Source organism: Macrobrachium rosenbergii, chromosome 22 (assembly GCF_040412425.1).
Source record: "Macrobrachium rosenbergii isolate ZJJX-2024 chromosome 22, ASM4041242v1, whole genome shotgun sequence".
In the NCBI taxonomy this organism is placed as follows: Eukaryota; Metazoa; Arthropoda; class Malacostraca; order Decapoda; family Palaemonidae; genus Macrobrachium; species Macrobrachium rosenbergii.
This window is the reverse complement of record NC_089762.1, coordinates 21,537,147-21,769,646: the sequence shown is the minus strand read 5'-3', so window position 1 is coordinate 21,769,646 and position 232,500 is coordinate 21,537,147. Positions and strand designations below refer to the sequence as shown.

General features: G+C 40.1%; 2 protein-coding genes across 20 annotated transcripts in view; one reads left to right on the top strand and one right to left on the bottom strand.

The window, feature by feature from the left end:
• The first annotated feature begins 13,004 nt into the window (after positions 1-13,004).
• On the top strand, positions 13,005-204,852 carry LOC136850629 (zinc finger protein 418-like). Of its 14 annotated transcripts, none has more exons than XM_067124337.1 (12): positions 13,005-13,096; positions 27,291-27,410; positions 67,482-67,629; positions 74,494-74,645; positions 86,767-87,019; positions 105,069-105,259; positions 139,152-139,311; positions 172,028-172,251; positions 192,186-192,360; positions 193,319-193,666; positions 194,711-194,848; positions 204,058-204,852. In XM_067124337.1, exons 2-12 carry the CDS (start codon positions 27,298-27,300, stop codon positions 204,595-204,597), a joined length of 2,442 nt encoding a protein of 813 aa, XP_066980438.1. In that variant the 5' UTR covers positions 13,005-13,096; positions 27,291-27,297; the 3' UTR covers positions 204,598-204,852. The 14 variants fall into 14 exon arrangements, with proteins under 14 accessions (XP_066980438.1, XP_066980444.1, XP_066980445.1 ...); XM_067124335.1 differs by having other exon boundaries at positions 13,047-13,245; XM_067124338.1 differs by having other exon boundaries at positions 13,076-13,096; positions 27,294-27,410.
• Positions 204,853-220,817: 15,965 nt separating this feature from the next.
• LOC136850627 (uncharacterized protein DDB_G0284459-like) overlaps positions 220,818-232,500 on the bottom strand; it is a 370,523-nt gene continuing 358,840 nt past the window's right edge. For all 6 annotated transcript variants that reach the window (XM_067124330.1, XM_067124327.1, XM_067124329.1 and 3 more), the window contains one exon: positions 220,818-221,466. In XM_067124330.1, coding sequence (XP_066980431.1) covers positions 221,413-221,466 — 54 coding nt within the window. In that variant the 3' untranslated portion in view covers positions 220,818-221,412. The remainder of the gene's footprint in view (positions 221,467-232,500) is intronic.

Sequence of the window (232,500 nt, the reverse complement as noted above, 5' to 3'; positions counted from 1 at the left end):
TAGGCCAAGTGCAGAACAACAACGACTTAACTATCCTAGAATCCATAATTATCAAGAAGACTGTACCGTCATTAAATACTCAATCGTCCTCAGTGAAATTGTTTATATCCTAGTTTGGGCAACTGGTTTTCCTCACTCTGTTTTTACTCATTTATGTTAGTCTTGCTCTTTCTTTCATATAGGTAGGTTGTTTTAAGATTTTAGTGAACTCCTTTTACTTATTATTGACTTGTCTTGGAATGAGGTGTTTTGTTTTAAATATTTGTACTACATAAAGAGCTGTTGCCATTGCATTAATTTGTTATTGATGTTCGCAAATTACATTATATTTTATAGCCTTGAAAATGCGACTTGGAATTCGTCGCGAAACGTCGGCATTGGAAATAAACTGTAGATGATAAGGATGCCTTTCCCTACTGCTTCCTTCGTGATGTATACTTCGAGCCTCAGCTCCGGCCCTTATGTGTGTGTATATATATATATATATATATATATATATATATATATATATATATATATATATATATATATATATATATATATATATATATATATATATATATATATATATATATATATATATATATATATATATATATATATATATATATATATATATATATATATATATATATATATATATATATATATATATATATATATATATATATATATATATATATATATGTGTGTGTGTGTGTATGCATAAATATATAAATATATATATATATATATATATATATATATATATATATATATATATATATATATATATATATATATATCTTCTTCTTCATTTAACTTGCTTTTTTTCCCATTTTTCATATGGGGTAAGCACGATGCCTTCTTTTGAAGGACTTTGATTTGTCGTTGGGGTAGGCCGTAGCCTCGATCGGCTGCATATATATATATATATATATATATATATATATATATATATATATATATATATATATATATATATATATATATATATATACATATACTATATATATATATATATTCTTCTTCTTCTTCTTTTTCTTTTAACGTGCTTTTATTCCCATTTTTATATATACGATATTCTTTGAAGGACTTTTGATTTGGCTTTGGGGTAGACCTGTGGTCTCGATCATGCCCTGCCTGACATCGCTTATATGTTTCATATATCATACCAGACCCAACGCCCTTTCTTCCCAGCAGCGAGAATTATTGCGCGGGTATGGCGAGCGTTCGAGACGTGTGAGATGTTTGTTATGTTTTTAGAAGGTGTTGTAGTGGCTTTGTTTTGTGTGTGTGTATTTAGTCTGAACATCCATTTGCTTTTAAGCAAACCTATCCGTTGATTACATATATAATCCTGGGATGTCTCAATTAGAAAGTGTCTGCCTCTCTGATCAGCCGCAAGATTGAACCAGCATACAGACCTCTACGAAGTCCGAATATATATATATATATATATATATATATATATATATATATATATATATATATATATATATATTATTTCTGACTCACATCAGGATCGCCAGGTCTTTCAATTGAAAAGCAAGGGCGCTCATATAACACAAATCATATAAGTTGGAACCTGAGTGCAACTGCACACAGGGAATTACCTGGGCAAGCTAACTGCTTGCATAGCAGCGTGTTTTCCCCAACTTCCCGACTCAGCAATGACCCAATTGACAGCATGGCATTCGAATTATACCTTCTGAGTGAATATGGTAGAAATATTCAACACACAATCACGTGTGGAACAGAAATAAATTTCTGACTCACATCAGGATCACACCCAAGTCTTTCAATTGAAAGGCAAGGGCGCTCCCCACTAGGCAACACAAGTCATAAAAGAAGTTGGAACCTGAGTGCCACTGCACACAAGGAATTACCTGGACAAGCTAACTGCTTGCATACCAGCGTGTTTTCCCCTGACTCAGCTATGACCCAATTGACAGCATTTCATTCCAACTTCTTTTATGACTTGTGTGGCCTAGTGGGCAGCGCCTTGCCTTTCAATTGAAAGACCTGGGTTCGATCCTGATGGGAGTCACTAGGGTGGGGCGTAGAGATAGCGATCTCATCTTCGCAACACGTGCTGAAAACTGGAAGGGTAATTCAAAAGGGACGACGAGAGTTCACAAGCACAACGAAGTTTGAACGTCATTTGTTCACTTGCCTGTTACAGCCGTTTACCTCAGTCGTGACTGCCTCCAGACACTAAGGTAAGTGGAAAAGTAATTAAGGTTTATAATGAAATGAACCATAAACACTTCCAATGTCCCTATAAGAAATCCCAAGGTATCTTAGACAATGAGCTATTAGAGAAGCGTAAATTTTCTAAGACTTCACAAAATAAAGCAAGTCAATATCACCTTCATGGCGCTAAAACTTAAATTCACGCAACGTGTTATTTAACAAGTTTCCACAAGTCAAATTTCTTATTTGTTGTGTTACATAAGTTACATTCTATTTTAACTAAAAATTTCCTTAGTACTTTACTCACAAATGAGTAAGTTCAAAACATCTGTATTTCCTGAGTATTTGTTTAAACAGTATCTATCTATTAACCTCTAATGCTAACTAAACTGAGGTGCCCATCTGGTTTTCCCATCGGAGTTATTTTCTTATTTGGATTTTGGTGGTGGTTGTTGTTTGGGGGCGGGGGTGTTCGGCTTGGCTTAGCGGAATTGATCTTTTCCGTGTCGGGAGGACACTTATGTTACTGGTAGAGAAATAAGTGTGTGGAGAAAATTAAGTCCCAGAAATTCCAATTCAGCCAAGGGACATGTGCATTTAGCCGTGCTTTCCTTCCCAACCCGCAACCAAGGAAAATAATAAAAATGAGCCCAAGGTGCTGTGACTTTCAACCAGGATAAGCACTTCGGGGGATCAAAGGAACTGTAAAGTACTGTGGACTGCACTCAGATGCTTGTATCTTGCATTCTTACCCGCAGCCTCCCAGAGATTCTTGAAAACTTTCTGCTAAAATATTTTAACTGGATCAAATGCTTTTACTTTTTAAGCCGAAGATTAACCCAAGGATAAATTAGTTTGGCTAGGGTAAGAATGGCTCTTTTGTTTAAAAATGCAGATGTTCATATTAAAGTGGGTACAGAAAAAGGGACTGGGGCTGAGATCAGGCGCTCGTCTGCTTTTGATGCATTTATTTAAAGCACTAGATCGAGGGAGTTCCGAGGACACACCGGTCAGTGGCTGAGGTGAATCCATTTCTGTCACTTCTCTCAGCTAGTTGATTAGCCGAAAGAAACAACAGTTTCCTCTCTCCAGAAATAATCTTTATTTTGTGGTCGGCCTTGCAAGAGGTTGCGTTATAGTTCAACTCTATCGTTAATTTAATGGTACATGTGCACGTACTCGTATGTATGCTTGTATGTGTGTACGTATTTTTTCTATAAGAACATCTTTGCTTTTACAGATGTTGCAATGAGTGGTTAGAAAGTAAGTAGTCGTGTGCTCACGCTGATTTTCAATTAGCTTTTATTTCCGTTTTATATATGTATCAGCGTTGTGCTTTGGTTTAGTTGCTTAACCCAACTTGTTTGTTTGCATTCGATTCTATGTAATTGTCCATTGTATACCTGGAGATTTTTTATTTCAGCATTTTCCTCTTTTATTTGGGTTTTTATTCTTTGCCGCGACATGATTCAAAACAAATTTTATATTCAATTCTTACTTGTAGGCTAGGCCGCCAATGAATCTAAATGCAGATGGCGTGGCTCTCCCGTTCGAATTTATTAATTAATTTCAAACTTTATTCATCAAACCGAGTGACTTGTAAAAACTGTTTCAAGAACGACATTCTTGTGATTACAAAACCATGTATGATCAAATTAAATGTATCCAAATTTAAATATTTCTTCGCGATAGCTACGTTTCTTGGGTGAGAAGTTCTTTTTCCACATGTTATACGCGAGAAGTTATAATTTCGGTCTCCCTCGGTTACTTTTATTGTTTTTGTATAAGGTACTTTGTGTTTTATTTTTGAATGCATTATAAACATTCTGTTTTCATATCGTTTGTTCACCCAGCTCAATATATCCTTCATTATATTTCTTATTTTCATCAGACCCTCAACGTTGAAAACTGATTGCTTGTCACCTGCGAAAAGCTACATTTTATTTAATCTTTTGTTTTCGTTATCGATGACCATTCGATTGTCTGTTCTAAATAATAATGGTCCTAAGACCCTGCATTGTTTATGGAGAATTATAGTTTACGATTTGTACTTTAAAGAGTTCTGTTGGTGAGGTAGCTCTCAAACAATGCCAAAATATCATCCTCTTCGGAGTCCAGTACAATTTCAATTTCAATCATAAGCTAATGCACAACTGCATCAAAGTCTGCACTTTGGTCTAATGGTAGCTATATATTTTAGATCTGGAGAGTAACGAGCTGCTAGTGCAAAATTATTTTAGTAATTCTCGACAGAAATGGAAAGCTAGATATTGGTCTAATATATGATTGTAAAGATTGCCTATCTCCTTTATTCCAGAAAAGATCTTTATTTGCGCACTATTTTCACTGTTTGGTCGTAATTGCGGTCCACGCTCAACATGACGACTCCGTGAATCTTACCTTTTTCAGTGGGAAATGGGTCAAAATCTGAAGATGTGTTTTTGGATTTCTTTAATTTCTTAAGGCTCCTTCATGTTCAGTCTTTGAAAATTGTTCCTTTTTCTGCAAAGGGGTTTTCGTGTCTCATCCTGCTTCAAGAGCTTTCCGTTAAATTCCGTATTTTTCGCTTTTGACCAAGTCAAACACTTCCGTCTCAATATACTGTGGAGTTTTTATTTGCCTAATTAATTTCCGGTAACCTGTAAATCTATTTTTAAGCTCGATTACTCGGTTTTGTCTAATATAGAAACGTAAACTTTTCGTATTTCCACAAATAGCTTTTACTGTGAACCGAAGAGGTTCATGAGAATCTGACACTGCGCCTGGTAACGTTAGGTGTGTAACTATCATTATCATTTAGCTTCCAAGACGTGAATTCATCATAATGGTGCTAATGATATAAATTCTTCGTAGTGTGTGAAGGTTCATCCTTGAGTCAAAAGTTAAATTCTTTTTGTGAAACTGTTGCCGATTTAACATTTACGCAAAACTGCAGGATTGAATTTCGAATTTCCCTATGCTGTTCAGAAATGAGAAAATGATGAGTACATACTATAACGGTGAGAGGGTATTTCCGCACCTAATTACAATGATGTTATTCAGGAACTAGGTCTGACTAGCAAAAAAATGAGAGCATTCCTGGCCGGGTTTCTTGAGATATCAAAATATATTCTACAATGTTACTGGTTCCATTAGAATATACCAAGCGAAGAGAGGTACAGTAAAAGGGTGAACAAATTCATATCCTCTTAGAGAAAGAAACACCTGAAACCTTAGTCCAAATACTCCTTGCCGTATGATCAACTGCATTTGAGTGAATCAGGGATGTCCTAAAAGATGAAATCTCGTACAGGTGTCACCATCTCACGATTTGCAAGACATTCACCAGTAGATTGTGGAAAAGCCTAGTCTGAAAAATCCCTTCCATAACACTAAAATTCATGACGAGTAATCTTTGAGGCAAAGAAGAAATTTCTTAAGGCCTCATTCACATTCACCCTTCAGCAGGACTGTTTGCTCAGTCATAGCCTCCATTTTTTAAAATTCTGTTGGATTGTGTTTTTCTCTGTTTTATGAACATCTTCATAGATTATCTGCAAGCAATCGGTCGACGCCCCCAAGACTTTTTTTTCTGCCTTGTGACATGGAAGATGAAGTGTGAAAATATTTCCTGCCGTTATCCGTGCTAATGGTTATCACAGCAGATATCTGACCCATTTTTAGGTCTCAGAGATCATGGTAGTTTTTTATAAGTCTGTAGAAGAGGTAACACCTGCGAGGCATTTTAATGAGTTGTAATGGCTTGCTATCACCTCAAGACCGTTTCTGCTTCTCCCACAGAAAAAAAAAAAAAAAAATCAGTGCCCTCTTGTCTTCGTCTGTTTACACCAGTCTGTGACGCTGAGCAGCAGTACATATTAATCTAAAACAATGAACGATAATATATAATGCTAGGGTTGTTGCTAACTTTTTATGAGTCATTAAATACTTAATTGCGCAATCCATCCAGGAAAAGCGGGATCGTTTGTTTACATTGGCAAGGTCAGACAGGTGCTTTCATCAAAGTCAGAGTACTGTGATCTCGGCGAACAACCTAATTCACGAACGCATTTACCCAGAAATTTTGTTGTCTTTTGGTTAAACTGGCCTAATAGCAAAAAAGTAAGATTTGCTTGCAGAACTCATCTGAGTGGTAACAAAAATATTACTGTTTTTCAGTAATTTTTAAATTCATAAGTTGTAATCAGTATATACTTTGTGAGCCGATATATCCGAAGGAATATTCATTATCGGTTTGCTTCGCTGCCAGTCTCCGCAACTCAAGTTAACTGAAAAATACCTGCAGCCATTCTCACACTACTTTGCAATATAAGAAGAAAGTTCGAAAGTTGCCATAAGATCTCACGTGATTGGAAAGGTCTGTTATTTATGAGCACAATTACCTGATCAAGTGTAAATGAGCAAGCACAACTGTTTATTATAACTAACAAGTAAAAAATGCGCCGAAGTTTCTTCGGTGCAATGGTGTTTTCTGTACGGTCACGGCCCATGAAACTTTCAACCACGGCCCGATGGTGGTCTGTGTTATTGGCACTTATAGCGGTGCCAGATGCACGATTATGGCTAACTTTAACCTTAAAAAAAATAAAAAATAAAATACTAGGGCTAGAGGGCTGCAATTTGTAATTTGATGATTGGAGGGTGGATAATCAACATACCAATTTGCAGCCTTCTAGCCTCTGTAGTTTTTAAGATCTGAGGGCAGACAGAAAAAGTGTGGACTGACAGACAAAGCCGTCGCAATAGTTTTCTTTTACAAAAAAGTAAAAAGTAAAAAATGTCGAATAAAGAAAAAACATTATATTAAAGAAAACTATTATATTAAAGAAACTAAACCTCTTGGAAGTTTAACATTTTGGATACCACAGATTTGTAAGGAATCGCCAGTGCTGGACAGTTTTCATAACTCTTATTTGTCAGCCTTTAAAATTTGATGTGGTCAACTTGATTTGACATAAAATTACAATGCAGTAATAATTCCAGCAAAGCTGATGATTATCCTTTGTTTCTTTTTAATTATCAGTAGCCTACCTCAAAATTAAATTGTCTATAAATGAATGTACCAGCTGTATCATGTGATCTCTAATTGTGGTTCTTTAATTATCATGAGACGTGCTTTAGAGCGGTTCTATCATGCTTAGCCTACAGCTAACGTAGGTACTTGCCTCTACTAACACTGAAGTTGCCTTCTCAGATCTGGACAGTGACTCAGAATTGAACGAGAGAGAGAGAGAGAGAGAGAGAGAGAGAGAGAGAGAGAGAGAGAGAGAGAGAGAGGCAAACTTGTTTAGTATGTGAGGGGAAGAGGATCCCAGAGAGGTTTTGATTTGTCTTTCAGAATTAAACATTAAATCCGGACTATTTTGTTTAACTTAGTGACGACGTCGAAGCCAAGATTTCAGAAATGAAAGTAATATAAATTAATGAAAACTTTATACTCCCAATTTATGACTCTCATTACTGTGATATGTAAAGCACGCGCCCATAAAAAGACTGAGTAGTACCAACATTCATCCCAAATCAGTATCTGTCAGGATACTGATTATGGATTTTCGTCCCGTGCAACGTGTTGGGGAGAGAGAGAGAGAGAGAGAGAACTATCCCTGCATTTAATGGAGCTGATAGCAGCGAACGGTTCGAAATAATTGACTTGAGCCACTCCTCTCATCAAGACACTTTCCTCTCAGATCACCCTCCGGTCCTTCAGATGCCTCTGTGTTCTTTTCTTTGATTCACGTGTTCCTCATCGTTGAGAGAGAAGGGGTTGGCTGTTTCGTTGATTTGCCTTTTTATACTGACCAGTTTCTGTACTATCCACATCTCTGGGTCTTGCTGAAGGTATTTTTCGTTAGGTGTTAATTTCTTGAAAAGAAGGAATGTCATACGATACTGCTAAGCAAAATTTTTATTTCCATAATTAATCAAACAGACTTTGAATTTCTCCATGAAATACGAGGTCACTTCTACATTTAAATTCTTCGCTAAATGGACGGGATAGTATGTAGAAATTTGCTGCAAACAAAATAAGAAATCAAGAATAGATCATGAATTGTATACACAGGTAACTGTACACGATAATTAAACCGAGTAGACTAAAGTTTGTCGATTTCCAGGGTCATGTGGGAAGTGTCGACCTCATGCGTAGGAAGTGACAGGTGACCAGAAAAGTCCGTGTTATTCAAGTTATTGACTGCATGGGCCCCTCAATCAAAGAGCTTTCATTATATGGCATAGTTTGAACACTTGTGCTTAAATTGTCACAAATACAGGATGGAGAGTTTAAAATGACGAGATGTGAGCGAAGAAACCGGAACCTAAATAACGACACCTTTTTACACGAGACGAGGATGATATCAATTCAAAATGAGACGAAAAACAATATTTGTCTTCTAGAACATTCAGTTCATTGATGATTAACGGACTGAGTGTCAAAAATGCGGATGAAACTCATTAAATAAAAACTGTATTCTAAGGTGACTGTTGCACTTAGATTTTGGAGGGATTTTGTAAGAAAATGTTCTCACCTCCTTAGGAACTTTTCTTTTAGGTTTAGATTAGTCTCAGTATGAAAACTGTGAATGTGGCTTGTCCTGCGTTCACTGAAGTTTTATCAGGGTGAGGTTTTGTTGAGCAGCTTGCCAGCTCATGCGTGGACAGATGGATTCCACGAAAGAGTTGATAGTTGAGTTGAAGAGGCTACGGGACAATATAATGGCTAGATAACAAATATCCCACATGGACAAATCAGTCAATTGATCCATTCTTATAACATAAATAAATGGTAAAATTGGAGATATTTTAAGTTATAATCGTACACTGAAGTCCATTCGGCCATCCGTTAAGAAATGGCACATTTCAAATCACCCCGATAGGAGGACCAACGTAATTGGAACGCAGTCACGTATTGGACATACGCATATCATCTATAGGTATCCTGAGTAATATTTACAAAGTGAAGGTGGGAGACAGGCACCGGTGTGTAGCTCCTGCCAATAGGATGCAGCGGTGAATCAGTTTGTAGTCGGCTATCCTCAATGTAATACACAGGGATGACTACCACTACCTCATTGCATGGTAGTCCATGAGTGAAGTACTCGGCGAAGATAGTAGTACTGATAACTTAACGTCGTTTTCAAGGATTCTTAATTTTTACGATAACTCATATTTGATTACTTCACGTGAATTTTATTTGCAGATCTATTCTTACTCATTTTAAAGTAACCAAATGGTTGCAAGTGCCCTTAAGCTTAACTTGACAGCTTGAGGGGGGTTCCTGGTTCCTCGATGATCTCTTCACAGCTCCAAACCATAGGCACCACCCAGCTTGAGCAGGCGTAAATAACTGGTACCCATAAAAAGTTCATCGTCATTAGCAATAACCCACCTAACAGCGCTACTTTTTTCTGACTTCCACTACTTTTATTGAAAATCTTGTTAATTTCTTAGTTGGGGTTTCCTAGTTCCTCCGCCATAAAGTTTTTTCATGCATTTTTATTTAGCTTGCTTTTCTGTCTGTTTGTCTTGGTCAAATCTTGTAACTCAATTTTCGACCTGTTCCCTTCATCCGATGGACTAGAAATTTTGCATGGTTATTCAATTCCGGACAATACAACCTTACGTGAACAGTATGTCAGGAGTGACCTCTAGTGACCTCTCCCAGTATCAGGATTTGTATGAAACTTCGGATTTGTCACAACTTCTTTGGCTCGACAGGATATCAATTTCGTTAGATACAGTCATAAATCGGTTACAATTTCTGTCAAAACTAAAAGATCAAGAAAATAAAAATTTTTAAACACGCTTTTATTGGAATGCACTAAAAAGTGAAAAATAAATTTTTGGAAACATGCCAGGATTTCTTGCAATTAATCACGTCTACAAAAATAAAAGCGTGGGCGCCAAACATGGAAGAAAATGCTACAAGAAATAAAAATATATATTTCTTTTCTTGTAGCATTTCCTTCCATATTTGGAGCCCCCCACGCTTTTATTTTTGTAGACATGATTAATTGTAAGAAAACCCTGGTGTGCCTCATGCTCGCCCCCCGAAGATTTGCCCTCCAAAGTATGTTCGGTTGTTTCTTCTTCTTCACATAATTCACAGCTCAGGTTTTCATTTTTTTTTTTATTTTAAAGTTACATTTTCCTTCCAGCACATTTAGTCTGGCTTTCATCTTTAACTACCTGTCTTCTATCTAATGCATACAAATATTTCTCCCTACCCTCCCAACAATGACCTCCGCTCCTTTTTGAGCGTTTGTTTTGTATATTGTTTTATTTCTTCCAAATTAGTTCCGTACTTCCTACATATATCTATTACATATTCTCCCTCACAGTCTTTACAGCATTTCTTTACCTGGTATTCTAACGCCTTTTCCATTAGCCTTTTTTTATCTGCTGTTATGATGTGGTGGAACAGCATCATTTTCATATTCTACTCTGATTTCAACAGACCATATAACTGATGCAGCTATTAGTTCCCAATATGCATGGCGTAGTTGTTAGTTGTTCCAGCATTCCTTTCATGATTCTAAACTGCATCCCCTCCGGTTCCTTCTCTCCCCATCCTTTTATGCTGCACCAGATTTCTGCATTGACAAAGATAGTAAGATTTACCATTGCTTCATGTTTTTTTTTTATTATTTCTTACTTCCAGGGCCACATCTCGTACCTTCCCTGTGTTTCCATATTTCATAATTTCATGGGTCATGAATTCCATTTTCATTCCTTTTAATAATATTTCGTGTGTGGTCACCTTTCCCAGAGTCCCTTCCCCCAGGCATTTGGACTCTGGAACTCTTTGCATTTCACCATTTCTTGCTTTGTATTCCATTTTTCTTCTCCTCTTTTCTATAATTTCCATTAAAGGCAAGTTTTCCAACATATCCATGACTCCTTCCACTCCACCGTCTTCGCCAGCTCATTTTGTCAAAGCACTTGAAAGCGTCTGTAAACCTTGTACACAGAAGTACCCCCGAAGATTTTTTTATGACCAGTTATAGCATTAAGGCTTATGGCACTCGCTACGAACCATCCTCTTCTATTTTCCAAACTTATCTCCCTTGATTTGTTTCCTGATAAAATCCCCATTTTATTTCTTTCTTCGTGTCTTGCTCCGGCGTCTCTGTGTCATTTATTATGCTTAGCTATTCTATTGTTCATTGATTCCTCATCTCTTGTATTCTTTCTAAGTTTTGGGTCATACTATTTCATTCACACTCGACCTCTCCATCGCCCCTTTATTCTAATTTGATTCCTTTTCTTTGAATGTGTCCACACTGAACCAAATTCTTTCTTTGTATCATTTACATTTTCCATTACTTAACCTCCTTTGCTCTTAACTGCATACATCGTGTTTTCTTTTCAGCTGTTCATTTTTTTAAATACCTGAGAGCTGTTTCATTAAGTTCTCCGTTTATTTTCTTTTACAGTGCAATCTTACATCATTTTTTCCTGTAGTTTTAAATTTCTTCACCTCTCCACCTTTGGTTGTCCTCATTCTGGTTTATTGTTGGTCGCTTTTGTTTCAGCAGCCATCTCACACTTTTTACTTCTCTGTAAAAGAAAACTATTGTGCACTTTTTTCTGTCCGCACTTTTCCTGTCCGCCCTCAGATCTTAAAAACTACTGAGGCTAGAGGGCTGCAAATTGGTATGTTGATCATCCACCCTCCAATCATCAAACATATCAAATCGCAGCCCTCTAGCCTCAGTAGTTTTTATTTTATTTAAGGTTAAAGTTAGCCATAATCGTGCTTCTGGCAACGATATAGGATAGGCCACCACCGGGCCGTGGTTAAAGTCTCCTGGGCCGCGGCTCATACAGCATTATACCGGGACCACCTAAACATATATTTTCGGTGGCCTTGATTGCACGTAGTAGCGGCTGTACAGAAAACTCGATTGCGCCGGAGAAACTTCGGCGCGCTGTTTTCTTGTTATTGTTTGTCTTCCTTGCCTCTGTGTTTTCTTTTCGCTGTTGCCATTATTCTTTTGACTCTCCTCTGCTGATTTGAATATCATAAACTTTTTGTGCTTAATAATGCTCATCCCGTGCCAGGTTCATATACAAAAATATTGCACAAAATGATCCGTGAGTTGTATTTGTTTTGGTACCCTACATGGACTGTATAGTTTTAATTGTTCCATCTTTGTTCTCTTCTCTTACTATCCAATTCTCCATCTTTTCCCATCTACCTTCACGATTAAAGTTAGAATTCATCATCCTTCGCTCCTTGTCCTCGATTTTCGTTGTTTCCTGATACTATACTTCCTGATTGACTGTCAAAATCATCCAATATCATTATCTTTTCTTCATTAACTTCAGCTTTCTTTACTTCATCCTTTATAGAATTGTGCACTGATCTAATTTATTGTATTTTACACCTATTTTCCTCTGGGACATGTATTCTCCTCATCACAAGATATGACTTTCTGTTATCTATTTTGAGCCAGAGGACTACATGTGTTTCTTTTTCACTTTCTATCGCCACAGTCACTTTCCCTCATTCTTACCATACTGCTGTTAATACTCCTCCTCCTTCTTGGTCCCTATCGTTACCCCTTTCCTCTCTTCCTTTCCCATATGTTCGTTCGACATATCGAAGTTTTTAACTGGACTGAGAGAGGTTCAACTGTATTATTTCCTCCAGTGTCATAATTTTTTACTTATCCCCTAATACATATGTAATATGTTCCACACTTTTTGTCTTTGTTTCTGTTTAATATACCTGGTGTTTATATTTATATATATTTACAATATCAGCTGTAAGTAAAGGCTCATTTTAGTCAAGCCAAAAACGCCAGTAGTAAGTCGGTAGAAAGATGTATGCTGTTAAGTAGCCTTCCCTCTGGCTTAACTAATGACGTCACTTCTCAGGTCGGTCAACGTTAGTGCTCTCCGAAAATACGCCCTCACTAATGTAAACAAACATTGGCCACTAGTTGCTGCAGTGCTGTGTATAGTTTACGTTACAGTCAATAAGTATATGATTAAGATGTAGTATCTCACTGTATCTGGAATTTTAGGTTTCATCACAGAATTTATGTGAAAGAGGTCTTTGTTTGCAAGGTAACAATATACAAAAATAAGTTTATTCGCAAAAACATAAACAAATGTCGTGTGTAAATTCTCCAGACCTTTTTAGTATACCGGTAGCCATGTCTAGGCTTAGGCTAGCTTGTACCGTGGTGCCTTCTTGATCATTAGTTAATAAAAAAAAAACATATCCTTTGGACGACACATATAAAATGGTGAAGTTTGTGGTAGAACTACATAACAGCTCCGCATGGGGTAATAACTTGGAAATTGACCTTTTGTATGGTAGCCCAAGGCCTATTTTGGTTGCTTATCAAGAATTTCCCGTAATTTTTTGTCGGTCGACTATAGCCTAATTAACCTGAGAACTAATATATTATTGTATGCTGTCCAGCCTGGGATGCTATCACGCATGCGCAGTGTTACAGGGGGAACTTTTGTAAAAAGTGGGGTTTCCTTCACTGGTGGGGCCAGGGGGCAGTGCCTCCCCGGTCAAGTAACACAGCCTACTAGGCCTAGGTTAGGTTTGGTTAGGGTACATTAGGCTTGTGGTTCCTTTTATAATAGATTTCCATAGCCAATCCCTTCTTGAACATATGGCTCCCAAATGACTTGCGAATGTGCAGAACCATTCCAGGTAGATCTAAGTAGTAGCTCTGCGACGACGATTTCCGTCTAACTTGACTTTTTCTACATTTTTTTGGTTGCCAGTTATGGGCTTACCTTCAATTTTTGTCACACAAATCTAATTAACCTTTAATTAACCCCTGAAGTCCATCCAACAAGGGGTTTCCATACACGATCTTCACAAGACAGAGCACGGGTACGTCTGTTTGGAACAGTTCATATCCCGTCCGGCAAGTACAGTAACTTGTTGATGCATGGGTAACCCCCCGGGCCAGTACTGAACACACCAAAGGGACATTCCACTTTGCTGACAACAGACAAATGCACCGCCAGTATCAGAAGCCCTAAAAGTGTAGAAAAAACCAGTTTCCAAGGTAAAAACAGGCGCAGAGCTGATACTTAGAATTACCCCGTTCCATAACAACAACATGGTGGTTCAGTTTTCTCTCAGTGTATTTCCCCACCCAAAACCCCGAGTTCCCACAGGGTCCCCAATATTGTTGGGTCGAGTTGTATGTTAATAATAGTTGACCAAAAATACCCTAAACAACACCACCTACTTCATCAGCAACATTAAAAGTATAGGAAAAATCAGTTTCCAAGGTAATAGTTCATGCAGAGCTGTTTTGCAGAAATACCAAATGTGTCTACAGTTAGCTGATGCAGAGTAGGGAGACGGTGGTAGGCGTAAGGAATCATACCATGGAAAAGGGCCAAACCTAAGCTTTTCAAGAATAGTGTGTCCTGACCTAACCAGATCCATCCTCCCTAACCTGACATAGGGCTCTGTGTCCTGACCTGGCCATGTCCAGACCTAACCTTCATAACCTGACTTATGGCAGAGTGCCCTGACCTGGCCATGCCCTGACTAACCAGACCGTACCTTCTTAACCTGACTTAGGGTAGGGTGCACTGACCTGGCCATGTCCTGACCTAGGTGATCCTACAGTTTAGGGGTCTAAATTCACTGCTCCCTTGTTTGTGTTTGTTTAAGTCTTCTTTCCCATTTTCAATTTCTTCTTTTGACAGATCTGCAAATGGAAGTATATTTGCTAAGAAATGAGCAGTTCATCTGCTTACAGAAGCAGAGAGTGTAAGAAACAAAGGGAAATAAAGCTCTGCACCTCACCCGAATAGTGTAGTGTGCCCACAACTGTGTTTGTGGAGTGAGCTCTTAGGAACCCAGAAGGAGGTAGGAACCTGGCACAGACTCTTGCTCTTCAGCAGCCACTTTTTGATAAATCTGAAAAAATGAGCATTTTACTTATAGACTTACCTGGTAGTTACATATAGCTGTCGTGCTCTGACGCGCGGCAGAATTTTAAATTTCGGCTAGCGCTAAAAACACCTAGGTGATCCCTCTACCAGCGCCCTCTATAAGGTAACAAGGAACTATCCCAACAATGTTCTAGAACCCATTAAGTTTTCTGCCGAGGGACCGTAACACGGTCTCGCTTTGTGGTTGAATTTTTGTCTGCAATTTATTACTTAAGGTAACAACACCTTAGTTTTCTTAGCTAAGCGGCATTATGTGGTCGGAATTAATTCTTTTGTATAATGCCATGCTCTGATTCTGGTTCCCAAGTATAGATGTGTGCTTTAGGCTGTAGGACTGTTTGCCTAAAGCGGCTATCGGCCCCCATTCAGTTTGCTCTTCATGTAGGGTAAATTTTGTAATTCAGAGAATACATGTGAGGATATTATGCATCTAACAACGGATGAATGGTCAGCCTTGAAAAATACGGAGTTTAGAAAAGGACAGAGTTAGGGAGAAGCTTACGCAAGAGGTCATCATCTGCTAAGTCTGTAGGGCAGGTAGGCCAATCCTGGTAACCCCTCTCCTATTAACTCTCCTTTGTCCGACCTGTTGATCCCAATCCTATCACCGTGTCAGGTTAAAAAGTCAAATGGACACTAAATTTTCAGCTGTGCTTTCAGCCATCAGGCGATGGGCCAAACCATTGAAAAATTGGCTCCTCGAAGTGAAGTGTTAAGTGGAGGGGAGGTGTCTGTTGGCCACTGCATTCTCCCAGGTCTAGACACTCTGTCGGACTCCCTGGTTCAGGGAGAGGGGCATGTCGAAAACCGAAAGGAGGCGAGTGGGGCTTGCTCCCAACAGTCACCCCTCAAGTATTCCTGTTGTGCATTCCCAGGATGCTTCCGCACGCCATAGAAAAGGCGCTGCTGGGGATGTGTCTTCTAGTGGTGATGATTCGTTGACTCTTCCTCGAAGTGGGCGCTTCAAGCATTCTTCTCGCCCTCTCAAGAGGTCTCGCGCCGTCTCTCCTGCAGCGATTCCGAAGAAAAGATCGTTGACGGATCCGCATGCGGGCTGTAGCTTCTGGGAGGATCCTGAACCTTTTTCCTCCTCCTCTTCAGTAGATCAGCCCCCTCGTCGGAAGGAACCTACGCGTACTATTGCCCGTAATAAGCGTGTTTCCGTTCCAGGAGCGTCTACATCTCGTCCAGCCTCATCGCAGATGGTGGTGCCTCCTCTACTACCGGTCAACAAGATCCCCGTTTTGTCGCTCAAGTCACGGACAAATTGACGGATCTTATTCAGTTCTTTTGTGGCGCTCGTGCTGCTTCGGGAGCACCTGTTGCGGAGATACTTCCTTCTGAATGCGCCACAAGTCTTGACTCAAAGAGCCTCCCACTTCGCATGCACCAATGAAGGGAAGCTCAACCAGGCGGCTTCAGCATTCTTCTCTGGCTCCAGTTTCGCCCGCGTTCGGTTGGCGTGGCGCCACTTCAGCATGGCGGCGCCGCCAGCCCAGCGCAGCGCCACTTCAGCTTGGCGGCGCCCTCGCAATGGTCGCGCCACACTTGGCCAGTTCGTAGCCACATCGGCATGATCGTAAGACTTTAGATTCCGCCACGACCTGCACCGTCAGGAAACTGTTCACAATGCTGTGTCTCCTGTCTTCTGTAGACGAAGAAATCGAAGAAGATGTAGAAATAGAAGAGGACTTTCCAGGAATCAAGGAGAAATCTTCGGGTTATAAGGAGTTACTCAAGTTTTTCGTGGAAAACTTTGGGGACTCTTTTAAGCCTTCGACTCCGGCTTCTCCCAGATCGCAGTTTAAGAGGGATAACGCCTCGGATCCAGCTCCTTTTACACGCCTAGTTTTGGCGATTTCGGCCAAGAAGGCTATCAAGAAAATTAATTCCTGGCTCTCAGACAAGAGAGAGCAAGGCAGAGTATGTTTGTCTTCCACCCTCCAGATTGGCTCATCGCGGCCGCGTGACAGTGCGAGACTGGAGAACGTTTTTTCTTTGGGTGTGTCTGCCTCGCTCAGGGACTTCTCAGTCTGGTGGATTCAGAAGTCGTCACACAGCTCTTCAATCCCAGCGAGATCTTTTTCACGCGGTGAGAGAGAGTTGGATCATCTTCTCAAGAGTATTTTCGCTGTTGTGGAGGTCATCAGTTTTCCTTGATTGGTCAGTGCTTGGCTCTGGCTAGGAAAGTCGAAGGCCGGACTTTCGGATGCGCAGTCGGCCGGTTTCACTTCGGTAGTCGACTGCATAGACAAGGGGGTATGCGATTGTGCCTTGGAGCTAACTTCGGTTTTTGCAACCGGAGTTCTGAAGAAACGACAACTCTGGTGCTCTTTTTTGGCGAAGGGTGTTTCCCGCAGCCAGAGGTCTGCTCTCCTCTTTGCTCCTTTGTCGAAGGACCACTTGTTCCCGAAGGAATTAGTTCGAGAGACTGCTGAAGCTCTCACACAAAAAGCTACACAGGACCTGTTGGCTCAGTCAGCAAAGAAGCCGAAGAAGACTACTCCGGTAGCTACTTCCACCAAAACTTCGGTGTTTTCGGACACTTCCAAGACGTTCAGGGGCAAGTCTGCTTCTCGGCCCTTTTCCAAGTTTCGTGGGAAAAGGAAAATCTTCTTCGACCTTCCAATTTTCAACAAAAAGAAATGAGTGTGCTGTCCTCCACATAGCAGTAGGTGCCAGACTCCAGTCGTTCTCGGAAGCCTGGCAAAAGGTCACTCAAGATCCTTGGACCTTACAGGTGATCCGAGAGGGGTACTCCATCCCATTCCAACAAAAGCCCCCTCTATCGGACGCTCCAGTCGTTTTTCCAACATACTCCAACGACTCTCAGAAGTTTTGCGCCCTTCGAGAAGAAGTAGAAGCACTACTAAGGAAACAAGCCATCGAGTTAGTGCCGACCCCATGCTCTCCGGGGTTTTACAACCGTCTCTTTTTAGTTTCAAAGGCGTCGGGAGGTTGGAGGCCGGTTCTAGACGTGAGCGCATTGAACGTTTTCGTAAAAAGAGAACGAAATTTTCGATGGAAAGCGACAAGTCAGTGTTAGCATCTCTCTTCAACGGGCGACTGGATGGTCTCGATAGACCTCAGGATGCGTACTTCCACGTTCTATCCATCAGGAATCAAAAGTTCCTGAGGTTTGTTTTTCCAAAGCAAAGTTTTTTCCAGTTCAAAGAGCTCTTTGTTTCCGGACTGTCAACTGCACCTCAAGTGTTTACAAAGAGTTCTGTCAGCGGTGGCAAAAGAATCTTCACTTACAAAGGAATAAGGATGTCAATGTATCTGGACGACTGGCTTCTGAAAGCACACTCCAAAGCCAAATGTGTGGAGGACCTAATGAAGACATTATCTCTGGTAAAGGAACTAGGCCTACTAGTCAATGTTCCGAAATCGTCCCTGTCACCATCACAGCAGATAGTTTGTTGGGAGCAAAGAATAGACTCTCTGATGACTTTAGGGCTTCTCCATCAATACAGGAGTAGAGTCTTGTCTAAGCATGATAGATGACTTTCTACATCGCGAGGTTTGCTCAGCCAGCAGTGGATGAGCTTACTGGGGACATAACTCGATGGAGAAGTTCGTAAAATAGGGAACTCAAGATAGAGGCCTCTGCAGTTTATCTACAAAGCCAATAGCCCACATAAAACCCATCAGTTCCTTTCTTTTCAAGATCTCAGATCCAGATCAAGAAGGCTGTTCTGGTGGAATTCAGGAAAGGCTACAGGAGGAATTTCTCTTTATCAAGAACCCAGACCTCACACTCTTGTCAAACCTTGGCGGATCAGGGTGGGGGGCGACTTTAAGCTATCTTGATGCCAGGGCCTGTAGGGTAAAAACTGCCTGCCAAAATATGGTTTAGCAGCATCAGCCTCAATGTTGCTAATTTAGCCGAAAGTAAAGCAGCCTTCCTAGTTATTGGGACAACACGACAGCTCTTGCTTATATCAAGAGGTAAGGGGGCACTCATTCCCTTCTCCCTGTATCAGACGACAAGGAACTTTAGAATGAGTGGGAAGAGAACGGGTCACGTTATTGACCAGGTTCATAAAGGCGAGAGGAATGTAACAGCGGATCTTTTAAGCAGGAAGAATCCAAGTCTTGCCACGGAATGGACCTTACATCCGCAGGTTTGCAAACGATTGTGGAATCTGTGGGGTTGTCCGCTAGTAGACCTATTTGCAACAGACAGAACAAAACGCCTCCCAGTATATTGCTCCCCAGATCCGGACGACAAGGCACTTTGGGTGGATGCAATGACAATGAGTTGGGATTGCCTAGATCTTTACGCTTTTCCACCGTTCAAAATTATCAGGAAGGTCTTGGAAAAGTTCAGGAACCACAAGAACACCAAGATGACTCTAATCGTTCCTTTCTGGCCATCGAGGGAATGGTTCCCAGATCTTCTCCTCCTCTCAGATTTCCGAGGATCCTCCCGTCAGGAAGATCTGCTCAGACAACCCACTTCCTGAGGTTCCATCAGAACATCCCGCTCTGACTTGTCGCCTGCAGACTGTCGGCGACTCCTCAGGAAGAGAGGTTTTCAAGGAGGTTGCAAAAGCGTATTGTTGGGTAAGTCTTTTGCGATGTGCCAAACTGGATGAATCCAGTTTGACCTGGTGTGGGCGCTGGGTTTTCGTCACCTAAAATATATAAATCAAATAAGCGAAGTTCTTACTTTATCCTTTTTAAGGAGAAAGGATTGTCTTTGAGAACGCGATTAAGGGTATCGATCAATGCTTCGGTATTTAAGCACAGAGGTCTGAACATCTCGAACAATCAGGATCTAACAGATTTACTTAAGTCTTTTAATACCTCGAAGACCCGAAAGTTCCTAAACAAATAGCATGGAATTTGGACATCAAATCCTTAAATGGATTTGTTCAGAATCAAATTGAGCTACAAAATGCATCGCTGAAAACTTGACTAAGAAAACTATTTTCTAGTAACACTTTCGCAACAGCCAGGAGGGTAGTGAGGTTCATGCCTTGGACAAAACTGTGGTTTCTCTCAGAAAAGCTGTTTGTTCTTCCTCTCTTAGAAGTTCTTGCATGAAGAGCAGTCACGTCCAGACCATGGCGAGTCTTTCAGCATTAAGAGCCTTTCAGATCTTGTGGAGAAGGAGAACAAGAGATTGTTGTGCGGTGAGAGCCTTAAGAGTTCTATACCCGAACAAAAGGTATCAGGGCTCTTGGAGAACTTGTGGTGTTCTGTGAAACCACGTCCAAGACCGCTTTCTAGAATGCTCTTGCTTTCTTCTTAGAGAGATTATTTCAAGCCCATGTGGTGTCTGGGACTCAGACACGGGAACTCTGAAAGTGAGAGCACATGAGATAAGAGCTGTAGCTACTTCTTTGGCTTTCAGGCACAACCTCTCAGTGCAAAAGATTGTGAATTCTACATTTTAGCGATGTAAATTCGATCTTACGCATCGCGTACTTGTCCAGAATTGAAGACTGATTTTGACAATGGCAGTACCTTAGGGCCTTTAGTAGTTACTGACACGGTGGTGGGTGAGGGAGAAAGAGGGGCAACCCTATCCGACTAACATTTTCTCCTTGAAGTTGGAAATTGAGTTTGGTTGCGTCGTTTGTAGGTACTATGTTGTTGGTTTAGGAGTACCTACAATCTTTTAATTTTATGGTTGAAAGTTTTTAATTTTATATTTTGGTGATGGAGGTGATCCCTTATTGTTAATTTGGTTCTGCGCCCAGAAGCGAGGCATACTAAGTCTTGTCAAATCACGGCGTTGTCCTCTGACAGAAGTACTAACAGATTGTATCTGACACCCCGGATCCTTTATATCCTGTCTATACAATCGAGATGCAATTCTGAGGCAGTAACCACTGAGTCAGCAATCCTTCAAGGTAAGGAACTAAAATTCATGTTTTTGATTTCTAACAATATATGTGGCTGACATGATCCCACCCCCTCTAAAGGTGCCAATCAGCTATATGTAACTACCAGGTAAGTCCTATAAGTAAAAATGATATTTTTATGATAAAATAAGGTTTACTTATACTTACCTGAAGTAGTTATGAAATAAACTCCCGCCCACCTCCCCTCATGTCAAGTGGGCTTAAAACTTAATGGGTTCTAGAACATTGTTGGGATAGTTCCTTGTTACCTATAGAGGCGGCTGGTAGAGGATCCTAGGTGTTTTTAGCGTAGTAGCGAGAATTTAAAAATTCTGCGTAGCGTCCGAGACGACAGCTATATGTAGCACCAGTGATATAAGTAAAGCCTTATTTTATCATAAAATGAGCAGTTTATATGCAGAGATTTACAATTTTCTCAAAATTCAATGGGTCCGTGTCCCCCTAAGACATTGTAGGGGCCCTTTTATTTGGCACAATTGGTGCAGGATGATGGGAACAGATCTGAAGGTTACTAAATGAAACTCTGACTTTCCTTAACCTAATTTATTACCTTAATATTGCAGTGGCCTGAAGACCTTCAAACAGAACCTTAATTTTATTTACATTTGCCACAGTTTAGCAATTATCATCTCTCAGTACTTAATCTAACTTATTTCCTACTTACCACTAAGTTAAGTATATCTTAGTTTAACCAGCCTCCTATATTTAACTTAGCCTAACTTAATACTATCAATAGTCAAAATATTATTAACAAATAATCCAACTCTGGCATATATTAGATTCAAGTTCCTTATCTTTCTCAACACTTCATCTCAGAATAATCCAAGATAACCACGAAAGTCAGCACACAATTTTGGGGATCACTACGGAGTGTATTTCAGCTGTGCCATCCAAGCTGAGGACAGAAATTACTTTGGAATTTCTTCATGCAGTCTTTTTCTACACAAAAGCCCTTCTCTCCTTTCAAACGAGAATCTGAGATCTCATTCACAATAAAATCAGCCTACAGATATTTAAGCAGTTTCCATAATCCCTGATCCCATTGAGGACAGTCACTGTCATAAATAACTGTGGAACTTGAAAATGGCTTGGTATCACCAACTGTTCGACTGCTTTGGTAGTTGCCAATGTCCATTCTCTACCCCAGGTAAAGCTTCTTCCGGTTCAGGTGAAGGGAAGCCAATTACTCTACCCTATCACACCCAAGCAAACTGCAAATAAAAAGAAAAAACAACATGAAAACATACAGTCAGACATTCATAACAAAAACTCAATATAAACATAATAAAAAAATAATAACAACAACAAAAACGAAACGATCAATCTACACAAACCATCTTTCATCATATAAACCCAAACTTAGCCTACCACAACATGTACTTGTTGATTTACGTTCCCCCTTTATTCCCTTTCTATTTTTTTTACAATCTCTGCTTCTCTAAGTAGATAAACTGCTAATTTTTTCATTGTTTTCCATGATTCAATAAGTATTTGATAAATCTGTGTGCTGATCTTGACTTTACGTCATGCAATGAATTTGGACCCGTAAACTGTAGGATTACCCCGACCTAACCAGACCTTACCATCCTAACCTGATTTAGGGTGCTGTGCCCTGACCTGGCTATATCCTGACCTAACCAGACTTTACCTTCCTAACCTGACTTAGGGTAGTGTGCCCTGACCTGGCCATGTCCTGACCTTACCTTCTTAACCTAACTTAGGCCAGTACACCCTGACCTAACCAGACCTTACCTTCTTAACCTGATTTAGGGTGGTGTGCCCTGACCTGGTCATGTCCTGACCTAACCAGACCTTATTTCCTAACCTGACTTAGCCATGTTGTTACCTAACCAGTCCTTACCTGACTTAGGGTACTGCGCCCTGATCTGACTGGGGGGCTTGCCCCCTGTGGATCCCCTCAAGAAATGCTGAATATCTGAAACATAATTTCCCTTATGTCATTCTTGGGCTGTACTATTTTTTAGGGAGTGTTATTTTTTGTCTGGCAATGGCTACAACCTTAACCAAAACAACCTTAACTAACTAAACTTCCATTCAGGCACATGTTATGTCACTGACTATAATCTAACCAAAACAACCTTCACCTAAACTTTCCTAGAGCATCCTACCCTGACCTAACCAGAACTTACCTTCCTAATCTGACTTAGGGCACCTATTGGGTGTTGGTCGACAAATTGATGGAAATTAACCAGGTAAGTTAATTTTCGGGTGGTTTAGAGCTCATAGAGTAAATTGTATTCTGTGAAAGCTCTCCCTTGGAGGCAAAATTACCAATGCCTACCCATCTCCCTACTCTGCATTTCGAGCTTATCACGTCAGTTTCAACATTAACCAGGCTATACTGTTCAGGTGTTTTGATTTCCTATTTAGCCTAACCTACTACTGTACTGACAGATTCATTAAAATTTTAGGTTAAACCATCGTCGCATTTTCGACTGGAAAATATCACTTTCCTGTTTTAATGTGTGCTTTGAATAATTCTCAAATTCATTTTGGTAGCAAGTGACCTACCTAATCACATGTACCATAGCCTAAAGTATGCTACCAGGTTCTTACCCTAGTGAATGATATTAGTTTGAAAACATTCCATGATCTTACTTTAATCTAAATGAGAACTATGAATGAGATTAAGAACCTTGTATTTTGCTCATTTTGCATTTTCACCCACTTGAAAACCCAGCTTTTCTACTGTGGTCCCCCAAATTGTAGGGTATAAGGGTGGTGTCCACTATATCTAAAAGAGCTTAGTATTTCCTAATGAAACAAATGTCAGAAACATTCAAAGCACAGTAAAACACAGGAAAATAATACCAAACACTAGCCAGTTTAATGAAATTGTTGCCACATGTCAAACGTCTTTCATTAAAGGTTGGTAAATTCAGGATAAATCAGTTTCTTGCCAAAGAGACTGATATGAACATAGTTGATAGCCTATTTGTTCATAGGAGAATATAGACCATTGCCATTTATGTAGAAATATCCCTCAGTGTGAGCTGAAATTGATCACTGAAACTTGGTATCAAGGTAGTTAATGGGTGGTAGATCCTCCCTCTTCACACACACACTACCCTTATCAAGAACATTTTCTTCAGCCATGGTCATGTTAAGATGTCTTTCTGGTCTGACTGACCAGGAAGTTGAGACGTTTTTCATCTTTCTTATTAGGGTATAATTGTAATCAGTAGGAATAGGGTTTAGTTCCTTACCACTTCCTCCAAACAAAATAATATATAAAATTAGAGTTGTTCAATATGTTTTAAACCCCCCAAAAACCACTCACCCAATTGATTTCTGTAAAATCATTGACTTAGGATTTCTTAGAAAGGGATTACTCTGCTTTTGATACTTTTAACTCCTCCCTCTCAGACTGCCCTTTTTCTGTACCTTTTGCTTTTGTGAGGGGGGGGTTATGTTCATGAGGGTAGGTGACCAGACTGTGCTCTCCTACAGTGTTGACCCAGGTGCTTGGGTCAAGCTCTCTTCAGGCTAGATAGTCAGGATTATTCATGGTTCTCTACCTCCTATTACAGTAATGCTTTGTTGGCAGCTTCACTAGAGTCCTGACAGAATTCCACTAAGTAATCTGAGTGACCTGACTTTGCTGATGTTTCTGCCAAGAACTCAGTGTTGTTGAGCCTCCTGTAGCAATCATCTTACCTGTGGGGATAACCCTGTGGTATCAAGTACAGGTTGAACTCCTTTAGTGCTACTTCCCATCTCAATATGTCTTCTACTGTAGTCAAGGAGAGTAAAATGAAGAAATGCAAGCACATTATCTTTCTCCATTCCTACTCGTCAAGCTCTTCCTCATCATCTTTGGCTTCTTCCTTCAGTCAGAAGAAAGTATTGGAAGCCGCCTCACAAGAATTTTTGTCAGGCTTAGAGTGAATGCATTCCTTCTTTCGGGGTTGGTGATGGCATTTGCTTACCTGGGAGTGGGACAACTGCTGGAGGTGGGGTTAATACCAGGTTCTCTGAGAGTCCTATTGAACCAGTGCCTTCCGATTCACTTCTGGAACATGAGGACTGTCCAGAACTTTCTACCTGTGTGTACTTTACTGGGATAGGTGGAGAAGAGTTGGTGCTACCTTCTCAGTTGGTGCATGTATGATTCCCAGCTCATGTGTGTATAGACGGAAGGTTCACATGCAATGGGTCACTGCTTTGCAATACCACTGGGTATCACGTCAGTAGTACATTTGCAGGTAGTGCCTAGTTCATCCAGAACTCCTGGTGTACATGTACCCTATCCCCAGATCCTGCATGTTCAGCAGAAGATTCATGTACGGAAGGTCAACGCACTGCAAAACTGCTGAGTATTATGTTGATCTGTTCAAGCAGAAACACACAAGATGAACAAAAACACACAAATCACAAAAAAAAAAAGGAAGATAAAACCAGTATCCAATGGCGTAAGCGGGCAGGAAGTGAACAGCAACCAGCTTTGAGGAGAGAGGTCAAGAGCACAGCTTCCTACAAAGGCAGTCAGTGAAAAACTGACGCAATGCTTCCGAGATGGGGTTTGGGAGGTCGGCTCCTCCTCCTTCACACCACCATCTTGGCTATTGCCTGATGCCACCAATTCTTTGTAACTTTTTTTTTTCAACCGGACTCCAGCTGGTGCTAGAGAATTTTTCCCTTATGTTAAGACTATAGGTTTGTTAGTTATGAACAATACAAAGTGATTGAAAATTTTTGTTTTTGTGGTTGTGCAAATGCTTTGTTGGTGTCTGCTTTGTCCAGATTTTCCATTGTATGTATACATGATCCCTGGATCATATGTGTGCAACAAGGGGTCCATACATGGAAGCGTTACAATACTACAGAGAATTGTTTTGAGCTCCATGCTTGTGTTCATGCAGATACTCAGTGCTCCTGGTACGTTCAAGACTCCCATTGTGCATTTACATGAAAGCACACTTGAATGCTCACCTGTAGCTTCTATGGTGACTTTTCCCTTGCAAGATGCATTAGTAGTGTCTCAGAGGAGCTCTCTTGGTGCTACTAGGCACTTCTAGGTCTCCCCTGTGGTCTATGCTGGTTCATCTTGACATCATTTGTTTGATATGCGGGGGATTCATTTGAGTAGCTGGGACTGGGTTTTTGAACTTATTCATTCTCCACATTCTCCTTCTCTCCCAGGCATTTTCAGCATGCCTTGATGTCTCTTAAGGTGGCAGAAATTTCTTGTGCAGATTGTGAAAGTAGGAGTTTGTATCATTTTCAATGTCCTGTCTCACGGTCACTATTAGCACCTTGTGTGGCACAGGCGCCATGCTATAGTTCTTGTTTTCCTCAGGCTTCACACTACCAGGTTCACTCCTTTTCTTTTCTACCTTAAAGTCCTCATAGGTATTCCAGGTTTTCTTGAGCTGCATTCAACATCATGATCTTCTTTGAAGGCACAGGTTTCTTCCCAGTCGTTTTGATAGCATTCTAGGTCTTCTGGAGTCTTTTTGAGGTGTTTTCGGTTCCCCTTCAGCACCAACGCTCCATGCATTCTCTTTCTAGGCAATTAATTCTGTGCCTTTAATTGCTACTGTTTCGGTAGTGGAGCAGGTTGGTTTATCTCCTCCTCCACCAGGCTTTTTGTTGTCGGCCCCTGCAGCAGTTTTGGTGCTGCATTCCACAACCGCGCTGTCAGTGCAAGAGCTTGTTAACGTGTGGGAGTTTTATGGAGTGGTATCCTTTGAAAACAGTCTCCAGTACCATTGCCTAATTAGTCACTGCTGGGATAGATTCCAGTTATTATGTAGCGTCTTGTTTCTGGTTGAATTTTTTTTCCTGGGGTGTTATTTGCTATTCCAGTGTGGGAATCAGATATCATTATTGAGAGATCAGATTCATTTAAAAAATAAAGATTTTTACAATAAAATTATTTTTTCAATACTTGTCACTGTTATGTGTCACTCTCCAAGGCTCCCCACTATGTGACTATGTGGATGGAGACAAACTGAAAACAATAGTCCTCCTATCTGATGCAGGAAAAACTGGTACCATAATAGAGAGGTTTGTATTTAAAGAATAAATATTAATGTAAAATTTCCATTTTATCCATTTTACAGTACAGTAGTAACTTCTTGTGGCTAAGCTACACCAAAACTCTCTATGCAGACAGCTACTCAATTCCTAACCTATGAAAGTTGTTGGTTATTACATTGTAGTTCTTTTAATATCAGGTCTTGTTGCTAGGTGGCCTCAGCAGCACTGGCTTATCTCAAACCATGTATATTGTGTAATAAGGTATACAATAGTTTCATTCTCATGTTATTTTAGCAGAAACATGGGTGCTATTCATGGAAAAGGGCGCTTCAAGTGTGATGGGTGCAAACAAGGATTTTCTTGGCGATTGGATCTTCATGAACACACAAAAATATGCAAATCTCAAAGTGATAAGTAAGTTTTTATTGTTTAATATTTTATAATTGAATATGTTCTTATTATGGCTGTTATAGCTAGGTATATTCTCCAATTTGTAATGAAAATATATCATGATTTAGGTAAAATCTTTTAAATTTTAACAACATCCTTTCTCATTCTTTTATTTCATACTCATATATAGTCCCTTCTTCATATTTTCCATTCAGTACAATGTTAACCCCTCCCCCCTCTTCATGCTCTGCAATTACTATCTGTTTAACCCAACCCCAAAGTTTACATATGCCTAATCCTTTGGTCAGCAGCTTCAGAGACAAATGGAAGAAGAACCCTTACCTAGCTAGTTATCCTTGTGGGCAGTGCCTATGGTGATATTAGTGTTAGTTCATTCCATGTGTGTCCATCAAGCAAGTAATGTCTTTGCTTCAAAAGCATTTTTAATTTTGCAGTCATGTTTTTCTTAAGTGCATGCAAATACAATACAAAAATGATATTTTAATAATAAAATAAGGTTTGTTCATACTTACCTGGCAGATATATATATAGCTGTATTTCTCCGAAATCCGACAGAATTTCAAAACTCGCGGCACACGCAGTGTGGCCAGGTGGTTAGTACTCATTCCCGCCGCTGGGAGGCGGGAATCGGGAACCATTCCCATTTTCTATTCAGATTTTCTAGTGCCACTGTCTCAAGAGGGGAGGCGGGAGGGCACTAAAAGTATATATATCTGCCAGGTAAGTATGAACAAACCTTATTTTATTATTAAAATATCATTTTGTTCATGACACTTACCTGCCAGATATATATATAGCTGAATCCCACCGTAGGAGGTGGGAAGAGACAGAATAGGATTTAGGAAACAAATAAATGTAGGCAATTGACGCCTTGGTTCCTTACCTGTTAGCATAGCTGACTTCGAGGTTGTCTGTCACCCAAGCCTGCTTCTGCTTATCCAGAGTCTCCAGCAAGGTAGGGACCTATAAAGCTGGAGAGATCCAGATGACCTGTCCAAGGGGCGTGACCACAATAGGACTAGATCATGCGACCATACAGAGAGGGGAGAAGGAGCAACGACCAACCACCTGACCGCCCTATCTAAGGTAATAAACCTAGCATAGGCTAAAAATTGGGACGTCCCATCTCAATGGCCACCCAACAACCAAAAATAAACAACAACAAGATTAAAAAATACAACCTAACCCCTAAAGGATAGGATGAGTATTGCCTTCTTCTCCCAACCTTGTGTCTGCGGGAAACGTGACGGTCCCAGCGAAGAGCAGTCTTCAAATGTCGTCTTCACATCCCGCAAGTAATGCGAAGCGAACACTGAATTACTTCTCCAGAAGGTAGCACCAAGAATATCATTCAGAGACATATTCTTTTGGAAAGCCACCGAAGTCGCGATAGCTCTAACTTCATGAGCTTTTACTTTCAGAAGTCTCATGTCACCTTCTAGGCAGGAGGAATGAGCCTCTCGAATAGTACTTCTTAAAAAGAATGCTAAGGCATTCTTGGACATGGGAAGATCAGGTCTCTTCACCGAACACCACAGATTGTCCGATGAGCCTCTAGTTTCCTTGGTCTTGGCTAAGTAGAACTTGAGAGCCCTGACAGGACACAGGACTCTTTCTGACTCTTGCCCAAGCATCTCCGTCAAACCTTTGATCTCAAAAGACTTGGGCCAAGGGTTTGAAGGATTTTCGTTCTTGGCTAAGAACAAAGGATTTAGGGAGCATAAAGCATTAGGACCCCTAAAGCCAATATGTTTGCTAATTGCTTGCACTTCACTAATCCTCTTAGCTGTCGCCAGAGCCGTTAGGAAGACAGCTTTCCTCGTCACGTTCTTGAGGGAAGCCGAAGACAGAGGTTCAAAAGTACTAGACATAAGAAACTTCAGGACAACATCCAGATTCCAAGAAGGTGTCCTGAGTTGAGGAATTTTGACAGTCTCGAAGGATCTCAGTAGATCGTGAAGATCCTTGTTGTCGCACAAGTTCAGGCCTCTGTGCCTAAAAACTGCCGATAACATACTTCTATAACCCTTAATAGTCGAGACTGCCAGTTTATTCTTATGCCTAAGATAAAAAAGGAAGTCAGCTATTTGTGGTACAGAGGTCGTGGTCGAGGAAACTCCTTTACTCCTGCACCATCTCCTAAAAACAGACCACTTGTACTGGTAGACCGCATTCGAAGAAGGTCTCCTGGCATTGGCGATGGCCTTTGCCACAGCTCTCGAAAAGCCTCTTGCTCTGGCCAACTTTGAGATAGTCTGAACGCAGTCAGACTCAGAGCGGAGAGGTTTTTGTGGAACCTTTCAAAATGCGGCTGCTTGAGAAGGTCCACCCTCAATGGAAGCGTTCTTGGAAAGTCCACTAGGAAGGACAGGGTCTCTGGGAACCAATCTGCTGCTGGCCAGAAGGGGCTATTAAAGTCATCCTTGCTCCTTCTGACGTTGCAAACTTCCTTATCACTTCTCCCAGGATCTTGAAGGGAGGGAAAGCGTAAAGGTCGAGGCCTTTCCAGTCCCAGAGGAGGGCGTCTATGGCTAACGCTCCTGGGTCTAGGACAGGAGAGCAATAAAGGGGGAGTCTTGCCGTCCTGGACGTGGCAAAGAGGTCCACTAGAGGACGTCCCCATATTCTCCACAACTCTAAACATACCTCCTTGTGAAGAGTCCACTCGGTCGGTAGCAGCTGATTTTGCCGACTGAGAAGGTCTGCTCGGATATTCTCCACTCCCGCAATGAACCTCGTGAGAATAGTGACCCTTCGAGCATGAGTCCAGAGCAGGATCTCCCTCGCTAGGATGAACAGGGAACGAGATCGAGTACCCCTGTTTTTGAGGTGCGCTAGAGCTGTGGTATTGTCCGAGTTGACTTGGACAATTCTGCCTGCAACTTGGGCTTCAAAGAATTGAAGAGCCAGAAAGATAGCACCCAATTCCTTGAGATTTATGTGCCAGGACACCTGTTCCCCTCTCCAGGTGCCTGACACTTCCTCCCCTCCTAGTGTTGCTCCCCATCCTTCCCTGGACGCGTGGAAAACAACACTAGGTCGGGGGCTCTGAAGACAAAGAGAAACCCCTTCTGCAAGCTTTAAGGGGTCGAACCACCACTTCAGATGATCCTTGATAAAAGGAGATATCGTCAAAATCTCTTCCAGATTCTCCTTTTCCCTCCAGTTCTCCGCCAAGAAAAACTGGAGTGGTCTGAGATGGAGCCTCCCCAGGGAAACAAACTTCTCCAGCGAGGAAATGGTCCCCAGCAAACTCAACCATTCCCTCACCGAGCATGTTTCTTTCCCTAGAAAGGACGAAACTTTTCTTAAGCAAAGCAGTTGCCGTTCTCGGGATGGAAAAGCTCGAAAAGCCACTGAATCCATCTGAATCCCCAGATAGACGATGGACTGCGTCGGGATCAGATGGGACTTTTCTTGGTTCACAAGAAGTCCCAGGGACTTCGTCAAATTCAGCGTCAAAGTCAGGTCCTCCAGACACTTCTCCCGAGAAGAGGCTCGTATGAGCCAATCGTCTAGGTAGAACGACACACGAACACCCGCCAGGTGAAGCCACCTCGCAACGTTTTTCATGATCACCGTGAAGATCATGGGAGCGGTGCACAAACCGAAGCAGAGAGCTCTGAACTGGAAGACTCGTCCCCCCAGCACAAATCTCAGGTACTTCCTTGATTGAGGATGAATGGGAACATGGAAGTACGCATCCTGTAAGTCCAGAGAGACCATCCAGTCCCCTGGTCTTAAAGCCCCTAGAACCGACTGGGGCGTTTCCATCTTGAATATTTCCTTGAAATAAAGCGATTCAAGACGCTTACATCTAAGACCGGTCTCCACTCTCCCGACTGTTTCGGGACTAAGAAAAGCCTGTTGTAGAACCCCGGAGAATCCAACTTCAGAACTTGTTCCACGGCTCTCTTCTCTAACAACTGCTCCAGGAGGTCCAAAAGAATCTGTTGCTTCTCTCGGTGGTAAGACGGCGACAGATCCCTGGGCGACGTGCAAAGGGGTGGAAACATGAGAAAGGGGATCTTGTAACCCTTCTCTATAACAGTTAGTGACCATGCGTCCGCCCCTTTCGTTCTCCAGGCTCCCGCAAAATAAAGAAGCCTGGCTCCTACAGGTGTCTGGAGGTGAAAGGAGTCACTTTTTCCCCTAGGTTTAGAGGGGGCCGCTCCTCTGGTGAAACCTCTTCCTCATGGAGACGATCTAGAGGAAGAAGTTCCTCCAGCGAAAGGGCTTCTTCTTCCTGGAGGACAAAACTGAAGCAGAAGAAGAAGAAGGAGCTGGAGGACGTCTAGAAGAATGAGCCAACAGATCTTGCGTGGCCTTCTCCTTAAGACTTGCGGAAATGTCCCGAATCAAAGACTGGGGGAACAGATGGTTAGACAAAGGGGCGAACAATAACTCTGCCCTTTGCGAAGGAGAGACAGACTTAGCTGTGAAGTCACAAAACAAGGCCCTCTTCTTTAAGAGGCCCGTACCAAAGTGAGACGCCAGTTCTTCAGATCCATCCCTAACTGCCTTGTCCATACAGTTAAGGACGCTAGAGAGCTCCCCCAGGGTAATTGAATCCGAGCTTCGAAGCTTAAGATCTAAGGCTCCCAAGCACCAGTCCAAAAAATTAAACACCTCCATGGTGCGGAAGAGACCTTTGAGATGATGGTCTGTCTCTGACAAGGTCCAAGAAACCTTAGCAGTAGGCAGATGTGACCTTCTGGAAGCGTCGACAAGACTGGTGAAATCCCCTTGAGAAGAGGAAGGAACTCTAGGGCTGAGATCTTCTCCCGTCTCATACCACATACCAGCCTTGCCTGAAAGCTTAGACGGAGGCACAGCGAAAGAGGTCTTGCCATGGGACTTCCGTTCCTCCATCCACACGTTGACTTTCTTGAAAGCCCTCTTGGTCGCCAACGAAGAAGTCATCTTCAAAAACCCCGGCGCTCTCCTAGCTTTGGAGGAAGCTAACTGAGAAGGAGGAGAGAGAGGAGCCGAAGGTTTAAACTTGTCCCTGAACAAGTCTTTAAGCAAGCCGGTCAAAACTTGATAATCGGAAGAAGAGGAAGCAGACGAGGGCTCGACGTCAGCAGGATCCGAATCGCCAGAAACCTCTCCCGCCACAGCCGGAGAAGCAACCGAGTCACCCAACACCTTAGGGGAACGAAGGCCTTGAGGTCCGATACGAAGAAGAGATCTTCTTTTCTCAGACGAAAGAGAATGCTCCGTAACGTCCTGAAGAGCAATCGAAGGGACGTCCTGAGGAGCGTCCTGGAGAGCGTCCTGAAGAGCGTCGGACACTGGCGTCACGCCCAAAAACCGGAAGAGCGTCCCTGTCGAGCGTCCTGCACAGAAGCGTCCTGAAGAGCGGCTACCGGCGTCTCGGGAAGAAGCTCGCGCGGCGTCATGTTGACGAAGCGTCACGACGAGGAACAAGAGAGCTAACAGGGCGACAAGGCGGCGACACAGGCGAAGGAGACGACTGGCGGAGCAGGAGAAGGAGACTTCCTTGATCTTTTGACAGGCAAAGTCAAGTCCTTGCGACGACGAGGAGCAGAGTCCTTCTCTGCAATAAGAGAAGACAACTGCCGCTGCATCTCCAACAAAATCTTCTTAGATGGAGAAGAATCATGTCTGGGAGGAGAGACAATCCTATGGGAAGACGATGGGCGAGGGGACGCCTTCTTCTTCCTCACAGGAGCAAGAAAGGTTCTCTCCTTAGAGCGACTGGGGCGCTCCGAAACATCCTCATCAGACGAAATCCTAGTCCTCTTCTGCGGTGGAAAAGCTTCAAAATAACTAGCCGACGAAGAAGACTGACGAGAAGCGTCCTCTTGAACACAGCTCCTCTTGAGAGGACGAGAGTCCTTACGAGAATTCCACCCCTTGCGCGGGGAGGACGCCTCGGAGGACGAAAAGCAGTCCTTGAGAATGCGCGCCGAAGCACGATCTCTGGCAGCCTGGGAAGCGACAACAGGACCTGCCGAAGGGACGTCAGATCGGTGGGAAGCCCCCGTAACCTTCTTGCGGCTTTCGACATGCCTTCTCCCTGAGTCCTGGGAGTCTGACAGCGGTCCAGGCCTAGAAGCATTATGGGGCCGATCTGACGCCCCCTCCACAACACTGGGGGGAGCACTACACTTCACAGCACTTTGGAGAGATGTCACTTTGTTCTCGAGCGCACGGATAGAACTCATGATCTGCGCCAGGGCCGAACCCTCCACAGACACAACATCAGGGCCCGAAGGCAAAACCACAGGGACAGGTGCAACATCAACTACATTAGGATTATCAGGAGAGGAAATAACCTGACTCTTGCACACACTCCTGGAGGAAGACCTCCTAACCCTGTCACGCTCCAACTTGCGAACATACGAATCATAAGACTTCCAGCTCGCATCCGATAAAGGTTCACACTCCTTACATCGATCATCTATAAGACAAACATGCCCCCTACACCTCAAACAAACCGAGTGAGGGTCTACCGAAGCTTTCGGTAGCCTCACCTTACAATCACTCATGCAACATACACGGAAACTAGCAGAACTAGAACCAGACATATTTAAAGAGAGGTCATAAGCAAAATCCACAACAGTCCAGAAAAAGCGTGTGCCAATCCACAGTCCAAGAATCAAAACCAAAAGTCAAGAGAATACTTAAGTGGGAATAAGCAAGTTAACGAAATCCAGAGGCGGAGGTACTGTAACAGATGTTAACAGTACCGGCGACAGAGAAAATCTGAATAGAAAATGGGAATGGTTCCCAATTCCCGCCTCCCAGCGGCGGGAATGAGTACTAACCACCTGGCCACACTGCGTGTGCCGCGAGTTTTGAAATTCTGTCGGATTTCGGAGAAATACAGCTATATATATATCTGGCAGGTAAGTGTCATGAACAAAATAATGAATGGAACATGACAGTACAGTAATAGGGAAAACAGCAGTACTGTAATCATGGGAAGCCCCTAAGGGGGGATAGTGCTGTCAGTGCTCCTCAAGTGGTGCACTGTAGGAATTACTTAAGGGTCTTTGCAGCATCCCTTCAGCCCCTAGTGCAACCCCTTTCATTCCTTTTACTGTACCTGTGTTCAAATATTCTCTTCCATCTGACTTTCCACCCTCTCTAACAGTTGTTTCAGTGCAGTTGCAAGGTTTTCCTCCTGTTACATTTTGCAAACCTTCTTACTTTCAATTTCCCTTTCAGCACTAAATGACCTCATAGGTCTCAGTGCTTAGCCTTTGGCCTAAATTCTATATTCTATAGAATAGAATCTATTCTATTCTATCATGTGAAGCAGAGCCCCACAGCCAAATGTGAGGGAGTCTTACAGTGGGATGATACCTTCTATCCTTGTCAAGCCAGTGGAACCCAAGCTGGCCTTTTGCAGTGGGTTGTTTCTCCTTACAGTATATTTCAAGTTAGTGTGACTGGAGCCATTTTACACTGAGGAAGACTATTCTGTTATTAATGGGTGTTTATAAAAATCCAATGTAATGTCAACACCATTTTTTTTTTTCCTTTGTCTATGTTGGGATTTTAGTATATATTGCATGTTAACATTTTGAATGTAATTTTCCGAAATCTTTTAGATATTTTGTATACCAGGGTGGAATAAGATAAGGTGGGATCACTTGCAGATGAGTTCCAGCTTTTCCTGTGCAGTGACATCACATTGGTGCTTGATAACAGTCATGCCCCCCACAGGCCCGGATAGAATAAGTTGCTGCCAGCTCTCCTAATAGAGAGCTAAGATGCCACATGCCTTAGTTTTTGGTATTTTAATCAGTTTCAGCACAGTAAAAAAATGTCTTTGTACAGATTTCCTAATGATCCAGATTTGTGTAAAAGATGGGTTATTGACTGCAGAGGAAAGGATAGTCAGCGTATAAAATGTAAGGATTTCCTCCATTCATTTCTCACATCATTTTTTAAAGAATCATTAACATGAACCACTAAATTATCACCTAACAAATGCCCCTAAGCTGAAGGCTACAGCTGGCCCAATGCTACACATTTAAAAAAGAATGTAGCTGCAGGTAGTTATTTCTTACACTGATAAAGTTTGATTGGTACTGGTGTGTGTTTGTCTTCCAGGATGAAATACTTTAAATGGTAGTTTTTAAACACTCATATAGTTCTTTCTACTAATATTACAGAGTCCTGAAAAAAAGACCCACTTAAGCATCTCTTTTATTGAAAAAGGAAGTTTCATTTCCGTGATTGTTATAACATGGATGTATACATTTTTGTTATTGATACTATTATCAGCACTTTTGAATAAGGAAATGTTAATATTAGCCTGATAGGCTAAAGGATACTTTTAAACCAACATTGTTCCTATACCTCGTATCAGTTTGTTTTATTTTGTTTTGTTGAAATGGTTTTATTCAAGGCGACTGTTCTTGGACTGTTATTTCACATAAGGAATCCTTCGATTATCCAGATTAATAGAGCCAAGGACCCATCAGATAATAGCAAAATCCAGAAAATGATGAGTAAAAAACACTAGGGGTCTGCAAGGGCAACTCCGTACCCTTTCTCACCTAACCTTGTCAATACCATATAACTGTAAACGCTTAGTGTGCTTATAAACACTAACCATCACGCTTTAAACTGAAAACTTTATGCAAAAGGCAAAAGGATGAAATACTTTAAATGGTAGTTTCAAAACACTCATGTAATTATTTCTACTAATATTATAATTTCCTGAAAAAAAGACCTACTTAAGCATTCCTTTTAGCCAAAAAGGAAGTTTCATTTCTTGAGTTTTATAACATGGATGTATAAATTATTTGGTTGATAATATTATCAGCACTTTTGAATAAGTAAATGTTAGTATTAGCCTGTTAGGATAAAGGATACTTTTTAAACCAACATTTTTCCTGTATCTTGTATCAATTTGTTTTATTTTGTTTTGTTGAAATGCTTTTATTCAGGCAACTGTATAAGTAATCCTTCAATTATCCGGATTAATAGAGATAAGGACCCATCAGAGAATGGCAAAATCCAGAAAATGGTGATTAAAAAATCTAGGGTCTTCAAGGGCAGTTCCTTACCCTTCCTCACGTAACACTGTCAGTACCATATAACTGTAAACACTCAGTATGCTTGCAAACACTAACCATTACACTTTAAACTGAAAACGTTATGCAAAAGGCTATTACCATACATGAGATACAAAATGTGTATGTGTGAACTATTGACCTAGGATAACCTAGGTTTACACTTGCAGTATCCATTTGCATAAGTCACATAGGCTATTACAGCTGTATTTAAGATAGGGGTAATGGTAATGAAACTGTTATTTTACTTACAGAATCCATTTATACTGTATTACTGTATGATCTTACATCAACATTGCAATATGTATAAAAAAGACCAACTGTCCATCCGCCATATGTAAAGTTTACATTCTCAGAATCAGCTGATTGACCTTACTAGGGAAAGAATTAGTAGAATATTTTTTAATTGTTAAAAGAAACTGTTGTATTAATGGAATTATTATTTTTATTTTTGTACATAAATGTAAAATGGGTATACAGAGGTAAACTAACATATTGTAGGTTTAAAGTTAAATCTCTCAAAATCACAAAACAGCTGTTTCCCAATATGCATGCTTATGTCATGCTTAATGTTGTTTATGTCAGTTCTTTGGTAAGTGGTTGTTAATTACGGGAGATGGTTATGATTTGCTACACCAGTCATAAATTTGGTAATCTTGTTTGAAAGCTTAGCCTAATACAATCTACCAAAAATGTAATTTGTTCAGTTTGTAAAAGTCACCACCTAACTTACGAACATTCATGTAACATTCATAGATACAAACAGACAGGGTCACAAGTTAAAAATGTGTTTGGAGTGCTCCTTTTTGCCACCCTTAAGTTTAATTCTTGCTCTGCGTGCCTGTTCTGCTGGTAAGAATTTTTGCAAAGAACAGAAGAACTCGAGGAAGAAGAAGAACCTGTTCCTTTATCCCCTTCCCTGATGATCCGAGTATTCTTGTGATTAACTACCATTATTCTTTTTACAATCACGAGAATACCCGATCATAGTACAGTTGACCCCCAGTATTCGCGAATAGCTATAATCCGCAAATACTTGACACCCCTCTAAAAACACTTATAACCGTCTATTTTAATCTTTCAAACACCAAAGACCTCCCCTCAAAAAATGCTTATAACTGCCTATTTTAATAGTTCAAACGCCAAATATACCATGAACTATCATCCTAAAACACTTACATATCATTTTAATATAATTTCAGTATTACTTTAATATAATTTTAATGTGATTTCAGTCATTTTACTATCATTTCTGAACATCATATCTATAACGGGTGAAAAAAACCAGGATAGGAGATGAGCTAGCAACAGGGTTCGCTATAAGGGGTTCCCTCCTGAACCTATGGAAGGGAGAGAACCAGGTTTTTACCAGCCATAGCTAAAAATCAGTTTTTTCCACAAATTTCTCTCTCTCTCTCTGAGTTATTATTTAATCTTATTACTATTATTATAGGTGCAGTATTGTTATTACTGTATTATTATTTTTATTATTATTTAATCTTATTAATATTTGAAAATTAGTACTGTACTTACTGTCACCTGTATTATTACTGGTACAGCATTATTATTATTATATTTTATCTTATTAATCTTAATACTGTACAGTATTAATATTGAAAATTAGTAAATAATTTTTTATCATAAATTCACGAATAATTTGGGATAAGTTCCACAGAAAAATGAACGAATTGGTAGTCCATGAATTACAAGACCGCGAATAGTTGGGGTTCACATAAAATTGCATGAATCAAAATTTTATTTTCTTCTTTTTACCTTTCTAACACCCAAAGTAATTCCTCATAATACTGCATGATTTAAAACTACAGTGAAAATAGTATAATCTGTGACTCCTGAGTTAATTTGAGAATGTAAACATCAACAAAAATTATGCACTGCATATTAAAAACCAACTTACGAACAATTCAAGATACGAATGGGCATCTGGAACGTAACTCGTTCGTAAGTCAGGTAGTGATTGTACAGTGTTTGTGTATTACATTACAGCACCCTGTGTCTACATCTTTTAGTACATATGGCATTCTCGATTATAGCCCTTTGTTGGCCGAGTTGGTTGAGCTTCAGACCGTCATTCGATGGGCCGGAGTTCATTCCTACCGCCAGCTGATGAAGAGTTAGAGAATTTATTTCTGGTGATAGAAATTCATTTCTCCTATAATTGTGGTTCGATTCCACAATAAGCTGTAGGTCCCGTTGCTGAGTAACCAATTGGTTCTTAGCCACGTAAAAATAAGTCTAATCCTTCGGGCCAGCCCTAGGAGAGCTGTTAATCAGCTCAGTGGTCTGGTAAAACTAAGCTATACTTATTTTTTCTCGATGATGACTGTTCAAAGCAAGTTCATTCTAAAAACACTACTAAATAGTGGTTGATAAATGAGTAAATGCAGTAAAAGCATTATGTAATGAGGATACTGTAGCATAAAATATAAATAAATAGTAAAAGAGTATGCGATACTATTGTTCTCTCGCTCTCTCTCTCTCTCACACTCTCTCTCTCGTACTATATCTCAGTACAGTACTGTACATATCCTTTAATAAATATGAATTACTGTATCTTAAATATAAAAACGGGAAACCAAACAAACTCCAGGAAGTTCAAGACACCATCCAGTGAGTGCCTGCATACATATTTACGTGTTGCCTTTTTTTTTTCTTTGCTTGATTTACTGTACCATATCGCATTGCATGTTTTTTACTTTAAGTATGATTATCTCACATATGACAGTACACAAGAGAATATTTCATCACTTTTATATTTCATCCCTAATCACTGTAAAAATATTTAAAATGTGAATTTCGTGTGCAGGCAAGCCAGCACCAAATAGGCTGTAGCAAGTTCACAGATGACATCAAATAGTGCATGCATACATATGTACCCTACACACATGATTGCATTTATCTTTTGGTTTGTAAAATAAAAAATGGGAAAATACAGTGAAAATGTAGTGCAAATGAGAATACTGTAGTACAAAATATAAATGAAATTGTGAAGGAGTGTGTGTGTGTGTGTGTGTGTGACTGTACTTAGTCTTCCATGTAAACTTACCTCAGTTATTGTTTCTCTCTCTCTCTCTCTCTCTCTCTCTCTCTCTCTCTCTCTCTCTCTCTCTCTCTCTCTCTCTCTCTCTCTACTGAATCTCAGTACTGTACATATCCTTCAATAAAATTTGAATTACTGCATCACAAATATAAAAACAGGAAACCAAACTCCAGGAAGTTCACAACGCCATCCAGTGTGTTCATACGTACGTACTTGTTGCCATTTTTCTTTTTTTTTTTTTTTGCTTGATTTACTGTGCCATATTTCATTACAAGTTTACTTGACTACAAGTATGAATATTACATATATCACAACAGTACACAAGGGAATATTTTATCACTTGATTTTTCATCTCGGCTGTTCTCTCTCTCTCTCTCTCTCTCTCTCTCTCTCTCTCTCTCTCTCTCTCTCTCTCTCTCTCTCTCTCTCTCTCTCTTCTCTCTCTGTTTTTGTACCCTATGCACATGATTGCATTTATCTTGTGGTTTGAAAGAATAAAAAATGAGAAAATATGGTAAAAATATAAACAAGAATGGTGTAGCATATACAGTAACATAAATAAGAGAGTAAAGGATTTATGGGTTATACCCACGTCACACATTGGCGATTCAAGACCACGACCATCATGCTGGCTGGGTTTAGCAACCAATCGGCATCAGTCGCAGGCCTTGGGCCTCAAAAAAATAAAAGTCAGCCGATTACAACACCATGACGTCTTTGTAATGAAAATTTTTGACAGCAGTGCACACGTTGAGATGAGATTACGAACACGAGTCATCATACGTGCCAGTTGCCGATGATTCAGGCCATGCCCACATTTAACGGTTTTTACAGGACGGCGACATCCAAAAGGCATGACAATTTATGCCCGACTCATGCCCGCATCACACATTGGCAATTCAAGGCCGCGACTGTCATGATTTGCTCATTACGACGCGGTAATGCTGTAGTTACTACCAAATCGGCAACAATCGGCATGGTTCGTGACCGCGTCACGGAGTTTGACAACGTCCGCCAAGTGATGGCGGATCTGCAAGGCTGCACAGCACCTACACGGTTCAGTCACAACGACTGTCAAAAGTCTCCATGTCATGCTGCACGACGCAACTGTGTCGTAATATCACGCTGACATTATGTCTGTTGGCACGGGACATAACTAAGTCAGGCATAACTCGTCATGCCTTCACAGACATCGCTGTCCTGTAAAAGCCATTACAGTAAACGTGGGTATGGCCTGAATCATCGGCGACTGGCGCATATGACTACGCACTTTCGTAATCTCATCTTAACGTGCACATTGCTGTCGTAAATGTTCATTACGTATGATATTGTGGTGTTGTAATCAGCTGATTTTACTTTCTTTAGGCCCGAGGCCCACGACTGATGCTGATCGGTCGCCAAACCCAGCCATTACGACGGTCGAGGTCTTGAATCGCCAATGTGTGACGCGGGCATTAGTTACATCCCATGCCAACAGACGCAATGGCACCGTCATGTGTCATGAAAATGCCTTTTCGTACTTCAGAAAATCATGATGAAACATTCTGATAAAATGGTATTTGATTGCAGTCAACTCACTGACTTATTTGTATAAAAGAAAATCATTTTTAAAAACTATGTAAAATTCCTGAATAAAACTTAAAATTAAAAAATATTTATAGTATTACAAAATATATTTTCTTTTATGTTGCATTCTGTGTCATATTTATCTATATCTGAAGTTCTTAGAGTATATCAAGAATACTAAAAATCTTGAATCCAAAGGCAGCTGTGGGTAATTCGGCCTCTCTCTCTCTCTCTCTCTCTCTCTCTCTCTCTCTCTCTCTCTCTCTTCTCTCTCTCTCTCTCTCTCTCTCTCAGCTCCTTGGGATACATTTTACTTATTACTAGTTTTCGTGTTTTTTACCCTTATCTGAAATTCTGAAAATATTTCAGAAATACTGATAATTTTTATCTGCACATTACGTTTTACAAGTTGTAAGTTTTATTTGTTCTTTATCTGAACTCATGAAAATATATCATGCCCTCATTCATATCCAGTTTAATGCTATTGATTTGCACATTGTTTTTGACAAGTTTTAAGTTTCATTTTTTCTTTATCTGAACTTATAAAAATATCAACCTTCATTCATCTCAAGTTTCATAACCTTGAAAATATTGGAGATGGTTTGTACAATAGTGAAGGAAATTGTTACCCAAAAATTACTGTGTTCAACATTTCATGAAAAAGTATTCTTACAGAAATAAATTATTGCTTTTAGGAAAATTTAGTACATGCACAGTATAAACATTTTACACAATTCAATATATTATAAAAATATGCGTATACAGGCAGTCCCCGTTATCGGCAGCCTCGGTTACTAGCAATCCGGTTTTATATACAGTGTCTAAGCGCACGAAGCAACCAGATTTTCATCGCTGATAACCAAACTTATCGGGCGCTGATCGCAGAAAATCGGGCGGCGCTGATCACCGGGTATCGGCACCACTAACCGGTGACCAGTGCTATTATCGCCGATTTTCGGTTAGCGCCGATTTTTGGTTGTCATCACGCCATTGGGAATGGAACCCAGCTGATAACCGGGGACTGCCTGTATATACAATTTATAGTAGCAGAAGCATTTAAAGTATCATATACAAAGGGTACAAAAAAGTAACAGTAGCATTAGAGAACAGTTACAAGAAGAACTTTTTTCTTTTTATTATTGTGTGAACAATAACAAAAATGGGAAAAAAAAGAGCCAAAATACACTACTGTGCGTGCTGTGGGGTTGCCAAGTACATGGCTCGCGTTGTACTGGATGGCGCATTTTGACATTGCTAGTTATGTCTGCCGTAATCAAATGCCAACGTCGATGTATCAGTTGAGACGACATTACCACACAGTTGCGTCATGTGGAATGACATGGCAACTTTTGACAGTTGTCGTGACTCGACCACATAGGTGCTGTGCAGCTTTGCACATCCGCCCTCACTTGGCGGACGTTGTCAAACTCGGCAACACGGTTAGGAATCATGCCGATTGATACCAATTTGGTCATATCTAGAGCGTTATGGCTTTGTAATGAGCAAATCACAACAGTCGCGGTCTTGAATTGCCAATGTGTGACGCGGGCATTACTGTGCCTAGACTTCAATGTAAACATGCCTCTCTCTCTCTCTCTCTCTCTCTCTCTCTCTCTCTCTCTCTCTCTCTCTCTCTCTCTCTCTCTTAATTCTCTCTCTCATCCTGTTTACACACAATTCACATAATTGCATTCATCTTTTGGTTTGAAAAAATAAAAAGATGGAAAATACTGTACAGTAAAATATAAACAAGTATAAATAAAAAAACTGAAGGAAGGTGTGTGTTGCTGTATCTAGACTTTGATGTAAACTTACGTTGGTTATTTTCTCTCTCTCTCTCGCTGATCTTCTCTCTCTCTCTCTCTCTCTCTCTCTCTCTCTCTCTCTCTCAACTCTCTCTTTCTCTCTCTCTCTCTTCACAGTACAGTGGGTCCTTACTAGTTTGCAGATCAGGAATCACACCTTCAGTTAATCGCTGATTTTTCTGTGGACCATATCTCCAAGGATATTGTGGAAAATTCACTACTCTGTGGAGTTTTTCATAGAGCAATATTCACTAATTACTGTATTTTCATTTTATTTCGTGACTAAATACGTTTTTTATGATAAAAGAAAATATTTGCTAATTTTCAGATAATATTAGTGTAAACACAGGAAAATACCAATAAAATATTAAAGTAAAAACCCTCAAAATCACATAACAGCTTACTGATGTAAACATACATACCGTACTGCAGTTCAACCCCCCTCCCTCTCTCTCTCAGTATACATATCCTTTAATAAAAAAAAAAGCAAAATACCGATAAAATATTTCACTTACAAAATCCATTTGCCATATATACTCGCACATCATGTGATTTTTGAACACCTAATTTTGAAGCTAATTTTAAGGGGGTCGCATCATATACAAGATATAAAGTTAGCGTATGTAATATTCAGACGTTAGTATCGTATTACGACATAAAAACATAACGAATATGCATCTTTTCCATGGATCTTTTAAAAAGTTATGCTTTACTTCACTGCATCCAATAATATTGTATTTTCATGTATTCTCATATTACTATTGTATTATAAAATACAAACATGGCGAGCAATGTTTTGGTTTGGAAATCAGCTGAGGGCAATTACAAGGTGAGTTTATTTTGCTGTATTTAACTCAGTTCAGAGCAATTTTCTTACTTTTAGCTAGCATAAATGAACCTCTTGATACAGTACTCTGTTCATATGGGACTGGGTTACTGTATATTTTGTTATATGAAGTGTTTTTAAGTCGAAATATGACTTAAATACATCTTGTTGTGAACTAAATATAGTTATTTTTTTTTAATAGATGGCACCGGGGGCATGTTTTTTGTGTAAAAAATCAACAGATTCCATTCGCTATTTTCACTTGATTTCATCGTAATACAAGTTGTACGTATTTATCTTTTATCAGTGTGAAAACAACAGTTAAATGTGTTCTTTCATGCCCAGTAGTTTTCATTAAAATACTTTTATCGCCAATTTTATTTACGGTCAAGCATATTGGAAGTTACGGGAGTTTCATCTATGTTGCTGATGCAAGAAAATTTATAGTCATTGGCAGCTTGAACATTGTTTTCTCAGCTTCACCTACAACTTGCAGCTTAAATTTAGCAGTATATTTCCTTGCCAATCTTTTCTCAATAGCGAATAAGAGTATAATGTAAAAGTATATCAGTCCTATTCTCCTTAATGTGATTTGTAACATAACTATGGTAATTTTTTACTGTCATACGATGGTTGAAATGCAAGCAAAACAGCTGTTGTTATCCGATTCGGTTGTTCATAGCAAAACAGCTGTTTCTCATTCGGTTGTTTATGGCTGTACGCATTTACACGATGAGTATAACGTTACTAACAATACTTTTATCTCTCTCTTTTAGTTTTTTTTTTAACTTACTCAACTAGAAGATGGGATAGATTAAGAGATGGAGGAAAAGAGGTTAGTCTATTATGATTTGGTCTCTCAAAAAAGGAACTCGCATGATTCACGAGATACATGATAAAATAATTTTTTAATTAAGATAAAATTTGGGGTCGCAGGATACACGAGATCGTGTGTTACACGAGTATGTATATATATATATATATATATATATATATATATATATATATATATATATATATATATATATATATATATATATATATATATATATATATATATATATATATACTGTATATATATATATATATATATATATATATATCTGTATTATATTGATCTTCTTATCATCTAATATGTAAAAATTATTGTCCTGACATTTGTAATTGTTTTTATTGACGTAAACATAATATCAATTCTCTCTCTCTCTCTCTCTCTCTCTCTCTCTTTTATCATTAAAGAACATGTATGGTACAGAGGGAGAGAGAGAATTGAGGTGGTAGGCTCAAACAGCTGATTCTGAAAACATAAACATTACAGCTGGACAATCTGTTTTTTATACATATTACGATGATGATAGATCAGTATCATAATACTGTATAGTATACAGTGAACCCCCCATATTCGCATTCTCAAGGTTCGCGGACTCACCCATTCGCAGGTTTCTCTATGAAACCTATCTAAAAAATTTTTGCAGGAAACTCACGCATTCACAGGTTTTTCTATGGAACATATCTATAAAAATATTTGTGGACCTCAGAGACCAAGGATGCAGATTTTGTCTTTTCAGATAGCAACAGTATTCTGTATTTTCATATTTATTGTATAATAACATTAAATAATCATGTAAATCTAATAATACTACTATACTACACAGTACTGTACATATACAGTAATAGAAATCTTCAAATAAAGTTAAATCATATGGGTAGTAACTTGTGATGAATGTTGATTTCAGTATGTTGTAGATGATGATGATGATGAAGTGAATAGAAAATGATGAATGACAGGAGGCGCTACGCCATGTTAAGGTATTTGAACATGGCAACGAAGGTGGTACAGTAGGGCTGCAATGGAGTATTTCAATTGTTCATGCTCACTTGGTATGACCGCGAAGCACGTCATGCTGTAATGGGTTGCTACTTCTCCGTGACTTTTGCCCTCTTTTAACAAAAACAATCATGTCTATAGACTTTCTTCTCATCAGTCATTACAGTAATTGTAGGCTATTGGCCACAGGCCTTAGAATAGCAGAGATTCAGAGGACATCTTAACCCTAAACGCCTATTGGACGTCATAATGTCGACTAAAAATTGTCTGTTATGCCGAGTGGACGCATCGCACGCCCACTGCAAAAATTTCAACCTTCGGTCAACTTTGACCTCGGACTGAAATGGTCGAAAATGCAATTGTAAGCTGCTGCAACTCATACATTCTAGTAATATTCAATCATGTACCTATTTTGGTAACAAATTGAAGTTCAGCACAATATTTTGATTTATGGTGAATTTTGAAAAAATTTTTTCAATGCATCGGCGTAACTCAGTTTGGTAATTTCAGAAATTTTTGTCATTTTGTCGTAATTTTTGCACTGTTCTATATTACCCGTTACATAAAGTTTTATATATGAAAATGTGCGCAATTTCATGTACAATACAACAGAAAATAACTCATGGTTGTAGCTTTTATCAGTTTTGAAATATTTTCATATAAATCACGATAACTGCCAAAATTTCAACCTTCGGTCAAATTTGACCCAACCGAAATGGTAAAAAAAACGCAATTTTAAGCTAAAACTCTTAAGATCTAGTAATATTCAATCATTTACCTTCATTTTGCAACCAATTGGAAGTCTCTAGCACAATATTTCGATTTATGGTGAATTTTTGAAAGAAACTTTTGTTACGCCCACACAGAAATTCTTTCTACACGCTGTCGTAATGTCTGCACTGTTTTATATTAGTCATTACATAAAGTTTTATATATGGAAATGCAAGTGCAATTTCATGTAGAATACAACAGAAAAATAACCTATGGTTGTAGCTTTTATCAGTTTGGAAATATTTTTCATATAAATCACGATAACTTCAAAATATCAAGCTTTCTCGTCAACTTTAACTCAACCGAAATGGTAAAAGCAATTATAAGCTAAAATCCTTATATTTTAGTAATAATCAATCATGTACTTATTTTGCAATAAATTGAAGTTCTAGCACAATATTTCGATTTATGGTGAATTTTAAAAACATTTTCCTTATGTTCGCGCGGTAACTCGGTCAACATCTAAGAAATTCTTTCATTGGGCGTTGTCGTAATGTTTGCATCGCTTTTACATTAGTCGTTACATAAACTTTTATATGAAAATGTGCAATTTCATGTAGAATACAACAGAAAATAGCTCATGGTTGTAGCTTTTATCAGTTTTAAATATTTTCACATAAATCACGAGTTAACTTCGTGTTCCCAACCTTCGTCAACTTTAATCAATCGAATGGTAAAACGCACTGTAAGCGCCAAACCTTACATTCTAGTAATATTCAATCGTTTAACTTCATTTTGCAATAAATTGGAAGTCTCTAGCACAATATTTCCCGATTTATGGTGAATTTTTTAAAAACATTTTCTTACGCCTATACAAAATTCTGCCTAACATCTCAGAAATTCTTTTTTTTGTCTCAGTTCGTAATATTTGCAATTGCTTTAAATTAGTCGTTACATAAAGTTTTATATAAAATTGTGTGTGCAATGTCATGTACAATACAACCAAAAATAACTCATGGTCGTAGCTTTTATCAGTTTTGAAATATTTCCATATAAATCACGATAAATAGAAAAAATTCGACTTTCAGTCAACTTTAACTCGACCAAAATGGTCGAAAACTGCAATTGTAAGCTAAAACACTTACAGTCTAGTAATATTCAATCAATTAGCTTCATTTTTCAACAAACGGGAAGTCTAGCACAATATTTCGATTTATGGTGAATTTTTGAAAAACATTTTTTTACGTCCGCTACATGTAATTCATGCATCATTTTGTGATAATATTTTCTCTGTGTTGCTTTGATCGTTTTAAAATTTGTTATATACCAAAATCATCGCAATTTAGTGTACAATACAACTAAAAAAAGGGATTTTGACAGAGGAAAATTACTTCTGAGGAAGGTCCTTGTGGTTACCCGTGAAATTCCATTACAGCACGAATTTCAGGTATAACAATGCTAGATATACCAGAGAAAAAAGAGCTTAGAAAGCTGGGGTTATTAATTTCAGTCGCATCGCTCTTTAGAAGATCGCCGGGTATAATGCAAGGGTGAGTGAAATACCACTACCACGGAAATATACTCTCTCGCCAAAGATCTCTCCTTATCAAAACCTCTGCAAAAGAGCGCACGCCGGAGCTGCATAGCTCCCATTACTTACACCCGCCAGGACGGCGACACCAGCGCCACTCGCTTCATTCCATGCTAGCATCTAACCTTGTGACTTGGCATGTGCAAGAAGGGGAGGAGTACTAGACTAGACAGGAGGGAACACAGTGACACGACCTTCCTCAGAAATAGATTTTTCCTCTGTCAGAATCCTTTGAGTCCAGTCCCGTGTCAGCCGGGTGAAATAGTGATAGAGAATCATGCCAAGACTGTTACTACTGGAAAACAAGGGGGTAACCTGAAGAAAAGGCAAAATTGTAATGAAAATAATTTAATTAAAGAATTCTTCCATGGTGTCTCACAAATTATCCTCAAAAACGCAAACATCCCAACCCACATCTAATAAACTTAACACTACTAAACACTGAGGTCTCTTGACTGGGTAGAAACCCAAAATCTTAAAATTACTCAAAAGTAGTGAAACATGAAATGTGCAGAACAAGAAATACAACTTAAAACTATATATGTAAACTTAGGCTTAAACATGTAAGAGGCAAGACTAATGAAAATAACACACGCAAATATCCGGGGTACGTGGAGCCAACAAAAACTGTCCAGTACCCCGCAAACGAAACAATTATGGCTAATCAGGTTACAGTTTTCCATCATAAAACACAAACATATCAACATGAAGAGCTAGGCAGTGAGGCATAAACTACCAGGAAAACAAGCAGAAAAGCAAATGAGGTAGGCGGGCGGGGGAAAAGGAAAGCATATAATTATTAATGTGGGAGATGATACTTCCACTGCCAGTAGAATATTTCAGGGCTTCGAGTGATTTTAAATAGTGGCGCGTTTAAACACTAGAGGTGATTTCCAACCCATATTTTGACAACTTGAAAAGTCCATATTATGAAAATAATTAGTAGAAGTAGCCACTGCTCAATATCATGAACTTTAGAACTGAGTCTGGGTTGGCTTGTTTAATGAAATAGAATCTGTTGTCTTATACCATTAAGGGAAAGAGTACCACCTTTCTCCCTGATAAAAGAGGACCCTACTTACTCAGGAGTTCTTGAGAGATAAGATTTAAGTGTATGGACTGATTATAAAAGATTGATCTGAGAAGGGCACCACCTTCCAGGGAGACCACCTGTCCTGTGGGTCTTCGTTTTGTGCTAAAAACCAGGGCAGTGGGAGAGAGGACTTCTCCGGATGGGAGGAAGTTAACAAAATTACACCCTCTAGTGAGCTGACAGCTCTGAAATTCCCAGCACCTGAAGCCAACCAAGTAAAATAAAGTTTTTCTTAACAGATCTGGATAAGAGCAATTTGTTATCCAACTCCTGACGCTAATTTAAGGACGTCGTTGAGAAACTAAGTAACCTAATGTGGACGGAACTGGCCTCTCAGACGAGCACATGCTCTGGGGATGGATGTGAAAAAATAAGAATCTGTAAGGTCAATTTTAAAGCCGTAAAGAAATACTTTCTTCAATGCCGACTTAGACTGTGGTAATAGTGGCCGGAGCTGTGGCCTTTCTCAAACAGTGATCTAAAGAAGGGAAACTCCTGTAAATTAGTCGCCATAATTTTGGCTTCAGAAGCTTTCAGGAGGCTAACTTCTTTGACTGCTGAGTCATATTGCCTAATAGTAGAATCTCTTTTATCGGATTCTAAAACAGAGTGTTGACAGGGTCAATGTTTCTGTTCTTTTTGAGCTGCGAACTTTATAAAGTCCATAAAGCTAGGCATCTTGAATCCTTGAGGAAGCTGACACAGTCTGGTTTGTACTCTGGGCCAGAATGGGTCAGAACCAAGACCTGCAAGCCCAGTTCCCTACAGAGGGGAACCACCGTTTTCGGCCAATAGGGGGCTACCAGAGTTGGTTGACCTCGAATGTCCTCAGTTTGTGTAAAACTAGCAGCAAATTCTGCTGGAGGAACAGATAAATTCTCTCCCAACTGTTCCAATCTTACTGTCATTAAGGCCTGTGATAACGCCCGAGGGTCCAGGTTGGGGCTACGTGAACAGGAGTTTGAAGCGCCTCTGCTGCGAACAGATCCACTGAGTCCCGGAACCTGGCGGCAAACCCACTGAAAGATCTCAAGGTCCAGGACCACTCCGCTCCAACGGAGTAGTCCTGGACAGAGAACTACCAACACGCCCGACGCCTGCGGTGGGGGTGGCTGACAGGTGCCAACCGTGCTTGTTCGGCGGAGAAGATAGCTACCATTACTTGGTTTCATCTGACCTGATTTGGAGCCGCCCCTGTTGATGCAATGAACCACCACTGCGCTTGTCTAGCACCAACCTGATATGAATCGACTTGGGAGGGCGGATTTTTCAAAGGCCAGAAAGATGATCAAATGGGCCAGCGGCTTCCAGGGTGTTTATAAGGGAACTGTTGAAACATTGTGGACCAATGCTCTCTGTACCTTTTGTTTTGTGACATCTCCCAGCCGCTAGAGAAGGCCTGTGTGGATAACTAGTGCCGATAGGAAACTGAAGCGGGACTGCTGACAGGCTCCTGACTGTGGTCCGTCGTAAGCCTTGTCTTTAAGAGATCCGAGGATAGAGGAGACCCTGTCCCTGGAGCTTGAGGTTTGCTCGGCTCCGCCACACCCTGTTTATGTCCTTAACTTGGCTTTCAAGTAGTTAAGGTCTGTTACTGAAGTTGTAAACTGGAGAGATCCGAGGACCCTTTCCTGGGACCGGCGTGGATGCTGGACTGATTTTTGAGAAACCTTCTGGTGAGAGAGATCGCCATTCCTTTCCTCTGAAGGAGGGAGAGACAACGTGGTGGGGAGGACAGAGGTCCTTACTGAAGACTCAGCCACTGAAACCGAGACCTCGGAGTCAGGCGGATCTCTCCTGTTCAGCTGAAACCCAATGACTCTAGGAAATTGGTGACAGGACGTGGCTTTCTGACACCGCACAGTTGGAGCCCAGATTATCCAGTCGCCCAGGTACGCTGGGTTAGGAGATCTTTGGGACCGAGCTGCTGTACTTCACCAGATCCGCCAGCTTGCGAATATCCCGGGTGCAAATGTTCAGACCAAGGTATGACCTGAAGGAGTAGGTTTGGTTCGAAAGCCCGAAACCGGAGAACTGAGAGAAGTTCCGGGCAACTGGGACGTGATAATAAGCGCCTGAAAGATCGTGATAGAGGTGGTGACGCTCCACGCGAAGTAGAGTCCGACCTGAGCTATCGTGAAGTATGTAAAATTTGTCGATTTTTATGTGGTAGAGATTTAGATCGCCACAGATCCAGGATCACTCTTAGCTGATCGGAGCCTTTTTGGGAACAGTGAATAGCCTGCCTTTGAAACTTAGGGTGCCTTTAATTTCTTTATTGCTCGCTTGTTGAGCAATCCTTTTACATAATCCTGTAGGATTGATGTGTGCTGGTAAAATCTGTTTGGAGGGGGGGAGGGATTCCTGATCCAGCTCCACCCCAGTCCCTTGACACAATGCTGTGTGCCCACGGGCTGAAGGTCCACTGGTCCCTCTCGAACCAATACAGGCACCGCCACTCAAGGCTTTCTCAGTGGGAGGGAGCCGGGTTTGACTCCTCTACCACGCACCCTCTCCCTGGGGTGGTGTTGATTTTCTCTCTGTAGGGCCTTGCCCCTTCTCTCCCCTGTCACCCCTGTTATACCGTGGAAAATCCACGACCTCATATGTAGGGGCTGTATGCTGGTGAGGATACAGGAGGGCCGCCGCTGGTTGAACTAAAACATACTGCTGGGGTTGACTGGTAGATGGCGCCAATGCTTTAGACCGGACGGCTTGAACCATCGCCTGATGAGGCCTCTTATGCCTCCTGGAACTTTTTCCTCCTCGCCTGGGGGCCGGTTGATTCTCTGGGTCTTGCGCTATAAGGGAATCACCGAGCCAGCCAAGACTCTGATTGGCCCAAGCCGACATGACGGATGTAACCTCTCCTTCAGGAAGAGGTTAGGGTCCCCAGATTGAACTTTTAATGAGCTTGTTAGGCCTGCATGATTGTAGCTGGCCAGCAAAAATAAACTTTCTACATTCCAGCCTAGCCATAACAAACTCATGCAAGTCTAACTGGAAGGTCGCCAGGAAAGACTTAGCCAGGACTCCGGGAAAAAGGGCTCGTCCGAAATGGAGCACGGCAGTAGCCTGCAAGACAGCCGGAGCTCAAGGACCGGGCTAACTTAGTCCGAGTCTCAAACTCCGCTTTAACAAAGATTCTGCAGCTAGGGAGTTGTTCGCTAAACTGCGTGGAAGCGCAAAGAGGGTCCAGCTTGCCTACAGTGAAAGTGGACGGGGCGTCCACCCAGAACTCGTTACTTCCTGGGAATACCAGGGAAGTAGGGTCTGTTTCCCTCAATTGAGGAAAGGGGTTCCCATCGAGGCATGCTCGGGTCGTGGCCAGAGCAATTTTATCCATACAAGGAGTGGGAAGATCTTCACCTAGGGTGAACATCGTGAAATTGCCTTTGAAAGGGGTCAACAATTTTGTGTTCACTGCCTGCCACCCGCCAGAGTGCGTAGAGAGCCGAACACTGGGGCTTGGTCTCTAGGGGATGAAGTACAGTTTCTAGAACCTTGTTCGATCAATCCAGCTTCTTCGGTAAGCTCACTTAAGCCAGGACAGTGGCAGAGATCGGGAAGAACTCCAACTCTCCAACCGCCTCAGTGCTCCAGACCGCCTAAGGTGAGTTTGCCATCATGTTGGATGGCCCGAGGCGAATCAAGGGTTTCGAAGATCAAACGGCGTGGAGGTCCAGCAGTGTCGTGATAGAGTACTGGGCGGTTCGCTTAGGGTTGGCGAGCCAAACCTTCCAGTACACTCGTCATAAGTGGCAAACTTTTCGAGATCTTTCTCAAACCTCGAGGCCCTAGATCCCCATGAACTGTTTGTACAGTTCAGTGGCCAGGGCCTGTGCGCGCCAAAAGAGGCTGGGAGGAGGGGCTGGCTCGGCAGCCTCTTACTCGCGCCCCTGCTGGAGGAGCTAGACTTACTCCCGAGGCCACCGGTCCTGGGACCTTAGCCTTCGACGGGGAAGGGCACGCCTCCTTGTGGCACCCAGGACTCTATAGCCCTTCGCTTCTTCCATGAAGTTCCTCAACTTGGGGACAGATGGAGCCTATCACCCAAAGAAGAAGACTTCACAAAACCTGAAAAAGATGACATAGATGAATCAGGGGAGTTAAACAAAGAGGGGCCCGCCCCAACCTCCTCACTTACCTCTCCACTTACCACCTGGTCCTGCTCCGTATTCATAGGTTCCAAGTCGAGATTTAGTGCGGCAACATCCTCCGAGACCTCGGCGTACAAAATGTCCACTTGAGGTGGCTGGGTCGCATCGAGGATCTGCTGGATAATAGGGTGGCGTTCTTCCGAACCGCGCCGCGCCACCCGCAAGGCGCCGGGTAAAAGCAGATCCTCAACCTGGCGCCGAGGATCGGGCTTCCGACGGAACATTTCCTCTGGGCTTCAACCCAGCCACCCAGGCCCGGAGGGATTCCAAGGCAGACTTCGAATTTTCATCCGCCTGCAAGGAAACCTGTGGTTAGTCCGAATGGAAGACCGACGGAAGATATAATCAACGAATCGTATGAGGAGCATGGACCGGAGGAAAGAAGATTCTCACTCATCGACTCGCTCTGGATGGTTGAGGAAAGAGCGGGCAAACTCACAGCCATCGGGTGCCAACAATCAGAATGTTTAGCCGACCGCACAACCCGCTGCGGTCCGACACACACTACGCACCAGAGGGTTGTTGAAGGGAGGCGGTACACCGCTCTCACAACGCGCATAGTCTGTAAAATAACAGTACATGAACCTCACACTTGCTAGCCAGTACGCGCGTCGGAAACTTCAACTACAACCCGAATACTCCGCAGAAGAACCAACAAACAAAAAACTGGGCCAATAAGCTTTAAAATGCAACGGAAGCGCAGAGTTTAAGGATCTTATACTCGATACCTGGGAATGAAGGAACGAGAAACCAGGAACCAACCTTATGGGCTGCCAGAAAATAACGGGCGGAGCCCCAGGTGTGGACCGAATCACGAAATGGTAAAACAACAACAACAATAATAATAATAATAAATTATAATAATAATAACACAAACAAAATTGACACGATGGTAACTCCTCCGGGGTCCGAATACTTCAGTATTACATGGAACCATTTCGTCTATCTCCCGCCGAGAAGCTTAATGGGTAAAGGAACAATGGGCGTTCATAATATACGTATGGGCCACACCTAAACCTAAACTTCAAGAGTCTCGGAGGGGGAGACGAAGTAGACAGGATCCTAACACGCCGAGCAACGAAACCACTCCACCCCACCACACAGCGAAGCTGGGGACGATATGCTGAGGAGCGAATCTCTAACCAATAGGAGAAGTCCCTGACTTGAGAAAACGCCATCTAGCTGGGCCACCGTGACGAAATGCAAGGCTGAGGGGTAGTGAGAGGAGTAGGCTATCAGGAAGGGGAGAGGAGACAAGGAGAACATGATACCATTAACTGCAACCTTCCTTCCCAAGGAACTTGGAAGCCTACTCCAGGAGCTACACAGCCCAAAGCCCAACATCTAGGCGTAGCCTAAAAAATCCAAACCTAGTATAGGTTAGGAGGGAGAGAGGGGTGAAAAGGGAGAGGAGTAACCAACAGGGAGAAAAATTTTGTGCCGAGAGCCAGCAGGGAACGATCAGGGGATAAGAAGGCGAATAGCCTAGAGGAACACGTCCAAAGAACTCGATTCCTCCGAAATTGGGGGAAGAGGACTAAGGGGCTCACTCTGACCCACAAACGGACCCTGAGGAACAGCAACAAAACTCCCTCAACCTGATCTCCACACCCAGGGCAAGGGATGGAGCCTACACTATGACCATCACAGAAAATAAAATTATGTTCACAGGAAGTGTAGCCTACCACGAGAGTAATTCAAAACATTTATAGGGCTCATCAGAGGCAACCACACACAACCAAAACAAATAAAACTAAAAAAACATTAACTCAATTTAAGAGCACCAATCTTCTAATAATAACATAATAGCCTATGAGACTAAATGAAAAGGAACCCGACCTGGTGGGGGGGGTACAGGATGGGGCAACTCCTATGCAAAACAAAAAACAAAGTGGAGGGAGAGCCATCGCACGGAACCACCAGGAAGGAAGTCAAGGGCAAAAATCTAAATAAATATATAGCGACTGGGAGAAAACCTGACCGAAAAGAACAGAAGGAGTCGGCCACACGCCATGGCTGAAAAAGGGGACGCCGTATGGCCACACGTAAGATCTCAATATTTATGAAAATACGTGACCAAAACAGCCAACATTAGATCAAAGCCCCACAAGAAGATGGTACTTAACTTAGAGATGGAAAAGGTGCTCAAGCCATCAGAGATGAAGAAAAATAAAACTAAAATAGGACGAAAGACACAAAAGCAGGTTTAACTAATCACGGTTAGAAAATGGAATAAAGCATGGTGGCGCTGGTGTCGCTGCCCCATGGGTGTAGAGTGTGGAGCTGTAACGGCTCACCGCTTTACGGGGTTTTGATAAGGAGGAGGTTCTTCTTGTGCAGGCTCGTGGTAGTGGTATTTCACTCACTCTCTTCATTATACCCTGACGTCTCTAAAGACGGGTCGACTGGGGTAGTAACCCCAGCTTCCTGAAAGCTCTTTTCTCTGGTATATCTAGCATTGTTATACCTAGAAATTCGTGCTAATGGAATTTCACCGGGCTGACACGTGGACTGGACTCCAGAAAATTAACCTGTTGGGCTTTAACTGCTTTTGCTTACAGCGACGTAGGGAGAAGGTTAAATTATATACCAGTTTTTTCTTCGCTGTCATATATTCCAATATTTATATATGATAATGATATTTTTTTCATTTCTGATGGTTGTATACTAAACTTCAGGCAATGACAAAAAAATGAGCCAAAAATTAATTTCTAATCTTAAAAACTAAGCGCATGTGATTTTGAATAAAACTTTTTCCGCTTCGGCGCTAACTCACCGAACGCCGCCGGCATACGGGAGACGTTTTTGTAAATAGGGCTTCGGCGTTAAAGGGTTAATGCATGATTTCAAAAAATATTATTAGGCCATAGTACTGTACACGCAAAACACACAAACGTGAGATTGCAATAAAACGGGTTATATTGGGTCATTTGCCAATAATTTGTCGCTACGGTATACGCATGGTACTACTGGTTGCTTGTACATATACTAACACTGATCTTCTGCGATACAGTAATGCATATTCTTATAAAATGTTTGTTATAGGATGATTTTAAATATTACATACAAAAAGTGTTTTAGGATGATACATAGTGCAGTACAGTACTACGGCTGGTACCTAGAGCATATCTAAAATACGTAAGACAACAGGAATACTGCAGGGTACGTATGTTTACATCTGCGGTATGTAGCATTTTCATGTATGTACTAAGTATATATTAATGACTACTGTAAGTACATTTTGTAAGTTGAAAAACGATTTACTAATTTTGAGATATTACAGTACTGTAATATATTAACATTAACACAGCAAAATTTCAATACCATATATTTGTTTTTCTGAAAGTTTCACCAAGCCACCTCTCTGTAAATATAAAGAACTCGCGATGCTGGATGCTGTGTACCCAGGACCAGTGATACTCGACACACTATTGGCCGTCATCTGCAAAGCAGCCAATCCAGAAGCACCATTCATTTTCCTTGGCGCTGATTGGCTGAACATTCACAACCAACTCGCAAACACGGAATTCTGGGAGACCACTCCACGGCATCCTCCTCAGATTGTGCGTATAGTTCGCAGCATCTTACTGTGTGAAACCGTGCGTCTGTCCGTTTTGATTTTTTATCTTTGTGCATCAGCGGTATTCGGCCCTAAAATGCCTCCTAAAAGATGCCCTGCTCCTTCAAAGCCTTCTGGCAAAGAGTCTAAAATAAAGAAGACTGTTATGAAACTCGAGGATAGCAGAAACTTTGACATACAAAGGAGGGCAAATGCGCGAGCCACATTGGGCTATTTCACGTTAATGAGAGCACGGTGAGATATATCAAGAAGAAAGAGGCGGAGATACGGAAGTCTGTGAGTATGAGTTTACTTCCGGTAGTGAAAAGACAGTTGGCGATAGTGCGGATAAAAACAATCATGAAGATGGATCTGCTCTGGCAGTCTGGATAAAGGATCTGAAGAAAACGCGCCTCGACTCCAACGCCATTTGCGAAAGTGCTATTAATCCTACCAGCAGTTATCAATCGCTAAGGAAGGCGCACGGGCAGTACAGGCAGAGGAAGGCATTGAAGGAGGCGATCAGGGAATTTTAGGTTTTGATGAACCAGCAGAAGAAGAAGAGGGGAAGAGCCCCGCTATGACGTCCATCATCAGTGCCCCTGCTGCTTCCAGGCCAGCAAGGGTGGTTCCACCGATTTCAAAAGCGGTTCCAGCTAAAGTCTGTTACTCTGCATGGGGAATCAGCATCTGCTGACATTGAAGCAGCAGCGAAATATCCGGAGGCCTTCAAGAAGATCATCGAGGAGAAGGGCTACCATCCAGAACAGGTGTTCAATATGGATGAGACTGGCCTGTTCTGGAAGAAGATGCCTTCCCAGACATACCTTATGAAGGACGAAGCTAAAGCCTCCGGATTCTATGCCCAGGAGGATAGGGTTACCCTCATCGTGTGTGGGAATGCAGCTGGTTTCATGCTTAAACCATGCTGCAAACCTCAGGGCCCTCAAGAATAAGAACAAGGCATTGCTTCCTGTGTTCTAGATGCATAACCCTAAGGCCTGGCTCACCGAAGTCCTCACAGAGTACTGGTTCCATGAGAGCTTCATCCCTCAAGTTAGGCAATACCTGAATGATTTGGCCATGGAGTTCAAGGTGTTGCTGATTATGGATAATGCTGGTGGCCACCCTCTCGATCTTTCTTACAAGGGAGTCCAGTTTGAGTTCCTCCCTCCCAACAACACCTCTCTCCTCCAGCCTATGGACCAGGGCGTGATCCGTGCCTTCAAGGCACTCTATACCGGGAACTCCCTCCAGCACCTTGTAAATGCAATGGACAGTGACAGTGAATTTACGCTAAAAGAATATTACAGAATTCATGATTGCCATGTCTGGCCATCATCAGCCGATCACTGAAATGACATGAAGAAGGAGACCTGAACGCATGCTGGAAACAAGTTGTATCGGAGTCATGATTACAGGGCTTCTCTCCTGAAGAAATTCAACATTCAGCCATTAATGAGGCTGTCCAGTTGGCGAGGATTCTAGGTGGGAAGGCTTGAGGACATCACCGAGGATGAAATCGGCACCTTTATTGATGCTCACTCTGACCCCCTGACGTACCAGGATTTGGAAGAGCTGACGAAGTCTGCCATTGAGGAAGAAAATATGCCAGGTTCAGGGGAGGAGCAGGAGGAAGAGGAGAGCGGCCTGACTTTGGAACGTCTGTCCCACATTAAGAGAATGATTAAGGATATGCAGGAGTATGTTTCAACATGGGATCCTTTAATGGAACGCTCCTTAAAGTTTTCAAACATGCTTGATTCAGCATGGGAACCCTATAATCAAACCCTCACCACCATGAAAAAGCAGCAACAGCAGCTGCTTATCACCATGTTCATCAAACGGATGAAGAAGGCCCCTCCAAAGCCTCCCAAATCACCCGAAGTAGTGCCTCTCGAATTGCCTGAAGAAGTGCCTCCCCAATCGCCTGAAGTAGTGCCTTTCGAATCGCCTGAAGAAGTGCCTCCCCAATCGCCTGAAGTAGTGCCTCCCAAATCAACTGAAGAAGTGCCTCCCGAAGCACCTCTTGAAGGTGAAGAGGCACCCTCAGATGAGTTGTAACTCCTCTGCTTTGCTGTGCAGTCATATCTTCATCGTCATTCATCGCACTGCACAGCTAATTCATCATCATCATCTTTAATCACATTCATCGCTGGTGAGTACCCGTATGATTTACGTATGTAGTAATCTTAATATATAAGTAGTATTACATTTTTTAAAATTGCATAAATTTTTTTTATTTTTTGTCTCTCTCTTTTTGTGAATTACGTACAGTATACGTAAATACCAATGTTCCCCCCGAAAAGAAAATGGGACGGCTTGTAACTGTATGAAAGAAAATGTGCGTGGCTGAATACGTAGGGATGACTGGATTATTTTCACCTACAGCTGTAAGCCATACAGTACGTACGTATAAATGTAATGATAAAATGTTTAAGATGGCTTGGAAATTATATTAATAGTATCATTTCAAAGATTAATACAATAATAAGGTAATAGTTTAATGTATATTTGATGTAGGCTGGTATTTTTAGGCATACTGTACAGTACTTTGGTGTTTGACCTTTCATGGTAGACAGGTACAAATATACATAGTATTAAATTTTTTAAAATTTGCATACGTTTTTCTTATTTTTTGTCTCAATCTCTTTTTGTGAATTACATGCTATATACGTAGATACCAATGGTTCCCCCCGAAAAGAAAACGGGACGCCTTATAACTGTATGAAAGAAAATGTGTGTGTGGCTGAATACGTAAGGGGGACTGGATTATTTTCACCTACAGCTGTAAGCCATACAGTACGTACGTATAAATGTAATGATAAAATGTTTAAGATGGCTTGGAAATTATATTAATAGTATCATTTCAAAGATTAAAACAGTAATAAGGTAATAGTTTAATGTATATTTGATGTAGGCTGGTATTTTTAGGCATACTTTGGTGTTTGACCCTTCATGGTAGACAAGTATAAGCGTTTTTAGAGGGCCGTTGTAAGAATTCACGGATTTGAGCTATTCGCGGGAGAGTCTGGAACACAAACCCCGCGAATACGGGGGTTCACTATAAATGAATTCTGTAAGTGAAATAACAATTTATTGATATTTTGCTGTTCACATTATTAATATTAATATTTGAAAATTAGTAAATCATTGTAACATATACATACATATGCGCATACTCATTCGTATGTGTTGTGAACTTCTTGGAGTTTTCACACATAGCTGTAAGCCATATATTTTTAAGGGTAATGTTGTGAGATGACTTTGAAATGATATTAGATGTTTTAGGATGATAGTCTAAGGTATATGTGGTGTTTGAACTGTTGAAATAGGCAGTTATAAGCATTTTATTTTGGGGTATATTTGGTGTTTGAACTATTAAAGTAGGCAGTTATAAGCATTTTTAGGGGGGGATACCAACTTAACGCAGATTTTCACTTAACGCTGGTGGTTGTGGTCCCTAACTCCCCAATTATGGGGGAAACATTGTAATGTACATACCCCTTACAGCCATCGAAACTGCTCCCCAGCTCCACCCAACTTCCAAAACAACCCCTTTTCTGAGCCTTCCTCCACACACCCGTACTGCCTCTCCTCTCTGATGGCGCCAAGCCATCCAAAACCCCCACCCACCATGGAAACTTCTCACAGCCTCCTCCACTCCCCTAAAACTTGTTCTCAGTCAGTCTAAGTGTAGGCAATGTTACCAACGTTTTCTTGAGGCCACACAGTATTGCCAACCATCGGAGTTGGTTTTTTCAAAATTAAAAAAAAAATTTATATATACAGTATATATCTTTGGGGCCCTAGATCCCTGGTCCAGGTGTGTTTGATAATGTCGAGTTCTGGATAATGGCAATCTGGATAACTGAGGGATTACTTTATATATATATATATATATATATATATATATATATATATACACACATATATTTGTTAACCAGATTTTCAGTGGTGGTTAGCAATTTTCGGCATTGGAAGGTGGTTTTAGGTGTTGGTAATTGGTTTATCAGCTTCAGTAAGCAGTTAATTGGCACTGTTAATTAGGTAATGCCACCAATAAGTGGTTGATTGGTGCTTACGACATCGTAAACACCATTTATTACCATAATTATCAGCGATTTTCGGTTATCGGCACTAGGCTGGGAACAGAACCCCCGCAGTTAACCTGGGACTGCCTGTATATGGATGTCTTGAAAACTATGTACAGTAACCTGCATTTTTATTGAGTCTTTCATAAAAAAAAACTCCAAATTTTTACCACTGTGCTGTTTCGAGACATATTTCTTCCATCAGATTGACGTCATAACCAGGGATGTGCGTTGTAACCCGGGAAATAATTTATGATGAATATATTTGAAGAGCGTTGTAAGCTTAGAACATCATAAAAAAAGCCTCCAAATTTTTACCACTGTGCTGTTTATATATATATATATATATATATATATATATATATATATATATATATATATATATATATATACTAGGCTGAGAACAGAACCCCATTTAACCTTGCCATCATGTCTTGAAAACTTGTACAGTAACCATTTTTATTGAGTCTTTCAGTGATGTTTCGAGACATTGTCAATTGACGTCATAACCAGGGAAAACCGGGAAATAATTTATGATGAATATATTTGAAGAGCGTTGTAAGCTTAGAACATCATAAGCAGAGCCTGTTGGAACCTAGGGACTGCACTCTGTGTGGATATATATATATATATATATATATATATATATATATATATATATATATGTATATAACCTATATATATATATATATATATATATATATATATATATATATATATATATATATATATATATATATATATATATATATATATATATATATATATATATATATATATATATATATATATATATATATATATATATATATATATATATATATATATATACTATATATATATACATACACTGTGGAGATTAACATTCCTGGTGGACGTAGCTTCAATAATCTACAGGGTCAACGATCATAGGAAAAGGAGTCTACTAGAGACTGTGTTTATTGAAGCTACATCCACCAGGAATGTTAATCTCCACCCTGACATGCTGCCCAGATTGACAAACTGTAACCCCGCCCCCTCATGTTTTTGTACATAAAGCACTGTCAACTTCATTTGTATTCAGTGTGAACTTGAAAATGTAGGATAAACTACGAAAGAACTTGTTCAAAGTCCCAGTTTTCACTCACTTTTTGACCTGGATTTTTTTTTTTATATATACTCAAGCATGTGTTCCTTCTTGCTGCATTGGATATGGATGCCATGAGAAATTTTCTACTCCTGTTCCCTTGTCTGGCAGATATTCTTTTCAACTTCCAATGTGAAAGCACACGGTTTTCAGCTTCAATGAAAATTCCTTCAAAAATGTTTACAAAGACGTGATCCCAAAGTCATTATTACCTAGATGCTTATGAGTGTACAGTGAATCTCCTTTCAATGAATTGTGTTTAATCTCTCTCAAGAAACACATAGAAAAGACAAGAAGGCTCGAATTCAATATTTTCAAGAAATTGAGAACGGATAGATTTAATTCCATTAATAGGATTCCTCCGATTGGATAACAGTGCTACTGAACAAAATTTATAATATCCTTAGATTCAAGCTAAACAAACTAGTTCACCACCTGGATCATAAATTAAAAGGTCTTATTGAGTTAAGTGATTGGAATGACAGACATAAAGGTGATTCTGTAATAAACCTCTCAAACAAAGAACTGGACCAGAATCTTAAATGTGCTTTAGGCTATGGCTTATCACATTCTATTAGTGATGACATATCGTGCACAAGCACCATCTCAGAGATATCCAAACTTGAAAAGAAAAACACAGTGAATTTAGTTAAAGGTATTTTCTTTGGCTTACTTCAAATACCTAATAAAATAGTGAATTTCCCAAAAAGGTTTATAGATGCAATTCATGAAACGAAGAAAGATTAAAGTTTGCACATTACTAAAGTTGACAAATCCAGTTGTTTTGTGATAATGGATAAAACTAGCTATGCTTGAAAAATGGAAATCTTATTTCTGTATCTGATTTTAGTACTTACAAAAAACTATGGAAAGACCTAGTAGCTTATATAAAAAGTTTCAATTCTAAAATAAAAAGTATACTGAAGGAATTCAGTTCAATAAAAGAGAAAGTGTCAACGATTGGCCCATCCTTACCTTACATGCATGGATTAATTAAAACCCATAAAAGAGATTTTCATATTCAGCCCATTATCAGTTGAACTGGTTCTGATATTTATAAACTTTCTAAATATCTAGTTAAATTACTATCACCTATTCTGGGTACTATTTCAAATTCTCATTTACAAAACTCTTGATTTCTGTGCTAGACTTTCCTATATTGAATTATCTAGTACTGACAAATTAACCAGTTTTGATGTGACATCTTTATTTACCAAAGTTCCTATTGGTGACTTACTTCAATATTTATTACAACATTTGGACTTGTAAAATCTAGAATTACCTACCAATGTTATTATTAATTTGATATCCCTTTGTATAAGAAATTGTAAATTCACTTTCAATGGTAATTTTTATGAGCAAATATTTGGTATGACTATGGGGAACCCTCTTTCACCACTTTTGTCTAATATTTACATGGTGTTCTTTGAGTCTAGACTTATTCCAAGAAATCTATTCTCTAAGGTGTTTTGGGTTAGATATGTTGATGATTGCTTTTGTGTTGTAAAAGAAAATGTAAATATTCCTGATTTCTTGCAAACTATTAATAATCTTGTACCTCCATAAAATTCACAATAGAATACGAAGAAAATAATTATATACCATTTTTGGATGTCTTAGTTATTAGAAATAACATCAATTTTTGTTTTAAAGTATATAGGAAACCAACGAATAATTTGTCATATATTCATTTTTACTCTAACCATGCTAAACAAATTAAGGTGTTAATATTTTCCAGTATATATCTTAGAGCTCTTAGAAATTGTAGTCCTGAATTTTTGGAAGTGGAGTTTAAAATTATTGATAATATAGGAGATTCATTATGTTACCCTCAATATTTTTTAGAACTTTGCAAAAATAAAGCAAAAAAGACATATTACAATCCAACCAGTGTTAACAAAGAACTTAAGAATATTGTTTACCATTTCATCCTAATTTCATTCCTGCAGTACCCATTTTAAAAACTATTGATATTAACTTAGTATTTAAATATAATAATATTTTAAGAAATAAACTAATTAAGAATAGCCCACCCAATTCAAACAATATTGTATTCAGTATTCCTTGCAAAGAATGTAATAAGATTTCTATTGGTCAGACATCAAAAGGACTGAAAGTAAGAAACTTCCAACACAAATATGCCATTTCAAGAGGCTTATCAAATAATGGCATTGCGGATCATTGGCTCAAGTCAGGCCATGCAATGAACTGGGATAAGTCAACGATAATCTACAAGGTCAATGACCATCGGAAAAGGAATCTGCTAGAGACTGTGTTTATTGAAGCTACGTCCACCAGGAATGTTAATCTCCACCCTGGATTATCCCTTGCTCCTTTGTCCCTGTCTTTTTTTTTTAAAGGATATGCTGCCCAGATTAACAAACTGTAACCCTGCCCCCCCCTTATGTTTTTGTATATAAAGTTCTGTCAACTTTTGTATTCAGTGTGAACTTGAAAATGTAGAATAAACTAGGAAAGTACTTGTTCAAAGTCCAAATTTTCACTCACCTTCTGACATGGATTCTTTTTTTTTCTCAAGCACACATTACATCGTGCTACATTGGATATATTATATATATCCAATGCAGCATGAAGGAGTGTAGGCAGTATTACCAACATTTTCTTGAGGCCACACATTATTGCCAACCATTGGAGGTGGTTTTTTCAAAAATTTAAAAATTTATTTATGTATATCTTTGGGACCCTAGATCCCTGGTCCAGGTGTGTTAGATAATCCAGGGTGGCAATTAACATTCCTGGTGGACGTAGCTACAATAAACACAGTCTGTAGCAGATTCCTTTTCCAATGGTCATTGACCTTGTAGATTATCGTTGACTTATCCCAGTTCATAGCATGGCCTGTCTTAAGCCAATGATCCAGAATCCCATTATATTGTTAAGAGTATTCTCTCCTACGCCATCTTTCATGCAATACTTCAAAGAAAAAAGGAATAAGTCATTCAATAAATTCAATTTATTGTGATTCACTATAAGCAAATTCACCTCTAAGACCTCTCACTGCCTTTGGGGGAAAACCAATTTAACCCCTTTCTTGTTGAAAGTGCTGTCAGAAATCCCTTTATTCCAGGTGCTGACCCGACCAGAGGTAATTGTTGCCAGAGACAGGTCAGCTGGCGGGCTGAACACATGCGTTCCACCATTTTGAAATCGGAGCCATGCTGCCTGCATGTCCATGTGGGCAGAGTGTGATTATTTTTGCTGTTTAATTTGCAAAGCATTTACGAGAGGTGTAACATAATCGTATGGTCTTCGAGTCACTGGAATCGAGTTCAGCCTAGGCATCTTCTATGCAATTCCTTGATTTCTTCATTACAGTGCTAGCTTCAGTTGAGTAACCGTAAGTGTTTCAATTACAGATTAAGAATTTTCAACTGTGGATCTGCGTATCATCTTGTGTGTGTAGCGGCCCTGGCTACTTCGTTATCAACAACTTATGAAGCAGGAAACCCAATATACTCTGTCCAGGAAATTCCCTGTCATTTGCTGTCGCTTCATTACCCCAGAATTACACTACCATTCTTCTGATGTGTTTTCTTTTGTAAATATAATGAATTAAGTTAAACCCCAGAGTTTATCTAATCACTCCCTCCTTGAAGTAGCCCTTCAGGTGTATTTTCTTGTTTGTAATTTTAGCTGTCCCCAAGGCCAGAGTCCAGATTTTTGCGGTAATTAAAGTAAGTTGTGTATCATCTTAGTATACCCCATTAATCTAGCAAAACCCCAGTTTTAAAATCACAACACTGGCGATCTTATTGCCGAGATCTCGCAGTCTGAAACGTCACAGATTGAGTCCTTACCCCTTTTGGCAACGTGCGGCTATCAGCTAAGAGCTGAATGCGAGACAAGAAACGAACCTTCTAAATTAGCGTAAATTTCCCTATAAGTGCACAAGTATCCATTTCCACAGTAAGTATCGTGTTATTATGTTTATTTTTTGTTAGGTACGAACAAAATCGTGGCTGAAATAGAGTTAGGAATTGTTAGAACACATGCATGTATCCCAGTTATAAAGAAGAGAGAGTTATTAACCTTTACACAAGATTTTGTGCTATTGCATGTTAGCTGCATGTTTTAGAACTAGGAAGGTAGGGAGGGACACTCATGGAAAAGTTAATAAAAGGAATAGTGCCGTTATTCCTTCGTCCATGTGATAAGGATAATTTGAAAGTCCCAAAATATTACCTAGGCACACATTACAGCCACATGGGCTAACCCAAGCCAGCAATTTTCATATCACTGGAGACAGGATGTTTTTGCTCTCTCTCTCTCTCTCTCTCTCTCTCTCTCTCTCTCTCTCTCTCTCTCTCTCTCTCTCTCTCTCTCTCTCTCTCTCTCATAGAGGTTAGGAATTTGTTAGGCAAAGATATTAGCCTTCCTTATTGAATAAATCTCATATATCCGTAAAAATTTGTTCAGGCCATGTGAGCCGAAAATCTTGGTTAGTACTCACATTTGTTTAAATTCCTTTTATAAAAGAAACGCATATGGTAAATTCCATTCCATTCAGTTTTTCCAGTAAACAAATCTTGAGAAAAAAGGAAACATCCATTCATTCATTCTCCCCCAGAAGAGAGGAAAATCCTTCCGAAATTTATCATTTGTCTCATTAAAATTTGCGCAAAGCTTTGCTCATCCAGGTGTCAGCTAAGCCAAGACTGTTTTGTATTTGTTCGCTATATTTGTTGGTTCTTTCTCTTCATGCGCATGTGCTGAACTGTCCCCTGTCCCATGGGATCACTAAAGTAAATAAAAGCAGGTCTCTAGAGTAACGTAAATATTTCTTTCTCTTTTCCCTTGAGCACGTGAGATTTTGTTGGCAGAAAATTTGCCCGTGTATGGTAAACTAAGAATTTTTTTGTATACTCGTCATATTATATATTATGTATTATATACATATATTTATGTATATATTATATATACAGTACAGTATATATTATATATATATATATATATATATATATATATATATATATATATATATATATATATATATATATATATATATATATATATATATATATATATATATATATATATATATATATATATATATATATATATATATATATATATATATATATATATATATATATATATATATATATATATATATATATATATATATATATATATATATATATATATATATATATATATATATATATATATATATATATATATATATAATGTATATAAATATGTACACATACAAACCTCTTGGAAAAGTAGTGTACTAAGTTAACAGCAGGAGTTGAGTAGAATGTAATAAAATTGGAATAATCGTTTATGTGAGTAAAGTGAAGTGTGGTAGGTTAAGCATAAAGTAATGACACAGTAAGTTTGGGTATACTGTACAGAGCTTGTCGTTAACAAGCTAGATACATGAGATATGCAGCTCTCACTTGCTTCAAGCCCAGTCAGCAGAGGATCTTCTTTTAGATCATGAAAGTAGTATCTGGGATTTGGTAGATCACGAATGTTGGCTAATGTAAATGATGAGTTTGTTGTGAAACAGTTTAATGCTATGCATTCGTGGAAGTTCTTAACACATTTCTATATTCAGTTTTTTATTTTTATCAGAGGTAGCTGTCGTCGAAAACAGTCAGAGGTATTCCTTTTTGAAGTTTGCTATTTGTGTGGCCAGCATTTAATTGGAACTCACTCAGAGGAAGCCTCTTTCGTAAAGGGTAAACAGAAGTTATATCACTCAAACAGGCCATTAGTAGAGGTATGTTATACATATGCTGAAATATTGATTGACTGGCTGTAGTATAGATAAGTTCCAAGTAGAACAGAAATGTATTGATGTGTTCATACAAATTACAAACCTCTTAATTTTCCTTAGGCCATTATGCCCAGTTAATGATAGATTAACCAGGTGTTGAGTAACTGGCCAAACCAGCCAAGCTGTAGTTAGCTGTAAATGAGACTTCCTGCTGTAAGGGAGTTGTTCATCTTACAGTTAATGCTCTACGTTGAATTACGTTAACAGCAGACCTATGTGTTTTGTGTTCTTTTCAATGCCATTATCTTCTTACTTCATTTTTCAGCCTCAGTGATCTTAAGACTGGTATTATGTTCATTTTTGTACAGCTGAAATAAAATTGTAGAGTGACAGTTGAGTGTTTATATAATTTACATAACTATATCTATGATTCATCCATCATATTCTAAGTATGATTAACATTAGGATATCCATGGTTAATTGTATAGTGGTATTGTAGCCTGTTAATAAATAATATTCTTAATGTACTTTTAGATTTTCCCTCTAAGATTTAGCAGAAGTGAGCGCTGTAATCTCCTCCTATCAGTGCCAGCATATCTTCCATAATTGATTGAAGTATGTATGGTACTGTTTGTGGCAGCTTAATTTAACAAGTGACTGGATAATTTCAATTGTCATATTTACTCACTGTATCCACAACCCTTTTTCTGTGACTTAATGTAATTGTAGGTTTGAGTTACCTTGCTTAAGTGTACACACAAGGACATTTTAAAATTAATTGACAAGTTCATGGATGAGAGGACACTCACTGTAATTACTTAATGGGTTTGTATAACAAATGTTTTTTGTGTTTTAAAATAGTTTCTTTTATCACAACCCCATTAATCATATACTGTGTGAATCTCTACTTTAAGAAGAGGTGATGGTGGTGTAGTGCAGAACTTGAAGGTGCTCTTGAAGATAAAATGATGTATTAAGATGAAGAGGACTGTAAACAGTCTCTTCCCATAAGTAAAACTTGACCAGCTTTGATGACTGGCTCCAGTGTTAACACATCATGACATTCAGTGTCAAATTTAAAGGCAAAAGAGGAAGAAAAAATTGAACCTTGTGCTTGCTACCTGCATTTGCCTCTTTATCCAAAACACCAGATTATGCTCATGAAATCTCTTATCTAAACAAATACTGTAAAAGTATTTATTCTTCAAAATCTGCTTCTTCATTCTACATGTACTGTACTTAGAAAAAGTCTTGAAGCTACAGTTTTGATTATCCTAGTTATCCTTAAAAAGAATTTAACTGCTCTTACCAGACCAGGCATAAAGTTGTCTCCCTAGATGTAACTGTGGAAAGGATTGGAATGGTAGTCAGGGCTTCAATCAGGCCTGGACCCCCTGAGGACAAGTTTTGGTAACAAAGTCAGCCTCCCGGACTATGGTCACATGTAAGTTAAGAACAATCCTATTTATGTGATTTCCACCTGTTGCTTCCAAAAGGATCCTGGTAACTACCAAGAGCCATAAAATGACCATGGTCTCCATGCTTTCCAAAATCACAAGTCTTTTTCTTGTAAGATTGCTATCTTGTCTCATTACTTGCTGCTTCTGAGCAGGAGGGATGTCTACATTTTCCAAATATCATGACAAGGAAGAGAATGAACTTCAGCAGACAGTGTCACAGTTGGAGAAATCATAGGCAATGGAGAACCACCACTGCACTTACCCACAGGAGTGGTATATCCTCAGGCTTTCAGACCCAGTCATGGGTGAAACACTTTTGTGTTTTAAGTCCACAAGTGACAACTGCTGAAGTCCACAAGTGACAACTGCTGAAGAGAGCATGTAATTTATTGGATTATTCAGGACACACTTCAGGTTCGCCACCTAGGCTGAGCATCTTCCAGGTCTTTGTGCATGTGCAGTAACTGGATAGGTGTTGCAACACCAGCAACATGTCCCAGGATGGGAACTGCAGTCCTGGGTGTGGCTTCCCTTTCCAAAGATATGCACATGTGATGGATCTCACTTGAAGATCCCATGTCAATGCCCCTACTCTAGAATATTTGCAAGAGGCCAGAATGTAACCCTAGGTGGCAGCCTGGCATAAAAGCCTCTCTTCACAAGACATTGCTGGAGAGCCTCCATGTGTGCAGATTGAGGAGTCTGAGATTCTGGTGGTATTTCCACAAGTAAGGTTGATGGAGGAACTTCATCTTGTATGGAAAGGCTCATGTGAGATCCACCATAGGCATAAGGCCTGGGTATCAGGCTTACTGAGGCCAGAGTGTGGCTGTGAAGGTCCTAAGGACATTGCTGAACTGTTGCAGTTTGTCCAACACTGGCCTAACTAAGGAGAAAGAGCAGAAACATGTATGCCTCCAGATTGTGAAAGCATCATTTCCCCAGATATCACTTGCCCACACTTCCTTGTCTGGCAGGGCTGAACATGAGTTTGGAAGCTTGTGATTGGAGCTGATGAGAAACAGACCAGATAAAGGAGTTCCCACTACTTCTAAAGCATGTTGCAAGTCTAGGGATGCAGGGACTATTCTGTTGGAAGCATTGGGTCCCGTCTGTTTAAGGTGTTGGCTACCACATTACTCTTCCTTGGTATATGGGGATCAGGTTCTTATTTTGATCCTCTGCCTACAACAGATTATCCACCAGCTACTGGGGTTTCACACAAGATTTTGATACTACTTTCTTTCCTGAGATAAGCCACTATGTGGAAGTCCAATATCACAGCTACCACTTTGTCAGACAGGCAGCTCTCAGTTCTGGAAAATTTATCCCAGACCATTTCTTGCAACCATAGGTCTGAAATTACCAGATCCTTTAGATTGGTGCCCCAACCTTCCCTTTAGGCATCCATAAGTCTGGGGCAGGAGGAGACAGGAATCTCAACTTGCAGGTTCCATTTGTTTAGCAGCAAAGCAAGGTCTGCTAGGACCATCTCAGAGTGTAAGATGGGAAGGTCATCCGGCTGATCTGTGGAAGACCACTGTATGTTCAGTTCCAGATGCAGCAATCTTAGTTATGCAAGGAATTCAGGTGGCTTAGCTTTCTTTGTTAAAAATCTGCTAATGGGAAGTAGGTTTTCTTGAACTTTAACAGAGCATGGACCCTGCATGTTCTCTTGATCTTGGTTTGTGCCTGGAACATTGATGCCCATTCCCAGATAAGTTGCCTTTTCTGCTGGTATTACAGCCAGTTTGTACCAGTTTAGAGTTATGCCCAAGTATTGGCACATGCTGATGAGTTAACTTGCTTGATTCTAAAGGACTCTAGAAGAGGATGCCATGATCAACCATTGGCAAGTTACCTCAAAAGTCTGACTTCTCTCTTATGAGCCCAGGCAGCAATTGGGGCCATGACATGAGTGAAGACTTTCAGGACTGTGGCCACACCAAATCAAAGGACCTTGAGGTGGAAGACTCTTCCTCGCTTAACAAACTGAAGAAATACCCTCAAAGATTTGTGAATGTAAACATGGAAGTATGCAGCTTTCAATTGCAGTGATATCTAAGTTTCCCCTCCAGTTAGAGCAATGGATTTATGTTTCTATCTGCATCCAAAACGGCTCATCTGCATGTAGCAGTTTTGAGGAATGAAGTCAATAACAGGCCTTCTTCCTTTGCCCTTGGGACAACCACTGCAAAAGCCTCGTAGGCGCCTACTATATAGCTTCCCCTCATTGTCATTGATCTTACTTCTCTGTGGAGGATAGAAAACTATTATATGACATAATTCAGGTAGGCTCTTGCATCAATGAGATGCTTGTCTCCAGATAAGGCAAGTAATAACCTTGTTTCCAGGTTTAAATGACCCACAGATCCACTCCCATTACCAAACAGTGGTGAAAGTAAGGGTAACGCACCCATCTTGGGCAGTATGCTGCAAGCATGTCAATGTCCACAGTTCTCAACAGGCAAAACAGGGAGCCCTGATAGTGCCTGCTTTCTATGACTTAGCATGTTCAAACAGTAAGCACTCACATTCCAAGGTCACAACTTTTCCAGTGGTACAGGTGCTAGAATCTCATTGTATAGTGGCAAGAAACTCAAAGAATCTCATTTGTGCATGGTATGAAACTGAAAACAGTCAAAAGCAAAGCTATAAAACTCATTGGTCTTCTAAATATGTAGATATGAGTAGACTGCATTTATCTGATGTCTGAGAATTGTAGGCAGTCTAAGAGGAAAATCTTATAAATCTGCTGGTAAGTTATTCTTGTAAGAACTTATATTTATTAGATACTGAGGAGCAAGAAGTATTAAGGGAACCGACAGTATGGTAATTCTTGTAAATTCCTGAAGCACTATGGGTTTAGCAGTATGGTAACTCTTGCAAATTCCTAAAGCACTACCTGTAATGGGTTGAGCAGAATGGTAATGCTTGCAAATTTTCTTTACAACTTCTTCAATGATTGAGGGCAAATGCAACCTACTATTGCTGCCTATAATAAGTGCATACAGTAGTTGGTAGCATTCTTGCTAGACAAGAGAACTGAAGAGGCAGTATTGCTACAAGACCTAGGAGTGCTGCCTTGAGTTCTAATGTTTGGCACCAAGAAAACAATCTCCAAAATAAAGAGCTTTCTTGCAGGAAATAATAGCTGTTTGAGAAGAACTGATCTCTAATGCCAAATGAGGAGCAGATGAGTGTTGTTCAGTGTGTTTTAGCATGTGTAGGCCTTCTGAAGAAGGTGATATAGTACCTTGAGCAGGAATGTGAGAATGATCCCTTCTCACAAAAGGGGGTAGAAGTAGAAGTAGATGATGCTGAAACAAGAAGTTAAAGATTTATCTAAAGCATAATAGTCACTTTGGGTGGCTATGGTCCTTTCTACCATTAGATAGTTGCCATTGGTACTGTGACCAGTCCTTACATCTTCCCTAGACACATGGCCCCGAACTTGACCCATATTGGAACTTATAACAAATGAGGATCTCTCTGTGTGCTAAACATGATGCATCTATGCTAAACCATGTAGAACATTATGTGAAAAATTAGTTTATGAAAAATATGACTGATCACTTTAAGAGTACTCAAATCACTAACTAGACTGCAAATACTGGGGTATTATAATTATATACACCACAAATTATCTTGAACTAAACAGGCCATTTTGTAGTACTATTCACAGTAGGAAGCTGAGAATGTGGACTGTAACTAACAATGAATTGATCTAAGCAAGGAAAATTGTAAACACGGTATGAATATGTAAAATAATCGTGTAGTTTGCAGTAAGTTAAATGTGTATAACAAAATGAAGAATACATTACATGTGACATAGGTTATTGAACTTTTTTAAACAAGACATTAATGAGCTGAGCTATCCAAGATCATTTTGGTTCAAAGTCCAATCTGAAATTGGTATAAAAAGGACTAATTCCTAACTACTGTAATGAATAACAGGTGAACAGAAAGTCAGTTCAAAATAAAAAGGAGACTTACAAGAGCAGCATTATTAACAGAAAGACAAGTCACATAAGCGGTAGTCTTCATCTCAGCTTTAATTCCTAGTTGGGGTCACTGATTTTAATAAGCCTCTTCCAGGTGTTTCTATCATAACAGCTCATTTAATACGTAATTTTGGTACAATTTTTATGGATGGGTGCCCTTCCCAACTCCAGCCCTCCCCATTTATCTGGGCTTGAGAAAGATAAAAGGTGTAAACATTGCAATAAAAATAGTGCAAAACTACCAATAATACACTCAGAGGCAGTTTATTCCCCTAGAAAAATCAGCTTTATTTATTTGTCAGTTTTCATATTTTATGTTCTCTCAAAATATCTACCTTCAGAAGAGCTCTGCCCTCCAGTGCTTTCAGTACAAACCACTGGTACTTGATTTAGTAGCAGCCTCTACTAATAGGGGTGCCATTCTTATTTTCTGCCCATATTCATCTTGAGAACATCAAAAATTAAGGAAATTATATATTTTAGGAATGATCTCCTTAGTCCTTTGAAGATTAAGCACATGGAATGGATCATTTTGACATCTGCATTTATATAGTCCTGTTTCTCAGCTTGATCCCTAGTTGTTGTCACTGTTTTGAACCTCCTCCAGCAACACTTAATACACTTATTAAAGGCAAGAAATCCAAACAATAATTAGTACAGTAGAACCATCGTCAAGATAAAAAATAAAGGATAATATGAACTAAAACTGCAAAAGTCAGTTAAGAAAAAGTGATAACTAGTCAAGTTGATTGGAGCAAAGTTTGTCAAGTCTCTTCAGACTGACAAACACTTGATATTACTATTTTCTTTGATAGAGGAACTTGGGAGTTGTGCATACAGCAAGCAGGATTCTTCTTCTTTTGAGCATGTCGGGAAAAGGAGCTGATGCACCAGAAGGCAGCCATAAAATGGTGGGTTTTAGTACCCAAAGATACATAAAAAAAAATCATATTTTTCGGTAAAAACCTGTTAACCAAAATACCCTCACAGCCTTACAGGTTACTTGCAGCTAGATAAAACTACACAGAAAGGCATATATTTTATAACCAAGGATTGAAAGAATGTGTTACACATATGCCACTATGCTTCAGTCACCTATTTTCTATTTTTTCTCTACTGTGGCATGATATGTCTGGGGTTCTTTTGATGGCATTTTTCCATCAGAGCACTGAAAGTTTAAGATGTCTTAAAGGAAATAGAAATAATTATGATATCATTAAAGCTCTTTTCAAGTATTTATGACTGCTCATAGTCATTAATTTTAACAAAATCTATTGTAATGACATAGCAGAGTAAATTCAGCTGCTACTAAGGTATATTTGCTAACTGCTGTTAATTTCATGTTTTACATTTCTCATCATATAATCACCATTGTCATGTAATTAAACATTGTAAGGTTTCAGGTTTTGGGAGTTATAACTTGTGATGCATCTCAAACTACTCAAAGCAATCCTACATATGCTCTCTGCAAAAGTTGCATGATTTCTGTCAACCAGATGGATGAATTACACAAGCAGCTTCAAAATATAATTTTCGGTCTACGTACTGCTTACAGGTAATTTGGGTAAGAAATATTCAAATCTGTTTCTCCACAAACCCTTAACTTGTAATTAACCCTTTTGTATGCGGTAAAGTCATCCCAGATGCTTCAGTTCTTCTTAAAGGGAGATGCCACTATGTTTTAAAAGTTATAGGGACTTATTTAGTTTTTGTATAAATTAACCCATGTTTAACACCAACTAATAGGTCCGAGAGGTTGCTGGTATGTTCAAAATGCACTTATGGGAATAGGGAGTATCCTAGCCTAAGGCTATGCTACTCCAAAATCCTAGCCTATTAGTAGCATATGAAAAGGTACAGCAATTAACAGAGCATATAGAATCCAGAGAAATAAGGAGTTTACATTGATATTGTATGAAGAAAGTTTGTAATGATGAAAAACAATATGTGACTTATAAGCAAGTAAAACATTTCACAGTAGGGCAGCTTACCCAAGCTAGTTTCACCAAGTAGCTCTATCACCACACAAAAGTAATACATGTTTGTTTGTAAAGTAGCAGCCTGTTAGTTTGACAATAATAGGACTGATTCACTGGCAAACCATAAAAAATGTTAGCAGTCACCATTACAAAATATTCCTCAAAACACTGACAAATATACATTTGGCACAACTGATGTTTAAACATTTAAGATTGCTGTAATCTCAGACTATCTCACAGATTAGTTTAATATGTATAAAGTCATTTAATTGATATATAAAAAACATTAATACATTATACTGAAGATTAAGGAAGTTTTGTGACCTAGCTGAGGCTAAGCTACTACAGTATCTATATCTTCAGTCACGGCTAACCTATATTTTTATTTCCACAGTATGCAAAACTAGAAATTTCACAATTATTTGCCTTTACCTAACAGAACAGTTTATTAAATTCAGCATACATACTATAGTTACATGTAAATAAGCTTAGGTTAACAATCATCAGCTCACTCAGAACCTAGCCCAAAAGTAATATGCTGTGCTCAGCTATTATACATATATTTTAATGAAAAATACATTAATTAGTGAATACTGTACACAGTGTTGCTCTACAAAAAAAAAGTGAATTGGTGATAATTTTAGAGATATAAACCGAAGAAAAATCTGCAAATTAGTGAAATTTCCCCTGCGGACAAGTGAATGATGTGTTCCACAATAATCCGCAACAAAATGAAATGCGGAAATGTGAAATGCGTAAAAACGGGGGCCACTGTATAGCACTTGCTTACTGGCCTTTCTTGTGTTTTTCCCTATAACATAAAACAGTTACCCATTTCTGTTGCAAATTTCATTCAAGTTCCATCAGAAAAATTAAGATGACGTATGATGGAAATGATGATGACAAATGTAGGTGAGCAAAGACAGATTGGCATGAATGTATGAAACATTACAAGACGATGAATTATGCAAACAATTTCATTTCAAATATTGATAGGTATTTTTATGCATTTTGTTTGTAAAAATACTGTACTGTAGATAATTGTGACATTATTTTTATCAACCACTGCAAACCTGTATTTTTATATAAGTAACTTACAAGTAATTACATAGCTATAGTTTCCTCTTGCACGGCAGCTTAAATTCAAAATTCACGGGTAAGGCTTCAAAGTTTAGTGCAGGCGACTGGTCCCACCCACTAACGGGAATACCAGGAACTACTTAACTAACAACCTCATTCTGTTTCTGCTGGTGCTCAAGTAAACACAGTGTGTCGATGGCAGCTTTGTTCTTAAACTTGCCGTTCGGAGACCGGATTTCAGTGATGTATTATCGCTGATCTCAGGTAGCCTTCAAGCATACAGCTTTCAGGATCAGTATATTACTGTTTTGTTTTAAGATCTGATTCAAGTTTATCATTGTTTGCTACAGTAGCAAATTTGCAGTCAATTTGAGCAACTACCAGTAGCGTAATTTACCAATTAAACGTAAACATTGCGTTCACCACTATCTTTACTGATTGACATAATAAACGTAAATATTGCATTCACTACCAAACCAATATTTTCAGTAATGAAATGCATATCGACAAGTCTCAAATAATGTTTGATAGGAATTGAGATATGTCTGTATACAGTAATGATACTCTGGGTACTATTGTCAGTAAAGGTTAACTTTCCTTTTCCAAGTAGCGTAATAAACATTAATATTGTGTTCGTTACCCGACTGATATTTTTGGTAATGAAATGTATATCTGCAAGTCCCAGATTATGTGTGATAAGAATTGAGATATGTCTGTATGATGGTACTCTTTGTACTTCTACTATGGTCGGTAAAGGTTAATTTTCCTCTTCCAAGTATTCCAAGTAGCGTTATAAACATAAATATTGTGTTCTCCTTCAGACCGATATCTGCAGTAATGAAGTGCATATCTGCAAGTCACAAATAACATTTGATAGTAATTGAGATATGCCTGTTTAATGGTGCTCTGTGTACTTCAACTATTGTTGGTAAAGGATTAATTGAACAACATCTACACTTTTCTGTTGCAGATTCCCAGGTGTAGGCAGACAGCCTTTGGAAAGGCTCTTACTGGATGTGTAATGAAGAGGGCAGCTATCCGACTCCTTCAGATCTCCTAAACTCAGTTCCTGTCAGACTCCCCTAAACCTGGGAGGAGGCATACTGTCGGTCCTTGGGAGTCCGAAGGGGTTTTGCCCCGGGTAGCTGCCCCTCAGTTGAGCCTGTTGTCTGCAGGTATTGACGGACAGCCATTGGAAAGGCTTCCACAGTTATGTGCACTTGTTGTCCCTAGTGGTACGCCAGTGGTGAATCTCATCCGTTGAAGAGGCACTGTCAGATGATTTTGCACTTCTCCTCTCTCCTGTAAACATCTCAGGGAGCGGGAGTGTAGTCCACAGTCTTCCTATATCTTCTGGGACAGTCTTGAGCTTTTGTCCCCTGAACTTCAAGTTGTGGAACACTGGTATTTGGCATCAAACGAACCAGAAGTGTCTGAGTGTTCATCTTTGTCATAGTCCAGTAGTGCCCACTAACGCCCGATAGCACCAGATAGCACCTGATAGTGCCCAAGCACCCAATATCACATATAGAGCTCCCAGCACCAGCTCTCATGTGTCTGGTGCCAGTCTGCTAGTGTCTGGCACCAGTCTCTCTTTAGCTCGGCACCTGTCTCTTCTAAGAACATACTGTTGGTCTTTTGTGAGCGCAGTTTCCAATTGAACGCTTAGCTCTGGTCTTTATGTGGCCGACACTAGTCTCTGATCACTGGGTGTCTGTTCCACCTTCACCTGGAAGTTCCAGACAAGCCAAGTTGCTCCCTGTGTGATGTCAGTTAGTGTCTCAGAGCACTGTCCTTTCCGGACAGGGACTTTTGTGTACGAGTTTATGAGCATGTTGAAGAAAGCTATCACCTCTGCAGGGAGTAGGAGTCTGACTTTGGTTTTAAGGGAGCAAGACAAGTGTTTCTGTCTTTTCCTCTCTCTGTGATTAGACGGTCTTAGTCCTCCTGGCTGAAGTTCTTGTCAAGTTTTTGAAGTAAAGGTGTTTCTTAACTGACTTCAGGAGCAGGGGCTAAGAAGATAGGAGACTCTCAAGTGTTACCAAGAGACATTGCTTCAGCTGGTCTCTTAGTCCTGTCCTATGCAGATAATGACGGTTGAATTAGTTTTTTGAGTTTTCCACTCCTTCGTTGGGATCGCAAGAAGGGAGCTTTGGGGCTCTTTTTTTTTCAACTGGGAGAAACACAGTCGCTATCAACTCTCTTCTCTTCTCCTTCAGCCGTCTACCAAGAGAATCACAGCGACTTTCAGACGGTATACTGTATGTCTAATCCTCAATCCATTTTTCCTTTGGAATGATGATATCTTCCCTCTTTTTGTTGAAAAACTTTTCTTGGGCGCCAAGCAGAAGAGAAGCACCATGAATTCTCTCACCAGCAGCGCCTGTTCCTGAGTGCGTGAATCAGCTTCAAAGCTCCTGGTACCAGCTTTCTGGTGCCTGGCGCCGATTCCCAAGCCCCCAACACCTGTTCCAGAGCACTCGGCACTATCTAACCATACTAGGCTCCCACTGCTGAATGCCTAATTCTTTTTCACGGATTTTTTCTTTTAGAGCAGTGTGTTTGACTGCACCAATGTTATCCCGTGGCCAGGCTTTTATATGTCTTGTGGACTCTCCAAGTTCCTATAAGCATGTCAGATATTAGTTTTTAGCTAAGTACAGTTCCACACATGTTGTCAGTCTGGACGAGGTGTCATCGAGTTCATGCAAAGCGTTATCACGTTAAGAACTTGATCCCGCCCTGATGGCTATGTGTCTGTGGCTGTCAAGTATCAGCAGGGTCGGCAACTAGTCCGTTTAGTTGTCTGAAGTCTGCATGAGGTTCTACAAGTGTGTTCACTTGCAGAGACCAACCGGACAGTCCTGTCATCCATTCTCCAGTGCAGTTGGGTGGAGTTCCTGATACAGGCAGTCCCTGGTTATCGGCAGCCTCAGTTACTGGCGATCCGGTTTTACGGCGCTTGTCTAGCGACGACGATAACCAGATTTTCGATGCTGATAACCGGTTATCGGTGCTGATCACCTCTTATCGGCAGCGCTGATCACCAGTTATCGGCGCCGCTAACCGGTTATCGGCGCCACTAACCGGGGATCAGTGCTATTGTCGCCAATTTTCGGTTAGCAGCGATTTTCGGTTGTCGTCACGTCGTCAGGAACGGAACCCCGCTGATAACCGGGGACTGCCTGTATGTGGGATACTTTATTTCATGTCCACATACAGACTCCGAAAGATATCCCAGACCCATCCTACAAGACAGGGTCTTCCAGTGCAGAAATTTAGGCTTTGACATCTTTGCCATAAGACTTCTCTCAAGTCCTTGCTCTGCTTACTTTTGTCTTCTTTTCTGACAGTGAACTTCAGCCTGTCCCACAAGACCAATAGGGACAAGGAATCATAACTGGTCTCGCTGTCTTTTCCCAAAGACCCAGTTTTCAGTCGGACCTACAGTAGTATCTGTCTGAATTTAGATTCAAAAGAAGTCCATCATCATGAGACTAGTCTTAGACTGCTTCTCACACCTTGTTCTAGTAGAGGGAGCCTGCTAGGGGAACCTGGAAATTTCCGGGACGTGTCCCCAGGGGAACGAACCTTCACATACATGCCAGAGAGCTGAAAGCCATTCGCTTAAGGCTTCAGTTCTTCTCAACCCTCGCTCACTCCTAGGCTGTGGTATTCCTTTAGACAAGACCACAGTCCTTACTTCTTTACATTAGCACTCTCCACCAAGTGACAAGGGGGCTTTTCTGCAGACGATCAATCAAGTTTTTTCTAGTCCAACTGGAATTTCTGGCAGATGAACTGAGCCATCAGAAACTCACTCTTACCCCCAAGTGGACCTTGAATCCCCTGAAGTGTTGGGTCATGTGCTTCTATGGGGCAGGCTGACCTTGGCTGTGTGCCACCTTAAAGGGATCATCTAGTATGGGCAACAGACACCAAACTGCAAGATCGTTCTAACCTGGACCTCTAAGCTCTTCCGCCATTCGACATGGTCAAGGAAGGGCTGAACTTTCTCAGGCTCGTCAGAACATTATGACATTCCTTGTAGCCCGTTCTGAACCATAGTTTATGGTTCCCGAATTGCTATGGTTGATTGGTGGACTTTCCAAGAATCTTTCCACTATTCATTTCTTCTCGAACAACCTCACTTCAAGAGACACCACCAAGGGTGCTACACTTTTACACGGGCAGGCTTTGCGCTGTTTGGGTGCTTTTCAGGGAGGAGGGGTTTTTCAAAGGTGCTATAAGAGACATTTGAAAGATGCAGACATCATCTTCTAGCTCAGTCTACAAATCAAAGTGAATAATGTTCCGAATTGGGTGTCTCAGACTCTTAAGTTTTTTCTTCTAAGACACTTATGACTCAGTGGCAGCACTGCCTTTTTATCGGAGATGATACAGAATCTTTCATGTTCCTCCTTTTTAGGGGTATCGAGCTAAGTTTGACTCAGTAACACGGTTTGCTCATTTACCCTGGGTTTTTTTAACCAAGAACAAGGACCCTTCCATGATCTGGAACCATTCTATCTCTCTCAAGAACTTAATGGAAGAGACGACGGTCTTGACAGCCAGGGACAGTGCTCCTGGCGCCCAGAAGCACCCACCAGCCCAAGCTTTTACTTCACCTGGCTTCCAGCTCTGCCCCAAGCTCCTGTGCCCGCCAGCTCCTGACCGATTAGATATCTGGCTGCCAGTTTCCAATCGTCTGGTGCCAAATCTCCCCACATCCTTGGCGCTGGGGAAAAGTAGGAAGCTCTATTCTGTTGGAGTTTTCAGGTATTACCTGAGCAGGATTGGAAGTACAGGGGGCCATTCATAACCTTTAGTGTTCTAACAAGGACCCTTATTCATCCTGTCTCAGAATACATTGTTCTGTTTCATGTATGGACTTGGTCTATGAGACCATTCTAAGTTTCAGGAGAGCAATGGGCCTACTTTTAAGTGAAAGCTAAAGACATCAGATTGTTCTGATGTCTTTAGCTTTCACTTAAAAGTAGGCCCATTGCTCTCTTGAAACTAAGAATAGTCTCATAGACCAAGTCCATACATGAAGCAGAACCTCATTAGCCTTCATGCATATATGCACCTAACATCCATCCTACAATCAACCTACTGGAAGTGTAATCAATTTTTGCTTCCCACCTCTACAGAAAAGTTTAAACATTGTTAAAATTTTTTGCAGTACCTTCAATTATTAGTAACTGGCTTGTGATCACAGAGGGAAGCATAGAATTTTCTCGTACTATCTCCTCACCTTGCAGTAAGGTGCTGAGTTTTGTGAGAGCCGGGGTTACAATGTACCTGGAGCACCCACCAGTCTCATTGAATGGGTCATGGTCTTTATTTCAGTGCAAGTGACAGTGCTATCTGGTTGTTTTTTATTGTGGTACTGCGCCCAGGGCAAGGGTACTTTTTAAAGTTTTGGTAGCCTTTGGTTAGCTCCTTCGCTGCAAAACTTCCAGTTATGCTTTGCTAGCCATCAGACTACTCCTTTGATGCAAGGCTCCCACTTAGGTAGAGGCACTCCACAGCTTTACCGCCATGCCACTACAGGTTAAGGTGAGCACCAGCCAGAGGCAATTTTCTTCTGCAGGCTCTCTTAACTAATGCTAGGAACTTTTTCTATTTCAGATTCATTACATGACTTAATGTTTAGTAGTAGAATATGTCAATGTATCCCACCTCCTGTCAATGTGGGAATTAGCTATGTAATTACTTGGTAAGTTACATGTATACAAAAATGATATTTTTGTAATAAAATAAAGTTTTATATATACTTACCAAGAATTTACATGATCAGAGCCCTCCCTCCTCCCCTCCAGTGGACATATGGCATAAACAGAATGAGTTTGTCTGCTAAGTAGTTCCTGGTATTCCTGTTAGTGGGCGGGACCAGTCACATGCACTAAACTTTGAAGCGTTACCTGCGAATTTTTTCACTTAAGCTGCCGTTCAAGAGGAGACTATAACTATTTTCTTTGTCTTCAGTCAACAATGATCACCTTATGTTTTACTGTTCTTTTTATTTGAATTTTCTCTTTTTGAGTATGTGATTTTCTTTTCTTTAAATGAATATGTTTTTATTTTGTGTAAAATCTGAAGCACTTATTTATTGCCACACAATCTCTCTCTCTCTCTCTCTCTCTCTCTCTCTCTCTCTCTCTCTCTCTCTCTCTCTCTCTCTCTCTCTCTCTCATCCTCATTCAAACCAGTATTCCATACCGTACTTATTAAATAACTGTATACAGTATTCAAGTACTTGTCTTATATAATTTTGACACTGGAGTGTTATCCCACAATGGTGAATACAGTTATCCCAGGAAGGCTCATATGAATTTGAAGCATCTGGTCTGTTGTGGAGGTCACAAAGTTTGGATCAGTACACCCTATCATGGCCACTGGATCTACATCACATTACATTAACTTAGTGATTGTTAAATGCATAAAAATCTTTGATCCTGTGGTTGTGGTGGGCCAATATAAGTGGGTGGGCTTTCTATTTAGTCGCTCCAATTTTGTCTGAACCATAATCCATTTACCTCAAGATCATAGCACTCACAGTATGAGATCCTTATGTGGCTGATGAAGTCTTTATTACTTTAATTTTTTACCAGAGATATTTTACTGTCTTCCTACAAGGTTGTGATCCAGTCCTTGGGCCTTTATTAGTAGTATTAAGACTATCTGATTTCTTGGCCTTGCTTACTCAAAGATTACTTACCTTAGTGCTCTGTTATAAACAGGAAGCTCTTCCCAAAACAGCTAACCAGGCACATGTAAGTGATGAGATTGGATTGTGCAAATGAGACTTTTAACATTGAAATACATTTTTTAATACAACCCCTTTACTGTACTTAGTAAAAATTGCCCACCTCTCAACCCCACACTTCTTTTAGGAAGTCTGGGAGTATGGACAAAACAGGGTATGTGTTATGCCCTTCGACAAGGTCAGATAAGGTCATAATCTCTTATTACTACATCTGTTTTAAGAACAGCGTCACATCATCTTTCATCCCTGAGATCCTCCGGTAGCAGTGGCCAACATTGGGTCAGCACATTCTGTCTTGTCGACTTCTCTCCCTGTATCTAACCTCAGACAAAGGCCTGCTGGAAAAAAATGGCAAGATACAAAACTAGACTTTATTTGCAGATTTAACAAAAGTATTTCAGCAATAGCTACGGTCATGAAATAGAGTGACTCACACCCCATAAAAATGGAAATCATAACTAGAGGAAATTCAGACTCACAATCAATCGAATTAATGATTCTAGACCAACAAATATTAGTGATTAACACCCTGGTCACCAAACAAAATAAAAAGGTCATAATTATTTTAGACCAAAATAAATGTCATAGAGTATGTTAAAAGAACACCACTTCCAAAATATTTGTCCTCACAGGGTGAACCCAGAATTCCTGTTAAAAGAAACATATTAAAACCTGAAATGGTGTATGAAAAAGAAATAGATACTTAAACAGAAAAATGCACAGTCGAGAACAAAACAGATAAATGCATAATGGAGAACAGAGGAGTTTCACTGCAGCACAAATTGGGTGTTCCACATAATGTCTGGAAAAAATATAGCTGTTAAAGAGTTATCTTACTAACTTCTATGGCCGCATGTAACCGTTTCCCACAGTGGCTGTTCTTATCCACTAACACTGCACAAAGAGCGAATCACACCTGACCACAAATTGAAGTGAATGGCTATTGTATGGTTCCTTGATAATATACACAATAGAGAGTGCACCTATGCATGCACTCACGTAATAACCCCTCCCCGGAAGCATGACAACACCGGTTCAATGTTTGAAGGATCACAATGCTTCTGTCAATCTGTCACATTGTCTCCACGCATCTTGGGCGTGATCAGAAGGCATAAATGAACACGTCAGATACCTGCTGTATCTAACTGCGGAAACCTCCGTCAACATAAGTGCCACCTGCACTGAATATACTTCTCCACAGGCCAGCACATAGTTTGCTAAAAGACTTGATATGTGACTTCCCTATCACTTTTCACACCATATCACCAGGATGCTTCCCATAAGGATGCATAGGCAAGTGAGTAGTGTTCTTCCTTCTGGATGTGCCCAGGGAACTGCTTACTGTATGATTAGGCATACCTTATGTAAGCTGTTGGGTTTGTAGTGAAAAAACAGAATTATTTTAGAAGTCTTATTTACCATTAGCATTACCATTAGGTGGGTACTGCTTAGAGTGTGCCTTGCGTGACATGCAGTAGCCGGTACCAAAGGTTCTTTAGGCATCTCATCAGCCCCAAATGCATTGCTCTTTGACCACTGTATTGAAGACAAATAAATAATAGGGAAATATTGTTTGTGTAATTGCTATAATTCTAACCAGTGGCAAGTCTTGGACACAAATCCCAATAAGAAATTTTGTCAGTCTTAAAAATTTTTATTGTAATGAGCCATTAATTTTTTTTATTTTTTAGGTAAGAGGACTATAATACAACACTAGACCACCCATGACCCATTAGGTCACTCAATGTTGAAAATGTGGGGAGGGCAGGGGAGGGGAAAGGGTGTGGGAGGAGGGGAGGAAGAGGGGGAAGGGGAAATCTACGGGCAGCGCCAGCCCCATTTAATTTTCAGTGTGCAAACAAACAAAAGTTTCAGAGCTTTAGTATTGTATGTATAGATATGAGACTTCTAGGCTAGCCTTATCAAATTTAGACTTTTTTGGTTAATTTAGCTAAATAATAATGATACAGTAATCCTTAAATTATTTGGGATTAATAGAGACAAGGGCCTGTTGGATAATGGCAAGTAAAAAAATCAATGGATGTTCAAGGGCAGCTCCATACACTTCCTCACCTAACCTTGCCAATACCACATAACTATAAGTGCTCATTATAAAAAACCTTATGCAAAAGGTAATTATATACCTTTTTCCCAAAATTAGTAACAAAATATACTGCAGAAATACAATTTGAAAAAATGTAACCCCTTCTTTTTCTCTCTCTCATAAATGACACAGTCAAGTAGCCTACCTGTGTTTACTCACAGCCTGCCATGGTTTTATGACCAATAGTGTATTTTTTACTGCAGCATTCTTATCAGTCATTAAAAATTTTATTACCATACACAAGATAAAAATGTGCATTTGAGAACTATTGACTAGGCTAGGTGTTATATTCACAGTATCCATTTGCATAAGTCAAATAAACTATTACAGATGTTTTTAAGATATAGCTATTGATAATGAAACTGATATTTTACGTACTGAATCCACTTGTACTGTATTATTATCTTGTTATATCATCATTGTAAAGTGTATAAAAAACCACTCGGCTGCCATTTGCAGTGTCTAATGTTTACATTGTCAGAATCAGCTGATTGAGCCTACTAGCAAAAGAATTAGGAGAATCATATTTCAGTTGCTAAAAGAAACAAATGTATTACTGGAATTATTATTCTTATTTTTGTACATAAATGTAAAACGGGTGTGCCTAGGTAAACTAACATACTTTAGGTTAAAGTAAAATCCCTCAAAATCACGAAACAGCTATTTCCCGATTCATTTGTTTATGTCATACTCGACATCGTTTATGTCAGTTGTTTGGTAAGTGGTTGTTAAAATTGTAAGAGATAGTTATGTATGTTATATAAGCCATAAGTTTGGTAATTTTGTTTGAAAGCCTTGTCGAGTAAAATCAACCAAAAATGAAATTTGTTCGGTTTGTAATACAGTACAGTGTTTTTGTATTACATTACAACACATGTGTTTACATTTTTAGTACATTTGGCATTTCTTGATGACTGTTCAAAGCAAATTTATTTTCAGAGCACTGCTAAAAAGTAGTTGATCATTTTCTGTTCTGTTGGAATTACATGTAGTGATTTTTCATTTCACCTTATCACGGAGGCTTTAGTGTGTGTGTGTGTGTGTGTGTGTGTGTGTGTGTGTACATTTACATGTGGCATTTCATCAATGTTGTGCGCAATCGTGTGTTTCTTAGCACAGCATCATGTTTGCCATTTTTCTTATTTTCTTTGCTTGATTCCATTACAAGTTTAGTCGACTCTAAATATGATTATCACAAATATAACTGTACACAAGAGAATATTTTATCACTGTTGATATTTCATCTCAGCTGTCAAGTTAGACATCTGTGTACCCTTCTTCACCCATCCAACACTGCATCCCCACCCCCTCTCAGCCAGGGGAACTGCTCCCCAGCTCCACCCACCTTCCAAAACAACCCCTTCTCTGATTGTTCCTCTACACAGACTTACTGCTCCTCCTCTCCCATAATGCCCAGCCATCCAACATATCCCCCACCTTGGGAACTTCTCAAGACTTCCCCCCCCCCCTCAAAATCCTTTCTCAGTCTGTTTGAGTGTAAGCAGTTTTACCAGTATTTTTCTGAGGCCCTGCAGCGTTGCCAACCATGGGATAATATTGGTTTTTTCAAATTTTTTGAAATTCATATATATCTTTGGACCTTGGTCCCTGGGGTGCAGTTGTGTCTGGATAATGGTGCCTTCTAGGTAATGATGATCCAGATAATTGTAATTGTAATAGTAATATATACTAATGTCAACTTGAATATTGAAATTTTGTGCATTCCTTAATCTTAATACAGATCTTACCAAAAAAGAAGAAATAAGTTGTTGCCTGAATCTCCGATGGAAACTAGCACAGTGCATGGAACATTTTGCAAAGAAGAGGATGCAGGGTATACCATTAATAACCAAGTTGATGAAGATAGAATTCCAAAACTGGCAGAAAATGTTAATTCCCTGGCTGATGAGGAAATAGAGCCAAAAGTGGAATCACAAAGCAATACTGAAGGGCCAAACGATAGACTGAAGAAATACAAATGTGTATGTGGGAAGGTAGGTCAATATAATCTTTTTTAAAAATGAAATATAAAATAACTTAAGAATATAAGTTTTTAGTGCTTTTCCTCTTCATTCAACATTATCATCAAATAAACACTGTACAGTAATACCTCGAACTTGCACGATTCGAGTTGCACAAATTCACAGACACACGAATTTTTCATTGGAACCTAACTAATGGTCATACACGAGTTTTTCACAGACACGCGAACATTTGCGAACACTGAGAAACCCAGCAAAAGTGTTTGTTTAATTTTTATATGTAATTTATAAGTTTTCAAGCTTTTATGTGTAAATTAAATAACATTAAATATTATTAAAAGTAATAATTTTCTCTCTCTCTCTCTCTCTCTCTCTCTCTCTCTCTCTCTCTCTCTCTCTCTCTCTCTCTCTCTCTCTTTTTAGTGAGATGAATTTTTATGGTACATATATACAGGTATGTTTATTTGTATGATAAACTTTTTAACTAATAATAAGTACTAATTTTCAAATAATAATAATATAATAATAATATAATAATAATAATATTAAAACTGTAATTACAAAATTCGTATTATTTTGAATAAACAAATTCTTCCCTCATCTTTTTTAAGAAGGAGGTGAAGGCAAAAGCTGTCAGACATGTCATTTAACTTGACAAGGAGGGGAGTGTTGCTAATCAGTGGTTAGATTTCTCTCTCTCTCTCTCTCTCTCTCTCTCTCTCTCTCTCTCTCTCTCTCTCTCTCTCTCTCTCTCTCTCTGTTCTCTCGTTGTTAGCCAACCTCGTATTACAGCCCTGTTTCTCTGTATCTCTTTAACTGTACAGTAGATAATGTTGAATTGATCTAATTTTACCTGTACCGTTTAAAAACTGTAAATGCGCCGTTCTAAAACATAGAGACATAGAACACTTCAGAACATAGAGCATTTCAGAACAAAGAGAAAGTGACAGAATAAAGAATTTTTTACAAACAGGTTGAGAAGACTTCTAAAAATAGATTGACAGAATAGGGGAGAGAGTCACACCATTTATTTCTTTTTTTAAGGGTAATGTATTAAGCTAACTTTTAAATGAAAATACAGTAACTTTAATTTCATTTTATAGTTTAATACTGAATTTCCATCTTTTGATATCTCTCTCTCTCTCTCTCTCTCTCTCTCTCTCTCTCTCTCTCTCTCTCTCTCTCTCTCTCTCTCTCTCTCTCTCTCTCTCTCTCTCTCTCTCTCTCTCTCTCTCTCTCTCTCCGTACTAATTCATAAATGATATAACTTGATATTTCAAGGAAGGACAATATCTCTCTCTCTCTCTCTCTCTCTCTCTCTCTCTTAGCTCTCTCACTCTCTCTCTCTCTCTCTCTCTCTCTCTCTCTCTCTCTCTCTCTCTCTCTTAGTTTTTTTACAACTTATTAATTCTCTGTACATCTTTACCTGTACTAATTCTCTGTACGTCTTTACCTGTACAGTAGATAGTTCAAATTGATCTAATTTGACCTGTATTGTCTGTGAAGTGTAAATGCACTAGTGTTGCAAATATTTTCTAAAACACAGAGACATAATACCTAAGAGTTGTATTAGTGAAAATGTAAAACACTGTTTGTTCATGAAAAAGCATTTCAGAACAAAGAGAAAGAGACGCAGAATAAAGAAGTTGTTAAAAAAAGGTTGAGACGATTCTAAAAATAGGTTGGTTGGGAGGGGAGGGAGAGAAAGAGGAAGAAATTCTCTTCCAAATCTTAGTTTTTATGTCAACCATTTATTTCTCTTTTTCAAGGGTAATATATTAAGCTAACTTTTAAATGAAATTACAGTAACTTTAATTTCATTTAAAAGTTAACTTAATAATTTGGGAGCATGATTAGGGTCATATTTAGTGTTTAAACTTTAGAAATAAGAATTTATTAGCCTTTTTAGAGACCATGCCAGACTTATGCGAAAATTCACCCTGTGTGAGGGGTTCTGGAACCTAACCTCGCATAAGTTTGGAGTATGACTGTACTAGGAAGTCTTACACTTTAGACTAAGATTTTGACCAAATAATTTATTTAATGAAGTGAGGTGGAGATTCCACTCCTTTGTGTCAATATAGTCTGCTCTTTAAGATTGACAACCCATAATCTCTCTTCTTCTCTAATCACAATGAAAGTTATTTTTAGCCACCACTTTGTAGATTGTTTTTTCTTTATACAGTAAATCCCCCTTATTTGCAGGGGATGCATTCCAGAGCCCCTGCGAATAATTAAAATCCGAGAATACTTAGAACCCCCCTGTAAAAACAGCTATAACTGTCTATCTTGAAAGTTCAAATACCAAATGTATACTTAAAGTATCATCTTATATCAAATATACATTAAATTATTATCCTATTACTGTATTAATTTTTGAAATTGTATTATTAATATAATTTCAAAGTCATCTTAAACATTAGTACCCTTAAAAATATATACATATATATATATATATATATAAATATATATATATAAATATATATATATATATATATATATATATATATATATATATATATATATATATATATATATATATATATATATATATATATATATATATATATGCTTCTAACCCTTCCAGTCAAATCAGAAAGAGAGAGAGAGTTACCACTACAACAAATTCAGCCAGCCTTGTACTGGCAGGGCGAGAGAGAGAGAGAGAGAGAGAGAGAGAGTGAGAGTTTGTCTCTTTAATCTCTTGAGGAATGTTAATCCATTTCTCTTTTCAAAATTTATATGTTATCTTTTCCTGAGAAAGAGAGAGAGAGAGAGAGAGAGAGAGAAGGGCTGAAGTAAGTACAGTATCTATTTATCTATCTATCTATTTATTTCTCCTTTAGGGGGTTAGTGCCATCAGTGCACCTCATGTGGTGCACTGTATGCATTACTTAAGGTTCTTTGCGGTGTGCCTTCAGCCCCTAGCTGCAACCCTTTTGTTCCTTTTACTGTGCCTCCTTTCATATTATCTTTCTTCCATGTTACTCTCCACCCTCTCCTAACAATTGATTCATAGTGCAACTGCAAGGTTTTCCTCCGGTTAAACCTTTCAAACCTTTTACTGTCAATTTCCATTTCAGTGCTGAATGACCTCATAGGTCCCAGTGCTTGGCCTTTGGCCTAAGTTCTATGTTCAGTTCATCAGTTAAACCTATCTATTTATTTCTTACATTCTACCCTTTGGCACGAGAGAGAGAAAGGAAGAAAAAAAAAAAAATTGATTTGATCATGTTGTGGCAACATCTAGAGTAATTTGACATATATGACAAGTTCACCCTTCCCACCTGAGCTCAAAGACTCAGGAAAAGATGGGGTTGAAATTTGTTTGGTTAAAATTTTTCTTTCATAACTTACTATAGAATGCATAAATGTTGCAATTATAGTATATTATTATTATTTCTGGATCGGGGTCCCGTGTCACCCGGTGAAATAGTCCATTCAGCACTTATTTCTAGGTAATTCCGTTGCTAGATACCAGAGAAAGCTAAATGAAATGCTGGAGTTACTACCCCCAGAGCGAGCTCCACTAGATGGAGTCGTGTATGGAAAAGGGTGAACTACAAAAACACGGAACCTTATCCTATAGAGATTCCCAATGTCAAAAGTCCCAACGAGAGAGGTGCCGATACAAGCCCATGCACTACTCGCGGACTGTATACAAGGCAACACTAGCAACATTCCATTTTAGCACGTTTTTTTAGTTCACACGTAATTTCGTTGTGATCCTTATTTTGTGCTCTATTTTGGATTTTTATGGCATCCTCGCAAGGTTCTTCTTCAATTACTTGAGTACCAGTGTTTTGTTGTTTTTAGGCGATTGAGGCTTCTTATTTTCCTTTAGTTTAATAATTAAAGGGATTTATAACGCCTGTCTCGATCTCCTCTCACGTCGTCTCTTGACCTCTCTTGGTCTTGGGTCGGCATGTTTGTTTTGTGTTTTTATTTGTATCCCTTTTTATTTGGGATATTTTACCATTAATGATCCCTAACTTTAGTGGGTTTGATTAATTTTTGTTTGTTCTGTACCCATTTACTACGAGAAGTGCTGTTTAGCGTTTGGCTACGAGCTACCCCTCGGGCCCATTCGCTTTTTATCATGGCTTCATTACGAGTGATTTTTATTATGGGAGTGATGTTTAGCGTTTAGGCTACGAGCTACCCACTCGGGCCCATTCGCCTTTATCATGGCTTCATTACGGGAGTGATGTTTAGCGTTTAGGCTCTGAGCTACCCCCTCGGGCCCATTCGCTTTTATCGTGGCTTCATTCGAGAAGTGTTGTTGAGCGTTTAGGCTCTGAGCTTCCCCCTCGAGCCCATTCGCATTATCATGACCTCATTATGCTTTATTTTTGTCACTCACTTCTCTTAGCCTTTGGGGATCTTATTTTCATTGGTACTGTTACGGTTTTTACTTTGTTTTTATAATTTTGTTTATTTTGTGAATTTTGTGTTCCCTTCCTGGTCAAGTGCTGTCTTGCTGTTTAGGCTACGTGGTTCCCCCTCGGGCCTATTAAGCTTCTTATTTTGGCTTTATTTTTGCCTTGTTTTAGACTCACTTCTCTAAGTGTATGGGAACATGATTTTCATTGTTACATTTAATTTTTGACCTTGTGCTTGGATGCTTTTGAATTTTGTTAAGTCTCATAACTCTTCGCTTCAAGTTAATTGTTTACCGAGAGTTTTCTGAAGACGTTGCGGCCTTCTGTCTCGTTCTCGGACCTGTGAACATCGTCCCGGAGCGATAAGTAGGTGCGGGAATAATTGAGGCAAACCTTTTCCGCTTAGCTCGGAATTAGGTGAGGCAAACTTTTCCTTTAGGGGATTCGTTACCTTCTCATCCCTTTTCGACGGTTCTTGGTCTACCATCCCTAAGGTGAAGTCAGTAAAAAAAAAAATAAAAAAAAAAGACCCTTTTTTAAACCAAGAAGACCCACTCCGGGGCCCCCTCAAGGATGTCTCGGATCTCTAATCCGGTGCCATCTACGAGTTTGGCCTCGTCTTCTGGAAAGGGACACGGCCCAAGCAAAGCAAGGCGGTTACCCCTCCTTCCTTTGTTGAAAACTCTTTTGGGGTCTCCTTATAAGGAGCTCGATTTGAGGGTCATTGTCAACCTATTAAACTAACTATCTACCTCATGGTCCATGCCTTCCCTTTCCCAGGAGCTTAAATCCCAAGAGATTAATCTCAAGACTCATTGTCAATGGATCACCTGTTAAGTCCTGCTCCGTTCCGGAATTCTATCGTTCTGGACATCTCCACCTCTTTTCCCCTCCAGTCTGGGGAATCTTGGTGCCTTCCCTTTATGCTTCCCAGCATGAAGGCACCCTCCTGTCGGGGGTGTGGGCACACGGAGGTTGGTGGAAGGGCATTTCTTCCCTTCCGGTCTGGTATCCTCTTATCCGGGTTTTACCAGACTGTCAGAACGAGCATGGCATCTGTCTGGCAGGATCCATAAGTGAGCCCTCAGCTAGGGGCTGGACACATCGTCTCCCTGAGAACTCTAACGGACGGGCAGGCGGAGAATTCCAAGTTCACGCCAGCTGTGGGGTCTTACCATGCTCTCTTTGAGAGCCCTGTTTCTTACCCCTTGTGCTCCGAATGTAGCCCCTCTTATCAACAGGCTTGTTTTGAAAATGTATCGCTGAGGCATTTCCGGGAGACAGATATCACAGATACATTCACAGTGATTCTTCTAACCCCGGACTACGCTTCTAATTTATTCAGCGTACAGCTCCCTAAGCTTCCGGAGTCAATTTTCGGAAGCTGAAACAGGGTGTAAGTCAGGCTTGCCCGTTCCGCCTTGAGCTGAAAAATCTTATGAATAGTTTCACCTGGAGAATTAATCTTTTCCCCAGGTGGGCGTTGTTACGGCCCGTCTGGGGCTACTATGGTTACCCAGAGCCTCCGTTCTCATGGGTGTCTACCCTACGAGCAGAAACGGTCTGATCTTGCCGGGACCTGTCCCAAGTCCGGCAAGAAGTTCATGTAGTTCAGGAGCCCCCCTGCTCAGGCGGTGGTGCAGGCTCTTCAGGTCTCTGCCCCTAGACAGCCGTCAGCTCTCACTCCCAGCCTCCACCTCGATGTGTGCGGGTTCAGCCAACACATCAGCCCCTTGTAACACCCCCGTGTGTCTCTGCCTCCCCCACGTGCCCGCCGGAGTTTTCTTTGCTTCATACGAAAACCTAAGGAAAGAATTTTCACTAGACATTTGGCCAGAGGCTCTGACCCTCGGGGTTATCATAGGGGGCAGGGATGCATCCTACTCCTCTCCGAGAAATTGGGAAGGCATTACGCTTCACGGGAGGCAATCAAGCCTCCTCCTGTAGTATTTCTCATATGGGTGGGAGGCTGTACCATTTTCGGGGCCACTGGAACTTCAGTTCCTGGGCCCAGAGTATAGTTATCAGGGCCGGGGTGGAGCTGGACTGTTGTCCCCCCATCAGGTTCAATCAGCCGCCGGCCAGAGTTCTGGGGTCTTTGTGAATGGCCTGTCAGGCTTTTCAGTCTGCCAAGGAAGTTCCCTTCCACTGGAAAATTTTTTTCCGGGTGTCCCGTTTGTTTTCCTTATTCATGCGGCAAGTCTCGGTTGCTTACAGTCTTGTGGGTTTGGATCCTACTGCGCCGTGGAGCTGTAACCACCTCTATAGACCTTTCCGACGCTTCCTTTCACATCTTGGTTGCAGAAAGGTCCTATCCCTTCTTGGAATTCAGACTCGGGGAGCAGGCGTACCCCTTCAGGTTCATGCCCTCCTCAATGCGGCTCCAGAGTCTTTGCCAGTTTGAACAATACCGTAGTTCAACAGCTCCGGTATTAGGAGGCTATGCTAGCTGCATATCTAGTTGCCTGGCTCATTTGGGCACCCAGCATCGGGAATTGCCTGAGGGCGCCGGTCATTATAATCGGTTTCTAGAGTCTTTGGGCTTCTAAGTAACCAGGAAGGAATCCCACCTGATTCAGGAGGGTAGCCTTCCGTAGTTATGAATCCAGTGGAAGTGGAAAGAGATAGCAAGGACATCCTATCTTTTCATCATCTCAAGCATACCTCTCCCCGTGCCCAAGAAAAGGTCCTGGGTTTTCTCCAGTTTGCTTCAGTGACGGTTCTCCTTCTGAAGTCAAAGCTGGGGTTTATGACCGGGGTATGGTGGAGTCAGGGACGTGTCTCCTTGATTCCTCTTGCTTGAATAGTGGCCTCGGCCTTGCACAACTGTCAAGTGCTTACAAAGTCAGTTCCTCTCCAGCTTTCCCCTCCGGCCTCAGTATTCCACACCGTCACCTCTCTGGGCGGGTGAGGTGGATATTTTTGGCCCAATGAAGTACATGGTACTTAGTCGGTCACGTTCCGCAGTTCCATATCAACGCTTTGGAGGGGCGGTGACAGTCTTCCTGTCCTTGGGAAACTTCTTCCCCAAGAGGTTTCCTTTTAGGCTGGTTCTGAACAAAACAGCAATAGTGCGCTGCGTAAACAAATGGTTTTGGACTCGAATTGCTTGTTCAGGTTATGGTTCATTCTTCTCCATAACCAACAGACGCAGGTGCCTCTGTCTACACCCTTCTCATAGGGGTCCAAAAGTCACTGCTTTTTCCCTATCCAGGGCCTCCCCTGGTGTCGGAATAGTCCTTAGACGGAGCGTCATTCAGGTAGTCTTGTGACCTTTTCCTGGGCCTGGAAGTAGGTCTGTTTGCAACCCAATTCAGCCACAAACTATCAAGCTGTCCGGTCTGGTATAAACTCAGCCTCGTCAGCCCCCTCAAACTCTGATGTCCTGGCTTTGTGGTCTTTGTGAATCTTACAGTTTAGGAGGAAACTGATATTGGTCCTGTTATTACTGTTTTCCTGAAATCAGTTAAGGGATCCTACTCTACTGCAGTATGGTTCTGCAGTTAAGTAACTAGCACTCTTCACATAGTTTTCAAAGCTACAGTACTGATGCGGCCGCATTGGCCTCGAGGAAAGTGTTTTGTTGGAACCAGACTCACAGGCCCTTAACTTTCATCCCTAAGGTCTGTGTTCGTCTAAGTACAGTACTCCATCCACATTCGGTTTCCTGGTCTTTGAGTAATGTATCGGAGTTAGCTTCGTAACCAACAATCATCTTGTTCTTACCTTTCCTTGTTAAGGAAGTCCCAAAAATTTTTAATCAGCTTAGCTTCTAGTGTTAGTTTTCCTGTTCTGTCTGCCCTGTCTGGCGGAACCAATCAGTTTGGTTTCCCCTCATCAGGGTAGTGTTGTGAATTCCTCACCCTAACTTTCTATCTACAATTGAAGGTCCTCATTTTCGGTGGTCACCTTGGAAAGTACTCCCCTTTTACAAGGTCTGTTTCTGTGTCCAGTTTTCTCCTTGCAGGCTTTTTAGACAGGACCTCGCAATTTTGTCAGGTCCTCTCCTTTAAAAAAGGGGGGGGCACTGTCATTGGGTCTGCTATTAGGCAGGAAGTATTTTCTTAATACAAGCCTATTCAGGTGCTATTCTAAGCTCATGATCTTAGACGGTGACCACTTACATTATTTTCATTACATGAACTTAGAGGACCTTACTAATGTTCAGGGTAGAATTCTCCTAGTTTTCAACGTTTCTATTTAAGTCTTTAATAGCATAAGAATGATGTTTATTTCTCTGTTACTATTTCACCGGGTGACACGGGACCCTGATCCAGAAAAGGATTTTGACAAAGGAAAAATCTATTTCTGGGGAGGGGCCCGTGTCACCCGTGTGACCCACCTGTTTTCATTCTCTCCCTCCCTTGATAAACTTCATTCTAGTGAGGTGGGTGCTAACATGGAATGCGGCTAGTGTTGCCTTGTATACAGTCCGTGAGTAGTGCATGGGCTTGTATCGGCACCTCTCTCGTTGGGAATTTTGACATTGGGAATCTCTATAGGATAAGGTTCCGTGTTTTTGTAGTTCACCCTTTTCCATACACGACTCCATCTAGTGGAGCTCGCTCTGGGGGTAGTAACTCCAGCATTTCATTTAGCTTTCTCTGGTATCTAGCAACGGAATTACCTAGAAATAAGTGCTGAATGGACTATTTCACTGGGTGACACGGGCCCCTCCCCAGAAATAGATTTTTCCTTTGTCAAAATCCTTTTATTATTATTATTATTATTATTATGGTAGTACTGTATTTGAAAATTAGTACTTATTATTAGGTTAATCATGTATTTATCATACAAAACAAATAAACATACCTTAAAAATTCTGTCATTTCCTGAGAGAGAGAGAGAGAGAGAGAGAGAGAGAGAGAGAGAGAGAGAGAGAGATTTCTCAGTATATCCTTCGTAGTGGTATTTGACCAGCAAGTCAGCAACACTGACCACCCAACCCTTGCTTTCAGGTTACTCGACATATCTGACAGGTTCACCCTACCCCCTTTAAGTCTTAGGCAAAAGATTAGGAGTCAATATGTATTCCTTTAAAATTTTACATAATTTATTGATTTATAAACTAAAATCTTACTAATTCAGTATAGTATTTTCTTTAATGGACTGATATTATTGCTGTTTACATTAATATATTAGTATTTGAAAATTAGTAAATCACTTATTTATCATACAAAACAAATAAACATACATCTCAGTAAGAGAGAGAAAGAGAGAATTATTATTTTTATATATTATTTGTTATTATTTGATCTTATAAAACTTAATATTAATATTTGAACATTAGTATTGTAAATCATTATTGTATCATAAAACGTATACGTAGTCACAAAAATAATATGAAAATATAGAATATCACTCTACAAAAAAAATCCGTGAATGGGTGAGTTTCCCGCAAGTAATTTATAGATAGGTTCCGCAGAAAATTCTGCGAATTGTGAGAACACGAATATCAGGGGTTTACTGTATACCAGTTTTTGAAATATTACCAAGGATATCACCTCTCTGATCTAGTAGAAATAAATTTCCTTTTTATTATGATCAACTTGTAGGGAAAATAAGTCAGAGGTATCATGGCTTCTGCAGCTTATTAAATCTCGTTTTTATAGTAGATAAAGAGTGACTCTATAAATATGTGGTATCTTTTTGTTATGTACTCTAGATGTAGCAGATTAATATTACAGTAATAACTTGCAGTTCCTCAAACTTGTTTTTAAAATGCCAAGCATTATTTTTATACAGATCCATTAATTATACGTGACACACTCAGAACCACTTTGGTCAGAGAGGTTTGTAATTGAAAAATAGCCTTCAAAATGTACAACTAGGTGGTTGCAAACTGTAAGGTCTATTTGCAAGGGTTTTTTTAATTCAGTATGAAATTTAAACATTTTTGTTTGAGTCTTGTTATCATACTACCGTGTAACTAATATGTAATGCAACAGAGTGTGGGATTGCTAACTACAGTAACTTCATTTTTAATATGTACTTTTAGTATCAGAATTTGGTGTGTTTTTGTGTTTCAAGAAATTTAGAAAGATGTATATTTTTCATAAAATTTAGTATATGACCACAATTGTTTTTGACTCATCTAAGCTGCCTGTCAATCATTATGCTGCTGTTATTTCCTATACTAGTTATGGCTCCAGCAGTAAAAAAAATATTTGAAGTTTGTTCATATGTGGAAAAATATTAATGTAAATTTTACATGGAAATTCATGCATGCACAACAGTTACAAGACTCACTCAGAATGCCTCTGTTACATTGTTTTAAGATCTTTGCTTTTTACTTGAATCAAAAACAGATGTAAAAAATACTGAATAATGATAACTAAGAAAAATTACTTCTATTTTGAGGGTTAACACTCAGCACAAGAATGATCATTTCCCACTTGTGAAGTTGCTGATGTTTTGGTTGGATGTGGATGCCATTTCACCAAGTTTTTCTTCCTCAGGTACCATTGTCTGATTTACTTGGTCATATTCAACCTTAGGTGCCACCAATGAAATGACTTTTAGTTCCCTTCTGTCAAATGGATTTGGCCATTATTTTAATGACAGCTTGACATAACTGTGTTAAAGAGCTTGGAGTTGCAAGCTCTACACAAAGATTTGAGTCTCTCTTTTGTAGGAAATTGGTCAGCCTGATCATTTGCCATCTTGAACCCTTCTTATACAATACATTAAGGGTGAGGATCTGAGAATGAAATTAAGGTTTTTGCAATCCAGTGGATAATATGTCCTTTCAGACTACTGTATCCCCACAACAGGAAAGGTCTTGGTTATAGTAGTTTGAATAATATGGACATAATCATCCGTGCTCTCTGTGGTGCCTTTGGAGCTTGTGCATTGTAAGGCTAAAGTGGTGGTCACCGGGCCTGTGTGAGTGAGTAGGGATAAGGAAAATGTTAGTGTGGAGGAATTTATTGATGTGCACCAAACATAAACAATAAACAGTTGATAACTTTATTTTAACCTAAACAGTTAGTTGACAGCAACACTAGATTTTTTCTTTTATTTATCATGGTGGTCATTCAGTATTTTACAGTGTAACAATCCTCTCTTCAGTACCTCTTTTTCTTTCGAGTACCCACATACATCGCATAAGCATTTGAATTTAAAATAAAAATACTGTTAGTCAGTCCCCATTTTTCATTTATGAAAAGCATTCTAGTTAGCAAAAGATGGAAGAGTTTTCTCTAAGTCAAAGCTTAACTCTAAAGTTCTTTCTACATTACATTTATCATCATTAAGGTCAGTCAGGAGCTATGGCCCTCTCCTTGCCAACTTTATTTTTAACCAGTTCAGCATTCCTGCCTTCAGTAAATCACACGGATTGTAAGTAGCTAACTACATAGTAGTAAACCCCGTATCCATGAGGGATGCATACCACATCCCTCCCCACGAGTAGCTAAAATCCACGAATACTTAAAGCCCCTCTAAAAACACTTAGAACTGCTATTTTGATAGTTCAAACACAAAAAAAACTGTAAAAATGCTTTTACCTGAGTATTTTAATAGTTTTATCACAAAAATTGCATTTAGTCATGACAATATGAAAATACAGTAATTAGTGAATATTTCTCAGTGAAAAATACCGCGAGTGCGCAAATTTTCTGCGAATAATGTGTATGTATGTTTCACAGAGAAATCCGCAAATAGGCGAGTCCACAAATTATGAGAACACAAAATTGGGGGGTTTACTGTATACAACTTTGTGCCTCACAGTTTGCATGAGAAAGTATGATTAGTTTTCTTGGGGCTTGCAGTGTCATTTCCCAGGCATAGATTTCATCAACAATTTTAAATGTTCTGTTTGTTCATCTTATTGTTCATTTTATGCATACATGATGGGCCAACTCATTAACTGTGTTGTGACTGCTGCTACAACAATATTAATTTCATTATTTTGAAACATGCAACTCCAGTGAAATATGCAAGAAAGAAACACATGGAGATAATGCTGTGATGTATCTCATATCATAAAAAAAATATGCACTTTATGCATAAATGTCCTGCTTTCCCATTGACTCTGGGAGACAGTAACATTTGATAATTTGTTGTGCAAACATACTTTTAGTTGAAGAGCAGTAATTACCATATTTTGTGGCATACAATAACCCCCAATTTCATAAAAAAATACTATATTAAGAAAAAATATTCATGTATTTACATGTAAGCATTTAATGCTATCAAAATATATAGCTGTATGTCATGAAAAACACTTGGATAAAGCATGGAACTAGAGCAGGAGGAAAAAATTTTTTTTATAATAATTCTACTGTAATCTACAAGAGAAGAAAAGCCATTTGCAGCACTCTGTGGCAAAAAACATTTTATCTCCTTTGCCTCCAGTGGGTAACTCTAACACTGACAATGAATTTATGATTGCTTAAGTTTACAGACAAAATTAAATAAAAAAAATTGTTACGCGAAATCGATGTGTAAGCCTAGCTCATAGGCTAAGATATTTTCTAAGATGGGCACTGGTCTTGCATTGCATTAAGTAAACTATACAATTTCTGTGCCCCCTCCCCCTCCCCAACTCTCTCTCTGGTACAGTGTTTTTATTAACATTTAATGCAGTACAGTATTGAACCTCAAAAGTCCAAGCAAAGTTGCAGTGCATTACTACACCAAAAGAGTTCACCTTGTATTTTACTAATTTATTTATATTTTTATCTGTTAATTTATTAATTCATCTTTTTTCTGTCTCATTTTTTGTGTATTTCCTATTATCTTCTGTAAAACTATATTCTTTGGAAGCTTGAATTTCAAGAGAGTGGCCCTTGTAGGCTTGTTCCATATGAATAGTGGTTTAGCTTCTGAATACTGTTGACCCCGGTATTCAAGGGGGATGCGAAACCCCCCCCCACGAACAGCTAAAATTCGCAAATACTTGACACCCCTCTAAAAATGCTTATACTGTACCTGCCTATTTTGATAGTCCAAATACAAAAAAAAAACCCTCTAAAAATACTTATACTTGAGTATTTTAATAGTTTTACATTATCATAAAAAGTGCATTGTCACAAAAATGATATGAAAATACAGTAATTAGTGAATATCTCTCTCTGAAAAATACTGTGAATAGGCGAATTTTCCGTGGATAATGTGTATATACGTTCCATAGAAAAATTCTTGAGTAGGTGAAGCCGCGAATCTGGAACCACAAATAGGAGGGGGTCGATAGTAATAATAATAATAATATTGCTGAATAAAATGGCTGTATTTTGTGAATTGATTTTATACTGAGTTTTCTCAGTTCTTCTAATAATTCGCTTTTCCTGCACATCAATATTAGTCAGTAATTTTCCAATGTTCATATTTCAATGGATGAAACAGCGTATTTCTTACAACAGAAATTCTTTATTCTAAAGCATAACAGCAGGTTACTGAAACCTGGGATGTAAATCCTTAGATTCTCCTGATGGTATTTGCAGTGGTATTTCTTCTTTTTTCTTTTTCCGGCGTCTGTCTGGTATTTTTAGTACTTTTTCTATCAACATGTTTCGACCAGCTCGTTGGTCATCTTCTGGACATTGGGATGAGTCTGGAGGCACGGCTCTCTTGGTGGTATGTATAGGAGGTCTCAGGTCAAGCCAATTTTTCATTGGCTGCCTGAGGCAATTCTCCTCGGACGAAGTCTCCTCTCGCTCAGTGATGGTTGTATGCGCTCTTGCATGCATGTGCTGGAGTGCACGTTAATGAGTGTATTATTCGGAGGGTTGCTGCCTGCAGATGGATGTTCCTGATTGGTTCTCTCACCCGGGGTGCCAGTAGGTGCTGCCCTTGTTAAATGTTTGCTCACCAGTGTCCTTTTTCATTGGCTGCCTGAGGCAATTCTCCTCAGGTGAAGTCTCCTCTCGCACAGTGATGGTTGTATGTGCTCTTGCGTGCATGTGCTGGAGTGCACGTTAATGAGTGTGTTATTCGGAGGGCTGCTGCCTGCAGATGGACGTTCCTGATTGGTTCTCTCATCCGGGGTGCCAGTAGGTGCTGCCCTTGTTAAATGTTTGCTCACCGGTGGCCTTTTACTGGGTAATCATTCCATTCTACCTCATCATTGCATCATATTTGGACCACAGCCGTCAAAATTCTACAAGCTTCTTTGATACACACATGAACCCTAGCTATTACCCTTTTTGTATTTTCAGTCAACCAGATTTGGTTTGACCTACCAAGCCAGCAGCACCCAATGTATAAACCAACTTCTGAGCTATCAAACCTTCCTGATTATATAGCATGACTGATATGCATACAAAAGTCCTGCCTTCAAGTAGATATTCACCTAAGTAAAACAATAATTTGTCCATTGAACAGTAAATACAAACCCCCTGCCTTATGCATAGCTCCCTATTAATTGCTCCATTCAATTTGACACAGACACTTTCAATAGTAAAATTTTTTAGTGAGTAGCGAGCTTGAGAGATGTGAGATTCTTTCCTATCTGTGGGGCCCCCCTTCACAGGTGGAGGAACTTTCATTTTGTACCCAGTCACCCACTTTGAACTTGAGGGTTGTTATGCTTAGTAAATTAATGGTTTGTATTTACAATGCATATGCATGTAATGTGTTTTAAAAAAGAATAGATTTTTTCACTACTCTTAGATGTAGGAATCTTATAGTACATAGGCGTGTGCCACAGAAACTTATCATCTAACAAAGCTTTTGTAGGTCATTTTGCTCTCTAAATTGTTGCATAAATATTCATTAAGTATATTATATTATAATGAAATTTACGTACCTTCTCTAAATTGTTGCACAAGTAACTGTAGCATACAAAATACCTTATTTCTTGGTGCGTAAGACATGATTCTTTTCTTGAAATAAGTCTTGGAAATTTACTGTACACCATAGAGGTAGAAGGTTATATTTTCATGGGTTCATCCTAACACCATAGGAAGATTACATATACTAGATAGTAATTTGTTAAAATAGTAAATAAACAAACTTGTTATTAAAAATAAAAAAAATATGGATTATAACTAAGATTCATTTCCAATCCCATGTGGGGAGATTATGGTAGATGAGTTGAAGGATGAATAGTAACATAAATGTTTTATGAACATTATTGGTATTTTCACTCTCCTTAACCCTTAAATGCTGACTGGTCGTATCGTAAGTCGACTAAAATTGTCTGTCGGGTGACGAGCGGACGTACCGTATGTCGACTACAAAAAATTTCAACCTTCGGTCAACTATGACTCGACCAAAATGGTCGAAAAACACAATTGTAAGCTAAAACTCTTACATTCTAGTAATATTCAATCATTTATCTTCATTCTGCAACAAATTGGAAGTCTCTAGCACAATAGTTCGATTTATGGTGAATTTTTGAAAAAACTTTTTCCTTATGTCCGCGCGGTAACTCGGCCGAAAATTTCAGAAATTCTTTCGTCATTTTGTCATAATTTTTGCACCGTTTTATATTAGCCGTTACATAAAGTTTTATATATGAAAATGTGTGCAATTTCATGTAAAATACAACAAAAAACAACCCATGGTTGTAGCATTTATTAGTTTGGAAATATTTTCATATAAATCACGATGTGCCAAAATTTCAACCTTCGGTCAACTTTGACTCAACCGAAATGGTTGAAAAATGCAATTGTAAGCTAAAACTCTTACATTCTAGTAATATTCAATCATTTACCTTCATTTTGCAACAAATTGGAAGTCTCTAGTACAATATTTCGATTTATGGTGAATTTAAAAAAAAAAACTTTTTCCTTCCGCGCGCGGTAACTCTGCCCAACACATCAGAAATTCTTTCGTCACTTTGTTGTAATGCTTGCACCGTTTTATATTAGTCGTTACATAAAGTTTTATATATGAAAATGTGTGCAATTTCATGTAGAATACAACAAAAAATAAGTTATGGTTGTAGCTTCTATCAGTTTTGAAATATTTTCATATAAATCACGATGTGCCAAAATTTCAACCTTCGGTCAACTTTGACTTGACCGAAATGGTCGAAAAACGCAATTGTAAGCTAAAACTCTTACATTCTAGTAATATTCAATTATTTACCTTCATTTTGCAACAAATTGGAAGTCTCTAGCACAATATTTCGATTTATGGTGAAATTTTGAAAAAAACTTTTTCCTTACGTCCGCTTGGTAACTCTGCCGAAAATCTCAGAAATTCTTTCGTCACTGTCGTAATGTTTGCACCGTTTTATATTAGTCGTTACATAAAGTTTTATATATGAAAATGTGTGCAATTTCATGTAGAATACAACAAAAAATAACTCATGGTTGTAGCTTTTATCAGTTTTGAAATATTTTCATATAAATTACAATAAATAGAAAAAATTCAACCTTCGGTCAACTTTAACTCAACTGGAATGGTCGAAAACTGCAATTGTAAGCTAAAACACTTACAGTCTAGTAATATTCAATCAATTACCTTCATTTTGCAACAAACGGGAAGTCTCTAGCACAATATTTTGATTTATGGTGAATTTTAAAAAAAAAAAAACTTTTTTACGTCTGTGCGTTACGAATTCATGCATCATTTTGTGATAATATTTTCTCTGTGTTGCTTTGATCATTTTACAATTTGTTATATACCAAAATCATCGCAATTTAATTACAATACAAAGAAAAAAAATAACTCATTAGCTTCAACCGTTTTGCTCACAGTGCGATTTTTATACAATTATATATGAAATTTTTTTTTGCGCTGTCATATATTTCAATATTTATATATGATAATGATATTTTTTTCATTTCTGATGATCGCATACTAAACTTTAGGCAATGTCAAAAAAAGGAGCCAAAAATGAACTCTTAATCTTAAAAACTAAGGGTGCTGTGATTTTTTGAAAAAACTTTTTCTGCTTCGGCGCTAACTCCCGAACGCCGCCGGCATACGGCAGACACTTTTGTAAATAGAGGCTCAGCGTTTAAGGGTTAAATTACCCTGGCTTGAATGGGACATTATTAGCTGACAGAAATAAAATTGCAGCATGTTAAGAGTTTATCTGTAAATCTCAGTACTGTAGCTAGAATATTGTAATCAAATATGTTTGTGTGGTGCTTTTATAGACAATAACAATGTGCAAAATATTTTCAGGTTTTGAAGACTTAAATGTTTTTAATTATGTGCAATATCTCAGTTTTGTAGATTTTATTCTTTATTTTATTTTTTTTAATTTTTGGTATGTTTTGTTCATACTGTGTTTTACACAGTGTATTGTAACAGAGCAATGAAATGTTATTTCATATTTACAACATTTCTTATTGTGGCATTTAGTTTTCCTTTATCCGAGGTAAAAAAAAAATTGGTGCATAAGCCTGCATCCAACACTATGAAAATACAATACTTTAAAAATGCTGTAGCCCTATTTATTTGCACATCCTGACAAAATCTGCATGGGCAGTCAATACCAAACATGTTACTTTTTAATCTGTTGAGGTTTCTCAGTTTGCTGAAAGTCAGTATCAGAAACTAATTAAAATTAGTGAACATGAAAAACATAATATTTTCGAAATAATTGAACTGAAAAACTACACAGTAATAAATGCTTATGGAAAAGGTTGGAGCATCTTGGACACCAGGAAATATGGTACTAATTTTTGCAAACAATAGTCAGTTATTTGTGAATGTCTAATTGTATAATTTTTATGGTAATTTAGAAAACCTTTATTAACTGAGGATTTTATCACCAGGTGTCACTTGGCATAGATGAATTAGTGGAACACCAGCTACGCAAAGGATGTAAAATTAAAACTAATCAGTATCCTTGCACCTATTGCGATGCTGTCTTCAGTGAAAGGAAGTTCCTCATTGGCCACAAAAGAGATTGTGCAAAAAAATCATTGGTGAATGGTACACACGAATGTGATATTTGTGGAAGAAGGTAGGTTTTGGTTCTTGTTTCAAGTTAACTTTTATTGTATCAGATCTAAATAAGTGCTGTTTCATGATTATCTTTTATTTGTTTAAAATCAGAAATTTTGTATCAGAAGCATTTAAAATGTTTAAAGGTTTAATGGTACGAAAATGCTAGACAAGGCATGTTAAGATATAAATTTTTGAAAAGCTTGGATAGCTGGTGGTTAGCACTCCTTATATGATCAAGGTAAAGTTTAGCTGGTTGGCATTTAAGATAGCTAATAGTGGTTTTGGAGATACATTGTTGGCAAATTAACTCTAGCACCTCTCGTACAAAACTGGTTACAGATTGTGTTGCTGTTGATGAACTTATTGACAATTGTTTGGAATGATAACGCAAGCAAAAAGTACATACCATGTCTTTTTTTTTTATAGAAAATATGGTGAAAACCATGAGTAAAAAAGCCCATAAAGGTGAATTAGAGATTACTTGAAGTTAGGCTCTACACATACAAGAGCCATGTAATGAACTTTAATGTTCTTCGGGGACATTATATTTTTAACTGGAAAGATTGTATAAAACAAAAGAATCTATAAATTGCAGAAGTAAAGACCAATTAAATATACCAATTTAGATGTTTAAACCATGTATCTCTGCATAGCCTTACAACAGACATTCAGCTTTCCCTATTTTATAAACGTTTCCAGTGCATTAAGGTCTCAGTTCGACAGCACTCTTTAGACTTGAAGTGCCATTGTTTCAGTTTTCCCATCTTATTGGGAATTTGCCTTATCCTCTTGAAATTTTCCTTTGAAAATTGACTGATCTCTCCTGTTATTTTTTTGTTATAGTAATAGCAGAAAAACTAAATAAACTTGGTTAACTATATGTTTATATTTGTATCAGGTTAGGCGTAATGTACTTCAGTGAATTACTAGAGTTTGTATATTTTTAATAGTGGACCCACTGTTTGTCCCCAAAGGAGTTACTCTTATGGTCCCCTTAAGGCTCCATAAGAGAGACCAACTGATAACAAAGAATTCTTTCATAGTAGTTGGTCTTGGCCAGAACAGTGCTTTTGATCTGACACAGTTACTGTATAGAGTATACAAGTACTCAGGCAAGAGGACTCTGTCCCTTGCCTATAGCATTTGCCATGATCTTTTCCTTCACCCTTCTCACAATTATGGCAACAGCTTGCAGTTTGGCTAAGGTCCCCATTACTCTTTTGGTCTGTTCTAACACTCACACCCTTAAGTTTTCTTTAGAATAATTTCATATTTGTAGTGCCGTATTGATGAAATGTTGCAGTTATCTGCTGAGAAAAGCTAAGTGCACAGCCTGAAGCCCTTGTAAAAAGTTTTATTTCCTTAAAATATTTCTTTGAAAGGTCATAATTGTTAAATTCTGCTATCCAGTCCATCCTTCAAGGTGAAGATTTTATAGTGGAATACTATAGAATTTAGGCCAAAGGCTAACCGCTGGAACCTATGTGGTCATTCAGAGCTGAAAGGGAAGTTGACAGTAATAAGATTTTGAAAGGTGTAACAGGAGAAAAACATCACTGTCATACTATGAATGAATTTTTAGAGAGTGGAAGGTCAGATGGAAGAGAGAAAGTATGAATGGAAGTGCAGTAAAAGGAATGAAGGAGTTTGCAACTAGGGGCCAAAGGGACACTGCAAAGAACCTAAAGTAATGCCTGCAGTGCACCACATGATTTGCATTGATGGCACTAACCCTTCCACAGGGAGGCTTGGACAGTTTTTAAATCTCTTGAATTTAGAATATTGTTACTGAAAATCGTTAGTGGCTTTTTCATTATATATGTAGATAATTTTCATTTACAGAGTGAAAAGGAAAATCTGTTTTCTGAGTCCAGTCCCGTGTCAGCCGGTGAAATTCCATTACAGCACGAATTTCTAGGTATAACCTTGCTAGATATACCAGAGAAAAAGAGCTTTCAGGAAAGCTGGGGTTACTTCACTCCCAGTCGAAAGCCTTTCTAGTGAAGGCTGTATAAGAAGGGGTGAGGAATTACCACACACGGAAACCTACTCTCCGGAAAGATCTCTCCTCATCAAAACTCTCGAATGAGCGCGGTGAGTCAGTTGAGCCCCCACACCAAACACCCGCCAGATCGGCGACACCAGCGCCACCCACCACATTCCATTTTCTAGCACGTGAATCTACGGTTTATTTTTTGTGTAATTTTCTCCATTATTTTGGATTTTCTGCTTCTACGATATGCTGAGCAGCTTACCATTTCCAAGTTAAGTACCATCTTCTTGTGGGGTTTTGTTTTTTTTTTTGGCTGTTATAGTCTCGTATTTTCATAAATATCGAGATTCATTATGTTACCACGGCGCCCCTGTGCTGTTATGTCGATCGCTGAGGCGCTTCCTTCTGTTCTTTTTCAGTTGAGTCGCTCGCTGCTATAGATATTTTGCCCCTGTTCCTTCCTGGTGGTTCTCATGGCTCCCTTATGAATTACGATCATTGGCCTACTGGCCTTTGTGAGTGATGCTCCTGCCTAGGTCCCCAGGTTGGGTTCCTATTGTTTTGGTCTTACTAGGCTAATTAATTTGACTGAAGATGGTGCCTCTTTGTGTTTTATTTTTATTTTTATTGTTTTTATTATTTTATTTATGGTTTATACTGGTGCTTACGGTAGCTCAGATCTAACCGCCTCGTGTAGGCTACGCCTCGTTGAGCACATTTTAGTTTTTAAGAGTGTTGGTTATCTTGTGGGTAGGCTTGTTAGCTTCCTTCCCTTTGCCCTGGGTGGATAGGTCGAGGGAGTTTTGTTGCTGCTTTTCCTCCGGATCGTTCGGGTGGGCAGAGTGAGCCCCTTGGTTCTCTTCCTCCACTGGGGGAATTCAGTTCTAGGATGTGTTTCCAGCTAGTCGCCCCTTTGCCTGCCATTTCTCCCGATCCCTGCTGGTTCTCGCTCAAATTTCTCTCCCAGTTGCTTCCTCCTTCCCTTTTCACCGCCCCAGTCATACCAAGGTTAGGTCCTTACAGCTCGCCCCAGGTAGAGTCGGGCTTCGGGTTGGTTGCTTCCAGTCATATTGCCCTCCAAGATTCATGGTCTGGGAGGTATGGTTGGATGGTGAGGTAGCAGGTTGAGCCGGGTGAGCTCCCGCCTCCCGTTCCTTCCTGGTAGCCTACCCTCCTCCTGGCCTTCTCCTCCTTCCAGCCTTGCTCTACTGCGCGGGTGACGCCAGAGTGCTTTCCGGAGTTCCGGTTTCTTGTTGGTTGAGGGATTCGCCTTCCCATATTGTCCCTAGTAACGCTGTATTGGGGGTTGGTGGTTTGTTTACCCTAACGCCGCTCGGAAGTCACCGTTCGCCTCCCCGCTGGTTTACGCGGACACGTATATATATTGCTCACTCTATGTTATGAACATATATATTTTACCCGCTCTCGCTTCTCCTGGGAAGTAAGGGCGAAGGTTTTTCATTATAGGAATCGGATCCCCTCCGCCCTTGAGTTCTTACCATCACTTGTTACTGTTTCTTTATTTTTAGATAAGTTCGTTATCTACAGGAGTACTCTCCTTTATTCATTATATAAGAAACACGCGAGTCCAGTCCCATACCAGGGTCTCCCACGTTATTTTACTGGCAGCCCTTATGGTTAGTTCCTGGTCTCTCTCCTTCATTCCCGAGTACCCGGGTCTGAAATCCCACCTCCACCTGTGTAATTTAGGAGCTTATTACCCAGTTTATGATAGGAGTTCTTTCTCCGAGTATCCGGTTGCAGTTGAATTTCCTGCCTCGCCAGCTTTAGTTTGCTTAGGTGGAGGTTCATGTACTTTTCTACTTACAGACTGTTCGCTGTGAGGAGTCGGGCAATCGCCCCTCCACCAAAAACAACCCCACGGGTCACGTAGGGGTCGGTCGGACCCATCGCTGGTTGTGCGTCCGCTCTGATGATCTGATTGTTTGGGCACCCTGATGGTTGTGAGGTTTGCTTGGTTTCTGCACAATCGTCCAGGATGAGTTGGCGGACGAAACTTCCGCAAGAAGTTCGCCTTGAATCCTCCGGCCTGCGGCTGGGTTTGGAAGGAACGCTCCGCCGGGAAGCCCTACGCCCGACGCGAGAACGTTGAGGGATTCATTTACCCGCGCACGGGTGGCGTCGCAGTGCTCGGGAAGATCTGGCCACCCCTATCATCCAGCAGATCCGGATGAGACCCAGCCACCCTAAGCGGATATCCTCTACGCTGAGGTCTCGGAGGATGTTACGCCATTAATCTCAACCTGAACCGATGAATGTAGAGCAGGACCAGGTGGTAAGTGGTGAGGGTAGGTGAGGGTTGTTGGGGCGGGCCCCTCATTTGACTCCCCTGCTTCATCTATTTCTTCTTTTACAGGCTTTGTGAAGTCTTCCTCCTTGGGTGATAGAGCTCCATCTGCTATCCCCAAGTTGAAGTTGAAGACTTCATGGAAGGCGAAGGGCTACAAGTCCTCGACTTCCAAGAAGGCATTGCTCCTTCTCTGCCGAAGGCTAAGGTCTCAGACCTGTAGCCGGGAGCAAGTCTGGTTCCTCCAGCAAAGGCGCGAGTAAGAGGGCTGCAAAACCAAGCCCTCCTCGCCAACCTGCTTTCGATGCAGAGGCCTTTGCTAACCAGCTTTATAAGCGCACGGAGGGACCTGGATTTGAGATTTAGCTTAAAATCTTCTGAGAAGCTGGCCAGTCATGATAACATATACTGGCGGAATGGTCACCCACCCCAGCCGGTAATCCACAGTATGTTATCCTCGACACCGCGATCTTCCCGCCGCTCGATGTCGGTAACCCTTGGCGAAACACCGGCCATCCAACATGATGGCAAGCTGACTCTGATGGTCTTGGCACGACGCGTTGAGGAATTGGAGTTCTTCCCTGATCTCCTGCTCCTCACCAGGCTTCGTGAGGCTCACGGAGGAAGCCTGACTGGTCGGACAAGGTTCCTAGGGAGACTGTCATCGCCCCTAGGACCAAGCGCCTGTCGGGCTCTCCCGCGCACTCTGGACGGAGGCAGGCAGATAACACGGTTGACTTCTTTCAAGGGGAACTTCACCATGTTCGCCCTGGGAGACAACCTTCCCACCCCTTGCTTGGACAAAGTCGCTCTGGCTACGGCCCGAGCGTGCTTTGAGGGTATTCCGGTACCTCAGCTGAGGGAGACAGACCCTACTTCCCTGGTATTCCCAGGAAGTAACGAGTTCTGGACAGACGCCCCGTCCACTTTCACGGTCGGGAAGCTGGACCCCTTCTGCGCCTCCACGATTTAACAGCAGCTCCCTGCTGCCGGAAGCTCTTGAAAGCGAGTTTGATGCTCGTTGTTAGGCCCGCCGCAACTCCAGATGCCTTACTGAAGTTACTGCCGCCTTCCTGCTCGGACGCAGCCCTTCTTTCTTTCAGGTTTTGGCTAAGTCCTTGTTGGGCGGTTTCCAGTCTGACTTATCTGAATTTATCATGGCCAGACTGGAATGTAGGAAGTTCATCTTCGCCGATGCAACTATCCGTCACGAGCCCAACAAGCTCGTGAAAAGCTCGACCAGACCTAACCTCTTCCCGGGAAGAGGAGGTCACAAGTGTTATGGCTGAGGCTACACGGGCCAACCAAAGCCTCGCTCGCTTGGGGTATTTCAGCCACAAGGTGAGACCCCAGAATCGCCGGCCCCAATCGAGAGGAGGAACGCTCAGGAGGCATAAGAGGCCTCACCACCAGGCGGTAGTCTGCCGGCCTGCTCCCGGCAGTGGCACAGCCTTTCCACTTCTAAGGCTCACTCCCCAACAGTACGCGGCTGGTCCAACCAGCTGCACCTCATGTGGCTCACCGGCATACAACCCCACATATGAAGGCCGTGGCTTTCACGGCCCTAATAGGGTTGCAAGGGGAGGAAGAGGCAAAGCCCCTCATAGAGGAAAGCCCAATACCACCCCAAGGGGAATACCTGGACGTGGTAGGGGGAATAAACCCGCTCCCTCCCACTGAGAGAACACAGGTAGCGGCGCTGTTTTGGTTCAGGGACCAATGGACCTTCAGCCCTTGGGCACATGCATTGTGTCCAAGGCCTAGGATGGAGCTGGATCAAACCCTCCTCCTCTAACCAGGTTTTACCAGCGCCACCCACAGCAATCCTCTAAAGGATTATAGACAGAATTGCTCAACAAACGAGCAATAAAGAAAGTAAGGCACCTAAAGTTTCAAGTATTATTCACTGTTCCCAAAAGACTCCATCAGCAAAGTGATCCTGGATCTGTCGCATGGCCTAAATCTTCTACATAAAATGCGACAAATTTGCATGCTTACGGTGTAGCTCAGGTACGACTTACTCTCCGGAGCCGTCACCACTTAATGATCTTTTCAGGACGCTATTATCACGCCCCGGTTATACGGAACTTCTCTCAGTTCCTCGGTTTCAGACTCGGGAATCAAGCCTACTCCTTCAGGGTCATGCCCTTCGGTCTGAACATTGCGCCCAGGATATTCACAAAGCTGGCGGACACGGTAGTACAGCAACTCCGGTCTCAAGGGATATCCCTTGCTGGCATATTTGGGATCGATTGGATAATTTGGGCACCAACAGTTCCGGAGTGTCAGAAAGCCACGTCCATAGTCATCAGTTTCCTGGAGTCGCTAGGTTTCCAACTGAACAGAGAGAAGTCCCGCCTGACTCCGGAGTCCCGGTTTCAGTGGTTGGGTCTCCAATGGGATCTGTCATCTCACACGCTGTCCCTTCCGCCTCCCAAGAGGAAAGAGATAGCATCTCTCACCAGGAGATTCCTCAAAAATCCATCAGCATCCCGCCGTCCCAAGAAAGGGTCCTTGGGCTTCTTCAGTTTGCCTCAGTGACAAACCTGCTATTAAAAAGCGAAGTTAAAAGACATAAAGGTGAGTGTGGCGGAGTCGAGCCAATGTCAAGCCTAGAGACAAGGTCCTCTATCCTCAAATCTTAAAGACAAGGTTGCGACTGTAATTCGTCAAAGGCTTGTCCAATACAGTTCCGCTCAATTTCCTCCGCACTAGTAGTTCACACAGACGCTTCCTGCTGCTGGGGATATTCACCAAAACAAAAAGTACAAGGAATGTGGTCTACAATGTTTCAGCAGTTCCATATAAACACCCTGGAAGCTATGGCGTATTTCTAACTTTGAAGAAACTACTTCAACCGATTCATCAGGTTGGTATTGACAGCGCAGTGGTATTCACATCAACAGGGGCGGCTCCAAATCAGGCCTAGTAAAACCAAGTAATGGTTGCTATCTTCTCCCGGCGAACAAGCACGCTGGCACTCGTCAGCCACCCACTAGCTGGGGCAATGAACGCGGTATGATTCCTGTCCAGGAATGCCCGCTGGAGACGGAGTGGTCCCCTGGACGGAATCTTTCAAGTGATTTCGCCGGTTCGCCTCCAAGTGATCTGTTCGCAACGGAGAGCAACTTCAAGCTCCCCTGTTATGTGGCCCCCAACCTGGACCCTCAGGCGTTCGCCATAGACGCAATGACAGTAGATTGGAACAGTTGGGAGAAGATTTATCTTTTCCCCCCAATAAACTTACTGCTGGAAAGTTTTACATAAACTCAGGACATTCAAAGGTCAATTAGCCCTAGTAGTTCCTTTATTACCGAAGAGCAATTAAGCCCTCTTCTTCAGGAACTGGGATTACGGAGTCTTCGATCCCTGCCCATTCTGACTCAGACAGTACAAACCAAGACTGTGTCAGCTTCTCAAGAATTCAATGCCCTAGTTTTATGGACTTTATAAATCTGCAGCTCAAAAGGAGTTAACATTGACCCTGTCAACACTCTGTTTTAGAATCAGATAAAAAGAGATTCTACTATTAGACAGTATGATTCAGCAGTCAAAAATTAGCCTCCTTCCTAAAAGCATCTGAAGCCAAAATCATGACAGCTAATTTAGGAGTTTCTTTCTTTAGATCATTGTTTGAGAAAGGCCTAGCTCCGGCCACTATTACCACAATCAAGTCAGCATTAAAGAAAGTATTTCTTTACGGCTTTAAAATCGACCTCACAGATTCCTACTTTTCATCTATCCCCAGAGTACGCGCTGCCTGAGACCAGTATCACGCCCACAGTCTGTTACGTGGTTTCTCAATGACGTCCTTAAGTTAGCATCAGAGATGGATAACTTTCATTGCTCTTATCAGGATCTGTTAAGGAAGACTTTATTTTTGATTAGCTTGGCTTCAGGTGCTAGAATCTCAGAGCTGTCGGCTCACTAGAGGTGATAATTATGTGAACCCTCCGCCTGGAGAGGTCCTCCTTTCCCTGACCTCAGATTTGAAGGCTAAGAACTAAGACCCACAGGACAGGTGGTCTCCTTGGAAGGTGGTGCCCCTTCCTCAAGACCAGTCTTTATGTCCAGTTTATGTACTTCTAAATCTACTTTAAGAACTCCACAGAGTAAGTCGGGTCCTCTTTTTATCAGGGAGTAAAGGTGGTACTCTTTCACTAAAATGCTATAAGACAACAAATTTTATATTTCATTAAACCAGGCCAACCCAGATTCAATCCCTGCGTTCATGATATTCGAGCAGTTGCTACTTCCATTAATTACTTTCATAATATGGACTTCTTCGAGTTATCTAAATTTACGGGTTGGAAATCACCCCAGTGTTTAAACGCCACTATTTAAAAAACGCCAAGCCCTGAAATTTTCTACCATAGCTGTGGGAAGTGTCATCTCCCCACCTTAATTAATCATATCTCTTGTCCTTCCTTTCCGCCCGCTGCCTCATTTACTTTTCTGCTTATTCTCCTGGTTGATTATACCTCACTGCCTGGCTCCTCATATTGTTGTTTCTGTACCTGTTGCTGGAAAAAGCGAACAATCTGGAATGCCATGATTGTTTCTCTGTGGGTACTGGACAGTTTTTATTTGGTTCCATGTGTACCCCAGATGAATGTATATATTAATGTTAATTGATTTGTCTCTACGTGTTTAGCCTAAGTTTACGTGTATAGTATTAAGGTTATATTTGCAGTTATTTTGTGGCGCCATGTTTCACCTGCTTTCTAAGTGCAATTTTAAGGTTTTGGGCTTTTTCTCCGTCGTGCCGGGACCCGCCCATGTTTCATAGTATTAAGTTTGTTAATGTGCCTGTGATTTATTATACTTTAGTCTTAGTGTTCTTGCTACACGGAAGCAGATTGCTTAATTAAAATTATTTGGTAAAACTTTTGCCTTTCTTCAGATTACCCTCCATTTCTTTTTTTCCTAGTAGTTGCAGCCTTGGCATGATTCTCTATCACGATTTCACCTGCTGACAGGATTGACTCGAAAAGGGATTTTGACAGAGGAAAATCTATTTCTGAGGAAGGTCCTGCGGTCACCCGGTGACTTCTCCCTGAATTACCTAGTACTTCTCCCCTCTGTACATGCAACCAAGAAAATAGCATGGAACCGAGGTAGGTGGCGCTGGTGTCGCCAGCCTGGCGGGTGTTTGGTGTGGGGCTATAACGTGTCACCAGCTTCAGTTCCGGGGATTTGATATGAGAGATCTTTCGAGTAGGTTTCGTGGTAGTGGGTAATTCACCACCCTTCTTATACCGACGCCTTCCTAGAGACGCGACTGGGGGTAGTAACCCCAGCTTTCCTGAAAGTTTTTCTGGTATATCTAGCAAGGTTATACCTAGAAATTGTGCTGTAATGGAATTTCACCGGTGACACGGACCTTCTCAGAAATGATTTTTCCTCTGTCAAAATCCTTTTTTAACCTAACTTCTCTGTTATGTAGTTATAACTGTGACTTGAAGTTCCCCTATGTGCTTAACTTACAGCTTTATTTTAAATTGTCCCTTTTTTTCTTTTTATTAATAATTCACAAAAATTATGAATGAATTATGTACTGTAGAAATTCCCCCAAGTTATCTTTAACATTAGGAGGTTTTTGTGTTGTAGGGGAGTGAAAAATGTGTTTAGGCAGATCTACTCTTGGTATTCATTACTCCGCTAGATAATGAGGTCGCAACCTTTGTAATAAGAAATAGGAATTTGATTCCTTCTTAGCGAGATCTAGCAAATACTTTCTAGTACTGGTTGTTGATATTAAATTAATAGTTTCAGAGATATATGAGCTACCAATGTAATGACAGGAACCATAATTCTCAAATCATTGCAGTTGTTAATGATAAGTTGAAGTATAGCCCCATCTGATAGAGCTGATGTGGGTGATATTTTAGTGTCGATTTGATAGGCAAATTTCAGTTGCTCAGTAACACATCTCATTGAGTATAACTAGTCAGTAATAATTTAAAATTTTATATAAGTGACTTACCAAGCAATTAATAACTAACAGCTTCTTACCATGGCAGACCAAAAATTCAAATTTCGTGGTGGCGCTACCATCACTAGTGTGGGTGACAGGGTCCTGCCCACTCTCGGGACTGACAGGTACAACTCAGCGGGAAACATCAATTCGTTTTCTGCCGGCTCCCGATCAATATTGGTGGTTTTTGGGCAGTACCTTGCATCATTTGTTGGATTGTTTTCCTGTATTTGGTGACATACTCAGATTTTGTGTGGCTGTTTTTGCAGTTAGGGAATCATTAGGTTATGTTATAATTTTTCACTATTTTGCCCTGTCAGATTCTAGTTCTAGTGTTCGGTTCTGTACTGAGGGATGTAAAACTACATCAAGTAAGATTATGTATGATTCTCATACTAAATGTATTAAATGTAGGGGCAAGATTGTAATGTGGAGATTACTTGTCAGGAATGTCAGGATTGGAACTCTCAGCAGTGGAAGGTTTATCATTCCCATTCTGATAAACTTGATAAAGATAGGAAGAGGAAGGATGCTCTTAGAACGGAGCATAGAGCTAGCTTAGAAGCTACTCCTTTGCTTTCAGTGGCTGAGGGTAAATTCGAGGTATTACTGTACATTATATATACTGTGTTATTATACTGATCTATTATCATCATAATATGTATAAGAAACTATTGTCCCTCTCTCTCTCTCTCTCTCTCTCTCTCTCATAGTTAGTAAGTTATAAATGATTTGTTTAACCAGACCTCTGAACCCTTTTAGGGTTCTTCTTGGGCTGGAAAAAGAAAGTGGGGGGAAGAATACACAAAAAATTAAATAAACAAATAATAAAGAAGGGGGAAAAAATTAAAATAAAATAAAAAATCGAGAGGGAAAAAAAGAGAAAAAAGGGAGAGAAAAAAAAGGGGGGCAAATTATATTTTATTTATTAATTTAATTTTGTTTAAGAAGAGAATGATATTATTAATTGAAAAGTTATTACCTTCAGCTAGAATATATTTTATTGATTTATTTTGTAAATAAGTATTTCTTTCATGCTGCCATCTGGGACAGCCAACCAAGATATGTTTGATTGTTATTGGGATGTTACATCTTTCACAAGTTATTGGATTTGTGTGCGGAGTTGACATCAGATGACCATGTGTGAGTCTGGAATGTCCTATTCTGAGTCTTGTTAAAATTACTTCATTAATTCTTTATTTTTGGGTAGAAGAATGCCACTTTTAACTTCGTTCTTAATTTGTCTTATTTTGTTTTGAGAGGGTGTATTTAACCAATCATTTTGCCAATCCCTCTAAATTAAAGCTTTAACTGATGCTAGCCAGTCTGATATAGGAGCATTCATAGTAGTTGGGGGGATTGTACAAGCCAATTTAGCAGCTTTATCTGCTGTCTCATTACCCTTAATGCCTACATAGGCTGGAATCCAACAAATATGAACTTGAAGGCCATTTGTAATTAATTGATGAATTTCCCGTTGGATATTTTGGACAAGGTAATCATTTGATTTAAATGATCCTATTACTTCAATTGTACTTCTTGAGTTGCTCAATATGAGTGCTGAAGGAATTCCTTTTTTTTATATAATCTGGAGAGCCAATTGTATGGCTGCTAATTGAGCTGTAAATACTGATGATGTTAGAGGAAGGCCCATTTGGATAGTTTCATCACTTGAATAGGCTGATGAGCCCACTCCAGCTTCATTTTTGGATCCATCTGTATAGATTATGAAGGGATTACCCTTCCGTCTTATGTGTTCCATGGCATGTTGATGGTACATTTCTGTGTTGAACATATATTTTTTTGAAAGATATGATAGATATGTGAGTATTTTTGCCCTTTTTAGTGTCCATGGTTTGATCTGATTATTTTCCTTTTCAGTGAAAAATTATGGTACCTCCATAATCCTGGAGAACCAGTACCCTCTTTGGGTGGCACCAGCTTTCTATTCCTTCACTTGCATAACAATAAGCAATGTGAAGGTAGAATTTAAGAACTTTGCAATTACAGTACTGGGAAAAAATGGGAAAATGGTGGAAATACAATAAAGCTGTTTATATCCACTATTCTTGTAACTGGCAACTCCGCAAAGGAATGAAAAACACTTGTCCTTCCTTTTGAATGGAAAAAGTTCCCACTCAATGCGGCTACTCAAGAGTTTGTTGCCTTCGTGGGCCAAATCTCAGATGGGACAGCCACTTCTTAGTTACATGCAAGGTTCCACCTTTTCTTTCCTAATCACATCCACTATTCTGGAAGTGACTATGAGAGAGTTCTCAAAGGCTTCTAGGACTGTTTGAGTTAAAGTTGTAAAGACTTTTTTTTTTTTTACAAACCTCATGGGGGCATTCTACAATTTCATGGCGTAGAATCTCAGGGCCCATGAAGAATTGTGTGCTGCAATTACTTACACTGCCTCTTTCGATCTGGAAGACTCATAATAACATGTTTCTATCACCATTCCCTTCTGCTCCTTCAAAGGGTTTTGGATAGGGAAGGAAAGGTACAGACCCAAGGGTATGCTGTTTGGGTTAGAAATTGCATAGAAAATCTTCCTGAAATTAGCAGCAATAGTTGTCCAGAAATTCAGAAAAGAAGGAATTCAGTTGGTAGCTTACCTACAGTTGGCTAATTGGGGGAGCCATCAAAGAAGAGTGCCTAAGAATTCTGAGAGTGGTAGTCAGCAGACTCCAGTCAAAAGTTTTCCTGATGAACTGGAACAAGCCCCACCTCACACCCAATTGGCATTTTGTGTGGTTGGAACTTTGTAGGGATACCTTTCTCGATGGTTGTCTTCCCAGCCAGACTCAAATCAGAATAAGGAAGGGCCTGCAACGATTCCTTACCCAATTCACGTTTTTCCAGTGACCCTTTGAAGAAAACCTCTGTTCTTCCAAGGAAGCTTGTTATTACAGATGAGATATTATTCCCAGTCTGAACACTCCATGACAATTTTGTCACCTGTTAGTTTCTTTTGTATGCTGCATTGAAGATGAATAGCAGCTATGCTACGAGAAAACAGGTTTAAGCAAAGGAAAAACATATTTTTGGTAGCTGCTTTGATTCCTCAAACCCTCCTGCTTTCCCTGACAGAGAGGCATGGGAATTTCTGGTGAGCACTATTCTGGCCAAGACCAACTATTAGAGAGTTCTTTGATATTGGTTGGTCTGGCTTATGGAGCCCTAAGGTTACCATAAGAGCAACTTCTTTGATGGCTCGCAGCAGCTACCAATAATATGTTAAAAGTGTTGCAACATTTAAGGTTCCAATTGTGAATGGCACTATTCATTGAAGTCTTCGGGAGCCCTATGGCCAGGTTAAAAACTACTAAGATATTCTGTGGCTTGTTATTTTCAGTTTTGTGCTATGATCAGTTTTGTAATTTCCCTCTAGGTATTAGATCCTGAAGTTGTCTAAGTGCCTAAAATCTTTGTTGTTATTTTGTGATTTCAAATACTCTGTAATGAATTATAAGACCAGAGTTTGAAGTTTTCTCTGTTTCAAACAGGTCAATACAATCGATCCCCCATATTCGCGGTGGATGCATACCACACCCCCACAAATAGTTAAATTCTGCGAATACTTAAAATCCCCCTCTAAAAATGCTTATAACTGCCTATCTTGAAAGTTCAGACACTTGATTTATACCTTAAACTGTCATCCTACATCAAATATACCTGAAACTATTATCCTATTACTGTATAATCTTTTAAATGGTATTATTAATATAATTTCAAAGTCATCTTAAACATTTTACCCTTAAAAATCTATGTACACTCACTCAAAAATGTATTGCAACATGTTCCAGAAGCTTTCACTCGCCCAACAATAATTTATTCTTTTGATATATACGATAAACTGTGTTTTTCTTATTTGAATTCACTTATTAATCACACGGTTAACAATATAAAAAAGAACAGTGAGTGATAAATTCATATTACGAAAAATGACGAAACATTTTTAAAAATTTCGTGTCAGATGATCGGGCAAAAGAGTCAAAGAAGAAACTATATTTCGAATCCAAATAAGAGCATCATAACTAATAAAATATTGAATAATCATCAAAGAAATTTTATAAATAAAGGAAGAATTCTACGATAATCATTGTCAAAAACGCAAAAAAGAAAAAATCTCATGACGTTGTATGTTATCATGTGACGCTACACTCGGGCAGGAAAGTTATGTCACTTGCGCCACTAAGCTGGATAACAGACTCAGCCGCAGCTCATTATCTCACAGGTCATCGATCATTAGATTGCATGAGACTAATGTTTCTAGCGTAGATATTGCTCAGTAGCTTGGCCCAAGTAGAACAACCGTGTAAAAATGGATACAACAACAGAGAGAAATAGAAATATAATCAATTTATTGAAAAAATTGGAGGACGACCTCTTGGTTGCACAACTGTTCAAGATCATTATCAGATGATCATTGAAGGAGCGCTGCCTAACTCCCCTGGCAACTAGTGTTGCCATACAGAGAGAACAGTATGCTCTCCCTTCGAATTGATGCCCAAACCATCCGTAACAGGCTACATGAGGCCAAGATATTATTTCATCATAATGCCTGCCAAGAAACCCTTCATAACAGAGAAACACAAAGAAGAGAGGCTAGGGTTTGCGTTACAATATTACCCAGTGGCCAGTGGTATCTGGAAGAAGTCATCTTTTGCGATGAGGAGGAGACGAGCATGTTAGCCTTCTTCACAGCTGGCGTGTGACATTAACTAAGTTAATGTTGAACATCTTACTAGTTTTAATTCTTTAGAAGCTTAGATAATAAGGCATACAAAAATAGGTGATATATATTCAGTTAATTTCTTGAGGTATCAAAATGGTAGGCCTAAGTGGCATTGAAAGAAACCAGAAATTACACATGTCAATGGCATATCTATCTATCTATCTATCTATCTATTTATATAAATATATATATATATATATATATATATATATATATATATATATATATATATATATATATATATATATATATATATATATATATATATATATATTTTATATATATATAAGTGCAATTTTAATCTATGTATTACAAAAATAGACGTGAATTTGTTGGTCTAGTTCAGTATATTTTATATAAGCAGTTAGGCAAACAGGCCTAAGTGTCATTAAATGAAGTCAGAATACTTGATAGGGCAATATATATATAATTATATATATATATATATATATATATATATATATATATATATATATATATATATATATATATATATATATATATATATATATATATATATATATATATATATATATATTATGTATGTATGTATATGTATATATATTTTATTAAGATCTCGCCTCTCAAGATCAACAGGTTCTTAAAAAAAACAAGTAATTGGGCTGTAATGACTGACGAGAGGTGACAAACAAAGGAGGGAGGAGCAGAACAAAACCAAAAAGTGACCTTAAAATTAATTTATTTACAATAAGTTATATACATAATATACAGTGAGTCAGGTTCAAACTAACTTATATACCAAAATGAGTCAATTACCAAAAATTACATTACTAAAAATGGTTTTATAGGAAAATTTAAGATTATCCAAAATACATCACTATCAAAATTGAATAGTTACATTCGAAAAAAAGAGACTGCAGCAAAACAACACTTATTAAAAAAATGAATCATCACACTTAGTAAAAAATGAGTCAGTTTCAAAAATCCAGTTATTTATAACAATTTAGCAGCAAAATTAAATACATTAATAAACAGGTGTCACACATATAAAAAAAACAAGCAGCACAAAACATAATACCAATAATGAAAAAATGGTAAAATAACAATCATAAATGGAAAATCAGGCAACATAAAGGAACGGTACTGATGTCCTCCTCCAATACCGATGACCATGACAGAGCCGACACGGCAACCATTTCGTCCTTCAAGAAACGTACTGACGTCCTCCTCCAATACCGACGACCATGACAGAGCCGACACGGCAACCATCTCGTCCTCAAAAATGGCACTGATGTCCTCCTCCAATAACGACGACCATGACAGAGCCGACACGGCAACCATCTCATCCTCAAATACTCTCCTCTGCTCTGCTGCTCCCGGGACCTGACTCTCAAGTATGAATACCTGCTGCTGCTACTCCAGCTGGCTTGCTGCTACCCTCAACCTGACTTGCTGCTGCTATGAACCTGACTGGTGAAGTCTGACACCATCCACCATACGTCAACTCGCCAGCAAGAAAAACAAATACAGTACAAAAAGGAGGCAACAACCCACTAAGGGAGCAATCGGCAAACGATTATTCCTAACACCTCCCCACCTAACCGAAAAAAAATTTACAATAAATTTTTTTTTTTTAACATACAAAATACTCTCCCCTGATGCTGCCACACCCCCGTCAGCCAAAACAGAACCAACCCTGGCCTAAGGTCACCAATCTTATGATCTCGCCTCTCGAGATCAACAGGTTCTTAAAAAAAATAAGCAATTGGGCTGTAATGACTGACGAGAGGTGACAAACAAAGGAGGAAGGAGCAGAGCAAATACAAAAAAAGTGACCGTAATATTAATTTATTTACAAGTTATATACACAGTATACATTGAGTCAGGTTCAATTTAAAATAAACAAATAAATGAACATTATTACAAGTGAATTAATCACTTAACAGCAGCAGCAACAATCAAAACCAGAAAATCAAATAAGGGTCAGTACATACAGTAACTGAACATCAAAATTACCAAAAAACATAAGCATGGGCAGCTAAAAAAAAAATACGAATAACTAACACAATGAGCATTAACTAGTCAATAAAATATCCAGGTAAAAACCAAAAAAAAAAATCATTACATAGGCAAATTGATAAACAATTCAAAAGCTTAATAATTAACAATACTCAGGCAGCTAAAATAATAGTTTCATAACTCACAGGCAGGATAAATATAAAAAAAAAAGCAGCACAAAACAACGGTACAGACATCCTCCTCCAACACTGGACGACCACGGTAGAGCCAACATGGCAACCATCTCGTCCCCAAAAACAGTACTGATGTCCTCCTCCAACACTGATGACCATGACAGAGCCGACTTGGCAACCATCTCGTCCTCAAGTACTCTGCTGCTCTGCTGCCAGGACCTGACTCAGGTACGGATACCTGCTGCTGCTATCCCAACTGACTCGCTGCTGCCTTGGACCTGATTCACGTTGCCACGAACCTGAGTGGCGAAGTCTGACACCATCCACCATACATCAACTCCGCCAGCAGGAAAAACAAATACAAAAAGGAGGCAACAACCCACTAAAGGGAACAATCAAAAACATGATTGTTCAAGACTAAATATATATATATATATATATATATATATATATATATATATATATATATATATATATATATATATATATATATATATATATATATATATATATATATATTAGAGATATAGAGAGAGAGAGAGAGAGAGAGAGAGAGAGAGAGAGAGAGAGAGAGAGAGAGAGAGAGAGAGTTTCACTAGTTTACAATATACAAAGGATTAGTCATTCTAATACCGTTCTTGAAAAAATTGATTCATATGATATGTCAGCAAATCTTTACAAAAATCGTAATTGTTGATGTTACTAGGGCTAATAGTTCAATTTATAAGTCATAGGCCTAAGTCTACAAAGCTCGCATATATGAAGAAGATAAGACATAACGATAGTGTTGGCATTTTTAGATGAAAATATTAAAACACAAGAACAACGACAACCTTTGAACTATTGTAGTAGCATCCTTTAATCAAGTAAAGTATGATAACAATATCAGAAAAAACTCAGTTTAAGGGAAACAGCAGGTAATTTCTCTGACGCACCAGTAATGTCCGAGTTGTTTCATGCGCTCACAACGGAGTTGCCAGATAGCGCCAGCTGTAACTGTTATAAACTGTTGTCCGAAAAGTTTTGAAGCAGGTTGCAATACTTTTTTGAGTGAGTGTACATACTGTATGGCTTACAGCTACGTGTGAAAATAATCCAGCCGCCCCCTCCTTCGTATTCAGGCACGAACATTTTCTTTCATACAGTTACTATTAAAGCCATCCTGTTTTCTTTTACTGGGGAAACTTTGGTATGTGTGGAACTCACAAGAGAGAGAGAGAGAACAAAAATACGTATGCACATGAAAAAATTTAATACTACGTGCACATTAAGATTACGTCAATGATACAGGTACTCACCAGTGATGAATGTTGATTAAGGATGATGATGATGAATTATCTGTGCATTCCAATGAATGACAATGAAGATATGACTACACAGTAAAGCAGAGGAGTTACATCTCCCCTGAGGGTGCCTCTTCCCCATCTTCAGGAGGCGCTTTGTCAGGGGTTTCGGGAAGCACTTCTTCAGGTACTTGGGGAGGCACTTCAGGTGATTGGGGAGGCACTTCTTCAGGTGCTTGGAGAGGCACTACTTCAGGTGATTGGGAAAGCACTTCTTCAGGGGTTTGGGGAGGCTTTGGAGGGTTCTTCCTCATACATTTTATAAACGTAGTGATAAGCAGCTGCTGTCGCTGCTTCTTCATGCTGGTGAGAGCTTGATTATAGGACACCAATGCTGCATCCAGGGCATTTGAAAACTTTAGCGTTCCATATAAGAATCCTATAATGAAGCCACATCATGAGCCTCCTTAATCATCCTCTTAAGTTGGGACAGACGTTCCAAAGACAGGCCCTCATCCTCCTTCTCGTCTCCTGAACCTGGCTTGTCTTCCTTGCTGGCAGACTTTTCCTGCTTTTCCAAATCCTGGTCTGTCAGGGGGTCTGAGTGGGCATCAGTGAGGATGCCGACTTCATCTGGGGTGATATCCTTGGAGCCTGCTCCACCAAGAATTAAGGGTCTCCTTCTTCATGTCATTCAACGGTTGGTTGATGACGGACAGAAATGGCAATAGTGAATTTATGCCAATACTCTTTCAGCATGAATTCACGGCCAGTGTCTATTGCATTCATAAGGTGCTCGAGGGAGTTCTGGGTGTAGGTTCCTTGAAGGCATGGATCACGCCCTTGTCTATAGGCTGGAGAAAGGCAGTGTTGGCAGGGAGGAACTCGAGCTGGACTCCCTCGTAACAAAGAGCCACAGCATTATCCATAATCAGCAACACCTTGAACGCCATGCCCAAGTCGTTGAGGTATTGCCTAAACACAGGCAGCAATGCCTTGTTCTTATTCTTGAGGGCCTTGGGGTTTGCATCCTTGTAAATGAGGCCTGGTTTCAGCATGAAGTCAGCTGCATTCCCACATTATGAGGGTAACCCTATCCTTCTGGGCCTTGAATCCGGAGGCTTCGACTTCGTCCTTCATGAGCTATGTCCAGGACAGCATCTTCCAGAACAGGCCAGTCTCGTCCATATTGAACATCTGTTCTGTGTGATAGCCCATTTCCTTTATAATTTTCTTGAAGGTGTCTTGATATTTCGCAGCCGCTTCTGTATCTGCAGAGGTTGCTTCCCCATGCAGGGAAACATTCTTGAGTTGGAACCACCTCTGAAAGCAGTGGAACCACCCCTTGCTGGCCTGAAAACCTTGAGGAGGTGATGATGATCCTGCTTGTGGCCCTTCCTCCTCTACTTGTGGCATGGGTTCATCAAAGCCTAAGAATTTTAATTCCCCTGCGTCATCGCCTTCCTGTGCCTGTACGTCGCCACCTTCCGTAGCAGTCGAATACTGCTGGTATATTTGTCACACTTTTTTGTGAATGATGTTGGAGTTGAAGGGGATGTTCTTCTTATGGCAGCCCTTCATCCAAAACGCTAGTGCAGATTCCATCTTAACGATTATCTTATCACGCATTGTCGAAACTGTTTTTGCACTACCGAAGAAGCTCATACTTACAGCCTTCCATATCTCTGCCTCTTTCTTCTTAATGTACCTCATGTTACTTTCATTCAACTTAAAATGGCATGGTACTGCAGGGTAACTTTTGCCTTCAGTATATCCAGAAGCTTTACCTTCTCATTGAGCTTCATGACCACCTTCTTTCGTTTAGGCTCTTTGCCAGAAGCCTTAGAAGGAGCAGTACATTTAGGAGGCATTTTAGAACATGATTGGCTGTGATACACAAAAATTTAAAATGACACACACACATTCGCGATTACACCCGATGAGAAGATGCTACGTACTACGCGGGGAACTGGGAGCGATGAGGCTCCCACAATTCCATCTTTGTGAGATGGGATTGAGGATCCAGCCAATCAACGCCAAGTGTGCAGCCAATGCGCGCCAAGGAAAATGAATGGCACTACAGGACTGGCTGCTTTGCAGACAACAGCCAATAACGTGTTGAGTATCATTGCTCCTGGGTACATCAGAAGCCCAGCATGCATTTTCCTTCGAGATTTCTCTGTGGATCGCTGGCTTGGGTAAAACACTTTTTAAGAAAAAAATCCATGTTATTGAAATTTTGTTGTGTTTACATTAATATATTACAGTATTGTAATATTTGAAAATTAGTAAATTTTTTTTTTATCATAAAAAATGTATTTAGGTACAGGAGTCATGAAAATATACTGTACAGTATACTTAGTAAAATGAAAATACAGACATATCTTAGTGTCATGGGTAGATGCAATAATGATGAAATATACTGAAAAAGAAATGTCTCTTTTCCTAGACGTGACTGCTTCCTGTGTTTGCTCACCTGTCAGTTCCTGTTGTCAACGCTTCGTGAACAAGTGAGAGATTCGATGAAAACCCTTTCTTGTGGAAGTGATACCACATGGTATCTCGTGCCAAGCCTTTGTAATATGGCACAATATTTGGTCCACTTTGCATCAGAAAATTTGATCTGGAAACTTCTATGGCGTGACCGGAAGTGGGTGGATATTAGGAACCAGTCGTTGTGTAGAAAATCAAAAAACTCCTTATATGGGAATAATGATCGTCGTCATTAGCTCTGCCTATATGGGGGTATATAAGCTTCGAGAAGAGACTTCCCAAGACAGAGATATAGACAGAGACAGAGACGGCACTCAGAGGTTGGACAAAGCAAGGTTCTGACGGGAGTATCCTCTTCAGACAACCCTTACTCTTCTCCATAAAATCTTGTCCTGCCCAAGACGAAGAGAAGCAGCCAACCCTTCCTGCTCGTGATGAGAAGTCCCTAAGCCCTCCAAGTTCGAGACGAGGTGAAGCAGCGAGCCTACATACCAATGACGAAGAAAAGTAGTCAGCCCTTCCTGCTTGTGTGGAGGAGTAGTCGCTAAGACCTTCCTGCCTATAGCGAGGATGAGTCTTTAGCCCTTCCTGCCCTCCATTTGCACAGTCTCCAGATTCTTGGAGAAACAGCATTTCCTGCCTCATCTTAAAGACATTCCTTCTTGTGACGTTTACGAGCCCGTGGTCATCGTACCAGCAACATTTCTGCTGAGTTCCCAGCTGCCCTTCTGTGATGTCTTCAAACCCGAGGTCATCATACCAGCAAGATCTCTGCTGAGTTCCCAGCCCCCTTTCTGTGATGTCTTCAAGCCCGAGGTCATCGTGCCACCATTTAAGTATTAAGATTGCTCTGCCTTGCAGCCTGTTTCCCCTATCTATAACTGCTTAGATTTATTTTGTTTAGTGTAACATTGAGTGAGAGCAATGGGGAAACATTTCGTTTGCTTTGTAAATGAGGTTGTGAATAAATGTGTTGTAGTGTTCTGAGAGTTTCTTTTTATATTTGTTTCCCACATTTCAATTGATGGTGTTGAAACATTGTTGTTTGGAGTTTGAAAGAACCTGGAATGATTCTTGCTTCATGACACTTAGTACATAGTTCACAAGTCCCTTCGTATTTTAGATATGCCCTACGTACTATATATCATCTTGAAACACTTTGATATTTCAAAATCATTTTACAACACAACAAAATACTATCTATAAAATGTACACTATGCACAGAATATCAATGTTGTTATGTGCAGTACTCTGTATTTACATATGTACACTGTAGCACAAATGACCCAGCATCTCTGGCCAGCATCTCAGTTCACTGTGTATTCCTCTAGAGGTCGAGTGTCGTGTACATACATATCGGTGCAGATTTGCGTATCTTTTTGAATTGTTCCCAAAGATGCCTCCTAAACGTCTCGCTTCTTCTAAGGCTTCTGGCAAAGAGCCTAAGTGCCAGAGGAAGATCATGACACTCAAGGAGAAGGTAGACATGATTGTTACATTAAGAGAGGGCAAAAGTCACAGAAATAGCAGCCCATTATGGCCTTACATTAAGTGCCGTTGCCTTCATCGAGAAGGAATATGAAGATGGTAGAATGCTTGGGAAGGCCCTTGCTGGAGAAGAACTCGCCACCTTTGTTCATGTACTCTCTATCCCACCGACGGACCAAGATTTTGAAGAATTTCTTGGTCTGTACAAAATTCTTAAAGTCAGGCAGCTGCAGACAATGATAGAGTCATGGGATAATTTTGAGGAAATAGCCAGAAATTTTTTCAGTGGCCTTAGTGAACCGATGCACCCCTATCGTAACACCTTTGTGGACATGTTCAATTACCTCAACAAGGTGGTGCCTCCCAAAACCCCTGACGAAGCACCTCCTGAAGAAGGGGAAGAGGTGCCCTCAGAGGAGATGTAACTCCTCTACTTTGCTGTGCAGTCATATCTTCGTCATTCATTGGACTGCACAGCTAATTCATCATCGTCATGTATAATCAACACTCATCACCAGTGAGTACCCGTTAGATTTAATCTTATTATTAGTATGTATTATTATGACAGGTACCCAGAGTATATTACGTATTATTATTATTTAATAATCTTATTTAATATTACTGTACTGCTATTATTTAATCTGATTGCTATTATGTACTGTAGTATTATTATTACTGTACATTATTATTTAATGTTATTACATTAACCCTTAAATGCCGAGCCTCTATTTACAAAAGTGTCTGCTGTATGCCGACAGGGTTTGAGAGTTAGCGCCGAAGTGGAAAGAAAGTTTTTCAAAAAATCACAGCGCACTTAGTTTTTAAGATTAAGAGTTCATTTTTGGCTCCTTTTTTTCTTATTGCCTGAAGTTTAGTATGCAACCATCAGAAATAAAAAAAAATATCATTATCATATATAAATATTGGAATATATGACAGCGTGAAAAAAAATTTCATAATTGTATACAAATCGCGCTGTGAGCAAAACGGTTAAAGCTAATGAGTTATTTTTTTTCTTTGTATTTTACACTAAATTGCGATGACTTTGGTATATAACAAATTGTAAAACGATCAAAGCAACACAGAGAAAATATTATCACAAAATGATGCATGAATTCGTAACGTGCGGACATAAAAAAGTTTTTTTCAAAAATTCACCATAAATTGAAATATTGTGCTAGAGACTTCTCGTTTGTTGCAAAATGAAGGTAAATGATTGAATATTACTAGAATGTAAGAGTTTTAGCTTACAATTGCATGTTTCAACCATTTCGGTCGAGTCAAAGTTGACCAAAGGTTGAAATTTCGGCACTTATCGTGATTTATATGAAAATATTTCAAAACTGATAAAAGCTACAACCATGAGTTATTTTTTGTTGTATTCTACATGAAATTGTGCACATTTACATATATAAAACGTTATCTAACGGCTAATATAAAATGGTGCAAAAATTACGACAAAGTGACTAAAGAATTTCTGAGATTTTCAGCAGAGTTAGCGCGTGTGGACGTAAGGAAAATGTTTTTTTCAAAAATTCACCATAAATCAAATATTGTGCAAGAGACTTCTCGTTTGTTGCAAAATGAAGGTAAATGATTGAAATTTACTAGAATGTAAGAGTTTTGGCTTACAATTGCATTTTTCGACAATCTCGGTCGAGTCAAAGTTGACCGAAGGTTGAAATTTTGGCACTTATCGTGATTTATATGAAAATATGTCAAAATTGACAAAAGCTACAACCATGAGTTATATTTTGTTGTATTATACATGAAATTGCACACATTTTCATATATAAAACTTTATGTAACGGCTAATATAAAATGGTGCAAAAATTACAACAAAGTGACTAAAGAATTTCTGAGATTGTAAGAGCCTGACGCCGTCTCTTCCAAACACGTGTGTGTTCGTGTGTTCGTCGTCCATCGGAGTGGCGAGACATTTGGCGTCTTCACAAACAGAAACATACACACAGTTTGATACAGAAGATTCGTTGGAACATTGCGTACATGATTAGAAACCTTGCATGGCAATGCAAGTAGTAGTGATTGTACATACATCAAGACAACAATGGTTAGGGAAGAACAGACGGAAATATTTTATGGTTGAAATCGCATTCCTTTAGAGAAAGAAAACGAGATGCTCTTGTTGTCTTGTCCACTCCGATGGACGACGAACACATGAACACACACGTGTTTGGAAGAGACAGCGTCAGGCTCTTACAAGATTTTCAGCAGAGTTAGCGCGGATGTAAGGAAAAAGTTTTTTGTTCATGAGACTTACCTGTCAGATATATATATAGCTGTATTCTCCAAATCCGACAGAATTTCAAAAACTCGCGGCACACGCAGTGTGGCCAGGTGGTTAGTACCCATTCCCGCTGCTGGGAGGCGGGTATCGGGAACCATTCCCATTTTCTATTCAGATTTTCTCTGTCGCCGGTACTGTCAACATCTGTTTTCAGTACCTCCGTCTTTGGATTTCGTTAACTCGTTGTTTACACTTAAGTATTCTCTTTGACTTTTGGTTTTTGACTTGGGATTGTGGATTGGCATACGCTTTTTGTGGACTGTTTTTGAATTTGCTCTTGATTGCTCTTTGGATGATGTCTGGATCTAGTTCTGCTAGCTTTAGAGTATGTTGTGTGAATGAGTGTAAGGTGAGGCTACCGAAAGCTTTGATAGACCCTCACTGTTTGTATGAGGTGTAGGGGGCATGTTTGCTTGATTAATGATCGCTGCAAGGAGTGTGAGACTTTGTCGGATGCAAGTTGGAGGGTGACAGGATCAGGAGGTCCTCCTCCAGGAGTGTTTGTAAGAGTCAGGGTACTAATTCCTCTCCTGATAACCCAATTATAGACATAGTTTCACCTATCCCTGTGGTTTTGCCTTCGGGCCCTGAGGTTGTGTCTGCGGAGGGTATGGCCCTGACGGAGATTATGAACACCATCCGTGCTCTGGAATCAAAAGTGACGTCGCTTCAAAGTGCAGTGAAGTGTAGTGATCCCCCTAGTGTTGTGGAGGGGGCGTCAGATCGGCCCCATAACGCTTCTAGGCCTGGACCTCTGCCGGACTCCCAGGACTCAGGGAGGGGGCAAGTTGAAAGCCGTAAGAGGGTTACGGGGACTTCCCACCGATCTGGCGTCCCTTCGGCAGGACCTGTTGTCACTTCCCAGGCTGCCAAGGATCGTGTGCATGCACGTATCCTTAAGGACTGCTTCTCGTCCTCCAAGGTGTCCTCCCTGCGCAAGGGGTGGATCTCTCGGAAGGACTCTCGCCCGCTGAAGAGAAGCTTCAGAGAAGAGGACGCTTCACGTCCTCTTTCTCAAGGCATTGTTTCACCGTCATCAGGGTGTTTCGACGCTTTCCCGCCACAGAAGAGGACCAGGACGTCTTCAGAGGAGGACGTTTTTGAGCGCCCCAGTCGCTCCAGGGAGAGAGCTGTTTTAACTCCCGTGAGGAGGAAGAAGGCGTCCCCTCGCCCCTCGTCTTCTCACAGGATCAGCTCTTCCCCCGAGAAGGAGACCTCTCCCTCCAAGAAAATCCTGCTGGATATGCAACGTCAGTTGGCTTCTCTCCTTGCAGAGAGGGAAGCAGAGCCGCGTCGTAGTCGCAAGGACTCGAGGCTGCCTATCAAGAGGTCCAGAAAGTCCCCCTCTCCTGCGCCTTTTTCGTCGTCTCCGTCACCTGCTTCATCGCCCTGTCATTCTCAGCTCGCTGGATCGCCATCATGACGTTCGTCTGCAGCGTGACGCTCCGCAAGCAGCTATCCTAGACACCTCAGTAGCTGCTCGTCAGGACGCTCCTCTCGCTACTGTGCAGGACGCTCGGCTGGACGCTAGGCTGGACGCCCGGATGGACGCTTGTCAGGACGCTCGTCAGGACGCCTCTTTGGTTGCTCGCCGTGACGCTCCAGAGCATTCAAAGACTGCGGGGAAGAGAAGATCCCTCCTGCGTGTTGGGCCGCAAGGCCTTCGTTCTCCCAAGGTCTTGGGAGACTCTCTGGTTTCTCCCATTGTAGAGGGAGAAGTCTCTGGCGAGTCGGAGCCTGCAGACCTTGAACAACCTCCTGCTTCTTCGTCTACCGACTACCAGGTGTTGGCCGGTCTTCTTAAGGACTTGTTCGGTGACAAGTTCAAACCCTCGGCTCCTCTCTCTCCTCCTTCGCAGTTAGCTTCGTCCAAGACGAGGAGAGCGCCGGGGTTTGTTAAAATGACTTCATCTCTTGCTACGAAGAAGGCCTTCAAGAAGGTTAACACCTGGATGGAGGAAAGGAAGACCCAAGGCAAGACTTCTTTTGCCCTGCCTCCGTCCAAGCTTAGCGGCAAGGTAGGTATGTGGTACGAGACCGGAGAGGGCGTCTGCTCAAGAGTTCCTTCGTCGTCCCAGGGAGATTTCGCCAGCTTAGTCGACACACCTAGAAGGTCCCTCCTGTCTGCAGCCAAGGTGTCATGGACTATGTCTGAGACGGACCATCATTTGAAGGGACTATTCCGTACCATGGAGGTCTTCAATTTCTTGGACTGGTGTTTGGGAGCTTTGGATGTCAAGCTTAGAAGTCCCAACTTGATCAGCCTGGGGGAGCTGTCCAGCGTGTTGAACTGCATGGACAAGGCCGTCAGGGATGGCTCAGAGGAACTGGCTTCCCACTTTTGTACGGGCCTCTTGAAGAAGAGGGCCTTGTACTGTAACTTTACTTCTAAGTCAGTTTCTCCGTCACAGAGGGCAGAATTGCTGTTCGCCCCTTTGTCGACCCATCTCTTCCCCCAGTCTTTAATCAAGGACCTCGCTGCTAGCTTGAAGGAGAAGGCCACTCAAGACCTCTTGGCCCACTCGTCAAGGCGCCCAGCAGTCCCTTCGACGTCGTCGTCGGGTCCGACCTCCAAGAAGAAGAAGCCCTTTCGTGGAGGAGCTTCTTCCTCGAGATCGTCTCCCGAGGAAGAGGTTTTTCCAGAGGCGCAGCCCCATCAAAACCTAGGGGCAAGAAGTGATTTACAGCGCCTCCAGACACCGGTGGGAGCCAGGCTTCTTTCGTTTGCGGGAGCCTGGAGAGCAAGAGGGCAGACACCTGGTCCTCAAAGTTCTCGAGAGAGGATACAAGATCCCCTTTCTCTGACTCGCCACCCCTGTGCACGTCGCCCAGGATCTGTCGCCCTCCTACCATCAAGAGAAGCAACAGATCCTGTTCGAGCTTTTGGAGCAAATGCTCGAAAAAAGAGCTGTGGAGCAAGTCCTGGAGCTAGACTCCCCAGGATTCTACAACCGACTGTTCATAGTTCCGAAGCAGTCGGGAGGATGGAGACCAGTCCTAGATGTCAGCAGACTGAACCGATTCGTAGTGAAGGAAAAGTTCACGATGGAGACGTCCCAGTCTGTTCTAGGAGCATTAAGACCAGGAGATTGGATGGTCTCTCTGGACTTACAGGACGCTTACTTTCACGTCCCGATACATCCCCAGTCGAGGAAGTACCTGAGGTTTGTACTAGGGGGAAGAGTGTTTCAGTTCAGAGCTCTTTGCTTCGGGCTAAGCACAGCTCCCATGATCTTCACGATTATCATGAGAAATGTGGCGAGATGGCTTCACTTGGCGGGTATTCATATCTCTCTTTACCTGGACGATTGGCTCATCCGAGCCTCTTCACAGTCAAAGTGTCTGGAGGACCTGAAATCGACTTTAGAGTTGACGAAGTCCCTAGGACTTCTAGTGAACGAAGAAAATTCCCATCTGATCCCGACACAGTCCATCGTGTATCTGGGGATTCAGATGGATTCAGTGGCTTTTCGAGCTTTTCCATCCCAGGAACGTCAGCTTCAAGGCTTAGGAAAAGTCTCATCCTTCCTGGGGAAGGAGACATGCTCGGTGAGGGAATGGATGAGTTTGCTGGGGACCATTTCCTCGCTGGAGAAGTTTGTTTCCCTGGGAAGACTTCATCTCAGACCGCTCCAGTTTTTCCTGACGGAAAACTGGATAGACAAGGAGGATCTAGAGGAGACCCTGAAGATCTCTCCTGTTGTCAAGAATCACCCGAGGTGGTGGCTCGACCCCTCGAGGTTGGCAGAAGGGGTTTCTCTACGCCTTCTGAGTCCCGACCTAGTGTTGTTTTCCGACGCGTCCAGGGAGGGATGGGGAGCAGCACTAGGAGGGGAGGAAGTGTCAGGCACCTGGAGAGGGGAACAGGTGTCCTGGCACATCAATCTCAAGGAATTAGGGGCGATCCTGCTGGCCCTGCAATTCTTCGAGAGCCAAGTATCAGGCCGAGTGGTACAAGTAAATTCAGACAACACCACAGCCCTGGCATACCTCAAGAAACAGGAGGAACTCGCTCCCGGTCCCTGTTCGTCCTGGCAAGGAAATCCTGCTTTGGGCCCATGCTCGGGGATCACGATCCTTACGAGATTCGTGGCAGGAGTGGAGAATATCCGTGCGGACCTTCTCAGTCGGCAGCGTCAACTTCTGCCTACCGAGTGGACCCTTCACGAGGAGGTGTGTCAGGAGCTGTGGAGGTTATGGGGACGTCCCTTGGTGGATCTCTTTGGCGACGTCCAGGACAAAGAGGCTCCGCTATACTGCTCTCCCATTCTAGATCCAGGAGCAGTAGCAGTAGATGCCCTCCTCTGGGACTGGAAGGGAATGGATCTCTACGCCTTTCCTCCCTTCAAGATTCTGGGGGAGGTAATCAGGAAGTTTTCAGCGTCGGAAGGGACGAGGATGACGTTGATCGCCCCCTTTGGCCAGCGGCAGAATGGTTCACAGAGGTCATGGCCTTCCTGGTGGACTTCCCAAGAACGCTTCCCCTGAGTAGATCTGCTCAGGCAGCCCCATTTCGAAAGGTATCACAAAAACCTCCCGCTCTGAGTCTAACTGCATTCAGACTATCACAAAGTTGGCAAGAGCGAGGGGGTTTTCGAGAGCAGTGGCAAGGGGTATCGCCAACGCCAGGAGACCCTCCTCCAATGTGGTATACCAATCTAAGTGGGCCAATTTCAGGAAATGGTGCAGAAGCGAAGGGATTTCCTCAACCACGACCTCTGTGCCGCAGATAGCAGACTTCCTGCTTCATCTCCGAGAGAAGGAAAAGCTGGCAGTCTCAACAATTAAAGGCCATAGAAGTATGCTGTCGGCAGTCTTCAGACATAGAGATCTAGACTTAGCCGACAACAAGGATCTTCACGATCTATTGAGATCCTTTGAGACTGTTAAGGTGCCTCAACCCAGGACGCCTTCCTGGAACCTGGATGTCGTTCTAAAATTTTTAATGTCAAGTACATTCGAGCCTCTTTCATCGGCATCTCTCAAGAATGTGACAAGGAAGGCTATTTTCCTAACTGCTCTGGCGACGGCGAAGAGAGTTAGTGAAGCAAGCCATCAGCAAGCACATAGGCTTTAGAGGGCTCAATGCTGTATGCTCCCTAAGCCCTATGTTTCTTGCCAAGAATGAAAATCCTTCAAACCCTTGGCCCAAGAGTTTTGAGATCAAGGGTATGACAGAAATTCTTGGACAAGAATCAGAGAGAGTCCTGTGCCCTGTCAGGGCTCTCAAATTCTACCTAGACAGGACGAAAGGAAGTCGAGGCCCGTTGGACAATCTGTGGTGTTCTGTTAGAAGACCTGACTTACCGATGTCCAAGAATGCTATGGCATTCTTTTTAAGAAGTACAATCAAAGAGGCTCATTCTACCTGCCAAGACAGCAACATGAGACTTCTGAAAGTCAAGGCTCATGAAGTGAGAGCCATTGCGACTTGTCATGGCTTTCAGAAGAACATGTCCTTAACGATCTTCTGGGTACCACCTTCTGGCGAAGCAATTCAGTGTTCGCTTCACATTACTTGCGGGACGTGAAGACGACTTACGAAGACTGCTCTTCGCTAGGACCATACGTTTCCGCAGACACAATGTTGGGGGCAGAGAGCAATACTCATCCTATCCTTTAGAGGTTAGGAAGTATTTTTTAATCTTGTTTTTTGTGTTTTTGGTTGTTGGGTTGGCCACCGGAGGTGGACGTCCCAGTCATTAGCCTATGTTAGGTTTAATGACTTAGATAGGCTCGGTCAGGTGGTTGGTCGTTGCTCCTTTTGCCCTCTCAGTATGGTCATATGATCTAGTCCCTTTGTGGTCATGCCCCCGTGGACAGATCATCTAGAACTCACCAGCTATATAGGTCACTACCTTGCTGGAGACTCTAGTAAAGCAGAAGCAGGCTTGGGTGACAGTAACCACGAAGTCAGCTATGCTAACAGGTAAGGAACCAAGGCGTCAATCGCCTACATTTATTTGTTTCCTAAATCCTATTCTGTCTCTTCCCACCTCCAATGGTGGGATTCAGCTATATATATATCTGGCAGGTAAGTCTCATGGACAAAATGATATTTTAATGATAAAATAAAGTTTGTTCATACTTTTGGCCTGGCAGATATATAAATCATAGTGCCCACCCACCTCCCCTCAGGAGACAGTGGCACTAGAAAATCTGAATAGAAAATGGGAATGGTTCCCGATACCCGCCTCCCAGCGGCGGGAATGGGTACTAACCACCTGGCCACACTTTTGCCTTCTGAGTTTTTGAAATTCTGTCGGATTCGGAGAATACAGCTATATATATATCTGCCAGTTAAGTATAACAAACTTTATTTTATCATTAAAATATCATTTTTGAAAAATTCACCATAAATTGAAATATTGTGCTAGAGACTTCCCGTTTGTTGCAAAATGAAGGTAAATGATTGAATATTACTAGAATGTAAGAGTTTTAGCTTACAATTGCATTTTTTTCTACCATTTCGGTCAAAGTCAAAGTTGACCAAGGTTGAAATTTTAGCACTTATCGTGATTTATATGCAAATATTTCAAAACTGATAAAAGCTACAACCATGAGTTATTTTTTGTTGTATTTTACATGAAATTGCACACTTTTCATATATAAAACTTTATGTAACGGCTAATATAAAACGGTGCAAAGATTACGACAAAGTGACTAAAGAATTTCTGAGATTTTCAGCAGAGTTAGCGTGCGCGGACGTAAGGAAAAAGTTTTCTTCAAAAATTCACCATAAATCAAAATATTGTGCTAGAGACTTCTCGTTTGTTACAAAATGAAGGTAAATGATTGAATATTGCTAGAATGTAAGAGTTTTGGCTTACAATTGCATTTTTCGACCATTCTGGTCAGTCAAATTTGACCGAAGGTTGAAATTTTGGCAGTTATCGTGATTTATATGAAAATATATCAAAATTGATAAAAGCTACAACCATGAGTTATTTTTTGTTGTATTTTACGTGAAATTGTGCACATTTTCATATATAAAACTTTATGTAAAGGCTAATATAAAATGGTGTGAAAATTACGACAAAGTGACTAAAGAATTTCTGAGATTTTCAGCATAGTTAGCTGATGCTTTCTTTTGGGATAAGAAAGAAATTCGTGCATGCGCAGCAGGGTCACGCTTGTAAACAAAACAACAGTGCGATCCGTGAACTCCCAGCATCCCTCAAGGCGAGTGATTTAAAATTTTTCGCAAACGAGGCCTATCAGTATTTTTCCACGAATATTTAAAAAACTTTTTGTAGTCAAGGTATTTTACGTCCACTTGGCACCCGACAGACAACTTTTGTCGACGTAAAATACGTCCTGTCGGCGTTAAAGGGTTAATAATATGAAAATGCACAATATTGGTCTACAAAAAAATGAAAAAATAATCCACGAATAGTAAGTTTTCTGCGAATGATTTATACTGAGGGTAAGTCAAAAAGTTCCAGGAAAAATTGTTGAATGATGTATTTACACAGGAATGAAACAACCCAAATACTTGTAAACAATTATCTGTGATGTAGTGATCATATAGACTTGTTACCTCAGTCATCCTCTTGCTACCGTGGTGTTGACATCTGCTTCAGAAAAGTAACTTCTTGAACCCATGGAAAATAAAAATTTTTGAGATGAGAGCTAACATCAAGTTCCTGACCAAGCTTGATTGGAAACCAGGAAAAATTATTGAAGCTTTGCAATAAGTTTATGGAGATTCTTCTCCATCTAAATCAGTTGTTTATGATTGGATAAAGCGATTTAAGGATGGTCGGGAGGACCTCAAAGACAACCCAAGAGAGGAAGACCATCGACTGCAAAAAATGAAAGAATTGTGGGACTGCAAAAATGAAAGAATTGTGGCTTTGGTGCAGAATCTAGTGGATGAAGATCGTCGGATTACTATCGATATGATAGCTAATGAAACTGGGGATCTCCCATGGTTCCGCATTTTCAATTTTAAATGAAAATCTTGGTTTGAGTAAACTTTCAGCACGTTGGGTCCCAAAAGTGTTGCGGCCAAGACCAGCTGCATCAAAGAGCTGAACTTTCTCTTGCAGTTTTAACGAAGATTGAATCAAATGAATCAGAGTTTTTGACCGGATTGTTACTGGAGATGAAACTTGGATCCATCAATATGACCCAGAAAGTAAAATTCAATCAAAGCAATGGTTACCAAGAGGTTCAGCTGCACCAGTGAAGTTCAAAGTGGCGAGATCTGCCCAGAAGGTTATGGCAACAGTGTTTTGGGACTCAAAAGGAGTGATTTTGATTGATTTCCTTGAAGGACAAAAAACAATCACCGGGAACTACTACAAAGGTGTTTTGCAAAAACTGAAGACTGCATTGACTAAAAAACGTCGAGAAAAGTTGCACCGCAGAATTTTGTTCCATCATGATAACGCTCCAGCACAGTCATCAAGGCTTGCAAGAGAAGTCCTACGGAAATTTAGGTGGGAAACTCTTCCACATCCTCCTTATAGTCCTGATCTTGCTCCTTCAGATTTTTTCCTGTTCCCAGAACTCAAGGAACACTTAAGAGGAGTCCGGTTTGAATCTTTGGATGCTGCTAAACATGCAGTTTCAACATGGTTTAATAGAAAGGCCCCAAATTTCTACAAAGAAGGGTTGCAGAGGTGGAAACAGCGCCTTGAAAAGTGTATAGAGTTAGATGGTAGATATGTAGAAAAATGATGTTTGAATTTCCTTAAATAAAGAGTATATTGAATTTTTCCTGGAACTTTTGACTTACCCTCGTAGATATGTTCCACATAAAAATCTGCGAATGGGCGAGTTTACCATGAATGATTTATAGATAGGTTCCACAGAAAAGTTGTGCGAATCGCTGAGTCTTTGAATTGTGAATCTGCAAATAGCAGGGGTTTACTGTAGATATACAGCTGCTATATGTTTGAAATATTTCTTTATAATTCACCTTGATAGAAGTATTTACGGTATTTCAGATTTTTTTCAAACTGCTTCATGTTAGTGAGTATTAATTAAATATAATACTCATAGCAGCATGAGTCTTGAAATGGAGAAAAGGGGAATCAAAAAGATTCCCAAAAGCTCTCTGTGTATACTGTTTATTTTTAAATATGCTGTATGTACCCATACATAATGTGGGTTTGTTCCTCCGTTAATGAGTATATTATGACTAATGAATTTTTCAGATTCCTGGTTAGAGGCCGAGTTGAAACTCACAAAAGAAGTGTACATGGCATAGGGACTGCTGATCAACAATTATGTAGTTATTGTGGCCGCACTTTCAGCTCTCGCTATAACATGGATTATCACCTGGCAAAAGAACATGGCATTGGATGTGCAAAAATGGTTAGTAACACTCTATTACACTGATGCATTCATCCATCATTGTTATTTGATTAAGTGAACTTAAATTTTTTGTAATGTATGCGAAAAAATTATGACCATAATAAATGTATTTTTCACACAAAAATCCATAATGTCATAATAGCCTTTCTACATAGCACTTTCTCCAGATACACCCCACAAGAAGAATTCCCTTTTCCACTTATATCAGTATGTGTCTAGGTTCCAGGCCATCTCTCTCAGTAAAAACTGGTTTTTCTCTGCATGTGTGTAGTTCAGCCAACAACTGAAGTTTCATTCCCCAGAGTTTTTCATTTAGAATAGCTTATTATGAATTGTTAAACAGTTTTCCTTTATTCTTAATTAATTGTAAATTTCATTTTTGTAGTATGAGGTTTCTGATACTTTCTCTTTTTTTTCTCATATCTTAGTGTATGCATATTTCACCAGCCTGGAATTTTAAATGGATTTACCTGTTGGCAGTTATTTGAGTACAATTTTAATTGAACAGCTAGCTGTTAATTTTTTTCAGCTCCAGGCTGTCTGTTTTGGTTAGCGTCATGTTCTTATTGTTGGTTTACTTTTAATTATAAAAGTTTGCATTGCATAGTGAACTCTTGGTTTTCCTTTGTGCAATTATTGCATAATTATTGCCTTGTGGTTAGTGTTATGTGTTTTAATAAATAAAAAAAAAATTAATGTAAGGCAATGTTTTTATGTTTGATTAACAAAGGTTTCCTATTCCATAGTATAAATACAAGTGCAGGTACATTTCTTGGAACTATAGAGTGAAACAAAGAAGATGGCCCAATCACTTTTAAAATAATTTACGTAAGGAATTGTTTTTATACATTTAATAGACAGTGATTTGCAGTTGTGTAATTGCCTAATCTGAAATACAGTACATATATGCATATGGTTACACTTTATTTAACCAGATACCTCAGAATTGCTAAGCATGTGATTGCCAGATGAACAGAGTGACACATTTCTAAAAATTACCTTTTCAGCATAAATTTAACAAGGGCATTACATTGTATAACTAAATCATACACTGCAGTTGGAATGTTTAACACTCAAGAAAAAAATAACCATATGTACTTTACTTGTAAAGACAAAACTCCAAAATATTTCATTGTTACAAACCAGTTTCTTTACAAGGCAGATAGCAGGCTCCAAATGACTGACTCAGGTGCTATCATAGGTTTAGACAGGAAAGTGTCACTTGTGTGGTTGTTTCACCATCCAATAAATTTGACACACTTAAAAAATTTGCAATTGAACTAAAAACACACAAAAACTAGAGAAAGTAGACACATTAGTACTGAACTGGAGAAGTAGTGAAAAATTCAGACAAGTCATCAAAGGCAAAGTTACTCTATACAAGATGATTTACTAAGGAACACACAATTCCTTAAATATAAACATACTCACTGCCAACAGAAGCAAAAAGTAAAGGACAAGGAATCCATTGGTGAGCCAGTTCAGAAAGAATAATGCATGGAAAAGTACCACAAAAGCTAGAACTCAGCGAGCTTGGATACACAGCACATGTCTAGATGCTCAGAAATTACAATGAAAAATGAGTAACATGGCAGACTAGGCATACTTGGTGGAGTCTTTCGTCTTTCAATTTTTTAAGTTAGTGTAACTGGGATCTTTTTACATGGAATAAGGCATTAATCTTGACAACAAATGCACTCCAGATTTGACCTGTGAATTGTGAAGACTGGCTTGCCTCTCAATTGGTGCTTCATAATACTGAAAAGTCAGTTGGAGGCCCAAGGGTTCTGCAGAAGTTAGGGCTTCCTCAACATCATAGAGTTCTTCAGTTCTGTCATTGAACTCAGGTAGAGCTAAATCAGGAGGAAGTGACTCAAGTTCACAAGACTCAAGAGTCTCTTGTACTACCAACTTTTACAAAAGATGGAGCGAAATTTTCTATACTCGATTGAGAATTTTTCTGATAATATGTTATCCAAGCCAGAACCTCATAGCCCTCCATCTCATCCTCAAAAAAAGTTCTTCCTCTGACACCTACAGAACACCACTCAGCAGTCTGTAGCAAAGAACCCTTTATTACTGATGCACATCAAGCAGCCTTATGAGATATTGAGTTGAATTCAAATGTTGTCTTCTTGTGTTACACACACTTGTCAGTATGTCAAGTTTTGATAAGGTCTACAAGTGGCACTGCTTAGCAAATAAAACACTCACAGGACAGAATTAGAAGATTCATTCTCCTCCCACTGGCATGACTTGTGCTATAGGGAAAAAATTGTTAAGTCCATGTGAAGTGCTCCTCTCAGTTGACATGAGTAACCTTTAGCAGGACTTCAGGTGGCTTTGGAACCAACCAGATGGTATGAGTGCTTCATAAAGCTCCTCTTCCTGATGAAAGGAAAAAGAAAGGTTAATAAACTTAGCCTGAGTAGTGAGGTGCACAATAAGAATACTGCTATCTCTCAGTGTGGTTCTTCTGGCAATGGAGCAGTGAGCCACAGTTTGCCTAGCTTCTGATGCCACTCACCAGCACATAGCCCTTACTGGTTGTAACTTCTGCTCCTATTCGTGTCCTGTGCCAGTTTGCAAATATAATGTCATCTGATTACCTATTTAGTTCTGAGAAAGTGCTCAGCTCACCTATACCATGCATCTTGGATTTTAAAGTAGTCCCAGTAGAGATTGTTTTTCATCCTGCGTCATGTGATGAGCCACCTGCTGTTGTAGTCGGTTTCATTTCATCAGTCCACTTCGGGTGAAGATGTGGCACATGCATGTGGGCAGCACGTGATTGACTTAAATCAACACTTCCGATATCATTGACTTATTGTGATAAATATTAAACTTTCTTTAATAATGCATTGGAATATTTATATAGATAAAGAACCCTTGCCCCTTCTGATATATAAGTCATAAAAATGTAGATTTGTATTCATTATATACCAACACAAGCAAATGAAAAATGAGATTGTATCCAACAATCTACTGTACTCGGGTCAAACACAAATGAACAATGGGCCAGTAATTATGATTTATCTTATTTGTATAGCCAGAACACACTTAGACCTATGCTCAAAAACTGTTCAAATCACAATATTTTCTTGTCATTCAAACTTTATTCAATTTACAGTCTCATTGCATCTATATAAAAATAAGTTTATCATGATACCATAGTAATATCTACATCTGTAAACTGAAAAATAACCTTTAATATTGTTTAACATTAAAACATGAAGCATGGATTAATGAAGCAATGTCTATGGTACCGATTTTCTGGGTATTTTATTTTAACAGCCTTCTTATAAGCACACATTCATTCCATTTCAGTCAAAATTACTTTTTTTATTTTAACCTTTATGTATTCATTCAATCTAATTATCATTCCAATGCCCAACAAATTTTTTGAATGAAAAAAAATTGTATTCCTAGACTAGCCTTTCATGCCGTATATATGTCGTGAAGACTAAGGATGATGGGAACTGAATGGGATTTTAAACTTTTGCTGGATACGTTGTTTAGCTAAGTACATGTAGTCTGAAAGTGCCTAAGCACTGGGCTGTCATAATTATTTGTATGCTCAAGAAAAAATTATATAGATATTCAGTTCTGGAAGACAACCACAATACCATTACTATCATGCCATGTTATAAGTGAAATTTCCCACCCTCCAACCAGTACAGCAGTGGGTGTTCCATTCACCTCCCCAGGTCCTAGAAAGCCTCATAGACAACAATATTTCTTACTTATTTTGAACATCAACCTACTCATGTAATTTACATCCAAGCAATTATTAAAAAACAGATTTTGATGTAGGAAAACCTATTTTTGATAGTTGCTGTTGAGCCCCCAAGGAGTTACCATGGTCTACCAGAGCTCCTTGGTGACCAGACTAATATCGAAGAATTCTCTTTTAGCCTGGTCTTGTAGCTGGGGATTGTGTCGTAATGATAAACACTAACGTGATGGAGCATAATGGACTCAAAGATAAGCTGAACCCAGTTTTCCAACGTCAGAACCTGCAAGAAGAAGTGACTGTTGCGCATGGGCATCCGCCATCTTGTTTACGAATGTACCGATTAAGAACCAGGGAGTCATTACTCTCTGTTGGTCAATGCAGGATGATCCCTTGCCCAAATCCCATGCCTTTTCGTCAGGGAAGTGGGAGGGTTTTGAGGACTCAACAGTGACTACCAAAAATAGGTTTTTCCTATGTCAAAACCTTTACAAAGAAATTGACAGGTGACAAAACAGCTTAAGGTCTTAGTTTTAAATCCAAAACACCCCAAAGAAAAGACATTTGTGGTCCGAGGTCAAGCCAACAAATTTCAAGCCCCATTCTCTATTCCAAATACTCTTCAGGTTTTGGTACCAAGGAACAAGAAACTATACATGAACTTATGTTTTAGGATGTAGTTCAACAGTGGCTTACCTAAGCATGCTGGGTTTGGTTGCAGTACTGTCACCCTTCTCCCAGTGATAGTTAACATACTCACTGTCAATAAAACCCCTGGTTTTCTGCTGCAGCACCTAGGGGCTAGGACTAACCATGCCACCTACTGACACACACTGTAGTCGAATTTGTTCAAGCTCTTGGCAATAATATTTTTTAAAAATACCGTCTCTGATGACCACCCTGTACATTTGGAGACTTCTTTGAAAGAGAGATTTCTGAAGAAGGCCAACAACGTACTTATTTTCCTAATATCGTGACCTAGGAAACGAAATATCGTGACCTAGGAAACGAGTGTGGATTTGCCTTTTTAAAGAGACAATACAAATATTCTCAGCCCTGGTAGGGAGAGTGGTTTGTTTGTGCTAGGTTGTAAGAGAATCGGACCCTCTGAGATGTTTGCCGTGACTTTTAGGTAAACCTTAAGTGCTTGAACCAGGCATAATTTTTTCTCTGCTAAATTGAGTTTTCTTATCAGAATAGATTTCCTTCTTAAAGGATCCTCATTCTTGGCCAGGAATGATGGGCCAGGGGACAATACTAATTGATGGTAAGCTGTTTGCGTGATGTATCATCCCTGTCTGAGAGAACCCAGCTCACTAATACGAGCTCCTGATGCTAGTGCAATCAAGAAAATCACCTTTTGTAGCAGGTAAGTTGTGGTTGTACTGGGTCTGCTGAATTGAGGGGTTGATAAAAGTCTAACCACCTTATTCAGGGACCAAGTAATTGGAAGGCTTTCAGGAGCGGGTCTTTGTAGTGCAAAAGACCGCAGCAGGGAAGTGACAACTTCTATACTAGAGTCAATCCCGAATCCATAAAGCAAGAGTTCCATTAATGCTGCCTTGTGTGCCATGACTGTTGTAACCGCAAGGCATTTGTCTTCAAAAAGGCATATAAGAAAATTTAAAAGTGTTTCCATAGAAATCTCAACTGGGCTCTCAGTATGGATATAATCTAACCATATCTTCCATACGGACTGGTATTGTCAGATAGATGATGTCCATAATTTTTGCTCAAGATACCTAGCAATGTTGGGTGAGTAATTTTTACGGTAGATAATACTTAAAAACACACGTGAAGGTCTCGGCTCAGAAAGGAGGATGCGTAGACATCTTTCCCTGCTACTGTTTGGGATAGAACAGTGGACGGTAGTGGAATTGATCTCTTCACCCGTTGTTTAAGTAATAGGAAACAATGCCCATTTGGCATTTGGCCTATTTGGCCTATTAAGTAAACTGTTCCTTTGAAGGTTAGAATTTTGCTGAAAACCTTTGAAATCTAGGACAATGGAGGAAAAAGATATATTGTCCTCCATTTGTTCCAGTCTTGGAGGAAGGCATCTCTTGCTGTTCCTTGACTGTCCAAGTTCGGAGACATATACTGGGAGTTTGTGATTCTCGTATGTGGCAAACAGGTCCACTTCTGATTGTGGAAGCATGTTGGCTGTTGTTTGAAGAGTGGTTGTCCAATACCCACTCTGTTGAGGCTGTCCTTTTCCTTGATAAAGAGTCTGCTATTACATTGAGAGACCCTTTGAGGTGAATTGCAGACAGATGCCACTTCCTTGCTTGCTCCATCCGAAGGATGGCTAGCATTATCATATGGAGAGGAGGTGAATGTGATCCCGACTTCTTGATGCAGGACATTGCAGTCATGTTGTCTCTCTTTTCTGGAGGTTTGAGGTTTTTGAGAGACAAAAGACAGTCATCAGCTCCAGGAAATTGACATGACCTTTCTTCAGAGTAGCTGACCACCTCCCTGCCACCTGACACTCCTCCCAGTGTCCTCCCAACCTGTCTACGAGGCATCTGTGTGTATTGTCGCTTGTACAGACGGGGGAGTCAGGGTGACCTGTTTTGCCAGAGATTCCTTCTGGGTCCAAGGCTGAAGTATCTCCCCAACTTTTTAAAACTTTTGATGAGGTCGATCTGGCATCTTTCTTCCTGTATGCAATAGCCAGAATTTGTTCACATTTTTTAGTTGTAATCTGAGTATTGGATCTATTACTGATGCGAACTGCAGCAGGCCTACCATATATGTTCTAATTGCCATCTGAAAACTCCGGGTTGTGCAAGGAACGTTATGAGGACTTGCCTTATTCTGTTTTGAGTATGATGGGGAGAGACAACAGGCTGTGAAGAGTATCCCAACACAGTCCCAGCCACTGAAAGTGTCTGCTTGGCATGATACAGGATTTTTCCAATTTATTATAAAACCTTTTGACTATAGTCTGTTGACCACTGCTCTTAGGTTTTTTAAGCTTTCATTTCTTGTGGGCCCCCAGACCAACCAGTCATCTAGGTAGGTTATTAGTTGTATTCCATTTGTTTGAGTTCTCGGAGAAGTACCACTGCTATCTTGAGCAAGTACCGTTGCTAATTTTTAAAAAAAATTCTTGGGGGCAGTGTTTAGCCCAAAGGTCATGACTTTGAACCCATACGTATCTTTCCCTATCCCGAGCCTAGGAAGGGACGGAAGGGAACAATGATAGGGACATGCCAGTATGCATCTTTCAGATCAATAGAAACTGTCCAGGTCCCTTTTGGAATAATTGAATGTATCTGGGTAACAGTAATTATATGAAACTTGTGGCAAACAGTGTGCTTGTCCAATGCTGATAGGTCGAGGATCACTCTTCTTTTGGAGGAATCCTTTTTGGGGACACTGAAGAAACATGCTTGGTGGCAAATATATGCATGTGTATGGCTCCCATTAACAGGGCCTTTCTGCATGTAATCTTCCAGAGAGGGGTCTGGTTTTTAGAAGAACCCCTTTAAGGGAGGGTGAGGGATGAGACTATTTCCACCCCAGGCTGTTTGAAAATAATGCTGTGTCCCCAAGGGGAAGACTTCCATTGCCTGTGGTGTTGTTGAAATGGACTTCCGACCATACAATTCCTATTGGCATCTGCTTCTTTCTCTGCCTTTGCCCTTGAAAGGCACGCTAGGTGTTGCTTTTCCTTTTCCCCTATAGGAGGGTCTTCAGACCTTGTGAAAAGGATTTCCTTGCTGTTGTTGTCCCTTTATAGGGAGGTTTCCCTTCTGACTACCTACCTGTCTTTGAGGAAAACTTTTGGGGTGACTGAAGGCTTATAGGGTTTTTTATCATAGCAAGCCTTTTTGGGTTGTGTGAAGGGACGTTTCGGGTTTTGTGTTTCCTGAATTGCTCTTTTTCCAAAAGAGCATACTCTGTACAATTCTGTTGGCTGGCTTGCTAATTAAGTTTAGCCACAACAGACTCCTCAAACAGTTTCTTACAAAAGGGGTTAGAATGTAATAATGAAGTTACGTTGGGAAGTGACTTGGTGGAGCCCTCCAATTTTTCCATTCACGCTTTTATGCGCCACTCTAGACAGTCAGAGAGTACTTCCCATAGGGTTCTCATAAAACTTTTGGCCACAACAGCAAAATTGTTCCAGAATCTTCTGGAAGCCTTTGGTGGCAACTTCCAGCAAGGTGGTAGAGGTTATAATACTAAGGAGGTGGATCCTAGGGTGAAATTCTGCTGAGGCTGTCCCCTCTGAGATTCTTCTCATAGGGGTCCCAAACTGCTGTGGCTGTGTAGCTATATCTAAAAGGAGCTTTTTCCTTTTAAAAGGGAGTTGTAGCATTGCCCATTCCTTGGTGGAATTTCCAGAAACTGGGATGACCGTGGCAAATGGTTTTAATTCTGCCATTGTCTCTTGTTTTTTAGTCACTACAAAATTCTGAAAATATGCCTTCACATGATTAATAATTTTGAAAGTGAAGAACAGCTGGGGCTACTTGGTGAGCAACTTGGGTCTTATTCAAAATGGAAGTAGAGATCCTTTTTCATTGTAGTAAAGGGTGTTTTCTATAGTTTTTAATGCCATAGGCGCAGGTAAGAGAACTGTTTTTGTTAGTGGTTTCTCCATGTCTGGTGAAGGTGGTACCAGGCACCATTCTGTATAAGGGAATGCTGCCCTGTCTCTAAATTCTACATGTACAACTTTGATCATAGTTTTTCTCTCATTAATTATATACTTGCCATTGGGAGAGAAAATGCATATTGAGGTGTCTCGCCAAGGATTATCAGAATCGTCAGAGGTGAGTATTGGAGCCCCTATTACGTTTTGCTCTGAAGTTTTGTATTCCGAACTGACCATTTTGTTGTTTCCAGTTGGAATACTAACATTAGACCTTGTTTGGGCAGTATTTGTATCCACTTTCACTTTCAGTTACCGGATGCAGTACTTTTACACTTTGGGGTGTACATGACTGACTTAATTTCCTTTTCGGAATCATGCATCATATCCTTTATATATTGCTGTTTTGTGGCCAGGACATCTTTGATGTTACTCAATTTCCTTATGGAATTGGTCATATGCCGCAAACTGTGTATCCCTTTTGGGAGAGCTTGTGCAACCTGACAGAGCTTCAACAACTGAACTTTAATTGCCTGTTAACCAAAGGGCAGAAGTCCAGGTTAAGTTACAATACCCCTCCGAAAATGTAGTCATTTCATTCGGAGTTAGGTGGATCCTAGTATCCCTTTTGGGGAAAAGATCCTCTTCAGCATCGATAGCTGTATTGGGAATAGAATTCCTTCTGCAAGGTTTCTCCCATGGCTAGCTGAAAATTGTCCCCTGATCCTTCTGGGTTCAGCAGGACCATTTCATTGGCATTGTCCACTTTTTATTCCTTTGTAAGAATGTTACCCCCATGTAAAGACTCCTCCACTTCTTCTGTGGGGTTAACCTGGGAGGTACTGGGGACTGATGTTACTGGGTTTTGGCCCAAACATAGATCTTGTTCTGAGAAAGGGTTAAATATCTGCTACCAGAGTTCTGCCGGAAAGATATAATCTTCCCCTTCCTCACCCCTACCGAACCCTAGGACTCTGAAACTTGTTGCCAGGAGCATACTGCAAATTTTGCATAGGTGGTATGGGCAGTACCCACTGGTGAAAAGCAAACCGAGCAATTTGCTGTGGAACACTTGAGCTGAGGGTCCTGCATAATGGCAGCCCTGTAGTGATATAAAACAAGTTATTAGAAGCTAGTTAGTATTAATTGTTTTTAATGAAGGACACTTCTGTAGTTCTTCATATAGTTTCCATATTAAAGATTAATAACTTGATTACAAGTGTGTAGTTGTAATATATTTTATTAAATATGTATGTTAACTTAGAAACTTTCTAAGGTTTAGGTTAGTCACACCTGTCTATGGCTGTATTACTTGTACACAGTTTGTCCTTTTGCAATGGCTGTGTTAAATTGTAATTCTAATTGTCATGCCATTCAAACTACCTGCTTTGAAGTAATTTGTGTATCTAACCCAAGCTACTGGTTTATATGGCTGAGTTTAATGCTTCTAGTATAGTCTATGTTAAGCTAAGAATAGAGGATTTCTTAGATGGTTCTTGCTTAACCTGTTCTAGGCCACTACCTATTCTAGGCTTGTTTAAAACTTAAGGATATAAACTAAACAGAAAATAACCCTCTTATAATCTGGTTTTCTATTTTATGTGGCCGAGACTACCAGTGTCTGCTGGGCGTGAGGCAGGATTTTTTCCCATTTGTCTGATGCTCAGCCACTGCTGTTTTTAGGCTAATAGCAGGATATTCCTTTAAAAAGGGGTTCAAACTTAATCTGGTTAGGCTACTGTTTGTTCTAGGTTTATATCACCTTTAAGGATATAGACTACACAAGACCCTACTAGTATGTAGCCTTACAAGTAGGCTACCGAGTCGTAAAAACTAGGTTATTTTATTGAGCCTAGAATATTCTTTATATATAATCCTAAGCTTATTTGTTCTTTCTTAGCCTAGTATAGGGTCTTGCCTAATCCAGATTATTATAGATCATCTTAAATGTATAGGCTATATAAAAACAGAAACTTACTAATACAATAAACCCCCCGTATTCGCGGTCTCACGATTCACAGACTCACCTATTTGTGGATTTCTCTATGGAACGTATATATGCATTATTCTCTGAAAATTCGCCCATTCACAGTATATTTCACTGAGAAATATTCACTGATTACTGTATTTTCATCTCATTTTCATGACAAAAAGCACTTTTTGTGATAAAATTAAAATACTCAGGTAGTGCTTGAGTTACGGTAATTCGCCTTACGATAATTCGATTTTGCAATTGGGCAAGCAATTAACACCGATACAACAATGTTTATAAAATTTTTTAATTTTCGCACGGATGCAGGCAGCAGCGTACAATCAGGCAGTGAGAGGGACCAAATTACAATAGACCAAATTCTTTTCCTGCATCTCTTTATCCCATCTCCTAGTTCAAAAAGTAAAAGAGAATGATAAAAGTATTGTTAGTAACGTTATACTCTTGCGTAAATGCGTACAGCCATAAACAACCAATTGCAAAATTGTTTTGCTTATCACCAAATCAGATAACAACAGCCGTTTTGCTTATATTTCAACCATCGTACGGTAATACACAATTACCATAGTTATAATGAAGTTAAGTAGAATAGGACTGATAATTTTACATTACATCCTTCGGTATGGATAAAAGATCGGCAAGGAAATATACTGCTAAATTTAAACTGCAAGTTGTAGCTGAAGCTGAGAAAACAATGTTCAAGCTGCTAATGACCATAAATTATCGTGCACCTGCAACATGGATGATTCTCGACTGTAATTAAAATTGGAGAGAAAATATTGTAATCAAATCTACTGGGCATGGAAGAACACATTACTGCTATTTTTATGCCGATAAATGATAAATACGTAAAGGTCATATTATGATGAAATCGAGTGAAAATAGTGAACGGAATCTTGATTTTTTTACGCAAAACAAACGCCCCCAAATGGCCAACATCATCTATTAATGAAAAAAACAGCTAAGTTAGTTTCACAGTGAGACGTATTTAAGTTATATTTCGACTTAAAAACACTTCATATAATGAAAAATAACCTTGCCCCATATAAATAAAGTATCTAGAGATTCATTTACACTAACTAAAAACTAGAAAAGTGCTCTGAATTGAGTTAAATAAAGCGAAATAAACTTACCGCATAATCGATTTCCAAACAAAAACATTGATTGCTATGATCGCAATTTATAATACAAAAACAATATAAGAATATATACAATATTATTGGATACAGTGAATTAAGGCATAACATTTTAAAAGATCCATGGAAAAGATGCATATTCGTTATGTTGACGTTTGTATAATATGATATGTGAATATAGAGTACAGTATAATGTAGGCTAGGCTACCGTATATGTATACGATATACCATAGTGTAGTCTAAGCTAATTCTTGTTTGTTGTTCAATTTCTCTTTGTATTGAATTATCATGAGTCACTCTGCATGAACCTCCAGAATTAGCTGATATTAATAGTTACTATACCGTGTATGTACAGAGTATACTTTATAGTGTAGGCTAGGCTATATTCAAGATATGTTTTTCCAACAAATGATGGGTTTTTTTGGAACCTAACCCCATTATAATTGGGATAATACCTGTATAAGCATTTTTAGTTTTTTTGTGTGTTTGAACTATCAAAAAAGGCAGTTCTAAGTGTTTTTAGAAGGGTCCTAAGTATTCGCAGGTTTAGCTATTCTCGGGCGGGTGTGGTACATATCCCTTGCGAATACTGGGAGTTTACTGTGTGTAACCTTATAGTTAGGCGCTACTATTTTTGTCTAACTCTGGTTTTTGTTTATATCCAATCCTAGGCAGTTTGGTCTACTATATAAAACAGTGACTTATTAATGTGTAACCTTATAGCTATGGTATCACTTACTCTAATCTAGGCTGCTGCCTAATCCTGATTATTTAATTCACACTTAAGGGTATGGGTTACATAAAACACAATTACCCTAGTATGTAGCCTTAAAGCTAGGCTACCATCTCATCCAACACAGGTTACTATTTCATTTAGTCCTAGGTTACATGGTATAGGCTAACGATTTAGTCCAATAATGGGATGTTTCGTAAAAAGTTATCACCTTGCTTAATATAAGGTACTGCCTAGTCCTGGATTATTTAGATCATGCTTAAGTATACAGGCTATATAAAAGAAAAACTCTGTAGCTTGTTTATCTAATCCTAGGGTCCTTGGTGTAAACTAGAATGCTGCCTATGCCCATAACAGGATACATCTTAGAAGGTTCTTACATACCTTAATTTAGGCTACTACCTGATCCAGGTTATTTAATTCACCCTTAAGGATATGTAATCCTAGGTTATAGGCTACAGACATCATCTATCATAGTCTAAATTATTCTCACTGAATCAGATTAAGCTAGGCCTACTGCCGTGGCTATTGTAGAGATCGTTATCTTAAAGGATTATCTAAATTAATAATAAATTGTGGAGCATTTCTTTAATTAAAACTTGTAAATAGAATGACAAATTCTTCAAAACAATTTGTGCTTTTTACAATTTGCAATCATCAGTAAGTGCCGACCATGTAGTAGCAAGAAACTCCAGTTTACGGCTTTCAAACAAATTAATTACCCGTTCCACAGTTTAAAACTAAAAATTTTAACTGGAGCTTAAAAATAAGCACTCAACTTTTGATTTTAGATGTTTCCGTGATCCTCGTTAGTGAAAACAGAGAATAAAAAGCTGACATAAGGATCACTGGCTTACAATGAACTTTCCTGTCACTTGAAAAGAGAGTAATGACTCCTTGGTTCTTTACCAGTACGTTCGTAAGCAAGATGGCAGACTCACACACAGTAGTAGTTCTTCTTGCAGGTTTTGACAGAAAACTGGGTTCAGCTTCACTGAAGATAAGGGAAAATGCCCTCTTATCTTTGAGTCCATTATACTGTACTCTATGATGTTTTATAGTGTTTATCATTACGACACAATAGTACCCGGCTACGAGACCAGGCTAAAAGAGAATTCTTTGATATTATTCTGGTCACCATAGAGCTCGGGTAGACCATGGAAGGGTAACTCCTTGAGGATGAAACAAGCAGCTACGCTATCAAAATAGCTCTTATTTGCACTCACATATCCAGATGTCTTTTTGTGTACCTACAGTGAGATAAATACAGTAAACCCCCCTGCATTCGTGTTCTCATGATTCGTGGACACACCAATTCGTAGATTTCTCTATGGAACATAGATATACACATTATTCACAGAAAATTCGCCGATTCTTGGTATTTTTCACTGAGAAATATTGACTAATTACTGTATTTTCATTATTTTCACATCATTTTCATAACTAAATGCACTTTTTGCGATAAAACTATTAAAATACTCAGGTATAAGCATTTTTAGAGGGTTTTTTTGTTTTTGAACTATCAAAATAGGCAGTTCTACTTGTTTTTAGAGGGGTTTTAAGTGTTCGCGGATTTTAGCTATTCGCAGGGGGTGTGGTATGCATCCCCTACGAATACGGGGGGTTTACTGTAATAATTGTATAGTCAGTTGTTAGTTTACTTTGGAGTAGACTTTTTGTTATAAAGTCAGTTGTCAGTTTGCTTTTGAGTTGAGTAGATTTTTTGCTACAAGCTCATCGTTCGTGTGATGGTTTTGTTACAGTATATAATCGATATAAATCAGCATGCTCATGATCTAAAAAAGAAGGTGTGAGGGTTCTTTGTATATACAGGCAGCTCCCTGCTTATCAGCGGCATTGGTTAACCCCTAAACGCCGAGCCTCTATTTACAAAAGTGTCTGTCGTATGCCGGCGGCGTTCGGGAGTTAGCACCGAAGTGGAAAAAATTTTTTTTTTCAAAAAATCACAGCACGCTTAGTTTTTAAGATTAAGAGTTCATTTTGGCTCCTTTTTTTGTCATTGCCTGGAGTTTAGTATGCAACCATCAGAAATGAAAAAAATATTATCATATATAAATATTGAAATATTTGACAGCGCAAAAAAAAAATTTCATATATAATTGTATACAAATCGCACTGTAAGCAAAACGGTTAAAGCTAACGAGTTATTTTTTTTCTTTGTGTTGTACACTAAATTTCGATGATTTTGGTATATAACAAATTGTAAAACAATCAAAGCAACAGAGAAAATATTATCACAAAATGATGCATGAATTCGTAACGCGCGGACGTAAAAAAAAGTTTTTTTTCAAAAATTCACCATAAATTGAAATATTGTGCTAGAGACTTCCCGTTTGTTTCAAAATGAAGGTAATTGATTGAATATTATTAGACTGTAAGTGTTTTAGCTTACAATTGCAGTTTTCAACCATTTCGGTCGAGTTAAAGTTGACCAAAGGTAGAATTTTTTCTATTTATCGTGATTTATATGAAAATATTTCATAACTGATAAAAGCTACAACAATGAGTTATTTTTTGTTGTATTCTACATGAAATTGCACACATTTTCATATATAAAACTTTATGTAATGACTAATATAAAACGGTGCAAACATTACGACAAAGTGACGAAAGAATTTCTGAGATGTTCGGCCGAGTTACCGCGCGGACGTAAGGAAAAAGTTTTTTTTCAAAAATTCACCATAAATCGAAATATTGTGCCAGAGACTTCCAATCTGTTGCAAAATGAAGGTAAATGATTGAATATTAGTAGAATGTAAGAGTTTTAGCTTACAATTGCGTTTTTCGACCATTTCGGTTGAGTCAAAGTTGACTGAAGGTTGAAATTTTGGCACTTATCGTGATTTATATGAAAATATTTCCAAACTGATAAAAGCTACAACCATGAATTATTTTTTGTTGTATTCTACATGAAATTGTGCACATTTTCATATATAAAACTTTATGTAATGACTAATATAAAACTGTGCAAACATTACGACAAATTGATGAAAGAATTTTTGAGATGTTCGGCCGAGTTACCGCACGCGGACGTAAGGAAAAAGTTTTTTTCAAAAATTCACCATAAATCGAAATGTTGTGTTAGAGACTTCCAATTTGTTGCAAAATGAAGGTAAATGATTGAATATTACTAGAATGTAAGAGTTTTAGCTTACAATTGCGTTTTTTTTACCATTTTGGTCGAGTTAAAGTTGACCGAAGGTTGAAATTTTGGCAGTTATCGTGATTTATATGAAAATATTTCAAAACTGATAAAAGCTACAACCATGATTTATTTTCTCTTGTATTCTACATGAAATTGTGCACATTTTCATATGTAAAACTTTATGTAATGACTAATATAAAACGGTGTAAACATTACGACAAAGTGACGAAAGAATTTCTGAGATGTTCGGCCGAGTTACCTCGCACGGACGTAAAGGAAAAGTTTTTTCAAAAATTCACCATAAATCGAAATATTGTGCTAGAGACTTCCAATTTGTTGCAAAATGAAGGTAAATGATTGAATATTACTAGAATGTAAGAGTTTTAGCTTACAATTGCATTTTTTTACCATTTCGGTCGAGTCAAAGTTGACCGAAGGTTGAAATTTTGGCACTTATCGTGATTTATATGAAAATATTTCCAAACTGATAAAAGCTACAACCATGGATTGTTTATTGTTGTATTTTACATGAAATTGCGCACATTTTCATATATAAAACTTTATGTAACGGCTAATATAAAACGGTGCAAAAACTACGACAAAATGACGAAAGAATTTCTGAAATTTTCGGCCGAGTTACCACGCGGACGTAAGGAAAAAGTTTTTTAAAAAATTCACCATAAATCGAAATATTGTGTTAAGAGACTTCCAATTTGTTGCAAAATGAAGGAAATGATTGAATATTACTAGAATGTAAGAGTTTTAGCTTACAATTGTGTTTTTTGACCATTTCGGTTGAGTCAAAGTTGACCAAAGGTTGAAATTTTTTGTAGTCGACGTATGGTACGTCCACTCATCACCCGACAGACAATTTTAGTCGACTTACGATACGTCAAGTCGGGGTTTAAGGGTTAATGGCGTTTTGGTTTTACGGCGCTTGGCTAACAACGTTTCAGTTGTCAGACACTTGGCTAACAACGTCATTAACCTGATTTTCGGTGCTGGTAAGTGGTTTATCGGCATTGGTAGGTGGTTTATCAGCATTGGTAGGCGGTTTATCAGCGTTGTTAAGCAATTCTTGCGCCGGTAAATGGCTTATCAGCATAGGTAAATGGTTTATCAGTGCTTATGACGTCGTAAATGCCTTTTATTACCATAAGTTATTGTGATGTTCTGGTTATCTAGATGAAACGAAACTGACTGTAGTAATATTGTTGTAAGGAAAGAATTACCTTTCGCTAACCAGTCAAAGATTTCTCCCACTGATGTGTATTTTGAGATTTAAACCGCAATCTAAAGTACAGTAGACCTTGACAGTATCAAATTTTCTCATAAGACACAGCATTCTCCCTATATCTGTCTTATCACTCTGTAGAGACAAAAGTTTGTTGGTGAATTGGAGAACTTACATATTTATCATTCTGCAAAGTTCTTCATCATAGTGAAGCCTCCTTGAATGAGATAGACTGGTTCTCATTACCAACTTTGTCAGTCCCAATGGATGTAATTACTTAAGAACCACCTCATGCCTACTGCCTAAATGATAATTCTAAATATGTAAAGGAAGTTTGTACATTGTAGGGCACATGTAGAACTTTAAATAATTCATATAACCCCTTAATACAGAGTAATTATTTTACTGGAAATGTCCTCCTAGATTCTCCAACTGATTCTTTTAAGCAGCTGCTGCTGCTTGTTAACCCTTAAACGCCGAGCCTCAATTTACAAAAACGTCTCCTGTATGCCGGCGGCGTTCGGTGAGTTAGTGCCGAAGCGGAAAAAAAGTTTTTTTTCAAAAAATCACAGTTTTTAAGATTAAGAGTTCATTTTTGGCTCTTTTTTTTTGTCATTGCCTGAAGTTTAGTATACAACCATCATAAATTAAAAAATATCATTATCATATATAAATATTGGAATATATGACAGCAAAAAAAAAACATATAACTGTATACAAATCGCGCTGTAAGCACAACGGTTAAAGCTAATGAGTTAATTTTTTTAGTTGTATTGTACACTAAATTGCGATGATTTTGGTATATAACAAATTGTAAAACAATCAAAGCAACACAGAGAAAATATTATCACAAAATTATGCATGAATTAAGTAACGCTGGACGTAAAAAATGTTTTTTTCAAAAATTCACCATAAATCGAAATATTGTGCTAGAGACTTCCAATTTATTGCAAAATGAAGCTAATTGATTGAATATTACTAGACTGTAAGTGTTTTAGCTTACAATTGCAGTTTTCGACCATTTCGGTTGAGTTAAAGTTGACCGAAAGTCGAATTTTTTCTATTTATCGTGATTTATATGAAAATATTTCAAAACTGATAAAAGCTACAACCATGAGTTATTTTCTGTTGTATTGTACATGAAATTGCGCACATTTTCATATATAAAACTTTATGTAACGACTAATATAAAACGGTGCAAATATTACGACAACGAGACGAAAGAATTTCTGAGATGTTCGGCCGAGTTACCGCGCAGACGTAAGGAAAATTTTTTTTTTTTTAAAAATTCACCATAAATCGAAATATTGTGCTAGAGACTTCCAATTTATTGCAAAATGAAGGTAAACGATTGAATATTACTAGAATGTAAGAGTTTTAGCTTACAATTGCATTTTTTGACCATTTCGGTTGAGTTAAAGTTGACCGAAGGTTGAAATTTTGGCAGTTATTGTGATTTATGTGAAAATATTTCAAAACTGATAAAAGCTACAACCATGAGCTATCTTCTGTTGTATTCTACATGAAATTGCGCACATTTTCATATATAAAAGTTTATGTAACGACTAATGTAAAACGATGCAAACATTACGACAACATGACAAAAGAATTTCTGAGATGTTCGGCCGAGTTACCGCGCGGTGACGTAAGGAAAAAGTTTTTTTTTCAGAAATTCACCATAAATCGAAATATTGTGCTAGATACTTCCAGTTTGTTGCAAAATGAAGGTACATGATTGAATATTACTAGAATGTAAGCGTTTTAGCTTATAATTGCGTTTTTACCATTTATCGGTCGAGTTAAAGTTGACCGAAGCTTGAAATTTTGGCAGTTATCGTGATTTATATGAAAATATTTCAAAACTGATAAAAGCTACAACCATGAGTTATTTTCTGTTGTATTCTACATGAAATTGCGCACATTTCCATATATAAAACTTTATGTAACGACTAATATAAAACAGTGCAAACATTACGACAACGTGACGAAAGAATTTCTGGCGCAGACGTAAGGAAAAAGGTTTTTTTTTTAAATTCACCATAAATCGAAATATTGTGCTAGAGACTTCCAATTGGTTGCAAAATGAAGGTAAATGATTGAATATTACTAGAATGTAAGAGTTTTAGCTTACAATTGCGTCTTTTTACCATTTCGGTCGAGTCAAAGTTGACCGAAGGTTGAAATTTTGGCAGTTATCGTGATTTAATTGAAAATATTTCAAAACTGATAAAAGCTACAACCATGAGTTATTTTCTGTTGTATTGTGCATGAAATTGCGCACATCATATATAAAACTTTATGTAACGGCTAATATAGAACAGTGCAAAATTTACGACAAAATGACGAAAGAATTTCTGAAATTTTCGGCCGAAGTTACCCTGCACGGGTGTAAGAAAAAGTTTTTTTCAAAATTCACCATAAATCGAAATATTGTGCTAGAGACTTCCAATTTGTTGCAAAATGAAGGTACATGATTGAATATTACTAGAATGTAAGAGTTTTAGCTTACAATTGCATTTTTCGACCATTTCGGTCGAGTCAAAGTTGACCGAAGGTTGAAATTTTTGTAGTCGACTTCACGGTGCGTCCACTTGGCACCCAACAGACAATTTTAGTTGACGTATGATATGTCCAGTAGGCGTTTAAGGGTTAAGGCAACTAATTAGAACACTGATTTGAAGATGTGCATGGAAGCACAATATTGAAGGCTGATTAGAAGAGAAAAATATACTGGGCTGAATTTTTCAGTAGGTACATAATTCATTTCTCAGCTCCATTGTCGGCTTTAAGACATTGGTGAAATAAGAATATGTTTAGGGGACTTCAACATTGTTTTAAATTTTGTCCCTTTCTGTTACTACTGATAACTTTTGCTACTATTCCTGTATACTTGACCTTCTATGCTCATGTTTTTCACATTTCTTTGTACTAGCATCACCACCTCCCTGCTCTTTCTTACCATCTTCAAACATTCACTCTATCTAGCTACTATATGCTAGGGACCATTTTACAGTATCTGGAGAATTTAATTTGGTGTTGCTTTTTCACCAGTTCTGTAGAGCTCCAGTAATGGATAACTGGATTTTTAACATTTGCTATAAAAAGTGTGTAAGTTTACATAGGCTAGTCCACAGGAAAAAGTCTTTCAGGAAATTTGGCCAGAGCATAACTGTACTTTATCTTCCTCTAGTTCGTCTGGATTGATGAGAGCTTGAATTACTTAGCAGGGAGGTCCTTCATTCCCATTGATTTGATGAAGGTGAATCAATTTGAAGGCAAATTAATTAAAGTTAGTTGAAAGAAAGGGATAGTTTTACCCCATTTGAGATGCCTCTCACCTTCTGAAAGAGTGAAGATGATTTTTCTGATCAGTTTGTAAATGGCTGGCAATTTGACTATTGAAGTGTCGCAATTAAGGCAATGGTTTGTATCAGTGAAAAAATGTATTTGTATTTTTGATACAGGCAGTCCCCGCTTATCAGCAGCATTGGTTAACGGTGTTTTGGTTTTATGACGCTTGGCTAACGACATTGTTAACCAGATTTTCGGTGCCGGTAAGCGGTTTATCAGCGCCAATAACCAGTTAACAGCGCTGTTAAGCTGTTTATCGGTACTTACAGCTTTGTAATTTATGCCATTTATTACCATAATCATTGTGATGCTCCGGTTAACAACGATTTTTGGTTTTCACACTCAGCAGGGAACGGAACCCCCACTGTTAACTGAAGACTGCCTGTAGTATGCAGTGCTACAAGGAACTATATGTTACTAATATCATAGTTAGAAACATTTAGCACCATCCAACCATCCATTTGATTCAGGCTAAGTAGCAAGCATTGCAGTAATTAAAGAAACTTGATGCTATTTATAGAAAAATTAACAGATCAAACAAAAACTAAAAAGACATGCCTCAATGTATGATGGGTAAAGAAGTCACAATCCATGTGCAGTATCAATTATATTTGGAAAACATTTACAGTATAGTAGCAGTGAACACAGTCTTGGCTAGTACTTCCATGAATATAAGCAAAAGCCAGTATGAAAATATAAATTTTGAAACAAAGATCTATATTATAATGAGTGGCTTAAGATTGAAAAACTATAATTTGCCCTTTTGTGAAGTAGAACACCTCCAGATCAAGAGACAACATTGGTTTTGATTTAATCAGATATCTAGCCCCTTAGCCAAGAGATTTTCTCCAATTTTACAACCCACTTTGGAGTAAGAAGCTGTTACTGGAAGAATGGCAAACTGAGCACACATCCCAGTAAGCTATCAAATTATATACACATCTACCCTTCACCACCTGTTTTTGTGGTGATGGAAAAAATGGTGTACTCAAGATTAACATGGTACTTATAGGACAAATAATGTAATCACTCCAACCAAGTAGAGGCAGAAAAATACATCAGCACTTGTCCCCTCTGCCACTTAGATCATATTAAACAAGGACTTGAGCAAACAAATAACCATTACAATATTTTTAAAATACAAAAGGCTTAGATACTACTTAGAGATGTGCATATTGAAAATGCCATACAGCAGTGGTATCCAAGGCCACCTCCCTTTATTTATGTCATAAAAGAATTTTTAAAAGACAGTACCTTTCAGGTGGAAAAAAAGATGACATATGTTTAGATACATATAAATTAAGAAATGGTATCCCACAGGGGAGTGGTACTTTGTTCCTTCTTGCAGTAAGCAAATCAGTTACCAGATTGAATTACAGGCAGTTCCTGGTTGTTGGAGGGGTTCTGTTCTCGGTGGCACGACAACGACCAAAAATTGCCAGTAACTGAAAATAAAGTCTACGGGCTCGGAAAAAATCGTACGGCACTGACAACTGGTTATCGCCGTCATAATGAAAACTATATTTTATATATAGGATTTACTTTAGTATTACTTTACAATACAATATACTGTACTGTAAAATGATGAAAGTATAACCTTACAACCTTTTGGGTGTCCTCTACAAGATTTACATACCTTCATTCCATGTTATTACTGTATAGTAGTACTGTAATCCGACTGTTCTAGTATGTACAGAGTATTACTTACTGTTGCTGATGACTGTAAAGTAGGAACATATTAGTCTGTAATGAAAATGTTAAAATTAGAACTGCACACCATACAGTATGTAATATATACAGTATTAATTAAAGTACAGTACTCTAGAGTACACTACAGTACAGTACATACTGTACTGTACTTCTGTACAGTAAAAATACATTTTGTTATGTACAGTATTACCATGTAGTGTATGTACAGTTTACAAAGTGAAAAAAAGTGAATACTGTACAGTATTTCCTTGTTGTTTTGAAATTGTTGTGCTTCATAACCCCTGTACAGTACAGGCAGTCCCTGGTTATCGGCGGGAATTCTGTTCTGAGGGTGTGATGATAACCAAAAATTGCTGCTAACCGAAAATTGGCGTTTTTGGCTATTTTTTGGCAATTTTCGGGGCTTACTGGTGCCGATAAGCAGAAATTGGCAATTTTCGGCGCCAAAATTTGCCGATTTTCATCACTAGGCATGCCCCATAAAACCAGATCGCTGTTAACCGGGGACTGCCTGTACAGTACACACTGTACTTACAGTAAAATGTTGGTGTGGCCATTTTTCAGGGGATTCTGGAATGTAAAAATTTGCTATGTATTAGTACTGTATAGTATACTATACACAATATATTGCACTACTGTACAGTCCTGTATGCAGCTATAAAGGAAAGTATTTTAGAAAACAATATAAAATGTTTAAAAATTAAAAAAGTGAAGAATTCCTTACCTAATTTCAGTGATTTTGAAAGATATACTGGTTGTGGAAAAGGTGTCTCTGATCCCTCACATCTTGAAGAAGAGACTCCGGCCTTGGTCGACTGTCAAGAGCCTGTCCAAGTCAGTCCCCCTGCAATTTCCTCCTCTGGCGTTGGTTATCCACACAGACGCCTCCCTAAGCGGGTGGGGAGGATATTCTCAACACCAAGAAGTACAGGGGACTTGGTCCCTCATGTTCCGCCAGTTCCATATAAACGTTCTGGAGGCCATGGCGGTCTTCCTTACCTTGAAGAAGCTTCTTCCCCCCAAGAAGATTCACATAAGACTGGTTCTGGACAGCGCCACGGTAGTCCACTGCATAAACAGGGGAGGTTCAAAATCGAGCCGGATCAACCAGGTAATGATTGCACTTTTCTCCTTGGCATGCAAGAACAAGTGGCACCTATCTGCCACCCATCTTGCAGGGGTCCGGAACGTCGTAGCAGATTCTCTATCAAGGACAACTCCCCTCGAGTCGGAGTGGTCCCTAGACAGGGGCTCGTTCAATTGGATCTGCAAACAAGTTCCGGGTCTGGAGGTAGATTTGTTCGCAACCAAGCTCAACAACAAGCTTCCTCATTACGTAGCTCCCAACCTGGACCCTCAAGCTCTTTTCACGGACGCAATGTCATTGGATTGGAACAGGTGGAAGGTGATCTATCTGTTCCCTCCAGTGAACTTGTTGTTAAAGGTCCTTCACAAACTAAGGACGTTCAAGGGTCAAGTAGCTCTAGTGGTTCTCTACTGGCCAAAGAGCAGCTGGTTTCCTCTTCTGCTAGAACTGAAACTTCGCCACATCCGAATCCCCAGTCCGAAACTAACACAAGTAGTACAAACTCAGACTGTGTCAGCTTCCTCAAAAATTCAAAGTGCCCTGGCTTTGTGGACTTTATGAAATTTGCGGCTCAAAGGGATGCTAACGTTGATCCTGTCAATACCATGTTCTTGGAATCAGATAAGCGGGTCTCCACTCTTTGTCAGTACGACTCAGCAATTAAGAAACTAGCACTCTTTTTGAAAGAATCTGAGGCTACAGTAATGACCATAAATTTAGCAATCTCCTTTTTTAGATCACTGTTTGAGAAGGGTTTAGCCGCTAGTACTGGTTTAGCTCTCCTTCTTCCTCTGTTGCTTCTTTTAAAGGCTTCTCTAAATCTTCATACCTTACGGGCACGTCTGGGTCTATTGCCCCGAAGGTGAAGTCCGTTAAAAAGAAAACCTTACCTACTCCGGCAGGCCAATATGGGGTCCCTCCGGCGGCGGCACGGGCGTCGAGCCCCGTTCCGTCGACGAGTACAGCCTCCCCTTCCGGGTCCCAAGCGGAGCCTCAGTCACGTCAGGTAGTTCCCCCTCCTCCTTCTTTGGATACGTTTCATTTCTTTGAACAATTCCTTGAAAGAATCGAAGCGAGGTTTGAGAAGATCGACACGAGGGTAGACAGCAAGCTGTCTGGTCTTGCTTCTTCTTTTCAGTCTCTTTCGGAGAAGGTGGAATCACAACAAGGTTCTCGTTCTAGGTCTCATTCTGTTCCTGACCCTTCCACTCTCCCCTCCCTTTGATCTGGGGAATCCTTGGCATCTGGCCCTTTATGCTCCAGTAGCACGAAGGTACTCTTACCATAGAAGGTTTGGGGCATGAGGAGAGTGGAAGAGTTGGAGTTCTATCCTCCGGACCTGACATCTCCCTACACTGGGTTTGCCAGGCTGAAGGGAGAGGTTTGGAACAGGTCTGATAAAGTCCCTAAGGAGACGGTTATCTATCCTAGGGACCAAGCCCAGTCGTCTTTGATGAGGACCCTTACGGAGTGGCAAGCGGAGAACACTAAGCTTACACCAGCTAAGGGAGTGTTCACTATGTTCACTCTCAGTGATGTTCTCCTTCTCCCTTGCACTTCGAAAGTGGCCTCTCTGACTAGTCAGGCTTGCTTCGAAGGTAAACCCCTTCCTCATCTCCGAGAGACGGACCCGACATCTCTCGTCTTTCCCGGAGGCACCGAATTCTGGAAGGGAGCCCCTAATACGTTTACAGTGACTCGGCTTGACCCAGACTGCGCTTCTGACCTGTTCAGTGAGCAGCTCCCTAAGATCCCGGAGACGCTCTTGAAAACAGAGGCTGATACTAAGGAAAGGCTCACCAGGTCTTTGAACTCTTTGGCTTTAGCGGAAGCAACTTCTTTGGTTTATAGGGAAGATCCAGTATTCCAGGTCTTGACGAAATCTCTCTTGGCGAGTTTTCAACAAGACCTGTTTGACTTTATGACTGCCCGACTGGCCTGCCGGAAGCACATCTTTTCAGCAGCCACAGTTCGGCATGAACCAAATAAGCTTCTTAAGAGTTCGATCTGGGGAGCTAATCTTTTCCCACAAGAAGTTGATGCAGTCTTATCTGAGGCAGCTAGGGTCAATCAGAGTCTCCGTTCCCGTTGGGGTCTGCCCTATAAAGGAAACAGTCTGATCTTACCGGCCCTCCCACAAAGTCCAGTAAGAAATTTAAACATTTCAAACGTCTTCCAGCTCAGTCCTTGGTTCAGGTTCCTTTACAGGGTCAGCCTTCGACCTCTTCCTCCCATCCTCCGCCTCAGTATGTCCTGGTGAACCCGGGCGCATCAGTCTTTGGCTGCTCCCTCCTATGTCTCCTCCCCAGCTTTCAATCCTGCATATGAAAGTCAGGGAAGTTTCGCTCAGACAATCAACCAGAGGCAATAAGCCCCGTGGGTTCGCTAGGGGAAGGGGGAGCCCCGCTCCTCTCCCAGGAACAGGGAGGTAGAGGCTCCAGAGGGGGGGGAAGCAAACACAGGACCGATGACATACATCCTGTGGGCGGGAGGCTGTACCATTTTCGAGCTCGGTGGACCTTCTGTCCCTGGGCTCAGAGTATAGTTTCAAGGGCCTAGGCTGGAGTTGGATCGACAATCCTCCTCCACCAGTCAAGTTTTATCAGGCTACGACCAAGGATCTCGAGGACTTTGTGAAGGATCTCCTACAGAAACAGACTATAAGGAAAGTGAGGACTCTGAAGTTCCAAGGCAAGCTCTTCAGTGTTCCCAAGAAGGGTTCCGACAAACGGAGAGTAATTCTGGACTTGTCCCGTCTGAATTCCTTCATTCGTTGCGACAAGTTTCGGATGCTTACTGTCTCCCAAGTTCGGACCCTACTGCCCGTGGAGCCGTAACCACCTCTCTAGATCTTTCCGACGCCTATTATCACGTCCCGGTTGCGAAAGGTTCTCCCCCTTTCTGGGGTTCAGGCTCGGAAGGCAGGCATATTCCTTCAAGGTGATGCCTTTCGGCCTCAACATAGCCCCAAGGATTTTTACCAAGTTGACAGACACGGTCGCACAACAACTCCGGTCTCAAGGGATTACGCTGGCGCATATCTCGGCGACTGGATCATCTGGGCATCCAGCGCCGAGGAATGCCGGAGAGTTACATCCGTGGTGGTCGACTTTCTAGAATCCTTGGACTTTTGTGTAAACAGGGAGAAGTCCCGCCTGGTTCCGAGCAGTTGTTTTCAATAGCTAGGAATCCAGTGGGATCTGAATTCTCACAAGCTCTCTCTTCCTCCTCCCAAGAGGAAGGAGATAGCCAGAGCAACCAGGCAGTTTCTCAAGTCCAAAAGGGCCTCTCGGCAGACCCAAGAACGAGTCTTGGGCTCCCTTCAGTTCGCTTCGGTGACAGACCTGTTGCTGAAAGTGAAGCTGAAAGATATCAACAGAGTGTGGCGGAGTCGGGCAAATATCAGTCTCAGGGACAAGGTGTCTCTGATCCCTCACATCTTGAAGAAGAGACTCCGGCCTTGGTCGACTGTCAAGAGCCTGTCCAAGTCAGTCCCCCTGCAATTTCCTCCTCCGGCGTTGGTTATCCACACAGACGCCTCCCTAAGCGGGTGGGGAGGATATTCTCAACACCAAGAAGTACAGGGGACTTGGTCCCTCATGTTCCGCCAGTTCCATATAAACGTTCTGGAGGCCATGGCGGTCTTCCTTACCTTGAAGAAGCTTCTTCCCCCCAAGAAGATTCACATAAGACTGGTTCTGGACAGCGCCACGGTAGTCCACTGCATAAACAGGGGAGGTTCAAAATCGAGCCGGATCAACCAGGTAATGATTGCACTTTTCTCCTTGGCATGCAAGAACAAGTGGCACCTATCTGCCACCCATCTTGCAGGGGTCCGAACGTCAGAGCAGATTCTCTATCAAGGACAACTCCCCTCGAGTCGGAGTGGTCCCTAGACAGAGGCTCGTTCAATTGGATCTGCAAACAAGTTCCGGGTCTGGAGGTAGATTTGTTCGCAACCAAGCTCAACAACAAGCTCCCTCATTACGTAGCTCCCAACCTGGACCCTCAAGCTCTTTTCACGGGACGCAATGTCATTGGATTGGAACAGGTGGAAGGTGATCTATCTGTTCCTCCAGTGAACTTGTTGTTAAAGGTCCTTCACAAACTAAGGACGTTCAAGGGTCAAGTAGCTCTAGTGGCTCCCTACTGGCCAAAGAGCAGCTGGTTTCCTCTTCTGCTAGAACTGAAACTTTGCCACATCCGAATCCCCAGTCCGAAACTAACACAAGTAGTACAAACTCAGACTGTGTCAGCTTCCTCAAAAATTCAAAGTGCCCTGGCTTTGTGGACTTTATGAAATTTGCGGCTCAAAGGGATGCTAACGTTGATCCTGTCAATACCATGTTCTTGGAATCAGATAAGCGGGTCTCCACTCTTTGTCAGTACGACTCAGCAATTAAGAAACTAGCACTCTTTTTGAAAGAATCTGAGGCTACAGTAATGACCATAAATTTAGCAATCTCCTTTTTTAGATCACTGTTTGAGAAGGGTTTAGCCGCTAGTACTGTTACTACAGTCAAGTCGGCTTTACGAAAAGTGTTCTTGTATGGTTTCAAAAAATTGACCTCACAGACCCTTACTTTTCTTCCATCCCTAAAGCCTGTGCACGTCTGAGGCCAGTAATCCGTCCACATACGGTTTCCTGGTTTTTAAATGACGTGTTGAAGTTAGCCTCAGATATCGATAATCAGTCTTGCCCCTACCTTTCCTTATTGAGGAAAACGTTGTTCTTAGTTAGCCTAGCTTCGGGTGCTAGAATTTCAGAGCTGTCTGCACTCTCTAGGGAGTCCAACCATGTCGACTTCCTTCCATCAGGGAGGTTTTGCTGATTCCTCACCCTACCTTCCTGGCCAAAAATGAAGATCCATAGCATAGGTGGTCGCCTTGGAAAATTCTCCCCTGCCTCAAGACCTGTCCCTGTGCCCAGTTCATACTTTGAGGGCTTATTTAGACAGGTCCTCTCACATCTCTTCTGGGCCTCTCTTTATCAGGGAAGGAGGGGTAATCTCTCTATGTCTGCTATTAGACAACAGATCCTTTATCAAGCAGGCTAACCCTGACTCAGTCCCAAGAGTTCATGATATTAGAGCTGTGGCCACCTCCATTAATTATTTTCATTACATGAATTTCACGGATCTTACCAGTTACACTGGTTGGAAGTCACCCTTGGTTTTCAAACGTCACTATTTGAAATCCTTAGAAGCTCTTAAATTCTCAGCAGTCGCGGCAGGGAACGTTGTTCCTCCCTCTGGTTCCCTTTCTGATTCCTAGTCATTTCCTCCTCCACTGCCTCAGTTATCCCCTTACGGTCATTTCAGTCAGGCTTGCCTTGACTTCTCACCTGGCTGTGTTATCTATATGTTTGTCTAAATGACACATTTAAGTTATAAGGTTTTCAATATTGTATAGTTATTTTGTTTATGTTTATTTTTCATATTGTCATGTTAATTTTAAGCTAACATCAGTTTCATTTGTACATTATTGTTGTTGTTACTAGTGATTAAAAATTTCTTTTGGACCTTCGGTCTTCTGTTCCCCCTAGAATTATTATCTCTTTAGTTTAAGAATGATATTTATTTCTCTGTTAATTTTTCACCGGCTGACATGGGACCCGATCCAGAAAAGGGATTTTGACGAAGGAAAAATCTATTTCTGGAGAGGGGACCGTGTCACCCGTGACCCACCTCCATCATGTGTCATGTCCCTCCCATAGTAAACATCATTCTGGTGGGGTGATGCTTTCATGGAATGCGGCTAGCGGTGTTTTGTGTGCTGTCCACGAGTGGTGCATGGGTTTGTAACGGCACCTCCCTGTGGGACTTTTGACTTTGGGATCTCTATAGGATAAGGTTCCGTGTTTTTGTAGTTCACCCTTTTCCATACACGACTCCATCTATGGAGCTCGCTCTGGGGTAGTAACTCCAGCATTTCATTTACCTTTCTCTGGTATCTAGCAACGGAATTACCTAGAAATAAGTGCTGAATGGACTTTTTCACTGGGTGACACGGTCCCCTCTCCAGAAATAGATTTTTCCTTCGTCAAAATCCCTTTTATGTAAAAAAAAAAAATACAGTACAGTACACTGTAATGCGTTTTTCATATAAATTTTACACATAAAAGCATGAAAACTTATAAATTACGGTAGAGAAAAATAGTGCCCAGGACATACCGATCACTACCTGAATTTGCACATTTTCATTCGGTATTTAATTGGTCAAACCACAAGAAAATGAAATTTTGAGAAAGCTTGCAAAAGATTGAAGTTTTATTAACAAAATGTGTTATAATTAACTGCCAAATTAATAATATATAACCATGTGAAGTCTTTGTAAATGAATTTTTTGGAAGAGCTTCAGGCGGTGGCAGACATGCTAGCATGTCGTTAACAAAGCAGTTTTCACAAAACAATCCTAATGCAACTCTCAGTTATGTCTGATATGTTTTAGTTTGTTAATGAATTAATTTTATCAAACCAGTGTGACTGAATAACCTCATCTCTTGATCACGCGAGCAGGGACCGTGATACGCATTTCATAAAACCAGCGCGATTGAACAACCTCTTTTTCTTGATCATGACTAGGCATACGTATTGCCTTTGTATCATGTTTGTGTACAAAAACAAAAATACAGTACACTGTAATGCATTTTTCATATAAATTTTACATACAGAAGCATGAAAACTTAATAAATTACCGTAGGGCAAAATAGCGCCCAGGACACACTGATCGCTACCTAAATTTGCACATTTTCATTTGGTATTTAATTGGTTAAACCACAAGAAAATGAAACTTTAAGAAACCTTGCAGAAGATTGAAGTTTTATTAACAAAATTTTTTATAATTAACTGCCAAATTAATAATATATAACCATGTGAAGTCTTTGTAAATACATTTTTTGGTAGCGGGTCATGCACCATCGGCGGAAATGCTACCGTGTCATGGCCAGATATTTTACCATAATATATAATTTTATAAAAATGTGGAATTTAATTTGCCTAATCCTTTACTATGGCCTGCACAGTAGTACTGCAAATTTTTTATGCCAGATTCAATGAACTTACAAGTACAGTAATCCTTGGCCTGATGGCAATGGATGCTCAGGTCCGAACAGCCTAGAAAAAAGAAAAAAGTCTCACCTTTTGTCAGAATGCTCAACGATGTCATATTTCAGCCCCATTGTTATAGACTTCCTTTTCTTGCTGGCATTTCTATCGGATGTAGGATTCTGGTGTTTGGGACTTGGGATGAAATCACTAAAGCCATTATGGCGGCAATAGAGTCGGCGCTACCTATCTCAGTGAAAGGGACCCACAGATTGATGAAAACATACTTTCTGAGGCTGTGGGATGTTTGGTACTTCATCTGCCGTGCGCATGCGCGATTGACCCAAACAACGGGCAGGTTGTTCTCTGGTCAAGTGTAGTTACAGTACACTCAGAAATGAGTTCCTGTCTACTGCAAGGGGGGGTTTCTTATGCAGCCAATAACCGGTTATCTGCGCTTTCAGCACCGGCAACCGGACATCGAACCATTAAAAAACCTGTATTTTTTATGAATATTTTTGAAAACCGCCGTAAAACTGGATCGCCACTAACTGAGTCTGCCGACAGCCGGGAACTGCCTGAATTAGTAATTTGTGTATGGATGACTTTACCATATTTTACATTGCCTCAAACTTATGACATGCCCCAGATATTCTTAAAAATACCTTCTCAAAAGAAGGTACCTGTGCTTCTAGAGTAGTCTTTCAATTCTTCGCAGAAAAAAACTAAAGCAATTATATTTTGTAAAGACATCAGCGGGAAAAAGAATTATGACATTAACTAAAAATGAGAAACAATCTACTAATATCCATCTTGCAAACTGTAAAGTTCCTGTGTTTAAGCTTTGAAAAACACTTGAATTGGAAGTATGCATTTTACATATACACAAAAGCCAAGAGATAAAATGCGTTAAACCTGATAAAAAAAACTTTTCCATACGACTTGGGAAGCTGAAAGAACAACCCTGATGTTACCATACAAAGTAATTGTCCTTCCAGTTTCAGTCAATGGCTCAGCAATAAAAAAAACTTAGTTACAATTCACACTGAAGGAGACTCAGAATCTGCATTGGAGTATTGAAGTCATCCTCAGATAGATCTGTAAAAGTCTAATGTGCCAAACTTTCTCTCCATCATGACTTACTGACCATGCAGTGTGCAATAGAGATTCAGGCATATGACTCACCAACTAAAGAGCTTTTCAGTCAGAGACATTTTTTTTAAATACTCATCTACCACTGTACCCAGTCAGAACGAGCAGAAATTTTGAGTCGGTAAATATAAGCAAAGTGTATGGCTTTCAGCTCTTAGAGTTCCCCCCTCTATGGATTTATGTAAAGTACACATCTGTGCATACTTGCACTATTTGACCAAAAATTATGCATATATGTACCCCTGAACATCACAAGGAACATACAGTAGAACGTATGCAATGTAAAGACCTGCATTACTCAGTGCATACCTATGGATGTAAATCATCCTCTGGTGTAGGATTTGTTGCAACATCATTTAATTAAATAAGCCAATTTCCTCTACCCAGTAATGCATATGTTTTTACAGGAAAATTATCTGCAATAAGGTCAGCAGGTAAGATTATTAGAAACATGCCCCAACAAAAATTTGCAATTTTCAGTGCAGGCAGTCCCCAGTTATTGGCGGGGGTTCTGTTGTGACGGCATGACGATAAGCGAAAATCACCAATAACCAAAAATCTGTGATTTTCGTCGCTAGACAAGCACTGTAAAACCAGATCGCCAGTAACCGAGCCCGCTGATAACTGGGGACTGCCTGTAATTTAAGGAGTCTATTGCTCTTCAGAATTTTTGTACAAAAAATTATGTTCAGCAAATTAAATCTTCACTTCAGAGTTCATATGAAGCTGATTTGAATGTTGAAATATGTTGGGTACCTCCTCATTCAAGCATAAACCTTATTCTCAAGGTTTTATTGAACAAAATAATACATTTGTATGTTAGGGATAGTTATTTTATTTGATTATTTACCCTTAATAAAATAGGATTTATATAATACAAAAGATATAAGAATAGAGCCTATTTGTTACAATCTCTAAACCCATCATCTTTAGTCAGTGGCAGTCATAATGGAATAGGGAGTCTGATAATAGTAAAAGATTTAACCTACTTTTGGTTTATGGTTTTCATTCCAAAAATAAAGCCACATTGAATGATATCATCCCATATTTCAACTGGGCATAGTTGTCTGACCCATGGCTATTAGATAAACTTTCATCCAGTTACATGTATCAAATCTTAGAAACCAATCTTTGAAAGAAGTTTATCCATTTTATTAAATTAGTGAGTTACAGTATATTAAGTAACATTTAATATAATTCATGAAGTACAAACCCTTTGGGCCTCTCCAGTGGTAGTTAAGAATGTGAACTCAGTGATCTGGTCAAATGTTTATTATTAATGGTAATAGAAATGTTATGTACTCAGTCATGGAAATGATCATTTGAGAGAAGAGGACAGTGTGAGAATGAGTTTGCAAGGAAAATTTTGATTGGTCTCTTCATTATAAGTACTTGATGTAATTTTAAAAAGTACGGTACTGCACAGTATAAAATCAGTGCACAATATTATATTTTTATACAGTGCTTACCATGATTGAAAGACCTTTTAATTCTCTCCTGTATGTGTCTAAGCTGCAATCCTGTCAGATGTACATTACAATACAGTACTGATTTTGTGCGATATAGTTTGCCTTCCATAATGTTTAACATACAAAAATTTTTTTGTAAGTGTTATGGAATTTTTCATATATTTTCTTTGCTTGGAAAATAATCTCATTAACTACATTTTAAAAATTTTCCTCTGCGACAAATAGCAGAAAGTAATTGTAATGCAATTTCTGTCAAGACATTTTGTATACTTATCATTTTACTGAAACCTATTAACTTTTCAGCCTGTTACATGTACTTTATGTGGAAAGAAATTCTCAGAAAAATCAAGTTACCAAAGTCATGTCAAGACCAAACATTTAGATCATAGGTTTGAATGTGAGCACTGTGGGAAAAAATATGCAACACGTGGAATGCGGAATCATCATATTAATGAAATGCATAATAGTTCATACTGTTATGAATGTACCTTATGTGGAGAGCAGTTTAAATTGATATTCAGATACAGGTAAGTGTAATTATATTATTTTAACTTTTAATCTTAGAAATATGTTTAAGGCAGATACAGATATGTTTGAAAGGTAAAAAATTAGAAAACAAACTTGTAACACATCTTGTTCCTTCAAAGGAAAAAACGAGACCTTGATTATTTTTGATAGCTGAGAAAAAGGAATTGGCACAAAATTCATAACCAAGCCTTTCATCCACATGAAAAAAGTATTGTGTCTCCTAACCATACGGATGGGTCCAAAGGTGGTCCAGAAAGCTACTGAACAAGTTAAAGGAATAAATTATAATTATTCTGTACTAGGCATTCCTTGGCATTTGTTTTACCTGAAACTATTATTTTATAGTAGCATAAATGTATATTAAATCCATTTCTAGTCATGCTTCAGTTGAAGATCCATGCTTGATTCTTAATTACATTAGTGGCAGAATATGTCCATTCCTTCTGTGTCTACCATTCAAAACAGACCTGGTTTTGATTCCCAAGAAGCTGACCAGTTCACGCTATTTTCATGCTTGTTTAGCCTTTTCTCTTGGCATGTCATCATTCTTATTAGTACTTTATGATTACAACATGAAATTAATTTTCATTGAGATTTGGCATGTTATGATGGTTCTTTACTCAAGTCATCTTGGAGTGGTGAGTGCATGACTCTGCTGCTTGAACCATCAGACATACTGTTCCTCTGAACAGCCAGTTCTGTTTAGATATGTAGGTTTACTTGGCTTTTGCTTCATATCGTATACCAGTTTTGGTATTTTGTGCATTATACAGTACCAGTGTCGGTATTTTGTGTATTATTCTTTACTTGGTTAACCCCTTAAAGGACCTATTTTTTCAACATAATGTTTCAAAAAGAATCCAATTATTTTATTTAATTAAATGAAAATATAAGTTGTGTAGATACTATACTAATTTGATTTCAATAGAAAATTGTGATTATTTTATGTAAAATAGTAATTTTTAGAAACTCCGTTTAAGACCTTTTTATGGCCGTTAACAAGTTATCTCGTACAAGTTATACCTAATTTGGTCTATCATGAGATATCTCATATGCTTCGTTTTAGTCATTTAAGAATAGGAATTGAATAAAAAACATATTGATGCTTGATAACTCTTTATTTTTCCACTTCATTTTGATAAACAGAAGTATTTTTTCATTTCATTTGGATATAAAAAATTGTTTTTCTCTTCAGTTGAATAAACAAATTTTTTTCTTCATTAGGATAAACAAAATTATATTTTTCTCTTCATTTGGATAAAAAAAAAAATTTTTTTCACTTCACATAAACCAGAAATCATAAACCAGTGTATTTCTCATATCATTTTGTGTGGTATGTTTTGAAACAGAGGGTTATACAAAGACTAACTTCACATATCTCGCACATATAGCGAGACTCTCGTCTGATCAGTTTTCCATTATTATTCCTTTCCTTTTCTTAGAACAGACAACACATTGCCTTGTAGGAAATTTCTTTTTGGGTGTAGGAGGAATGTCAATTGGAAAATGCATTCCTCAATAACGGGTAGGATTCGCTGAAATAGAGATAGTCTACCTGGTCTTGTTTGGGGGATTTCAGCATGAGGAGACATACCTTCACTATTCCCTGGGATACTGAGACCTGTTGTCCCTGTAAATGGAAATCGAGGGGGGGAAGGGCAGTAGAATCTGTGATTCTCCTCCACTGTGTTTCATCCATTACCTTATCTGTATCTGTATCAATGTCATCGTCACTGGAATCATCCAAGCTTGAATTGCCGCTTTCAGAGCCAGAACTTTCAAGATCAGTAAATGATTATTCAGTATCACTGTCGTCATGATAACTTGCCATAAGTGGGCTAAAATAATAAATAAATAAAGTTAGGCTAAAATTATAAATAAATAAAGTCAAGAGACTAACAAATTACACGAAAGCAACATAATAAATTAATAATGTATCATATAAACTGTCTAAAGTGGCAAATAAAACAATCAAACTCACCTAAAAAGTCAAAAAGAAGAAATACAGAAGATTCTAAAAGTCACCACTGGAGAGCTAATAAAATGTTGTGTACTCATCATAAAATAAAATAAAAATTATACTCAGAAAAAATTATACTTGACATATCACAAAATGGTCAAGAGACTAATAAAAGACACGACATCATCATAATAAATCAATAATATAACATATACTGTAAACAGTCTAAGATTACAAATAAACAACCAAGTTTACCTTGAACAGGTGAAAAGAAGTTATAAAACATACGAACGAATTCTCAAGATCGCCGGTTACTCGGCGTACCACAAAATAGTCAAGGGGTTAGCTAACAAAAGACACAACAGCAACATGATAAATCAATAATATAACATATAAAGAGCCTAAGATGACAAATAACACAACCAAACTTACCTAATTAGACAAAAATAAGCAAAAAAAAACAAAAAACAAAGGACAATGATGGCCACTGAAGTGCTACTGATGACACTTCGTCTGCATGAAAAAACAGAAAAGTTATCTTCAATAACTCATGACTTCTAGTAGCAAACACCACTGCCAAATGTATGATATAGGACGAGATATCTCGGAGAAGCTTTTAAAACAACACTGTCGATCATGAGAAACCTCGTATGAGCCTTATATTTGTGTTTAACTTTTTAACCCTTAAACGCCGACTGGAAGTATCTTAAGTTGACTAAAATTGTCTGTCGGGTGACGAGTGGACGTACCGTACGTCGACTACAAAAAATTTCAACCTTCGGTCAACTTTGACTCTACCAAAATAGTCAAAAAACGCAATTGTAAGCTAAAACTCTTACATTCTAGTAGTATTCAATCATTTACCTTCATTTTGCAACAAATTGGAAGTCTCTAGCACAATATTTCGATTTATGGTGGATTTTTTAAGAAACTTTTTCCTTATGTCCGCGTGGTAACTTGGCCAAAAATTTCAGAAATTCTTTCGTCATTTTGTCGTAATTTTTGCACTGTTTTATATTAGCCGTTACATAAAGTTTTATATATGAAAATGTGTGCAGTTTCATGTAAAATACAACAAAAAACAACCCATGGTTGTAGCTTTTATCAGTTTGGAAATATTTTCATATAAATAAATCACGATAAGTGCCAAAATTTCAACCATCGGTCAACTTTGACTTGACCAAAATGGTCGAAAAACGCAATTGTAAGCTAAAACTCTTACATTCTAGTAATATTCAATCATGTACCTTCATTTTGCAACAAATTGGAAGTCTCTAGCACAATATTTCGATTTATGGTGACTTTTTGAAAAAACTTTTCCCTTACATCCGCACGCGGTAACTCTGCCGAACATCTCGGAAATTCTTTTGTCACTTTGTCGCAGTGTTTGCACCGTTTTATATTAGCCGTTATATAAAGTTTTATATATAAAAATGTGCGCAATTTCATGTAGAATACAACAGAAAATAACTCATGGTTGTAACTTTTATCAGTTTTGAAATATTTTCATATAAATCACGAGAAATAGAAAAAAATTCTACCTTCGGTCAACTTCAACTCGACCGAAATGGTCGAAAACTGCAATTGTAAGCTAAAACACTTACAGTCTAGTAATATTCAATCAATTACCTTAATTTTGAAACAAACGGGAAGTCTCTAGCACAATATTTCGAGTTATGGTGAATTTAAAAAAAAAAAACTTTTTACATCCGCGCGTTACGAATTCATGCATCATTTTGTGATAATATTTTCTCTGTGTTGCTTTGATCATTTTACAGTTTGTTATATACCAAAATCATCGCAATTTAGTGTACAATACAAAGAAAAAAAAAAAAACTTATTAGCTTTAAGCATTTTGCTCACAGTGCGATTTGTATAAAATTATATACGAAATTTTTTTTTCGCGGTCATATATTTCAATATTTATATATGATGATATTTTTTTTCATTTCTGATGGTTGCATACTAAACTTCAGGCAATGACAAAAAAAGGAGCCAAAAATGAACTCTTAATCTTAAAAACTAAGCGTGCTGTGATTTAAAAAATAAAACTTTTTTTCCGCTTCGGCGCTAACTCCTGAACGCTGCCGGCATACGACAGACACTTTTGTAAATAGAGGCTTGGCGTTTAAGGGTTAACAAGATATCACATGATAAGTCCAAAAATTTTTAGCACACTGATCACGATATATCTCGGGTTAATCTTGTAAGGGGTTAAGTACCTAATTGTACTTATCCAAGGTTTTGCACTACTTTTGACTTAGCTATTTTTAAATTAAAATTTTTTCATATATGAGCAGCTTGTGCTTTTTCAGGCTTTGGTAACCTCATTAACATTCCTGTAATTTCTGGCATTCATTATTAGTTAAGTTTGTCATGTCTGTCTTAATATCAAGATTTTGAAATCTTGTAATATTTATTAGGATGTAACTTTTATATTTTTTGTTAGGTATGTATTGATGCTGCTCATTTTATTTTGTCAGTTCCTTACTGAGCTAGTCTGTTTTGTCTTGGCACAACATAGATGCCTTGGTATTCCTGTCATTTCATGTTTAGTGCAGAGAGAAAGGCCCCCCATTTACTGTAGCTCTAGCAGTGAGTAGATGTGTAACCCAAAGCAAACAGGACGTGTGTAAAGATTGGACCTAGTCTCAGTGGTATTTGTTTACTGGTAAAGGGCACTATATGCCCATAAAGTTTCAAATGAAGGGGTATGTTGCCAGTATATGATTCCTCTGTGACCTGTCTGCTTCAGCCTTCCTGCTGCCTCCCTCTTTTGATATTGTGCCTACTTTTTAAACATCAAGCTTGGGGATGTTCAAGAACTGTTTTCAACCCTTCATAAACTAATGAAGCAAAGCTTGGTTAAACTTTTGGATGACCTGTCAGAGGACGTATATACTTTAGACCTTGAGAATAATAGCCCCCTCCCGCTATTTGCTGGAGTGGATCTTATTACCTTTTAAATAAAGTTTTCAGTTTACAGTTGATGGATGTTGTTTATAAGCATATTGAGTACTAACGCTTTTGTGGCATTGATAAGGTAGGGTGAGTAAGGGTACAGAGAAGCTGTTTCACACCCAAGATTTTTTTTTTTTTTTTACCTTTTCTGGATTTTGACCTAATCCAACAGGGCTTGGCTTTAGTAATCTAGATATTCAAGAGATCACTGTAGTTATGTAAAGGAGAAGAAATAGTGAAACCTGCATTTATGGACATGTTAGGGGTCTGCACTTAACAAAATATGTGGCTGACCAGTCTACAAAAATATCTTTCCTTCCCCTACACCCATGTATGTTACCCATATTGTATTGTACTTGAACAGCATAGTCATACCAAGAATGTGTGCAATCATATGACTAGCCTAAAAAGTTTTTTTTTCCTTTTTCTTTTACACACAGCAGTACTACCTACAATTTAATTTTTTTAAATTTAAGCTGTATGCTGTGCAAAGCTTAGGCCATTAGACTGTACAAAACAAGTTGTGATATTTAAATTGCAATTGTACCAAACAAACTATCTGTTAGCCTACAACCTCTGTTTATTACTGATGCTGTCATTTAACCCTCTAACGCCGAGCCTCTATTTACAAAAGTGTCTGTCGTATGCCGGTGGCGTTCGGGAGTTAGCGCCGAAGCGGAAAAAAAGTTTTTTTCAAAAAATCACAGCACGCTTAGTTTAGTTTTTAAGATTAAGAGTTCATTTTTGGCTCCTTTTTTTGTCATTGCCTGAAGTTTAGCATGCAACCATCAGAAATGAAAAAAATATCATTATCATATATAAATATTGAAATATATGACAGCGCAAAAAAAAAATTTCATATATAATTGTATACAAATCGCGCTGTGAGCAAAACGGTTAAAGCTAACGAGTTATTTTTTTTCTTTGTATTGTACACTAAATTGCAATGATTTTGGTATATAACAAATTGCAAAACGATCAAAGCAACACAGAGAAAATATTTCACAAAATGATGAATGAATTCGTAACGTGCGCGTAAAAAAAGTTTTTTAAAAAATTCACCATAAATCGAAATATTGTGCTAGAGACTTCCCGTTTGTTGCAAAATGAAGGTAATTGATTGAATATTACTAGACTGTACGTGTTTTAGCTTACAATTGCAGTTTTCGACCATTTCGGTCGAGTTAAAGTTGACCGAAAGTAGAATTTTTTCTATTTATCGTGATTTATATGAAAATATTTCAAAACTGATAAAAGCTACAACCATGAGTTATTTTTTGTATTCTACATGAAATTGCGCACATTTCTATATATAAAACTTTATGTAACGACTAAAATAAAACGGTGCAAACATTATGACAAAGTGACGAAAGAATTTTTTAAATGTTCGGCAGAGTTACCGCGCGGATGTAAGGAAAAAGTTTCTTTCAAAAATTCACCATAAATCTAAATATTGTGCTAGAGACTTCCAGTTTGTTGCAAAGTGAAGGTACATGATTGAATATTATTAGAATGTAAGAGTTTTAGCTTACAATTGTGTTTTTTGATCATTTCGGTCGAGTTAAAGTTGACCGAAGGTTGAAATTTTGGCACTTATCATGATTTATATGAAAATATTTCAAAACTGATCAAAGATAGAACCATGAGTTATTTTCTGTTGTATTCTACATGAAACTGCGCACATTTCCATATAGAAAACTTTATGTAACGACTAATATAAAACAGTGCAAACATTACGACAAAGTGACAAAAGAATTTCTGAGATGTTCGGCTGAGTGAGTTACCGCGCACGGACGTAAGGAAAACTTTTTTTTTTTTTTTTTTTTTCAAAAATTCCCCATAAATCGAAATATTGTGCTAGAGGCTTCCAGTTTGTTGCAAATTGAAGGTACATGATTGAATATTACTAGAATGTAAGAGTTTTAGCTTACAATTGCATTTTTCTACCATTTTGGTAGGGTCAAAGTTGACCGAAGGTTGAAATTTTGGCACTTACCGTGATTTATATGGAAATATTTCAAAACTGATAAAAGCTACAACCATGATTTATTTCCTGTTGTATTTTACATGAAATTGCACACATTTCCATATATAAAACTGTATGTAAGAACTAATATAAACCGGTGCAAGCATTACGACAAAGTGACAAAAGAATTTCCGAGATGTTCGGCAGAGTTACCGCGCGCGGACGTAAGGGAAAAGTTTTTTCAAAAAGTCACCATTAATCGAAATATTGTGCTAGAGACTTCCAATTTGTTGCAAAATGAAGGCACATGACTGAATATTACTAGAATGTAAGAGTTTTAGATTACAATTGCGTTTTTCGACCATTTCGGTCGAGTTAAAGTTGACCGAAGGTTGAAATTTTGGCACTTATCGTGATTTATATGGAAATATTTCAAAACTGATAGAAGCTACAACCATGAGTTATTTTCTGTATTCTACATGAAATTGCGCACATTTCCATATATAAAACTTTATGCAACGACTAATATAAACCAGTGCAAACATTACGACAAAATGATGAAAGAATTTCTGAAATTTTCGGCAGAGTTACCGCGCGGACGTAAGGGAAAAGTTTTTTTCAAAAATTCACCATAAATCGAAATATTGTGCTAGAGACTTCCAATTTGTTGCAAAATGAAGGTAAATGATTGAATATTACTAGAATGTAAGAGTTTTAGCTTACAATTGTGTTTTTTGACCATTTCCGTCGAGTCAAAGTTGACCGAAGGTTGAAATTTTTTGTAGTCGATATACGGTACGTCCACTCAGCACCCAACAGACAATTTTAGTCGACGTACGATACGTCCAGTCGTCGTGTAAGGGTTAAGATATACTAAAGATATTTAGCAACATCGGTACAAATAAGGTCAAATATAAGGTACAGTGGCACCTTGGTTCACAAATAATCCATTCCAAGAAGATGTTCATGAACCAATTTGTTCATCAACCAAAGCAATTTTTTTCCATGAGGTATAAAATAAAATGGATTTATCCATTCCCCCACTTCTCAGATGATTGCATATTTAAACATATAACAGCAGTAACTGGCCAAAATCGCACGTAGCGTTGAAATGCAAGAAGTCAAATACTGTACTGTACTAAAAACAAAAACAAAAACATTAAGAAATAGTGTAGTTAAAGTACACTTACCTCTGAAACACTTTCACCTGATAACTGTTGTTTATCTAAATCACCAACAGTTTCCCACCTTTTCTATTATTTTCAATCTTTGTTTCATAAGGACTGTGATTTCTTTGTTAATCTCAGCTGCCTTGATGGTCTCTTCTTGTTTTGATAAGATGATATAAAAATCGTGGACCTGGCCATATCAAATTGCATGGCAACATCAGACGCATACATCACTTTTTTCCATTATCTCTTCTAATCTCTATCGTGATCCTTTAAGGATTTATTTTTTATTTTGTAATGACAACAGTTTTCTTTGCTCCTATCTTTGTTTTCTCGTTAGGTATAAAAAAAAAGCAGAGGTTTACAAAAATTCCAGCACACTTCAGAAGTGAGCAAGCTCTGTTGTAAAACTGAATGTGGCACTCAGGAAATGTTTTGTATCTGTATTATGACCTTGTTTACATAGCATACATGTTCTGGTTTACAGTTTTTAACCCAAAACTTTGTTAAAAAACCAATGCATTTTTTCTCTTGAAATTTTTGTTTGTATGAATGATTTGTTCATGACATAAAAGTATTCAAGAACCAAGGTTTGGCTGTACAGCAATTGATCCTGTACAACAAAGGTAAACAACACATTCTGCATTGTTGGAGACTGAGTTGGGGAAGGCTGAGAGTGCAGCAGGGGTGGGGGGGGATAGTTGACAAAAACTAATGAAATGCAATGCTCAGAGACATAATGACAGGCATAACTGTTGTTTGTTACGAATGCTGAAGCTAGATGCGTAATATGTACCATATACAGCCCACATGGTTAGACATTTGCACGAAGCAAAGACTGGTATGTATTGTTGCCTTATATAATATTTACTGACATCTTATGATAGCTAATGTATCGTGCTGTGGAGGTCGACTGACAACTCTTTGTGTCATTTTATATTTTATTGTTAATTTGAAAAGAACAAGACTACTGTCTCAACCAAGTGATAAAGAGGTTACTTTGAACAAACTCTGAGTTGTCAGAAGCAACTCGTGACACATATAATTAAAGTTCACGAACACGCGGTACTTTAACAGGATACAAGTTTATTAACTTTTTTAAGACAACTATGTTACCCTTGAATACAAAATACATAATACTGAAAACTTGAAAATAGGTTATGCACTTGAATCACACCTCCTTCAGTTGCAACAATTGTGTCTACATATGACAGGGTCATCAAAATACTGTATTGTGTAAACATTGGCAAGACTACCCTCTCACTCCATCTTCAAGATTCTTTACTACTCACTAATAAAAATATTTTCAACAGTAACTGTATTTCATATAGTATAGTGTTGTATTCTGTTATACTTATTAATAAACAGCTTACAAATGCAGTAAAATCAGTAAAATTATAATGACTGATGCATAATGACTCTGGTTTGAAGCCCTCCATGAATTTTAAAAGATATCTGGGCATCAATTTGTAAAATTTTAAACATTGTTTCTTGGAGATCTCCTTCCACCTGTGTCAAGTTTTGATCTTTGTGACCAAGTTTCTCAGTGTGCTACAATTGGGGAATTAGTAACGACAGGCCAAGTTTTATCAGTCATCCTCATAGTTCATGTTCCTTTCTTTTTTGAAGTAGCATAGGAAGATAGTGGCTACGCCTTAGTGTTTTGGCAAGTGTTGTATCTTTATCCAGCCAAGAAAGTACGTACGTACAATGACCTTCTAACAAGACTCCGCTTATATTTCTGACCTCTTGTTAGTCCTCAGAACTTTTGGTTACTACATAACTTTACTCCAAAAGTTTGGCTACACCTTAGTGTTTTGGCAAGTGTTGTATCTTTATCCAGCCAAGAAAGTACGTACGTACAATGACCTTCTAACAAGACTCCGCTTATATTTTTGACCTCTTGTTAGTCCTCAGAACTTTTGGTTACTACATAACTTTACTCCAAGAGTTTGCCTTCCACTTACTCAACTAGGTTGGCAGAAAGAAGTCTTGTGACTTAAACAACTACTGTTTGCAGGTTAATGTAAAATAGAGGGTTTGCGATGAAAGAAATATGATTTAAAGAACAAAGGTAATATTTTTAATACAGACCACAACTTTACTAGAATTGTCCTCCCCCTCTCCCCTTATCTCTGACAAATGAGTCACTGGAATTGACACCACCTGCCACTAAGTGTGCTGTGGAACTCAGATGCATACTTAGCAGATGGAACTTATAGGGTAATTTTGTGGGGTGTCTCAAGAATTCCTTGGATGCACAATAAGCCTAATGGATTTGTTTGAAAAAAAAATTTCTTTAATTGTATATTTAGGGATTCCTATCATTTGGGTAATGTCAGTTTTTCTTTCAGAACGTTTTTGATAGCATAGTCGCTGTTTCGTCCTCAAGGAGTTACCTTCCATGGTCTACCAGAGCTCCATGGTGACCAAACTAATATCAAAGAATTCTCTTCTAGTTGCTCTTTTGGCCAGATATTGTGTCATAATGATTAACACTATAACACATGATGGAGTATATAATGGACTCAAAGATGAGGGCTATATAATGGACTCAAAGATAAGAGGGCACTTTCCCTTATCTTCAGCGAAGCTGAACCCAGTTTTTCCAACGTCAAAAGAACCTGCAAGAAAGAGAAGTGACTATTGCACATGCACATCCGCCCTCTTGTTTACAACCGGACCGTTAAAAGACCAAGGAGTCATTACTTTCTGTTTGGTTCTGTTTGATCTAAAGTGAACGGTTCACGTCGTTACCAGCGCTCCGAAAAAATTCTACTTTTTTTCTCCGTTTTAGTATCGAGGATTATGGAAACATCAAAAATAGCAAGATAAGTGCTCAATATTAACTTCCGATTAAAAGTTTTAGTTTTAAACTTCTGGGATATATATAATTTGTGTGTTAAAGCCAGAACCCGGCTCGCTTCTGGGATATATATAATTTGTGTGTTAAAGCCGGAACCCAGCTCGTTGATCGCTAGCCTACCTAGTTTCATAGTGCATTGATTGCTACCTAGTCTCGTAAAACGAAAATTGTTTTAAGTTCTAACTAAATGTTTTAACTAAAAGAAATGTTCGACACCTTATTATTAATATGGAAAATCTTTTCAGATTATATGATGTCTGCAATATTCTGGGCAGTAAGTGAGAATAATTCAGACTAGATTAATAGTGGATGTAGTCTGTAGCCTATGTCTTTGGATTACGTATCCTAAGTGGTCAAGCTTAGACCAAGGACCCTAGGATCAGAAACTAATGTCTGGGCAAAGTAAATCAATAGCCTAACAATGATGCTACATATTAGTATAAATTTTTTCCCTCTTATATAAGCCTGTGCACTTTAGCATGAGCTAAGTAATCGACGACTAGATTAGGCATTACCTTACATCAAGTTAAGTGGTAACTTTTCATGAAACATCCCATTTTTGGACTAAATTGTTAGCCTAGACCATGTAATTAGGACTAGATGAAATTGTAATCTGTGCTGGATGAGATGGTAACCTAGCCTTAAGGCTACATCCTAAGGTAGGCTATTGGATTTTGTTTATGTAACCCATACACTTAAGTGTGAATAAAATAATCCAGATTAAGCAGTAGCCTAGATTAGAGTAAGTTATAACCTGGTTATAAGGTTTCACTAATAAGGTTACACAATAGTGATTACTGTTTTATATAGTAAACCAAATAGCCTAAGATTGGATATAAACAACAAATTGGGTTAGACAAATAGTTGAATAATTATAAGGTTATAATATTCTGGATTAGGCAATATCCTATACTAGGTTAAGAAAGAACAAATAAGCCTAGGATTATACATAAACAGTATCCTTGCCTAAATAAAATAACCGGGTTATGTCTTGGTAACATATCTGTAAGGTTACATGCTAGTAGAGTCTTGTGTAGCCTATATCCTTAAAGGTGATATAAATCCAGAACAGGCAATAGTCTAACCATATTAAGTATGAACCCCCTTATAATGAATATCCTACTATTAGCTTAAAACAGCGATGGCTGAATATCAGATGAAAAGGTAGTCTCGGCCACATAAAATAGAAAAACAGATAAGAGAATTATTTTCTGTAAAGTTTATATCTTTTAAGTTGTAAATAAGCCTAGAATAGGTTAAGCAAGAATCTTCTAAGAAATCCTCTATTCTTAGTTTAACGTAGATTAAAGTAGAATCATTACCCTAAGCTATACAAAACAGTAGTGTGGGGTAGTCAAACAAATTAGTTCATAGCAGTTAGTCTGAATGGCATGACAACTGGAATTAAAAATTTCACTTGGCTATTGCAAAAGGACTAGCAGTGTATAAGTAATACAGCCGTGTACAGGTATCAAAACTAACCTAAACCTTAGAAGGTTTAACATAGATATTTATTTAAATGTATTAAAACTGCAAAATTGTAATCAAATTAACCTGTAATATGGAAACTATATGAGGAACTACAGAAGTGTCCCTCACTTGAAAACAATTAATACTTACTAGCTTCAGATAACAACTTGCTTTATATCACTACAGGGCCCAGTGGGTACAGCCCACACCACCTGACATGAGCATAATCCTTGTAAAAAACAAAGAAAAATTTGCTTGGTCGCCAGATTTGGGTGAGATCTGTAGTATGCTCCTGTCAGCAAGTTTTAAGGACGAAATGGGTCCTTTTAAGCTGTCTCAATGGGGCCCAGGGTTCAGTAGGGGTGAGGAAGGGGGAGATTATCTTTCCAGCAGAACTTTGGCAGCAGATAGTTAACCCTTCCTCTGAACAACATCAATGTGTGGGCCAAAACCCATTAACATCAGTCGCCAGTACCTCCCAGGTTAGCCCTGTGGAGGAAGTAGAGGAATCTTTACATAGAGTTCACATTCTTATTAAAGAATATGGAGTGAACATTGCCATCGAAATGTCCTTGCTGAACCCAGAAGGCTCAGGGACATAAATTTAAGCTAGCCATGGGAGAAACCTCCCAGAAGGAATTCTGTTCTCCATGCAGCTATCATTGCTGAATAGTATCTTTCCCCCAAAAGGGATACTAGGATCCACCTAACTCAGACTGAAATGTCTGCTTTTTTGAAAAGGTATAGTAACTTGCCCAGGACTTCTGCCCCTTCATTAACAGGCAGGTACAGTTTAGTTGCTGAAGCTCAGCTAGATTGCACAAGCTCCCCCAAAAGGGATACACAGTGTATGGCAAGCTCCCGAAAAGGGATACACAGTTTATGGAAAGCTCCCCTAAAAAGGATAGACATTTTGCAGCAAGCTCCCCCAAAAAAGTGATACACAGTTTGTGCCATTTGATCAGTTCTGTAAGAAAATTGAGTTTTTTATTGACCTGTACCCCCAAGAGGGATACACAGTTTGCAGCAAGTTCCCCCAAAAGGGATACACAGTTTGCGCCATTTGGTCAATTCTGTAAGGAAATTGAGTACCATCAAAGATGCCCATGCCACAGAATGGCAATACATAAGGGACATGAAGCATGATTCTGAAGAGCAAAGTCAGTCAGTCATGTACACACCAAAGTGCAAAAGTACTACATCCTGTAACCGAAAAGTGAGTGTAGATACAAATGCCGCCCAAACAAGGTCTGATTTTAGAATTCCAACTAGAAACAACAATGGGTCAGTTTGGAATACAGAACTTCAGATCAAAACATAATAGGGGCTCCAATACTCACCCCTGATGATACTGATGATCCTTGGTGAGACACCTCAATGTGCACTTTCTCTCCCAATGGCAAGTAGGTAATTAATGAGAGAAAAACTATGATCGAAGTTGCAAATGTAGAATTTACAAACAGCAGAATTCCTTAATACAGAATGGTACCTGGTACCATCCTCACCAGACTTGGAGAAACCACTAACAGAAATGGTTTTCTTACCTGTGCCTATAACATTAAAAACTAAAGAAATCACCCTTTACCAGGTCAATGAAAAATGGATCTCTACTTCCTTTTTTGATTTAGACCCAAGTTGCTCACCAAGTAGCCTCGTCAGAATTTTATGCTAGGCTCCGACTCCTTAGCATTATAACCTCTACCACCTTGCTGGAAGTTGCCATCTTAAGGCTTTCAGAACATCCCAGGATAATTTTTGCTGTTAAGGCCAAAAGTCTTATGAGAACCCGATGGAAAGCACTCTTTGACTTCCTAGAATGGTGCATAAAATTGCGAATGGAAGCATTGGAGAGCTCCAACAAATCACTCTCCAATGTCACTGCATTGTTGCATTCTAACCCCTTCTGTAAGGACCTGTTAGAGGAGTCTGTTGTGGCTCAACTCAACGAGCATGCCCACCAATAGAATTGTACAGTGTACACTCTTCTGGGAAAAGAGGAATTCAGGAAACAAAGAACCCAAAATTTCCCTTTACCAAACCCCAAAAAAGGCCCACTTTGATCATAAATCATATAAGCCTTCAGTCACCCCCAAAAATTTTTCCTCAAAAAACAGTTAGGTGGTCAGAAGGGACAATTCCCTGCAAAGGAACAACAGCAACTTTAAGGCCATCCTTTTTCACAAGGTTCAAAAACCATCTCATAGGGGGAAAAAGGAAAAACAACACCTGGAATGTCTATCAAAGGTGAAGGCAGAGGAGGAGGCAGATACCAAGAGGAATTATATTGGTTGGGGGTCAGCTTCGATGACATCACAGACAATGGAAGTTTTCCCTGTGGGGGGACAGAAACTTGCGTATATTCGCCACCAAGTATGTCTCTTCAGTGTCCTCAAAAGGGACTCATCCAAAAGAAGAGTGATCCTCAACCAATCAACATTGAACAAGCACCTTGTTGGCCGAAAGTTTTGGATGATTACCGTTTCAAAAAGGGGCTCGGGCAGTTTCTATGGATCTGAAAGATACACACTGGCACATCCCTATAGCCGTTCCCTTCCGCCCCTTCCTAAGGTTCCGAATAGGGAAAGATACGTACAGATGCAAAGTCATGCCCTTTGGGCTAAACATTGCCTAAAGAATATTTTTCAAAACTAGCAACAGTATTCGTTCGAGAACTCAGACAAAAAGATCTGGGGACCTACAAGAAAAGAGTGCTTGAAAAACCTAAGAGCAATGGTCAACAGACTACAGTACAGTCAAAAGGTTTTATTATAAATTTGAAAACATCCTGCCTCACGCCCAGCAGACACTTTCAGTGGCTGGGAGTGTGTTGGGATACTCTTCATGGCCTGTTGTCTCTCCCCATCATACTCAAACAGAATAAGGCAAGTCCTCAAAAGGTTCCTTGCACAGCCCAGAGTTTCTAGATGGCAATCAGAACGTATGATGGGCCTGCTGCTGTTCTTGTCAGTAATAGATCCAATACATAGATTGCAACTAAAAATGTGAACAAATTCTGGCTATCGCTTGCAAGAAAAAAGATGCGAGACAGACCTCATCAAAGGATTAAAAGAGTTGGGGAGATACTTCGGCCTTAGATTTGGAAGGAATCTCTGGTGAAACAGGTCACCCTGACTCCTCCATCCGTATGAGTGACAAACTCACAGATGCTTCGTTGACAGGTTGGGTGGATTGTCAGGTGGCAGGGAGGTGATCAGCTACTCAGGAATTGTTATATTAAGTTCCTGGAGCTGATGGCTGTCTTTTTGTCTCTCAAAAAACTCAAACCTCCAGAAGAGAGAGAACATAACCACAATATCCTACATCAAGAGGTCTGGATCACATTCACCTCCTCTCAATATGGTAACGTTAGCACCCTTCGGATGGCGCAAGCAAGGAAGTGGCACATGTCTGCAGTTCACCTCACGGGGGGTCTCATTGTAATAGCAGACTCTGTCAAGGAAAACAACAGCCTTAACAGAGTGGATGTTGGACAGCCACTCTTTTCAAATAATAGCCAACATGCTTCCACAACCGGAAGTGGACCTGTTCGCCACTTACCAGAATCACAAACTCTTAATGTATGTGTCTCCAAACCTAGACAGTCAAGCAACAGCAAGAGATGCCTTCCTTAAGACTGGAACAAGGGGAGGACGATAATTTTTCCTCCACTGTCCCAGATTTCAAAGGTTTTGAGCAAACTTCTAACCTTCATAGGAATAGTGTACTTAATAGCCCCATATTGGCCAAACAGGCATTGGTTCCTATTACTTCAACAACGGACAAAAAGATCAATTCGACTGTCGTCCGCTGTTCCATCCCAGACAGTAGGAGGGAAAGTCTCTCTTTTCTAAGCCGAGACCTTCACGTATAGATTTAAAAAAAAAATACCTATCATGATAATTACTCACTCAACATTGCTAGGTACCTAATGCAAAGATTACGGACTTCTATCCAGCATTACCAGTCCATATGGAAGATATGGTTAGATTATATCCATACCGAGACCCAGTTGAGATTTCTGTAGTACCTTTTTTTTCTTATATACCCTTTTGAAGACAAATTCCTTGTGGTTACAACAGTCATGGCATACAAGGCTGCATTAACGGAACCCTTCCTTTATGGATTCGGGATTGACTCTAGTATAGAAGTTGTCACTTCCCTTCTGCAGTCTTTTGCTCTACAAAGGCCCACTCCCGAAAGGCTTCCAATTGCTTGGTCCCTGAATAAGGTGCTTAGACTTCTATCAACCCCTCAATTCAGTGGACCCAATACAACCACAACGCACAGGCTACAAAAGGTGATCTTCTTGATTGTATTAGCATCAGGAGCTCTTACAGTATTAGTGAACTGGGCTCTCTTAGATGGGGACAATGCATCATGCAAATAGTTGACCATCAATAATTATTGTCCCCTGGCCCATCATTCCTGGCCAAGAATATGGATCCTTTAAAAAGGAAATCCATTCTTATAAGAAAATTCAGTTTAGCAGACATTACGCCCGGTTCAAGCACTTAAGGTTTACCTAGAAGTCACGGCAAACACCCCAGAAGGTCCTATTTTCCTACACCCTAGCACAAACTAACCACTCTCCCTACAAAGACTGAGAATGATTGTAGTGTTTTCTCATTAAAAAGGGAAATCCACACTCTTTCCATAGGTCACATGATGTTAGGAAAGTAAGTACGTCTTTGGCCTTCTTCAGAAATGTCTCTTTCAAAGAATTCTCCAAATGTATAGGGTGGTCATCAGTTAAATCACTGCCACATGTTTGAACAAATTCGACTACACTGTATCAGTGGGTGGCATAGTTAGTCTTAACCCCTAGGTGCTGCGGCAGAACACCAGGGGTCATATTGACGGTGAGTATGCTAATTATCGCTGGGAGATGGGTGACAGTACTACAACAAAACCTAGCATGCTTAGGTAAGCCACTGTAGAACTACATCCTAAAACGTAAGTTCGTGTATAGTTTCTTGTTCCTTGGTATCAAAACCTGAAAAGTATTTGGAATAAAGAATGGGACTTGAAATCTGTGGCTTGACCTTGGACCGGAAATGCTATTTCCTTTGGGGTGTTGGGATTAAAAAGCGAGAGCTTAAGCCTTTTTCATCACCTGTCAATTTCTTTTGTAAAGCTCCTTGAGGACGAAACAGCGACTACGCTATCAAAAAACGGGTTTTGACGTAGGAAAAACCTATTTTTGGTAGTCGCTTTGAGTCCTCAAAACCCTCCCACTTCCCTGACGAAAAGGCATGGGATTTGGGCAAAGGGATCAACCCTGCATTGACCAACAGAGAGTAATGGCTCCTTGGTCTTTTAATGGCCCGGTTGTAAACAAGAGGGCGGATGCGCATGCGCAATAGTCACTAATCTTTCTTGCAGGTACTTTTGATGTTGGAAAACTGGGTTCAGCTTCGCTGAAGATAAGGGAAAGTGCCGTCTTATCTTTGAGTCCATTATATATTCCATCATGTGTTATAATGTTAACCCTTAAACGCCGAGCCTCTATTTACAAAAACGTCTCCCGTATGCCGGCGGCGATCGGTGAGTTAGCGCCGAAGCTGAAAAAAAGTTATTTTCAAAAATTCACAGCACGCTTAGTTTTTAAGATTAAGAGTTAAATTTTGGCTCCTTCGTTTTGTCATTGCCTGAAGTTTAGTATGCAACCATCAGAAATGAAAAAATATCATTATCATATATAAATATTGAAATATATGACCGCACAAAAAAAATTTTTCATATATAATTTTATACAAATCGCACTGTGAGCAAAACGGTTAAAGCTAACGGGTTATTTTGTTTTTCTTTGTATTGTACACTAAATTGCGATAATTTTGGTATATAACAAATTGTAAAACAATCAAAGCAACACAGAGAAAATATTATCACAAAATGATGCATGAATTCATAACGAGCGGACGTAAAAAAATGTTTTTTTAAAAAATTCACCATAAATCGAAATATTGTGCTAGAGACTTCCCGTTTGTTGAAAAATGAAGCTAATTGTTTGAATATTACTAGACTGTAAGTGATTTAGCTTACAATTGCAGTTTTCTACTATTTCGGTCGAGTTAAAGTTGACCGAAAGTCGAATTTTTTCTATTTATCGTGATTTATATGAAAATATTTCAAAACTGATAAAAGCTACAACCATGAGTTATTTTCTGTTGTATTGTACATGAAATTGCGCACATTTTCATATATAAAACTTTATGTAACAACTAATATAAAATGGTGAAAATATTATGACAACGTGACGAAAGAATTTCTGAGATGTTCGGCCGAGTTACCAGCAAGAGACGTAAGGAAAATGTTTTTTCAAAAATTCACCATAAATCGAAATATTGTGCTAGAGACTTCCAATTTATTGCAAAATGAAGGTAAACGATTGAATATTACTAGAATGTAAGAGTTTTAGCTTACAATTGCGTTTTTACCATTTCGGTCGAAAGTTAAAGTTGACCGAAGGTTGAAATTTTGGCAGTTATCGTGATTTATATGAAAATATTTCAAAACTGATAAAAGCTACAACCATGAGTTATTTTCTGTTGTATTCTACATGAAATTGCGCACATTTCCATATATAAAACTTTATGTAACGACTAATATAAAACGAAGCAAACATTACGACAACGTGACAAAAGAATTTCTGGCTCGGACGTAAGGAAAAGGTTTTTTTCAAAAATTCACCATAAATCGAAATATTGTGCTACAGACTTCCAATTTGTTGCAAAATGAAGGTAAATGATTGAATATTACTAGAATGTAAGATTTTTAGCTTACAATTGCGTTTTTTTACCATTTCGGTCGAGTCAAAATTGACCGAAGGTTGAAATTTTGGCAGTTATCGTGGTTTATATGAAAATACTTCCAAACTGATAAAAGCTACAACCATGGGTTGTATTTTGCTGTATTTTACATGAAATTGCACACATTTTCATGTATAAACTTTATGTAACGGCTAATATAGAACAGTGCAAAAATTACGACAAAATGACGAAAGAATTTCTTAAATTTTCGGCCGAGTTACCGCACGGGCGTAAGAAAAAAGTTTTTTTCAAAAATTCACCATAAATCGAAATACTGTGCTAGAGACTTCCAATTTGTTGTAAAATGAAGGTACATGATTGAATATTACTAGAATGTAAGAGTTTTAGCTTACAATTGCGTTTTTCGACCATTTTGGTCGAGTCAAAGTTGACCGAAGGTTGAAATTTTTTGTAGTCGACGTACGGTACGTCCACTTGGCACCCAACAGACAATTTTAGTCAACGTATGATACGTCCAGTAGGCTTTTAAGGGTTAATCATTACGACACAATATCTGGCCAAAAGACCACCTAGAAGAGAATTCTTTGATATTAGTTTGGTCACCATGGAGCTCTGGTAGACCATGGAAGGTAACGCCTTGAGGAATCAACAGCGACTACCAAAAATAGGTTTTTCCTACGTCAAAACCTGTTTTTGTATTTGAATTCTGCCCTTGTACATTTCATGTAAACATTGAATTTCAGCTTCATTTAAATTTTGTCATTTTTACAGATATCATATGCGGAAGATGCACAGTTCAGTTCATCATGCATGTAAAGACTGTGGCAAAACTTTCGTTATGAGCAGTGACCTGTATCGTCATATTCGAGGTGTGCACATGGGGATAAGAGAACGCAAACGTTATCCTTGTAAAGTCTGTGGCCGAATGTTCCCAAGTATTTATAAGGTACTACTCAGATACTTTGGTAATACAGGCAGTCCCCGGTTATCGGCGGGGTTTCGTTTCTGAGGGTGTGATGATAACCGAAAATCGGTGATTTTCGGGTCTTATCAGCGCCGAAAAGCGCCGATTTTCGGTTATCGGTGCCTCTATTAGGTATGTATTGGCGCCAATACCCAGTTATCTGTGCCGATAAGCGGAAATCGACGATTTTCGGCACCGAAAATTGCAGATTTTCGTCACTAGACAAGCGCCATAAAACTGGATCACTGTTAACCGCGCCGGCCATTAACGGGGGACTGCCTGTAATTCCTTATAAATTAGTCTTAATTTTCTATAAGTTTATTTCTTCTTGTATTGACTTGATAGAAGTAGTTTTTGAAAGTTTTCCTAGCCTAACCCATCCAAAAATGCTAGTTATACAATACACCCACCTGTTCATGTTGTTCTTCTTTTATAATCTAGCTTATGACTGCAAAAAACCACAAAACAGACTTATAACCCAAAATTTACAACCTAACCATCAGAGAGCTCTCTCTACCACACCACAGTCTTTTCAACACTCCCACCTGCATTTGTTTACATTTTGCTCCCTCCTGCCATTTGTTGTCCCATGATGTCACTTCCTGTAACGTCACAACATGAACAGATACTTTTAAACACAAAGAATTTTTTGCTATAAAAACATCTTATAAAATTACATGTGCTTTTTGTACATTTTGTAATGCCCATACCATTTCACTAATGCAGAAAATAAAAATAAAATAGCAATGATTAAACTTGTAAAACTAACATATAATCAGTTTTCACTTTAATAGTCAAGTAATATAAGTGCTTAAAATTTTATAGTCAAGTAATATGTGCTTAAAATTTTATATTTTACTTCTATATACTGATTAGATTTGGTGTCCATGTTTTACTAATAGAGAATACTGTTTATTAATATTTGAAATTGTTATTTTAGGTTAAGCGACATGCAACTAGCCATGGAATTGTAGATTTAAAAGACAGCAAAGAATCAAAAGACTCAAAAATCAAAACCAGCTTTGGAGTACAAGTAAAAGAAACTGAAAATGTCACTTCCCTAATTGTCCAAGATGACAGTATAGTAGCTGGTAGTTTGGTTAAGAGCTTGGCAACAACTACATTGATGCCAAGGAAAATATGTAACCTGGCAAGTAATTTACATGAGACAGGTGCTGTGATAGATTCTGGAAATTCTGGAATACCATCAAGTTTGAGTGAGAATTCTGTGGAGAGTGCTCATGGATCTACCAAAGATGTTCAACTCCCACCAGCTGATGTTTACACGGTCAGTCTCTCTTTATGCCCATGTCATACACTAATTGGAATGCTTGTAATAAATTTGTGCAGATTTCTTGAAAACATTGTACTGGTGTACAGTAAACCCCCTGTATTCGCGTTCTCATGATTCGCGGAAAATTCGCCCATTCGCTGTATTTTTCACTGAGAAATATTCACAAATTACTGTATTTTCATATCATTTTCATGACTAAATGCACTTTTTGTGATAAAACTATTAAAATACTCAGGTATAAGCATTTTTAGAATTTTTTTCTTTGTGTGTTTGAGCTATCAAAATAGGCAGTTCTAAGTGTTTTTAGATGTGTTTTAAGTATTCGCGGATTTTAGCTATTCGCGGGGGAGTGGTGTGGTATGCATCCCCCACGAATACAGGGGGTTTGCAGGCAGTCCCCGGTTTACGACGTTCCGAGGTTACGGCGCTTTTCAAATATAATCATCAGAAGTTATTTCCCGGTTTACGATGCATGGTCCAGGGTTACGACGCCAATCCGACGGAAGAAATATGGCTCCAGATTGGCAGAATAATAAAATTTGGAGGTTTTATTGATGAAAACTCAACAAAAATGCAGTTTACATTGTTTTCAGTGCACCAAAAGCACTAAAAGTAAAGTTTTGGGGGATTTTTTACGATTTTTGATGATTTTTTGGCTTACGATGCGGCGTAGGAACGGAACCCCGTCATAAACTGGGGACTGCCTGTATACTATGAGGAATTGCAGAGCTACACAATTTTTGTAGGAGATTGTTGATTTTTTTGCATAAGATTTAGTGGAACAGATACTAAAATACTTGGTACAGTAGTAACATAATAAATGAAGCACCACATGGAAGATTTGGTCATAAAATAAAAATAGCCACACAGTTTTAAAAAATGTTTGAAATACTGAAAAGTAGGTTGTTTAGTTGTAAAAAAATTGAAATACTGAAAAGCAGGTTGTTTATTGTCTTAGCCTTTTACAACTGGGATATGGGCAGGAAGGAATGGCAGTGAGTTATAGGTTTGTATTAAAATTTTTTTTTTTTTTTTTAGAAAAAATTAAGCCCTGAATCTCAGTTTTGGCGTGAAAGATTTAAGCTGACTGCTAAAATGAGATTTCTGGACATGACTAGCACAAAAGACAAGAAATGTATATCCTTGTGCATTGCCTACAAAACATCTACAAAGAAGGTAAATTTGTGTCATAAGGGTCTTTGGGCATATGTTCAAATTGTTATTTTGACTTTCAGCTTGCACAGTAGAAAATGTACCTAATCAGCAAATGTCATTGCATCTCCAAGATTCCAAAAATTTAAAACAAGTGTTGAAATCCAGATTTTTATATATGCAACTTATCAAGTAATTACATAGCATATGTTTCTAACTTGTGCGGCAGCTAAAAATTTGAAATTCGCAGTAACATTCGATTGTTTTAGTGTACGTGACTAGGTCCCGCCCATTATTGGGGGAGGAAGGGTACAACACTACTGAATAGCATCGGTCCATTTCTGCCAGTTGGTGACTATAGTTCTGTTGTCACAGCAGCTGTTGTTTTGAGATGGTTGCGGGATGGGTGCTCTGTCTCCGTTTGGTGACATATTCCAAACTTTTGGTAACATTTAAGCTATTTTCAAATAGCCTATAATTCATTAGACTCAGTATTAGTGAATTATTTCCAATTTTGACTTTTCACGACGATATCCAACACTAGCTCTTCTAGTATCTTATGACTCCCACACAATCTGTACTAATTGTAGGGGACAAACTTGCTCTATTGATTTGACATGTATCGAGTGTAGGGCCTGGAATCAAGGTAGGTGGAAAACTTTAAAATCTCATTTAGATAAGTTAGAGCGAGACAGTAAGAGAAAAGCGGCTCTTAGAGCCGAGGCTAGGAAATTTAGCTAATGTAGGATGTTCTCCTAAATTGGCAATTACCAATTTACCTGTTCTGTCTCACTCTCCTGCTCTTATTTCCCCTTTAACCAGTCCTCTACCTATCCAACCTACTCCTTCACCTGGCCCCCATGCTTCCAAGCCTAACACCATTGCTAGCCTAGAAGCCCGTGTTGATATGAAGTTTTGGGCTCATTGTGTCGATTATGGAACAGTTAAGTAGATTGCTTAAAGTGTTTATGGACCAAGCCAGTGTTAAAAGTGCAAGTGTTAGTAGAGGAGGTGTATACTTGTCCTGCCGGCGCTCCTAGACCAAGGTCACTGCCAGGCTCCCATGCACCAGGGAGAAGGCATACTGGTAGTCCAAGGGAGGTTGGTGGGGTTTGCCCACAGGTAGGTGCCCTCTCAACCGAGCCTGATGGACGGTCCTGGGGACTTGGTGGACAGCCGCTGGAAAGGCATCCATAAGGAAGTTCATGACCTTTCTTTTAGTTCTTTGGACTCCGATTCAGACAAGAGGCACCGAGGGCACTTTTACGAGATCTCTCATCCTCTCAAGGGGCGCGTAACAGTCACTGACCGGGCTTCCCCAACTCCTTGCAAGTGTGCAAAGGATACTGAGTGCAGTCCATGGCCTTTCTGTAGTTTGTGGGCTAGCCCTGAATGATCTTCTCCCCATCGACAGTATTCGCCACCCAAGCACCCACCCTTCTCATGGAAGCGTCCATCCTCATCTGATAAACACACACCGGATTCAGAATATTTAGCTGCTCCCGAGTGCTTAGCGCCCACCGAGTGCCCATCAACTGCCCAGCACCAACTGAATGCTAAGCGCCCACCGAGTGCCCGGAGCCAACTTTTGCTTGCCCAGCGCCAACTCCTGTTTGTCTGGAGCCAAACTCAAATCTTCCAGCATCACCCCCTGAGCGCCCAACTGAGTGCCTGGCGCCCTCTCTACCATTGATTCCTTCATCTGCTATTGGCCCTGTACAGCGTACTTCGCTGACAGATCTTACTCAGCGCCGTTTGGACGAAATTATGAACCTCTTGTAGACAAATCAAGTAGTAACACAGGATCCCTTGATTTGGCGCCTTCACCAATTTCTTTAGAGGAAGAGGTATTAGACCAGCCTCCTCCTTCCATGCCCTTCTCCAACCTCCTTAGGTATTTTTTGGTTGCCTTTCCATTCTTTTTCTCACCTGCAACCCCGACTTCCCCTGCCTCCGCTTTCTATATGAGGAACCAGCCTTTTGACTCTCCAGGCTTCCCAAGATGGTCTTGTCTTCCTCATCCAGGAAAGCCTTGAGGGAAATGGACTTTTGGCTCTCGGACAAGAGAGAGCAGGGCAAAGCGGCCATCTGCACTTCACCAGCCCGTCTCGGTTCTAAGAGATACCAAGCGTATGCTACAGGAGAAGCTCCCTCCTTGGGAGTGCACTGCCTTCTGTCTGATTGACTCTAATAGGAGGTCAGCCTTTGCTTCAGCCATGTTCTCGACAACGAGCTTGGCCACATTATCAAGAATATGTTTAAGGTTTTTGAGGTCCCAATCTTTTTGGACTGAACTGTGGGAGAACTGGAAAAGAAAATCAAAGGCTGCGAGGATATGTCAGAGGACTTGTCTGCAGACTAGCTGGGGATTTTATCCTGCGCAGATAAAGCTATCAGGGAGGCTTGATGGAGCTAGCTTCTTTATTCATGACAGGTGTCCTGAAGAAACGTGAACATTGGTGCTCTTTTACCACCTAAGGTGTAACTACACCTCAGAAGTCGGCATTTCTCTTTTTTCCTGTGGACCACATGCACCTCTTCCCTCAAGCCAAGGTCCAAGAAATAGCATCGGAGCTACAGGAAAAAATCGACGCAGGATTTGTTAGCCCAGTCAGCCAAATGCTCCAAGGACCTTCCTTCTTTCACTACGAAGTCAACCCCTCCTTTGCAGCAGCAGCCCTTTCGGGGCAACAAGACAAGATTCTACGCTAGACTGCACTCCAATCTGCTTCCTGCACGCCCAGCCAAAACGGCTCCTTCAAAGCCTTCCTCTCGTAAATAAGAATCCAGTCCTCCGTGTGCCAATAGGTGCAAGACTCCTACACTTTTGGGAGAAATGGGAACCCAGAGGAATAGACCAGTGGATCTCAATAGTACTTAGAGAGGGGTACTCTATCCCATTCAGGGAGAACCCTCCTTTAGTGTCAACACCCATCACATTGACAGCCTACTCCCTAGGCTCCGAGAGGTTTTCGGTGCTTGCGGAAGAGATGTCGGCTCTTCTCACGAAAAGAGCTGTAAATTTAGATGGTCGAAGATGTCAACACTCCAGGGTTCTACAACCATCTTTTTGTGGTCCCCAAGTCGTCCGGGGGATGGAGACCTGTCCTGGATGTCAGTGCCCTGAATGTCTTCGTTCAGAAGACAAAATTCAAGATGGAAACAAATCAGTCAGTTCTCTCGTCCATCCAACTGGGGGATTGGATGGTGACCATCAATATGGAGGATGCCTACTTTCATATCCCAGTACACCAAGACAGCAGGAAGTACCTCAGATTTGTGTTCCAGAATAGTCTTCCAATTTCGAGCTATGTGTTTTGGCCTCCCTATAGTTCCTAAAGTATTCACTCGTATTCTCACCCCTCTTGCGAAGTGGCTTCATCTCATGGGGATCGGTACATCCCTCTCTCTAGATGACTGGCTCCTATGTCCTCCATCGAAGAAACAGTGCACAGAGGACCTTCAGAAGACCCTTCTTCTGGCCCAAGATCTGGGATTACTCATCAGTGAGAAGAAATCACAATTGTCTCCACCTCAAGTGATTCTTTATTTGGGGATGATGATAGACTCTGAATTTTCAGGTTTTTCCGTCCCCCAAAAGAGTACAATCGTGTCTTCAAAATGTGTGACTTCCTCACTCTCAAGTCCTGCTCAGCCAACAGTTAGATGAGCCTTTTGGGAACCCTCACATCCATCAAGAAGTTCATAAGCCTGGGGAGGCTTTATATTAGGGTACAGCTCTTCCTGAAGGCCAACTGGAAGAGGAAAACCCACCCGGACTCGTTCGTCTTTCTGATCACTCCGGAAATCAAAGAAGACTTGAGATGGTGGCTTGCAGAAGAACGTCTCTTGGAAGGGAAGTCTCCATCCACCAGGCCTCAACCTTTCATTGTACTCAGGTGCTTCAGATCTGGGTTGGGGAGCTCTTCTGGGAGACATGGAAGTCTCGGGAGTCTAGTTTCCGAAAGAGAAGCTCCTACACATCAACATGAGAGAACTGACGGCAGTACACTGGGCCCTTCAATCATTCGCAGAAGTGACCTTCGGCAAGCCAGTAGCAGTGATGTCAGACAACACCTCAAAGTTCCAAATGTTGGCAAACTGGTGATGTCTCATACTTAAGCCAGTGAGGGACTATTTCTTGTTATGGGCCTCTCAGTTTTCCTGTGGATGGAAAAAACTATTTGTGCCTTATCTAAAGTTTCTGATTCTTTAAAGCAAAAACTTTAGGGCCCTGATTGGCTAAGAAAGAATATTAACATTGTCTTAAGAACAGTTTTTAAAGTGTGAAATGGCAAAAGGCAGTGTCATAAAATCACCAGTTTTAAGATGTTTGAGTTTTCACAACAATACCAGCAAATCTGGAGCTGTGGCTGCCATCCACAGCCAGTTCTTGTGGTGCCTCAGCCATCTGTCCCCACTCCTGTGAGCTCAGATAGCAAGTGGGGCAAATATGTCAGTAAATACTGTCTGGTTTGTGGTCTGCCCAGAGCACAGAATCTTGAATTGGAGAATCTTATACATCACACACTAGAGGCAGTTCATGGAAGATTGGTGGGCAGGGACCGAAAGCAAGTTCATCAAGGATTGCAGATACTAAAATGGCCCCTTTTCTGATGGAGCAATGAACCAGTGCTACCAACACCACCCAGAAAGTCATCTCATGAAGATGGTGGTTCAAAGGGCTGAGGTCAACAGTGGGCTCCATCTTTGCAAGGCATCTGGGACTACAGAAAGGTGACTATAAAAGCCTTGGAGATTCCTGTGGTGGTCCTATTTCTACTATCGCCCTCACCATGTTCTCAAGAGCAAGGAACTATTCTTGGATGCCTTGGTGGTTGTAGCAAAGTAAGAGCTTGCTGAGGCTCCAGAGTATTTAGGAGGATGTCTTATTCTTCACATAGGAAGTAGAGGCTATATGCAGTAGTCTCAATGACCAACTATCAGGAGACTGTTAGGGATGAACAGTAATTGTTATGCTTATCAGCCTCATGGCAGACCTTGTTGCTGTTGTGCCGAGCCTCTCCATCAACTATTTGATCAAAGGAAAGGCTCCTCAAGAATGGGTCTGTAATCATCACTACCATGTTAGTAAAAGAGCTGGCTATAAACATTTTTTTAAAAGAGGCACCACTTGAGGATGCCACTAGCCTTTTCATAAACATTCAGGACTCTTGTAGGTTCTGTGAATTAAACTGCCGATAATTCCCAGTACCCGCTCTTGACAATGGGCCAGGAATGACATTTCTTGCCAGAAATTTTTTGTTAGACTCCATCTCTGCAGTAGTAATAATGAATGAAAGCCTAGAATCAAAATTCCTTGTTAGTGCTTCAGTTCTAGCTGTTGGTAAATTAACATAGGTAGAGAAACATGTCTTCACAAAAATGGCATGAAGAGACTGTGAGTAGTCACCATTGGTTTTTATTATCATAGCCAGCCCTCAAACCTTTACCTCTCATGTTGTTCTAGGGGTTCTCAAGGACAGCCTCCATGGCCAGAGCTAACAGTAGGTCAGAAGTCATGCAAGGCTCCTCCATCTTCACACTGAATCTGGGTTCTGCTGCTGAAGCTACTTGAGGAGATTTAGGATGCCTCTCCAAGTTGAAAAGTTACAGATCCATCTTGTGCCTTCCTGAATGAAGTCTCATTCAGTTAGAGATAGGAAATTTTCTCTTCCCACCTACAAATCACATCTAACCATTTCAAACTCAGAATGTGTGGTGCCAAAGACCAGATTGAAAGCATTTGGGCATGAGTTGGCAGTTGTCTATCAGTAGCCAGATCCATAATAACAATTAAGCAAAGGAAAGTGAACCTGGAATGTGACACTTGAGAATCAAGGAAAACATATTTATGCCATGCCCAAGCATCAGTAGACTTTGTTTGAACCTTTCATGGAGTTGGCACTAAAGGCTCAGTAACTTGCTTATACTCCACAGAAGAGGCAGGCTGAATAGGGATGCTCTTTTGATACAGGTGGTCACCAGCTGAGTGAAAAGTTACCATAAATTGGAGAAATTAGAGGTAGTGGAATTGTGTGTCTTACTCACAGAAGTTATGATCAATATCACAGTGTACAGTAGTATTTTCAAAAGAATAGTTCAATTTGTCCAAAGAATGAATTTATCAAAACATTATAGATGTGAAAGAATCATGAAACTGCTAGAAACAATGAGCTACCTGACAGTAACTGAAAGAAGAGGCAATATGTACCATTTCCTTGAAGATTCTTTCACTGTCAAATATACAGGAAGTCCCTGGGTTACACCGTTCTGAGTATACATCGCTTTTTAAATATATTTATAAAAAAAATTGGTTCTGGATTACAACGAATGTTCCGAGGTTACGTCATCGTCTTACGCCACGCCACGACGGAACAGTAAAAGTACATACAGCTACAATATAAAGTCAAAATTTGGAGGCTTTTGGATGCACACCACATCAGAATGCAAGTCAAATACTGTAGGCAGTCCCCAGTTAACAGCAGGGGTTCCATTCCCGGTCAAGCACCGCTAACCAAAAATCGCTGACAATTATGGTAATAAATGGCGTTTATGACATTGTAAATGCTAATAAACTGCTTACTAACACTGATAAACTGCTTACCGACACTGAAAATTGCTAACCGTTGTCCAAAATCTGGTTAACAATGTCATTAGCCAAGCGCTGTAAAACTGGAACGCCATTAACCGACGCCACTGATAAGCGAGGACTGCCTGTACAGTACACCCAGAGGATTAAAGGTAAGGCTTTTATCACTTTATTTCTCATTTTTATACATTTTTCTTGCAACTTGCCTGGTTATGCTGTTTTCCGGGTTACAGCGTGGCCTCAGAACAGAACCCGATTTAACCCAGGGACTGCCTGGGCATCTAAATACAACATGTAGAGGGAAAGAAAAGGGAGAGCCAGAAGTGTGTCAGTTGCAGCTAACACCTTGCTGTTCTAACTTTGGAAGAGAACATACTGCCTCAGGCAGGAAATATGGTACAGTAATTACTAATATGAGAAACAGGTCGTAAATATCAAGACAAAGGAAAAGATTGGTTTTACAGAAATCAGTCAAAGAGAAGAAAGCAGATTCAGCTTCCATTCTATAAGCTTTTTCAGCAGTTTGTAGAGAGAGAGAGAGAGAGGGGGGGGGAAGGTTAAACAGCAAATTCCATAGACAACATAGGCAACATTGCCATGAAAGCTCAAGTGATGACTGTCTTGCAGTGCCATCTCACCAGCAACAGCATGCAAGACCAACACAAGAAACAGTATGCAAGACCAGCCTGGATGACTATAGAACTATCTACTTCCTTATTATTTATCTGCTTGCTTCAAGTGCTGCTTTGTGTTTGTTGACAGATATCCATGCATCAAACTTATTACTGTACCAGCTTCTGGGAAATTCATCCTGATTACTGTTCCAAATATTCCAAATGTTGGGGAAAGTGAATTATAGTCTGAGTCCAGTGGCAGGTATTTCATTTTGGTCTTTTTGGCTCCACCAATTTTAATTTCACTCTGCAGTTCCAGTTTCCTTAGAGGAAATAATCGTTATCATGATCATATCATTGCCAGACAAGGCTAAGTACTGAGAGCTGTCCAACTAACTCCTCTGTAACTCAAAGAATTTAGAACTCATGCATCAATAGCAAACTGGAAAGGTCCTCTACACACATTAGACTGATCAGCTATTGCTGAGTGTACTGAGTAAAGCATAACTTTAGCCCCATGGGCATGAGTATTAAGACCTAGTCAGTCTGTATATGTTAACTGAAACTAGTCAACAACTCCCTGATGAGACTTAGAAACTAGACCGTTGGAACTGGTACTGAAACCAGGTGAATAACTAACTGCACTACTATAACCTTGCTGTTCAGCTAATTATCCAGAACACTGGGAATAGTACCACACCGAGGTCCAAAATGGCTGGGAACATTTACTGAGCATAGGCAACTGATTAGGGTGTGCTGAGCGTCTTGGTGAATGGTAACCATTTCTGATGAGCTTGGTGAAGCACTGTGAAGTAGGTCAACCAACATGGACTTTTTCGGTCCAGAAGTCTACAGGGAGGACAGAGTCATTACCCTCATCACATAACACTAGTCCCAATGACAGTCATTCTTTTTCCAGGAACAGTGGCACCAATGGGAAGTCCAGGAAGTCCAGCTGGACTTGAATAGGGAAAGGGCTTCCAAGCTTTCCTCCTGCTTCTCTAATGGTCTAGGGACTGGGAGATCAAAAGAGGGTGAGGAGGTGGAGAGAACTGAGAAAGATTTAACAGCCTGCATGTGCTTCTTTGCTGTTCCCATTACATGTGACATTTGGTTCCTCTAAAAAGTTCCTGTGTGAAGACCCAGGAGTCTCTACAGCAGGAAAAGCTGCTGGAGGGTCTTTGGCTGTAGCAGGAACATGGCATCCATAGTAACCTTAGCTGCCACAACAAGAAACAATCAGTGGGAGAGCCATCAGTAAATTTCCATGACTCAGGGGTAAGCTCCAAAGTCTGGTTTGGTTATTGCAGGGAGGGCGATGAGGGCAAGCACTTAGTGAGTGTACAGGTACATCCAACAAGAATGAACCTGACTATTCCAAGGAAAGGGCAGTCTATTCACTTTGGTAAACTCCCACAAACATGTATCAGCAGGGAAGAACAATAAGGGGCAGTATCAACAGGACAAAAAGTGAACAATCCCAACTCTTTTCAAAGAACAAAAACATGAAGATTAATATTCACAGGCAACATTAATTTGAATAAACATGCCCTAGACCAGGATATTTGCATTGATCTTGCAACTCATCTGATGAAAAGACTACTAACTATACAGTATCAACAAGAAGAAAAGAAATAAAAACACAAGCTTTAAAGAACCTGAAGCAATTACTTCTGTGCCCAACAAAACAGCAGTGGAGATATACTGACCTACAGCCATCCAAAGAAATTAAGTATGGGTAAGCAGGCAGATGAGTAGGTAGCTAACCCCACTCACCTTCATCTTCCACCCTTTGTTAAGAAGATTCAACAACCAAATCACTGCTCTAATAATACACCTAAGACTGATGGCTCCCAAATAAAGGCCAAAGGTTTGTTTATCAGAACAAAAGGCATTTGTTAACTAATTGCATTTTATTTTGTCAAACTGAATATTTAAAACTTGAACTGTCTTAGTCATAAGATTATATAAAGTGTGAAAGTACTGTGTTGTATGGCATAAATGTGATTATTGCTTTACCTTTTCAGGCTCAACATTTAACAACATTAACTCCTGAGATGCTTCAAGCAAATATGAACCCAAATGCTGTAGCTGCAGAAACTATGTCAGTGGGTCCAGTTTCTGGTATTGTTGTCTCTGCATCAGCAGTCCAAGAATGTATAAATTCTGAAGAGCTTGAGCCAACAGAGCCACACCAACTACACGAACAAAGTTCAATCAGTTCTTGTCACATAAGAAGGGGGAACACACTTATACAACCAGTTTTACAATCATCATTAATGCCCATGCATCAGATGATTGTCTTTGAAGAACCTATTACTGAGCCTGGACACACCTTTTCCGTACGGCCAGCAAATCGAGTAGTTTCTGTTTCTCAGTGTACAGGCCAAGTTATGAATGGATCTCAAATCCCTAGTCAGGTGATATGCATTCCTCATTCAGATGCTGAATCATCAACTACAGACCACCATTCTCAAAATAGTTTCCCTGTACCATTAACACAACAGTCACAAGTTGTGGGTCAGCAAAAATTATCTACTATACATTATGAGCCTTATGCATCATGAGTTGTGATTTTTTTTTTTTAACATGGTTTGAATTTGGTTTTATATTATAAATGTCTATTTTATTAAATTGGAAATTTTGTACTACTTGATTTTAACTTACTATTTGCATTAAATTTTGTATTGGATTTATGTTGATAGATAATGTAATGATTACATTTTTATCTTCATGTGCTGCCATTCTCATTGTTGATATGTATTAATGCATGTCCTTTTGGCCTTATTGATGGTATGTACAATAGTTGATCTTGATATCCACATCTGCCTTTTCATTTACCCTTCAAGATTTCTTGGTTGTGGCAAAACTTGGCATTGTGGCAAATGACACTACTTTCACTGACTGCTCCTTAGCTTGGAAATAATTTTCTTTTTTACTGCTCTCTGTAAAGTGACTTCAGTGCTTGTATCTGGTGCTGTTTTCATTTTGAAAATGTATACAGTATGGGACTTTCACATGATATAATAATCTTTCAATCATCAGGATTAATATAGTCAAGTGCCTATTGGATAAGGGCAAGTAAAAATGTATGGGTGTTGAAGGGCAACTCTGTACCTTTCCTCACCTAACTTTGTCAATACTGCAAAACTGTAAACATTAAATATGCTTATACTTGTAAACAACAACCATCACACTTTAAACTGAAAACTTGTGCAAAAAGCAATTATCTACCTTATTTTTTCCCATATATTTGTAACAAAATAAACTATACGCTTAAAAACCAAAAAGTAAATCCCTTCCTTTTTCTCTGTTACATGACACAGAGTATGGTGGGCTACAAAATGTTTTTTATTGATCTCAAACTGTAAAATACAATATACTGCACACACAAACAAAGTAAACCCATTTTTCTCTCTTATGCAACACAAATGATAATTTACACAAACAATTTTCATCATTTTCCCCAAAATACATCATATATAAAAAAGTAAACCCTTTTTATCTTGTACTCAGCACACATTACTGTAGGCTACATAATGTTATACATTTGCCCTACACTAAAATACATCATACTGCAAAAAAGAAAGTAAACCCTTTTCTCTCTTGTATGCAACACAATACGTGTACACAATTTTATCATTTACCTTAAAATACATCTTATGTAAAAAAGTAAACATTTTTCCTCTTGTATGCAACACTCGATATGATGTCTAAACAGTAGTATTTATAATTTTCCCTAAAATACTTGGTAGACAAAAAAAAAAATTCTAACAACACTATAAAATTACTTTTTACTCTCACTTACCTGTGTGCCCTTTGGTACTTACAATGACAGGGCATTTTAAAATCTTGTGAGGAGGTTTAAAAGTACACATCCTCCTCCTCACCAGCTTGACTGTGTCATTGAGACCAGCATCCTCTTCCTTTCCCTCCTGCGACTCTTGGGAGACATCAAGTGGTTAAGTGGATGGAAGAGGCGTGCAATAATGAGCACGAAGACAAGTACTGCTGGTTTATTGATGAAGCGACCCGCTTATAAAGCGGTGTGCGAACGTCTGAGTATAACGCAGAGACCACGGGTACAAAGATTTACAGGTGACCTGAGGTCAAACTATTTCTTTACAAAAAACAGGACAGGTACATACAGAAAACATAATGATTAACAATGTCTGGTCTGATATAAAAGTACTCTGTTACATATACATAATGCATGGTCAATTGAACAAACAATAAAATATACAATTCAAATAATGATAATAATGTGTTCGTCCGACCCTAGGTCAAATGTGAAGGCACCACAGAAAATGGGATGTTCATTACAGAGAACGCGTTGAGCGGGGACTTTACAAAACTCCCCCCCAAAAGACGTAGGTAACGTCTGATCAAAGCAGGTATCTGCTGGGCGACAGAAGGGGGCCCACTTTCTCGATGTCAACTGGAGGGGGTGGTCGCCTTCTCCAGCGCCCTCGGGAGTGGTCTGTTGGGGTGCCCTCCTGTCTGGTTTTGGGGTTTTCCGGGGACGCCCACAACGTTTTCCTGCGCATGGGACAGGCCAGGGGGTTGCTATCTCCTGCGGGGGCTTTGGGAACCGGCCCCGACGTCCTCCTCCAGGAATGCGGGCTTGAGGCAGTCTATCAATACCCAGTCTTCCCTTCTGTGGACAGCTACCCAGAATGCCTTTCTGTTCCTCTCAAGCACAAGGAAAGGTCCTCTGTAGGGCCTGGTTAAGGGTGGCCACACGGCGTCGTCCCTGATGAAGACGTGGGTGGCGGAGGATAGACCGGGAGGCATGAAGTGTGGCGTCCTGTCTGTGTATGTCCTCTGGCAGGGGGCGAACTTCCCAACCCTGTCGTGGAGCCTCTGCGTTGCTATATTGTCCCAGTCCTCTGCAACGAGTTCCCCCAGGACTACCAGGGTCTCCCCGTAGACTTTTTCTGCTGAGGATGGGTCGCCGTTGGCTCTGGGGGCGGTTCTCAACCCGAGGAGGACCCAGGGCAGCTGGTGCTTCCAACCCTCGGAGCTGCAACAAGCCATGAAGGACGACTTCAGGGACCTGTGGAACCTCTCCACCATTCCGTTGGCTGCGGGGTTGTAGGCGGTGGTACTGTGGTGAGTGGTCCCCAGCAGGCGTGCCAGGGCAGTCCACAGCTCGGACAGGAAAGCGGGACCTCTGTCTGTCGTTATATGGTCCGGGACACCGAACCGGCTGATCTAGCTGGAGAGGAGGACTTCTGCGCACGCACTGGAGGTGGCTTCTTCCATGGGCATAACTTCAGGCCACCTGGTGGAGTGGTCGACGACTGTTAGAAGGTATCTTGCTCCTCCTGATAGGGGAAGAGGACCCACCACGTCGACATGGATGTGCCCGAAACGTCTTCTTGGCTGGGAAACTCACCCACCCCAGACTTGGTGTGCCGCCCTACTTTGCTGGCCTGACACTGCATGCACTGCCTTGCCCAGGCCGTCGCGTCCTTCCATATGCCATGCCAGACGAACTTCTCCGTCAGTAGCCTGGCCGTCGTCCTTCTGGAGGGGTGGGACAGTCCGTGGGTGACATCGAAGACCAGCCAACGACGGGAGGCGGGCACCAGTGGGCGGGGGTGGCCAGTGCTCACGTCGCTTAACAGTGTTGACCCTCCAGGGCCGAGGGGCACGTCCTCCCACTTCAGCGATGTGATGGCTGTGCAGTAGGCTGGGGTCTCTGGGTCGGCGGCTTGCTCGCGGGCGAGGTCCTTGTAGTCAATCTCGAGTTGCACCGCATCGATTTCAATCCTCGAGAGGGCGTCGGCTACTGGGTTCTTCCTGCCGGGGAGGTACTTGATGGTGCGGGTGAACTCCGCGACAGCTGCAAGGTGCCGCTGCTGCCTGTAGGACCATGCGTCCCCCAGCTTCGTGAAGGCGTGGACCAGCGGCTGGTGGTCAGTCCAAATCGTGAAGGACGTACCCTCCAGGAGGAACTTGAAGTGGTGTACCACTTGGTATACTGCGAAGAGTTCCCTGTCGAAGTTGCTGTAGCAGGACTTGGTGGGGCTGAGTTTCCTGCTGAAGGTGATGGGCTAAGGGGTCCCATTGATAACTTGTTCCAGGACGGCTCCGCAGGCAACGTTGCTGGATCCGTCATCAGCTGGAGGGGAGAGCTGGGGTCCTGGTGGGCCGAAGACGTTTCCTTGGCAAGGGCGGTCTTCATCCGGGAGAAGGCCTTCTGCTGGTCGGGGCACCACACTAAGGTCTTTGAACGACCCTTGAGGACCTCCATCGGGGGGCCATGGTGTGCGCGATCCCCAGGATGAATCTCCTGTAGTAGTTGACCATTCCGAGGAATTCTTGTATGGCCCTGATGGAGGTAGGGGTGGGGAACCTCATGACAGCCTCAACCTTCGACAACACTGGCCGGACACCCCCTGGGGATATCTCATGGCCCGGGAATTCCACCTTCTCGACACTGAAGGTGCACTTGTTGAACCTGACGACGAGGCCACTCTCCTGCAGGCGCTGCAGGAGCTTCCGAATGTGCCTTAGGTGTTCCTTCTGGGATCTGGGAAAAATTAGGATATCATCGACATAGCAGACGCAGAAGTCCAGGTACCCCAGGATGCTGTCCATCAGCCTCTAGAAGGTCGTGCCCGCGTTCCTCAGGCCGAAGGTGGAGAAGGCGAAGACGTAGGACCCAAAAGGCATGACGATGGCGGTTCTGGGGATGTCTTCTGGCGCTACTGGTACCTGAAAATATGATTTTAAGAGATCTAATTTTGAGAATATTTTGGCCCTGTGGAAGGAGGCTGTTAGGTCCTGCATGTTTGGTAGAGGATAGTGGTCAGGTTTTGTAGTGAGGTTGAGCTGCCTGTAGTCGCCGCAGGGCCTCCAGGTGCCGTCCACTTTCTGCACCATGTGAAGAGGGGAGGCCCACGGGCTGGGAGCCTTCTTGCATATGCCCATCCTTTCCATCTCAGCAAAGGCCTTCTTGGCCTCCTGAAGGCGCTGTGGAGGAAGCCTCCGGAACTTTGCGTGCGTCAGGGGGCCCTTTGTTTTGATGCGATGATATATCCTGTGTTTGGCGGGGACCCTGAGCACCTGATGAAGCTCGGGTTTGAAGACTTCCGGGAATTCCTTCAGGAGGGAATCATACTGGTGGGGCGCTATGGAGCAGATTGCGGGCTCCCTGGGGCCTGGCGACAAGGGCAGGGACTGGCAGGACTCGGTGTCCAGCAGGCATTTGCGGCCGACGTCGACCGCCAGTCCGAAGTGGGCGAGGAAGTCCACACCCAGGAGCGGGGTCCTAACGTCCACGATGATGAACTTCCACCTGTATCTCCGGCCAAGGACGGAGATCGACAGGAGCTTGGTGCAGTAGGAGAGGATGGGGGACCCGTTGGCGGCTGTCAGGGAGGCAGCCGGGTCCGACGGATGTCTGCGGTCCTCTCTGGAAGGCGGGAACACTGACCGCATGGCTCCGGTGTCAATCAACATCATCCTGCCGGAGATGGTGTTGCAGACGTAGAAGACTACTGGTGTGGGGCCCCTGGGTGTTTCAGTTGCTGCTGCCATGGCTGCCTGTGAGGGTGGCCGCCGCCTCCCCCGTTTTTTAGAGGGAAGAAAAGGCAGGGGGCTTCGTCGCAATTCCGGACAGCTTTCCTGAACCTCTGGTGGTAATAGCAAAGCCCCAGCCTCTCCCTCTTCTGCTGGTGGGGTGGCTTCCTCTGGGCGATGACGTTGATGCCCTCCGTGGTAGGGTCCTCCAGCTGGAGGCAATTGATGGGGTGTGCGGGCGTGGACGCCCGCTTTGCCGCCTTCGCGGAGTCCGTCAGCTGCTACGCCACCCTGATCAGGTCCTCGACCGGCAGGGTGTATGCCTCTGTGATCTGCCCACGGGCCTCTGGTAGTAGCTGCCGCAAGAAGATCTCCCTCGACAGGCTGATCTCTTTGTGCCTGCCGCTGCTGTCAGTCTCGGGGAGGAGGAGGAGGTCCTGGAGGGCATGCCACATTTCCAAGAGGTTTTCCTCCTGCCGGGGGTTGAGGGTGAGGTTGAGGGCTCGGGCGGCTCTCCCAGAGACCGGCAGGGAGCAGGTCTCGACGAGAGTGGCTTTTAACTCCTGGAAGGTGGCGGAGCTTGACAACATCATTAACCACGGGGCGATCTTGTATATCTCCTCCGGGAGGGCGTTGATGGCGATGTCCGCCTTCAACACCTCGTCGGTTAGGCCTGCTACCCTGAATTGCCCCTTGACCCTGTAGAGCCAGGACGCTGCATTTTGATGGGTGAATGGCGGCAGCCTTATGCAGAGGGCCGCCTTTGGTTGGCCCATCAGGGGGGTCATTGCGCGGGGTGCAGGTACCGGCATGGAGGAGCGCGCAGGAGATGTCTGGCTCCGAGAAGTTCGCGTTAATTTGTATGTGGTTGGGAATGTCTGTGTCCATGCTCATTCCGCTCTCTCACTTGGAGTGTGAGGGAACACTCACGTCAATACACGCTTGGGAGCATGCCGTTTGGGTCCGCTAATGATGCCGGTGACTTGCTGACGAGGGTTGGTAACACCCGAACACTGTTAGAGCGCCGTAGTTAGTCCGCTAGGGGCATGGGTTGGTTCATCGGGCCAAGACTAAGTCGACGTTTGGGTCCGTTAATGGCTTCCGGGAACCACTCTGGGGGTCACCACTGTGAGAGAGGTGCGAAATAATGAGCATGAAGACAAGAACTGCTGGTTTATTAATGAAACGACCCGCTTATAAAGTGGCGTGCGGACGTCTGTGTATAACACAGAGACCGTGGGTACAAAGATTTACAGGTGACCTGAGGTCAAACTATTTCTCTACAAAAAACAGGACAGGTGCATACAGAAAACATAATGATTAACAATGTCTGGTCTGATATAAAAATACTCTACATATACATAATGCATGGTCAATTGAACAGACAATAAAATATACAATTCATAATAATGATAATAATATTGTGTTCGTGCAACCCTAGGTCGAATGTGAAGGCACCGCAGAAAACGGGATGTTCATTACAGAGAATGCGTTGAGCGGGGACTTTACAGGCATGTAAGAGACCTCATCGCGCCGATCGCGGTCTCTTTCGAGCACACGTGTGTGTTCGTGCATCATACCTTCGGTAGCCAGCTCGAGGGCTGAAGGATGACGGTGGCTGATCCTTCGGTAGCCAGCTCGAGGGGGACGGCAGCAGGCTGAAGGATGACATCGGCTGGTCCTTCGTTGGTCAGCTCGTCCGGATGAGTTCGGGGGCGGCGTCAGGCTTCCTGGAGGAGGCGTCCAGGGCTCCGGTGGTGGGGTGGGTCATCTCGGGGGGTCAGACATCTATTGAAGACTCGGGAACGACGGGAGGCTGAGTAGAGGGGGCGGCGAAGGGTTTGTTGGCGTGTGGGTCGTCATCGTGGGTTGGACGTCTGCCACCGGCTCCTACGGGTCACTCCGGGGTCACCAGTGTAAGGACGGGATTAAGTGACATACTGGCTGGGTGTTGACTGGTTTATTGGTGGTTCCTTACTGAATGAATGTACAGAATCTTTGAAGTTGTTATTGGCTGGTGCGAGCCACAAAGTAGCATCTACACACAGACAGGGCAAAACAGAGGTAATGTTTTGGACATCTGTGTCTGTCGGCAGACAAACAGATGCCGATTGTGAGAGACATACTATGTGCACAGTGATAAAACATATATCAATGGAAAGGCCAAGAAATTCCACTTATGGCCAATTGCATGAGATTCGAGACAGATTAATGAATATAATGCAGTAGCATAATATATGTGAAATGGCGAGACGTCTGGCGTCTTCACAAACAGAAACATACATACATACAGTTTGATACAGAAGATTCGGTGGAACATTATGAGTACATGATTAGAATGCTTGCATGGCAATGCAAAGTAGTGGTGATTGTACATAAATCAAGACAACAATGGTTAGTGAGAAACAGATGGAAATATTATATGGTAGAAGTTGCGTTCCTTGAAGGAGAGAAAACGGGATGCTCTTGTTTCTCTCTTTGTCTGGGTCCCTCCGAAGGTATGACACATGAACACGTGTGTTCGAAAGAGACCACGATCGGCACGATGAGGTCTCTTACAGGCATATAATGTGCCTAGAGGGTCAGGATCATCAAAGTGTTGCAGTGACAGATTCTTGACTGAAGGAGGCCTGCCCATCGACACAGGCAGCAGCAGATATACTCGCCTGCAGTTCCAGGATGAAGGCTTGAATTACCGAAAATGTGGATGTCGATGGGCTTGGGTGCACAGGGGTTTGGGATCTGAAGAAGCTTTCAAGGATACTTTGATACTCAGGCAATTGAGCAGCCAACGTGAAAGTCGATGGGGTCCATATTGGGGTTCTCCATCTCAAAAAATGTATCAGGGGCCGTATACATACTCCTGTACGATATTAGTTGTAGAACAGCCTGGTCTTCGTCGTCTTCAGCCGCTCCTTCATCACCAGCATCTGCATCAGCTATCTTGCTGTCGGAGAGTAGTTGGTAGCCAGGATCACCACCGTTGTCAGCCAGCCACTCTGGAAGTTGTCAACTACAAACCCCAGAAGTCCATTATGGCCTCTTCTTAATCAGCATACAGTTCCAGGCATAGTTGAGGGTCTCTACGGTGACGTCCTTCCAGGCATCGTTGAAGTTGTATATGGGAGACACCAGTGAATACAGACAGGTGTAAACTTACAACAGGTGCAACTGATGACAGTCTGCATTTGTGATAGTAGCAAAAAAAATTTACAAAAATAAAACAATAAAAATTTACAAAACATTGTGCTGCAGGCAGCACTTATGAGTGGCAGTCCCAATGATGCATGTAAAGCAGGCCTCGCACTATCAAATGTGTATATCCAGTATGGTAAATGATGATACAAACAAACCCATTGTACGTGGCTGTCGTGGTTTGTTGCTTGAACAGATGTAGTTGTCTTTGACTTCCATATACACAATGAATAAAGGGGGGTTGTTCTATCAACATAAGGCAACTCCTCTTTTGAGTAGCTTACTGAACCTATGTCATCGTAGGGGATATCCTCATAGGGTGTCTCCTCTGTCGACAGAGTACTTAGCACGTATCTGCATAGAACATCTTATCATAGGGCATTCCCTGGAGTTATCCTATCATCTTCTGTGTATACAGTGCTGATGAACGGGGTTGCAGTAGCATGCTCAACACAGACATCAGTCAGACACATTCCAGATTGAGGGATGTATGTTAGACAAGTAATGGATGGTTCAAAAGGTTGAAAAGAGGATTTAGTTTGCATAATGTTCAGATAACAAGAAGGGTGGAGAGAAGTCCATCGATAGCTTTGTTTCCATTGGTCATCATCATTCAAAATGAAGAAAAGGAAAACAAACTTATTATCAAGACAATGGGAAGGTGCTTGAGATGGTGAATTAAGTACAGGGTAGAGAAAACAGCCGCTTTCTGATCAGCGAAGTTAAGCTGCTTTGGGTTTGGTCAGTAACTGGATGGGTGACCGCCACTGAATCCGTTTTATGCTCTCTCCCGATTTTTAAAATGGGTTCTTTTGTTTCATTATGAGAACCTATTGCATATATGTACGTATATACACAAATAATTTCTAAAATAAAGAATTAAAGAAAAACTGACATGCGTGGTGAGAATCGACCTTGACCCGCACTGAAGTCGGCCCTCATGAGCAGGATTCGAGTCCATGACAAATGTCAGTTTTTTTTATTCTTCATTTTATAAACGTTCACGTGTATATTTACATACATATATATAATAGATTCTGATAATGAAACAAAAGAACCTGTTTAAAAATCGAGAGAGAACAGAAGACAAGGATTTGATGGTGGTCACCCATCCAGTTACTGACCACACCCAAAGCAGCTTAACATCGCTGATCGCAAAACAGCAGTCATGTCATCTTAAAACGCCATTTGTGTCACAAAAGGAAGGTTATTCTATCAAGTAATATATTCATATTACATAACTTTGGTGTGCGGCTGTGAAAAAATTCCAGTTGTATAGAGCTACGCCTTATACCACCATTATTTCTTTGTTCCTTGGCCCAATGGGTAGAGATGTGACTGCTCGGTTATGCCGCTCTATGAAGGAATCTGTCTTGGAACTCCTACTGTATCTAAAGGTTAACCCTATTCCGGGTAACAAGGGCACCTATGCCAAATCTAATTGCCTTAAATTCAAATTATATTACTTCCCGTCAACATTTACCACTTCCAAAACACTTCTGCCACCAACACATCTCTTCTCTTAATAAAATCACGCATGAAATCCACCTCGTATTATATTAATTCCATAGAAAGCATTTCATCAACGAAGCACTTTGCTATCGCCTTGGCGATGCGCTTTTGTTTTTCTTTTCTTGTTTGAATGACGAACAAAGATGGCTGCTTGTGATCGCTGTTGCGAGTCCTCTTTGCTTTTCATTTCGATCAATTTGCACGACATACTATATTATTTTCAATTTCAGTCTCACAGTGACCTCAATAATAATAGCATGAATTATGTAGTTTCATAAAAACGTCTCTTTTACAAGCTGTAGGTTTTTAAATTGGGAGAGTGTAGAGGGAGTCTGGTGCCCACCCTCGGTATCATGTTACACCAAGCTGTCAAAATAAAACAATGACGCTTCCGAGTAAATAGCCCATTTCTTCCATTTTGTTCTCGTATATCATATTACCTCTAAACAAACTTCTATTCCTCCAATTCTAAGGTTTGACGAACCTTCTTAGGCTGCATTTAGGATGCAAAAAAGATAGAAAACCATCAGGTATAAGCCAAGCAAATATAGTTTGAGAAGCAACAAACATTAAGCCAGTTTAAAAGACACTATCTTGTCTGCCATTTTTCCCACATAACAGACTAGATTAGGCTAGAGATACTGTACCATTTCTAGAAAGAAAGTTCGTTTTCTAAATTGTAGAAGATATTGGCCTGTACATGCAAGTCTTTATGGAAGTTGAGACTAGTTCATATTGTGGACTCAATGAATAATTATTCGGAACCTTGGTTTGTTGGACTATTTGCTTTAATATTTTTGTTTAGTTTTGTTTTAATTCTAATGAATAGTTGATGATACAAGATTCATTTATACGATAACCACCGGTCAGCAGTTACATAAAATCTTGTGCGTTAAAATTCTGATTTAATGTTTTAGCTCAGTATTGGTCTTAGCGTAGTACTAAAATTTACATTTTATTCCCTAAAATAAATAACTACAATTAGTGTGCAGTTTATGTCCACTAACTAAAGCATACTTCAGGTTTGCCCCTTTCTTTTTGTGGTCACTGCAGGGTTGCCAGATGTTTGAGCACAAAAATGAACACTAGTCATTTGAAAATAGGACATTTGAGATAAAAAAGGACAGATATATATATATATATATATATATATATATATATATATATATATATATATATATATATATATATATATATATATATATATGTATGTATGTATGTATTGTGTTAAGAGGAGCAGGTGCAGGAAAACAAGTAGATTCCAAATTAAGTATATTTAATCCAATATTTTGAGACCCTTTATCACATCATTAGGAACATCTGTATGGATAACTTTCGGCAAAGCTGGAAAGTCCAGCCATTAAACTTTTGCAAGGCAGTAACAGTTTCCTATGGTATGGGCAGAAGTACTGCCCATCCAACCGGTATGCATTCAATCTCTTCAGTTTACCTTTTGGCTCAGTAAAAGAATGAGGGGTGTTAAGAGATGGGCCTTTTATGTAAAGACCTCAGGTGTGTATGATAAAAGACATCAGATTTGTACATTAGGAAAATACAAATTTATTAAAAACTTGTCATTTGTTCCTGCACAAATACAAACCCTCAGTCTTTACACATGGAGACTTACTGTTGGAGGGAGGATTCCAAGTAATTCTCTGAGCTGACTGGTAGTTCGGCTCACCTGTTACTCTCTTCCTGGTCATGAAAGAGCAAAGAAAGGATACCATACCTCTGATCTGTTGAACATGTGTGATGTTCAACTGCCAGACTTCTGGGCACTTTGGATTAAAGGAAAGTATGAAAGAAAACCCTTGATTCGAAAGGTACAGATGAACCCACAAAGTCGAAGAGTATGTAACTAAAAATAACCAACTGGCTTGCCCATAGTCAGTCCTTCTCTCTCCTTGGTAGAGAGAAGGTAGGAAATGCATCTATTAATCCAAATAAAACTGTATTATAGATTGGAGACTCAGTCATGCAGATCACCTGCATGCACGCCAATCCAGCTCATGACAGCTTGTTCACTCTTCCTCTGTCCACTGAAAGAGAACGGAAAACAGGAGGAAGGTAGGAAGCCAGTCCTGCCCACACCTCCCTGTAGCCACACACCTTAGGCAAGATGCAACCTATCCTTTAAGAGCTGGGTAAACTACATATCTTATTGAGCATCCAACAAGGATCCAAGGAAAAGGAGTTCAAGGACCCACGGGCAATAACCCAAGGTAAAATGATAAGAATGTGAACTGCACAATTACATTCTATCCTAGTACCAGATCGATGGGTTCTTCCTGAATGCCATAGATCGATGGATGACTGTGGCCCCTAGAAATGTTGCCTCAAACCTACTGATGACCACAAGAAATGGCAGGGTACATTTGGAAGGTTATTCCCCTTGGCAGAGAAATGATTCCTTTGCCTGTGGTCAACACTCCAAGGTAAGAGGATATGAATGTGAATTTCAAAAATACATTCTATCCAAGTACTCAGACTATATGTCCTTTGTGAATGTGACGGACATATAGGTGACTTTGCCTTCTTGAGCTCTAACCCGAAACGTACTCATGTCCAGTAGGAAGTTTCACGGTATGTTCGGTTGATCAGTCTTAGCTAGAGAAAGGATCCCTTTTTCATCATTTCTCGGGCAGCTCAAAACTAACAAGCTAGTCGTTAGCTTCAGGTTGAAAAACTATATTATGGGGGTAACACAGAAGTCACACTGTCTTTGGTGCCACAGGACCATCGAAGGAAAACAATCAATCTAACTGATCACCTTCGAATATGCAGAATAAGCAGATCAGACGCCAACAACAGGAAATTGAGAGAAGAAAGAGTATGACCAATCTTCTTTCGAGGTTGAGCGAGAAACAGTAAAGATCAACCATCCTATTCCTTGATTTCATTGAAAAAGTGCCATCTTGCCTTTGATTCCTTCTTGGCCATCGTACCAAAAGTACTTCCGTCTGTCCAAGTACTACCACTGTCGCAGACCTGACATGTAAGGACACTAGGACCTTTGGGGACCATGTTCATATCGTGGTGTCATTGTTATCATACTGAGGACTGTAAGCAGCAAATACTGCCTACATCTCCCACTCCTCACAGGAGCAACGTAACAGCACGAGGACCAAGGAAAGGGGCTCCAGACACCCTTCCTTGACTGAAAATAAGTTTTTAGAACTTAAGTCTCCAGATCAGTTGATATATATAACTGTTCAGACAAGAAACTAAGGTATCTATCAATACATGTCTGATATCATTCCTTTCCCCTTTAGCTAGAGAGGGGGAAGGTATGCCACGGAAAGATACATTTGTGTACAAAACAAAACGTTATATCAGTTAGAATACTTCAGTCACATGTATTCTATAGGTCCAACCTCTGATAGGTCTTATCTTCATATCTATCTTGGTAGAGAAGAAGGCAACTAGAAAAGAAAGAGATCAGCGTCTCAATCAATTCCACTGTCCTTATCAGTAAGATCTCATTGATACCATAAGTGAAAGTGGTTTAGCATAGCTTAGAACCATCGTTCAAAATTCCATGAACATAAAATTTCTTCTTGTATACATGTTATTGGTATTAAAACCAATCTAGTAGTAGAAACTGATAAGGGAAAGTAGGCATGCTCAATCTCTTCACGTTGCCAAAGAAGTGCAACACTGTACCCTTGCATGGGCATAGACTCCAGTCTGACGTACATCCTTCATCCTGAAATGTGTCCGACTGGTGTCTTTGTTGAGCAAGCTACTGCAACCCCATTCATCATGACTGTATACAGGGGAGATGATAGGATAACCCCAGGGGATGTCCTATGTTGAGATGTTCTTATGTAGATACGTGCTAAGTACTCTACTGTCAACAGACATTGCACTGTCGACCGAGATATCCTAGTATTGTCAATGGAATGTGCAGCGTCAACAGAGGAGACGTCCTATGAGGAGATCCCCTACGATGACATAAGTTCAGTAAATTACTCAAAAGATGAGTTGCCCTATGATGACAGGACACCCCTCCCTTTACTCATTGCATATATGGAAGCCAGCGAGAACTATATCTGTTCCAGCAAAAACCATGTCAGCCATATGCAATAAGTTTGTCGCCACTCCTCACTTCTCTTGCTGGAGAGAGAAATAAAGGCTATATATTCAAGCCAAAGAGAACTATATCTGTTCAAGCAATAAACCAGGTGTTCTTGAATCCTTTCTTGAGCTTAGAAGAGCTTCAACAACAGTAGGAGAGATCACAAGTGGGGATTTAAACTTCAGAATTATTATATGAATATTATTGAACTCACGAATGAGATCAATGACCACTTCCAATGAAGAAAGAAAACCTTATTCTTCAAATCCTCCATTTCCTATGGTAAAGGTAAACACCATAAGGAAAAAGGGAGAGAGAAAGAGGTCATGATTGGAAACAGAAGACCTCTTCTCACACGAAGGGCTCCCATCATTCCCCACTCTTTACGAGTCACGTCCTTGGATGGACTCAATAAAGTCACGACCATGGACGATGGCAAATGGACGTACATCATCCCTCGAACGTTGGCCGTTCACTTCATTATCGAAAGGCACTGCAGACGTGCTGCTGACGACTTCCACATGGTTGTTGCCGATGGATGGGTAGTGACTTGCACAGCTGTGGACAGAATGCGCACGGCCGTGGCCGTGATTCGGAAGACTGTGGACATGATTCAGATGGTTGTGGACATGATTTGGCTCCATTCTAGATGTCCACTGAAGTTATATCAGTGCTCTTCGCTCGACAGAATGAACGACGCGGTGAAAGGATGGGAAACGGAGCTTCAATGTGGCATGGCCGTAGGCCATCCCGTTAACTTCTAAATCTTTCACTCAAGCGAGGTCGATGGTCCGTTCCCGGACACACCGCGCTGAGAACTTCCACACCCCCCGTGCGACTGCTGTGTGCCGATATACGACCGTGTGTCCATGCTGTCACCTCCCGAACGTATGGGACAACCAACTGGTATGAACCAACTTCACGTACGTGTGTCTTCGCGGACTCGGACATGCGACAGGACACGGTCAAGAAAGCTTGAATGAAGATCAGAGGGCCTGGAGGAGCATGGACAGATGGTAACTAATGTCACAGACATTCGAACATTGAGGCGACAGCAGTCCTAGGGTAGAAACGTCCATGGTCGTGCAGAATCCCTTACATACATCAAGGAAAGTGTATCATTTCTTGGCTGGACGGCCTTGAACACGGGAAGATGAACATCGAACCAGGTCATGTCCATGGATATCTGGAACTATGGTGACTAAGTCACGAACATGCGAGCATCAAGGTGACAAAGCCTATGCTGAAAACATGTCCCCAAACGTCCAGAATGTCTCTCGTCCAACGAGGAAAGTACATCAACTCTCAGGCTGGAACGTCTGCTAGAATTTCCACTGCTGCTTCTATCTCGAACTATCTGGTGAGAATCGTCAGATCGGAGTTCCGAAGAAAACAGTGTGTCCTGCTCAAGCTGAACCCCTGGCTAAAGCCAAATGCTCGAGACAAGCATCCTACGAGTTTCGGATTTCAGAAGAAACCAAAGAACTTGGAAGGGCTACCAAGTCATTTACAGGACGAATGTCGGTTAAGCTAGTGATAAATAAATAAATATGAGGGAATGCAAAATAAAACCAATACACCCTGAAGTTCAGATGAGATGAGATGTCAGCATAGAGCAGGAATGAATTTTCTCTTTCCTTAAATATTTAAAGGTCAGGAGATTCCACTACTGCACTAGGCAAACTATTCTACATTTTAGCTGTGTCCAAGATAAAACTAGCAAACTGAGTAGTATTAAACCTAATTCTGGAAAACAACACTGTTTGTAGCAGCAGCCTGCTTAGTTCTGCAAGCAAATACAGCTAAGTCAGGCAAAGAAGAGCGCAGAGAATCCTTGTTGTTGAAGTACATTTTATGCAACAAACATAATGAACTCACTTTATGTCTATGCCACAAGTTAACGTTATGAGTTGGCAAAATAAACTTGACTGATGACATAACTCTATTCAAGAATTTGAGATGAGAGTCAGCACTGAAAAAGCATACCAGAGAAAAAGACTCCAATCAAGCAAGAAGAAAAGTTAAAACACTTAGATGTAATAGCTTCATCCCAAAACATCATAAAACATTTCAACAAAATACCAAGTTTTTGGAAAACAAAGGAAGCAATATTTTGTACTTGCCTCTCAAAAGTAAATTTCTTATCAAAAGTTAGACCTAAAATGTAACTTTATTCCATGCTTAAGTGCAGAATAGTTCTCAGCTGCCTCATGTAGGAGGTCTTAGAATATTTATACCACAACAGCTGGACCTGCAATTATTGCTGGACCAGATTAAGGATGGCTAAACATGACAGTATTGAAGGGATCTACCTCTAGCTACTTGCACACCACATCCAACAGCTGTCCTCTATCCTTCAAGTGGAAGATGCCCCAATCACCAGGGCACCAGTCGTGGCAATCTGCCCTTCTACCCATTTTAATAATTTCCTATTCAATACAGGTCACATACATTAAATCATGAACAAATAGAGCACTTTCAGAAACTTTATTGAACACTATAGCTAACAAGATGACACATCTATTTTAGTGTATTTTAATACAGTTCATATTTTATGAAGCAATTCTCTCAATAATAAACTAAACTAAAAATGTTTTCAAAAGATATCCTGAACATTGGCCATTCATCATAAAGTATTCTTTACAGTATTCCAAAAACTAAAACTGAATACGAGAAAAATATAAAAAAAAATAAATGAAAATTATGCTAACATAATTATTAAGTGATAATTTTCTTCTTAGTCTACGAGACTTTACAATTCTGTAGCCTAAATACTAATAAAATTCATGTTTTTTAAAAATGACTCACATTCTATAAAGAATACAACCAAATTACTTTTTATGATTAAACAATAGTTTGCAATCATGCTGTACATTAAAGTTCAGGGTATGCTACTTTCCTAAGAAAATTATTTACATAAAAATGTGTATTTGTTTATGCCCCTGAAGTAAAACAGAATGATTAATTTAATTCTTAAGGTACTGATTCATCAAAAATCAGGGAATGTTACTTATTATACCACTCAAAATTATACCTCTGAGGTTCCATCCTTTGCATCCATTTCAGCTTAATATGGTGGATGATTATAATTAGGTGGGGGTGCAGATAAATTGTAGTAACCCTGTAAAAATATAAAATACATTTAAGTGCTTAAAAGAAAACTTTGGCAATCATTCAAGTTTCATATATACAAACCATACTTTCATAACACTACTATTTCAATCATGATATTGGACATGCTAATTATTGAACTGAGATTACTATGTTACTAGTGACAAATTCTATAGAGTGAGGCTGGCTGGAGGGGAACCTCTCATATGCCTTCCAGCTCAATCACATTTTGCCTGAAAAGCATTGCCCAATTTCTGTGGTCAGAGGCAAGGTAGACATAGTACGTATTCCACAGACTATGACATACTGTGGTCCCTACTAAGGTAAAAATCATTATTTCACAATAAGATGAATAGCTATTGCAGATATGAGCAGTTGCTAGCACACATTAGTGCTACTCTTCCAGAATACTTGCACACCACCAGTGGGTGATAGGGCTATTATTCCATGTGATACAATCCCAGTCACACCAACCTGAAAATAGTTAAATGAAGAAAATTCTTACCGTGCACGTCCAGCTCAAACTCAGCAGTTCTGCAAGGAAATGCTTCTAATTCCCGTGTGACTCCTTCAGAGCCTGGCGAGAGCTTTGGTTCTCAAGATTTACACCATGCTTTTCAAACATTGTATTGTTATTCATCTCAATTCTTACATTACATCATTGGTCACATTCCCATTTAGTAATATTCTGAAGCAATTTGCATGAGAATATTTTTATCCTTTTAAACTTCTCTATCCTTTTAAACTTCTCAAGTGTTTGGTTAGTTTTTTGCTATTTAACAATTCTGACCTAAGTTGGCAATGACAGGTTGCTTTGCTGAGTAGTACTCAAGATGTCACATTTTGATATTCATAAATTAATTTCTTTTTTATTCAAGTTTTACCCTTGCTTGAATTGTCATCTTTCTCATAATTTTTGTCCTAACATGACAAATTTTTTTAAGTAATTTGTATTTTTCCTAACATACAAACCAGGGGTCTTTACATATGGGATTAGCTTTCAGCGAGCTAGAAGTCTGGCCATTAAACTTTTGCAAGGTTGGTTATATGGTAACAGTTACTGATGGTAGGGGCGGAAGCACCACCCACCAAGTTGGTATACATTCAGTTATGTGCAGTTTACATTTTGGCCCAGGTAAGAGAATGAGGGGTGGTAAGAGGTGGGCCCTTAATGTAAAGACCTAAGGTTTGTATTTTAGGAAAAATACAAAATTACTTTTTTTTCATTTGTTCCTACACAAATACAAACCCTCGGTATTTACATATGGGAGACTTACTTTTGGAGGGAGGATTCCGAGTAAATTTCTGAACTGACTGGTACTTTGGCTCACCTGGGTACTCTGTTCCTGGCCATGAAAGAGCAAAGGAAGGATACCATACCTCTGATCCATTAAACAAGAGAGATGTTCAATCATCAGATTTCTGAGCATTTTGAATTAAAAGGATGTAATATCCTTGATTCGAAAAGGTTTGAATGAACCCATAGTGTCAGATACTATAAAGCTAAGAATAATCAACTGATTTGCTCATAGTCAGTCCCTCTCTCCCCTTGCTAAAGAGAAGGAAGGATTTGCATCTACTAATACATATAGTTAGATTATAGATAGGATACTCAGTCATCTAGATCACCTGCATGCACGCCAGTCCAGCATGAGCAGCTCATTCACTGTTCCTCTGCCCACTGGAAGAGTAAGGAAGACAGTAGAAAGGGAGGCCAGTCCCACACACACCTCCTCCTAGCAGCCGCACACCTTAGGCAAGATGCAACCTGTCTCTCAAGAGCTGGGTGAACTACTTGACTTGTTGAGCATCCACCACAGGATCCAAGGAAGAGAAGTCCAAGGACCTATGGGTAACGTCCCATGGTAAAAGGAGATGAATGTGATCTGCACGATTACATTCCATCCTAGTATTTGAACGACAGGTTCTTCCTGAATGCTATAGACAGATTGATGCCCCTGGCCTCAAAAGATCTAGTCAAAAAAGCACAAATGTCCACCAAGAAATTGCAGGGTAAGCTCATTTGATCACCTCACTAGTCAGAGAAATAACAATTTGGACATCGTTTCTCGGCCAACTCGAAGGTAACGAATGAGTCATTAGCATTGGGTTGAAACTCTAGTCTTTATGGAGGCAACATAGACGTCATACTGTCATTGGCACCACAGAACCAAGGAAGTGGAAGTGGAATGATCCATCTCACTAAACACTTTCGAAACATGTAGAATGTAAATGGGTACCAGAGGTGCAAGAAGACAGGACAGAACAGTGCCAACTTCAGTAAGTCAAGAAAGAAGGACAATGATCAAGACTCTTTAGAGGTTGAACAAATCCAGAAGTCAAGGTGTCAAGACTGACTCCTTATCTCCTGACTTCAGCAAATAAATGTTGTAATGACTTCCATCTTGCTTGGGATGCATGGTTGGCCACTGAATGTTCTTCTGTCTGCTCGTGTACTTGCACTACAATAGAGCAGATGAAAGGACACTAGGAACTTTTGTTGACCATGGCACTGCTGCTATCACACAGAAGTGTGTCTATCTTGGATCGTGAGACTCCTGAAAGTCTAAAAAAAACTTTGCTTAAGTCTCAAGAAAGGAAGTGTAGGAGACTGCCGTCCTGATCAATGTTCCTAAGAACGAAGTCTCTGGAGGAGGATAGTGTAAACATGGCACTACCTTGGTGTCGTTGCTATCAAAGGAGTGCCTATTTGGACACTGAAACTCCTGAAACTGTCTTAAGATCCACATAATACTCCCCTCGGGTTGTGGATCAACTGGTAATTACAACAGCAACAGCTACTGCTCACAACCCCCACTCCTCACAATGGGAGTGTATCTACATCAAGTCAAAAGAAATGGAGCTCCTAGACACTGCTTCTTTACTGAGTAAGAACGAAATGCAAGTTATCAGAACTTAGTTTGGAGGTATTGTTGATCTCCCAGCAAATCAGGCAAAACGACGGGAAGTTGCAAGCACAAGGCTTGAATCATGGATGCGAAAACGAACTTGTCTGCCATACATCCATCATCCTGGAGTGTGTCCGGTTAACTGCTGTGCTGGGTGTGCCACTGCAAACTCGAGCACCAGCACTGCCAATGGAATGCATCTGGTTGACCGCTGTGCTGAGTGTACTACTCCAAACCTGTGCATCCACACAGTCAATTGAAGAGATGATAGGACGCTAGCCGCCCCCCGCCCCCCCCTTGACTAAGGAATTACCATGGTGCCGTTCCTTAACAACACTGTGGAACATCTATCCTCAGATCTAGAGGCTTTGAGATTTAAGAAGATCCAGGTTCTTAAGGTGTAGATTAAGTCAAGCTAGGCTAGGCTAGGCTAGGTAGGTTTAATTTAGACTAGGCTAGCTTAGCCTAACTGAACACAGACCCTTGAAGAATGGTTAACTACCTTCCTGGCTGATGCCATTAAACCAGATGTCCCAGGATAATGAAGTGCAGGATTGGTAGGGTTAAGCTAGGCTAAGTACTCAACCAAACCTAACCCAACCTAGTCCCTTGCAGAACAAGAGACCACCTCATGGTTGATGCCATTCGACAAGTAGTTCCATTATATTGAAATGCAGGTCTGGTAAGGTTAGACTAGAACTAGTTAGGCTAGGCTAAGTTAGGTTAAGTACCCAACTTAACTAACCTCTTCAGGTGTATGTGAATTTCCTTCGGTTGACACTTGATGTTTTGAGGCACAAAGTAACTCTGGAGGAAGTGTGTACAACCCCAAGCAGAAGGTAGTTGACTTACCATTAAGCTAAGTCCTCTCACCTCTCCGAGAGAGGGTGGGAAGGAATGGGGAGTAGTCATCTCGCCATTACACTAAGTCTTCTCACCTCTCTGAGAGAGGGTGGGAAGGAATGGGGACATCTTGGCAAAGACCAGGACCCCTCTTTCCATCTTCAAGAATTAGTCTTTATCCTTGCTAAGAAGAGTACTGCAGAACAGAACACTGATGTTGTTGCACCAAGGAGTAAGTCTGATCCGTAGATCTATGAGGTTAGAAAATAATTCCGATCGCACCAGGAAAAAACCTTGCAGGATCAGAATTGATGGACTACTGTAGGGTAGTTTAGAATGGCTAGGGTGACATCCACACCCGTCTAAATCACGTCCTTGGCCCTCTGAGTCATGTCCCCTGTCGTCCAAATCATGTTCCCAGCTGTCCGAATCACGTTCCTGGACATCGGAATCATGTCCGTTACTTTATGGATCACTCCCGCAGTCATAGGAATCATGTCCACGGCTGTGGGAATCACGTCCTTGGCTGTTGGAATCATGTCTATGGCTTTCTCATCTAGTCTTTGTGAGATGAAAATGAGTGGTGGTCATGGTTTCTCTTATAAGAATGCAAAACAGAATGAAGGCAAGGTGAACAGTCTCTGTCATTACGGAAATGCCTATCCAAACGTCCGTAAAAATAGGGATCAAGATCTCGGAACCTCTTGGGAGAGCGTGAATGAGAACACTGAGGAGACCGGGGCCGCAGTTGGGAGCTCGAACGAAGATGGTCTGGATTTTCGGTGTGTAGGATCAAAAGGGAGCACCAAAGAAGGATACTTTACTTGGGATTTCTTGATTGGAGCTTTATCGTCTTTCTTCGAACTTGCACTGGACGAATTGGAGACTTAGAACTGTTGGGAAGGCCTGTTCCTGACACAACTGGAATGCATCCATCAGCAGGTGAGCGATGGATGTGAATGGAAGAATTTCCGCATCTGTCACAGGAAGTTTACGTCTGTTTGTAGGAGAGCTACCTCCGTGGCCACAGACATTAGGGCATTTACGTCCATCTGCAGGAGAGCGACGTCCATAGTCGGAATGACATCCGTTATCCCAATGTGAAAACCCAGGCTTGTTCTGCACATGAACAAAGATCTATCAATCCTCATCGATTAACAGGGAGGAGTTCAGGAAAGATTGAGACTAATGCCACGGACATGCGAGCAACGAGGCGACAATGGCTTAAGCTGGAAACGTCTGCGGCTGTGCAGAATCTCTCACGTCCGTCATAGGATTGCAGGATCCAGAAGGAAATGGCTGAACTTCCGAAGCCTTCAAAAGCCTGGATTTTATAACAGGAGCCTTGTCATCACACCCCAAGCGAGAGACTCCACGGAAAGAGCAGGAGCAGAAGACATCATCTCATAGCCATCAGTTGCTGCAGTAGAGGTTCTCAGTTCACGAGCAGGGAGAGCCGTTGTAATGCGAAATGTCATGACAGCTAAGATGGGATTCTTCCTATGAACACAAGCAGGGGGATCGGGGGAAGACGACACTGCTGTAGATTCTGATTGCTGATCTCTGCTTGGAGTGAAATATGACAAATTTAAAAGTAATCTGTATTTTTCCTAACACACAAACCCGAGGTCTTCACATACGGGAAAGATAATCCCATATGCAAAGACCGGGGGTCTGTATGTTAGGAAAGAAAAATGATCAACTCCATCAGCCACTGCTTTCATGAGAGCATCAGAAGACGGAGTGCTAGAAGTCACCATTGTGGAAGGGACCCCAAAGCTATGAGAAGAAAATGCTGCTGGCAGATCCGGAGCCGTAGGACTATGAGGAGGAGAACGGGTTAGCCTCTGCAGCTGCCGAGGCCGGGTGCCAACTCAAATCACTGGTCAGGGTACACCAAAAACTGAAGTGGCAACACTGGTAAAGCTAGGTTAGGGGGAGCAGCAGGGCTGGCAACTGTCGAAGCCGGACGGCATGGTCAAGGAAGAGGACAGGAAATGGGGTAACAGGCCACCATTGGTTGGTACTCCAGATGTCTTCTGAACCTCTGATCCTGAAAAAGAACATGGCACTGCCTCTTCTCGCACAGGGGGGAACCTCCCCACCCAGAGAGAGCGGGGGTATCCATAGAGAAAATATCTCCTGACCCCTCTCCCAAAATTTCCAAAGTTGAAGCTATGGAAGCTATGGAAGAATGGAAGGGGTAAAATCTTCCAAGGAACAAGAAGCAACTGGAGGGAGAATGCATAAAAGGAACCAGACGAAGAATAAGAAGCAGCCATCGAAGGAGGAGAAAACCCCTTCCAAGATGGCGCCTTCTTCCTCCTCTGAAGCTTCCTCTTGGCAAAAAACCTCCAGTGCTCAGGAGGCCAAGAAAGACATTCAGAGAGGGGGAAGAGAGCGAGCCTTCAACTTACCCTCCCCCCCCCTTCCTTCAAGAGAAGGGGCAAGAATTAATGAATGATTTTGAGTTATCAGGTATCGTGCCTTCTATAGCCATTGGCGGCTATGTCCGTTAAAGGACTACATAGTGTAGTATATTTATTATATAATTAAAACAGAGGAAATAAAATTATATCTTAGGTAAAACTCCAGCTTTTAAAATATTAAAAATGCCACTAGAATCATACATCACATCCTCTCCAAGGATCTTGGCAAGGATGTACCCGCCATCCCCACCCCGAGCTTCAGAGAGGTATCGAACTCTTAAATCCCCAAGACTGAGGCATTTCACTAACAAATGCTTTGCAGTCAAAGGGACTAAGTAATCCTCACAGTATGGGCAAGGCCTGCCCTTCATTAAAAACTTGTGTTGAACAAGTATGGCCAATGCGAAGATGACAGAGGGCAGTTTCCCATCTTCGGGGTTACTGAAGAGACTCAGAGTAGTCAGAGTGTTGCTGGTGATAGTAGTGAAACTACAGAAGCAGAGCTAGCAGATATTGAGAGTTCAGCCCTTGAAGTTGGTCAAGTGACTAGAGAGAAGCTAATGGAACTGCAGAAGAAGGATACAACGTTGGCTGATCTGTTCTTCAGAGTTGTTGATCAAGAAGAGATGCAATAAACTCCTACCTGTTATTATCTAATGAAAGGATTGCTAATGAGGAAGTATTGACCTGCAGATATACCAGGAAATGCTGAATGGGGCGAATATCATCAAATCCATATCCATTGAGGAAGCAAGTGGTAGCAGTAGCGCACGAGTCTGGATATATGGGAATCAGGAAGACTGTTGAGAAGATTATGAAGTATTTTTTCTGGCCTGGACTTCACAAGGATGTTAGCAGCTTTTGCAGTGCGTGTCACACCTGCCAGATAGCTGGAAAACTGAATGAAACCTTTCAGAAAGCCCCCCCTACAACCCACAGAAGTTAAGAGGAGAATCCTTTAGCAAGATGATTATAGATGTGGTTGGGTCGCTTCTGAAAAGGAAGAAAGGAAACGAATATCTGTTAACATTAATGTGTCCTGTGACAGGTATCTGAGGCGATTCCAGTAAGAAGTATAAGTGCAAAGGTAATTGCTGAGTAGTTGGAGTTTTTCTCCAAGTTTGGAATACCATATGTGATGAATTTGTTAGGAGTGAAACAACAATTATCAACTGCTCATCATCCAGAGACTCAAGGAGCCTTGGAAAGGTTCCATCAGACAATAAAAAGTATGGTAACTAAGTACTGTTATGAATCAGGAAGAGAATGGGATGCTGGTTTAACCTTGATGTTTGAAGTTAAGAATGCTTATCAAGAAAGTATGGGATGTTCACCAAATGAAATGATTTTTGGTCAAGACGTGAAAGGTCCATTGAAGATTCTTGCAGAAAATTGGGAAGAAAATCAAGAGGAAATCCAAGGAGAATATGTGAAGAATTCAAGGAAAAGGTTAAGAGAAATTAGAAAATCCTCTTTAGAAAATCTGAGAATAAGTCAAAAGAAAATGAAAAGGAGATTATGATGCTAAGACTAAGCTAAGAAGTTTTAGTGTAGGACAGCAAGTTCTAGTATTCTTACCAGTGAAAAGATTTCCCCTTACCAATAAATTTCAAAGTCCTTACAAAATAAAAGAGAAGGTAAGTGATCGAACTTATGCAACTGAAACACCATGAAGAAGGAAACAACAGAGGTGAATCTTTTGCAACCTTATTTCTCAGAGACTAAAACTGAAACAGTACTGGTCAATAACACAGACAACTTCATCTACAGAGGACGATGATGACTATGAATTGGGAGCTGAAAGCAAGATGAACAATTCTTCCATATTGGAAAATTTTGAGGATAAATTAAAACATCTGGGTGTTGAGCAAAGTGGTGAATTAAGTGAGGTGATTAGAGGTTTCCCAGAAATTGTTGCAAGTGTACCTAGGCGTATCGATCTGACAAAGCATGAGATAAAGATTAAAGAAGATGGAAAACCTTTTAAACAGAGAGCTTACCGCTTATCAACGTTTCATCGAGATGTTTTGAAGAAAGGCATGGAGTATTTATTGCAGCATGGATTAGCAGAACCCAGTTCCAGTCATTACAGCTCTCCTTGTGTGTTAGTGAAGAAACCAGATGGCTCATTTAGGATGTGTACTGATTATAGAAAACTGAATTCCACCAGTGTGGCTGACAATTATCTCTTGCCTCTTACTGATCAATTACTTTATAATAATGGGCAAGCCAAGTGTATTTCCCAGATAGAATTGTTGAAAGGATATTATCAAATTCCCTTCGATGAGAATACTAAATTGCTGTCACCTTTCATTACTCTTTTTGGACTGTATCAATACACTGTTTTGCCGTTTTGTCTGATGAATGCACCTGCAACATTTCAACGAGTGATGGATCAACTGCTAGGATCCATAAAAGGAATGGGTGTATACCTTGATACACTGTGATTCATTCTAATACATGGGAAGAACATCTGAAGATTTTAAGGAAAGTGTTCAAGAAACTACAGGAAGCAGGACTAACAATCAACTTACAAAAAAGTGAGTTTGGAAAGGCAATTGTTCAGTATTTGGGATCTGAAGTTGGAAAAGGCCTTCTCGCTCCTGTTGATGCTACTGTAGAAAGTATCCGTAAGGCTAACCCCCCTACTGCCAGGGAACACCTACAAATATTTTTGGGCATGGCTGGATGTTATTGCCGATTCTGTCCAAATTTCTCAGCCATAGTAGCTCCCTTACCTTGGCTTAATGAGTCTGAAAACAAAGCTTGTTTGGACTCCAGAATGTCAAGAATCATTTTTGAAGGTTAAAGCCATTTTAACTTCAAGACCAGTGTTTCAAGTTCCAGACTTCAATAAGAAATTTGTAATGTAAGTTGATGCATCCGACTGTGGAACTGGAGCTGTTCTACGTCAAGAAGATGACAGCAGCATTCTACATCCAGTGTGTTTCATGTCTTCAAAGTTGAAAAGGCATCAGAAAACTTACTCAACCATTGAAAATGAAACATTAGCATTAATCACAGCACTGAAAAATTTTGAAGTGTATGTGAACGGGCCCAAAAATAAAGAAATTTTAGTGTTGCCTGACCACAACCCTATCTCATTCATCAATATGACGAAAAATAACAATCAGAGACTGACCAGGTGGTCTTTATGCCTGCAACCATATAATGTAAAAGATATGCCTGCAACCATATAATGTAAAAGATAATGTCATAGCAGATTATTTATCCCACTATGAATCGTTGGATTCAAACCCGGGATAACTAATCTTCTGGGGGAAGGAATTTCATGATATTGCCTTGTAATATGCATATCTTTCTATGATTCTGATATATTTACTATTCTAGTTATAATGTATTATGTGTAACGATAATAACTGTTGAACGTCAGATCTCAAAAGAGTTAGTGATTTAGATAACTTAACAACGTAATTTAGAATTAATAATATCTTTCTTGATAATAGTGTAGTAGCGAGAAAGAGAGACTCGAGTTACACCAGTTGTTATGTTTTGATTCAGTTGTCATAGTGAAAGATAAGCAAGAGCTTTGTTTTGAGTTTACACGTTGACAGGTCGGAATAACAGTTGAATAAGATTCTGTCTCATACGAGAAAAAGATAAATGATTTCACGGTGTTATGTATATTGTTCTGATTGTGTCCCATACGATTTTCTGGTAAAGATGTGTACCTTTTTGAGAAATGTGAACAAGTGTTGCACTGAAGCACATGGCAATTACATCATGTTTTGTAAGACTGCATTGCTCTGATCACGTATTATTCTAATGCGTTGGTTTTGGCCCCAAATCACTTTGCTCTGGAAGTGACGTCACCTTCCTCTTCTAGAGTTTTCTCTTGTATCTCGTTCCCAAAATGCCTTAATAATGACGTCATCTGATTGTTTCATTTCTAACTGGAATCCAAAAGTTTGCTCATTCTGATTTCAGAGATCATTCGTGTGGTTCCCTCTTTCTCTCTCTCTCTTCAAAAGAAAGAAGTTATTAACATAAAATATTTGTGTGGTCATTGATATTAGTTTTAGCTTTTGAGATCTGGGTGTGGGAAAAGCGTGTTTTGTGAATCTCAAGCAGCTGCATTTCAGGTGATTTTGCAAAAGTTTTCACAAGTTTGTGTAAGGTAAAGTGAATTTTACTTATTATTAACATGGTATAATAAGGATTAAGGGATGTTTACCTTAGTGAAATTGTTTTTATAAATCTTTTGGGTATTTTTGTGTGTTCTTGTGTTTGCAATCTCTTAATTTTTAACATTTTACATAGTGGTGATTTACCATTTATTTACTTAGCAATTTAAGTATTTCTTAATAATTTAACATTGCATACTTGATTTAATTTTCATTTACTAAGATTTTCTTTTCAAATCTTGAGTAATTGTTGATAGTTTAAATTTTGCTTGAATGATTTAATTTCTTGATAAATTAACTTTTGTAATTTAACTCAAGAATTAATTAAACTTCATGTTTTCAAGTAATAGTACATTTTTTTACTGAATTCTAGCTATAAAATTTTAATTTAAAAATAAATTTTTGTATTTAAGATTTTTTAAAAACAGTGTTCCATTTATTGACCACCAGTGAATAGGATTAAATGTGTGCATAATGCAAAGAGATAAACATGTTTTGTTCCTTTAGTTTTGCTGAAATGAATTAAAACTAGGGAAACAGTTAAAGTTGTTTGATGGAGTGATGCCCTTTTATTCTAGTATATTTCTTATTTAATTGTTGATACCTCACACTTGTTTTGACAAACTCAGTCTGATTTTTCACATGATTAATAACTTTTATAAGGGATCACTGTTGACTTTAGAATACTCAGTCATAATTTTTATTGTTATGAGAGTTC

What these genes read in the sequence shown, in the direction of transcription:
- LOC136850629 (XM_067124334.1), top strand. An exon ending in TGCAAATCTCAAAGTGATAA is followed by an intron (nt 27,411 to 67,481) that starts GTAAGTTTTTAT and finishes TATTTTTATCAG; the next exon opens with AGGTAGCTGTCGTCGAAAAC. An exon ending in CACCAGCTGATGTTTACACG is followed by an intron (nt 193,667 to 194,710) that starts GTCAGTCTCTCT and finishes TTTTTTTTTTAG; the next exon opens with AAAAAATTAAGCCCTGAATC.